A 283,021-nucleotide genomic window follows, 5' to 3' on the forward strand; every position below is an offset into this window, starting at 1 on the left:
AGAGAGAGAGAGAGAGTGTGTGTTTGTGTGAGAGACAGAGAGAAGATACAGGTTAAGGAAAAAGAAATGGCAGATAAAGTTTAATCCAGACAAATATAAGGCGTTCCACTTTCAAATTGAAGTGGAACATATACATTTAATGGTAGAGCTCTCAAAAGTATTGATCTGGGAGTCAAGGTCTATAGCTCCTTGAAAGTGGCCATGCAAGTATATAGATTGGTAAGTAAGGCATGTGTTAAGCTTGGCTTCTTTGGGGAGAGCATCAAGAATAAAAGTAAGGAAGTCATTTTGAGCTATATAAAACAATGGTTAAGTTACTCTTGGAATACTGTATGCAGTTCAGTCACCCCATTGCAGGTAGGACATGGAAGCTCTGGAAAGGATCCAGGAGAGGTTTACTTGGATGATGCCTGGTTAAGAAGGAATGAGTTATTGAGAGAGATTGGACAAATGTGGATTGTTTTCTCTAGAGGATAGGAGTCTGAGGGCAACCTGACAGAAGTGTATAAAATTATGAAAGGCATTGATAGGGTAGACAGTCAGAATTTTTCCCCAGGACAAAAGCATCACACAGTAGAGGAAATGAGTCTAAGATTAGATGGAGGAGTATAGTCAGTGGATGTTGTTTATTTGGATTTACAGATGGCCTTAGGAAGGTGTCACACACAAGGCTGCTAAACAATATAGGAGCACATAGTTTTATAGGAAAGGTAGTAGCGTGGATAGAAGACTGTTTGACTAGCAAAAGGCAACGAGTGGGAATAAGGACGGCCTTTTTTTGGTTGGCTGCTGGTGACTAGTGGTGTTCCGCAGGAGTCAGTGTTGGGTCTCCTTCTTTTCACATTACATCTTAATGATTTAGATGATGCAATTGATGGCTTTGTGTCCACATTTGTGAATGATGGAGGGGCGAGTAGTGTAGAGGCAGCAGGGAATCTGCAGAGGGACTTGGACAGGTTGGGAGAAAGAGCAAAGAAGTGGCAGGTGGAAAACAGCGTTGGGAAGTATATGGTCATGTACTATGGTAGAAACAATAAAGAAGTAGACTATTTTCTATATGGGGAGAGAATTCAGAAAGTGAAGGTCCAAAGCGACTTGGGAGTCCTTGTGCAGGATTCCCTAAAGGTTTACGTACAGGGCGAGTCAGTAGCAAGGAAAGGCAAGAGCAATGTTAACATTCATTTCAAGAGGATTAGAACACAGAATCCAGGTTGATATGCTGAGGTTGGAAGATCCAAACCCCCTTTCCTTCCTATCTGAGTGTATCTTACTAAGATCTCAGTCTCAACTTCCTATCAGCTACATACTTCTTACATTTTGTTTCCATCCCACCTGCATTCACCTATCACCTGCCAACCTCTGCTCCTCCCCTTCACCCCTCCCCACACCATTTTTTATTCACACATCTGTCTATTTCTTGCTGTTCCAGTTGAAGGGTTTTGGACCAAAATGTTACCTATCACCTTCCACGGTTACTGCCTGCCTCGTTGAGTTCCTCCAGCATTCTGTGCACTGTTCCATTTTTCCAGTTTCTGCCGTCTCTCTTGTTTACCTTATTTATTGAAATGGGACGGATTTTTAAAAGTTCTTGGCCGCTGCTGTACCCATGTGCAGACGATGAGCAATAGGGTGGGGCTTTGCCTTGATGTGCTTCAACACACTGCTAAACACTAAGAAATCTAACAAGGGTGGGGTAAACTTCCATTTAGAGTTCAGGAATGATTCTCATCTTTCGGTTGCCTCTCATTTTAATTCATTTCCAATCAGACCTCTTTCTGTAGTCTCCTGCACTGTTCCACTGAGGCTCAACTCAGGATGGAGATGCTGGCCAGTTCTGTTGTAATATTAACTCATTTTTTCCTCTCTCTTTAGATTCTGACTGATCCATTGGGCACTTCCACCATGCCTCTTTTAGTTTCAGGTTTAAACAGCAGCTATGACTAGCATTTCATATTCTTGCAAGTCCCTTGTTAGTCCATCAACTTATCAGGTCTATAAAATTTGTCAACCCTGGCTCTCAGAGATATTCCCTTTTTCCCAACCATACCCCACCCCCCATCCTCTCTTCAACTCTGAAACTTAGTTTCTCACTTAACCAGTTCTGATGAGGGGCCTTTGATCTGAAACATCAACTCTGGTTCCTTTACTACAGATACTGTTGAGTATTTCCAGTAATTATTGTTAAATACTAATTATCTCACCATATGTAAAAGGGACACATGGTTGGCATACTGGAAAGCAAAAGGCACGCTTTTAGTGAATACAGTGAGCAGAAAATTAGAAATCTGCCCCCATTTTAATTCAATACAGTGGGACAAAAGCAAATAATAATGTAAACTTCATGTATAATCACCAACTACTCACAATCGGAAGAAGCCAACGTGATGCATTTTGTCGAGATGTACATGTCAATATGTACATGTACATGTCTCCATCAGCCAGCTCCCCACCATAACTACCAGCCCCCCCACATCTCCATCGGGCACACAAAACTCAAAACGGTCAACCAGTTTACCTATCTCGGCTGCACCATTTCATCAGATGCAAGGATCGACAACGAGATAGACAACAGACTCGCCAAGGCAAATAGCGCCTTTGGAAGACTACACAAAAGAGTCTGGAAAAACAACCAACTGAAAAACCTCACAAAGATAAGCGTATACAGAGCCGTTGTCATACCCACACTCCTGTTCGGCTCCGAATCATGGGTCCTCTACCGGCATCACCTACGGCTCCTAGAACGCTTCCACCAGCATTGTCTCCACTCCATCCTCAACATCCATTGGAGCGCTTTCATCCCTAACGTCGAAGTACTCGAGATGGCAGAGGTCGACAGCATCGAGTCCACGCTGCTGAAGATCCAGCTGCGCTGGGTGGGTCATGTCTCCAGAATGGAGGACCATCACCTTCCCAAGATCGTGTTATATGGCGAGCTCTCCACTGGCCACCGTGACAGAGGTGCACCAAAGAAAAGGTACAAGGACTGCCTAAAGAAATCTCTTGGTGCCTGCCACATTGACCACTGCCAGTGGGCTGATATCGCCTCAAACCGTGCATCTTGGCGCCTCACAGTTTGGCAGGCAGCAACCTCCTTTGAAGAAGAGCGCAGAGCCCACCTCACTGACAAAAGGCAAAGGAGGAAAAACCCAACACCCAACCCCAACCAACCAATTTTCCCCTGCAGCCGCTGCAACCGTGTCTGCCTGTCCCGCATCGGACTTGTCATCCACAAACGAGCCTGCAGCTGACGTGGACTTTTACCCCCTCCATAAACCTTCGTCCGCGAAGCCAAGCCAAAGAAAGAAAAGAAACATGTCAATAATTGCATTTTATTGCTCATCCTCTCTGGAGCAAAGAATTACTCATGTACATCTGTTCTTAGGTAAAACAGATATATATTTATTCCATCACCTTGCACCTGCAGGAGAGAGGTCCCAGTTTGGGCACTTTGTCCATGGCAGTGCAGAATTCAACAATTTTATGGGGAAAAATTGTTACAATTCCACTGATATCCTGTGCTGAGCTGCAACTCACGAAGCAGCATGACATGACACTACTACCTCTGCCTCACCCACGTGCCTATTAGGGCCTTGCCTTGAGATAGTGACTCATCTGAGGGGGAAGGAATTTAGTTCTAGACTGTCGTCGCAATTCCAAATTGTAAAAGAAATCCGAGGGGTGTAGCCCTGTAACTTTGTGGAATCTACATCATCATCTCCTAAACCCTCATCATGGATACTATTATCCTTTACCTCAGATTCGTCCTGGTGATTCACAAATCGCAGTGTCTGCTTCCCACCCGGAAAAAGCTGAATGTGTTGCTGTCGCAGGGCATATAGGTTATATGTTGGGTATATAGAGTAGCACAGTTAGTGTAGTGGTTACCGCCATGGTATTATAGCATGATGAGTTTGAATCGGTGCTGTAAGGAGTTATTCCTGTGGCCACGTGGATTTCTTCTGGGTGCTCTGCTTTCCACCCACTCTCCAAAGGCAATACAGTGCTAGTAGATTAATTGGTTATGTGAGTACATTTGGGAAGCATGGTTACATGGACCAGAAGTATTATTCAATGATTAAATTAAAAATCATTATAGAACCTCTACTTTGCTCGTTTCCTTGGTCTGAAATGGCCTTCTTCAATACTATACCTGCAAATGATCGGCTTGACATTCCAACACCCAGTTCCCAGAACAGCAAACACAAAACTCTTCATAAGGGACAAATTTTTGCCCATTTTTTCCATGCACAAACTTCACTTAGTCATTCTCGTGTGATGCCAAACCAAAATGTTGACTGACAAAGGAACTATTCAAACTGTTCACTGTGGAGCCAAAAATGGAGAGAGAGTGAGAAAGAGAGAGAGAGAGAGAGAGAGAGAGAGAGACTGTGTATGAAAGACAGAGACAGAGAGAGAAAAAGTAAAGAGATGGGAAGGGAGGGGTCTGTTATCCTCAAAACCAAAATGAGAGATGGCAAGTTCTTTTGGAAGGGAAAAGTAATGCAAGAGATAAAAGTAAATGCAAGAGAGAAAAATGGGCAGAGAATATAAGAGGAAAAAGAAAGTGTAGCTACAAAGGGCATGAATGATAAAACCAAGGTTAGACCATGAGGGAGATCCAAAGGCAGATTAGACTCACCCCTCCAAATTGGGTACTATGGAACCTAGAGCATAGGAACAGACCTTTTGGTCCATGATGCCTGCTATGAACATGATGCCAAATTAAACTAAATATCTGCTGCTTGCACATGATGTACAGCCTTGCATATTCCTTGCATATTCATGTGCCTTTCTTGAATCGCTTAAACGCTACCATTGTTACTGCTTCATACTCGGGCAGCCCATTCCAGGCACCGACCACTCTTTGTGCAAAAGTTTATCTCATGTACCTCCTTAAATTACACCTAACCCACAGGTTAGGCCCTTTAATATTGGAAATTTGTACCTTGAGAAAACTATTCAATGTCTACAGTACACTATCTACACCTTCCATCCGATGACTCCAAAGTCTCTGACCCTCCAGAGGAAATAACACAAGTTTGTCCACCCTCTCCCTACAGCTCATATTCTGGTAAAAAAGCACAAAAACCGCTGATGCTGGAATCTTGAGCAATCAGTGAGTTGCTGGAGGAACTCAACAGGTCAGTCAGCATCCATGGGTGGAAATGGTCAGTCAATGTTTTGGGTTGAGACCCTTTATCAAGACTAAGGAGGTGATGTTCTAGCAAGGGATAAAAGGAACTGGGGGGGGGGGGAGGGACCAAGTTGAGAGGATGTAGGACAGAAGGGCGGCACGGATGGCGTAGCAGTTAGAGCAATGACTTTACAGCATCAGCGATTGGGACTAGACCGGGTTTTGAATCCCACGCTGTCTATAAGGAGTTTGTATTGGGCTCCAGTTTCCTCCCACCATTAAAAAACGTACCAGAGATGTAGATTAATGGGGTGTCAGTTGGGCGGCACAGACTCGTTAATGTCTAAATTTAAATTTAAAGAAGATGAGAGAGGTGGAAAGACAGATAGAGGAAGAGATCACTAAAGGTTCTCCTCTACTTCAGGGAGACTAAAAGCAGATTGGGGGACCACTTCACTGAACACCTACTCTGTGTGTGTGGTTCTTAACCTGATCTTCCTGCAGCCCAATTATTTGACCTCCCCCAATTATTCCAATGCAGATATATTTGTCATCAGCCTTCTCCATTGTCAGGGTGAGACCAAATGTAAACTTGAAAAACAGCACATTATATTTTTCCAAGCAGCCTTAAACCTAATGGCACGAACAATGATTTTTAGATAACCTCCACCTCCACTCCATCTGGTTCTCGTTTCTTTTTTTCTTTACCTCCTCCTGTATTTACGTATTTTTTTCTCACTAACTTTTCTTCCCCTTCCTCTTCCTAGTCGTCTCTCCCTCTACCTGAATTCCACCTGTCATTCCTTCTAGCTTATACCCTTTCACCTCTTGGCTCCTCCACTAGTTTCTTCCCCCCTTTAGGCACTATTAGGTAACATAAATTCCTTTTCACTTTAATCTCAATAAAGGGTTCCAGTCCAAAACATAGACAGACCATTTCAACCCATGGATCTGCCTGACCCACTGAGTTGCTCCAAAGGTCCTGGTGAATCTCTTCTGGACCCTTGCTAAAGCCTTCACATCCTTCATGTTAGGGGGCAACCAGAATTAAGTGTAGCCAAACCAATGTTTTATACAGCTGCAACTATTGCCTGATATATTGCAAAAGTATTCAGCCTCTATTTCTATATTTTTTCCCGAGACTAGTTCTGGCATCACATTCAATCCCTTCTGATAGTAAAGATGTCCCTATAATTTGTGACCCTTTGAATTCTTCCAACTCCTTCAGCACAGAAACAGGCCCACAGACCCAACTTGTCCATGTCAAACAATGATCCCTCCCGCTTTAGACCCCTTGCCCACTTACAGGTCTGTAGTGTGAGAAGGGGAACGTTTGGTGGGTTCAATGAGGAACGAGTCCCGACACAGTCTGAGCACAAGAAGGATATTTATTGAATCACTAAGGGGATTGCAACAGGGATAACACACACTAATACTCGCAATCACACAACACAGAATCAGCAGCCATATTGGATTCAACACTAACGACACTAGCAGCTGCTTACACTCCAGCAAGTACAACACGTCCCTCTCACTGTGTATCACAACCAAGGGTTCCAATACTCTACTCACAGTTCCTTTTCTAACATGGACACACTCAAATGCTATCTTTAACACCACAACAATATGCCACAGCACTTACAACAACTCCTCCAGGGTTGCCACATGGAGTGGAGCAGGGTTTGTCTCAAGCCAAGGAGCAAGAGCTTCTCCATGTGGTAGACTTTATATAGTACAGTTAGACGGAGGGTCCGGCCCAGGCAATCACTGATTAAAGAGGCCAATGGTCAGGTGTGCATTAATAGGTAGCCGGAGTCCAACTTTGATTGGCAGGTGATGCAACTTCGGACTAGGTACTCGCCAGAAGGATCATATGACAGACGAGATTCTCCTCACTATAAAGCAGTGGACAATAAAAGAGTTAATTTAAATACTTCCAATCTGGAAAATAACAAATGTTTCCTTTGATATACATGATTTACTAACTCATGAGAATTGAATGACTTGTTGCTGACATCTGATGCTCATTCTGGACTTCATAATGGAAAGACCACAGTCTGTCCAGGTCAGTAGCAGAATGTTGAGTACTGTTACGTTGTGCGCCAGAACACCTCAGGGCTGTGCTCAGCCTGCTCTTGTTCATATTATTGACTCACAACTGCATTCCAACTGGGATCGTTGTCTGAAGAGGGCACACAAAATCATTGAGAACTCCTTCCACTCTGCACATAGCATCTCTCAGCTACTCCTGTCAGGAAAGAGATACAGGAGTATCAGCCCCAACTAAGGAACAGCTTCTTCCTGCGGCCAGTGAGAACGCCGAATGACTAAAGGAACTGCTCACATTAACCATTTGAGACTCTATATTCATGAAACACTATTTATTTGTATACATAAATACTTGTCCTGTATATGTATTATTTGGCTGTATGTGTTATGACTGGTTGTGTGCTGTGTGTTTTGCACCGAGTACAGGAGAACACTGTTTCATCCGGTTGTACTTATCCAATCAATGACAATAAACTTGACTTACATTGTACTTCAAATTTTATCACATTTCTTCCAAAACTGCAATGTACCTTGAGATTGCCACTTGGAGTAACCTTGATGAGAGAAACCATAAGTTGTGTCTGGAATAAAAACTGGACTGATAGATGTCCTGTCCTGGTCCAACCTCATCGATGTTGCAACCAAGAAAGTGCACCTGAAACTAGAGAAACAAAGAACATGACAACAAAGCCTTTTGGTCCATCTAGTTTCTAATTTCTCAGAAGCCTGAGGGAATTCAGAACATTCCTGCCCCGAAGTCTCAAATCATCTCTTGCACCATAGAAAATCACAGCTTGGTATGGGAACTTCTCTGCTCAAGACTGCAAGAAACTGCAGAGTTTTGTGAACTCAGCTCAGGCCATCACGCAGACCAACCTCCCCTTCAGCCACTCCGTCTTAACTTTGTGCTACCTTGGGACAGCCGCAAAAATGTTTAAGGACCAATCCTACCCTGGTCACACACTCTTCCCCCCACTTCCATTAGGCAGAACTTGACAGCACAGTACAGGCCCTTAAGCCTACGATGGTGTGCCAACCTATGGAAACCTAGTCCACAACAACGTAACCACCCCACCTCACACCCTTAACCCTCGACTGTTCTTGAACACACAACCATCCAGATTCAAGGAGTTTCTTTCCTACTATTATTAATCTCTTGAATGGATCTCACATGACCAAAAGATGTCTTTTATAACTTTATTTTTCTCTATCTTCTGCATATTTTTTGCTCTTTTTTCCATACCCTAATTTACTTGACTACTGCTCATTATTCCCTCATTGTTGTCTTATTTATTTTTGTTATTATTTCACTATCTGCCACATGAGTTAGATTGCTTGGACAACAGGCAAAGGTTAATGCTGTATTTCAGTTCACACAACAATAAAACAAAGGGCAAGAGACTGAACTGTCAGTGGGGAAAGATTTGGGGACTTGTCACCCTAATTCTATCAGTTTTAAAATAGTTATGGAAAGATAGGATCTATCCACAAGTTAAACATGTAAATTGGGGCATGGATAAATCTACAGATGCTATGATTGTAGAAAATACCCAAAAGTTCTGGAGAAACTCAGTAGGTCCCATAGCGTCCATAGAAGGCAAAGGTATATAACCAACGTTTCGGGTCTGAGCCCTTCTTCGAGGCAGGAGCAAAAAGGAGGTATGTTCCTGAATAAAAAAGGCAGGGGGAAGAGAGAAGAAGGGTCAGTCGGTGGAGCACAGGCTGACCGACAAGAGAAAAACTAACAATTCATTGAAGAGTTGGGTAGCACTAGGAATAAAAAGCTGGAGGAAAGGGGTCAGAGGGGATAGGAACGAGGAATAAAAAAGGTGAAGGGAAGGGGGAAGAAAGGACAAGGGGAGGAGCACAAGACAGGAGCTTCTAAAGATCGATTGGGAGAGGATGTTCCAGATAAAGGCACAAGTGGCAACTGGGTAGTTTTAAAAATTGAGATAGGGAGAATTCAGGGCTGGCACATTGCTGATCGAGGGAAGGACAAGGCTGGCAGGATTAACTACCATTCAACCTAACCACCACCCATTCTCATCCCCCTCCTCTTTGCTTCCACTGCCATCCCACTCCATCTCACCCATAAATTCTTCCACCCCCCCCACCCCCCCCCCCCCCACTCTTTTTACACCACAATTCTTATCTTCTCTTCTTACCAGATTCCAGCACTGGCAGACCTTTGTCTTCTGATCACCCACTCCACCCTGTACGACTCATCTTCCTCCACCTGACCCATATTTTCTTGCCTCTTTCTCCCTTTGAGTGGCATATGCCAATCTTCTGCCTCTGTCCGTCATGAGTCACCTCCGTCTTGTTGGCCATTCCTGTGTGAGGCCCCTGTCTCACCTCTCCACCGTCACTTTTTACACTGTTCCTGTGTAAACTCCTCTGACCTATGAACAGTTCCAGCCCAAAGCATTGACTATTCTTTTCTCCCATTCCTGCTTCCCCCCCCCCCCCCCCCACCCTCAACCATTTCTTCAGCAGATTATGTTCAGTTTCAGATTCCAGCATCCGCAATCTCCTGTATGCCTCCTGGATTAAGGAAACCTGGTTGACCAGGTCTTTCAAGAGGATGTACTTTTGCACAGTGACATTATCATCCTATTTATATATCAATCAAAAATCTTACTTGAAGAGATTGGTCTTCTTCAAAGATGTGCCTCATACCAAGTAGAATGAGGTATTAGTGTGCTGAATTAAAGTTAATCTGCAGAAAATTTAATGATACAACCAAGACTGTGGAATTTATTTCCTCAACATTTTTCACCAGAACTGAGAGATTAGCCTCTTTTATTGCACATTAAAACAGAAAGAAGATACTGTGTATGGCAAATATTGGAAATAAGGCATGTTGGAAACGTTCAGCAGGCTCATGGCAGATGTGAAGAGAGAAGAGTAAACTCTTCAACACCTCTGATGAAAGTCCCTCAACATCAAATGCTCACTCAGTACATTCCTCCATAGATGTCACCCAAAGTGCTGAATGTTTCCAGGATATTTCAATTTTCTTTGAGTTAAGATGACCAAATATTGAAAGGGCTGAGAGAATAGACATGGAGAAGATATTTCCAGTAGTAGGAGATTCACAGTCCAGAAGGCGGAGTGTCAGAATTAAACCACATCCCCTTGGAACAGATACGCTTTTTGCTCAGCTGCTGCGTTCCAGGAAACTATTTCCAATTTCCCAGATCACGGTCTATGTAAAAGATCAGAACGGGAATAAAGATTCATTCCCATTCTGACATTTTACCTCCTCGACCCCTAGTAAATTTCCCAGAACACCTGCAGTCTAAAGTTAACTGCAGGCATTCCATGAATAACAGGCTAATGAATAGCTTGTATCGATGAAGCGTGATTCACGTCACACTCGATGTCGCTACAGGAGTTCTGTACGTCCCATGCATGTCAGACTTTGAGATCAACGTCACTGCAGTGGCGTTGCAAGTCCCGTCTCCTTAATTACAGTATTCTGTCTAAATGTGCAGTGTTATACGGACATTTGGAGTTTTGGTCGTTTCTGTGTGAACATCCAGTCCTGAAAGGTAGGGACACATTTCAGAACGGAAAAATCATGTGAGATCTATGTTAAAAAAAAAGGATGAATAGAAATTTCTTCAGCCAGAGGTAGTGTATCTGTGTAATTTGTTGCCACAAATGGCTGGGGATGTCAAGCTATTGAGTGTATTTAAATCGAAGGTTAATATGTTCTTGATGAGTGAGGGTGTCAAAGTTGGGGGGAGAAGGCAGGAGAATGGGGATGAGAGGAAAAATACATCAGACATGATTCGAATGGTGGAGTTGGCTTGAGGGACTGACAGTGGTGCCAAAATCAAAATTATAAGGCACAGGTTGTTGTTACCTTTCCCAGCTCCCTCTCTTCCACATGTGATGTTGAAATCCACTTTAAAAAAGTGATACCCCAGATCTTTAACACTTCTTTCCGAACTCACCTGGATATGATGATTGCCCAAGAAACTCCATTGCTCCAAGATTGCTGACACCTTGCATTCTGGACCATACTGTTGCTTCCACCATAGATTGGAACAGTTATCCATTTCATGGCCACCCCAGGGCAATGCTGGGCTTCTCCCAGCCCAACTGACTAACTGCATAGACTCCACAGTTCACTGGCTCTTGATGCTGCCAGTTAAACTGATACAGTGGTTGTCTGTTGACATACAAACATTCAAATACACTTTCAACCTGTTAAAATAAAGAAAAAATAAAATGATGGAAATAAAACTTGCAGACATTATTTAAACAAGTAAAACATTTCAATTCACTTAATTACATAAAATTTCAAATATGTTTGACTTAACTTTCTCTCGGATTTTCTCCATTGCTCTCGATATCCTGTCATTGAGATAGAGTCAGACAGCATTGAACTGGCCTTTCTGCCCAACTCATCCATACTGACCAAGTTAGCAATTGGGATTCTTAACTTAATTTTGTCCACATACTTTCCAACCCTTCCTTTCTATATACCTGTCCAAACGATTATTCAGCGTTGCAATTGTCCCTGCTTCTTCCAGCAGCTTATTCCAAATACAGAGAACCCTCTGAGTATAAAAATTGCCCCTCGGGTTACCTTTGACCTCCAGTTTTAGAATCATCAATCCTGAGGAAAAGATTATGGCATTCAGTTTATCAATGACCCTCATAATTTAAAAAACCTTGAGGTGGTCATACCTCAACCACCTTCACATCATGGAATAAAGACGCAGCCTATTCAACCTCTCCCTATAAATCAGGCCCTCCTAGCCTATTCACCATCTTCTACACCTTTTCCAAGTGCTGCAGTACAGGGGTAGAAGTCCCAACCCAAGAGGCACACCAATTCCTCTACTCTCTGAGCTGGGGGCTGGGGCAGGGGGCTGGGGCTGGGGCTGGGGCTGGGGCTGGGGGGTGGGGCTGGGGGCTGGGGCTGGGGCTGGGGGCTGGGGCTGGGGCTGGGACTGGGGCTGGGGGCTGGGGGCTGGGGCTGGGGGCTGGGGCAGGGGGCTGGGGCAGGGGGCTAGGGCAGGGAGCTGGGGGCTGGGGGCTGGGGCTGGGGCTGGGGCTGGGGCTGGGGGCTGGGGCTGGGGCTGGGGCTGGGGCTGGGGCTGGGTTCTGGAAGCTGGAAAAGTCTCAGGGGAAGTGGGATCCTCCATGTTGCTCAAAAGAGCAGTTGGGTTTGCAGAGTGGCTTGAGTCCCAAATGGAATAGCACAGATCAAAATATGGCCAGTCCTAATGCCCTCTGCCATTCGTGCCATTATGGTCGATCTCCTGATGGTATTTTTTTTGTGCAAGCTCTTCAATTTGCACGTTACCTTTGCTTTATCCTGAGCAAAGCCATGGTTTCTAAGGTGTTGTGCCAGCCTTTCTAATATCAGGCCATCCTTTACCGTCCCAGACATATGCCCGCTTATTTCATCCCCTGCTTGGAGGGCAAGGAGCTCCCATATCTCTTTGTCTCCCCAATTCACAGACATCCTAACCGTTAGCTGATTGCTGCTTTTAATTTTTTTTAATTTCCCACTGATAGGATGCACACATAACGCATCATCAAAATGCCACATTCCTTTCCCAACCTGGTCCCAGGCTGTCGATCTCCCCTTTTACACAGATGTTGATTCGGCGCAGTGACTTAAAGGTAGGACTGCTGCCGGCTTAAAGGTAGGACTGGAATGACCCTGTCCCATTCCATGTTTGCACCTTTTACACAGCAGGTGTAGTGCAATAAAGGCACAATATTCCCACAATGAAGTGGCTGTGCAAAAGGGGCTTACAACCCATGATATTTTAAAGTTTTTACTGACAGGTCAGCATCAAATTGAACTGTCTATTTTTCTCACGTACTGAGATATGAATAAAATTGAATTGCTTGCAACTCTTGGATAGCTTGAATTATATTGAAAGTTCTGATTCTTGTGAATATTGCTGGGTTTTTCCTGATTATTGTTCCGACTGCTCTCTTCTGTTGGTTTGATCGCTGGACATGACTAATCGTCTAGCATTAATCTTAATTTCTGCATCCCAGTCATTCCTGCTGTTACACTTCAGATTTGTTGGACAATAAAATACATATTTTGGGTTGATGACTGTAAGGCTTCATTCAATTTTTTTTGCTGGGAGGCTCTGAAAATCATTGGAAAATCCCTGAATTATTATGTTTAGTGCATATATATGGAGTTTATGACTAATCAATTCCTGTATTATGAGTGTTTGAAATAAGTTGCTGTGGAAACAGAAAAGTGAACATAAACTGTGGTTGTGGGAATTATGAGGTAATAGATTTTAATACATCACGTAAAGGTATTGAAACCAGTGGGAAAGAATGTGTATTTATGATTTTTCCTTCCAGTTTTCACACCTACTTTCCTCAAAGAGTTGATTCATGGTAGGTTTCAATGGTACAACTCTTATCTCAGAGGAAAGAAAAATCTTTCATAAAACATCAGCACATTAACTCGTTAAGTACAAGGACTGCCTAAAGAAATCTCTTGGTGCCTGCCACATTGACCACCGCCAGTGGGCTGATCTCGCCTCCAACCGTGCATCTTGGCGCCTCACAGTTCGGCGGGCAGCAACCTCCTTTGAAGAAGACCGCAGAGCCCACCTCACTGACAAAAGGCAAAGGAGGAAAAACCCAACACCCAACCCCAACCCACCAATTTTCCCCTGCAACCGTGTCTGCCTGTCCCGCATCGGTCTTGTCAGCCACAAACGAGCCTGCAGCTGACGTGGACTTTTACCCCTCCATAAATCTTCGTCCGCGAAGCCAAGCCAAAGAAAGAAACATCTCAACTGTAATTTGACAGACTTAACAAAGTGGTCATTAAAGACTCCAGAGGATTAAGAGTATTGACTGACATTTGACTATATTGTACTGATTAACTGTCTATATTATTGATCAAGCACACACCATAAATCATATGTTATTGTGTTCAGAATCATTTAGGGTGAGGCACTAAAAGACCAGCTTGTCACTTGTGATGGCTATTTATGAAACTCAGTATGAAGATTGTTTCTCTCTTTTAATTAAAATATTGAGGAGAAAACCAGTTTCAAATTTCAGGACGTTAAACATGTTATTCTTTAAAAAAAATTAAATAGATGCTCAGTACTTAAGTTTTAAATATCAGTTACGGAAGAACATTTTCACTTGTAGACGATGATGATTCAGATACTGCAAAATGAAAGCATTTGTAAAAAGAACTATGATTATTTTTCTTAGGATAATTTTTGAAGATAATCTTAGGCAAACAGATAGACAGGAATACATTAATATTTGAAAATAATAGCAAGTCATGAAGTTATCTGTGTCTGTCCTGTAGAGTCAGCCAGTATATTAACAATTTTGAAACTCGCTTCAAATAAAGCAGAGGGATATTAGAGACATTTAATCTCAAACCAGGCAAGCTGAGAAGACAGGAGGTATCTACTGATCAGTAGCAGCGGTTTGGGTTCACAACAGATTTTTATCATTTATAGTAAGGGTGCTGATAATTATATGGATATTGTGGTAAAGTCCAAAAAATAGTGGCGGGATTCCCAGAAAATAAATGTAGACCAGACCTCGAAAGTGAAAAGCTGGATGTGATTCTTTTGAATAAACTGCAACTTCGGCATTTATTTACCAGACCAATGCTTTAAAGGTTACAAAAATAAACAGATGGAGGAACATAGTGGGTCGAGCAGCATCTGTGTGGGGGGAGGGGGCGGAAGATATGGACTGGTGTCATTTCAGGTTAAGACCCTGCATCAGGTCTGAGAGTGGAGGAAAGAGGATGGGGTGGTAGGAGTGAGACTGGGGGCCAGCAGGTGAACAGTGGTTGTTTTTCTTTGCTCCATATTCCTTCATCGCCAGTCTCTTGTGCCTCCAAGCTTCAAAGGTTGCCTTGAATCTGACAACAATTCCTTCAAGGTAAGGTAGAAGACACAGCAAGATAACATAGACTTGGTGCAGAATGAAATGCTGATGGGTAAAAGTGTAGCACTGCTGGAGGAGACCATCCACTTCCTGTGAGGGGAAGTGACAACATCAGCGCATCACAACGTCACTACCTGTCCAGCAGCACGCAACTAGGAAGCGGCGCCATATCCGGGCAACACATGTTACCAACCATGGGCTTTTCCTCGGAATGGAAGGGGAGCCCGTACCATCTTGTGTTGGACTGGAGTGGTGATTCGGCCCATCTAACTGCACGGTGGCTCGGCCTGCTACATCACCCCCCCCCCCCCCCCACAGAATTGATGCCACCCTTTAAGCAAGTTACCATATTGCCTTTGTGCAGGGCTGGTCTGAGTCCAGATGTGCTGCCTTGAGGTAGTCAATGGTAAACCTGTCCTGCCACCTGCCAATGTCCAAGGTGAAAATGACACCGTCGCACTGCAACACCTTGAACGGGCCTTCGTAGGGGCATTGTAGGGGTGTCCCTTGTTGTTCTCTCTGAACAAAAATGAATTTGGTGGACTACAGGTTCACTAGGACATGTGTGGAGAGTCGTGTTGGGAAGGTGGCAGAGGTTTCTGTTTACCCTTTTGTTCCCTCAATCTCTGGAGGATGTCTAGAGCACTGGGTTGTGGGCTGAGTGGGTTGAAGTGAATATCCCCTGGGATGTTAAGCGGGGAGCTGTCACCATCTCAGCTGATGACACTGGAAGGTCTTCTTTTGCTGCTCTGTGAATTCCGAACAGCACCCATGGGAGTTCGTCCATCCAATTAGGGCCTTGTAGTTAAGCTTTCTGGGCTGCTTTCAAGTGGTGGTGGAAATGTTTCATGAGGCTGTTTGCCTGAGGATGGTAGGCCGTGGTGTGGTGTAACTGGCTGCCGCAGAACATGGCTAGGTTTGCCCAGAGTGAGGATGTGAACTGGGACCCTGGGTCTGAGATGATGTGGATTAGGATTCCAAAGCGTGTGACCCAAATGGATAAGAGCATTGTCTCTGTGTTGCATGTGAGCAGGGGTATCGCTTCTGGCCAATGGGTAAAACAGTCAATTATTGTGAATAAATACCACATACCTTGGCTCACGGGGAGCAGGCTGACGTTGTCCACGTGCACGTGGCCAAAATGGCGCTGCACCAGGTTGAAACTCTGGAGCAGGGCCTTGGTGTGTCTGTGGCACTTTGATGTATTGACAGTCCTAACAAGTCTTAGCCCACTGGATTACATCGCGGTGGAGACTGTGCCACACAAACTTGTCAGACAGCAAGCAGGTGGACCGAGGACCTTATGGAAGGATGTGATAGACCGTGTATTTAGATAAACATCTGCCGTTGCCAGGTTGCTGGTAGGATGGGTCTGGGGAAACCTGTGGACATGTCGCACAGTAAAGTCGGGCTCCCCGGTGAAGGACGAAAATCACTAACCTTCAGGTTGGTGATGTCGGTCCGGTAGGCCTGGACGTCTGCATCCTCTGTTTGGTCTTTAGCTAGCTGAGCAACATTGAGCTCACCTGAGGTAGCGGCGATGGCCAGTCTGGACAGTGAATCGGCCACCACGTTGGACTTGCCTGCAATGTGGTGAATGTCCATTGCATACTCAGAAATGTAGGAGAGGTGTCATTGTTGCCTCACTGACCACAGGTCCGAAATCTTGCTGAGTGCATGGGTGAGTGGTTTGTGGTCTGCGTAGGCGATGAAAACCCTTCCTTCTAACATGTACCGGAAATGTTGTATTTCCAGGTACAGGGCCAACAGTTCGCAGTCGAATGTGCTGTATTTGAGTTCTGGCATCTGGAAATGTTTGCTGAAGAAGGCCGGGGGGTGGGGGGGGGATTCCACTGTTCATTAACCCACTGCTCTAGCACTGCACCAACCACTCTATCTGATCTATCTGTTGTAAGGACCGTGGGGAAGGAAGAGTCTGGATGGGCCAAAGTTGTGGCCTCTGCCAGTGCTGTTTTAGTTGCTTGAATGCTTAACGGTTTAACGTGTCCACTAGAGTGCCTTTTCACCAAGTTTGATGAGGTCAAATAGGGGTTGCATGAGGGTAGCTGCTCCCGGAAGGAAACAATGATAGTTCACCATCCCTAGGAATTCTTGTAGGCCTTTGATTGTGCTCGGCCTGGGAAACTATTGAATGGCTTCCACCTTATCTGGCAGTGGTGTGGCCCCATCTTGGGTGATATGGTGTCCCAGGAAATCGATAGTTTCCAGGCCAAAAAGGCACTTAGCCGGGTTCACCGTGAGCTTGAACTCCTGCAACCTGTTGTAAAAGTGAGTCAGGTGCATCCTGTGCTTGCTGGCATCAGGGATGGCAAAGAGAATGTCATCCAAGTAGATGAAGATGAAATTGAGGTCCCTGCCAACCACTCCATGAGACGCTGAAATGTCTGGGCTGCGTTCTTTACTCTGAAGGCCAAAAGGTGTAATAATGGCTGTCTTTGGGATATTGTTAGGATGCACCAGAATCTCATGGTACCACTTGCCAAGGTCCACCTTGGAGAAAATTTGGCAGCCCTAGAGCCAATTGGCGAAATCCTGGACATGTGGGATGGGGTATCTAGGGCAGTGGTGTTGTTGAGTCATGTGTAGTCACCACACGGGCACCAACCGCAAGAGTTCTTCTGGACCATGTGCAGCAGGGACACCCAGGGACTGTTTGAATGGCAGACAATACCCAACACCTTCGTGGCAGTGAACTCAGTCTTGGCTTGATGGAGTTTGTCCTGTGGGTGGCACCATGCCCATGTGTACACTGGGAACCTGGTGGTGTCCATGTGGTGTTCCACCATGTGCTAGTTTAGCGTCGTGGAAGTTGGACGACAACAGTGATGGGTACTTGGCCAGTAGGCAGACATTTTCATCATGGTCCAGAGTGTGGATTCCTAATGGCAGAAAGGAATGTTGCCATAGAGTAAGGGGATATGACTGGAATGTGGTAGCATTGACCAAATGGCATCTGTTCATGTCCACCAGGAGCTCATGTGCCCGGAGGAAATCTGCTCCGAGTAGGGCTTATCCCACAAACACAATTGTACACTTGCAGTGGAAAACTGTGTCCACAGCATGGATTGTGACCAGACGGGTGCCAAACCTCGGAATGGAGGAACCATTGGCTGCCTGTAGGGGAAGGCCCTTAGGATTGTGCTTGAGTTTGAAATACATTGGCTGAATGAGGCTCATTCACCTGTGTCGAGTAGGAAATCCCTTTTTATTTGCTGGTCCTTAAGGTAGAGGTTTATGTGTGCCAACCGCCAAGGCCATTATCGGTGGCCAGCCTGTCCGTTTCCCGCCACTGTGCTTGACTTGGCGTTGGGATACAAGCATGGAGGGACACATCGCCGGGCATTTCGGCCTCATCTGTGGTGGTAGAAACAGTAATCGCTCTGTTTGTCTGAGCGCTTGTTATGTTGCAGTTGGGCTACAGCTACTGCTAGGGGGTCCCTGTGTGGGGTGGCTGAACCAAAGATGTAGATCGGTTACACATGTATGGAGCTCTGTTGCGAGGTGCAGAAAAGTCTGTCTGCTTTCTTGGCTATCAGGTGTGGGGCACTGTAATCCATGTTGGATATTGCCGAGGAGACAAGCACTGGTAGCTTGGAGAAGAACAGGGCCTCGAACAAGAAACAGTTTGTGTGTCCGCCTGCTAAGGCCAACATTTTGTCCATTTCGGAGGATTTCCTTACGCCCAGGCCTTGCACATTCAGGATGCGGATGGCGCGCTTTTGCCAGCTGAGTTCCAGGGAATCAAAGAGGAAACGCCGGAATTGTTTGCATTTATGTTCCTTAGGAGGATTTTCCACGAAGGAGCTTACTTATGCTGCGGTAGCGGCATCCAGGGTGCTGATGACGTCCCAGAACTTGGTGTCCTCTGAGACAATGCCTCTGATCTAGAACTGTGACTTGGCCAGTTGAAACCAATTCCTGGGCTGATTTGCCCAAAAGGGCAGCAAATGTACACCCACAGCGTTGGTTGCTACTGTAACAGTAGTGGCATTCTGCATTTTGTCATGTTTGAGGTGGGCTCCAAAGATGTTGGAACTATCGGGGTCAACACTGCAGCGTCTGCGAATTGCAGCGCTACTGAAATGAGAGACGTCCACACAGCACAAGGTGAACCAGTAACTGAACTTTATTTTGAATTCCTCGCGCTACTCGAGGAGACCGCCCACTTCCTGTGAGGGGCACTCTGGCCTTAGGGAGTGAAGTCAGCACGTTGTGGTGTCACTCCCCATCCAGTGGCATGCAACACAGAAGCGGCGCTGTCCCCCAGAAGGGAAGGGGGGTCCCGTGCCATCTTGTGTCAAATCACTGGGGCAGTGATTCAGCCCATCTAACTGTTCAGTTGCTCGTCCTATTCCGAAAGGAGCATTTAAACTTAATTTTAAATTCAGATGTACAGAATGGTAACAAGCCCATGCCACCCAATTACACCCATGTGACCACTTAATCTACTAATTCAGTTCATCTTTAGAATGTAAGAGGAAAGCTGAGCACCTGGTGGGAACTCATGAGGTCACAATAATGTACAAATAACATGGCAGTTTCAAGCCTGAGTCGTTAGCTCTATGATAAAATAATGCTAACTTTTCGAGCATTGCTACTCTTGGAATAAGTGCCATATTTGCAGTTTATTCATTAGAATTGCATCTAGTTTTTCACTGCGCTAACTGTGTCGCCCAAGGATATCTTCAGAAAGAAAGTAAGTGGAGTCAAAATGTGTTTTCTCAAGGAAACTAATCACCTTTCTGAAGAGAGGGGTGATAAGTATCAGGTTTCCTTTCATGAATGTGGAAATTTAAATGCTTACATAAAGAAAATTGGCACTGCTGGAGCTGGTATAATGGGAACGCTGGCGCGGACCTGGGACCGGAGACACAGCATTGTTCCGCAGGGTCCTACTGCATGATTATGATGCTGATGGCTCCATACAGGCTTTAAAAGGCAGATTAAAGGAGCTGATAGTGTTTTAAAAATCCTGCAACCATGGTGTCTGTGACCAAGATGGCAGCACCTGGGGAGTAGTGGATTGGTTCAGGGCACCATAAATAGGGAGAACATCCCCCATTGAGAAGAACAAGCAAAGGAGACAACCCTACAGACAGTAATCACAGCAGCAGACCTGTAAAGGGCTTAGCGGCTAAAGGACTCACACAAGCAGCAGGCTGTGGCTGACTTGCAGTTGAAGGTCCCACACAGGCTGCAGGCTGGTGGAGACTGGCTTATGGGAACCAGGTAGCAGAAATGGGATTCAAGAGGGTGCTGAGGCCATCCAAAATGCCTCTGTGCTGAAGGCTTCCTGATTGTGACCGAGGTTTGGATTTGGAGCTCATGTTGCCGATGGTTTGGACTGGAGTCTACGTGGCTGCCAAGGCTGCAAGAGTGCTGGTTGCAAATCCAGACACAGTGACTAAAGGGACTCCCTTTTGCTTCTCTTTCTCTTATTGTTAGGGGTGCCGGGCAATGCTCATGGCAATTTTTTGTTTGCCTTGAAGTAGACCAGTGGTTCTTAACCTTTTTCTTTCCACCCACATACCACCTTAAGCAATCCTTTACTAATCACAGAGCACCTATGGCATAGGGAATACTTAAAGTGGTATGTGAGTGGAAAGGAAAAAGGCTGAGAACCACTAAAGTAGACAACAGTTGAAGAATACTGTATCATGTACATTACATTTTAATGTGACGTTAAAAGGAACCTTTGAACCTCTCTCTTTAATTCATTGCATCAAAAGTGATTGGTGTTGCTGTGATCATGTTTTATAAATGCAGACTCTGAGGAGGAACTTTCACTGGTAAGGTAAAACTTGTAACAGATGATTACATGGGTTATTTTGGTTTCCAATAATCCAACACAGATGAGTGAAAACATTCTTCGTAGAGTTGGGAGTGTATAAACTGATAGATTCTGAGAAAGCTGTCCACCCTTGTTTTGCAGAAAATGATGGGAGCACTTGACAGCAGTGAATAGAAAATAACCATAGCCAGTTTTCTTTGATTTCAATAAATTCCACATGGGACCAATGCATTCACAAAACACTCTTTGAGTGGAAAGCATAATGACTCATTATTTTTCTGGAATTTAATGCCTCTGTCCATCAATTTCAGAAAATAGGATCTGAGCTAAACATATGGCAGAGAAAATTACATTGTGATCACTGAAGGAAGAACTCATGCTACAGTTTATCAACTGAGAGTGTTAACCTTCCAAAGTTCCTGCTTATATCAAGAGATTCACATTTTATGGCTGTCTTTCAAAGTCCCACAGTTTTGTCAGGCCACAATGTGACGTGGCCGTTCTCACATAACTAAAAGATGAAACTGTTATACCAAAACCCTGCTTCACAATCCTCTCGCACTGGGAATCTCAGTGACATTCAGTCAGAAGAGCGAGCCCTTGAGGGTTAGTTAGTCCCATGAGGTCTAGCTGGATCCCATGAAGTCAAAATGTTATTGTCATACAACACGACAATGGGCCCCTTGGCTCATCTTGCCACACTGACTAAAATGTTCCACACATACTCATCCCATCTGATTGCATTTAGCCCATATCTCTCTACATCTATCCTAGACATATGTCTGTCCATTTGATTCAAGGTTCGAGGTTCCTTTTATTGTCACGTAATAATACATTAAAAATGATCTTTTGTCTGCTATAAGGCAAACAAAGAGAAATAAAAGGGTCACTGAGTGTCTGAGGATTCGCCACCAGCATGCCCGCAGCCTCGGCAGCTTCACAAACTCTTGTTCAATTCTTTGCAATCCAAGCTCCAGATCCAAATCTCCGTTATGATCAGGAACTCTTCAGCACCTTGGTCCCTTCGAGAGCCCTTCTTGCCCTCAGCACCTTCTTGAATTCTGGCTACAATAACTGGTTCCACTGACCCATGCTCACAGCCCACAGACTGCGTGGGCCCCTCACTGGCCTGTCACCATTCTACAGGGTCATCTCTCATGCTTCTCCTTCACAACCGAGGGTGATCTCTCTATTTCTGGTGCTCCATTCTGCTCCACTGCTTCCCCCAGCATTTGCAAATCCTCATAGCCATTGCCAAACACAGGAGCCACCATCTTGGGCACAGACCTCATGGTGGCAGGATTTAACTTACAAGAACCATTGGCTTCTTTTGACAGGCTGTTTAAAGTCTGAATGCAACCACTGGCCCAAGGACCAGATGGTTCTCTCTCTTGGGTCTGCACCAGCAACAGTGCTGATATTTTCATACCTGCCTCACCCACCTCCTCTGGCAGTCCATTCCATACACCCACCACACCATGTTAGGTTAGCGTTCTAGTTCTTGTTAAATCACTCCTCCATCTTAACCTACATCCTCTGTTTACCTATTCCTCTACTCTAGGCAAAAGACTCTCTGCATACAGCCGATCTATTTCTCTCATGATTTTGTACACCTCTATGTGATCAATCTTCATCCTGCTGCACAAAGGAATAAAGTCCTAACTTGCTCAACCTCTGCCTATAGCTCAGGTCCCCGAGTCATGGCAAAATCCTCGTAAATCTTCTCGGTACTCTCTCCAGTTTGACAATGTCTTTCCTAGAGCATGGTTACTAAATTGAACAAAATACTCCAAATGGGGCCTCACCAATGTCTTAATCAACTGCCTTGGGTAAGGAAAACTTTTGCTGAGTAACACCCATAATTTTCCCTCAGCTAGTGAATCAGTGTTTATGTACAAGGTCTGGGAGTATCAAGGGCACAGAATTTATTGCAATCTATATCATCTAACATTCTTGGAACCAGAGAACAGCAGAACACAGAAACAGGCTGACCGGCCCATCTAGTCAGTGCCAAACTATTTTGTACCTTGTACCACTGACCTGCACCCAGACCATAGCCCTCCAATCCACGTACCTGTCCAAATTTTTCTTAACTGTCAAAATCAGGTCCACATTCACCACTTTAGCTACCAGCTCATTCTACGCTCCATGTGAAGAAGTTCCCATAATGCTGCCCGAAACAGCTTACCTTTTGCCCTTATCCCATGTCCTCTATCTCTTGCCTCACCTAACCTCAGTTGAAAAAAGCCTGCTTGTATTTACTCTATCGATACCCCTCATAATTTGTACACCTCAATCATGTATCCCTTCATTCTTCTTCGCTCCAGGGAATAAAGTTCTAACCTTTTTAAAATTACCCTGTACCTCAGGGAACATCCTTATAAATCTTCTCTGCACTCTTTCTGCTTCAATATTTTTATTAAATTTTACAATAATAATACAAAAGTAGAACCCAAATTTCTCTAAATATAAAAAGGTAATATGAAAAAGGAAATAAACAAAAGAAAGACTTATCTAAGAAAAGCTGTTAGATATAAACTAGATATCATAACAATTAAACAAAAAGGAAATAATCAAGTAAATATTTAATCAGTTATATCATGTGGCTAATTGAAAACTATTTTTAAAAAATGATACTATACTACAAATTCTACCTCATTCCCTTCTGAAGTTATTTGGTAAATATATACAATTTCACTACCATTTAAAAAAAAACAATCTCACAAGACAGGATCTAATGATCTTGTAGATTATAAAAAAAAAATTAATAAAAGGACCCCATAAGCTTGAATAGTTTAAATCCATTACATTTGAGGAACATCTGATTTTTTCCAAAGTTAGACATGCCATCATGTCATATAACCATTGAGTATGAGTAGGAGGGACAGCATCGTTCTATCTCATCAGTATTGATCATCTAGCACAGATGTTCTCAACTTTTTCCTTTCCACTCACATACCACCTTAAGCAATCCCTAACTAATCATAGAGCACCTATGGCATAGGGATTACTTAAAGTGGTATGTGAATGGAAAGAAAAAGGTTGAGAACCACTGGTCTAGCAATAAGGGAAGTGAAAGAAACTACATGGGATTGAGACACAGATAATTTCAAATCAGTTGCCTTAGTTGATCCAAAAAGAGCAATTAAAGGATTTGGTATGAGATTTGCATTAAGAACTAAAGATAAGGTACAAAAGATATCTTCCCAAAATTTGGAAAGAAAGGAACAAGACCAAAGCATATGTATCAAAGTACCTTCTTCAGTCTTAGATTTATTATAATTCGAATAAATATTAAAATAAAATGTGGCCAATTGTACTTGAGAAAAGTAGGCTTATTCCATGTGAGGACAATTTACCTTAAATTGTAAAAGCAAATGACAGGCACATAAAGAGGAAGAATTTATCAATTTTAAGATAGAATCCCATCTAGTATCCAAGAATGAGAGCTGAAAATCTTGCTCCCATCATTTTTTAATCTTATCTAGTAAGTTATCCCTAGACTTTCATAGTAAACATATATCCATTACATCAGCTTTTTTTGACTCAGTTTAAAATTATAGATCACCCCTGAGGAAGTCTCAACAATAGTGAATTCAAAAAACTTTTAATTCTTAAGTATAAATGTAATTTAAATTGTTCAAATGAAGCTAAATTATTATCAATAAATAAATCTCTAAAAGATTGGATACCCAACTTAACCCATTCACAAAAAGCAGAATCTTGCATAGAAGTTGGAAAAAAGAATGAGATAATACAGGGCTAGTAGGTAAAAATTTATAAAATCCAAAAAAATGTCTATATTAAAACCACATTCTCTAAGTATGTTTAACAACAATTTTATTAGTTAATTTGGAAGCAGAAAAAGGTCATGGCGCTCTAAGTATTGAAATAAGAGAATATTTTTAAGTAAAATTAATTTCTAAATTAATCCAATTTGGAGCATCCATTCCATCCTTATACTGAATCCAAAAAATAATACATTTTACAATGATACATAAGCCAAACAACCTTTTTAAGGTCTTAAAAGAAAACATTAAGATGAGGACACTTATTTTTCCAAATATATGAGGAAATAATTGAGTCAAGTGAATAAAAACGTTTTAGGAACAAAAACAGGAACAGCTTGAGAAATGTACAAAATTTAGGTCAAATATTCATCTTAATAACATTAATTTGCCCAATTAAGGGCATTGAAAGAGGAGACCACTGAGATAAAGACTTGTTGATATAATTTAATAAAGTAAGAAAATTCTCTTTTACAAATTATGATTTTTTAAAATAATAATAACCCCTAAATACTTAAACTGATTTTTAGTTATTTTAAAAAGGGCAGTATCTAAAGAACCAGAAGAGTTCAATACAAATAACTCACTTTTCTGAAGATTTATAACCTGAAAATTTACCAAATTGATGAAGCAATGATCAAATAGATGGAATTGTGTGATCAGGATCCAAAATGTACAGCAAAAGATCATCCATCTATAAGGAAACCTTATGAACACTTCCACCTCTTATTCTAAAAATGTCATTAGATTGGTGAAAGGCAACAGCTAATGGTTCTAATGCTAAAATGAATAATAAAGGGTGAAGACCACAACCTTACCTAGTTCCATAGTAAAGATTAAAAGGTTTGGATTTTAATGAGTTTGTAAGGATTGAGGCAACAGGATATGAATTTAATCCAATTGATAAATTTAGGGCCAAAATTAAATATTTCTAACACTTTAAATAAATAGTCCAATTTCCACCCTGCCAAATGCTTTTTTTTGGCATCTAAGGAAATAACACACTAAAAGGAGGAGTATACAGAATATTCAATGAGCAATAGATAATAAATTGTGAATATTGACCCTTAATAAAACTGGTTTGATCTTCAGAAATAATAAGAGGCATTATGTTTTCTTACCTACAGGACAATATTTTAGAAAAAACCTTAGCATCAGCATTCAAAAGAGAAATTGGCCTATGTGAAGAACAATCAGATAAATCCTTATTCTTTTTGGGAATAATTGAAATTAAATCTTCATAAAGAAGTAACATAATTTTCCAACAGTAAAAGATTCAGGGGGGAAAAAAAGAATCTAAATAGGGTGCCAATAATTGTGAAAATCTTTTGTAAAACTCAGCTGGGTGGCCATCAGGACTGGGAACTTTGCCAGATTGTTAAGTTAATTACTACAATTATTTCCTCAGGCTTTTCCAACACTGTCTGATTTTATAGCATGAAGAAACAATAAAATTATCTAGAAATTTCTCCATTACAATTGAATCTTCAGAACATTCTAATTTATAAAGGTTGGGATCAAATGGTCAAAATGCTTCATTTATCTCCAAATGTTCAGTAGTAATAATTCCATTATCTTTATGAATATCTGAAATAAGTCACTTAACAATACAACCTTTCAATTAACTAGCTAGCAGTTTTCCTGCTTTATCACCATGAATATAAAATTTAGATTTACTCTGCAAAAGTTGAGTATGAATAGGATACGTAAGAAGTAAGTCATATTTAGTTTTTAGTTTGATCCCTTTTTAAAAAGCTCAGGCTTCAAGGATACAGCCTATTGTTGATCTATGAACTTCATTTGATTGGCTAAGTCATCCCTCTCCAAATTAGCTTTCTTTTTTCACATCAGCCATAAATGAAATGATTTGACCTCTAATATGAGCTTTAAAAGAGTCCCATATTACCAAATCAGAGACCTCTAACAAGGAATTATTTTCAAACCAGAAAACAATTTGATTTTTTTTATAAACTCCAAAATAATCAGGATTAGACAATAAAATAGGATTCAAACGCCAATGTTTAGTAGCTCTAGGTAAATTAATATTAATTGATGATACCACTGGAGAGTGGTCAGAGATTACAATGCTCTCAATTTGCAAAAGTCAGTGAGTGAGATTAACTGTTTATCTACGAGGAACTAATCAATCCGGTAATATGTGTGATGTACATTAGAGAAGAAAGAATACTCCTTATCATTAGGATGAAAAAAAATTGCCAAATATCTATGATGCTGTCTTGGGTAAACTTATACCTCTCATTTTGTTCGTTTTAGATTGGTCACAGTGTTTGAACTACCGAAAGAAAATAGACACACACACCGAGAGCAGTTCAGATTATACAAAAGCTGATTTCACACTACAATATGCAAGCCCTTCCCAACTATACTGATCAATGCTTGGACTGGTCCCAACTGCCGAAGCGAGGCAACAACTGCACACTTGTAGTAGGTTGTCAGAGCGCCGGTAGCAGCTTCTCCACCTCCCCTGACCGGGACGTTGGCTGGACTCCAGAAGTCTTCTTCTTCTTCTTCTTGAGAGATGTTGCCACCTCTCGGAGAGTCTCCCAACTTCAGCAGCGGGACCATGACTTATATTACCCAAAAACTGCTAACCCAAGCACCTATTCCCAGCACAGCAAGAAAGATAAGCAAGCAAGCTAGGATGCTAGGCTTCTAACGAATAACATAATTTTCAGCTTATCACTTTGAATACAATGGTTTATTTTGCATCAAGGCTAGGCCTCTGACAGTCTGTGACCAAAACAAGCAGGAAAATTAAATGTTCTTGGTACACAGATGTCCTTTCGTCAGATAACTGCAGCTCTGGCCCCTTGGTGGAATTTTGCTTATGTCTGCTGATTCTAAAACACAAGCAGGTTCTCAGCCTTGCAGAACCCAAAGCTGCAAGTTTTTAAAAAAAGGTTCTCAGCTCTACAGAACCAAGAAAAAATAGGTTAAAAAATAGGTGTTAAAAAATAGGTTAGAATCTTCCATTACAGATGCCACATTGTAATATGAATGAATTGATAAGTATGGCAGACTTATTTAATGTGGCAGTTTTAGAAGTTGAACTGTCCACTACAGGATCCAACCAACAGTTCAGGTCACCTCCTACGATCAAAGAATATAAATTTAAATCTGATAAAATAGAAAAAAAAAGATGTTAAAAACTGTCTGGATCTTCTACATTAGGGCTGTAAACATTAACAAAAACAATAAATTTATTATAAAGGTTATCAGAAAAAAAATTAATTTTCTGGCTCGACTTGCTGGACAAGTCTAGGAAATGGCTGAATTCCCCTAAGGTTACTCAGCAGTTTCTGGAACAACTTTCCTCTGCTTCAGTTATTCGGAAAAGCACTGGTATTCTGTGTCTGACTCTATCTCATTCTGATTGTTATTATTCAGTTCTTGTTTGACTGTTTAAATTCGTTTGAATATGATTCTCTTTGGAATTAGGTTATTTCAGGTTTTTATTTTTGACTATCCTTGTATGTTTGGGGAAAATCCATTTTTAAAAATTGTTTCTATTCCTTCTATATGATTGTTAATGTTTCATTTCCCATTTTTGATGTTTTTAGAACTAACAATTCTTTATTAGTTAGGACTTACTTTAAGGTTATTACTTTGAAATACTATAAACTTTGTTTAGAATTTCAACTTTGGCAATATTGCCATGAGTATATATTTTTTGTCCTTCCTGTTTTCTTTCTAGTCAAAATAAGTCTAGTTTTCTATCTAAGTATGGTTTAGTTTTCAATTAATAAGGAGTGCTGCCAACAGAGAGATGTGGGGGATGTTTTTTTTTGTTAGCTTGATGTTCCGAGAAATAGCTTGTGAAATGTGAATGGAGGAGGGAGATTTAGTTTTTAGATTGGGTTTCCTTCATGAAATTATTTTGGTTTGTCAAAGTTGTGGTTGTTTATAGTTTTACCACTGATTAATTAATATTGATCTTAATTTTGCTCTCTTTGTAATATTAGTTTTATATTTTTGTGATGGCTAAAGTAATGAATATAATTAATTGGAATATACATGGATTAAATCATCCTGTAAAGGATGCAAGGTATTTACAGATGTTAAAAAAAAATTAAATCATTTATTTAATGAGTTGTGTGTATGTGAGCTGTTTTGTCTGGTTGTAAATGTACAGTCAGATGGTTATAAATTTGAACTTGAAACACTCAAACTCTCTCTCAGTTTTTGTGATCCATTTCTACTGCAGAGCTAATATGCAGGGAGATTGAAGACAGTTTTAAGAATAATATTTAACTCTACATGACATTGGTTGCCACACTGAAAATAAACAGCGAAGTTCTAGTCATCCAGCCATAGGAAAGATATCATTAAAAGCTATTGAACACAGAAAAGTTTCAGGAAGGCTTGAATTATAAGGAGAGACTGGTACTCTTCTCCCTGGGGAGTAGAAGGATAAGGAGGAACCTCACAGAGGTTTATAAAATCATGGGGTTGCAGATAAGGTAAATTCAAAGTTTTTCTCATGGGTAGGACAATCTAAGACTAGAGAGCATAGATGGTGGAAAGATTTAAATGGGACCTGAAAGCCACTTTCTTCTCACAGAGGGTTCTGGGTTTATGAGACAATTGGCCAGAGGAAGTCGGTAGAAGCGGTTGGAATTGGAACATTTAAAAAGACATTCAGACAGATCCATGGATAGGTTTAGAGAGACATGGGATAAATGCAGGCAAATGGAACTCTTGAATAGTTGGTCAGCAGGGCCTGTTTCCATGCTGTCAAACTTTCTGATTCAACTTTACTCAGTGGGTCAGGCAGCATCTGTGGGAACCAACAGCAAAATAAATCTATTGCTAAGAAAATGGGAATAGGGGCCTTGGAATAAAAAAAAAATGGATTGAGAAGATTTGAAAGGGAAACTACAGAGTCATAGAATTGTATGGCACTGAAATGGACCCTTCAGTCCATTGTGTCCATGCTGACCTTACTCCCATCATTTTTGACAAATGTGGAAAGGCTGTTTCCCCTGGTGGAAGAGTCCAGGACCAGAGGGCACAACTTCACGATGGAAGGATGTCCCCTTAGAACAGAGATGCAAAGGAATTTCTTCAACCAGAGGGTGGCAAATCTGTGGAATTTGTTGCCACAGGTGGCTGTGGAGACCAGGTCATTTGGTGTATTTAAGGCAGGGATTGATAGGTTCTTGATTAGCCAGGCCATCAAAGGTTACAGGGAGAAGTCTGGGCAGTGGGGCTGAGTGGAAAAATGGATCAGCTCATGATTAAATTGCGGGACAGGCTCGATGGGCTGAATAGGCTATTTCTGCTTCTCTGTCTTATCTGTTGGAATATTTTTGTGAATGTGATGAGAATAGATTTGGTCAAATCTGTTTATAGAACAGGCTTGCACCTACAGAAGGCTTTTGATAAGGTGCCACACAAGAGGTTATTAGAATTAGACTGCACTATAAATGATGGGCTTGCTGTAACTTGAATGGGCCATAAGGAGACTGCAGCTATGAAGGTAAAAACCTTTCGTCAGCACAGCCACCCATACCATGCACTCTGGTGGGAGACTGTCATGGTAAAATCTCCCTGAAGTCAAGATGCATCAAGTTTCAATATTCTTTTCATAATAACAGCAAATTATTAAACACAGTTTCAATAGTTATAAATAGTTTGGGTGTGGATAAGCAATTCCATAGAATTACATATTTACAATGGGATCACATCTTAGCTGACAAGAGCAACTCTGAATATTCCAACTCACATGAATCATCTAAAACATTTTGAGAATAAAACTCAAAAACAATTTCATTAATAAAAATGCTCGATTCATTAAATGGCAAAATAACCAGGCTGGAAACTTCCTTATCCCTGTTAGAATGGGGCAACATGGTTTCTGATTCCTAACATGATGTAGATCCAGTAACTTGGCTCCATTGCGTAAACATTGGACCAAAACACAGGAGAATGTTCCATAGTCATGTCAGTTTCCAAACCATAAAAGTGCTATCCTCTGTGAGCCTATTGTCTCCTCTCTTCACAGGCAGGGAATTCATTTTCACAGCTGCCTTTGTGATCCAAAGGGATGAAAATTTATGGGGTACATTGGAAAAGAGTATGAAGGCTGGTTCTCATTTCTTTTAACCTTTACTACCCTATAATTCTTGTACGTATTTCCTTCTGCAAAAGTTATGCAAATTATTGTGGCATGATTTGAAGATTGGTTAGAAAATAGACACTACAGACAAATGGGTTATTGTTCTGGTTGAGAGGCTGTGTCCATTTGGGTGTCACAGGGATTATTGCTGAGGTCTAAGCTGTTGAGGGAATCAAGTATAAAAAATAAAATGAGTTTATTGTCATACACATTGTACAATGTACCTTTGCACCAACATTCTTACTTGTTGCAGCCAAACAGGGATGAAATGAAAAAAAAAGTACTATAGTATACATGAAATGAACAATAGATGTAAAAGATAAAAAGTTCATAAATATTCAAGATTTATGAGGAGTCACGTGATGGAGTAGTGGCCGGATGGTGAACTCCAGCCCTCTGCAGAAAAGTCGGGAAAAACAAGAGAAAACACAAAGGCACAGAAATAAAAGTTACAGAAAAGTGAGTATAAAGGTGGAAAGAAGATGGCGACAAAAAAAGAAAAATCGAAACCAACGGTAAGAAGAGAGGAAGAGAAGACAAAGGAGGAAAAAGGTGAAGGCCTTACCTGTCCGAAGAGGCCCGCTGCGGAGAGAGAAACCCGCTCCCTCAGGTCGGTAAATAATGGACTACAAAAATGGCTCGCAGAGCCGAGTAAAAGTGCGCAACCGCGCATGCGCGATGCGAATGAAAAAAAACACACCGACGGGAGGGGGGACCAGCTGGGGAGTCGATCTCCACAGCCGGCAACGACAGCTGCAGAACACCTGCAGCAAGAAGAGACCACAGAAGACAATAGAAACAAGAAAGAAGAGGAGGAAAGGGCACCAAAGAAACAACAGAGGGTCAACCCAGAGGAAGAAGAAGAGGAAGAGTATGGTGAAATAGAAGAAGAAAAGAAAGGCAAGGTAAAGGATATACTTGCTCTTATTAAAGGATACATGGAGTCATTTAAAGAATGGCAAACACAGGAATTTAAGGATTTAAGAAAAAGAATAAACAACACAGAAGAGAAAATAAATAAAATGGAGATGACCTTAACAGAAATGGGAAAAAAAATGGACAAGATGGAAGAGCGGGCAGTAGCAGCAGAAATGGAGGTAGAAGACTTAAAAAAGAAATTGGAGAAATCTAATAAAAAAAACTAAAGAGACACAAGAACTACTAGCTCAAAAAATAGATACAATGGAAAACCATAACAGAAGAAATAACATAAAGATAGTGGGCCTTAAGGAAGATGAAGAAGGCAAGAATATGAGGGAGTTTATAAAAGAGTGGATCCCTAAGACCCTAGGATGTCCAGAACTACAGCAAGAATTGGAAATAGAAAGGGCACATAGAGTATTGGCCTCTAAACCACAACCACAACAAAAACCAAGATCTATTGTAGTAAAATTCCTAAGATATACTACAAGAGAAAAGGTACTGGAGAAGACAATGGAAAAAGTAAGAGAGGGCAACAAACCACTGGAGTATAAAGGGCAAAAAATCTTCATTTATCCAGATATAAGTTTTGAACTCCTAAAGAAGAGAAAAGAGTTCAATACAGCAAAGGCGATTTTATGGAAGAAAGGGTATAAATTTATACTAAAGCATCCAGCGGTATTGAAAATATTTATTCCAGGACAACAAAACAGACTATTCTCGGATCCAGAAGAAGCACGAAAATTTGCAGAACAATTACAAAAATAGACTGAGGGAGGTAGACGGGTAATGAGAGTTAAAATGATCACGATTGATATGTATGTGGGTAAAGACAAAAATAGACTGAGGGATGAAGACGGGTAATGAGAGTAAAAATGATCACGATTGATATGTATGCGGGTAAAGAGGTATAAGAGTGAATAGAGACAATGAGCATACATGAATGTATCTGTACTTAGAGGAAAATATAGATAGTATAGACAAGAATTAATAAGGGAAGGTAATGGAATAGAGAGAATAAGGAGGGAATTAAAAGAGTGACCTTTGTGACATATGAAAAGTGAAATCTTTTCTGGGGGAGGCGGGGTGGGGGGAAATAGCGGTCACTGCAAAATCAGTTGACGCTTGCGAGTGGATTCGCAAATCCAAATGGAGAGGGGAGATGTGGTTGTCCAACAAGGGATAAAGGACAACTCAGGAGGTGAAGGGGAGATTGGGGATAAATAAGATAGAAATAGGAGAATAAGGAAAATGTTGGATGTTGTAGGAATGTTGTCTTATAAAGAGTTGAAAATAAGAAAACAGAAATGGAAAAGGAGGAAAGGTAATGATGGAAAAACGGAAAGAGAAGATAAACAAAATATAAAAGGGCTACGCTGAACTATATGTCTTTAAATATTAATGGAATACATAACCAAATTAAAAGGAAGAAACTACCAAATTTAAATGAATAAATGTATTCCATTAGAAAAAATAACATATTGGTTAAGAAATAATATTGAAATATTCGAACAAGTATAGGAGCCTTACATTAAATACAATAGCGAAAACCTACCGGGGGCAAACATTACCTAAGTTGATGGAAGGAGAAGGAAAGAAAAGAATGGACTCAGTAGAATTTCTGGTGTAATTTTGTTGAATGACAACATTGTCTGACTGGCTTAATGCAACCTAGATTGTATACCTAAAATGGATGAGAGGGGGGGGTGGGGGGGTGGTTTGGGAGGAAAGGGGGGGGGGAGAAAAAGTCACTGTATATGTGTGAAAAAGAAATAGTGTATATTATGGCTAATGTGATTTATGGTGTGAAAAAAAAAAAAAAAAAAAAATATTCAAGATTTATACAGGTTCATTGATGCATCAAAGCTTGGTGTCAGTCTAGGAAGTCACCATAATATGTATACAGATTGGGCAAAGACATTACCGATGGAGAATATAGAGAATTGTGAAATCATCCACTTTGGCAGAAAAAAACTAAAATGATTATTATTTTTAAGAGTGAGAGATTGAAAGATAGAAGGGTCTTGGTGATCTTATTCACAGATTGCCAGAAGTGGCGAGGAAGGCACAGAGTACTCAAGAGGAGAGACATCTTGCTCAATTATATGAAGTTCTGGTAAACTGACAAGTGGAACATTACGGGCAATGTTGGCCTTTCTACTTTTGGAAGAATTATTCATGATGAAGGGAGTGCAGCATTTGGGGATGGCAGGTTTATCTTATGGAGAGAAATAAGCAGGTGGAGTCCAGAAAACCAAGTCATGACACTAAATTCTTAAGGGCCCTAAAGAAGGTTCAAGACCTGTGAAGGAATGTGATGTGGACCGTGGACTGACCTTTTGGACTGTAGACTGTCATTATAAAGACCTCTGTGCAGCTTGCGGTACAGTTGATTGCTGATTCGCTAATTGTTTGGAACTTCCGAGAACAAAGGAAGAATCCAGCTGTGAAGCAAAGAGTGGCAGTTGGAGCAGTGGAACGGCAGCTGGAGCGGCGGAACGGCAGCTGGAGCGGCGGAACGGCAGCTGGAGCGGCGGAACGGCAGCTGGAGCGGCGGAACGGCAGCTGGAGCGGCGGAACGGCAGCTGGAGCTTCGGAACGGCAGTTGGAGCTTCGGAACGGCAGTTGGAGCAGCAGAATGGCAGTTGAAGTGGTAAAACGGTAGTTGGAACGGCAGAATGGCAGTTGGAGCTGCAGAATGGCGAACGGCAGTGGGAGTGGCAGAATTACAGTTGGAGCATCAGAACGGCAGTCAGAAAGCTGTGTGAAATACACATGCATCATAAGTGAGGATTTGCAAGTTTACTGCAATACACAAGTCATTTCTCTCTCCAACGTCCAAAACAACGTTCTTTGTTATCAGTTAAGGAACTGAACTGAGACATTGAACTTTGAGATTGAATTCTGTGGACTGTGTTTTTTTGAACTAACTTACTTGACTGACTGACCTGGGATTTTTGGAGATTTTTCCCTTTTGAATAATGGGCACAGACTGTAATGGTCTGGGTTTATTTTTACAAACACACTATTCTTCTTTGGCTTGGCTTCGCGGACGAAGATTTATGGAGGGGGTAAAAAGTCCACGTCAGCTGCAGGCTCGTTTGTGGCTGACAAGTCCGATGCGGGACAGGCAGACACGATTGCAGCGGTTGCAAGGGAAAATTGGTTGGTTGGGGTTGGGTGTTGGGTTTTTCCTCCTTTGCCTTTTGTCAGTGAGGTGGGCTCTGCGGTCTTCTTCAAAGGAGGTTGCTGCCCGCCAAACTGTGAGGCGCCAAGATGCACGGTTTGAGGCGTTATCAGCCCACTGGCGGTGGTCAATGTGGCAGGCACCAAGAGATTTCTTTAGGCAGTCCTTGTACATTTTCTTTGGTGCACCTCTGTCACGGTGGCCAGTGGAGAGCTCGCCATATAACACGATCTTGGGAAGGCGATGGTCCTCCATTCTGGAGACGTGACCCACCCAGCGCAGCTGGATCTTCAGCAGCGTGGACTCGATGCTGTCGACCTCTGCCATCTCGAGTACTTCGACGTTAGGGATGAAAGCACTCCAATGGATGTTGAGGATGGAGCGGAGACAACGCTGGTGGAAGCGTTCTAGGAGCCGTAGGTGGTGCCGGTAGAGGACCCATGATTCGGAGCCAAACAGGAGTGTGGGTATGACAACGGCTCTGTATACGCTTATCTTTGTGAGGTTTTTCAGTTGGTTGTTTTTCCAGACTCTTTTGTGTAGTCTTCCAAAGGCGCTATTTGCCTTGGCGAGTCTGTTGTCTATCTCATTGTCGATCCTTGCATCTGATGAAATGGTGCAGCCGAGATAGGTAAACTGGTTGACCGTTTTGAGTTGTGTTCTCGCACCAACCCTCTTTTCAATCTTCTTCAGCATGATGCTGAACCAAGCCATGAAAGACCCCAACAATGAAGACGCTGTTTACATCCGGTACCGCACGGATGGCAGTCTCTTCAATCTGAGGCGCCTGCAAGCTCACACCAAGACACAAGAGAAACTTGTCCGTGAACTACTCTTTGCAGATGATGCCGCTTTAGTTGCCCATTCAGAGCCAGCTCTTCAGCGCTTGACGTCCTGCTTTGCGGAAACTGCCAAAATGTTTGGCCTGGAAGTCAGCCTGAAGAAAACTGAGGTCCTCCATCAGCCAGCTCCCCACCATGACTACCAGCCCCCCCACATCTCCATCGGGCACACAAAACTCAAAAACACTCTATTTATGAAGATATGATATCTGTATATTTGCAATAGATACTTATAGTGGGGTTAATTGTGTTAAGACTATTAACTATTGTTAATATTCATTAATAAATAGAGTTAAATTTAACCCTTTTGAACTGTGTCTTCTGTTGGTGCTGGTTTGGGGCATAAAGTTTGCAGCTCTGAAAGACATTGGTTAGACCCCACTTGGAATATTGTATTCAATTCTGTTCACCTCATAACATGAAAGATGTGGATGCTACAGAGAGAGTGAAGAGAAGATTTACAAGAATGCTTCCTGGATTAGAGAGCATGGGGTTTCATTCGGGTCCTCTGGTTTCCTCCCATGTTCCAAAGATGCATGGGCTTAGTAGATTATTTGGTCACATGGGTGCGTGTGTTAATTGTGTGCAGTTTGGTGGCAGTTTCATGGTCTGGAATCAGCTTCTACCATAGCACATCACAACACAGAAAGCAGGCTCTTCAGCCCAATCTGTGCCAAACTGCAATTCTGCCAAGTCCCACTGACCAGCATGCAGCCCATAGCCCTCCATACCCCTCCCATCCATGTACCTATCCAAATGTTTCTTAAATGTCAAGTTTATTGTCATCTGATTCTACAAGTACAACCCAATGAAACAGTGCTCTTCGGTTCTTGGTGAAAAACATGCAGTGATAACACACATACAGACAAACAATACATATGCAGGCTAAGTATTTCAGGTAGGCAGATAAGTAGGTAGATAGATAGATAGATAGATAGATAGATAGATAGATTGTTTTGTACATATGAGAGTCTCAGATGGTTAGTGTGAGCAGTTCCTTTGGTCGTTCAGCATTCTCACTGCCATGGGAAGAAGCTGTTCCTCAGCCTGGTGGTACTGGCTCTGATACTCCTATACCATTTCCCCAATGGGTGCAGCTGAAAGATGCTGTGTGCAGGATGGAAGGAGTCCTGTTTTGAAATGTGAAAATTGAGCCCGCATTCACAACTTCAACTGGCAGCATGCTCCACATTCCCACTTTTCTCTATGTGAATGTTCCCCCTAATATTTCCTCTGAACTTTTTCGCTTTCACTCTTAACTTATGTCCACTGGTTTGTATCTCACCTGCCATCAGTGGAAAAAGTCTACTTGCATTTACTCCATCTATACCAAAACATAATTTTGTATTTTTCTATCAAAACCTCCCTCATTCTTCTAAACTCCAGGGAATAAAGTTCTAACCTGTTTAACTTTTCCCTTTAACTCAGCTTTTGAAGGCCAGATGACATCCAAGTAAATCTTCTCTACCCTCTTTCATTTTTATTGATATCTTTCCTATAGTTAGGTGACCAAAACTGCGCACAATATTCTACATTTGGTCTCACCAATGCCTTGTACAACTTTACCATAACATCCCAACTCCTATACTCAGTACTTTGATTTAAGAAGGCCAATATGCCAGAAGCTCTCTTTACAACCCTATCTACCTATGATACCACTTTCAGGGAATTATGTATCTGTATTCCCAAATCCCTGTCATAGAACATCCCTGTTCTACCGCACTCCTCAGTGCCTTATCGTTTAACGTGTAAGCTGTTTCTTGGTTTGTCCTTCCAAAATGAAACACCTCACACTCGTCTGCACTAAATTCCATCTGCCATTTTTCAGCCCATTTTCCCAGCTGGTCCAAATCCCTCTGCAAGTTTGAAAGCCTTCCTTGCTGTCCTCAATACCTCCAATCTTTTTGTCATCTTCCAACTTGCTGATCTAATTTACCACATCATTACCCAGATCATTGATATAGATGACAAACAACAATGGTCCCAGCACTGATTACTAAGGCACCCCACTAGTCACAAGCCTCCAGTCTGAGAAGCAATCAACCACCACTACTCTTTGGCTTTTCCCGTTTAGCCAATGTCAAATCCAGTTTACTACCTTCACCATGGATACCGAGCATCTGAACCTTGTCAAAAACCATACTAAAGTCCATGTAGACCACATCCACATAATTTCTTCAGTAATTTTCCTGGTAACCGCCACAAAAAACTTTATTCCTGGTTAAACATGACCTACCATCTCTTTAACATTATATCTAATTTTCTCCAAACTCAAATGTCCCTTAACCATTGCATATGAGTTGGTGCTCTGCCTTTCCATCTTATCAAAAAAGCTCATCTGGCTGTCAATGAAGTAAAAGCTACTATTCTTTTTTGATTTGAATTTACGGAAATCCTCTCTTCTAAAGAACCAAACAATGCAATAAAAGGACACGGTTCTAATTTAATCCTAAAAATCTGTGACAGAATTTTAAAGAATTGTTCCCAATATTCTTGTAGTTCTGAACACTCCCAAATCTTATGAATTAGAGAGGCCTCAAAAATTTTACATTTGTCACATAGAGAATCAACATCAGGATAAAAACGAGATAAAACTATCCAGGATTCTTGATCTCTTCCCCAGAACCTTTTATCTGTTCCCTTAACTAAGGAATCTCCTATCACTACAGCTCACCTCTTTTCCTCCCTTCCCTTCTTAGTCACAAGACCAGACTCCGTGCCAGAGACCTGACCGCAATGCTCTATCGTTAAAATTAAAATTTTCAAAATTGAACAGCATTGCCAAAAAGACACTTCAAATCAAATGATGGCTCTATATGTTCTTGCCCTTTGTGTACAATTTGACTAGCCTGATTCTATTGCGCAATGTCTGTGGGATAGATGGTGAAAGACCGCTGAACATCAGATGGCCTGGCAAACTGATTGGTCCAAGCCCTTCTGCACCTCCTCAACATCAGCAGAAGGATAGCTAGCAAGACCTTCTCTGCAGCAGTGAGGCCAAACGCAGCTTCATTGACCACTGGCTCTCTGTCCTTGGGTGCAAGCTGGATCTACCAGTTCCCAGCCACTTCTCCTCACTGTTCCCACATAGACATGGTGAAGCCAAATGTAAACCTGAGAACCAACACATCATATTTCTCTTGGACAGCCTAAAACCCAACAGCATGAACGTGGTGCAAAGCACAAATGTCTGCAGACATCTGAAGCCCAAAACATTGGTTATGTATCTTTATCTTAGTGTAGTGGTTAGCGCCTTCTTGCCATTTGCACTCTCTTGAATCCAGGTCTCAGTACCTGGTTCCCATAAGCCAGTCTCCAGCAGCCTGCAGCCTGTGTAGGTCCTCCATCCTTCAGTCTCCAGCATGGTATGTGGGCTCCACTGTCTCCAGCAGCCCGCACCTTGTGTGGATCCTTCAGTCCCAGCACCCTGGGTGGATCCTTCAGTTCCCAGCACCCTGGGTGGGCCCCACAGTCTCCAGCACCCTGGGTGAGCCCCACAGTCCCCAGCACCCTGGGTGGGTCCCTCAGTCTCCAGCACCCAGGGTGGGTCCAACAGTCTCCAGCAGCCCGCACCTTGTGTGGATTCTTCAGTCCCCAGCACCCTGTGTGGATCCTTCAGTCCCCAGCACCCTGTGTGGATCCTTCAGTCCCCAGCACCCTGGGTGGATCCTTCAGTCCCCAGCACCCTGGGTGGATCCTTCAGTCCCCAGCACCCTGGGTGGATCCTTCAGACCCCAGCACCCTGGGTGGATCCTTCAGTCCCCAGCACCCTGGGTGGATCCTTCAGTCCCCAGCACCCTGGGTGGATCCTTCAGTCCCCAGCACCCTGGGTGGATCCTTCAGTCCCCAGCACCCTGGGTGGATCCTTCAGTCCCCAGCACCCTGGGTGGGCCCCACAGTCTCCAGCACCCTGAGTGGGCCCCACAGTCTCCAGCACCCTGGGTGGGCCCCACAATCTCCAGCACCCTGGGTGGGCCCCACAGTGTCCAGCATCTTGGGTGGGTCCCACAGTCTCCAGCAGCCCACACCTTGTGTGGATCCTTCAGTCCCAGCACCCTGTGTGGATCCTTCAGTCCCCAGCACCCTGGGTGGATCCTTCAGTCCCCAGCACCCTGGGTGGATCCTTCAGTCCCTAGCACCCTGGGTGGATCCTTCAGTCCCAGCACCCTGGGTGGATCCTTCAGTTCCCAGCACCCTGGGTGGGCCCCACAGTCTCCAGCACCCTGGGTGAGCCCCACAGTCCCCAGCACCCTGGGTGGGTCCCTCAGTCTCCAGCACCCAGGGTGGGTCCAACAGTCTCCAGCAGCCCGCACCTTGTGTGGATTCTTCAGTCCCCAGCACCCTGTGTGGATCCTTCAGTCCCCAGCACCCTGTGTGGATCCTTCAGTCCCCAGCACCCTGGGTGGATCCTTCAGTCCCCAGCACCCTGGGTGGATCCTTCAGTCCCCAGCACCCTGGGTGGATCCTTCAGACCCCAGCACCCTGGGTGGATCCTTCAGTCCCCAGCACCCTGGGTGGATCCTTCAGTCCCCAGCACCCTGGGTGGATCCTTCAGTCCCCAGCACCCTGGGTGGATCCTTCAGTCCCCAGCACCCTGGGTGGATCCTTCAGTCCCCAGCACCCTGGGTGGGCCCCACAGTCTCCAGCACCCTGAGTGGGCCCCACAGTCTCCAGCACCCTGGGTGGGCCCCACAATCTCCAGCACCCTGGGTGGGCCCCACAGTGTCCAGCATCTTGGGTGGGTCCCACAGTCTCCAGCAGCCCACACCTTGTGTGGATCCTTCAGTCCCAGCACCCTGTGTGGATCCTTCAGTCCCCAGCACCCTGGGTGGATCCTTCAGTCCCCAGCACCCTGGGTGGATCCTTCAGTCCCTAGCACCCTGGGTGGATCCTTCAGACCCCAGCACCCTGGGTGGATCCTTCAGTCCCCAGCACCCTGGGTGGATCCTTCAGTCCCCAGCACCCTGGGTGGATCCTTCAGTCCCCAGCACCCTGGGTGGGCCCCACAGTCTCCAGCACCCTGGGTGGGCCCCACAATCTCCAGCACCCTGGGTGGGCCCCACAGTGTCCAGCATCCTGGGTGGGTCCCACAGTCTCCAGCAGCCCACACCTTGTGTGGATCCTTCAGTCCCAGCACCCTGTGTGGATCCTTCAGTCCCTGGCACCCTGTGTGGGTCCTTCAGTCCCGGCACCCTGTGTGGATCCTTCTGTTAGAAACAGAATTACCTTTAAAGAAATTGCTCGAGACAAAAATTGAGAACAAAGAACATTTATTATACAACACTGCAAAGTTGGGTGCTTCCCCTTACCCTGGGAATACACACATACACTGGGGCTCACCCAACTTTTATACAGTTTATCTCAATATAGGAATAACCCCCTGCTTACATTCTTCTGCCTCCTGCTGAAGAGGTTTGGCATTAGGCAATCCTGCCTGCCTACGTGCTGTTTCTGTGCACTTGGAGGACCAGGGGGTATCCTGTTGGTGTCTTCTCATGTCATTATCCCCATTGTCCTTATTCATAACCTTGCCCTTGACCCCATTCACACCTTTCCAACTCTCAGAGCTACAGTCCCTTCATATGCAGAGTTCGCTAATCCTGTCTAGGGTTTACTAATTAAATATGCATAACTTGATAAATCTGTGTATGGCTTACTAATTATATATGTAGAACTGGCTAATACTGTCTAAGGTTTTCTAATTATTTATGCAAACCTTGCTAATTCTATCTGGGGTTTGGAGACCCTTATCTCGTTCAGACTAACTCTACTTCTATCATCAATTGTCTGTCCTTATCTCCTTCAGTTAGTGAACTTTTGCTGATTCTCTAGGAGATTCTTATCTTACTCAGACAGTGTCAGCTTCCTGCCTTCTAATATCCATGTCTCATGTTGTTTGTACTGGCTTCATTCATTTACTTATGTATCCATTTTATTTTCTTCATTTCTTCATGTTCATATTGCAATATCAGTTTTTCGCATCTCTCACAATCCTCACTTTTCTTTTAGATCAGTAATACTGATCTCTCACAATGATCAGTGTTACTGATCTCAATGTTACTGGTCTCAGTGTTACTGATCTCAATGTTACTGGTCTCAGTGTTACTGATCTCTACACTCCTCACTTTTCTTTTAGATCAGTATCACTGATGTGCTTAACTGAAAATGTCTTACTTGACAACTTGGTGTTTTTCCCAGCTGGTCAGTAACCGGATTGCAGTCTCTGTGTTATTAGACAGAATTAGGGAAACATACATCCTTTGGGTTATAGTGTTCTGACGAGGGGTTCGATGAATTAAATACTGCACCCGTCTTTAGGCAGGGGAGCACCATAAAGGTCAGAATAGCGAGTCCAGCTGCTATAAGGGCTGTGAGTATCAGGCTCCAGTTTTCAGTAAAAAGTCTAGTCCATCCCACATCAGTCCAAGGTTGCCAAGTCTGAACATGGGCATGGGCATGTGAGAGATGGGAAAACTGATCTAAAATTATGAACATGAAGGAAACTAAAATTCATACATCAGTTAATGGCTGTAACCAGTACAAACAGGATGAGCTTGGGGATTAGGATGCAGGAAAGCAGAGTCAGCACGATTAACATAAGAATCTTCTAGTCTTTGTGACAAGAGCCACCATAAGACTAAGATAAGGAGTGGTAAGGAAGAATAGAATGTAGCAAGTTGAGGTAGCCTGGATCAGATAAGGGTCTCCTAGCCCTGGACAGAAGTACCAAGTCCTACATATCTAATAGCTAACCTTACACAGATTTATACATATTAAATTAGCCAACCCTAGACAGGATGAGCCAACTCTGCATACCAAGAGACTGTAGCCCCGAGAATCAGGAAGGTGTGAATAAGGACAATAACATGAAGGGACACCGAGGATACCCCCTGGTCCTCCAAGTATACTGAAACTGCACGTAGGCAGGAAGGATTGCCTATGCTAAACCCATCCAGGGGGCAGAAGAATGTAAGGGGGAGGGTATTCTGATACTGAAATTGACTGTATAAAAGTTGGGTGAGCCTCAGTGTATGTGTGTATTCCCAGGGTAAGGGGAAGCACCCAACTTTGCATTGTTGTAAAATAAATGTTCTTTGTTCTCAATTTTTGTCTCGAGCAATTTCTTTAAAGGTACTTCTATTTCTAACAGGCAGATTCTTGTCGAAGTCCTGAAGCAGTGTCTTTAACCGCCTGACTGTTGTAAGTATTGTCCTTAACCAGTCTTTCAGAAACACTGCCTTCAGTAGCCAACGAGTAATCGAGAGCCAGGTGGTTTTGTTGAACTGTGGCTCTGTCGTTTTTCTTCAGCCCCTAAATTCAGGGCCATTTCTCTCTTTTTGATGATAATGTCCAAGGCTGTTTGGAGTCTGATTAAACGATTTGAATGCCAAGCAGCTTTAGCGTTCTGTAGCAGCTTACGTTGTTTACAACTGGAACTCCCCTTAATGAGGTGGTGCTTATCATTTTGAATGTCTGAGGGACCCAAAGGACGTTTGAGAAGAGACCAAGATGGGGAGGGTTGTTTCTTATCGTTTAACCTGTGTGTTGCAGCTTGTCTGCTAACATTAGCACGAGTATCACTGAACCTGTGAGTGCAAGCCTGTCTGTTTATATTAGCATATGTATTAACTCTCTCTCTCTGCGACATGTACAATCCTGACTACCATTCTGTCTGTCTTTGTCCCACCATGTCCTTTGTGCTATCGCTTTAAAACTCCTGTCTTTAATACCTGTATAGGCTAAGATACAAATTAGATGTACTCCACTAAAGCTGGTCAGTTCCCCTGGTCTGTATTGGAATCCCTTGTTAACCCATACCCCACTATGACTATACATTAAATATGCCCTGTCTACATTCTAAATGAAAATAATTTGTCACCTCTGCTGCCCCTATCCCAGGAGGACTTAATACATTGTGAGTAATTAAGTGATGTCCCAGAAATGGAGAAGCAACAATTAAACAATACAATAAATGGTAAAAACAACATTACGGCACTTTTTCACAGCGTAGTGTAACTTTCAGGTCAGAAGGAAGAGGGACTGCATGCCAGGTGGAGGGTAGATTATCATTGTTGTTATTCTGTGGTTCAGTAGCTAGTTTAATTCGTTGGATGTGGCTCCAGCCGTTTTCTTTCGTTCGCACGGCAGTGTCTGTAATCAAAAGTACACAATAGGGGCCATCCCAGACAGGTTTCTGTTGGTGATGTTGGCATGCTTTTACATATAACCAATCACCAGATTTAATAAAATGAATAACAATCTGACTTTTCTTTGTGTTAGTGTAAAAATTGTAAAATGAAACAAACCATATTTCCATGGGTTTTGAATATATTAGACCTTATTAAAATGCAGTTGGAGCTGCTTGTCTGTATGAGGCAACCAACCTGCAATTTGTTAGTGAGTACATAACAGACATTGCAGCACAAGAGCCCCTGCGAGAGAACTTGAAACATATTCAACCTTTAGTTCTGCCTTAAGTACACAATTAGCCATAATGATTCGGCGAGTGATATTAAATAGCCGAGTGGGAATAAGACATGTCTTTGTCACTGCCGACGGCAATGAATTTGACGATTATTTAACATTGCTATTGTAATTGTAAACATTAAATGCCTTGTGCCACAGCTCACAGGAGCTGGCCTTATTTAAAACAGTCTGTAAAACAGGCACCAAAAAAAATTTAAAAGATGTTCTTATGAAGGTTGCACACACAATCATTTAAGTACAGGCTAGTTTCTATTATATTCCACTTAAAGTTCTGCTGCATGAATCCTGGAGCTTGTGGAGTCATTATTGAATCAAGAAATATTGGTGCCATGCCAATCTCATTCTAACATGCCAATTTCTCCAGTCCTTAAATCAAGATGTACTGAATAGCATCTGGTACAAGATCTGTGAGTTATTAATGATATTATTTTTATGCATCCAATTGTTCTGAACTATGCCACCAATTTAAATCATATTCCACCTATTGCAGTACTCACACAGCACCATAGACCAGTTCGCAGGTTTATTTCTCCATTAAGCTAAATCCCATCGCGCAGGGTTTACCTCCGTGATTATTTACAATGTAACTTCGGCACTATCAGATTTAAATATAAACCTGATGAATGGGGGGGGGAGAGTTATCATGAATTAAATTACAGCGGCAATACAGAGAAATTGTGCTGAGGCATTAATTTCACTCCGGAGGAAAATGCACCAGAGAAATGAATGATTAAACTTATGGGAATCCCCAGAGGTATCTTTATTCTCCAGAGGTGGGTGATCTTTAAACTCACAGACCTTGACTGCTGAATGTGTAGAAGAAATGTACTAAATCTATTGATAGGGCTCCATACCTCTAACTGCAAGAAAGGAGCCTGGAGCCTCAGTTTCAAGTGAACAGCATACAATTCATTAGAGCCACAACATGCTTAAAGGGACATGCACACTCCCCCTTCAACTGGCTGATCCAGCCACTTTACACATCAGATCCTTTCTTTATCTCACATACGCTTAAAGTTAAGATGTATAGAACTTCACCCTATTTGCGCAAACATTTCTCCCTGCAAATGTTATAACATCACTCAACTCTCAGGTACTCCCTGTGCAAAATCACATTTGAATACAATTTATTTCATAAATTGGAATTAACTGGTAGTTAAATTCGCTCATTCTACAGTATTGATAAACGATCATTTATGACATTTAAATTTTAGCATGAATTTTAATATTGGTCAGTGACTGAAGTGGGAAGTCGTGATTTATGAAATTATCTCTGGTCTCTACTCTCCCACTCCTGGCACTTCTCCCAACGTCCAGGAGCTGGCACACAGTCCCTGCCTTTTTCATGTTACTCATCTACTATTCCTTTAACTGCTTGCATTAAAATTTTCACCTTTCCTTTCTGCTTATCCTCAGACCTCTGGACAAATGCTTTTTGTACAATCTGTAGAAGCTGGGTAATTCCTTGCTCATGCCAATTTTCTTCTAATGTAATTTTCTTCTAATGTCTGGGGCTGAGTTGGTAACAAAACCTGTTAGTACCAATTGTTCCCCTGCTGGGGATTCTATGTCGAGACCCCCATATTGTTGTATTGCCATGCGCAATCTATTCAGAAATGCAGAGGGGGTCTCCTCGGGACCTTGGGGAACCTCAAAGGCTTTCTTAAAATTCTGTCCCTTTGGGACAGATTCCTTGATTCCTCTTATCAAATTAACCCTGTATTCTTCCATCAATACCCGACCATCATTGGTATTTTTATCCCAGTTAGGTCTAGCCAAGGGGAATTTAGCTTCTCCAGGTACCGCATCTGGTCCCCCTTGGTGATCCTTATCCCAGACTCTAATCCCTGCCTGGCAAATCATTCCACGCTCATCCAAAGTAAACAGAGTCTTAAAGATAGATGTTAACTCATCCCAAGTATATATATTTGGTCCCAAAAATTGGTCTAACTGTTCGGCACATCCCTGGGGATCTTCTATCAGGGAGGTCAGTTCTTTCTTAAAGTTACGCACTTCAGTACTGGTCAGGGGCACATTTACGAAACTGAGACCCTCAACCACGGGAACTTCCCGCAGTGGTCTCATCCAGTTGGTTTCTGGCTTATTAAGTCTGGGTTCCTGCTCCCTGGGAAATGAATCAAAGGGTTCTGCCCTTTCTTCCTGAAGAGTCTCACACTGTTCTGAATTAAAGTTACCCCTCTCTCCTGTCAACAGAGGTGGTAATCAAGTGCTTTGTGAGTGAGTCATCATACCACTCCTATTCTCTTCTCTTTTCTCTAGCTGTGGGGGAGGAGGGGAAGGTGCAGAAGGGTAGGGCATAGGAGGGGGAGGAAAGATAGGAGCCGGCATAGGAGGAACATAAGGTGGAGGGAGGGAATGTAAGCACATCCCACCCTTGTGGTTCAGGGACAAAAGGTTCCTCCTCTCTCTTGTCCTTGCATTCTTTTTCATTCAAAACCAATTGATCAAACGATCCCCTGAGCCAGCAGGCTGCATATTCCCTGCTCTCAAGATTATCTCTCTGGTTTTGATAGAGCCAGATGTTCAATGCTTGACACATCCAGTCATCCTCGGATCTGAGCTTTGGCCAGTACACGGAGCTCCCTTTAACCGGGCTTTTAACCCATTCTATACAACAATACCTGACCATGGTCAGTTTGTCCTTTCCACGGGTCCTTCCCGTGCCCCACTCAGATAACATCAACCCAAGCGGGCTGTACGTAGTTATCTGATTCTCACATCCTTTACCAGGACTCTCTTCCTTGCTACCCACACTTCCCATACTGATAGGCAAGTAAAATTCCTCTAACCGAGTTCCAGTAGCAATGCTCTAGCGCGCTTCCTTCCGTCATTTGTTCTCAATGCCCCTTCTCGGATATCACTCGCTTCTTCCACTGACCAGCCACCCGTCGTACGTGAGTCCAGCTGAATCAGCTGGAGTGCACCTACTCTCGTCGTCGGGCACTCTGTCAGTGGAGGGAGTGTGATCCCAGACGATCCCCCATTTGTTAGAAACAGAATTACCTTTAAATAAATTGCTCGAGACAAAAATTGAGAACAAAGAACATTTATTATACAACACTGCAAAGTTGGGTGCTTCCCCTTACCCTGGGAATACACACATACACTGGGGCTCACCCAACTTTTATACAGTTTATCTCAGTATAGGAATAACCCCCCCCACCTTACATTCTTCTGCCTCCTGCTGGAGAGGTTTGGCATTAGGCAATCCTGCCTGCCTACGTGCTGTTTCTGTGCACTTGGAGGACCAGGGGGTATCCTGTCAGTGTCTTCTCATGTCATTATCCCCATTGTCCTTATTCATAACCGTGCGGCTTTCGCGCAAAGAGAGGAACTACTGACATGGTCTTTGCCCTCAGACAGCTCCAAGAAAAGTGCAGAGAACAAAACAAAGGACTCTACAACTCTCAGAGCTACAGTCCCTTCATATGCAGAGTTCGCTAATCCTATCTAGGGTTTACTAATTAAATATGCATAACTTGATAAATCTGTGTATGGCTTACTAATTATATATGTAGAACTGGCTAATACTGTCTAAGGTTTTCTAATTATTTATGCAAGCCTTGCTAATTCTATCTGGAGTTTGGAGACCCTTATCTCGTTCAGACTAACTCTACTTCTATCATCAATTGTCTGTCCTTATCTCCTTCAGTTAGTGAACTTTTGCTGATTCTCTAGGAGATTCTTATCTTATTCAGACAGTGTCAGCTTCCTGCCTTCTAATATCCATGTCTCATGTTGTTTGTACTGGCTTCATTCATTTACTTATGTATCAATTTTATTTTCTTCATTTCTTCATGTTCATATTGCAATATCAGTTTTTCTCATCTCTCACACTTCAGTCCCCGGCACCCTGTGTGGATCCTTCAGTCCCCGGCACCCTGGGTGGATCCTTCACTCCCCGGCACCCTGGGTGGATCCTTCAGTCCCCGGCACCCTGGGTGGATCCTTCAGTCCCCGGCACCCTGGGTGGATCTTTCAGTCCCCGGCACCCTGGGTGGATCCTTCAGTCCCCAGCACCCTGGGTGGATCCTTCACTCCCCGGCACCCTGGGTGGATCCTTCACTCCCCGGCACCCTGGTTGGATCCTTCAGTCCCCGGCACCCTGGGTGGATCCTTCAGTCCCCGGCACCCTGGGTGGATCCTTCAGTCCCTGGCACCCTGGTGGATCCTTCAGTCCCCGGCACCCTGGGTGGGCCCCACAGTCCCCGGCACCCTGGGTGGGCCCCACAGTCCCCGGCACCCTGGGTGGGCCCCACAGTCCCCGGCACCCTGGGTGGGCCCCACTGTCTCCGGCACCCTGGGTGGCCCCACAGTCTCCGGCACCCTGGGTGGGTCCCACAGTCTCCAGCACCCTGGGTGGGTCCCACAGTCTCCAGCACTCTGGGTGGATCCCACAGTCTCCAGCTCCCTGGGTGGGTCCCACAGTCACCAGCACCCTGGGTGGGCCCCTCAGTCTCCAGCACCCTGGGTGGGCCCCATAGTCTCCAGCTCCCTGGGTGCGCCCCACAGACTCCAGCACCCTCGGTGGGACCTTCAGTTCCAGCACCTGTGTGGATCCTTCAGTTCCAGCACCCTTTGTGGATCCTTCAGTTCCAGCACCCTGTGTGGATCCTTCAGTCCCCAGCACCCTGTGTGGGTCCCACAGTCTCCAGCAGCCTGCACCCTGTGTTGGGTCCCAGTCTCTAGCAGCTCACACCCTGTGTGAGTTCTTTAGCTACCAGTCTAATTTTAACCATTCTCATCTGTCCCACAGTTTAACATAGTTCAGCAAATCTGTGACCTTTCTCATTTAACCCATTTACAAAACCTCTGAACTTTTGCAAGTCTTCTTATTCCAAACCTCGCTCTCAGAATAGCTGACACTAACTTTAAAACCAGACTTTTTCCTCAGTCAGCAGCTGATGCTTCCAACATCATCAACACCTCAGAAACTTCAATCATGGTATTCCACCAACGTTTGAAGTCCTAAATATAATGAAGCTAGGTTGTTCGATCTTAGACATACAGCACAGTAACCACCCCATGAGCTCACACTGTCTAAATACAGTAATTAACCACAAACCCTGTACGATTGGTGACATGGTTGGCATAGCGGTTAGTGCAATGCCTTTACAGTGTCAACGATCGGGACCAGGGTTCAAATCACACGCTTTCTGTAAGGAGCTTGTACATTCCCCCCATGTCTGCGTGGATTTTCCCCTGGGGCTCTGGTTTCCTCCACTATTTGAAATATACTGGGATGCAGGTGAATTGGGTGTAAATTGGGCAGCACAGATTCATGGGCTGAAATGGCCTGTTACTGTGCTGTATGTCTAAATATTTTTTTTAATTTCATTTTTGAATGCTGGAAAGAAACCAGAGCATCCAAATAAATCCCAAACAGGTCACAGAGGTATGTTGAAACTCCTTACATACAACGACGGTTCGAACCTGGGTTTGTGGCGCTCTAATAATGTTGCACTAACTGATACGCTAACCATATGTTTAACTCTTCTTAAATTTATCTTTGGATTCCAAGCTGAGTTCTGGTCATTCTTATTTCACTCTTTCCTGGTGGTTATCTTTGTGTTGGTTCTCAACTATAACCACAAATTTAGTTCAACCAAGATGACAAACAGCCATTGTGCACCTTCTACCCAGTATCCCGGAGGTCTAAAATTTTGGGATATTAAGGGGATCAATGAAATTGGGTTAATGCAAGGAAATTACATTGAAGTAAAATCAGGTGGGAATGAATGACTGATCTTTTTTTTCCTGTTTCATATGTTGAAAAGGCCATCTTCCATTTAGGGGGCATGGGTCAAAGGTGAAAGATAAAATCATTATAGGGAACATGAGAAACTTCATCAGAGAGAAGTGGGAGTGTGAACCAGCTGCCAGCTAAAATGTTGAATGCGTTTCATTTTGACATTTAAGAAAAATGTGGATAGGTACATGGATGAGGGTAGATCTGGTCCGGGTGCAGGTTAATGGGGCTAGGCAGAAAAACAGTTCGGCACAGACTAGATGGGACAAAAGGCCTGCTTCTGTGCTGTGGTGTTCGATGGCTCTCCAGCACTCAGCGTGCACTGGGAACTGTGAAGATATCTTCTAAACAACCAGCAGGTGGTGCTGTAGTCAGGTTTCTTTAGCACCACTTTCAGATAGGATTTTGATAATGGCATTTCCTTTTGTGGCAAAGCAGTTAACGATCGCTCCAATGTTGTGATGTTAGCGTCCTCAAATAGCTTGCAAAACAAATGGCAAGCATTAAGCAGATTGGAAGCCTCTATAAAAAGGAGTGGAGCTGTATTGCTGGAGTGCTTGTGCCATTGCCTTTAAGTGCCAATTTTCTTTTACTGTATCTCCACAAAATGATTCTATGGAGCCTTGTGGACCATGATTAGTATCAGATTGAATCTTGGGACGAGAGCCTGTTCCATGAGGTGAGGTCAACCAAGACTGATCCTAGACTGATCCATCAATATCACTAGAGTTTAAATGAACGAGAAGTGATGTAATGGAGAAAGATTGGGGAAAGAATTGGGTGCCACAGTAATGTAACTTCTCGCTGGAGAGTCGAGAGCTGGGAGCATCGACTCAGGATAAAGAGATCTTGGTCAACTACACAAAGTGGCAAACTTGATCAACTCTACCACAATCCATCCATGTGAGGTGCTGTTTCAAGAAAGCCACCAACATCACAAAGGACCATCACCCTGATCATAGCCTCTTCTCAGTGCTACCTCTGCGCAAAAGGTACAGAACCTTGATGCCTGGAACCTCTAGGTTCAAGAACAGTTTTTATCCAACAGCTAACAGGCTCTTGAATCTTCTCCTGCTACCTTAATCCTAATTATAAACTACTCCTGCACCATTGACAGATCTGTTTGCCTCATTGAAAGCTACCTGTTTTCTCTTGCACTATCTGCCACTGTGAATATTTGTATATCTATCCTTTTTATATTTATTGTCTCTTTTTCTGTCACCATATAGTGATAATTTAATGTAAATATTGCACTTGGTGTATCTTACATACCTGTTTAGCTACAGTAAGCAAGCAGTTTGAATAATCTCTACATTGCACTTATGTACTTGACAATAAACACTCATTACTCATTAGGGTTCACTTTCTAATGTGGAAACTTAATAGAACTACCAACAACAAAAGTAAACAAAGTCAATGACTAATATTAAAAGGAATGTTTGAATAGAATTTGGTAGTGCACTGGGATACATGGTAGCTTGGAATCTCAGATCGGGATTCTCGTGTTTCTGAGGCTCATGTTAGTATCTCAAAGGAAATCACTTGTTACTCGCTTCCAAAGTTCACACTTTAAAATGGACACTGATTGACCAAATCATTCATACGTCTTTGAATGACTGGTGTGCAAAATTGAAGGCTGGGAGCAGGGTAGTAGTCAGACATGTTCTTCTCAGTTCTTCCTCTTAGGTCCTCACAGATTGGATGGAAACTGATAGGTATCTGCTGCTCATTGGATTAAATCCAGGCCTTGCCCTCTTCACACTGCTACTCAGGAAGGAGGTACACGAGTTTGCCAACACCCAAGGATAGAAAAAGTTTCTTCCCCTTTGTACTGTCAGAAAACATTGAATTTCATGACATGTTCTTGACAATAAATTCTGATTCTGACAACTTCGTAAAATGCATTCACCTTGTGCTATCCCGTGATTCAAGATTCAATTTATTGTCAATTGCTATCAGCAAAAATTGCCTGCAGCACCTCTTACAGTCAGAGAAAGAAAAGCAAAGAGAGTCTCCCCAGAGTTACTGAGTGTCCGTAGATTTGCCTCCAGCATTTCTGCAGCGTCCGCAGCCAGAGTCCAGTCCAAACCATTGGCAACCCGAGCTCCAGAGCTGAACCTCCAACACGGTCAGGAACCCCTCAGAGCCTTTGGCACCCCCTCGCATCCCCGTTCCGATACCGAGGATCCCTTCAACCAGTCTCCAGCAGTCCGCAGGGCAGCGCAGGTACCCTGACAGAGGTCTCCATCAGACCACAGCCTTCGTGGGTTCCTCTCCTCAAGTTGTCAGCAGCCTGACACATGTTTCTTCTTTCAGCAGGTAGGCAAACTCAGCTGGAAGAAAGCAAAATTGGAAGCCACCCAATTGGAACCCCTTGTCAAATACAGTTCCAATTGTTGAGTGAACTAACCCTGATAGTAATGTACCTTTGTAACTATAACCTATGATGTTATTCCACATTGGAATAATTACTGATCTCAGTTGTTTCATTGTTTTTATTTTAATTTTTTTAATGTAATTTAATTTAGAGATACAGCAAAGAGGTATAGGTGCCATTAGACTCACACAACCAGGTTCAGGAACAGCTGCTACTCCTCCACTATCAGACTCTTCAACAACAAACTCAATTAGAGACATTTAAGGACTCTTACTTGTGCACTTCATTGATTTTCTTTTTGTTCTCTCTGTATTGTACAACAAGTTTGTTTACATTTGATATTTGTTCACAGTTATTTGTTTGTTTACATGTTTTATGCTGAGTACAGTTTATTCTTTTGCACTCCTAATTAGTGGTAATTCTGCCGTGCCTGCAGGAAAAAGGAATCCAAGGTGGCCACAATACCCAACTGTAAAGCCGCCTATTGTACTCCAATGCGGTTGTCGGGTGGAGAACCCGGCCAGGAGGAGCACTTACCTAACCCTCCTCCTGTAGGTATCTCTGGCTCCGAGAATACCCCATTGCACCTGAAAGCAGCAATGGGACTACAGCCACAGTCCACAGGAGCCGGCATTCACTCGGATGTGGCTCTCCTTCAGCTGGCACATTCAGGTGACAGAAAGGCGTCTTCTCTGCGGCCACCTGAACGTCCCAGCTGCACTCCTCCAGCCGTGTCTGCCAGCACATTATCTGCGTCCAAGTACCTGAAAGCGGCTTCAGGGTTGTATGAGGTAAAACACAGGATTCTGTTGACACCGTAGTTTAGTGACAAAACACACAAATGCTGGAGAAACTCAGAAGGTCAAACAGTGCCTTTATGTAGCAAAGGTAAAGATACATCACCAACGTTTCGGGCTTGAGCATGTGGGTTAATTTGGCCGGTCCCTGTTCACTTCTCTGCTGCGCAACATCTCCCTGGCTTATACTAGCCACAGCCAGCCGTCCTACTTTTCAACCATTTACTGCAACAATTGCAAATTGCAAACTCGGGGAACAATTTTCATAAACTGTTCTGTTCTTCCTAATTTAAACAGCATGAATAATTAAAGTGATCACTCACTCCACTCTAGTGGCAGAGTCCATGGTTAATTGAATCAGTTGTCCCCGACTTTTCCATGAAGCGAGCTCTACTGCAGAAGGCTGACCTCAGATTTGTGCCCCCTTTTACAAATGCGACCATTGATTGACAGGTAGCATTGGGACTGATGGAGCCCGAATTGATAGATGGGATCGAGACCCCAATGCTGATTGGGTGAACATGGTACTTCTGCGACAACAAGGCGCATGCCTTGCTTGACAAATTAGTACGACTACACTACAACATACAATGTTGTACCAGTACTAAATTAATAATAAAATATTCAAAAGGAAAATTATATGAATCAATTACCATATTCTTTCTTCTTTTTTTTCTTCTTTGACTTGGCTTCGCGGACGAAGATTTATGGAAGGGTAATGTCCACGTCAGCTGCAGGCTCGTTTGTGGCTGACAAGTCCAATGCGGGACAGGCAGACACGGTTGCAGCGGTTGCAGGGGAAAATTGGTGGGTTGGGGTTGGGTGTTGGGTTTTTCCTCCTTTGTCTTTTGTCAGTGAGGTGGGCTCTGCGGTCTTCTTCAAAGGAGGTTGCTGCCCGCCGAACTGTGAGGCGCCAAGATGCACGGTTTGAGGCGATATCAGCCCACTGGGGGTGGTCAATGTGGCAGGCACCAAGAGATTTCTTTAGGCAGTCCTTGTACCTCTTCTTTGGTGCACCTCTGTCACGGTGGCCAGTGGAGAATTCGCCATATAACACGATCTTGGGAAGGCGATGGACCTCCATTTTGGAGACGTGACCTGCCCAGCGCAGTTGGATCTTCAGCAGCTTGGATTCGATGCTGTCAGCCTCTGCCATCTCAAGTACTTCGATGTTAGGGATGAAGTCACTCCAATGAATGTTGAGGATGGAGCAGAGACAATGCTGGTGGAAGCGTTCTAGGAACCATAGGTGATGCTGGTAGAGGACCCATGATTCGGAGCCAAACAGGAGTGTGGGTATGACAACGGCTCTGTATATGCTAATCTTTGTGAGGTTTTTCAGTTGGTTGTTTTTCCAGACTCTTTAGTGTAGTCTTCCAAAGGCGCTATTTGCCTTGGCGAGTCTGTTGTCTATCTCGTTGTCGATCCTTGCATCCGATGAAATGGTGCAGCCGAGATAGGTAAACTGGTTGACCGTTTTGAGTTTTGTGTGCCCAATGGAGATGTGGGGGGGCTGGTAGTCATGGTGGGGAGCTGGCTGATGGAGGACCTCAGTTTTCTTCAGGCTGACTTCCAGGCCAAACATTTTGTCAGTTTCCGCAAAACAGGACGTCAAGCGCTGAAGAGCTGGCTCTGAATGGGCAACTAAAGCAGCATCGTCTGCAAAGAGTAGTTCACGGACAAGTTGCTCTTGTGTCTTGGTGTGAGCTTGCAGGCGCCTCAGATTGAAGAGACTGCCATCCGTGCAAAATCTTCTTCACCATGATGCTGAAACAAGCCATTACCATATTCACATAATAGATAACTGCTGCCTGCTGGTTCGCAAATTAGCGCCTGTGCAGATCACGATAGGGGGACACAGTTATTTCGTTAGTGATTTATCCATCATCTGCTGCCCCAAATTATTTAATAGAGGGGGTTCACTTCATATGGAAAGCGAATGACTTGGGGCCCAGTATGCTGGAATAACAAGGAAGAGTTCAGGAGCCCCCCACCATCCCAAGAGTCCCGACGAGCACGACATGACCCGGCAGCAGCGCAGGCACCGAAATACCTATCGCAAGAGTTGGGGGGATAGGTGGTTCAGTGCTGTGGGGGTGGGAGGGGGCTCCTAAACTCTTCCTTGCTATCCAGCAAACTGGAGATTACAGTTAGGATTCAACCCCCACCACCGCCCCCCCCCCCCCAATCCTCCACCTTCCCCCTAAACTATTAGATTTGTAACATCTCTCCAACCGAATTGGACATTAAAAATCTAATAGTTTGATGGTGTGAGGGTGGAGGCTTGAGGAGTGGGGGTTGAATTAAAGTAGCTCGCCCACGGAGGCAGTTAGTGGCACTCTGGTCAGTCTAAGGTGGTCTCTCAGTCAATCACCCAGTGGACCCCACCAGTCCCACCAGAGTGCCACTAACTTAACTTAACTGCCTCTGGGCTCTCTAGGTGAGCTGCTTTAATTCAACCCCCACCCCCCCCCACCCCCCCCACCCACCCCATCATCCTCCACCTTCCCACCGAACAATTAGATTTTTAATGACTCTCTGACCAATTTGGACATCAAAAATCTAAATAGTTTGGTGGGAAGGTGGAGGATCACACATGCTGCAGCAGCAAATCTTCGTGTCATTGCTGCCGCCAGCTCCCAGAAATCACCGCGCTTGTCACCCCACCAACAGCACTACACTAACACTGGCTTCACCCATGCAAACCCACAATAAGTGAAACAATAAACTGAGACCAGGCTACTCTTTATTGAGGAGGCTAAAGCCTAGGGGCTCGGACACCTTTACCCTCTTGGATCCTTGCTTCAGCCTAATAGTTAATCCACCATTGATTGCTTAAGGAGATCTGTGAGTAGGAAAATAAGGTTGAGAATCACTGCTCTAGACCCAATTGTTACTGAAATATTTTGGTTGAGAAAAATTGTCAATGGCCTATTTCCTTTGGAGTTATGCAACTGTGCATATAACGAGTCAAAATTAGGTACAATTAAGACAGTGGTTTTCAAACTTTTTCTTTCCACCCCTTCCACCTTTAGTAATCCCTTAATAATCACAGAGCACCTATGGCATAAGGAATATTTAAAGTGGTAGGTGAGTGGAAAGAAAATTTAAAAACCACTGTGCTACACTAAACTAATGAAATGCAAATTAAAGGATCTCAAGTTATCATAGTGTACCATAGCTCTTGCCATTATCAAAAAAGTTGCATTTTGGTCACACAGCTCTTGGAAGGATAGCAATAAATTGGAAAGGGTGTTGAGGAAATGCTCTAAGATATTGCTGGGACACAGGGAGAACGTACAAACTCCTTACAGTGCTGGATTTGAACCTGAATTGCTCATGTTGCACTAACTACAACACTTACTATGACGGTTCTCAGATCAGTTAAATTTTATATTACTTGAACCAAATTGGAACTGGATAACTAAAAATAATATCAACACTTCTATTTATCCAAAACTGGCAGCCTTTGTCTTCTGGTCACCCTCTCCACCCTCTATGACTCGTCTTCCTCCACCTGACCCCTCTGTTTCTCTTGCCTCTCTGACTAGTATCTGCCAGTCTTCTGCCTCTTGTCTATCCTATGCCACTCCTGTAAGCCATTCCTATGTGGGACCCCTGCCTCAATCCTCCCACCCAGTTCTTTTTATGCTGCTCCTGTGCTAACTTTCCGCAGTCCTAATGAAGATTTCAGCTGGAAACATCGACCATTCTTGTTCTCCCACTGATGCTGCTCGACTCGCTGAGTTCCTGCAGCAAATTGTACTTGGCTTAACATTGAAGATTGATCTCTTTTCTCAATTTCAATGTGTGCAAAAGACGTGGAAAAAATAGAATAAAAGTCTGGCAAATTCCATACATGTGACCAATCTCCAAATGTTATCTTTTTGAACAAACATTGCAAATCTACCCTGGAATGTTTACACATTTCACATCATCACACTATGTGCACAATTCCATTAAAAAATGTTAATTGCAGATTTAAAATTCTGACCCTTCAAGATAAATTTGGATCATTTTGCAAATCAGTTAGATTTGCAAAGATTACTGCTGTACTTGCACAACAACAGCTTCATCACCATCTCACCACAATCTTCGACATTTTCTCCTGCCTTTTCATTAATGTTTCCACACTATTTACTTCATTAACACTTATTGGTTATAACAAATAATTTAGTCTCTCTCCATAAAAAATGTTCAAAGTGTTTTTGGGGACAATCTTACACTGGGAGCTTCAGTATCTGAATGCTATCACGTTCCACCATAGTTTTTAAGACCAGGCCATCTCCTGCTCTTTATTTTTGCCTCAGTGAATTCAATATAGATTGGCTTCCACATTGCTCCAACTTTTGCTGTTACCATTAGGAGCAGTCTATAGATCCCCAAATAGCCACCAGTCCACTGAGGATCACATGTAGGCAAATTTTGGAATGGTGCAAAAATAATAGGGTTGTTACCATGGAAGACTTTCCAAATTTTGACTGGCACCTCTTCAGTGCAAAAGGTTCAGATGGGGCAGAATTTATCAGGCGTGTCCAAGAAGGATTTCTGAGAGTATGTGGACCAGCCGAATAGAGGAGAGGCTTTTTGGGATCTGGGTAATGAACCTGGTCAGGTGAGACCTCTCAGTGGGGGAGCGTTTTAGAGACAGTGAAACACCTCTCTGACCTTTAGAATTGCTGTGGACCAAGGCAGAAGCAGTCAAAATTGTAAAATGTTTAATTGGGGAAGGACGAATTACCATGGGGTAAGGCAGGAACTTGGGAACAAATGTTCTCAGGGAAATGGACAACAGTAATGCAGAGGATGTTTAGGGACCACTTGTACGGAGTCCTGGGTCAGTTTTAGGTTTCTGCCACTGAATCAGGGAAAGGATAATTGAGTAAAAGAGACATTCTTGACAAGAGAGGTGAGACAGCTAGTCACAGGAGGAAGAAGGAAGCATACGTAGGGATTAGGAAACAAAAGTCCAGAAGGACTCATGAGAATTATGTGGTAGCCAGGAAAGAGCTTAAAAAAAGGACTTAGGTGAGCTAGAAGGGGCCTGCGAACACTTTGGGAAGTAGAATTAAACATTAATGTGTTCTACAAAAATATGAAAAACAGAAGAATGACTAGATAGAGTGTAGGATTGATTAGAGATGAAGGGAGGAGCCTGTCTGGAGGCAGAGGAGGTAGGGAACTTTGCTTCAGTGTTCACTAGGGAGAGGGACCTTGGTGAATGTGAGGTCAGTGTAGAACAGGCAGTGCTCTGGACCACACTGAGGTTAAGCAAAAGTACTGGATCTTCTTAAATATATTCAGATAGGTATGTCCCCATGACCAGACAGGATATACTCCAGATTATTACAGGAAGCGAGGGAAGAGTTTGCTGGAGCACTGGCAATGATCTTTGTATCCTCCCTGGCCATAGGAGGGGTACCAAAGGATTGGAGAATGGTAAATATCACCCTCTTGTTTAAGAAAGGTAATTGGGACAATCTTGGGAATTATAGACCAGTGAGTATTATTAAATTTTGTCCCGCTGTTTGTTATTAAACATAAAAACGACGGCTCTCTGGACAGTCAGCAGGGTGAATGGCCTACTGGCCAAGTAATGCCTCCAGTTGCACACTTCTTCCATTATAGCCTGTGCCTTCTCCTCCACGGTGGAATGCCTGCATTCAGGGCCCGGCAGCATGCACGAGAAACAATGCCATTGGTTTGCCTGCCTGGTTCAGTGTGGCGGCCAGGGCGAAGTCGGAGGCATCACTTTCCACTTGGAACGGTTCTGACCTGTCGATGACGTGCATTCCTGCCTGGTGATCTCATCCCTGATGCTCTCAAAGGCCTTATGGGCCTCTGCTGAGGGGGAAAAGGTTGAGGTTTTCACCAGGGGTTGGGCCTTGTTGGCACAGTTGGGGACCCATTGCGTGTAATACAAAAAGAGTCCCAGGCACCTTTTTAAAGCCTTGGGGTTCAATGGGTGCATGCACACCATGCTCCACTACATGCCCCAGGATCGCAAACTACTCTGTGCTCAACACGTACTTCTTTTGGTTATATGTTAGGTTGAAGGCTTTCACCGTAGTCAGGAACCTCTACAGGTTGTCGTTGTGTTCTTTCTGATCAAGGCCGCAAACGGTAACATTATCCAAGTATGGATAAGTGGGTTTTAACACATTGTCGTCCACCATGTAGTCCATTTCCCTTTGGAACACCAAAACTCCTTTTGTGAGGCCAAAAGGGACCCATAAGAATTGGTACAGTCGACCATTAGCCTCAAATGCTGTGTAGGGCCCGACCTTTGGATGGATAGGAATTTGATGTTTCGTTGACATGAGATCTGTGGTCGAAAAGACCCTGTATTTTGTGATCTCATTCACCACATCATCAATTCGGGGCAGGAGGTAGGCATCTAATAGGGTGAACTGGTTGATGGTTTGACCATTGGGGCCCCCACTGCCCCAATGGCCCCAGCTGCCCTGAAGGTCTCCGCTGACAGCTCCCACTGGCCCGTCAGTCCCCACTGATGGCTCCCACTGCCCGCTGGCTCTCGCTGCCCTGCCAGATCCTACTGCCCCAAGGACCCCCGCTGCCCCGATGGTCCCCGCTGCCCTGCCAGCCCCCATTGACAGCTCCTGCTGCCAAGACGGTCCCCCTGTCCCGACAGTTCCCCGGTGCCTGAGGGCTCCCGCTGCCCCACCGCCCCTGCCTTGAGGGCATCATGAAAGGAGAGGAGTGAATGGGGAGATGGGTCACAGGCTGACGGAATCATCAGCCCGCCATAACCAGCTGTTTTGAGCTGCTGTACATTCAGGTCAGGCGGCCGAGCTCAGCGCTCTGCCGATGATCCTTCCCCAAGAATGGTTGGAATCGGTGCTTGCTCTGTGCTGTCTGACTGTGACACGATAACATACTATGCACTCACTGTTAGCAAGTGCTGAGAGAAAATGGATGGTTCCCAGAATGCCTCTTTCAATTACAGTTGAAGTCCAAAGATCCAGATGTCAGAAATCCAGAACAACAGAGAATCCAGACTTTTCAAAAACTCTCAAAGTTATTAAAATTAGCATTTTTTTGTGTGCATGCATGCATGCGTAAGCACCACAGATGCCCAGCGGCAACCGTATGTAGCATTCATATTTACAAACCCATAATAATGGATCCTAAAGTAGATAAACTGTGGTGTGAAGAGAAAGAACCCGTTAAAACTGAGTGACGGATTTGAAATAGATGAGAAATTAGAACGTGTAAGCAATACTGTTTTAATGGAAACATACGGGATCGGAAAGTCTACAATTTACAATATTAAAAAGGCTACTGCAAAAAAGTCCATTGAAACGGTTATTACATTTGTGGAACAGAAATATAGCTTCAGTCTTCAAGACATCATGCATGCCCACATGGTGCAGAATGATCTTATCACAAAGAAATTACAAATTTGTAAACAAAGCATTCAAAGAAAGCTAAAGATATTCCAAGCAGTGTAGCAGATGCAGGAGAAGCTGCCAGTGGCCGCCCACAAGCAGTACTGTGCTATTCCTCCTTAAATTTGAATTTTAAAAGTACTGCCTGAGAATCCTGAAAATCTGAAAATTCGGACCGACCCAATCCCCAAGAAGTCCAGATTTTCAGACTTCTACTGCAGAAAATAAATGTTGCATCCATGACCGACAATGTAAGATTTCATTGTTGACCCTGGAGATTCCTGGTCTCACCTGACCTCCCAGACTCATGTGGATATTGGCATTGGGTGTACGTCCTGGTCATTGGCTGAATCAGTGGATTTGAGTCACTGGTGATAATTGCAGTGTTGCCTCTTGAATGTGCCCAGGATCACTATTAGAGAAGAGTAGAAGAATTACCCATTGTGTCCTGGCCAGAATGTGTTCCTTCCTCACCATAAACAGTCAATTATCAGCTCATAATCAAATTGTCCTTAATGTGAACTTGAGAATGGGAGCCACATTGCAATAATAACCAGAGCTCTGAAGTCTTTAGTGGCTATAAAACATTTTAGAATTTTGGAAAGACAGGATATACATGTTTATGGAAGAGCAGAGGCTGATCAGGGATAGTCAACATGGTTTTGTGCATGGGAAATGGGTTCTAGTGTTCTAGTGCTTGAGAAACTGCAGGTCACACAGCATCCATTGGAAGTAAAAAGCGTGGACATTTCAACACTTCTTCAGGAGTGCATTAAGTTAGGCAGATGCCTGGAACAAAAAGGTGGGAAAGGAAGGAAATGGTGGGGGGAGGGTGGGAGGTGAAGGGGGAATACAAGGTGCTGTTCCTCTCATTTGGAGTTGGCAGCAACTTAGCAATTCATGAGGCCATGTCGGCATGACATTGGTGTGTGGAATTAAAATGGCTGGCAACTGGGTGGTCCTTGTTGTTGCAGTGGACAGAGCGAAGGAGCTCAACGAAACAATCTCCCAGTCTGCCTCTAGTCTCCCCAATTTAGAGGAGATCATATTGGGAGCAATGGATTCAGTAAATGACACCCACAGTTTCTCAGGCGAAGTGTTCACTTGGAAAGACTAGGTCCCGAATGCTGATGAGGGAAGTGGTGTAATTGCAAATGTAGCACTTCATGGTCATAGGGGTAGGTACGAAGAGGGCAATTTGTGGGAAGGGGATGAGGGAGAGAAAATTTCAGAGGGAACAATCCATGTGGAAAATTGAGAGCAGAGGAGCGAGGAAAATGTGTCTAGTGGTATGATCATGATGTAGGTGGGAGAGATTGCAGAGAATGATGTGCTGGATGAAGAGGATGGTGAGTGAGAACAAGGGGAATCCTGTCCTTGTTGTATCTATGGGGCAGATGGGGCCAGGGTGGAAGTGTGGAAATAGAGGAGATAGGCTGAGTTAATGATGTTAGAGTGGAAGCCATGTTTCTGAAGAAGGAGGGCATCTCAGATTTCTTGGAATGGAAGCCCTCATCCTGTCGAAGGGCTCAACCCCGAAACATCTGCTGCTTTTTACTTTCTGTGGATGCTCTATGACCTGCTGAGTTTCTCCAGAATTTTTGCGCACTATTAATATGTTTATGTTGTTCTTCATCTTATCAGCAAAACGTGTGCAATGATATTTGCAATTCTAAAGAAGCAAACATTTGAAGACTCTGCCTTCTCCCTTTCCAATAAATTTATAAAATTACTGATATTCACCAAAAGCTTTGCAAGCTTTATGGAGAAGATAAAGTATAGGCCATTTCATGACAGGCCTCCGCCTGGAGGCTGGCTACAAGCGGATCTAAAACTTAAAACGTACCTTTCAGACAGCAGTCCTAAAAGGTTGCTTCAGCTTCCCATTCATATCGAGAGGTAGCTCATAGCACCCTCCAGTGTCAATGGAGGTGGGGCAACTGGTGCCATCGTGCCACCCATCATAAATACACGGCAGAGCAATGGCCAGCTGGTACCAGAACAGAACTAAACAATTCCAGCCGCGTGGGGGATTATGGGTAGGGAAGAGGCCACTTCTCTGCTGCGTTTTGAGCCGCAGAGAGCAACCCCAAAGACTGAAGCGGCCCGGTGAAGCTGTAACAGCCCGCATGGGCCATCTTCTGATGGCACCTGCTGGCTTCCACTGGCCCCTGCTGCCCCAACGGCTCCTGCCCACCGCCCCTGCCTTGAAGGGGTCATGGAGGGAGCGGGGTGAGTGGGGAGATGGCATCATCAGCCGGCCCCTAACCAGGTGCTTGCAGAGGCTATACATTCTGGTCAGGCAGCAGAGTGCAGCACTCTGCCGATCATTGTTCCCCAAGAAGGGTTGGAACCAACCACAGCGCATTCAGAAGGGTACAACTCGAGGGGTAAGGGCAAAGAACTTCCACCTTTACAAACCGGTGTTTTCCCTGCTTGAAAGTGCCTAGTGTCCAATTTTTAGGCCATAAGATATAGGAACAGAATTAGGTCATTTGGCCCATCAAGTCCACCCATCATTCCATTCCTTTTCAACCCCATTCTCCTTCCTTCTTCCCATCACCCCTGCTTTCCTTTCTGAAAAAGAACCTATCTATTTCTATCTTAAATATCCCCAGTACTTGGCCTCTACTGCTGACTGCAACAATGAATCCCACAGATTCATCACCCTCTGGGGAAAGAAATTCCTCCTTATCTCTTTTCTAAAGGGTATCCTGAGGCTGCACCCTCTGGTCCCAGACTCCCCCACCATAGGAAATATCCTCTCTCCATCCACTCTATCCAGGCCTTTCAGTGTTCGATAGGTTCCAATGTGATTTCCCCCTTCTACCCCCATCCTTCTAAACTCCAGTGAGTAGAATCCCAGAGCCATCACCTGGTGTAGGAAATATTCAGTTCCACGAAAAAGGTGCAATGCATTGTAATATGAAAAAAATGACAGAGTTACAGTATATCAGTTTTTTTTTCATTTGTTTGATTTATTTGTCTTCAGAAAGTAGACATTTATTGTCTTTATGCCATCCCCAATTGTGTGTGAGGTGGTGATAGCGAGCTGCCTATTGCACTACTGCAGTGCCTCTGGTGAAAATGCATCCCACTCTGGTTGTGGTCAGACCTTTCACATCTAGATCTGGCCACAACATGGTTTAGTTATTTACATGTCAGGATATGTATTCAGCTTGGAAGTGGTGTTCCTATCCATACACCTGCTCCCTTGACCTTCTCAAATCCCAGAAGGGGCATGAGTTTGGAAATTACTGAGAGAAAAAGTGCACAGGGGCTCCGAGTTGAGCTTAAATATAGTTGCAGGACTGAATTTAAGATGCTGCTTTCAAATTCTGCCACACCAAATTATTGCTGCAGAGGGCACCAGTAGCTTTGCTTTGAGATCAGAGGTGACACAAGAGAAGTTCATTCTGTTCTGGATTTGGCATACACTGCAGGTAGGCAAAGGAGACAAATTTATTTAGCTCCTTCAGAAGAGTACTGGATAAATAATTATAATTGGAGGTCTTTGCACGGGAAAGAGCGGCAGACGAGGCCTGGATTGCTGTTTTGAAGAGTCACATCAACTGTTGTGCTATAATCGAGTAAAAGGTGACCCTGTGGGCCTCTCCACTGCAGCACAAACCTTCCTGACTCCTCAAACGTCTACTTCTGTCCCTGCTACAGCTCCCATTATCATTTTGGAAGTAATTTCTAGCTGAACTGTATGCCACCAAGACCCACATCACCTCCTCATTAGTTGGGAACATTTTACAGAAGAACAAATCAGGCTGTATCATTGTGTGGTATGGTAGCTTCAAAGCATCAGACCAGAATACAGAGGATCGTCAAAGCGGCTGAGCAGATCGCTAGGATCTCCCTTTCCTCTATTGATGACCTTCACTGGGAATGCTGCTTGTATAGGGCTCAAAGAATTATTGAGGATCCCTACCATCCACCACACAGTATCTTTGACCCACCACCATCAGGAAGGAAGAATAGCAGCATAAAATTAGGGCTGCCAGCTAGGAAATAGCTTCTCCCTGCAGGCTGTGAAATTGATAAACAGTATCCTGTAACCTTGAGCCTCTTATAAATGAAATGAGTAAATTATTCTGAAATATTCATACATATTTATTTTATATAATAATTTTATGTAGATACTATATATAATTATTATACACTATTATGTGTGTGAACTGTGGTCCAAAAAAATGTCATTTCATCCGGTTATATATGTACAGTCAGATGATAATAAACTTAAATTTGAACTTGAAATCCAGTCTGGAGTAGGATTTGATCCAGATTTATTTCTCTACCCACCCTCTACAAGGCTTGCATGCAATTGAAGCAATGCATGAACAATAACTGTGCATCTTATTCACTGGCTTAAACTGTTCCAGGTGTTAAGTTTAGCCTTGGAAAAGTGCTACACAAGCTGAGCTCATATCTTGCCTTTTTCCCCCTTTTTGGGGGAGGGTATTTTGTTATGAGAGCAGCCAAAGGCAGGCCAAATCTTTTGATGAATCGCCATTTTTATTTTTCCATGACAGGTGAAAGTGGCTTCGAATGAAACACCACTATTTTTGGTTTATACTGGGCAAGAATAGAGACACAAAAGACTGGAATCCAGAGCAAAATAACAAACTGCTGGAGGAATTTAGTGGTCAGGAAGGGAAGGGGAGAATCAGTGTTTAGGATGGAATCACTGCAGCAGGACATTGAACTGGCTTACACGTGAGCAGTGCTCAGACAAGAGCTTCTGGAAGATCATTTCAGAAAGTCAACTGTAGGGTGGCACAGTGGTTCAGTGTGTGGCGTAGATAAAAGCTCACATGACTGGAGGGAGAACGAGCGCTTTTATTACCTTACAACACAGGTAGGGTTCACGAATAGGCTTCAGAGGGGTTCTGGGTTTAGGTGGGAAACCAGGTTATGTATGGGTCCCAAGGGGAGGAGCGGGAGGCGGGACCAGTCATCAGTACAGGACACTTCAGTGAATCTCAGTTCATTACATTCACCCCTTCCATCAGAATTAAGGGTCTGTGGATGATGAGAACAAGGATCAGAAGCTGGTAACAGACACAGAAGAGGAATATTTATACTATTTACAGGTTCTGGGGGTCTGGAGACCCTGGTGAAGTGGGAGGGGAGGGGGGCTTGGGCTCCTTGAGCCTCCTGATCCACCTGTGATGGAAGGGTAGTAGGCTGGGGCTCCAACTTGATGATAGATGGGGGTTCACTCCTCCTGAACCAGGTCCCCTGAGGCCCTGAGTGGGGGTGGAGAGAGAGAGCTTGGGTAGTTTGTAGGGCACCTGTTCTGGTTGGTGCCAGGTCCCTGTCATCCGGGTACTCCACGTAGAGGTACGTGGGGTTGGCATGGAGCAATTTCACCCTTTCCAAAAGGGGGTGGGTCTTGCTTCTCTTCACGTGTTTCTTGAGAAGGACCGGACCAGGACTAGTGAACAGGCTGGGAATGTAGTCCCTGATTGTAAATACGATCTCATGAAAAGTAGTATTGGTCGCAGTGCAGGAGTAGCGACCTAATTGAGTGGAGCACGATAGGGTGGACATCCTGTCAGCGTGAGTCTGGAAGGCCTTTTTGCTTCATGGCAAGTTTGACAGCCTTCCAGATCATGGCGTTCTCTTTTTCAACCTGTCGTTTTCCCCCGAGGGTTGTAACTGGTAGTCCTGCTGGACTCAATGCCCCTGATCAGTAGGTACTGATGCAGCTCGTTGCTCATGAATGCTGAGCCCCAGTCACTAAGAATATAGCCGGGATACCCAAACAGGGTGAAAACAGAGTCTATGGCCTTCATAACAGACAAGGCGGATGTGTCTGGGCACAAGTTGGCGAACAGGAAGCAGGAGTACTCATCGATGACCGAGAGAAAGTAGATGTTCCTGTTTGTGGAGGGGAGAGGTCCCTTAAAATTGTCGCTGAGCCATTCGAAGGGGCTGGATGACTTAATCAGGTGCGTTTTCGCGGGCCAAAAAAAGTGCGGCTGCACTCAGCGCAGACCTGGCATGACCTGGTCATTTCCCTTACGTCTTCTACTGAGTAGGGTAAATTGCGGGACTTGACAAAATGAGCCAAGTGAGTGACCCCTGGATGGCAGAGCTCATTGTTTATGGTCTGCAGTTGCGGAGGCAGAGCATCCCCTGGACAAGGCATCTGGAGGGTTGTTAAGGACCCCTGGCCAGTAAGCGATGTCAAAATTGTAGGTGGAGAATTCGATCCTACACCTATCAATTTTGTCATTCTTGAATTTGCCCCTCTTGGCGTTGCTGAACATGAATGCGACAGAGCGCTGGTCCGTTAGGAGTGTAAATCTTCTACCAGCCAGGTAGTGCCTCCAGTGCCTTACGGCTTCTAAGATGGCCCGAGCCTCCTTTTCCACAGATGGGTTCCGGAGCTCATGGCCTTGAAGCGTCCATGAAACAAAAGCAACCGGCCTGCCTGCCTGATTGAGAGTAGTGGCCAATGCTACATTCAAAGTGTCACTTTCCACTTGGAAAGATACATTCTCATCTACCGCATGTATGGCAGTTTTTGCAATGTAACTTCAGAGGTAATTAAAAGCCATTTGGGCTTCAGCCGAAAGGGAGAAAATGGTGGTCTTTAAGAAGGGACGAACCTTGTTGGCATATTGAGGGACCCACTGGGCATAATATGAGAAAAACCACAGGCATCTCTTCAAAGCCTTTGTGGTTCCGGGGAGGGGAAGCTCTAACAGGGGGTGCATCCTATCAGGGTCAGGGCCAATGACGCCATTCTCCAACACATAGCCAAGGATAGCCAGTCGTGTAGTCCTGAATACACACTTGTCGGAAATGTAAGTGAGATTCAGTGCACTCTTCATGTGGAGAAACTTCTGGAGATTGGCATCGTGGTCTCCCATGGTGTGGCCGCAGATGGTGACATTGTTGAGGTAGGGGAAGGTAGCCTTCAACCCGTACTCATCCATCATCCTGTCCATCTGCCACTGGAAAATAGACACCCCAATGGTAATACTAAAAGAGACCCTCCAGAACTGATAGCATCGACCTTTAGCCTCAAATGCCGTATACGGGTGGTCCTCGGAATGGATTGGCAGCTGGTGATAGGCATCTTTCAGGTTGATGGTCAAATAGACCCAATACTGCGCGATATCGTTCACCATATCTGAAAATGTGAGGGAGGGAGTATACATCCAGGAATGTGTATCTGTTAGTTGTTTGGCTTTAGTCAATCACTAACCTGGACTTGTTTTCCCCTTTTACTCCCACCACTTGCGCTTTCCACGGGCTGGTGCTGGGTTTGATGATCCCCTCCTTCAGCAGGTGCTGGGTCTCTGTCTTTCTAAACTCCCCGTCTGCTGCGCTGTACCTCCTGCTCTTGGTGGCGATGGGCTTACAGTTGGCAGACAAGTTTTGGAACAGAGGTGAAGTGGTGGGGGGGGGGGTCGATGTTCAGTGTGGAGAGGCTGCAAGTGGGTTCTGGTTTTGAAGGCCCTCGGTTCCAAACCGTTACCGGCGGAAGAGGATCAGGAAACTCCAAGGTCACACTTGTAAGATGACACAGGGAGTCCAGACCCAACAATCTGGAGCATACAATTCATCTAAAATCTACATGCGAAATTTATAAAATTCCCTACTCTCAAATGACAGATGAACTATAAAATGTTTTTGTGCATGCGCCGAATGAGACTGGGATGCTAGGTAATTAGATGGGTACAATTTTAAGTTATATATTTGCATAGTCCATGAGTCTATAAAACTTTCTGTAGAGCCTGTGTCAATCAGGCACTTGGTTGAATGTCTGTTTACCTTCACCATCACCATTGAGTTGCTGAGCTGGTGAGGTCTGTTCTGGTCAAGGACCAGTGATGTCAGGTTGCCGGAGACGCTGTGTTCTTCCCTCAAGTGGCCCCTCTGTCCTGAGTCGACCTGCGCAGGTAAGATGGTGCCGACCTTGTGACGTGGCAAGATGGCCGCCCTCCTTCCTCTTCTGATGATGATGGCGCCAAATTTGAAATCAGGCCACTGCAAGATGGCTGCTGAGCCTTTTCACACTGTTTCTGTAGGCCATGGGTTGCACAGCAGGCGATCTCAGGCGAGTCCGGGGCAGAGGGTTTGGGGCTGGGATCGGATCCAGGAGTGGTACAGGCCGTGGACTTCCCCAGACCTCCCTTCGAGTGGCAGACCTTCCCCCAATGTCCCTTCTTCCCGCAGCTGGAGCACGCCGAGCCTTTGGCCGGGCAGGGTGCTGTTCCTTGCCATAGAAAAAGCACTCCTGGGCTCAGGAAGAGGCAGCTCTTAGAGCGGGAGCTGCTGTAGTGGGAGCAGCCGGTCCTTGGAAGTGCTCACCAGAGAGTGCAAGTTCACTGGTCTCGAGGTCGTTGTTCTCGAGACTGACCTGTTCCAGTGATTTGGCCAGCTCAATGTGGCTAACAAGGTCCTTCCTTCCTGACTCGAGCAGTCACTACCTCATGTACCTCAAGCGGACCCCTGCAACCAGAGTGTCCCAGATCTGTTCATCTTCCCAGACACGGCCCGAAGCGGCCTCATACCTGCACTTCTTAGCCAGCATCCGCAGATCCAACAGGTAATCGTCAATCGACTCTCTGGGCCATTGGCATCTTTGGGTGAGCTAGTGCCTTGCTAGGACCTTATTCGGGGCAGTCATGTAGTGGGCCTCCAGCGCCTCGACCCGGGCAGTCTCAGATGACTGCATACCCCTTTGTCCCTATTCTTGAGATGAGTGCCGTCCTCCGGAGCTTGTCTGTATGGAAGACATCCCTGGTTGTGTTCAGGTAGGCCAGGAAGCTGCCTACCCAATATGTGAACTCCTCAGCCGCGTCGGGGGACTGTTAGCAGCATACTGGGCTTGAGTAGCGCTTCAATCCTCATTTGCTAAGCTAATTGTGGCGCAGATAAAAGCTCACACTCGGCTGGAGGGAGAACTAACGTTTTTCTTAGCTTACAACACAGGTAGGGTTCACAAACAGGCTTCAGAGGAGTTCTGGGTTTAGGCGAGAAACCAAGGTTATATACGGGCCCCAGGGGGATGAGCCGGGAGGTGGGATTAGTCATCAGTACAGCATAGTTCTAATGAATCCCAGTTCACTACACAGTGGAGCTGCTATTTCATAGCTCTGGGCTGAAACCTAATGAACAGTGTTGTCCAAGAGGAGTTTAGTCATATAAAATGGAAAGAGGCCGTTTGGCCCAACTCATCCATGTCAAATGGGTTTTCCATCCGAATTAGTCCTGTTTGTGTTTGGCCCATATCCCTCTAAACCTCAAAGGGTCCTTAGCTTATAACATGCATAAATCCTCAACAGTGGCCTGAGGTGTGGAAAGAAGCCTGGAATCCTGAAATTAATAAGTACTAGGATTGAGTCCAAAAGCAGGAAAGTTATTTTCAACTGTTTAAAACATGGATTAAACCACATGGATTAGGCCTGAACCTAGCCCTAACCCGAAGACTAACCCGAGCCAGAGCATTGTATCCACAGTCACCATACATTAGAAAGGATGTTCAGGTCCTTGAGGAAATGCAGAAAGATTATTTGGAACAGTTCCAAAGATGAATAACTTTAGTGATGTTAGACCAACGAAGGTGAGGGTATTCTTCAAGCAAAGGAGGTTAAGATGAGATTGGTGAATGCTTTAGAAGCAGTTACAATTGCAACATTCATATGACATCTGGACAGATAAATGGATAGAAAGGGCTTAAAAGGATATAGTCTTGGGCTATTGAGGTGTATGGACTGGTCCAGATGCAGATCAATAGGACTAGGCGGAATAATAATTCAGCACAGACCACATGAGCTGAAGGACACATTTCTGTGCTGTAGTGGTCTATGATTCTATGGTTCCAAATGCAGGCAAATGCGACTAGAACAGAATGCCATCTTGCTTGGCATGGACGAGTTGGGCTGAAGGGCCTTTTCCCTGCTGTATGACTGCAACTCTCCATGAAAGGGATGACTAACTTGCCAAACAACACCAACATAGCTTCACTCGACCAAGTGCTGTCGTAGGTATCTGATTTCATCACAGACTCAAGGATATTGTACAAGCACCCTCTTTCAATGTGAATTGGTCTCCTATTGCCAGCTCTATTCATGTTTTCGCACTCCTCCAGTGTCACCTGAAAAGAAATAGTGGGCAAACTTGCCAACTGTTGTTTGCCAAATGAACTGACTTCCAAACCCCTTAATCAATTTTCAGACATGACAACTTTTAATCTGTTGAGTAGAGCCAAGTCATTGCTCCCCACCACTTCCCAATACCATGCTCCTATTTTAATTTCCCCTGGATCACCTCTAATGAACTCAGCAATATTGAACAGGAAAGCTGTGGTTTACCCTGGTTAGAGTATTTTTTTGGAGATCATTTTGGGATCAGCGATCACAACTCTGTGAATGTTAAGATAATTACAGATAAAAAGAAGCCTGGACTTCAGGGGAGGGGAGGGTTAATTACAGCAGCGTTAGGCCGGAGCACTGTTCCCTCTAAGCTGTCTAAAACCCACGTTTTGCAACCAGCGCACAAAGGAAATTAATGTGTGCACAAAAGGTCAGTTACCTAAAATAAAGTAGTAATTAATAATTATACTTATTGAAAATAAGCTGTTTCTGTTAACTAGTCAGTTAAACAAGTAGTTTATCATACTTGATTTCTATTCAAACATGCCAATACAGTTTTATTAGCCATGAGAGATAGGCGGTGCCAAAATTATCTTGAAACTATTTAAAATTTACATTTGCACAAGCATTCAGTGCACACATACTTTTGTCAAAGGAAAAAAAAATTGCCCAACATAAGTTTTTTTTGCACACAGTAACTATTAAAAATTAGAGTGAACATTGGGCAGGAGCTGCGGGAAGTAGACTGGGAGCAGCTGTTATTGGGTGTTTCCACATCCGACATGTGGGACTTGTTTAAAGGTTAGCTGGTGAGAATCCAGGGCCAGCCTGCTTCTGAGAGGATGAATCATAAAGATGGCAGTGATTGGGAGCCTTGATGATAAGCAAAGCCATCAGCTTGGTCAAAAGACAAAAATAAGGCACATATTCAGAAGCTGTATTCAAACAAGGGTTTGAGGAATTTAAAGGAAGCAATAAAGAAAAGCAAGGAACCAGGAGGGATAAAATGGGTGACGAAATATCCTCAATAAGCAGGATTATGGAGGATCCCGACGCATTTTATCCACATGTTAAAGACAAGAATGTAACTCAGGGTGAAATTTAGACCTGGAGCCTGAAAATGTAGGTGAGTACTTTGGGCTGCCCCAGTAACAAAATAATTCTCCGCCCGCACCCCTGACTGAGAAACAAAATAGGGACAAAAGGCAAGAGAGCTTGTGTGGCCCTTTTCCAAGGCTAAACAGGACACCTGCAACTGTTTAGGATGGAAAATTAAGATGTAGAGACAATTTTGGCGCATTGCTTCTATTGCAATAAAATTTGGGGGAGTGATTAAGAACTAAATCTGGGTCAAATCCTATCCTGGAGGGGATTTTATGTTCAAATTTGTTATCAACTAATGGTGCATACACAACCAGCATTTCTCTGCACACACATAAACACAGCACATAATCATCATATCTGTACATAATACAAATAAATATGTGTAAACATTTTGGAATAATTTACCTATTCCATTTGTAAGGGATTCAAGGTTACAGGATTCCATTCATCAGTCTCACAGCCTGAGGGAAGAAGCTGTTTCCCAGCCCGGCAGCCCTGAATTTGATGCTCCTTCAGCTCCTTCCTGATGCTGTGCATCAGTGTTCACCAAGGAGAAGAATGGATGACGGTGAGAAATATTGATATTCCAGGGTATGATACTAAGAAGGAGCGGTTGTTGGGTCTCTTGAAGAACAATAAGACAGATCCCTTGGGATTGATGGGATCTAGAACTTAGAACAGTACAACACAGGAATAGGCCCTTTGGCCCATGATGTCTGCACAAAAGATCCACCAAGATACTGAGAAAGGCAAGGCAGAGATTCCCTGGGCTTTGGCCAAAATTGTGGCATTTTCTTTAGCCCCAGATGTGGTCCTAGAAGACTAGAGAGGAGCCAAAGTTGTTCCTGCATTGAAGAAGAGCTGACCTGATACTCCAGCAATTTATAGACCAGTGAGCCTCGTATCAGGGAATATTCTTCTTTGGAAGAGGATTTACTTGTGCTTCTGTGAGCATGGACTTGAGATTCTTGGATGACAAGCAACATTGTCAGCTTGATCAAAAAGCAAAAGCTAGCACAGAAGCTGCATTCATACAAGGAATATAAAGGAAACAGTGAAAAGCAAGGAATCAGGAGGGATAAAAAATGGGTGATGAAATGTCCTCTTTAAGCAGGATTAATGAGGATCCCAAAGCATTTTACTCGAGCTAAGAGGCTAAGAGAGGGTAATGCCATTCAACAAATGGAGCCTGAAAAAGTAGGTGGGCACTTTGGGCTGCTCGAGTACAAAATACCTCCTATCCACCATTCACTGAGAAAAAAGTGGGAACAAAAGGCAAGAGAGTAGTTCAACTTGTGTGGCATTTTTCCAAGGCTAAACAGGACACCTGCAACTGTTTAGGCCAGAGAATAAGATGCAGAGACAACTTTGGTGCATTGCTTCAATTGTGATTAGACTTGTGGAAGTGATATATAACTGAATCTAGGTCAAATCCTGTCCTGGCCCGTCTGGTTTTGTGTGGCAAAGCTCCTGTCTCACAAATTTGATTGAGTATTTTTGAGGCATTAACAAACATGTTGCAGTTATAAACTTTACTGATGTATGTGTTAAGGATCCGCGTGGTAAGATAATCCAGAAGACTGAGCCTGATTGTACAGCTATAATGTATCTTTTTATGGTAGCTATGAGTTCTCACAATTGAATGATTTAAATGACAAACACATCTCTTGGTAAATCAAATATCAATAAGTATGATAGCACATTAATATTTTAATTAATCCAAAGGATTAACTAAAGATAATGAAAATTGATGTGAGTTAGTGATACAGTTGCTTCCAAGGACAAAGTGCATCAAAGTGATTGGCTTTGTGGAAGAACAAAAAATCTAAAATAAAATTAAATCAGAATGGAAGGCGTATGATAAATTAAAGTCAACAATATTGCCAGTCATTTTTGGGGAAGTGGTAATTTAAGGTAATGAATAGTAAAGAGAGTGAATTAAATGGTTATTATATAATAGGGATTAATATACAGTTTTGTAAGGTTAAAAATGTAAATAACTCTAAAGCACTATAAAGAGATTATAGAGCAAGTCCTATTGTAGAAGCAGAATGATAATGAGGTTGAATGTTTTTCATGTGTTTATAAATTACGATGGAAGACTTTAGAGCACTGGTGAAATATACATCCCCATAAGAGTAAAAGTGACATGTGGCCTATTATGCAGTCTCTAAAGCAGTCGTTCTCAACCTTTTTCTTTCCACTCACATACCACTTTAAATATTCCCTGTGCCATAGATGGTCTGTGATTAGTAAGGGATTGTTTAAGGTGGCATGTGGGTGGAAAGAAAAAGTTTGAAAACCACTGTTTTAATCGTACCTAATTGACTCGTTATGTGCACGGTTTCATAACTCCAAATGAAATGGGCCAATGACAATTTTTCTCTAGCAAAATATTTCAGTAGCAATTGGGTCTAGAGCAGTGGTTTTCAACCTTCACTTTCCACTCACATCCCACCTTAAGCAATCCCTTACTTATCGCAGAGAACTGATGGCATAGGGAATAATTAAGGAGATATGTGAGTGGAAAGAAAAAGGTTGAGAACTCTAAAGGGTGATAGCCGTTCTCATCTGTCAGCACCTGCCAAGTGGTACCCACCGCAATTTCCCCCTTTCCCCCCAAATGCTGAAACTTCCTCATGGATCACTGGCGGGTCATTGTAAATTGGCCCTCATGCACAGATGAATGGCAGGATCTGTGGAAAAAGTGATTCATGTTGGCCAAAGATTCTCGTCCTTTTTTTTCCACTCACACATCACCTTAAGTAATCCCTTACTAACCACAGAGCTCCTATGAACTTATAGGGGTTCTGTGCTTTGTGAGGGATTATTTAAGATGGTATATAAGTGGAAAAAAAGGATGAGAACCACTGACATAGAATGATATAAATGAATGGTTGATGTTACTGTGGACCTATGGGGCAAAGATCTGTTTCTCAGATAGTATATCTATGAGCTAACTCTCTCCATAAAGTGAACCTGCCCATTCCCATCCATCTCCAGTGCACATTGAGTCATATTCATAGAGTTTAATATAGTTTAGAGGTACTTCTTTCTTTGGCTTGGCTTCGCGAACGAAGATTTATGGAGGGTTATGTCCACGTCTGCTACAGGCTCGTTGGTGACTGACAAGTCCAATGCGGGACAGGCAGACACGGTTGCAGCAGTTGCAAGAGAAAATTGGTTGGTTGGGGTTGGGTGTTGAGTTTTTCCTCCTTTGTCTTTTGTCAGTGAGGTGGGCTCTGCAGTCTTCTTCAAAGGAGGTTGCTGCCCGCCAAACTGTGAGGCGCCAAGATGCACGGTTTGAGGCGATATCAGCCCACTGGCGGTGGTCAATGTGGCAGGCACCAAGAGATTTCTTTAAGCAGTCCTTGTACCTCTTCTTTGGTGCACCTCTGTCTCGGTGGCCAGTGGAGAGCTCGCCATAGAACACGATCTTGGGAAGGCGATGGTCCTCCATTCTGGAGACATGACCCACCCAGCGCAGTTGGGTCTTCAGCAACATGGATTCGATGCTTGCGGACTCTGCCAGCTCGAGTACTTCGATGTTGGTGATGAAGTCATTCCAATGAATGTTGAGGATGGAGCGGAGACAGCGCTGATGGAAGCATTCTAGGAGCCGTAGGTGATGCCGGTAGAGGACCCATGATTCGGAGCCGAACAGGAGCATGGGTATGACAACAGCTCTGTACACGCTGATCTTTGTGTGTTTCTTCAGGTGGTTATTTTTCCAGACTCTTTTGTGTAGTCTTCCAAAGGCGCCATTTGCCTTGGCGAGTCTGTTGTCTATCTCTTTGCCAATCCTTGCATCAGATGAAATGGTGCAGCCGAGGTAGGGAGGTAGGTACTGTACAGCACAGAAACAGGCCCTTCCAGCCCACAAACACACGCCGCTGAATACACCCATGTGACCAACTAACCTTCCAACCCTGTGTGTCTTTGGAACATGGAAGGAAACCAGAGCACCCAAAGGAAAGCCATGGAAGTCACGTGGAGAATGTAAAAACTCCTTACAAACAACCGTGGATTCAAACCCGGGTCACTGGCGCTATAACAGTACCTATATTGTGATAATCACTAGTAGTGACACCTCAATTAATTTTGCAACATGAAAATAGATCATTTGGCCCATCATATTCATGCAAGCCTTCCTGGGATCAACCCATTCGCTTGTGTGTGGCCCAAATCCCTCACATCCTTCTGAACCTTTCCTAGCCATGAACCTGTTAAATCCCTTTTAAATATTCTAATTGTCAGACATTGAATAAGTAACTACAACAAAGTGAACTGAGAGCAAGTCAAAGCCACCTGGAAGCTACATTTCAGTTTTCAACATTTTAAGGGCAACAATTTTTTTAAATGATACAGCACTAAAGAAGCCAATTCCAAATCCATGCTGCAAAATTACACACAATTAACCTACCAACACCATATGTCTTGGAGGGAGGAAGGAAACTGGAGCTCCCAGAGAAACCCCATGCAGGTCATGGGGAGACTGTCCAAACTCCTTTCAGACAGTGGCAGATTCGAGGTCACTGGTGCTTTAATAGCATAGCAATTCTGCAGGATTCTGCCAACTGACTAGACCAGACTCACTGCCTGCCTACATATACTGGTGTGGACTTGGGAAGATGGAATTGATTCACCAACCTTGAGATACAAACAGATGGAAGCAGTGAATCCTCAGCTGGCCTACTACAAGTACATTGTACTTGGAACACCCTAACAATCTTCAACAGGAGGCAAGGCAAGGAACAAGACCTCATCTGTCAAAGTTTCCAAAGCCAAGCAAACAGTTTTAAAATCTCCAATAGGGCATTGAAGTGTAAAGCACAAGAATAGGCCCTTCAACCCACAATGTTTGCACTGAATATGATGCCAAATTAATCTAAAACTCTTCTGTCTCTACACCAATAGTTCTCAACCTTTTTATTTCCACTCACAAACCACTTTAACTAATCCCTATGCCATCGGTGCTCTGTGATTAGTCATGGATTGCTTTAACGTGGTATATGGGTGGAAAGAAAAAGTTTGAGAACCACTGTTTTAATCATACCTAACTGACTCGTTATGTGCATGTTTTCATAACTCCAAAGGAAATGGGCCAATTACAACTTTTCTTAAGCAAAATATCTCAGTAACAATTGGGTCAAGAACCACAGAGCACCGATGGAATAGGGATTACTTAAAGTGAATATGTGAGTGAAAAGAAAAAGGCTGAGAACCATTGCTCTATACCTCTCCATTCCCTGCATAGACCTGCATCTATTCAGAAGCTTCTTGAACATTACTGCTATGCCTGATTCCACCATGACCTTGGGCATCCCATTCCAGGCACCCATCACACTTTGTACAAAAAAAAACTTGCCCTGGAATATCTACTTTAAATGTTCCCCCTTTTGCCTTAAATACATCTCCTCTGGTATTTGACATTTATATCCTAGGAAAAAAAATGATTTCCACCCTATCTATTCCTTATAAAATTTGGTCAGGTCTCTCCTCAGTTGCTCTAGAAATGATAATTGAAGTTTGTCCAAATCTCATTGTGGCTCAAACCCTCTGATCCAGGTAGCACCTGGAAGAATCTCTTCTGTGCCTTTTCCAAAGCCTCCACATCCTTCCTGTAATGAGATGATTGGAATTGCACATAATAGTCCAAAGGCAGCCAGTGCAGGGGGCAACCCCATGCAGTTCATGTACCCATGTACCTGCAAAAGAGCACTGGAGGACAAGGCAACATCTGGCTAGCTGTCAATCACCCTCCAGAATATAAACTAGATCTGGCCCCTCAAGGTCAGTCTCAGAGCTTTGCACAGCACTCTCACAGCCAGCTCTGTGGAAGTTTATGTAGAATAAAGCCTGTTGAACAGACTTTATGTTTTGTGTCTGCTTTCTGCTCGATAGCGCACCACACAGCCTGACCAAAGTTTTATACCAGCAATATGTCTTCTTTCCTCGAGTATTCAAAACCTCACCCAATGAACATATGATTTCTTTACCAGCTTATCTACTGGTGTGGCCACTTTCAGGGAGCCATGCACTTGGACACTTAGATCCCTCTGCGCACATCAATAGTTAAAACATTTAAAAACAATTGAAGTTATTTTAAAGAATTAAAATGAATTTTTTTCAGAAAAATAAAGCATTAAAACACATCAGAGTGCCAGGAACACAAAAATGGGAGCAAGAGGAGATCTGCTCTGCCATTCAATGTGATCATGGATAATCTACCATTTTCTCTACTACATCTTCATATCCCTTTGTGCCTCCAATATCAGTGCTTTAAATTAAATCAATGTGGCCTTGTCGCATGGAGAATTCCAAAGATACGTCATCTCTTCATTTCAGCCCTTAAGCTGCTGACCCCAGGAGAGTATGACCTCAAAAGGAATCATCCTTCCCATAATTACTCTATTGAGCCCTCTTAGAATTTTCACTTTTCATTCTTTTAAAGTCTCAAAAACAGAGGCCTGGCTTCTGAATGGGCAGCAAGGTTAGCACAATGCTATTACAGAGCTAGTGATCCAGGTTCAAATCTGACGCTGTCTGTAAGGAGTTTCTACATTCTCCATGTAGGTTTCCTCTGGGTGCACTGGTTTCCTCCCACATTCCAAAAACATACAGGGATTTTAGGTTAATTGGTCACATGGGTGTATTTGGGCAGCGCCAGCTTGTGGGCCAAATGAGCCTGTCATTATGTTGAATCTCTAAATTAAAAAAAATAGCCTACTCTATTCCTCGTGTGAGAGACAAAGCAATAAAGCAACTAGTCCGGTGGATCTTTGCTGCACTCTATTTCCAGGAATGACTCCACATCTCTTTTCTTCAGGAAAGAGTATGGCATTGTATCCAGTGCTCAATGTGTGGTCTCACCCAAGTCCTATCAAACTGTACCAAACTTCTGTCAACACATTTCCCTGCAATAAAGAGCAGCAAACAATTTAATTGCCAATTTGTCTATACACTTGCGTGTAGGCTTTCAGTGGTTTGTATTTATAAACACACAGGAACCATTGCAACACTACTACAGCGCTAGTGGCCCAGATTCAAATCCAGCACTGACTATAAAAAGTTTGTATGTACTTCCCATGATGTGAGTGGGTTTTCTCTGGGTGCTCCAGTTTCCATCAACTCTCCTAAACGTACAGTAGGTTAATTGAGTGTAATTGGGTGGCACGGGTTTCATGGGCCAGAAGGGCCTTCTAATGTGCTGTATTGATAAAATATATAAACTAAACACTGTTAAACAGGAACATCTGTAGATGCTGGGATTGTAGTGGAATACGTACAAGTGCTGGATAAACTCAACTGGTCATGTAGCAACTATAGGAAGTGAAGGGAAACCAATGTTTTGGGGCTCAGTTACTTACCTTGATGAAAGGCTCAGGCCTGAAATGTTGGTTACCCTTTACCTCCTATAGATGCTGTGTGACCCCTGCTGAGTTTCTCCAGCATGCTTGTGCATTGCACTAGGGAAACACTAGTCAGGCCCAACTTAGAATATTGTGCAGTTCAGGTCACTGGACAACAGGAGTGAAGAAGCTTGTGATTGTGCTGGAGAGATGGGTAGAGAGGAGTCACCAAGATATTGCCTGGATTGGTGCTTTCCATGTGGGAAGACATTTGATAAGCTGGGCTTTTCTTTTTTTTTTTAACTCCTGGAGGGTAAAAGAGGTGATTTAATAAAATATGACTAAAATGGACAGATAAGATAGGCATTTGAAATCTTATTCCTCTGGTGGGGGGTGGGAGGTTTAAAAAATAAGAAGGCATAGATTTAAGGTGATAATAATGGGCTACCAGGCCCCATGTTGACATCATTTTACATGAACATAATCGAGAGTGTCCTGCCTGGTTGCATCCTTGTGTGGTCTGGTAGCTGTTAAATATCAGACTGGATGTTAGCGCAGAGGATCATCAAAATGTGTGTCATTAACAGGAATTTATCTACCTTTATGCACCTTTGTGCACTTTTTATTGTTAGGGTGGCACAATTATTGTTTTGGTTAGCAAATACAATTACAGCCCCAGCAATTGGCACTTGGGTTCGAATCCCGCACTGTCTGCAAGGAGTTTGTATGTCCTCCCCATGTTTGCATGGGTTTGTCGTGGGGACTCTGATTTTCTCACACCCTTCAAAACATACTGGGGGTTGTAGGTCAATTCGGTGTAATTGGACAGCACGGGGTCATGGGCCAAAAGGGCCTGTTACTGTGCTATATGTCTAATTTTTTTAAAAATAAGACCTCCAGTACCTCCTGGTTTTTAATATGGATATAATGTAGAACATCAATGCTCATTTCCCTGAACACCTTAGCTTCTATGACTTTCTCTATGGTCAATAACAATGGGAAGTCTTCATTCAAGACCTCATCCATCTTCTGTGGCTCCACACATGGATGACCCCAGTTGGCTCTCAAGAGGAAATATTCTCCCCGGGTGAGTCTTTAGGTTTTAACATACTTGTGAAATCTCTTATTATTTTCCTTTACCTTATCCACCAAGACTTTTCATGTCTTTCTGGGCCTCCTGATATCCCTCTTATATGAACTCATACATATTCTCCTCAAGGAATTCATTTAATTCCAGTTGCCTTTACCTGGCAAACACTTCCTTCAATTTTAAAACCCCAAACCTTTTTATCTCTTGTCAACCAGGGTTCACAAATCCTGGGAGCCGTGCCCTTCACTCTGATGTGATAATGTCCTCCATGATCTCTTTAAATTTTTATATCTAGACATACAGCATGGTTACAGAGTCTTCCAGCCCATGAGCCCCGTGCTCCCCAAATATAACTGATTAACCTACAATTCTGAAGGGTGGGAGGAAACAGGAGCAGACATGGGGAGAATGTACGAACTCCATGCAGACAGCATTGGATTTGAATCCAGGTTGCTGGGTGTTGTAACAGCGTTGTTGTTGTAACCACGCCGCCTATCTTACTTCTAAAGCCTCCCTCTGGTCAGGCATCTATTCACCTGTAAACAGCTGCTCTCAATCAGCATTCAGGAGTTCATGCCTAATGCCATTGAAATTAGTCTTCACCTAGTTTTGACTTTAACTTGAATAGTAGTATCTTTTAGAAATAAGAATAGTGATATGTTTTTCCATAACTGTTTCAAAGCTGTTGGCATTATGGTCCTCGGCTCCAAAATGTCATTTCCACACCCCCCCCCCCCCCCCCCCCAACCCACCACTCCATTGACAGTTCAATTACTTGCTCTGCCTCATTTCCCAAAGTAGGGCCCAACGTTGCCTCCTCGATAGTTGGACCATCTAAATATTATAGAAAATGTTAATGAATTCAAGAATTTCTTAAGAATTTCTGCCATTGAAGACTGAGAATTGTGGAATTTCCAGTCAATATGAAAGAAGTTGAAATTTCCCACTTTTACAACCCGACTTGTCTTAAAGCTATTTGTGATTTCCCCACATATTTCAATAGCAAGGTTTGAGGTTCGTATTGGCATGGTCGTAAATACACAGATTCCATTGTTTGCTCTATAAAGAGATGCCACCAGTCAAATGCCGCTTCGAAGAAGACAAAGAGAAGCAAAGAGAGCCCCTTCAGAGACATTGAACGTCCATGGACCCTGGTACCCTCCTGTGCCACCGTAACCTCACTGTTCACACCCATGCCCCATCCCGGCTCCGAACATCCAACACAAATGTGATTTCAATATCAACCTCTTCCACCTTTTTGATGGGCAAAGTTGCCATATTCACTCACAAAGGGGCAGTGTGCGATCCAGAGGTTTCTGACCTGTTCTTTAAAGATGAACCAGAAGAATTATTTGTTAACTTCCATGAAATTGGACATGGAAGCTTTGTCGCTCTTGATTAGGGAGCCCAGCTCATCATCAGTATTCTCACTAATCTCAGACCCATTACCTGGTTCCCACAAGCCTGTCTCCAGCAGGCCATGCCTGGTGTGAGTCCTTCAGCTGCCAAGCCTCTCACTGGTTTGCTGCTGTCATTCACTTTCCTGGAGGATCTTCTCGTTGTCTTCACTTCCCCTTCTGGTGCCCTGCATCTGCCCACTTTTCCCCTTGAGCCTGCAAATCTGGTGGCCTGGGCTGCCAAACATGGGTGCCTGCCATCTTGGGCACAGACCTCATGGTGTTACCAAACAACACCACCAGCCCTGTTCTACAGGCTGTTTAAACATGGGCGAAACATCCGGGCAGTACTGGAAGGCGCATCTCTGCTACTCCCTGCCTCACCAGGGGCAGTGCTGCTATTATTGTTAAATTTTCTCTTCTTATTCCTGCTGACCATTGGAGTATGGGGGGGAGGGGGGGGGGGTCCAATCTACAATCCTACCAAAGTGATCATCTTATTTCTGAGTTCCACCATGTAGCTTCCTAAGATGAATCCCCAAGAATATCACATGCTGCTGTGATGCTCCAATTTAAAACGCAACTCCCCCTCCTCTCTTTCCCCACCTCCAACACACGTACAGGATCTGTACCCCAGAATACTGAGCTTCCCCTTGTTCAGCCATGTTTTTGTTGTGGTTGTAACATCCCATCCCCATGTCCCATTGCATGCCCCAAGTTCATCCACCTTGCCTGTTAAGTTCCTAACATTAAAATAAACTCAGTTAAGCATTATCTGACCTCTCTCACTCCCTGTCTGCTGAACATGCTCATTGTGACTTTTATTTTAGCCTCAACTTCCCCTCCTGCATCACTGTTGTTTGGGGTCCCACTCCTCTGACTAGTCTTCAGCGGCCTTTGTCCACACTCTGATCATTCACTTTAAACACTTGACCATCACACCCTTTCAATACCACCCCCTCCCTCCACCCAATGAGCAAGTACATTTTTATAGACTTTATTCACTGGGGTACAGGAGGATGAAGGGTGAGTTCATAAAGGTGTATAACATCATGAGAGGAATGGATCGGGTGTATGCAGGGAGTCTTTTGCCCAGATTAGAGGGAATCAGTAACCAAAGACGAGGGGAGAGAGATTTAACAGCAACCTGTGGGAATGGTCTCCCGGAGGAGGTGGTTGAGACAACATTTAAGAAAAAAATGACAGATACATGGCCCAGATGTGCTTTTAGGGAGATGGACCAAACTCAGGCAAGTGAAGCTTGTGTGGTTGAAACATTTTGGTTAACATAGACAAGATGGGCTGAAGGGCCTGTTCTCATGCTTTGTGACCCTTTGACTTTTTAATATCCCATTTGGCACATTGACAATTTTACATCACTATATCACATGATGAACCAGAAGTCATGAATCTACTGATGGTAGAGACGTCTCTTCATACCCTCCTTTGATACCATTTAGCTAATACTAAAGCATTCTAGAGAATTTAGAGTCAGGTTGATCCATGTGATTCCATCGTGTTGCCTCAGTACAGATCAGCTTTTAGTGACCGTAATACAGTATATTTTTAAATGATGACACATTTAGTACAACACCTTTACAGCTGCAGTGATTGGGACAGGGGTTCAAATCTCGTGCTGTTGTTAAGGAGTTTGTACATTCTTCCTGTGTCTGTGTGGGTTTTCCATGGGGGCTCTGGTTTCCTCCATTAAAAGCGTACTGGGGTGTAGGTTAATTGGGTGTATATTGGGAGACACAGACTCATGGGTCAAAATGGCCTGTTACTGTGCTGTATGTCTAAATTTTAAGTTTAGTTTAGGATATACAAATTTAAGATGGTTGTGGTAAAAGGCAAGGATGGGCCAGTAACAAAAGTCTGCATCTGGGAAAGGTAGCTTGAAACCATCAACTCACAGGAAAATCTACATCCTTGCAGCGGAAAGCATTAACAGTGGAAATAATAGGAGTTCTAGGTCAATATGTTCCTGTCAAGGTGAAAGCCAGGGGTATTGAGGGTTGGAAACCTTGGATGTCAAGGGATATTGAGGGTTAGATGACGAGAGAAAAAAAAGATCACAAGCTAAATATGTGAAACTAAAAATGGGAGAGGATTGTCAAGTGTAAAATATGGTGCTTGAAATGGAAATAAGAAAGTCTAAAGGGCTCAAGAAGAATCACTGGCAGACAGGATTGAGGTCAAATGGGAGGCATTCTAGGAGTATATTAAGTGCAAAAGTATGACTCGTGGAAAAGCAGAAGCCTTTTGGGATAAGAAATGCAATTGGAGCCAGAAGGTAGAGGTGTGCTCCTAACCAAGTGGTTGCCATTGCTATTGACAAAGGAAAAATGCTTAGTAGTCAGAGGATCCAGCAAATGGCACTGTGAAAGACTAGTGAAGGTCTCCATAAATAAGAGGAGAAACTCAATGCCCTGATGGGATTTGAGATGGAAAACTCTCCATATCAGATGGGGCTTATCCCAGGCTGCTCTAGGGGACAAAGGAAGGGATACAGATGAGATATGTAATTCTTTGCCAGACACAACTGCAATAACATATGGTTGGAGGACAGTAAGTGAGGTTCCCATTTACAAGGAAAGCAGGAGGGCATAGCCTGATAATTAATCCAGAGAATCTGCAAACCCAAGTGCAATTCGCAAAAGAGCAGGAGAAACTGAATAGATCACATAGTGTTCCATTGGAAGTAAAAGGTGATTGACGTTTCAGGGCTGTGCCCAATGTTAGAAATTTAGAAATGCAGGAGGAGAGGAGGGAAGAAGGGGAACAAGCTCAGGCTAACGGGTAAGAGGCAATAGGTGGATACAGTTGGGAGGTTAGAAGAGAAAGAAACTGAGGTTATGGGGGAAAGGGCAGAGGGCTCTGAAGACTCGGATAGCAGGAAGGGAAGTGGGTGGGAGCTGGTGGATAGGAGGCAGAGGGATGAGGGAAAGAGAGAGAGACAGGGAGGGGTTAACAGACATTGGGGGCAAATATTGATGCCATCTGGTTGGAGACTGCTGAGACACAATTTCAGGTGTTGTTCACTTTAGTCTCATCCCAGCACTTCTCTAATATCTGTTATCCCTCCCCAGTCTCTCTCTTTCCCTCATTCCTCTGTCTCCTTTCCTTTAGTTCCTGTCCCCTTCCCTTCCATCAGAGATCTACTGTTCATAGCTCTTTGCCTTTTTCCCACCACTTCTCAGCTTCTTTCTCTTTTACCCTCCCAACTCTATCCACCTATTAATCATACCTCAGCCTATGCTCCTCCCCTTTCCCTTCTTTTCCCCCTCCTCCTTCCCTCTCCCCCCACCTTTTTATTTAGATGTCTATCTGCCCAACTCTATCCACCTATTAATCATACCTCTTAGCCTATGCTCCTCCCCTTTCCCTTCCTTCCCCCCCCCCCCTCCTTCCCTCTCCCCCCACCTTTTTATTCAGATGTCTATCTGTTTTTCCACATTCAAATGAAGGCCTCAGGCCCAAAGCCTTGACAGCCTTTTACTATAGATGCTGAGTTTCTCCAGCACTTTTGTGTACAACCTGCTAATTGTAGACATTGAGGCATGAAAGACACTTGAGAATGCTCTGAAGGGGAGGAGCTAATCGGAGACAGCCATATACCTTGTTCAAGAGAAGATTCTTTCTGACCAATTTGATTAAATTATTTGATGAGGGCATGGCTATAGATATGATTTACATAGACTCCATTAAAGCCATTGACAAGGGTTTCACAGCATCTTGACAAACAGGACCCAAAATTGGCTTGGCATAAGAGACAGAGAGGAGTCATAGATGGTTGTTTTGAAAATTGGATGCCTGTCACCCGAACTTGCGCTGGGATTCTTGTCCCTGGCAATACCTGTGGATGGCTAAGATATGGATTAGAAAGTTTTCAATTGACACAAAGGTTAGGAGATTCGTTTGTGGTGCAGAAAGCAGCATTAGGTTGCAGAGAGATATTGATGTGTTGATAAAATGGACTGAAATATGGCAGATGGAGTTTCATCCTGACAAATATGACCTAGTGTATTTTGAGAGTCTACAATGAATTGTAGGGACTGAGGTAGTATTGAGGAACAGAGGGAGCTGAGAGTACTGTTCCTGTACACAATGCTCTTACTAATGAAGAGAAGCGCACTAAATGCCTTATTTACTTCCTTGTCTACCTGCGTGGCCACTTTCAGGAGACAATGTATTTGTAACCCTGAGTCCTTTTGTTCAACAACAATCCCCAGGGCCCTTACATTCATTGTGTTTGTCCTGCCTTGGTTCTGCTTCTGAGAATGCACCACATAACATTGGTCAGAGTTAAATTTTGTATTATCCCTTCACTGTATTTCCATCAGTCTGGGTAGTTATTTAGCCTTTTGTCTTTTATCAAACACTTGCCTATTGTTGAAAACAAAAGTTTTGCACTTGCACACTCACATTCTCCCTTTGCTATCACAAGTCCACAGGTATGACAGCCTTTTGTTTAGAATAAAGAAAAAAAAATGCAGAGGTGCATGGATAGGATGGGTTGAGAGGGATATGGGCCAAATGCAAGCAGCTGTGACTAGTGTGGGCGAGACCCTCTGTCAGGATTATATCTGGACGCGTAATTAGAGTGGGAGTACATAGTATTCAAGGGGATGGTGGGCCCACCAGAGATTGAGTGCATTATAAATAGTAACTACTTGATTTTAATTTGAAAATGTAAATAGTGTGTAGCTCATTGTATCTGTAATAACATGCAACAAAGGGGAAGTATTGATTACTGCACAGCATTATTTTCTGATAATGAAAGAGTATGTTTCGATGTAGTTCTGTGTATAATTTTTGTAGTTTTATAGTATCATTTAGTTTGAATTAACTCTTAATAAAACAAGTGTGGGTGGGATATTTTGGTTGGCATGGGCAAGTTGGGCTGAAGGGCCTGTTTCCATGCTGTATGGCTCTATGATTAAATGACAATAGAGTAAAATGCCTGGTATCTGGCACCTATGGGGATTGGTAGATGCTATCTAAGTGAATTTTTCAGTTGCATGAGATTGGGTGTTGCGTGATTGGTGAACTAACAGCAAGGCACACTAATGTTAAATTTCCGTATTTTTTACCTATTTATTTTCCATGATATTTTTGCTGGCTGCTGGTTGCTTGAATTCTGGATAACAGGATTTTACTGTGTGAAGATAGACACCACAGCTAACAAGTCATTGAACCATTGTGTTTTAAAATAAAAATTTATTTTATACTTTAAAGTCTATGACAGTGTATTGAGGATATAAACCCGGATAAGTCTGAGTGTTGTTTTCCATCGTGATGCAGTTAGAGCTGGCAAGATGCCCAGAAGAGGTGAGGAACAGGAGAAGCGATTCTGATCGTTTATTGAGCAGGTAGGAGCAAAGAAAAATTGGATTTGAAAATACCAAACATAATGAGAAGTAGCCTTGGTAAATATATCACCATCCAAATAACATAATGAGCTGAACAGAAGATTCTTCACAACTGACGTTGCTTAGTGACAAATCATGTCCTGGACCTCTCTGACCATAATCCTTTCAATCTAAAAAAAGTTCTATTGTAGGTAAATCATGTAAATGAAACTTGAAACATTGGTAGGTGCTGGAAAGCTGAATTAAAAAACAAAAAGTAAAAGATAGAAATACTCAGAAGGTCGGGCCTCATCTGTGGAAGGAGTCAACATTTCAATCCAAGACCTCTCCTCAAACTTGCTGAGTGTATCTCCTACAGATGCTGCTTGATTTGCTGAATGTTTACAGAACTGTCCTATTTAATTTCAATGCAATTGAGCTTGTGAATAACAGCACTTCGTTCCTTACACTGTACCCATCTTCTTTTTTGCAGATAAATCTGTTGACTATAAATTGCAAGTATTTTATAAAATAAGCCAAACGTTTAGATACAGTTTAAGACTGATAATTGACATCACTATGATAAGCAGGAAATTCTTGTCAAAATTGTGGCTTCCAAAGATAGCTGGTTTCCATATTGTTCTCATTGTGAAGTGATCCATTCAAGCAATTCTTTTTTTTCAATGTTTAGCAGTTTAATGAAGGAAATGGAGCTTGAATTATGAAATATAATCATTTAGAGATGGAACACTCTTGTCAGATTTTCCAATGAGGTGATCTGTGGGCAACAAAAGAATGAACACTTAATTCACTTTGTGTCCTTCATTAAAAAAAAAACAAGGTTCACATTAGAGCAAAATGGTATGCACTGCATGAATTTAACACATCTTCCTATCACCTTTGATACCCTCAGTAATCAAATACTGATTAACCTCTTCATTAAATATACCAATTAACTTGGCTTCCACAGCCATCCGTAGCAACGAATTTTGCAGATTCACCACCCATTGGGTGAAGAAATTTCTCCTCATCTTTGTTCTAAAAGGATGTCTTTTATTCTGCACCATCTGGTCCCAGACTTTCCCACTACTGTAAGCATCTTCTCCATGCCCACTCTATCTAGCCCTTTCAATATTCAAAACATTATCAATATTGCATATCAATGTTGAAAATTTGGCCAATATTAATGATTCTGAGAAAATTTTATATCTATGCACAATATGAAAATATTACATGCCTTTATTACATGTACCTAATTGCCCCAGACTGGTGATGAAGTTAGATAGAGGTAGAGAGACTGGAGGTCTATGACCAATGGGTTTCCACAGGTTTCAATGCTGGGACCTCTGTTTCTTTAAATATAGATATAACATTTAAATTTATTTGCAACACAGTATAAATCAATTGCGGCCATGGAAACCTGTGCCGCTTAATGATGCCCAATTAACCATCCAACCCCATACAAATTGTGGAAGGTGGGAGGAAACCAGATCACTGGAATAAAACTCACACAGGTGACTGAGAGAATGTACAAAGATAGCCCAACATTTACAGTGCCAGTGTTGTCTAACTGCAATGCCAATCCTATTTTTAAAAAATATAAATTTTAATATAGAAATATATACATACACACACACACTGTTGATATTAATACATTGATAGTTCAGCATTTAACACTATTATCCCCTTAAAACTGATCAGCAAACTCCAAGATCTGGGACTCAATGTGTAATTGGATCCTGGATTTCCTCACCTCCAGACCACAATCAGTGAGGATTGGAAAGAATATCCTTTCCACAATCTGCATCAGTACTGGTGTACTACAGAGCTGAGTTCTTAGCCCCCTACTCTACTCACTTACATGCACATCTGTGTAGCTTGGTACGACAATAACACCATCTATAAATTTGCCAACGATATCACTGTAGTGGGTGGTATAAAGAAAGGGGATGAGTCAACATACAGGAGGGAGATTGAAAACTTGGCTGAATGGTGCATCAACAACAAGCAATGTCACCAAAACTAAAGAGCTGATTGTTGAGTTCAAGAAGGGAAAGCCAGAGGTATGCAAGTGATCATTGGGGGATCAGAGGTGGAGAGGGGGAGTATATTTAAGTTCTTGGGAGTCACTAACTCAGAGGATCTTTCTTGGACTGATCACTCTAAAGGCATCATGAAGAAAGCATGTCAGCACCTCTACTTCCTCAGGAGTTTGCGATGACACCAGAAACACTGTCAAATTTCTACAGAAGTGTGGTGGAAAGTGTGCTGACCGGCTACATCACGGTCTGATGGTTTGGTATGGGGACACCAATACCCCTGAGCATAAAGCCCTACAAAAGGTAGTGGACACAGCCCAGGACATCAAAGGCAATACCCTTCCCACCATTGAGAACAACTATGGGGAAAGCTGTCATCAGAGAGCAGCAGCAATCACCAAGGATCCACACCACTCGGCATACACTCTATTCTCGCTGCTGCAACAAGACTTGTACCACCAGGTTCAGGAACAGCTGCTACCCTTCCACCATCAGACTCCTCAACAATAAACTCAATCAGGGGCTCGTTTACGGACTCTTACTTGTGCACTTTATTGAATTTTTTAAAATTCCCTCTGCATTGCAGTTTGTTTACATTCATTACCTGTTTACAGTTCTTTATTTGTTATAAGTGGTAACTCTACCTTGCCTGCAGAAAAAAGAACTGATACAAAAACCTGCCAGAGTTATGAATATAAAGAAGATAGTTAAAGGATGCAGTGGGACTTAAAATTAGTTGTAAATATGGGCAGTGTAATGACAGATTGAGTTAAATCCAGACAAGTGTGAGGTGTTGCACTGTGGGAAGTCATATGTAAGGGGAATAGAAATAGTAAATGGCAGGGCCTTGAGCAGCATTGATCTGCAGGGGGATCTTGGGGTGCAGGTCCATAGTTCCCCGAAAGTAGCAATACAAATAGATGGGATGGTAAAGAAGATGTACAGTACATCCGTCAGGGCACTGAGTATAAACGTCTGTAAGTTACATTGCAGCTATATAGAACTTCATTTCTGTCACATTATTTGGAGTACCGTGAGCAGATTTGGTCACATATTATGAGAAATGTGGTGATATAACCTCTACTATAGCCACACTCCTATTGGTCTAATGCAGGGGGAAACCACCTTACTTGTAGGAAGGCAACCTGGGAGGCTGGCCCCATCTGCCCGCTATCAATCGACGGCCCATATAAAGACCTAAGCCGGCCCCTTTCTAAATCAGTCGGGCACATGGAACCAGAGACTACATAGACCTGGTGTTCAACTCTAAGCTGATTAAAGCCTGTAGTACAGTCTTCTCGAGTTTTGTGTTTGTTTGCTGCACCACAGCGCACCACAATTTAATCAGCTTAAAATTTTGAGGACCATGGAGAGTTTCCTCACCCTCAGGAGGCTGGACACAGACCCTCAGCACCTGGATGCTCCAGCATACTTTGAGATCTGGAAGCATGCGATCAAGGCAATCATCGACACTCAAGCAGAGGTTATCAATACGAACCAGAAGAAGCTCATGGTCCTACGCACCAAGCTGGGCCCCCATGCTTTCCAGGCCATCAGAGACTGCACAAACTTTGGGACCTGCAATGGCCACCCTGGAAGGTATGTATTGGCCCCCGACAAATATACTCTACGCCCAGTACCTACTCAGCATCAGAGTAGAGCAGCCAGGTGAGACAGCCAACACTTACCTGGAGGCTCTGTGAGAGCTAGCATGCCCGTGTACCGTTAAAGCTGGGGTGACTGCTGGGAAAGTGGAGCGATTTGTCTGAGATGCACACATGTGAAGGCTGCGGTCGAGAGCAACTCGACAGAGACTGTTGAAGGAGAACAATGCCTCCATCGTCGGGATCGTGGAAGTGGTCTGCTCCCTCAAAGCTGCAGCTCACCATGTGGCGGTCTTCAATGCTCACCTCACCCATTCAATGGCATGACCGACACCAATGACAGCAGCAGCCGCTGAAGGGCCCCAGAAGGAAGAGACAATCACTGCCGCCATCGCCAGCCACCGCTGTAAGTACTGTGGGTCCTGATGTGGGTCAGACAGGCACTCCCGTAAAGACTGCCCTGTGAGAAACTTGCTCTACTCCCGATGCGGGAAGAAAGGCCACTTCGCTAAAGTGTGCCTCTCCAAACCCACCAGGAGCGCTCCAGCTCTCCGAACCAGCCAGGAATGGCACCCAACCCTCTGGCCCCCTCCACATGTGACAAAATTGCACAAAAGCTTTTATGTTCAGCATAACATATTTCTGAAGATTTATTGCCGAGAAGTGCTTTTCTTTTCTAGTTTTCCATACTTAGAAAAAATTAGGGATTTCATTGTGCAGTCTGGTAGCTGCAGAGCACCAGACCAGAAGTCAACACAGGATCATCAAAGCAGCCAAACTCACTGGGGTCTCCCTTTCCTCTATTGATGACATTCATTGGGAACATTGCTTAAATAGGATAAAAAGAATTATAGAAGGCCCTTTCCATCAAGCACACAGATATACAAACCATCTCCTGGGTGAAGTGGAGATTCTGGTTGAGAATGGAAACAGCTGTGGTAGGGCCTAAATGACTTAACCTGCTATAAATCCAAATTGGGTTCAATAGGAGACAGAAAAGCTTCACTCCCAAATGAATTCAAAGCCTTCTACTCCTGATTTGACCACCAGAACAAGGAAGAGCCACTGCGCACCCCTGTGTCCCCTGATGATCTTATGCTGTTAGTCTCCAAAGATGAAGTGTGGACTACCTTCAGGAGAGTGAATCCAACGAAAGCATCCGGTCTGGATTGAGTACCCGACCAAGTACCGAAAACCTGTGCACTTTTAGAAGAGAAAATCAGAGGTATATGATCCAGTGATCATTGGGAAATCAGAGGTGGAGAGAGAGAGAGCAAATTTAAATTCCTGGGAGTTACAGTCTTGTAGTTCCTTTCGTGGATCCAACCCATGAATGGCATCCTGATGAAAGCATGTCAGCTAAAGTGCTTTGTCAGGAGTTTGTGGAGGTTGGTACAACATTGAAAACCTTCTACAGATGTATTGTGAAAAGGGTAGTGACTGGCTGCGCTACAGCCTGGAAAGCCCTGTAAAAGGTAGTGGACACAGCCAAGGACATCACAGGCAAAACCCTCCCCACTATCTACATGAAATGCGGCCATCGGAGAGCAGCAGCGATCATCAAAGACCCACACTACCCAGCACACATTCTGTTCTCACTGCTGCCATCAGGAAAGAGCTATAGGTACCACAAGACTCACAGCACCAGGTTCAGGAACATTTGCTACCCCTCTACCGTCAGACTCCTCAACAACAAACTCAATCAAAGGCTCATTTAAGGAGTCTCACTTTTCTCATTATTTATTTCTGGATTGCAGTTGGTTTGCATTTCTTTTATTGTTGACATTTCTCTCTTTTGTATAAGTATCTTTTCTTGAATACAGTTTTTTGCACTACAGATAAGTAGAAATTCTGTCTGGCCTGCAAGGAAAGGTTATTTCAGGGTAGTATGTAATGTTATGTATGTACTCTGACAATAAATCCAGACTTTGAACTTTGCTGCACAGCCACCGAAAGGAGGGACAGGAGCGTTGAAATCAGGACCACCAGGGTAGGAAATAGCTTCTTCTTGCAGGCTGTGAGATTGATGAGCAGTATTCTGTTACTGAGTAAATCGATCCAATATATTTATGTCTTTTTATTTTAAATTATGTTTTCATGTATATATGTGATTATAATGTGCTGTGTATGTGTGTGCACTATGGTCTGGAGAAACACTGTCTCGTCAGATTGGATGTACAGTCAAATTATAATAATTTTGTATTTGAACTTGAAACAATATGGCCCTTGACAGTATGCAAGGAACTGTGATAATCAGGCCACATGTTCCCTTGTGCTTACCAAATCCACTAAAGATTAATCACATTTTTTTCCTTGAAGATAAAGACCTGGTGACTACAGCTAGAGCAAGTAGGGTTAGCACCAAACTATTACAGCGCCAGCCACCAAGGTTCGAATTGAGCGCAGTATGTAAGGAGCATGGTTGTTCTCCAGGTGACCTGTGTAGGGTTCCGCTGGGTGCTCAAGTTTCTTCCCATCCACCAAAACATACAGAATTAGTGGGTTAATTGGTCATAAAGCTGTATTTGGGTGGCGCAGTCTCATGCGCTGAAGCGCCCTTTACCACTGATGTTGCTGGAGGGATGCGGACTCATCAGAGGGGATGACATCAAAATGACTGTCTATAAAATTTTTTTGCAGTGTATCAGCAGAAATGTATCATTTTTAAAATAAAAATATCCCTGTAGTTAGTTATAACAACAAAAACATTTTTTGTAAGCCCAGCTACATGTATCAATATACCTACAAGGCTAAAACTCTATGCTAATTAATTTTTTGAACCTTCTAATGGACTCCGGTCAGAGCTGTCATTATTACCGAAATACAATGACGCTTCGAATCACGTGGTTTCGTCTGCACCCATTACAAGCACACACTGTTGTTTGTGTCGCTGCTGGTGTTTTTATAGTCACTGCTTTTGCCAAATTTTCTGATATTTTAGCTACAATATTGTGGTAATTAGTATTGACAAGTCTTTTCTTTGGCTTGGCTTCGCGGACGAAGATTTATGGAGGGGGTAAAAAGTCCACGTCAGCTGCAGGCTCGTTTGTGGCTGACCAGTCCAATGCGGGACAGGCAGACACGATTGCAGCGGTTGCAAGGGAAAATTGGTTGGTTGGGGTTGGGTGTTGGGTTTTTCCTCCTTTGCCTTTTGTCAGTGAGGTGGGCTCTGCGGTCTTCTTCAAAGGAGGCTGCTGCCCGCCAAACTGTGAGGCGCCAAGATGCACGGTTTGAGGCGTTATCAGCCCACTGGCGGTGGTCAATGTGGCAGGCACCAAGAGATTTCTTTAGGCAGTCCTTGTACCTTTTCTTTGGTGCACCTCTGTCACGGTGGCCAGTGGAGAGCTCGCCATATAATACGATCTTGGGAAGGCGATGGTCCTCCATTCTGGAGACGTGACCCATCCAGCGCAGCTGGATCTTCAGCAGCGTGGACTCGATGCTGTCGACCTCTGCCATCTCGAGTACCTCGACGTTAGGGGTGTGAGCGCTCCAATGGATGTTGAGGATGGAGCGGAGACAACGCTGGTGGAAGCGTTCTAGGAGCCGTAGGTGGTGCCGGTAGAGGACCCATGATTCGGAGCCGAACAGGAGTGTGGGTATGACAACGGCTCTGTATACGCTTATCTTTGTGAGGTTTTTCAGTTGGTTGTTTTTCCAGACTCTTTTGTGTAGTCTTCCAAAGGCGCTATTTGCCTTGGCGAGTCTGTTGTCTATCTCATTGTCGATCCTTGCATCTGATGAAATGGTGCAGCCGAGATAGGTAAACTGGTTGACCGTTTTGAGTTTTGTGTGCCCGATGGAGATGTGGGGGGGCTGGTAGTCATGGTGGGGAGCTGGCTGATGGAGGACCTCAGTTTTCTTCAGGCTGACTTCCAGGCCAAACATTTTGGCAGTTTCCGCAAAGCAGGACGTCAGGCGCTGAAGAGCTGGCTCTGAATGGGCAACTAAAGCGGCATCATCTGCAAAGAGTAGTTCACGGACAAGTTTCTCTTGTGTCTTGGTGTGAACACAGCTCAGCGCGGACATTGGCGACTTCAGGGGTTTCTACGAGGCTCTAAAGGCTGTGTACGGCCCCTCACCCCAAGTCCAAAGCCCGCTGCGCAGCTCAGACGGCAAAGTCCTCCTCAGCGACAAGATCTCCATCCTCAACCGATGGTCAGAACACTTCCAATCTCTTTTCAGTACCAACCGCTCAGTCCAAGATTCCGCCCTGCTCCAGCTCCCTCAACAGCCCCTAAGGCTAGAGCTGGATGAGGTTCCCACCCTGGATGAGACATATAAGGCAATCGAACAACTGAAAAGTGGCAAAGCAGCAGGTATGGATGGAATCCCCCCAGAAGTCTGGAAGGCTGGCGGCAAAACTCTGCATGCCAAACTGCATGAGTTTTTCAAGCTTTGTTGGGACCAAGGTAAACTGCCTCAGGATCTTCGTGATGCCACCATCATCACCCTGTACAAAAACAAAGGCGAGAAATCAGACTGCTCAAACTACAGGGGAATCACGTTGCTCTCCATTGCAGGCAAAATCTTCGCAAGGATTCTACTAAATAGAATAATACCTAGTGTCGCTGAGAATATTCTCCCAGAATCACAGTGCGGCTTTCGCGCAAACAGAGGAACCACTGACATGGTCTTTGCCCTCAGACAGCTCCAAGAAAAGTGCAGAGAACGAAACAAAGGACTCTACATCACCTTTGTTGACCTCACCAAAGCCTTCGACACCGTGAGCAGGAAAGGGCTTTGGCAAATACTAGAGCGCATCGGATGTCCCCCAAAGTTCCTCAACATGATTATCCAACTGCACGAAAACCAACAAGGTCGGGTCAGATACAGCAATGAGCTCTCTGAACCCTTCTCCATTAACAATGGCGTGAAGCAAGGCTGTGTTCTCGCACCAACCCTCTTTTCAATCTTCTTCAGCATGATGCTGAACCAAGCCATGAAAGACCCCAACAATGAAGACGCTGTTTACATCCGGTACCGCACGGATGGCAGTCTCTTCAATCTGAGGCGCCTATTGACAAGTAACATTAGGACAAAAAACATTACAAAGGATTCTGTACGGTCTGGTATGCGGGGAGGGGCACAAGACACCATGAGTTACTGCACTGGGTGGCACCAACTCTAGTGACGCCACTGGCTGTTACCATGCTCGATCTCTAAATTAAATTAAACAAGCCACACCATTGAACAGAATCAGAAATCACTGAAAGATGCCAATAGTAGCTTTCTGCCAGAAAGGAAGAAGGATGAATTGTAATTTGTGTCAGTGTATGGGGTTGAAATCAACAGGTTTGAAAAGTGCTGCCAAGAGTCAGCATTTCAGGTTCCATCTGAACGTTCCGCAGATACTTCCTCAAGAGATGTGTTGGCGATCTCAATCTGCTAATCACTATAACAGATGAGAAACAACAACTGTTTGATTGTAGGCATGTCAAGTTCCAAGGCAAGAGCCCAGCTGCAATGAAGACTGAAGGAGAAACAAGAAAATCAGTCAGTGAGACAGTGATCTCACTTCAGCTTTGACCCTGTAATCTTTTTTCTTTGGCTTGGCTTCGCGGACGAAGATTTATGGAGGGGGTAAAAAGTCCACGTCAGCTGCAGGCTCGTTTGTGGCTGACAAGTCCGATGCGGGACAGGCAGACACGATTGCAGCGGTTGCAAGGGAAAATTGGTTGGTTGGGGTTGGGTGTTGGGTTTTTCCTCCTTTGCCTTTTGTCAGTGAGGAGTGACAGGATAAGTAGTGGGTGCTGGCTTTGCAAAGTTCAGAACTAAGGTTGGAAACATAATCTGCACTTTGGTGTCCCAGTCACATAAACACATGTGCCGCTTTCGCTGACTGGGTTTGGAACACGACCACAATGAACAGTTGCAGGAGCTTCAAGAGAGAACACAAGGGGAAGCCATGCTCACCACTGGGAATAAAACAGATGGACAGTAAGCTGATAACCAGTACAATATATACAACTTGAAATTCAAGTATTCTTCTGCACCATTATAAGCTTTATTGAGTGAATAAATTAATTTATTGGATTACTCAGAGGTGAAATGCTTCTGCATTTTGCATTGGAGGCCTTGGTCCATTTCTTGTGACTTATTCAGTCAATTTAATTGCAGTTGCTTTACTTTTTAACTCTCATCTTGGGTGCCTGTCTGTGCAGTGTGAATGGGATTTCAAATTTGTATGAGCACCTGCATCTGTAGATGTGTGTTTGTGTATGTACCTACCTACTGTATGTTTGTGCCCTTAAGTAAAACTGTTAACTTTTATGTATCTTTAACACCACATGTATCGTGTGTGTGAGAGCGAGAGAGAGAGAGTGAGTGAGTGAGAGAAAAGGTATGTGTGGATGTGCTGATTAGTACATTTATCCCGTTTGTTTTACCATGACACATTCAAATGTTCCTTGCCTTCAACAGCCCTCTCAATCAATCAATCATCAATCCAGGTCATTTTTGGCTTCAGATCAAAATAAGATTAACATTTCAAAGGTTTGTGTTTTGTGCAGTCAAATCAATAAATGATCTTAATCCTTCATTAAGATGCACCCAAAGCATCTCATCTGCATTTCAGCACCCTGTCGAGGCTTTGATAGTCCTTCACAATCCTACATCCTATTACTGTACAGAAGGGCAAGAATTGTAGATACATGGAACCATTGTGTTATGGGAGATGAAAGATACCTTCCAGCACTCCTCCTTAGGGTCCTACTGTCCAGTCATCACATCTAACAACTCCCTGTTTAAACTACATGTAGACTGGGGGCAGTGGCATTGTTCTTTACATTGGAGAATCCACAGAGATCCATGCTCACGAGCAACGGACGAGCACCAGAGCACGAACAGCTGTGAGAGAATCTGACGAGGTAGGAGACCACAGCAGCAGACTAGTGAGAGGCTTGGCAGTTGAAGGACTCGGATCAGGCTCCTGGCCTCTGGGAACCGATATCGGGGTCAGGATTAATGAGGAGGCTGATGGTAGGCAGGGCTTCCGAAGGGCTTTAGGTGCTGACAGTTTCTTGATTATTTTGGAGGTTGGGAACTAGGAGCCAAGGAGGAAGACTCGGATGCCTGGAGCTCGAGTTCACCACTGGAATAAGAACAAGAAGTTGTTCAGCTGCAACAGACATTGGAGTGCAGGAAGTTCCATCGACACACAAGGTTTCTGAAGGGACTCTCATTTGTTACTCTTTCCCTTCTCAGCAGAGTAGAGGCTCATCTTTACGTGCCTTTATGGGCAAACTAAAGTAAACCAATTTTGTTTATTTATACACATAACAAAAAAGGAACCTCAGTAAATTATCTTTCCCAAATCACACATCTTCCTGACTTTGAAAATAATCCCTGATCAATCAAATTGGTCAAAATACTGAAGCTCCTTGCTGCACAACATTGAGAAAGCCTCTTTAATACATGAACTGGAATGCTTTCAGAAGGAAGGCAGTGACAGTTACCTTCAGGGGCACTAGAAAACACAGACGATGCTTTCAGCGAAAGCATACTTCCACCAGGGCTGGCGCTACCTTCAGGCCAACTAGGCAGCCACCTAGAGCGCAGATATCAGCAGGGGGCTGTTGAAGAGAGATTCCAAGAGCTCCAGCACCTCTGTGTCATGAATGGCATGGTTCTGACTAACATGCTACAAGCACACACGTTAGTCTGGTAAGGCAGAGGCAGGAAGTGGTACTGGGCCCGTCGAATATCACATCAGGTATTGCACCTACTGCTCAGCCTGGTCAGCAACCCCTCCCCCCAACTCAGCCTGGTCAAAACCCCCCTGTGCTCAGCCTGGCCTAAGGCTCAAAATAGTCTGGCACCAGTGCTGCTTTACACCTCATAAACAATAGAAAAAAACCTCATTTACAGTTCACTTCCCACGTCACAGGAAACCTGCAGAGTGCTGATTCCTGACGCTTCAAGCATCAATCACAAATTTCTTTAACAGCCATGTGCAAACTTTGTTTGGATTGTCTTCTTTCTTTCTTTTCTTTCTTTGGCTTGGCTTCGCGGACGAAGATTTATGGAGGGGGTAAAAGTCCACGTCAGCTGCAGGCTCGTTTGTGGCTGACAAGTCCGATGTGGGACAGGCAGACACGGTTGCAGCGGCTGCAGGGGAAAATTGGTTGGTTGGGGTTGGGTGTTGGGTTTTTCCTCCTTTGCCTTTTGTCAGTGAGGTGGGCTCTGCGGTCTTCTTCAAAGGAGGTTGCTGCCCGCCAAACTGTGAGGCGCCAAGATGCACGGTTTGAGGCGATATCAGCCCACTGGCGGTGGTCAATGTGGCAGGCACCAAGAGATTTCTTTAGGCAGTCTTTGTACCTTTTCTTTGGTGCACCTCTGTCACGGTGGCCAGTGGAGAGCTCACCATATAACACGATCTTGGGAAGGCGATGGTCCTCCATTCTGGAGACGTGACCCACCCAGCGCAGCTGGATCTTCAGCAGCATGGACTCGATGCTGTCGACCTCTGCCATCTCGAGTACTTCGACGTTAGGGATGAAAGCGCTCCAATGGATGTTGAGGATGGAGTTCACCCAATTACCTCAAATCTTAAATTGAAAGTCAATTGCATGACTTTTATAATTCAATTAATGTAAAAAAATGGAAACCATTCACAGTGGCAGTATATAGTATATGCGTCATTTGCATAATATGTTGTTGAATAACAATGTCTAAAATATTGTAGTAGTGAAAGAAAAGGCTTGACAATATTTTCCTTTTGGAGCAACAAAAGGAGATTTAATGGAGATTATGAGGTGCATAGACAGGGTGGACTGATAATAACTTCTACCCAGGACATCTGTTTAATGTGAGTGGAAGGAAGTTTCAGGGAGATATCAGGGTTTTTTTTAATAAAAACACAGAGAGTGGTAGGTGCTGCAATGCATTGCCAGGGGTGGTGGTGGAGCCTGGTACAATAGGGACTTTTAAAAGACTCTTAGACAGGCACATGGATGTAAGAAAAATAGAGGATTATGGGTGTGATGTAGGGAAGGTTTAGATAGTTGTGGAGTAGGTTTACATGGGTCAGCACAACATCATGGGCTGAAAGGCCTGCACAGTTCCAATATTTAGAATAAGGTGCTCATTTCGATATTACATTTCTCAAACTAGATCTCTTCCCCTGCTTTTTCAGAAGAGTGAAATTGAGACCCATCACTATTGAAACCTTAGATTAATCGAGGCAGAGAATTATGAAACAATTTACTTTCAGTTCCCTCCACTTCAGATGGATTCCCCTCCTTCCCCAATTAATCAGTAAATATTTTTCACTTTGTTTTGCTTCTCACTCCAATTTTATGAATGTGAACGAAGCCTATGGACCTTGATGTGGGTTTGTTAAAAGGTTATTGTTAAAGTGTCATATTATTTGCCTGCATTATACATTAGCTTTTCATCAGAAATTCACCATTTTTTGCTGTATCACATTTTTGAATTTGCAACCAACATTCTATTTATTTGATGATTCGATAATTTTGTTCTTTGTTTAAAATCCTTACCTTCAACTTAAACAGAAACAGATTTCAGCATTGATATCAACTGATGATGGAAAGATGGTAACGTGTGAAAGGTTTTTAATATAATGAGAAAATCAGAGGAGTATGCAATCTGTTGCAGCTCTGATGGATCAATATTCTTCGCTCCAACTGCAATTGGCACAATATGAGCTTGTTTTACTTTCTCTACTATTGAGCCAACATCGTCTTTGGACTTCCCAGAAGTAATAAGCACCAGAATTTGCTTAGCTCCAGCATCTTGTCTGCTGCCAGCAGACGGGATAAAGATATTTCTTGAGACGTACTCCAGCGCAGCGCCAGTGTTGAGGTGTCTTCCTGTTTTGCGTCTGATCTGTTTTGTTGCAGCCAAAACTTCGTCCTTACTTGCATACGTGTTGAGTGCAAATTCAGTCTTTGCATCAGAGCTGTATTGTACCACAGCCACTTGATCTTTTTCAGGTCCGATGTCAAGCTCCAGAATTATTTTAATGAGAAATTTACGAATGAGTGGAAATGCTTTCCCCATTCCAAGTGTGCCATCAATTAGGAAGGCAATATCATGCCTCATGGCTGCAAGGTGTAAACACAAATATATCAGATAAATATGCATAAATTTAACTAAAATGCAAACCATGTCACAACATTACAAAGAAAACATGTAAAAGCATCAGTTTCAGCATTACCCATTGCTATCCAGACTGGTTTATTAATCAATTCTCCTCCAAAATCTGGCTGTAATTTATTCTGTTCACAGCCACCTCTTGCCCCTTATATTGTTATGCAAATTCATGAATGTCTCAGTGAGCATTTTCATCCCTGGATGCATCTCAAGAGCATTTCATTAGCCACTTTCAGGTGCATTCTCCACCAAGAATGTGCATGCAGAAGCAGATTCAGACCTGTGGAATGGTCGTTCAGGTGGCAGCGCTGAAAGGGATAGCTGCATGGGAGGCATCTCGGAGCGCACTCTGGCTCCTGTCCCTTCGAGATGCCAGGGTTGGGGTGGCCAGTGCGGGCTGTCAGGGTTGGAGTGGCCCACGCCGGCCACCTCGACTCTGACAGCCCATGCTGGCCGCCCCAACCCTCACAGCCCACGCCGGCTGCCCCGACCCTGATAGCCCACACCGGCCGCCCCGACTCTGACAGTGGCGAGGGGGGCTGTCAGGCACTTGCTAGCTGACTGTCATCCCCTTAGCAGCCGCTTTCAAGTGCCTAGGGGGATTTCAGGGCTCCGGCAATTATCCCTCCCGGAGGAGGGTTACAAAGTGCACATCGCAGGCGCCTCCTGCACTTTCAGGTGGTCTCCCGACAGCCACATAGGGGTATAATATGTGGCTTTACGTCGGGGTCTTTTGGCCACCTGAAAGTGCTTTATAGTGGGCTGCATGTTATGGGAGTGAATGGGAAAATTGACTTATCATGTGACTTTTCTTCATTCAGTCAACAGGTACTTTCATCTGAATACTCAGGCTGGGGCTTAGACTGAAGTGGCAAAGTTTGGAAATTGGATTCATAAAATTACTTGGTTGGAGTTGGCCAAAGTTAGAGATATCATCAAATAAACTTTTAAAATATGGAAAGAATTTGAGGTATCCCTTCCTATGCTCAAATTAATGTGGCCAGCAAGAGGCTGAAAGAAATTAACCCTGAAATTAATAAATCAGGTGGAAATTTGGCTTTGCCTTTCAAACTCGGCAGAAGTGACACTATCAAGTGCCGGTAGTATCTGTCTCCAAATGTGAAAGTCAATTGAACAGTAGGTATGGGGGTGACTACCACCATCATCCGATAATGTTGTGCACATTTCACACTGGCAACGAAAGGGCATCTTCTAAAACCAGTAATTTCCAAGCCTCAAAATGAAAGATAATCTTGTCCAGCTGTTCACTATTTAGCAACTATATTCAATCACTCTTCTATTCAATATTCTATTTGAAAGACAGTTGGATAGGCACATGGATGTAAGAAAAATTGAGGGTAATGGGTGTGAGGAAGGGAAGAGCTAGATTGTTGTGGAGTAGGTTTACATGGGGTGGAACAACATCATGGGCTAAAGGGCCTGTACTTTGTTCTAATATTCAATGTTCTGTGTTCAATCACTTGAAGAATCCATTCCTAAAGCATGGTATATATATGTAATGCAATAATTTGGTGAATTCATATTTGAAATTATTATCTGAGCTAGTTTGTAAATGACAGAAGATGTTAACAAACTAATATTGCACATTAATAGGATGTGAACCTTGATGCTGTCATAGGATTTATTGTCCATCCTCAGCTGCTCTTCAATAGAGTCAAACACCTTGAATCAGATATAAGCCAGACAGGGTGAAGATGACCGATCTCTTTCTCTGAAGGGCATTCGTGAATCCAAGGGTTTTGGCTACAACACAGCAATTCCATTGTCATTATTAATGAAATTGTTTTGGTGTACTCCAGGTTTATTTTAAAATTACTTCAAATTTCCCAGCTTCCTTCGTGGGACTTGAACCCATGTCACTGGATTACTGATTGAGATGCAAATCTAAGCATTAACAACAATTCAGATTTCAGATTTATTGTCAAAGTTCATACATGACATCACATACAACGCTGAGATTCTTTTCCTGTGGGTGACACAGAATTACCACTTATTGATAGTGCAAAAAAACATTGCATACAGTTTTTCCATAGTGTTCTTGTAATACAGCAATAATTAACATGCAAAGCCGAATTGTATACCTGCTGCACTGACAACTGCGGTTGTTCCAGGAACTGGTGTTTCTGCCCCAATTACTGTTGACTCCCTGATGGTCATAGTTGGAGCAGTCAGTGTTGATAATGGCGTTATCACCCGCTCATGGACACTGGGTAAATTACGGAATTCCTTCACACTGAAGACCAAATTAGAATCAGTTGCAATTTCCTTCAGCTGCTCAAGGTCAGCATTCTGGACTCCAACTGCAAAGGTAGCTATGGCAGCTCGCTTGAGAGTGTCTGCATAAGGTTTAATAGCATCCACTGATTTCCCACCGGTGAACACGACAAGAAACTGGGAAACACCATGCTCTTTTCTGCTTCCTGCCTGTTCAGTAAAGAGGTTCCTGAAAACAAAGTCCAATGCTGAGCCAGTATGAAGTGTGGTACCCCCTTTCAGTTTGAGTCCTTTGACGTGACTCAGAATTTCAGCTTTTGTAGAGTAGGAGTCAAGGTAGAACTCGGTTTTGGTATCATGACTGAACTGTGCAAGACCCACCCTTACTCTATCACTTCCGATATCGAGATTCTCGATTATATTGCTGATAAAATTGTGCATGAGATGTACATTTGAGTTCCCGATATTTTCTGAGCCATCGACAAGGAATACGATATCCCTCTTGTTCACTTCCTCAGGCAAAACTGCAAAGAAACACAAAGTGTAAGCTGTAGCAGCTCACTTGAAATGGAAAGCAAGTGTAATGCATTCTGCAAAATCTCTGCTTTTACCAGTGATAAAGCATCTACCACAATGGTGTCATTGACACATACAGAGTCAACAGCATGGAAGTGCATTTGAAAAAAATGGAGCGACTCGCAGCATCCTAGACCGTCAGAAAGTCTGCAATCTTGTTGAATCTACATACTTTTATGTTCAAGAAATGTTCCTGAAGTACAAAGCATCTGCAATCTCTCTTTTAATTTTTAAAAAACTTTTAAATTTAGAGACAGAGCACAGTTACAGGCCTTTCCATCCCACGAGGCCGTGCTGCCAAAATACAGCAATTAACCTACAAGCCCTTTGCATTTTTGAAGGGTGGGAGGAAACTGGAGCACCCAGAGGAAACCAACACAGACAGGGGGAGACGTACAGAAACCAGTATCACTGGGGTTGTGATAGTGTTGCGCGAACCATGACGCTAACTGTGCCTTTCTGTCAAAAATGCAAGTAGACAGGGCAGTGAAGAAGGCATTTGGCATATTTGCTTTCATCGGCCAGTGCATTGAGTCGAGAAGCGGAGACATCATGTTGCAACTGTACAAAATATTGTGAGATTAAAGCGTTGCGCGCAGTTCTGGTCACCTGACAATAGGAAAGATATCATTAAGATGGTAAATTGCTGGATTCACAAGAATGTTACCAGGACTGGTGGGCTTGAATTATAATGAGAGGCTGGATGGCCTGGGATTTTTCGCTGGAGCGTAGGAGGCTGAGGGGAAGAGGGGCAGACTCAATAAAGTAAATAGAAAAAGTCTTTTTCCATGGGAAGGGAAATCAAAAACTAAAGGGCATAGATTTCAGGTGAGAGGAGAAATATTTAACAGGTACTTGATGGTATCTTTTTCCACACAAAACGTGCTCTGCCAGAGGAAACGGAGAGGGTACAATCGTTATGTTTAAAGAACATTTGCACAAGTACATGATTGGGAAGGTTTAGAGCAGTGGATCTCAACCTTTTTTTTCCACTCACATACCACTTTAAGTAATCCCTATGCCATCAGTGCTCTGTGATTAGTAAGGGATTGCCTAAGGTGGTATGTGGGTGGAAAGAAAAAAATTGAAAACTAGTTTTAATTGTGCCTAATTGACTCTTTAAGGGCACAGTTTCATAACTCCAAAGGAAATAGGCCAGTGACAATTTATCTCAACCAAAATATTTCTTTAACAATTGGGTCTACAGCAGTGGTTCTCAACCTTCCCTTCCCACTCACATACCACCTTACTAATTACAGAGCACTTATGGCATAGGGATTACTTAAAGTGGTTTGTGAATGGAAAGAAAAGGGTTGGGAACCACTGGTTTAGAGGGATATCGGCCAAATGCAGGCAAATGCGAATAGTTTGGGTAGACAACTTGAGAGATAAACTAGTTGGACCGATGTTCTGTTTACATGCTGTTAAAACTCCATGACTCTGTCTGGTAATAAAGAAAATCATACTGACACGTCCCTCACAGAAATAAAAACAATCTAGCTTATTACTGCTTTTTCTGTCCATGTTCAATCTGCAACAAACTAATGGAACATGTTGTTGAAAGTATGAAAAGGCACTCGACAATTTGCTGACTAACGTACAAACTGGGTTTCACTGGGATTGTCCCATTGAACCCATCATTTCCATGTATTCCTGCCTCACTGAACAGATATCGGCTTACCTCAACTCTGCTTTGTCCCCTCTGGTCCAGTCCCTCCCCATCTACATCTGCGATACTTTACATGCCTTCCATGTTATAAACCTACACAGGCAAGGCTCCTTAACTTTCCTCTACTTTGGTAGTGCCTTATGCCCCTATGATGAGATCATTGACTTTATCCATTTTGCTGCCAACTTCCACCCCAACCTCAAATTCACTTCGTCCACCTCTCATAACATTCTCCCCTTTCCCAATCTCTCTGTCTCCATTTCAGGAAAAAACTCTACATTTTCTACAAATCTACCAACTCCCACAGCTACTTCAATGACACCTCTTTACACCGTGTCCCTGTAAGGATTCCATTCCTTTCTCACAATTCCTCCATCTTCATCACATCTGCTCCCAAGTCAAGGTCTTCTATACCAGATCATCAGAGATGTCCTCCTCCAAAAAAAAATGGCTTCACTTGCACAGCCATCAACTTGGCCCTCACCTGCATATCCTCCATTGTTATATGGAAGGTACCTGATTTCTCCAGTGTGAATCCGGTTAAAAGTCACCTCACCTGTCTAGAAAGCATTGCCAGAGGTGGTGGAGGAGGCTGGCACAATAGGGACATTCAAAAGACTCTTAGATATGCACATGGATGTAAGAACAATAGAGGGTTCTGTGTGTAAGATAGGGAATGATTAGATTGTTGTGTAGTAGGTTTCCATACTTTGGCACAACAACAGCACCAAGGACTGAAAGTTCTGTACTATAATGTTCTATATACAAAAATTAATAAAGATGGATGATGGAGTCATTTGTCCAGATGCAATGCCTCCTAGGTTGCTGAAATAAACAAGGGAAGAAAGAATAGAGGCATTTGTCACATTTTGAAGACATTACCAAATAGAAAAGGTAGTGCTGGAGGAATAGATTTGCTAATCCCATACACTACTTGAGAGAGGGGAGAGGAACATGTTTCGGCCACGTAACCTAACATTGGCAGAAGGAAAGATATCGATGCCATTAACATGGTATTTAAGAACACTTAAATTTGTGTTGGTTATTCAAAGAGAGTAGCATTAAATTATTTAAGAATTGAATTATTTGATAATGAATTGATGAGATACCAGGGGATTGACAGTGTAAAACAGCAGATGTGATATTTACAAATTTTCTAGAAGCATTTGAAACAATACATACAAATTTTGTAAAGAAGCAGGAAGCTTCAAAAGTTGAAAGAAGGTTGTTTGCATGGATATAAAATTGGATCCATCTTTGGAGGTGAATGATCTATGTTCTTCAGAGAGAGTTGGTCAGAGGTGGGACAATTACCCTGATGTACTTTATTGGGAAAAGTAGTTTCTAAGAAAGATGAGAAACTGCATATGCTGTAAAACAAGGGCAATGGACAAAATGCTGGAGGACCTCAGGTGGTGGGGTTGGGGTCAGGCAGAATCCATGGAAAGCAATAGAATGCCATCTCTCTGGGTCAAAAACCCTTAATCATTGCTGGTAAGTAGGAGGGCAGAAGGCAGAATAGAAGGGTGGGGAAATAAGGTGGAGCACAAACTGCCCATCACCCACACTTCCTTCCCTCTTTCCATGATCTCCTCTCTTCTCCTATAAGAGTGCACTTCCCTCAGCCCTCTGCCTCTTTCTATCACCTCCTAGTTTTTTTTTACATTATTCCCATTTCTTACTTCCTCCCACCTGTATACACACCTCTCATTTACCAGCTTGTCTAACCTCCCTCCCCTGACCATTTTATTCTAGCTTCTCTCCTCATTTTCACTATTCCTCATGAACAGGTTTCAGGCCAAAATACCATCTTTTTCTTTCCTTCCACAGATGCTGCCTGATCTACCAAGTTCCTCCAATATTTCCTCTGGCAATAGAGCAGAGTTACAGATTTCCAGGTGTTAAAATGGGCAAAACTATCACAGATGGGCTCAATGTTGTGTGAAAGGATGTACTTTGAGAGAACACCGCAGTTGACATGCTTTTCTAAATTGAACAGTAAAATACAGGGGGACATTTACACAAATCCTTATTATTAGCTGGGAATGAGGATGATTTTTTTTCTTGGGTTAATAAACAGAATCCGATGTAAAAGGAAAACAAAATATAATCCTAGAATTTTTGAGATGCTGCCAAAAACTCTTCAAGAATATATAGTTTCAACAGATTGTGAGAAAAAAATAATTATTTTTCACGAAACAGAGAAAATTAAAAACAGCCAAACAGAACATAGAACATGACAGATCAGTACCAACTCTTTGGTGTACCATGATGTGGAGACCTATGGAAACCTACTCCACAACATTTGAATCCTTCCCTCCCACTTCTAATTTTGTTACTAAAAATTAATATTACAAAATATCAATATGGAGAGAAATTTTGATAGAGTAGAGGGAAAAAAATTATTTGTCCTGGTACTAGTCCCAATAGCTGAGATAAAATTATGGACAAAAGTATAAGAATATTTTTCTTTGAGAGGTTCAGGATCAGGAGCATTATTAAATGTTGATTACAAGAACGTAGCTAAAATTTTAGCAAATAGATTGGCTAAATATTTACAAAATTTAATTCATTTAGATCAATCTGGATTTGTTAAAAAAAAACAATATTCTGCAGATAATATTGCTAAGTTGATTAGTTTAATTCATGCTTCTCAGATAAAATATGATTTAGCTATGGTTTTATCATTAGATGCTGAAAAGGCATTTGATAGATTAGAAAGGAAATTTTTATTTAAAGTGTTAGAAAAATTTGGATTGGTATTTATTAATTGGATTAAAACTTTATATAAAAATCCTTCTGTGAAAGTGGTGACAATGGACAAATATCTTCTGCTTTTTTGTAAATTAGATCAACTAGAAAAGGATCCCCTTTGTTTCCGGCTTTATTTGTTTTAGCTAGTGAGCATTTGGCACAATTAATAAGACATAATGTTACTATTTGTTGGGCACTATTGGTAGCCCAATGATGATGCAAACAGAAGACTGAGGGGAATGATAGGCTTTATTGAGCAAGAGACTGCTGGCCTGGGTCAAGGCTAGGAAAATGAGCAGGAAGGAGAGGGGACTTGACCTTTATGGCCAGGGGTCACATGGGAAGGATCAAGGAAGGAGCTAAGGCAGAGAGACACCTGGAAGGTGGGCCAGCCAGTGCATACAGCCATATCACCACACTATTGAAGGGATTAAGGTTAATTTTGATGAATTTAAGATTAACTTATTTGCTGATGTTTTGATTTATTTGACAGATCCTGTAAATTTTTTGCATTTGTTGCATATGAGATTAAAGGAATACAGTGAAATATAGGGTTAAAAATTGTTCAATTTAAATGGTCAGATAATGGAAAAATCATGATTGATCAAAGGTATTATACCTTCAGTATTTACAGTAGTTGCATCCTCAATAATGACTATAGTTTTAACTTTAGTTATCAGCTCCTTTTCTATCGTCGGCAATTCTTGGAAGTCACTCAATTTCAAAACAAGGCTGGGTTCCTGGACGATGTGCTGCAACTCCGAGGTGTTGGCAAATTTGGTTCCGATGGCAATGGTCACAATGCCAGCCTGTCTCACTGCCTCCACTGCCAGCTCAACGTTGTCCCTGGATTTCCCAGCAGTGATGAGCACCAAGATCTGTGCGGCTCCCACATCTCTCCTACTGCCTGCGGCCGGGGTGAAGACATTCCTCGTGACAAATTCCAATGCTGCACCAGTGTTGAGGGGTCTTCCTCTCTTCAGTTTCAATTTTTCGACTACGTCCAAGATCTCGTCTTTTGTCGGATGAACGTTGAAGCCAAATTCAAGTCTTGGGGTGGAACTGTACTGAACCACCGCAACCTGATCTTTGTCAGGTCCAATATCAAATTCCTGAATGACCTTCTTCAGAAACCTACGGACATGTTGAAATGCTTTCCCCATTCCAGGGGTGCCATCAATCAGGAACGCAATGTCTCTCTTCTGGGCTGCAAAAATTGACACAAATTTAAATGCAATTATGCAAGTAATTTAAATTAAGAGATGAATCATTGGAATACCAAACATGCAGAATTTGAAGGCATAATAGAGAGAAACTGCATGACTGGCAATGTTTCTTTTTGAACGTAGAACACTATAGCACAATACAGGCCCTTTAGCCCACAATACCAACCTGTGCCAACCTATGGAAACCTACTCCACAACAATCTCACACCCATAACCAGCTATTTTCCTTACTTCCATGTGCTTATCGAATAGTCTTTTTAATGTTCCTATAGTACAGCTTCCACCACCACTCACAGCAATGTAGGCAACTATTACTCTCTGAGTAAAACACATATTCCGACATCTCCCCTAAATTTTCCGTTACTCTTCCTTAAACAGATGTCCTCTGGTATTTTCCATTGTGTCCTCAGGAAAAAGGTCCCACCCTATCTCTGCCCTTCCTTAGCTTGCATACCTCTATTAAGTTACCTCTCATCCTTCATTGTCACAAGGGAAACCATTTTTAAAATAAATTTAGACCTACAGCACAGTAGTGGACCATTTCAAACCATGAGTCTGCATTGCCCAGTTTATGCCCAATTAACTTACATCCCCGGAATGATTTGAATGGTGGGAGGAAACCAGAGCCACCAGGGAAAACCCATGCAGACACGGGGAGAATGTACAAACTCCTTACAGACAGTGTGGGATTCAAACCCCAGTCCCGATCACTAGGACCATTTCAAACCATGAGTCTGGGTTGCCCAATTTATGCCCAATTAACTTACATCCCCGGAATGATTTGAATGGTGGGAGGAAACCAGAGCCACCAGGGAAAACCCATGCAGACACGGGGAGAATGTACAAACTCGTTACAGACAGTGTGGGATTCAAACCCCAGTCCCGATCGCTAGTGGTGTAAAGGCGTTGTGCTAACTGCTACACCAACCGTGCCACCTGACCGCTATGCCAAGCTCTGACCACCTTTTGTACATAGTACACATGGTGTACAATCTCTCTTGTGAGACATGTTTACTCTTGAATTCTGTGAAATGACAGCTCTGAAACAGGTCATTTCAGCCAAGCTTCCCCCAAACAACTTATCGATGATTTCAGTCAGCAGTTGGCCACATGCTCCTGTTTCACAGTTCTAAGCAATGTTCCAGGAATTTCTACAGCAGTAGCAACTTTAATGACATACTAGGCATATAAAACTTAATCTGTGATAAATGTACCTGCGTTACCACTAAACGGAGAAGTACCTAGAGAAGGTGATAAATGCATTTCATGTACCTTCTGCAGTTGTGACCATTTTCTCTTCTACAATTGTTGTTTCTTCAATTACAGTTGGAACGCTCAGCATCGTCAATGGCATTATCAATTGATTCAGGACACTTGGCAAAGAGCGGATTTCCTCCACTCTGAAGACCAAACTGGGGTCAATGGCCATCTTCTCCAACTGAGCTGCATCTGCACTACTTACACCGATGGCAAAGGTCATAACAGCGGCTCGCTTCAGCATGTCCGCTGCCTCCTCCACATCATCGCTGGACCTTCCCCCAGTGATAAGCAGCAAGAACTGGGGCACATTCTCCTTTATTCGACTTCCAGCAGAACTGGTGAAAAAGTATTTGATGGCAAAGTCCAGGGCTGAGCCAGTGTTGGCTGTCATCCCACCTCTCAGGCTGAGGCTTCTGACGTGATTCAGAAGCTCAGCTTCTGACCAGTAAGTGTTCAGGTAGAACTCAGCTTCTGTATCATCGCTGTACTGTGCTAGACCCACTCGCACTTTGTCACGTCCGATGGCCAGATGCTGAATTACTCTTGTGATAAAGTCACGGACATAAGGTAAGTTATCGTTTCCAATATTGTCTGATCCATCAATAAGGAACACAACATCTCTCTCGCTCATTTCACTTGGTATAACTGGAAAATAAATGTATATTAGATTATATGTGAAAGATTATATGTGAAATTTAATTTCATTCTGTGACACAGCATGGTAACAGGCCATTTCCAGCCCACAAGCCCATGAGGAATTAACCTACCAATCCTGTAGTTCTTTGGAAAGTGGGAGGAAATGGGAGCACCAGGATGAAACCCAGGTAGTCACAGGAAGAATATACAAACTTCTTGCGGACAAGCAGATGCCAAGCCAGGTCGCTAGTACTGCATTAACTTCAATGCTAACCCAATGAAATACAAAGTAAGGGGCTCAAGTTAGGCTAGAACTAAAATATAAACTGAAATATTTAGAATAGTGTGCCATAGCTCTTGCCATAACATAAAAGATGCATTTTGATCTCCCAGTTCTTGGAAGGTCAGCAGTAAATTGAGGTTGAAGAGCAGCTTCTTTAAGTTGTTGCCGGGAACATTGGGGAGGAGTTATTGGGACAGGTTGTATAGGCTGAGTCTATATTCCCTCAAGCAAAGGAGGCATGACCTTATTGAGGTTTGAATCATGCACACATAAATATATAGTATGGAAGCATAGAGCATTACACCACAGAAAACAGGCCCTTTGGCCCTTCTAGTCTGTGCCGAATTATTATTCTGCCGAGTCCCACCAACCTGCACCAATTCCATGTCCCTCCATACCCCTCTCATCCATGTACTTCTCAACTTCCCAATATTTTCTTAAATGTTAAAATTGAACCTACATTAATGACTTGAGCTGGCAGCTTGTTCCATACTTCCATCACTCTATGTGTGAAGAACTTCCTCCAAATGTTTTCCCCTCCACGTCTTCCCTTTCACCCTTAACCGTATCCTCTTGTTGGTATCTCACCTAACCTCTGGAGAATGCCATTTACTCTATCTATACCCATCATAATTTTGTATACCTCTATCAAATCTCCCTTCATTCTTCTATGTACCAGGGAATAAAATCCTAGCCTGTTTAACCTTTCTCTGTAACTCAGTTCCTTAAGTCCCAGCTACAACCTAGTAAATCTTCTCTGTACTCTTTCAATTATATGTATATATTTCCTGTAGTTAGGTGAAAAAACTGCATACAATACTCAAAATTTGATCTCACCAATGTCTTCTACAATTTTGTCATAACATCACAACTCCTATTCTCAATACTTTCATTTATGAAGGCCAATATACCAAATCTCTACCTGTGACACCACTTTCAGGGAATTATGTATCTGTATTCTCAGATCCTTCTGTTCTACCGCACTCCTCAGTGCCCTACCATTTCCAGTGCATGTACTACCTTGGTTTGTCATTCCAAAATGCAACACCTCACATTTCTCTGCATTAAATATCATTTGTTAAACATGACCATCCATGCACATACCCATGTTGATTATCACTAATCAATCCCTGACTATCCAAATACTTGTATATCCTAACCCTTAGAGTACTTATGTCAGGCTCACCAGCTTATACTTTTCTGGGTCACTTTGGAACTTTTTTTAAACAATGGAGCAATATGAGCTACCTACCTATCCTCACCTGTGGCTAAGGACATTTTAAATATATCTGCCAGGACCCCTGCAATTTCTATTCTAGCCTTACTCAAGGTCCGAGGGAATACCCTGTCAGCCCTCATGATTGATCAATCTTTATTTGCTTCAGGACAGCAAGAACATCCTCCTCTTTTGTGGTGGTACACCACTGGCCTACTGCAGGAGGCAACTTCTGTACCTGCAGAAGAGCATGGAGACAAGACAACATCTGGCCGGCTGTCAATCAGCCAACCTGAATAGACCAAGCCCCACCCGGTTGGATGTCAATCACCCTCCAGGGTATAAGCCTGAGCTGACCCTTTGAAGACGCTCTCAGAGTTTACAGCAGCTCTCCTCACAGCTGGCTCTGTGGAAGTTTATGTCGAACAAAGCCTGTTGTACAGTCTTTAGATTTTGTGTATTTGCTTCTGACTGACAGCACACCGCATCTTTAATCTGTATAGGCTCCATGAACTTACTACTTGATTGCCTCAGTTCCCTAGACTCTGCACAAATACAAATGCAAAAAAACCATTTCAGATCTCACCCATCTCTTCTGGCTCCATATGTAGCCAACCACTCTGATCTTCAAGAGGACCAATTTTGTCTCTTACTAGCATTTTGTTCTTAATATATCTGCAGAACCCCTTCGAATTTTCCTTCATCTTGTCTGCCAAAGCAACCTCATGTCTTTTTTTTGCCCTGCTGATTTTCCCCCTTAAGTTTTCAGCTGCATTTTTATACTCCTCAAGTACCTCATTTGCTCCTTGTTACCTAATCTGCTATGCACCTCTCTAGTCTTCTTAACCAGATCCCCAATATCCCTAGAAAACCAAGATCTCTATACCTGTTAACTTTGCCTTTAATCCTAACAGGAACAGAAAAACTCTGTACTCTGAAAATTTCACCTTTGAAGGTCATCAACTTATCAAATACAACCTTGCAAGATAACAACTTATTCCAATCCACGCTTTTTAGATCCTTTCTCATTTCTTCAAAATTGGCCTTTCTCCAATTTAGAATTTCAATCCGAGGACCAGGCTTATCCTTATCCATAACTACCCTGAAACTAATGGCATTATGATCACTGGAACCAAGGTGTTCCCCTACATCATATTTCTGACAGATATAGGAGCAGACGCCTCAATAAAAATTTGGTTAGGGAGGGAAAGTGGGAGGCTATCAAGAAAGAGGTAATAGATGGACACAGGTGGAAGGGTAAAAGAGAAAGAAGCTGAGAAGTGATTGGGGAAAGAAGGAAGAGGACAAAGAAATCTAGTCCTAACAGGAGAATGGAAGGAAGAGAGGGATATAGATATGGAAAGAGAGAGTCTGGGGGAAGTGGTAAATGGAAATTGGTTCACAATGATCCTGTCTGGTTGGAAACTGCCAAGATGGAATACAAGTTATTATTCCTCCAATTTTCAGGTGGCCTCCATATGGCAATACATAAGGCCTTGGACAGACGTATCAGGTGACAATGGTGTGTAAAACTAAAAAGGATGGTCATTGGGAGTACCATGTTATTGCAGTGGACAGAGTGAAGGAGGTCAATGAAACAATCTGTCAGTCTGTGCCCAGTCTTCCCGATATACAGGAAACCATATCGGGAGCTCTGGTTGCAGTAGATGACCTCACAAATTCACAAATGAAGTATTGCTTCACTTGGAAGGAGTGTTTGGAACCCCAAATGATAGTGGGGGAAAATCTAGCAATTTGTAGTTTAAAGTGATAGGTACTGAGGTGGTGATTAGTGGAAAGAATGAGTGGACAGAGAGTCCAAGAGGGGTTGTCATGCATTGGCATGGAAGTTGCCCCTGCTGGTTTTTGCACCTGAAGTCCACCGTGAACTTATTTAGTCATTTCTTACCAATAATATTAACAAAACACAAAAATGCTGAAGGAACTCAGCAGAGTTAAAGATATAGAAACAACATTTCAGGCCTGAGCCCTTCTTCAAGGTATGAGCAAAAAGCAGATTGGCACCTGAATAAAAAAGGGGGAGGGGGAAGGAAGAAAGGGCAAAGAGAGGATCACAGGCCAATAGACAAATGGTGATAATTGGAGCAATATGTGCACAGAGTCTATAATGTCCCTTCTAAGTAGCACACCATTGTGGCAGGGAAATGCATCACTGTTCCTGCATCAGTGCTGGGTCCAAGTTTACTCTCCAATAGCACTTTGCCAAGCGCTTCCATTCGAAGCATTGCAGTGTTTCAAAGTAGTGATTCATGATAATTCTCTTAAGTACCTGTATTAAAATGATGGACAATAAGTATTCTCCTGGCCATTGAAGCGTTTATCAATAAATATAAATTGTTAGACAGTTGATGCACCATCAATAATCACATAAAACTGAAGTTGTGAAACTGACAGGATTTTATTAACTATAGACTGGAACAGACATCAACCTCATTGACTGATCAAGGCAGAGTGGAATGGGGAACATGCAAAGAGCTATGGATGGAATCATTTTCGGGGGGGTGTGTCCAATCATAGCCAATCATAGCATAAGAGTGGTTTACCACAACAGTTATCTGTTAAAGCTGTGGATAAAAGTTGACAAGTTATATCATATGTCTTTGCTTTAGTAATTTAGTTTCAGCTGGGGCTTTCATCATGAGCTTCAAAGTGGATAGAAAATGATGCACTGACAATAAGAGTTACCTCTCCTTCTGCATTTGCCTTCAGTTTGTATTCTTTTATATGCAAACAACAATCTAAAAATAATGCTATTTTGCAAAATTTTTACCTTCAGTGATAATTATTGGCTCCTCCACAGGTTGACCTTTAGACAACAGCTGTTGTTGAATCAATGGCAAGTCGTTCAAATTTAAAGCGGCATCTGGGTCGGAAGTGATCTGTCGCAGCTCAGAGGTGTCGGCATTCTTAGTTCCAACAGCAATAGGCATGATGCCGGCCTGTCTCATTGCCTCTGCTGCCGACCCAACATCATCCCTGGATTTGCCGGCAGTGATGAGCACCAGGATCTGTGCAGCTCCCGCATCTCTCCTGCTGCCTGCGGCCGGGGTAAAGACGTTCCTCGTGACAAAGTCCAGTGCTGTGCCAGTGTTGAGGGGTTTTCCCTTTTTTAGTTGCAGCCTTTTTATTGCTTGCAATAGCTCAACTTTTGTCGAATAAGCGTTGAAGGCAAATTCAAGTCTTGGGTCGAAACTGTACTGAACTATAGCAACCTGATCTTTGTCAGGTCCAACATCAAACTCCTGGATTATTTTCTTCAGAAAATTAAGGACATGAGAAAATGATCTCCCCATTCCAGGGGTACCATCGATTAGGAACACAATATCTCTCTTCCGAGCTATTGAAACTGAAAAATAATATTCATAAATAAAAATTGATAATAATTTATCCAAAGTAACATGTATTTCAATCAAACTTAATCACATCCATCGTTACCACCTAACAAGTAAATTTAAAGATGCTATTTCTTATTTCAAATTCTCTCTCGGTTTGATCTCTCAAAGCACCTTTATGTCTTCATTAGCGTCGTCATCAGTACCACACTATTGCAGCAACCCGGGTTCAAATCTACCACTGTCTACAACCATTTTGCATGTTCTCCCCCCAGATACTCCAGTTTCCCCGCACCCTCCAAAACATTTGGGTTTGTAGATTAATTGGCCAGTACGGTTTTCATGGGCTGGAAGGGCCTTCTACTCTGCTCTATTGTTAAATTAAAAAATAAAATGATTCAAGTTCATAGAATGAGGTCAAAATGTCACATTACAAAGGGCATTCGCTTAAACAATAAATGAATAAATTTGTTCTTTCCAAGAGGATTTTGTATTGATGGAGTTATGAGACTGAGAGCACAGGTCATATTTAGAATGGTACAGCACTGAGAAATTATGTCAGTGCAGAACATGACACATTAAACAAAATCTCTTCTGCCTGTACAGACTCCATTACCTTGCCATTCCCTGCATGTTCATGTGTCTATCTAGACCAGTGGCTTTCAAACTGTCCCACAAACTCACATTCTACCTTAAGCAATCCCTGTTCCATAAATGCTCTGTGACTGGTAAGGGATTGCTTAAAGTGGTATGTGAGTGGGAAAGGAAGATTGAAAACCACTGCTCTAGACCCAATTGTTGCTGAAATATTTTGCTTGAGAAAAATTGTCATTGGCCCATTTCCTTTGGAGTTATGAAACAGTGCACATAACGAGTCAATTAGGTACGATTAAAACAGTCATTTTCAAACATTTTCTTTCCACTCACATACCACCTTAAGAAATCTCTTACTAATCATAGAGCATTTATGGCATAGGGATTATTTAAGGTGGAATATGAATGTAGGGGCCATTTTGAAAACCACTGATCTAAATATTATTAAATATTACTTTTGTATCTGCTTCTACAGCTACCCTGGCACCCATTCCAGGCACCATCACTTCCTGTGTAAAAAAAAAACCCCTATGTCCCTCTATGCATATCCTCTATAATTTGACATTATTACCCTGTTCAACCTCTCCCTGTAGCTGATACCCTCTAATCCAGGTAGCCTTCTGCTGCATCTCTTCTGTTCCACTTCCAAAGCCTCCATGTCCTTCCTGAAATGGGATGATCAAAATCCCACACTATACGACAAGGGCAGTTTGATCTAGCTGCAGCACGACTTTCTTACTTATATACTCCATACCCCAGCAAACAGCAATGTTTCTTCACTCGCAAAGCAACAGAAGCTCAGGCAGTATCTGTGGACACTCCAGTCCCGAGACCCTTCTTCAAACTGTGTTGATTTCCTTTGGGCGTAGGAAGGTTTTCACTCATGCCATACCACCAAAGCTTTGCATCATTTTCCCAGAGGGAGTTTGATTTTAAATTCTATTTGAGTTTATGACTGTAACCCTCAATGATGATGAGGTGGAGTTTACTGTGAATTATAGTAGTTTTCAATATTTGCAGAAACAAGAAGCAGAAAGTGCTGAATTAAAGAGAGGGAAGAAATAGGCTTGCCCTCGGGGAAGTAGAATTGTAAATATTTGTAGCAATGAAGAGACCCCAGAGTTTAGGCAAAGCTCTCATTTTTAATTTAATTTAATTTTACATGGTAACAGGCCCTTCCAGCCTGTGAACCCCTACCTCCCAAATACATCTATATGACCAATCAACCTACTAACCCCACATGTTTTTGGAATGTGGGAGGTAACCGGAGCACCCAGAGGAAACCCATGCAGACTCAGGGAGAATGTACCAAATTCCTTTTGAACCCAGGTCACTGGTGCTGTAATCGCATTGCATTAACCGTGCCATTATCTCTTATTGGAGACAAGAGATAATGAGAAAATATCTTAAAGTTAGAGAGCCATACACCACAGAAACAGGTACTTTGGCCCATCATGTCCTTGCCAATCATTAAATATATATCGATACTCATCCCATTTTACTGCATTTGATCCACAGCCTACCCTGGCTTGGTTCAAATACATGTCTAGATGCTTCTAAAATGTACTGAGATACTTGCCGCCACCTCCTTCTTGGGCACTACGTTCCAGATTGCAAGAGAGAAAACAAATCTTCTTCTCCCCTAAACTTCTTTGGTCTTTGATATCTCTGCCTTGGGGAATAGTTTCACAATTCACCCCACTTATACCTCCGTGGGTCTATCAGTTCCGCTTCTGCTTCTGCTGCTTGGAGGAGAAAAAAGACCAGCCTACCCAGTCCTCTCCTCTTATCGGAATCATTTCATCCCAGGTGACATCCTGGTGAATCTGCTCTGCACCCTCCGCAGTGCGTTCACATCCTTCCGAAAGTTTTGTGACGAGAACTGCAACCAATACTTCAACAATGTTTTATAAAGGTACACCAACACTTCCCTATTCTTATACTCCATGCTCAGGCTACTGAAGGCAAGCATCCAATCGTCTTCTTTACCAGAAACAAAACCTGAAAATACTGGAATCTTTAATAAGCAACGAGCTGCATCCATGGGTAAAATGTCAGTCAACATTTCAAGTTGAGACCCTTTATCATCCTACGTATCATCTTCAGGGATCTTTTGGAACTGCACACCAAGAGTCCCTTTATTCCTAAATATTCCCTGGGGTCATACCATTCCTACACTAATTTGTCAGCCAACATTTTCGAATATATTGAGTTTTGTGTGTGTGTGTGTGTGTGTGTGTGTGTGTGTGTGTGTGTGTGTGTGTGTGTGTGTGTGTGTGTGTGTGTGTGTGTGTGTGTGTGTGTGTGTGTGTGTCCAACAAAGCAAAACATTAATTTACAAATAGCTGTAAACAACCAATGAAAGAAGATCCAAAATGTATAAAAAGCAAAAACTACTCTCCCTTCGCTGAACAGAGGCCACTCCAACAACCCTCAAACCATTCTCTGCTACATAAAACAAAGCAGCCCACTTGATTAACACCCACTTTCCTCCCCTTGACATGCTACTAGTAATGCATAGTTGCTGCAAAGAACTGACAAGATAAAGTGTAGTAGGTTTTGAAGGCTAGTTAAATGTTAAATTTTGAGTTACAGCATGGTGACAGACCCATCTGGCCCACGAGGCCGTACAATGTAAATACACCAATAAACCTACAAATCCTATACATTTTTAGAAGGTGGGAGGAAACCGGAGCACCTAGAAATGCACGTGGTCACAGAGAGAACATATAAACTCCTATAGACAGCGCCAGATTTGAACCCAGGTCGTTGGTGCTATTAAAATGTAGTGGTAACCATTATGCTAATGGAGCTGCCCCAATTAACAACACTTTATCAGCATCTTAAGATCCAATGGCAGAAGACCCAAGAAACCACAAGTCGCACACTCTCCGACTTGGAAATATATTGCTGTTCTTTATTCTCCGTTGTCTTAGACCCTGAAACTTGCCATCTAAAGAGACCATGAGTGTATCTTCACAAGGTGGACATCTTCTCAAGGCCGATTAGGGATGGTTAACTGGTGACAGAGATGGAAAATGAATATGAAGAGTCGGGGATGTGTCTGAGGTTTCTGACTGTCTCTGTTCCATGCAGTTACTAGGGAGTACACAGTAATTCTTGAATTTCAGAAGCAATATCAATACCTCACTTCTGATTCTCCAGCCAGTCAATCAAACAGGAGATCAATGAAACCTATTTACCACCTGCTTTTATCCTGTTTTATGGTATATTCCAAACTACCCCGCTAAAAGCCTAAGCATTCAAAATCCAAAAGTCACCTAATATTATTCTCTTAACCACATTGGTTCAAACTCAACATTCTTTAAAGGTTCATTTGATTGACAGCAGAGGATACCTTTTTTGGGGGGGGATTAAAGAATTCTGTTTTAGATGCTAGCTGTGGAAATCAGAAGTGAGGAATTGTGGATGGTCAGCAAGGCGAATGAAATATTGGCATTCATTTCTAAAGGACAAGATTGTAAGTAAGGATGTAGTGCTGAAGTTTTATAAGGCCATAGTTAGACCACATTTAGAGTATTGTGAGTAGTTTTGGGCCACATATCTCAGGAAGGATATGCTGGTTTTGAAGAGGGTCCAGAGAAGGTTTACAAGAATGATCCTGTAAATTAGAGGGCAAACTTACAAGGAGTGTTTGATAACTCAGGGCATGCACTCACTGGAGATTAGAAGAATGAGGGGGGAATCCCATTGAAGCAGAGGTTGATGATCAGTAAGGGTATTAAAGGTTACAAGGAGAAATGGGGTTGAGATCAATAGTACATCAGCCATGATTTGAATGGTGGATCAGACTCAATTCTGCTCATACGTCTTATAATATGAAGATTTAAAAATGTACAAGTCTTCTTATGAAAGTATTTCAACCTCATAAATAATAATTTTTGAGAAAAAATATCCTCTACCTTTTTCACTGTTGACCACAGGTTCTCCAACGTGAACTGTTACCTCCTCTGTGATTATCTCTGGAGCATCTGGCCTTTGTAATGATATTTTCATCTGTTCCTGAATGCCTGGCAGAGAATTGAAATCTCTTACATTGAAGCTTAGGTTGGGTTCAAAGGCGATCTCCTTCAGCTGAGCAGGGTCTGCAGTCCCAGATCCGACAGTAAGAGTGATTATACCGTTCTGCTTCAAGTCATGTGCAGCTCGTTTGATATCATCTCTAGACCTCCCACCCGTAATGAGCACCAGAAACTGGGGAACACCTTCTTCTCTTCTGCTGCCGGCAGACCTAATGAAGTGGTACCTGAGGACAAATTCCAATGCCTTCCCAGTGTTGAGGGTCGTACCACCTTTAAATCTGAGTGTTCTCAGGACATTCAAGACTTCATCCTTTCTCAAATAGGTGTTCAGGTAAAACTCTGTCTCTGCAGTGTTGCTGTATAGTACCAGGCCAACTCGAACTCTGTCACTTCCAATATCAAGGCTCTCAATCATTGTTGAGATAAAATTGCGAACAAGAGGTAGATTTGAATTCCCAATATAATCTGATTCATCAACCAGAAAAACAATATCTTTCTTGATGTCCATTGTGGATGGAACTAAAATAAAAGACATAAAAATTGTACAAGGTTATATAAAAGCAATTGAGATCAGTTAAATTTGAGGAATCTAATGTTTTGAAGACCAGCATCAGGATGAGATCTAGAAAAGGAAGTAGAATTAAAAGAGAAAGTTCCTGCGACTATATTTTAACTGGAGCACAACTGAGAGTGTCCTATCTGCCTGCAGCCTTGCATAGTATGGTAGCTGCAAAGCACTGGACCAGGTCAATATAGAGAATCATCAAAATGGCCAAGAGGAGCATTGGGATCTCCCTTTCCTCTACTGACAACATTCACCAGCAGCGTTTCTTAAATAGGGGACAAAGAACTATAGAAGACCCTTTCCATCCAGCACTTGGATCCACAATAATCAAGAAGTAAGTACAGGAGTTTCAAAACCAGGACTTCCAGGCTAGGAAATAACAGACTGTGAAATTGTTGGACAGTGTCCTGTAACTGAGTAAATCATTCCAAAATATTTATATATATTTATTTAAAATTCTATCTTTATGTATGCATGTATTTATTACGTACTGTGTATATCTGTGTTCACTGTGGTCTGGAGAAACATTTTGACAGGTTGTATATGTACAGTAAGATAAACGAACTTGAGAAGGGATTTGATGATGAAATGATAGTGAAATAATATGTGAGTGTCTGGTGCTTATATATTTCTGGAACAGGCTAGTAAAGTGTTTATTGTTTGAGGTTGTGGCCCCTAAACTCTGGAACAGTATTCCCCTGACCATTAAACTTGCCCCTCCCTCAACTGCTTTAAATCCAGGTTAAAAACGTATATTCTGTCATTACCGACGTCCTAACATCTGATAGTGTTTCACTATTCACTGCAATTGTAGTCTATTTATAATAGACTTAATCCGTTGTTCTGTAAATAGTTGTATTAGTCTCGATCGATTGCCTTGGTTTGTGCAGCACTTTGGTCAATGCAAGTGAAAAAAAAGGTGCTATATAAATAAAGAACTTGAACTTGATGACTGTGAGGAGATACATCAGAGTGCAGCACTTACTGTAATAGTAATATTCTGTGCGTAAAATTTAGGGGGTCGACCATTACATGCGTACTACTTTTGAACGCGGTAAGTGTCGGAGTAGTTTGAGGCATTGGAGCTCAAATGGGCAGGCGGACGGCCAGGGGCTGGCTGGCAAGTCTGCATTTGGAAAGCTGGGAGCTCGGAGGGTGAGCAGATGGCCAAAGCCAGGTGGTGTCCACATTTGGGGCATCAGGAGCTCAGATGGGAGGGCAGCAAGACACCAGGCGAGAGTCCGCAGTCAAGGCATTGGGACCTCTGGTGGGTGGGAGGACAGGGCCTAATATTGGGGGGTTGGGGGGGTCAATGTTTACATGCGATATATGGAAAATACCAGATTTGGGGGCCAAAAATTAGGGAGTCAATTTTTACATGGTATCAACTATTACATGCGTATATACAGTAAATGCTCCTTTGTAATCTTGCAACACCAGTCAAAGTTGCAGTAAAACTTTGCAAATCTGCCATCCAATTGTTTGTAAATCCCTATGGTTCACCACTGTGTTACAGGCTCTGTTTTCTCTGTTCCCTTTAAACTCACTTGGGCCCACATTCCCGTGCTTCTTGTAAACCTATCAGATTCTGCTCTACTTTTCCTATAAACACACTGAAGTTTTGGAAAGAAATTCTATATTTTGGGCTGCCAATTACAGTGTGATTGACTTCCAAGACACTTGAAAGACTAGATTTGGAGAAGCAGTATTATCTTGTAGGTTTATGGATGGAAGGAGATTGTAGGGGCAGCTAATGGAAAGCTTGGATGTGAAGCTACTTTCTGAAGTGTTAGAGGAGATTCAGCATGTTGTCAAGCACTCCAAACTTCTACAGGGGTACTGTTGGAAGTATAGTGACTGCTTATATCACAGACTGGTCTGGAAGCTCAAATACCCAGTATTGCAAAACGTGGAAGACACAGTCAAGTCCATCATGGCACCAGTCTGCCAGCCTCAAGCAGGCAGAAAATATAATTAAAGACCCCCATCATCCAGGCCATGCTCTCTTCCATTTGCTGCCCTCATGCAGAAAGTGCAGAAGCTTAGTCCAGCACTTTTAGGTTCAAGAATATTTTTTTTCCCTCAACATTTATTAGGCTCTTAAATTTGCCCACAACACCCAAACTATAACACTATTGCAAGACCATCTAAGATCTGTCGGTATTTCTAACAGAATGCATTTTACGCTACCAGCCAACCAACTGTGAATATTTGTTATTTATTATTTATTTTCTTTTCCTTTCCTTTTATATGTATTGGTTTCTTTTTGTGGCATTTCAACTATACTTTATTTGTATTAGTGCTTTTAACCTGACAAGGAAGTTGCAGGAAGCGCATCTGTTAATGTGACAATAAACTCTCATTCATTCAGATTTGAGATGAGGCCCCAGCTTAACAAGAAGCATGGGATGAGCCCGATCGTCACCTGCACGGTGGATACAAGTAACTATTCTAGTGACTGGCTTGATGAGAAGGAATCTGGATTGAAGTACAAAGAATAAAGTTCATGTACCTGTGGTAGTTGTTTCGGTGGGTCCTTCAGGAATTACTGTTGGCTTTTTGTGAATTACTGTGGGAGCAGCCAGCGTTGATACTGACATCATCAGTTGTTCCTGTACATCGGGCAGTGAGTGGAATTCCTGCACTTTAAAAATAAGACCTGGGTCGACTGACATTTCTTGTATCTGTAAGGGATCGGCATTCTTGACCGCAATAACAAACATCATTACGGCTGCTCTTTTCAATGGATCAGCCCATTGTGAGACATCATCTCCAGACCTCCCACCAGTGATCAGCACCAATAGCTGAGGAACACCTTCGCCTCTCCTACTTCCTGCAGGTTGAGAGAAGTGATAGCGAAGTACAGAGTCCAGCGCTACTCCAGTGTTGAGGGAGGTCCCACCTCTCAGTCTCAGACCTTTCACATGAGACAGAAGCTCATTGTTTGAAGAATATGTATTCAAGTAGAACTCAGTCTCTGGATAATTGCTGTACTGCACCAAACCGACTTGAACTCTGTTTCTTCCAATGTTAAGATTTTCGATGATGCTTGTAAGAAAATTACGGACATACTGGACATTTGTGGTCCCAACGTTATTTGATCCATCGATGAGGAATACAATATCTCTCTTGATTACATCTGGTACAACTGGAAAAAATGGACAGCATCATTCCTTATGGAGCAGAAAAATCACCAGAATTTGGACAAAATCTAGGAAATGCAGTCTCCTGCAACAGAGTTAGGGAGTCAGTAACCAGAGGACTTAAGGTGAGGGGGAAGACCATTAACAGGAACATTTTTTTCCCCCACAGAGGGTGGTGTATATATGGAATGGGCTACTGGAGTAGATAATTGATAGAGGTATAACTGCAATGTTTCAGAAACATTTGGACAGATACATGGATAGGGTAGGTTTAAAGGGATATGGGCCAAATGCTGACATGTGTGATTAGTGTGGGTGGGACAGTTTTGTCGGCATGGGCAATTTGGAGTGAAGGGCCTGTTTTACACATTGAATGACCCTATGATTCCATGAAAGTTCTCTGCTCTCATGTAGGTCTGTCATAATTTTATGAACTTCTATTTGACTCTCTCAGAGAAAACCATCCAAATTTGTTCAATTCTCTCAAGTTTGTTGCCATACTACAAAAAGGATCTGGAGGGGGTGCAGAGGAAGTTTGACAGGATGTTGCCTGGATTAACCATTAAACAAAAAAAGCTCTTGCTTAGGGCATAAGGAAATGGGACACAACAGAGATTTTTCCACTTCTAGTACAGCTGAACTAGGCCCCCACAAAAAGACCCGGGGGGGTGGGGTGGGGGGGCACAATAAAAAAAAAACATGTTATATATAAACTAGTTGTGGAATCGGCCCTGGAAGAAAACTATTTTTAATCTATTATTTCACATTCAGCACTTATTATTGAGTCTTAATGTCTTGTCAATTAGGTAAGGATTGAAGGGAACCATTGGGTTTAACTTGGCCCTGCCTGGATTGGAATGTATTAGTTTCAAATGAGGATGGACAAACTTGGATTGTTTTCAGAGGCTGAGAGGGGAGATCTGATAGTTTATAATTTATGAAAGGTGAGTCAGAGTCTTTTTTCACAGGGTGGATATGTCAAATATTAGATAGCACACAAGGTGAGAGGGAAACATTTAAAAGAAATATGCCAGGCAAATTGTTTGCACAGAGTGGTAGGCACCTGGAAAGGGCTGTCAAGGAGATGGCTGAAGTAGATGAATAGCAACATGCAAAAGGCATTAAGACAGACACATGAACAAGCAGAGATAGAATGTGGACCATGTGCTGGCAGATAGAATTAGTTTTAATTGGCATTCATGATGGGCTGAACATCATTTTCCTACTCTGCACTGCTTTTTATAATATGCATTCTAAATACCAGACTGCTCTGGAAATTAATTTTATTTCATCATGGCATTAAATCCAAGAGCCATTCAGCCCACAACATTCATATATCCATCCTTATTAATCTCATTGCCCTGCAGCCCTCCATGCAGAGGGAACTAGTGTTCATCTAGACACCTCTTTACTGCTGAAACACTACTTCCCAAGAGTCATTCCAGCTGCTCACTACTCCTGAAGCTGATTCCTCCTGAATCTCTTACCCTAAATTTATGCCTGAATATAGTTTTATCTACCTCTGATCAGAAAGAAGGCTTCCTGCAATCTACACCAGATATACCTCTCATGATTTTAATCACGTCACTTCCTAAACTTCCTAAACTTCTCTATTCAAGGAGAAACAGACAAAGCCGCCCCAGTATCACCTCAAAGCTAAAATATGCCATACCAAGCAATGTCCTGGTGCATCTCCTCTGCTGCCTCGTCACCATTGACTTCTCTACTTGGTCAAAAACGAGTGGGGCATTGGCCTGGGAGGAGGGCAGGCTTAACACTCCAGTGCTGCCCTTTCAGAGCCCTACAATATTAAACATTTGCTCGATCTAACCATATACAGCACAGAACAGGCCAGTTTGGCCCTACTAGTCCATGCCGTCTCTTGAATAAACCTTCCGTAACACCCTGGCCAATGTGTATCCCTCAACCACCACTGAAACAGAAAATCTGGTCATTATTACAGGTCATTTGGAGAACAGTACTAGAAACAAATGAGGTACTTTAGAATTTAAATCAATATCAATGAGGCCTTATTGAGTGTAAAATTAGATGCTTATTAGATTGTTAAAGTGCTCTATCAATGCAAAGCAGGCCCTTTCTCATCAAATTGCTCAAATTCACAAAAATGGCCTTTTATTTTTTTTATGAATCTATCCTCACCAACTCTTAATTTTTAAAAAAATTTAGACATATAGCACAATAACAGGTCTTTCTGTCCTGCATGCCTGTGCGACCCAATTAACCTACAACCCCCGTAAATTTTAAAGGGTGGGAGGAAACCCACACAGACGTGGGGAGAATGTACAAACTCCTTAAAGACAGCACTGGATTCTATCCTGGCTCGCTGTTGCTGTCATAGCATTGAGCTAAACCACTATATACTCCTTATGTGCCTGCTCCTAAATAGCAAGTTCACATTATAGAATGATGAATTGCAAAGGAAGCTATTGAGGACTGACCATGGTGTGGAGAGAGATCTTTTCCTTTGTGTTAGCAGCCTGATCCAAAGAGTTGATAGCTTTGTTTTGATTGAATATTTTTGGACAAACCTGAAGATTCAGTGGTTTGAGAAGGATTTGAAGAATAATAATAAATGGAAACACCAGAGAGTGTCGTAGAAAGCAAAAGAACCAGGGAAAGAGGGCGGTGAAAGTAGCTTTTGGCATATTGGGTGGAGTGTTCAGCACCATAGTTGGGATATCATGTACAGTTCTTGTCATCCTGCTATCAGAAGGCTAGCGATAAGTTGGAAGGGGAAATAAGGAGATTCACCAGGATGTTGCCAGGACTGGAAGGGTTGAATTATAGGGAGAGCATTATAGGGAGAGCTTGGATGGTCTTTATTTCCCTGGAGCTTTGGAGGGTGAGGGGTGACCTGATTGAGGATTTTTAAATCATGAGAGGCATGGATAAAGTGAATACTCACAGTATTATTTTTCTCCAGGATAGAAAATTCTCGAGCTAGAGAGCATTGGTGTAGGGCACTACCAGTAACCACAGAGACAAGCTGAGGAAACGATAGGCTTTAATACACAGAAGAACCTTGTTGGCCCAGATCCCAGGATAGGAATGGCAGCAAGGGAAAGGTGGCTTGACCTTTATGGCCCAGGATCACGGGGGAGGAGTTATAGGGTATGAGTTGTCCGTGGGCGGGCCACCTCCATATAAACAACCGACAATGATGACTGTATACAATGGAGGAAACATCACCACAATAGATGAGGGGGAAAAGCTGGAGGTGATAGGGTATTGGTGGGAAAATGGAGAAACAGGTAGAGGGAGAGTCCACTATGGGGGAGGGGGTGGAGGTTAGAACAGGAAATGCCCCTACATCTCCCCTCTCACCTCCATCCAGGGCCACAAATTTTAGACCAACAACACGGTAACAAGCCCTTTAGGCCCTTGAGCTTGTGCCACCCAATTTACATCCAATTGACTTACAACCCCCAATATGTTTTAAATGATGAGAGGAAACAGGATCCCCCAGGGACATGGGAGAAAGTGCAAATTCCTTACAGACAGAATGGGATTTGAACTCTGATCCCAATCACTTGCGTTGTAAACAGCGTTGGATAACTATACACTAACCTTGCTGGCCCAGATCTTCCAGCTGAGGCACAGCTTTATATATAGGCATATCTAGGATATGCCAGCCAGGCTATGTACTCTTGGCACCATTTGAAGGGGGGGGGCACCACTGCCAGCAGAGCCTGGAAATTATTCACCCCCCCCCCACCCCACCCAACTCTCCCAACACCCCTTGTCTGATTTATTTCAAATAGAATATTTTCAGACCAGTGAGAGAATAATTGGCATTAGTACTTTAACTATAATTGCCGAGGGGAGAGTTTGGAATTGGCGTCAGGAGCTCAGGTGTGCACCTACATCTCCCCTTGGCCTACACTGGAATTCCTGACACCTGACTCCGAACCCTCCTCTGTCCCCTGTTGGAGCCAGGACTGAGAAGGATGTGTGCTGAAGGATGAGTATGAGTGTGGGCTTCAGCATCTTCTTGCTCCTCTCCCATTGGGTATTTGGCACCAAGAGTCACCTTTCCACCTGATGCACCATCAATTACCACATAAGACTGAGGTTGTGAAACTGATTGACTTATAATTGACTATAGACTGAAGCAACATCCAACCTTATCGACTGATTATAGCAGGAAGAGTAGGGAGCATGCAAGAGGTATGGGTAGGATCGGTCTCAGGAGGCGTGTCCAGCCAGTAGTAGCCAATCACAGTATAACAGTGGTTTATCACACCACCGAAGACAAGAGAGGATGCCTGTGGGGACGGTGACAGCCACTCAACACTTTTAACTTTGGCCACTCCGCTCTGGCCTGGGAAACACCCGTCAATGCTTTCATTTAGTTAATGCTGGCCTTGAAGTAGGCAGAGGGTTGTTTTTAATTGAAACGACTTGTGTTTTTTAAAATGTAGATTATTTTCCAATATCTCAATATATACAACACAACATTGGATATGACTATTCTAGGGTTCAACAGCAGCAAGGACAGATAGGGAAGGAGAAGTGGAATGCATTGCAGCAGTGAGGGATGGTTGCAGGATAAGGGTTGAAGTAAGTTTTAACGGGGGGGGTGCAATTTCAGTGCTTGCCATAGGCACTGTTTTCCTTAGATATGTCTCTGGCTTTACAAGCCCTTCAGCCAACCTGATTATTGCATTTGGTGTACTCAGTATATTCTCCTCTATATTGGGAGACCACATCCAGATTGGGTGACTGCTTCACTGAACCCTTACTGTGGGTCTATGCTTGAACTCCCAGTAGCCAACCATTCCCCTTATCATTCCCACACAGTGCTGAAAGGGTTGTATCCTATGACTTTCTCGATTGAGTGTGGAAGACTAAAGGTTGATCTAATTAAGGCGTTTAAGATAGGTTTAAAATAAACTGATAAGATAAATGCAAGAGAACTCCGCTAGTGGGATAGATTCCAGAGCAAGAAGGCATAGGTCTAAAAATGGTGCTGAGCTATGCAGCAAACATTTCTTCATACAAAAGGGTCATGGAAATCTGTAGCTGTCCTTGCTAAATAGATAATTGAAGCTGGGTTGGGGTTAGATGCGAGGGCAAATGGACTTGTTTGGAAAGGGGTATGGTGAATGTGAGATCCAAGAAGAATGGATAACTATTTGGAAATATTATGATCCTTCTGAATGGTGGAAAGATAATTTCTTGGTCCTGCCGTTGAAGCTTTTATTACTTACCTGATGTACCAAGAAACATGGTGAACCAAGACATTGGAACATTTTTACATCCCAGCAGTTTCTACTCATTTGCTTCTCAAAGTAACTTATGGAAACTCAGAGGAAATGGATGTTTTTAACATGCAGCCAAACTGTTTAATTATAATGCACATTTTGTTGGTTTGAACATGCAAGCATTTTGACTGGCCATAGCGGGAGTGATAAAAGATATGAAGTGAGTGTATTTTTGTTGTTAATTAAAGTACTCTATGTAGAAATTCAAAAGTAAATTCCAGAATATTTTTATGCAGGAGTGTGATTTCTATGTGTTGTGTTAGAAAAGTATTATGTGTGTATGTGTGTGCACTATTTTGTCTGGTTAGTATGAACTATCAGGTTATAATGAACTTGAATGTTTGAGACTAATCAACATAGATACAATAGATATCCAGCAATGCTGTGAAGTATAAGTTTTCCCCATAGCTCTGTGCACATATCCTAAAATGAACAGAGTTAATTTTATAACAGTTTTCAAGCTGCAGATTCCCTGTCACATTTTGCTTTATCTTGTTCCTTATCCATGACTGTCTTTCTCCTGGCTGACTGAGCACCATAATAGAGATTTCTGATGATATTAAAGAGTTCTGTCAACAATAAAATCCTATGTAGCACCAAGATGAACACAATGTACCTTGTTTAGTGGGAGCAGTTGGCTCTTCAGGGGCTGCACGGGGTGCAGGCAGGGTCATCATTAGTGCAGTCACCTCATCTTCAATACTTGACAAAGAATCGAGTGTATTTAAATGGAAGACTAAGTTGGGATCAATTGCAATGTCTTTCAGCTGCACTAAGTCAGCATTCTTGACACCTATAGCAAAGTTCATGATAGCAGCTCGTTTCATTGTGTCTGAAGGTGGTTTGACATTGTCACTCGCTCTTCCAGCAGTAAGGAGAACCAAAAATTGAGGAATGCCTCTTTGCTTCCTACTTCCAGCAGCACTGATAAAATTGTATCGATAAACATAGTCCAAAGCTGCACCTGTATTAAGTCGTGTCCCACCCATCGGTCTCAGTCCTCTGATGTGAGATAAGATTTCAGCTTTTGATAAGTAGGTGTTCAGATAGAATTCTGTTTCTGCATAGGTGCCGTATTGGACCAAGCCTATTTGGATCCTCTCTCTTCCAATATTGAGATTTTCAATTATATTTGTAAGAAACTCACGGACAAGATGAAAATTTGCTGTTCCCATATTGTTGGATCCATCGATAAGGAACACAATGTCTCGTTTGTTCTCTTCAGGAAAAACTGGAACAATATGCATCATATTTCACAGCACAGCATACAATATGAATACACAATTGTAGAAACAGAAACTTCCATTTAAATAGCCCAACTTATTGCATAACAAAATACCAAAAAACAACTTTAACATAAGGGAAAGCAGTGGAATTAGAAAGTTTTAGCCATCTTATTGGATCCCAATGAATGAGGCCAGTTCTGAAGGAATGATTGAATGTTATAAAGCATTCAGAAGGAGAGATTGTAAGGCACAGACTTTGTAACATGTGAAAAAAAAGCTCAAAGGACAAGAGGAGCTTTGAATGGTACATCAAATAGAAGTGCAATGGAAATATCAACACATTGATTAAGGATATTCCTGACTAGTCCAGCATTTATTTTCAACCCCTAATTGCCTCTGAGCTGAGTTCTTGGCCATTCAGAGGGGAGCTAAGAGAAAGAAATGCTTAAATTCAAGACCTGTTAAGGAATCCAAATTCCTTAACAGGTAGATATATTTTAATGACATTAAAAAAACACTGCAGATGCTGGAATTTTGAAATAAAAAAAGGCTGGAACATCTGGACATGTTTAACTTTTAACCTGATCTGCAAACCACCATCAGTGAGGAAGGGTGACAACATTTTCTTCATGCTAATCCTTCTTACTAATGCCCTGCAAGGCTGCACACTCTACTCCCTGCACAATTAAGACTGTATGGCCAAACACCGCTCTAACTCCAGGTTTGCAGATGACACCACCATCATAGACTTGATCTCTAACAACAACAGAGTATAGTATAGGATAGAGATAGGGAATCTGGTGTTATGGTCCCAAGGCAACAATATCTCCTTCAATGTCAGTAAAATGAAGGAATTGATCACATCTGAAAGTAATCAAGGAGAGTGTTCACACACCCCTGTCTGCATCCACATGGATGAGGTGGAGATGGTGGATAGCTTCAGGTTCCTAATACTGAATAGTGCATTAGGCCTAGCCCCCTCCAATCCCCTCCCATCCATGGAATTATCCAGGTATTTTTTCTAGGTAGCTAACATACCTGCCTCCACCACTTTGTCTGGTGGCTCGTTCCATACGCCCACCATCCTCTGAGTGAAGAACTGTCCGCTCACATCCCTTAAAAATTAAAAGATGGTAGTGCTGCCAGAGCCACTCTAGTGTCAGCGCTGCCGCTGGTGTGGACCAACAGGGAGTGAGGGAGTGGCGATGCAGTACTCCTGGGGGGTCCAGCCACCCAGTCGACTGCTGTCAGCTCTGCATAGCCCATTGAGGGACAGTGGTTTTATTTGAAATCCCGTGAACGCAGGTCTGTGCCCAAGATGGCGGCATCTATTAATCACCAGCAGCCACAATGCCGTTGCAGACTCCGGGGAAGCAGAGAACTGGAGCAGGGTACCAAGGATGGGAAGAACACCTCCCATCCCCGTCTGAGAAGGAGAAGTGGAGGAGACGACCCATGGGGATGGTGACTACAGCAGCGGACCATTGAAAGGGCTCTGTGGTTGAGGGACCACTACCCGTGGCAGGCTGCTGATAACTTGAGGCGAGAAACCCGCAGAAGCTGCAGGAGACTGCTGTTGGGAGACTCACAACAGGCTGTGGACTGCTGAAGACCTGCATGAACTAGCTGAACGGGTACCAAGTATCGGAACCAGCATGCGAGGAGGAGCCGAGGGTGTTGAAGGGTTTCCTGACTGTGTCAGAGGTTCGGGTCTGGAGGTCAGGTTGCCAATGGTTTGGACTGGACTCTGTCTGGCTGTGGGGGCTGAATAAGTGCTGAGGGAAAACTCAATGACTCTGGGGGGACTCTCTTTTGCTTCTCACTCCCTGACTGTAAGTCTGTCTATAAGACTGCAATTCCTTCCAGGGGCAAATCTGTCTTCCTTGGAGCAGGCAAGAAGAAATTTCATGTAATATGACACTGTTTTATTACTATGGTAATAAATTGAATCTTGAATCTTCTAAATCTCTTCCCCATACCTTATAGTTATGCCCTCTCATCATAAACTTCCCTACTGTAGGAAACAGACTATCATTGTTTATTTTTATCTCTGCTCCTCTTGATTTTTTAGACCTCAATAAGACCCTCTCATCCTCCTATACCCAAAGGTAAACAGACAGTTTTTCCAGTCTTTATTGATAGCTCATCTTCCCCAATCCTACCAAAAGCTTATAAACCTATTTTATGTTCTTTTCAACTATATATACAGCTGTAGCTGGGTGACCAAAATTGCACACAATATTCCAAATGTCACCTCTCCAACATCTTGTATAACTTCAACATGACACCCCAACATTTGTATTCAATGTCCTGACTGATGAAGGCAAATGTCCCAAATACTCTCTTCATTACTTTGTCTGCCTTCTTCAAAGAGTGAGGTACCTGCATCCCTTTGTCACTCTGTTCCACAACACTCTTTAGGGCACTAAAGATTTTGATTTACCGAAATGCAACACCTCACACTTCTTTGAGTTGAACTGCATCTGCTGTTCCTTAGCCCGGTTTCCCATCTGGACTAAATCCTTTTGCAAACCCAGGTAACCTTCTTCACTATCCACCATATCTTATATTTTGGTGTCATTAGAAAACTTACTCCCCTTCCCACATATATTAAAGTCCAAATATTTACATTAGTGAAGATTTAAATAATTAGGAAAGTTACCATTTATTGTGAGTAACAGCAGATGTGAAAAGTAGGATCTGCTATATGCATACATATGTTTGTAAGGCTCAAACATTGTAGCAGCTCCGGCATCAAGTTGAAGCCTCTTGCCTCCAGCTGCCATTTTTTAAAATCAACTTCAGATTTACTTAGGTCTTGGGAAAGGGAGAGGACAAATGTTTGGAGATGGAAAGAAGATTGGAATGCAGAAGTGAGAATATCAGGGTGGAGAAAGCAAGAGCTCAGGAAAGACTAGCCCTTGGAAGGTGAGAAGGGGAATGTTGGAAATGTAGAAAGGGCCAAGACCTTGAATGTCTATTTTGTGTCAATCTTTATAGTGTAAAGCAGATTGAACATGCTAAAGAACTATGCTGAGGATGAAGTGGGAGGTGAGGGTCTCAATGCAATCATTATCACTGATGAAGTAATTCTGGGGAAACGCGGGTCTAAAGGTAGAAAGATCCCCTAGTCCTGATGGAATGCATCCCAGGGTGCTGAAGAAATGACAGAGGTTATAATAGATATATTCGTGATCATTTACCAATATTCTCTGGACTTTTGGCAGATTAGAAAATATCAAATATGATGCCACTGTTTAAAAAAGGATGCCAGCAAAGGCAAGTGGTCACTGTAGGTCCATGAACTAAATATTTATATTTGGGAAAATCTTTGAATCTGTCATTGAAGAACAAATAGTGAGATAACTGGATAGAAGCTGTTCCATCAGGCAGACTCAGGTTCAGGAAGGGAAAGACATGCTTGACAAATGTACTGGAGTTCTTTGAGGATACTGTATATCTAGCACAGTAGATAGAGGGGAACAGATGAATGTTGTGTACTTAGATTTGCAGCAGGAATTTGATAAGGTGCCAGATAAAATACATATCCCTAAGGTAAAGATGCATGAAGTTGGAGTAATGTATTGGCATGGACAGAGGATTGGTTAACTAATAGAAGGCAGTATTGGGATAAATGGAGATTTGTCTGCTCAGCAATCAGATAAGTTCAATGACTCGACAAGGTCTGGCATATGGAGTGCAATATTGGTAAACATGAGGTCATTCACTTTGAAAGGAAAAGAAGAATTTATTTTTTACGTAGTTAAAGATTGCAGCATGCTGTAATGCAGAGGGACAGGAGTGCTCGTGCATGAATAGCAAAAGGTTGGTTTGCAGGTGCAACATGTAATCAAGAAGGCAAAAAGAGTGATGATGGGATTAAATTTGAGAGTAGTGAGGACCTGCTGCAACTACACAGGGCACTTGTGAGGCCACACTAGAGCACTGTGTGTAACTCTGGTCCTACTTGAGAAAGGAAAGACTGGATTTTGCCAGATATGAAGGGGTCTGTCTATGAGTCGCCTGGGACTGTAATCAGTGGGATGCTGAAAAATGAGAGGAGAGCTTATGGAAACATAAAATTATGAAAGGGATAGATAAGATAGAGGCAGGAAAGCTGTTTCCACTGGTAGGTGAAACTAGAACATGAAACTAAGATTTTGGGGAGTAAATTTAAGACAGTAAAGAGGAGGAACTATTTTTCCAGAGAGTAATGAATCTGTGGAATTCTCTGTAAAAGGAAGCAGTGAAGGATCCCTCATTAAATACATTTAAGACAGATAGATTTTTACAGAGTAAAGATGTTACAGGTTCTGGGGAAAAGGTGGATAGATAGAGTTGATTGCATAGCCAGATCAACCATGATCTTGTTAAATGGCAGAGCAGGCTTAATGGGCCAGATGGAATTGGAGTGAAAAGGAGTGGGAGATAAAAATTTCCTAGAAGTGAGAGAAAATAGATATTCTCCTCTCTGTCTTAAATCGAATGTTTAAATGAGTAGATGCTCATTGGCAAAAAGGAATGAGAAAAGTGTTATGTCAGAGTGAAAGAGAAAGGATTGAGGAAATGAGATGTTTCAATCTCTCCACCTTGTATTATTAAACATTGTTGTGCATGACCATTTTGACAGTGGTGCCTGTAAGTTTGTAATGCTAGGGATTATTTATAGGTCTATGAATGCACTTACATTAGGAGACTTGCATCTGCTGGTCATGTGTAGATTTATTTTGTATTTATTGTGTATATAAATAAAAAATGAAAAAATGTTCAAAAAAGTCTCACCCAATACACTTGGTAATCTACAAACATTTTGCTGGCTATTGTACTGTGCTCTCACCCAATGGAAGCCCATTTAATTGAGCTGTTATTTGTTTTCTGCTTCTCTATGAAGTCAATTTGTTAAACTTTTGCCCATTTAAATAAATTTCTAACTCCCGACCATCTTCTTTCCAAGATCACTTATTGATGAAACATTCAGCTCCACTTGAATTAATACTGAACATAAAGATAAATTTAATGGAAAAGGTTTGCACATCGAATACACTCCCCTTGTTTGACCATTCACTTTAATTTTATATGCAGTTAGTTTTATACAATCAGCCATGTAAACAGCAAACCACATGATTATCTTTGCTGATGGTATTGATTAAAAGTAAATACTTTTGTTGCAGAATATAATCTTGAATTTTACAAGTGTGATAACAGATACAATAACACAGAGTACAACAGAAAGTTTGAAGTACCTTGTTTACTCGGAACAGTTGGGCTTTCAGGAGGTACTTGAGAGATAGTCAACGTTGTTAGAGGAGTCATCATTTCTTCCTGCACTTGTGGCAAAGAGTGGAATTCCCTCACTCTGAAGACAAGACTGGGGTCAAATGCTATCTCCTTTAGCTGGGTCAGGTCTGCACTCTCAGTTCCAATGGAAAAGATTGTAACAGCAGCTTGCTTCAGTGCATCTGCAAATGGTCTGACATCATCTCTGGATCTTCCAGCCATGATAAGCACCAAGAACTGTGGAACACCATCATCCTTCCGGCTTCCGGAAGATCTGGTAAAGTGATTTCTGAGGACATACTGCAATGCTCCCCCTGTGTTCAGTGCTGCTCCGCCTCTCAATCTAAGTCCTTCTATGTGAGACATAATCTCATCTTCTGAAGAATAGGTGTTCAGATAGAACTCAGTCTCTGCATAATTGCTGTACTGCACCAGACCAATCTGAACCTGGTCACTCCCAATGTCAAGGTTCTCTATGACACTTGTGAGAAAATCACGGACAAAAGGAGCATTTGTGTTCCCAACGTTATCTGACCCATCAATAAGGAATACAATGTCTCTCTTGCTTGCACCATCCAGTAAGGCTGGAATAAACACAAAATATAATTTATTAAAAGACAAGATAAAATCAAGAGAGATGATAAAAATTATGGGTAAATACCAGCCCAAAATATAATACTTTCCACTTTGGACACAATCAAAAAGCTGGCATATTTTAAGAATATGGAAAAATACAGAACAGGAATAGAGCCTTTGGCCCATCATGCCTGGGCCAAGCATAATTCAAAATTACTTGCAAATGACCTATATCTACCCCCCCCCCCACCCATTCACTTCAAATCCATGTGTCTATTTGTGGTGAATGACTGCCAAGCTGCCTGTCTCCCCTCTGGCGGGCCTTGCTGTACTAACATTGGCTGTGCATTATCTCTACTGTTAAGGACACTCCCCTTGGGTACAACTGTATATGCACCTATTGTCTTTCATTATTGTACCATGAGTTTCTGCCAATAAAAGCCATGATTATTGTTTGACCACATCATCTTTGTCTACTTCATCAACTGGCACTTCACTATTAGAGTTTCCACTTCCAATTCCACACTCGTTAGCCTGTTCTAGACACCTCTCAATCTCTGTGCAAAACAACTTGCCCATACATCTCCTTTAAACTCCCCCACCCCACATTTTAAAGGCGAGGCCTCCAGCATTTGAGATTTCCTGGCAAAGATTCTTACAGTCTTACCCTATCAATGATGATTATGATTTTATAAACTTCTCTCAGATCTCTCCTCAGCCCCGATGCTCCAGAGAAAACAATTTGTCTAATCCCTCCCCATAGGACATAGCCGAATCCTAGATTTCCTCACCTCCAGACCACAATCAGTGAAGATTGTTAAGATCATCTCCACAATCTCCATCAGTACCAGAGCACCACAGGGCTATGTTCTTTGTCCCCTGATCTACTCACTTTACACTAATGACTGTATGGCTTCATATATAACAATGACACCATCTACAAATTTGCCAACAATACCACAGTAGTGGGCTGTATAAAAAGGGGTGATGAGCCAGCATACAGGAGGGAAATTGAAAACTTGGCTAAATGGTGTAACAACAACATCACACTCAATGTCTCCAAAACCAAGCAGTTGATTGTGGACTAAAGGAAAAGAAGACCAGGGGTGCACGATCACTGGGGCATCAAAAGTAGAGAGGGTGAGAATATTTAAATTCCTGGTAGTCCCTATTTTGGAGAACCTTTCCTGGATCCAACACATGAATCTCATCGTGAAAGAAGCACATCAGTGTCTCTACTTTCTCAGGACTTTACAGATGTTTGGTATGGCATTGAAAACCTTGGCAAATTTCTCAGATGATTAGTGGGAAGTGTGTTGATGGGGTGCATCAAGTCAAGTCAAGTTTATTCTCATCTGATTATACAAGTACAACCCAATGAAACAGTGTTCTCCAATTCTCAGTGCAAAAAAATGCAGACACACAGCCAGACAAATACACACATACAAGAACAAATAATACATCTGCAGGACAAGTATTATAGCTAAATAAATAAATAAATAAATAGATTGATTTTGTTTTATACAAATGAGAGTCTTGGATGGTTAGTGTGAGCCGATCCTTTGGTTGTCCAGCATCTTCACTGCCCATAGGAAGAAGCTGTTCCTTAGGCTGGTGGTGCTGGCTCTGATACTTCTGTATCTCTTCCTCGACAGGAGCAGCTGAAAGATGCTGTATGTAGAGCAGTAGGGGTCCTTAATGATTTTGTGGACTCTCTTCAGACAACGATCCCGGTAGATCATGTCGATGGGGAGGAGGGAGTCTCCAGTAATCCTCTCTACCACGTTTATGGCTGAGAGGTACTGTGGATTGACCTCCAATCCATTTCTCTGCAGCAACTGTACCACTCTGTGACACAGCTGGCCAGAACACACTTGATTGAGCTCCTATAGAAGGTTCACATAATGGAGGCCAGTATGGGGGCACCAATACCTCTGAGTGGAAAGCACTCCAAAAGGTAGTGGACATAGCCCAGTACATAACAGGCAAAACTCTCCTCACTATCGAGAAAATCAACCGTCAGAAAGCAGCAGCAATCATCAGGGATCCTCATCACCCAAGACCTGCTCCATTCTCACTGCTGTCATTAGGAAAGAGTTATAGGTGCCACAAAACTTGTACCAAATTGCTACACCTCCAACAAACTCAATCAGGGACTTATTTAAGGACTCTTACTTTTGCATGTTATTTATTATCGAATATTTATTTTCTGCATTGCGCAGTTGGTTTACATTTATTTCTTTGTTTACATATCTCTCTTTTGTATATGCATTTTTTCTTGTGTAGTTTATTGCACTACTGTTAAGTCAAAATTCTGCCTAGTCCAGAGGAGAAAACAAATCTCAGAGTTCACTGTGATGTCAAGTATGTACTCTGACAATAAATCTGAACTTTCAATCGTCCCTTCTGTCAGTGCCATCCTTATAGCCATTCACACAGACTTGCTGGTAAAACTCAGTGAGATCCACCCAGAGTTAAACAAGGAAGACTATAGATGTTGAGGTTGTGTGCAATGCACAATTATGCTGAAGAAACTCAGCAGGTCATGCAGTATCCAGAGGAAGCATAACTAATATTTTGGACCTGGGAACCTTCGTCAAGTATATCATATGCATGACCTGCTGAGTTTGTCCAGCACATTTGTGCATTGTGCATGATTCACCCAAATAGTTTTTTTTTAAATCAAAGACTTAAATCTACACCTCAGATGATGGGACTTCTTGAAACAGTAGATTTGGCACAATCTCGCACTGATGATGTGCATTTTTTTTTTAAATTTGTGTTCATCCAGCAATCTATTTCCATGACAAGACACAGGTTGTTTCTCTGACTGGGCCAGTGGTATGCCACAGGGATCAGTGCTGGGCCTACTATTGCTTGCCATTCCCATATGAATGATCTTGATGAAAATGTGGTTGGCATGGTTCATAAGTTTGCAGATGACCTAAAATTGGTGGTATCATGGACAGTGTGGTCAAGAATAGTTTGGGATCTTGATCAATTCAGTGAAAGGGCTGAAGATTGGTAGATTGGTAGATTGTGGGCTGAAGATTGGAGCTTAATTTGCAATGGCACCCTGGGGAGTGTTGCAGAACAGAGAGATTTCCGGGCACCGGACAATAGTTCTCTGAGAGTGGTGACACAGGTATAGCAGGGTAGTTAAGAAGACATTGGCCATGCTTGTGTTCATCAGTCAGGGCATCAACTCCTCTCTCCATTCCCACAATGATCTGTCTGTTCTCAGCCTCCTCCATCTTTAAGCCAAACCACATAGTCCTCTTGGATACACTACAACCCAATGATTTGGATCATGAATTTTCCAAGTTCATGTAACCCACTTTCCCTCTTTTCCTTTCCCACTCCTACTAATCCACCCAAATGCCTCTCCCTTTCTTCACCATTTCTATTCCCTTCTCAAATGGCTCGAGCTGCCTTATCATTGCCCATCATCTGGTTCCACCATTTCCTACCCACTCCTGTCACATCTCTCCTCTCCTCCTCTCTAAATCCTGGCCATCATTCCTCCCCCTACCCCCCCACCAAGTTCCGTTGCGTGGTCTTGATCCGATCTGTTGAAGCTCCCTTTTGCCTCCACAGATGTTGTTTGACCAACAAATTCTTCCATCGGCTGGTTTTTAACTTACACTGCACATCCTAATTGCCCTTACAATATGGCCATTAAGAACCACCACAGTTTCTCCCTGTATTTCAGAAGTTTTCTGTTTCTTCACAATTGCAGCTCCCATTTCTCCTCCTTAAACTGAAATGCTTCACTTCCAAAATCATTGTCAAGGACAAAATGTTGGCACTAGGGTGAATGTTTGTGCAAACATTTGGCACCTGTAGCAGCACATCACTTCATATTACTGTTTCTATAAGAAAAGACTAGTTGATTAGTTATTTGCCCTGCAACAGCATCAGGGATGCAATGCTCTGTGCTTAGTACAGAACCCAAGGGTAAATTGTAATAACCTTGCAAGTACATTTGTCTGCTCTGAGACCATCTATTTCCATGATTTGATTAACTTATTTGTTTATTCTAGTCTATCCTCCCATAAACATTGTGATAGAGAGCTGGCACCAGTTCATTTGAATGCATGTTCTCAGATTCAGAAATATTTTTTACGTAATATTTTACTACATTTTTGTTTACAGACCTCAGAACAATAAAAATTGAAGCAGGACCCAATGGAGGTTGGGAAAACCCAACAACAAAAATCTCACATGAAGATGAGACGATCTTTTTAAAGTGAACATTTTAAGAACATATTAAACCATAAAAAACCAACAGCAACTCCATTTTGAAGTTGCATCCCTTTATCATAACAGATAAAGAATTTCAGGCTGCAATGGTGAGAAAGCACAGAAATCTACAGCACAGAAAGGCCCATCAGCGCATGGTGCAGTGCCAACCTCATAATCTACTTGAATAGCTGCCCAATAGCCTGAGTATGCCTGAGATTGCCTGATCTAGGAAGCTAAGCAGGCTCAGGCCTGGTCAGTATTTGGAAGGGAGACCACCTAAAAACACCAGATGCTGTAGGTTTCTGAGAGGTGCTGGACAAAGTGGCAATTCTCTGTCTGCCTTACAGTAGACAAAAGTTAAAGAATTTCATGTATGTTACATTCTAAATGTAGTATTATGTGACAATAATGGAGCCTTTACCTTTTCCTTTAGAATTTCCCCACTGCATAAGCCTCCATTTTTCTGAGTTCCACGTATCTTTCAAATTGCCTCTTAAAAGATCCTATTATACCTGCTGCCACCACTATTCCCAGCAGCACATTTCATGCACTAACCATTTTCTGCATGAAGAACTTATATCTTACACCCCCCCCCCCCCCCCCCCGGGTACTTACTCCCAAGCACCTAAAAACTATACCCCCTCATATTAGCCATTTCAGCCCTGGGGAAAAGCCATCCACATGATCAATGTCTCTCATCATCTTCTATACCACCATTAGGGTCCATCACTCCAAAGAGAAAAATTTACTTAACCTAACCACATAAAGTAAGCTCTCCAAATGAGGCAACATCCTTGTAAATAACTTCTGCACCCTCTCTATAGCATCCATATATTTCCTGTAAGGAGGTGACCAGAACCGAACACAATATTCCAAGTGAGGTCTAACCAAGGTCTTATATAGTTGTTACATTACTTCACAGCTCTTGAACTTGATTCCATAGTTAATGAAGACCAACTACACCATATACCTTCTTAACAACATGATCAACATATGCAGCAGTTTAAATGTCCTGTGGACATGGACCCAGGATCTTTCAGTTCTTCACACTGCTCACACTGCTCCCTTTAATATTGTATTCTCCCTTCAAATTTGACCTACTGAAATGAACCTCTTCACACTATTCTGGTTTAAATTCCTCTGCCACATCTTAGCCCAGCTCTGTATCCTCTGAATGTCCCTTTGCAATCTCTGGCAACCTATTCACACAAAACCATTCATTTGTACAATTAAGATCAACTTACTGGCTAAAACTTGAGACTGAAACTTGTGCCATTTTCTTTTACAATTAGCCACAAAAACAAATAAATTGTGTTTATGTAATGAATTGAAAATCCAGGACAATTCTGTATAATTGTGGCTTATACAAAGAGGATATTCAGAAACTCGATTCTCCTTTTCGCTCTCATGAGTGCAAACGGTGAATGCAAAGGGTGGAGACATTACTGTCTGTGGAAGAATGTATCACATGGCTTCATAACACAGAGGGGGTGTCATCACTTCATGACTACAACCACCATACAATAATTCCCACCTCATTGACATTTCACCGAAGAGGCATGCACATTTCACCTTGCCAAAAAAGTAACAAATACACGATTGAAAGTTATTACTCCTTCTCCAGACCTTTTATGCCATGCATTTCAGAATTTCCACCAACTGCACCCTGATTCCTTCACCAGTTATTTTAACTTTGTACCCCTAGATATCAATCCTGTTACCAGAAGAACTGCTTATTTATGTACACTGGAAAAGCCTGAATAATTTGAACTCCGTTATTAAATTTCTTCTGCTCAAAAGTGATCTATCTCCTCTGGTCACTTCAAAAGTATAAGTACTCCTGGCATTATAGAGTATGGGAAACAGGCCCTTTGGTCCAACGTCCATGTCAATCAAGTTGACTATCCAAGCTTTTTGCCTGCATTCAGCACATATCCTTCAAACCTTTGCTAACATGTATCTGTCTAAATGTCTTTTCAATGTTACCTTTGTCTCTATTTCTACCACTTCCTCCAGCAGTTTGTTCCATATACCCACCTGCATCTATGTGAAGAGGATACCCTTTGGCCTCTTTTAAATTTTTGCCCTCTCACCTTAATTCTATTCCCTTTTGTTTTTGATTTCCCTCTCCTGGGGAAAAAAACCAAGGATAGTTTATCTTAACTGTTCCCCTCATGATTTTATAAACTTCCAAGCTCATTAGTCCCAGTAACATTTTTTGTGAATTTTTCCTGCACCTCTCGAGCTTAATGATACCTTTCCTCTGGCTTGTAATTCAAACTAGCTAGAGCCTTTGCACATTTTTGGGGCTCCAATTAGCAAAACATTCTCTAAACTTGCAACAGTTTTGCCATCACCATTGTTGATCCTTGGTTTCAATACTCATGTGAAGCAACCATTAGGAACAGAAGATAAACATTCTGAAGAACAAATTTAAAGATCTGGAACTTTGTTGGGCACTGGTCAGTTGCAGAGATTGGGAAGTTTCAAATGTGTGTCTGAAACCAGACATCTAGGACAAACTGATCTATTGGTGATTTTCCTGTAATAACAGCAGGGGTGCAATGTGCCTTAATTAAGACCAAGAGCAGATTATAATTGAATAGTAATTGAATTGCAAAGGGTTAGTTTTATACTGAGACCATCTATTTCCACATCACCACATACTTGCTCCTTGAAGGATTCAATCAAAAATGCAATTTTTTTTCACAAATAGGGATAATGTGAATTTTTCATAAATGCTCAGAGCTCCCAAGACCTGCTCTTTGATTCAGATATCCATGATAACCTCTTGAATATTATAGTCAACTCTGCCCTATCATTTCTAAGAGAGTTTGAATTTCCCTTCCCTTCTTTTGCTTCACATCCCAGACACTACGCTATATCTAATCAGATTTGTCCACAGATTTGTACTCATTTTAAGGAAATTGGCTACCTGAATCACAAGATCTTTATCTTTCAAAGCCCCTGATGCAAGAGAAAGGGAATGTAAGAGATTAATTTAAATATTAACACCCACACTTAGTAAATATGGGCTCCATATTTTCCAAAATGTATGATACCTTTTTCTTAAATTATAAGTAATTTTTTCAAGTGAAATACAACTGCTAACTTCTGCATGCCAACGATCCAATCCCAAATCAATATTAGACTTCCAAGTTATTACGATACATTTTCTAGCTATCACTAAAGCAATTTGAACAAACTTCACTTGATAATATTCTATTTTAATTTAGGTTTAACCCCTCTAATATCTCCCAATAGAAACAGCATTGGATCTGGTGGCCAAAATCCCCCGATGTAAAGTCACATATTATATCTATACATGGCTGTCAGGAGGCCACTTGAAAGTACAGGAGGCGCATACGAGGCAAACTTTGTAACCCCCCTGGCACCTGAATGCAGCCGCTTTCAGGCGGCTGCTAAGGGGATGACAATCAGCTGGTGAGCGTCTGACAGCCCCCCTCCCCGCTGCCCCTGCCCCCCGGCATGAGATGTCAGGGCATGGGCAGCTGGCGTGGGCTGTCAGCACTGGGCGGCCAATGTGGGCTGTAGGGGTGGGGTGGCTGGCGCAGGATGTAGAGGTTGGGGCGGCCAGCGTGGGCTGTAGGGGTTGGCTGGCTGGTGCGGGATGTCCCCATACTGATTCCATATCCCTGCTCTCTCCCCACAATCCCATGTCAATCCCCACACTGATCTCACTGCCCTACTCTCTCCCCATAGCCCCATGTCAGTCCCCACACTGATCCCACTGCCCCATGTTCTCCCCACAGCCCTGTATCAGTCCCCACACTGTGGGGCAGCTGACGCGGGCTGTCATCGCTGGGTGGCCAGCGTGGGCTGTAGGGGTTAGGGTGGCCGGCACGGGCTGTAGAGGTTGGGGTGGCCAGCGTGGGCTGTAGGGGTTGGGGCGGTAGACGCGGGCTGTCCCCGTACTGATTCCGCATCCCTGTTCTCTCCCCACAACCCCATGTCAATCCCCACACTGATTCCACTGCCATACTCTCTCCCCATAGCCCCATGTCGGTCCCCACACTGATTCCATTGCCCCATGCTCTCCCCACAGCCCTGTATCAGTCCCCACACTGTGGGGCGGCCGATGCAGGCTGTCAGTGATGGGGCGGCAGATGCGGGCTGTCAGTGATGGGGCGGCAGGTGCGGGATGTTGGGGCAGCCTGCACAAGCAGAGCAGTGGGATCAGTGTGGAGACCAACACAGGGCTATGGGGAGAGAGAAGAGCAGAGGGATCAGTGTGGGGACCAACACAGGGCTGTGGGGACAGCTCGCACTGGCCGCCCCAGCTCTGACAGCCCACGCCAGCCGCCCCAGTGCTAACAGCCCGTAGACATCTAAAACATAAATCCGAATAAATATGATTCATCTTATGTAACTTTAATGGTATCAAATATAATTGATGCATAAAATTATGCTGAACCAACCTATATCTCACATTTATTGTACATTTCATACTTTCTCTACATATCTCAATCTATTTTTTCATCTATTTTCTTATTTAAATCAATTTCCCATCTATGTCTCAGTTTATAAACCCCTTCCTTCTGACCTTTCTTTTATAATAATTTATACATATTTGAAATAAATTTATTTGTATCTCCAGTACATAACATTGATTCTACCTTCGCTTCTACTGGATAATAATAAAACTTGACCAAAATTTTCACAAAAGAATCTCATAATTTGATAATAACAAAATGAAGTATTTTCCAGTACTTTAAACTTTTCCTTCATTCTACTAAAAGTAATAAATTTCCCAGTCTCAAAACAATCCTTAATTTTCCTAATACCATGATTTTGCCAAATTTTTTAAAATTGATTTCCTATAGAAAATGGATTAAGTCTATTTTGAAATAAAAGTGTTCTTCTTGACATTAAACCTAGATTGATATATTTGATAGATTGGAAGTTTTGATCAAATGGAACATTTTGTAAAAGACATTCATAGGTACAATGTCACTAGTTAAAATTGCAAATGAGCTGAGGTACCTGGTCTGATGGGAACAGTTGGCTGGGGAGCTGGTTCTCGTGTCGAAGGCAACATTGACAAGGATACCATCATCTGCTCCTGTATGTCAGGCAGAGAGCGGAATTCATCCACGCTGAGGCTCAAGGCGGGCTCACTTGCGATTTCTTTCACCTGTGCTGGGTCTGTGTTCCTGGTTCCCACAGCAAAAACTGTAATGCCAGCTCGCTTCAGTGCATCTGCAGATTGCTTTACATAGTCTCTGGACCTTCCAGCCAGCACGAGCACTAACACCTGAGGGACTCCTTTATCTTTCCTGCTCCCTGAGGATCTGGTGAAGTGGTTTGTCCGGACATAGTCCAGAGCTGCCCCTGTATTAAGTGGCAGCCCACCTCTCTGTCTGAGCCCCTCCATGTGAGACATAATTTCATCTTCTGTAGAATAGGTGTTCAGATAGAACTCAGTCTCTGCATAATTGCTGTACTGCACCAGACCCATCTGAACCCCATCACTTCCAATGTCAAGGTTCCCGATTATCCGTGTGAGGAACTCATGGACAAAGGCAAAATCTGTGTTCCTGACATAATCTGATGCATCAATAAGAAATACAATGTCCTTCTTGATTATTCTTTCTGCTGGAAGTAAAAAAAAAGCATCATGAGATTTAACTGCCTATGTTAGATAACCATATCAGTTGCAGAAAATTTGGCTAATAACTAATTTTATACACTCATAAAATATTTCACACAAAGGCTCGTTTTTCAGTGGAACAGGCCCTTCAGCCAAATTCACCTATGCTGATCAAGTTGGTATTCTGGGTTATTCCCCTTTACCTGCTTGGTCCTCATCCACTCATGTACTGATGCATAGGTTTCTAGCATCGCTCATTAAGGCTAAAACTTAAGCCTTAAGCCTTCAATAACTCCCCACCATTGCTATGAATCCACATTTTCCTCCATTAGTCTCCTGTTTTCCATAATGTCTCGACTCACTGCCAGCTCCATCCACCCTGGTCACATTGAAGTCCCAATCTCTTTGGTTTGTGAGCATCATCTGACATAATGAGAGAAGCTGGCTAATGAGTCATTAGGCACTTTCAGGTGGCCAATTGCACCGCTTGTAAAGCCGCATATTTTGGCAATATGCGGCAGTTGGAAGGCCGCGTGAATGTGCAGGAGGCACTTGCGAGGCGAACTTTGTAACCCTCCTCTGAGAGGGATAATCGCCGCAGCACAGTAGCCTCCCCAGCAGTCTGAATGCAGCCGCCTAAAAGTGGCTGCACTTGGGATGACAGTCAGCTGGCAAGCGCATGACAGCTCCTCTCCCAGCTGCCCCTTCCCCCGGCGTAGGACGTCAGGGCAGGGGAAACTGGCTGGGCTGTCAGTGTGGGAACTGCGGGGCTAGAGCGGCAGGTGGGGGAGAACGGGGGCTGGAGCGGCCGGCGGGGAGAAAGGGGTTGGCTGAAACAATGCCGGTATCCTACTTGAGCGCCGTACTCACCCGCTGGTCGCTCCAGCCTCCTTCTTTCCCACCGGCCACTCCAGCCCCGTGAGTGGGGAGAGAGTGGCGCAGCGGGATCAGTGTGGGTACATCCCCGCTCTGACAGCCCATGCCGTCTGCCCCACATTGTGGGGACTGAATTCATGAGTGGGGAGAGAGTGGGGTAGCGGGATCAGTGTGGGGACGTCCCGCACGGGATGTCCCCGTGCTGGCTGTTCCAGCTGACAGCCAGCCATCCTGAATTGATAGCCCAAGGGACAGGAGCCAGAATGCGCTCAGATGCGCATTCTGGCGCAGGTGTCCTTTCAGGTGGCCAGCGCTGCGCTTTCAACGCTGCCACCTGAACTGCAATTTAAAGGGCCACTTCTGCTTCTTCAGGCACATTCTTAACAGAGAATACACGTGAAAAAGCCTATTAACAGGTCTGTTGTTCTCTTGTCTGGAATGAATAAAGGTGCAGACTATCTGCTAAATGTGCAACAAGTTAAGAAATCAGTGGGGCAGAGGGACTTGGAGTCCTTGTGGTACCCCGTAAAGGTTAACTTGCATTTTAAGTGAGTGGTAAGGAAGGCAAATTCAATACTAACATTCCATTGAAGTGTTGAGGCTTTATAAAGCACTAGTCAGACTGCACGGAGTATAGTGAGCAATAGTTCAAGAATGGATGTATTGGCATTGGAGAGGGTCCACAGAAGGTTTTATAAAATGATCTCTGGAATGAAAGGGTTATCATATGAAGAGTGTTTAATGGCTCTGGGTCTGTTCTCACTGGAGTTTAGAGAAATGAAGGGGAAATCTCAATGAAACATTGAATAAAGTGGGGATGGAGAGGATGATTCCTGTGGAGGGGGAATTTGGGACCAGAGGGCACAGATTCAGAAAGCAAAAACGTTCCTTTGGACAGACATTTAATTCCCAAGGGTTGTGAATCTGTGGAATTTGTTGCAATGGATGGCAGTAGAGCCAAGTCATTAGGTATATTTAAGATAGAGTTAGATAAGTTCAAGTATGAAGGGAGTTAGGTTACGGTGAGATGGAAGGACAATGGGGTTCAAAAGGATAGTATATTAGCCATGATGGAATTGCATGGCAGACTTGATGGGCCAAAAGGCCTATTCCCACTCCTATGTCTTTTCATCTTACTCAGGCTACACCATAAGCTATGCAGATGCTCAGTGGAGATGAATGGAAACCAATCAACACTTGATGATTTGGGCCTGAGCCTGAATATGGAATTGGAATGGGGAGGGGAAGGGCAGGAGCACAAATTGGCAGGTGACAGGTAAATGCAGCTGGAGGTGGGGGGAAAGAAGAGAAAGGAGCTGAGAGGTGATGGGGTTGGGAGCAGAGCAGAGGCCTGAGAGAGATGCCTGTGATAGAAGGGAAGGGAATGGGGTATGGAAACTGGTCAGAAAAAGCAAGAAATCCAGGGGTGCAGTGTTAATGAAAATGGAGAAGTCGATATTGATGCCATCTGGTTGGATACTGCCAAGACGAACTACCAGGTCTTGTCCTCAATATTACATGCGCCCTCAACCCCTCCACCCGCTACCTTCTTATTCAAGTGACTGCCTGATTTTCAGCCCGCTCCCTCAGGCCTGCCCCTCCCACATCCTGATTTAGGTTTCTGCCTTTTCTTCTGCACACCTGAAGAAAGGCTTAAGTCTGAAAAGGCGACTGCCTATTGCTTTCCAAGAATGCTATGCAACCTGCTGGGTTCTTCCAGCAGTTTTTGATGACCGGTTTCTTAGGATCTGCAGACTTCTTGCTTACCTACACACAAAAGAACGTGGGATTTGGAATGAACAGAGCAGCAGGACAAGGCTGGCAGACCAGACTGGGCACATGATCCACTCCCAGTGAGAAAATAAGGAAAATAACAGCTGAGCTAACTTTATAGACGGATAATACAGAACGAAAAGTCAAGTTACCTCAAGTTGCCGAGTTTATTATTGAGTCCAGAAGGCAGCAAGGTGCCAGACAGAAGATGTTGTTCCTCAAGCTATCTTTGGTCCTCACAGGAGGCCACAGACTAATAGATCAGAGTGGGAGTGGCATGATGGCAGGCCATGGGAAGCTCAGGGTACCCCTGGGGTCTGCCCATGCCCTGCAGCGATCCCTCAATGTGCATTCAGTTGGTCTAGTGGAGGGGAATTCAGATTGTGAGCACAAAAGTTCTCTGGATTAGAAGACATGCAAGTGATTCATTGCATCATTAGTAAAGATGGTTTGGGTCTGTGGATGGTGTGGAGGAAGAGATCAAGTGAAATAGGTACTTTGAACCCATCATCTTTGCCACCTTGAATGTCTATCTTAGGACTAAACTTCCAAAAATGTACAGGGTTGGTTGGTTAATTGGTCACATGGGTGTGTTCAGCCTGTGCAGACTCCTGGGCTAGAAGAGCCAATTAATGAGCTGAATTAATTTCAGACTTAAAATTAAATCTATGCTAAACCCATTTTCCTGTGTTTGGCCCATATCCCTCTCTGCTCTCTCCTTCTATTCTATTTCCTTTCCAAATGTTTTATCCTTCATTAACTTTTTTGGATCACTGCCACTTCCCTTCCAAAGGGATTTCCATCTGTTGCTCTTGTTGCTCACCCTCTTTCCCTTCTTGCTGAGGTGTTGACTAAACCCTATTCCTCAGCCACATTCTTTTTCCTCAGCAGATAATCTTCAACTCCTGCTTTTCCCATTTGGATTCTGCCTGAGGTTCTAGACATAAACATATACAGACAGCATGGTAACAGGCCACTTCGGCCCACAAGTCTGTGCCACCCAATTTACACCCAATTAACCTACAACCCTGGAATGCTTCAAACAGTGGGAAGAAACCGGAGCCCCAGGCGAAAACCCATGCAGACATTAGGAGAACGTACAAATAGACAGCTCGGGATTCAAACCCCAGTCCAGACTGGTAATGCTGTAAAGACATTGCGCTATGCCAACCATTCTGCCTTCACATTTCAGACACAGCCAAGGTCATGGGTCGGTTCAACCTATCCAATGTCTCTCGACACCCTGTTCACTTCACAGCCTTGGATACAAACTCAGAGCTATGTATTGGCATGTGTACACTTTTAATCTCTATCTCAAGGTGGCCATAGATCGCGGTTCCACTTCATTCCCAGTACATCTGATTTTATGGATGACTTTTCTTCTTGGAGTCAAAGATAGTAAACTCCAGTACCTTTAACATTGCAAATAACTCCTCTGGATTGTACCCCTCTTCACGTTCTTCATGCCATATCTCTTCCCCCAAGCCCCAAACCCAGCCACTTTCTCCATCCCTCCTGACTTTCCTTCCTCTCATATTGAATGACCAGTCCTCGGCAGGTGCCTCAACTTCAACCTCCATGAAGCTCTTCTTCCATCACTTTCACACCTATTCCATTGGCCAGGACCCTTCAGCACAAAAGGTGGACGATTTCTGTCTGCTCAATCCTCCTGGATACTTCCCTTTGCCAAAATTCCCTCTCAAGATCTACACATTACTAACAGCTGATGTGACATTGATGCCTTCCCTTTTCCACTCACCTTTCATGTTCTGATCTGTATCTTTCTCAATTTTCATAATCCATTCACGAAGACCAACCCTGATATTGTCATCAAGCCCACTGACAAGGGTGCTGCCACTGTAGTCTGGCTAACTGGCCTCCACTTCCCAAATGCCTGACATCAGAACTCAGACATCATCTCTTGACTCCCTTTAGATCATGATCATTGAGCATCACGTCATGCTCATCCAGACAGTCATTGTCTCATTTCTTCAGTGAACCTTCCCTTCAAGATGTCCAGGGCTACATCTCCCCAACCCAGCACAGACTGCTTCTGTCTCCTACCCAAAATTCTCTGCTATGCAAACTCATTGTTCCAATTAGTCCTCGGCCCATCTCTGTTGACTCCATCCTTTCTTCCCTGGCTCAGTCCCTTCCCACTTATATCCCTGACAACTCCAATATCCTTCACTGCTTTGACCCTTCTCTGGTCCCAAGAAGTTTATGGATGTAAAATCATCCCACATCAGGATGCTCAGAGGGGCATCTGCTTCCTTCTTGAGCAGAGACCAAGCAAGTTCCCATCCATCAACACACTAATTCACCAGGACCACACGAGAGACTTAGGTGCTAGAATCTGAAGGAACTTAGCAGTCGAACAGCATCAGTGGGGGAAAAGGTTCTGGCCTGAAGCACTGACCATTCTTCTCCTACAGATGCTGCTCGATCTGCTGAGTTTTCTCCAGCAGATTGTACTTTGTCTCTTATTCCCTGCTGAACTTGTCCTCACATTGAACCACAGATCAAAGGCATAGTTATTGGCACTCATTGGGGCCCGGATTTTGCCTGACATTTTGTGAATATGTTGAACAGGCTTTGTTTCAGTCTGACCTTATCCACTCCCCCATCTGTGTCTCTGACACATCAATAACTTGTCAAGACAAGTTGCATGACTTTTGCTGCCAATTTTGACCCTTCCCTTATATTCACATGGTCAGTCTTTAACTCTTCCCTTCCCTTTCATAATCTCTCTGTTTCTATCTTAGGAGATAGACTAGTTCCTAATATCCCTTAAAGCCACCTGAATCCCACTGCTATCTTGATGACCTCATCCCACTCTGCTTCCTGCAAGGACATTCTCCCAGTTCCTCCATCTCTGTCATATCTACTCCAATGATGAGACATTCTGTAAGGGCTTCTCAAATGTCTTTGTTCTTCCTGAACTGCACTTTCTCCTCTCCCTTTGTTCATAAAGCCCTTGACCACATCTTAATTATTTCCCTTGTCCCTTCAAAGAGATTCCCTAAAAAGTGCATCTTCCTCTTTCATTCCCTTTCACCAGTTCACAGGGATCAATCCCTTCATGGCCCAATGGTCCACTCCTCCCTTCCCAACCACCTCCCCCCCTTCTCCCAGCACTTTCCGTTGCAACCTCAGCCAATGCAACACCCATCCTTACACCTCTTCTCATTATTCAGGGACCTAAACAATCTTTCTGGGTGAAACAGTGATTCACTTGCATGTCTCCAACTCAATTGCGTTCTGTGCCCACATTGAAGTCTCTGCTACAATGGAGAAATCAAACAGAGACTGGGTGAATGGCTTGCAGAATACGAGAATTATTGACTCTGAGCTCCCAGTTTCCTGTAGCTTTAGTTCCTTACCCAACTTCCACTTTGATTTATTCAACTATGCCCTCCTGTACTTTCACACTGAGGACCAACAGGAGATTGAGGAACAGCACCTCACCTTGCTCTGGGCATGATGGAGTCCTCTGGACTTAACATCAAACACTGCATCCTCATGTAACTTGATTTCTCAGTTTGAATCAGTCATCCATCCAAGAGATCAGCATGGGTTTTTTTTACCCTTCATTTCTCTCTGGGATTAGACGATGTGTCCTAGCCTACTCTTCACTTCACAACTTCCACATTCTTTTCTCTCTATAGTTTTAAATATGAATTATACACCATGGGTGGAAGCCCATTCTGGTCACTGAAACCTACACCACCCAATTACAACCCATTAACTGACCAACCCCATACGTTTTGGAGGTGAGGAAAAACCCAGAGGAAACTGACATGCAGGTCACAGGGAGAACATACAAATTCCTTACAGAGAGTGCCAGATTTGAACCCAGGCCACTGGTGCTGTAATAACATTGTGCAAACTGTACCACCTAGGTACTCACACTCTTATTTTTCCCATTCATTCATTGACGAGAGAACTTTACAGAAATATAAGGATGGCCAATGTTGGAATCCTGAGTACAGCTGTGGGAATTTAGTGGGTAGAAAACTGGTCAGTTTTAGATCTGGACCCTTAATTGAGACTAAAGTGGGAAGGGGAGACATCAGAATATCTTGGAGTGGATGACGCTGGAGAATGACCACACGTGATTGAATATTGGATAGGAGTGGTGGAAAGGCAGAAAAGGGAGAGACCAATGGGTCTTGTTGGCTAGTGGTGTCCAAGAGGTGCAGGACTCTTGGAGTCAGGTTAAAGGATGAGTAGTGGAGGGGTTGGGATTGCTCATAACAGAAATTGTCAAGGAGCAGGAGCCAGTGGAAGAAGCATTCGGTGTCATGGCAGGCACAAAATTCGCTGAGCTCTGAGTGTACAGGTGCAAAGGTGAATCCTTTGCTGAAGACTTTTGCTCTGGCCATGCACCAGCCAACAATCCTGACCCCAGCATGGCTGCATTCCAGATTCCCAGCTGTGTCTATACACACCGCTCACAGTCCACACCTACAGCTCTCACTCTGGGGCAGTGAGTGGTCCAGATGCTGAAATGTGAGGACTTCCAAATAATTGGACAACAGTTTGTCAGAGTATTACTGAAATAGATTAAAGTGGCCTATTCTACCTCACTTTTTTTTAAAAAAACATTTTGCTTCCGATCTGCTGTAGCTTCATTTATGACATACATTATTTAAACCCCCTGCCTAAGACTTGCAGTCAGTCAACGACCTACAATGAATCTTCACTGCAATAACACAAATCTTCATCAATGCAGACTCCAACTTGATTGACGCAGCCCCATAGCTTCGGAACTGCAAGGAATCCTTGAGAAGTAAACTGGACACCATCATTTTGAATTTCAGATGATTGATGCTCAAATGGTGCAAATTATAATTTTCTGTATGATTTCTCTGTTTATATAAGAGAAATACCAGAAGACATTGGTTAAAGGTGAGTGGAGGAAAGTTTAGGGGGAGATGTCAGAGGTGTTTTATACAGAGAGTGATGGGTATCTGGAATGCATTGTTGCCAAGGGTGTGGTGGAGACTGGAACAACAAGGATATGCAAGACTCTTATATAGGCACATGGATGTAAAATAAATGGAGGATTATTGGTGATTTGGTGGGGAAAAATGAGATTGTCGAGGAGTAGATTTATATAGGTCAGCACAGCTTCGTGAGCTGAAAGGACTGTATTGAGCTGGAATGTTCTATGTTTTATTATGGACCTTCCTGATTAATTAACTTGTACATATACATTTCCTCTATCTGTCAAGAAATCCTCAACTAAGCAATTATTTATTGAAAAATTACATATCTTCATGTCAGAGTACTAGAACTGCTGATCTTATGTCAGAATTTTCACCATTGTTTGAGGTCGATGAGCTGAGGTACCTGGTCTGATGGAAACAGTTGGCTGGGGAGCTGGTTCTCGTGTCGAAGGCAACGTTGACAACGATACCATCATCTGCTCCTCTATGTCAGGCAGAGAGCGGAATTCATCCACGCTGAGGCCCAAGGCGGGCTCACTTGCGATTTCTTTCACCTGCGCTGGGTCTGTGTTCCTGGTTCCCACAGCAAAGACTGTAATGCCAGCTCGCTTCAGTGCATCTACAGATTGCTTTACATAGTCTCTGGACCTTCCAGCCAGCACGAGCACTAACACCTGAGGGACTCCTTTATCTTTCCTGCTCCCTGAGGATCTGGTGAAGTGGTTTGTCCTGACATATTCCAGAGCTGCCCCTGTATTAAGTGGCAGCCCACCTCTCTGTCTGAGCCCCTCCATGTGAGACATAATTTCATCTTCTGTAGAATAGGTGTTCAGATAGAACTCAGTCTCTGCATAATTGCTGTACTGCACTAGACCCATCTGAACCCCATCACTTCCAATGTCAAGGTTCCCGATTATCCGTGTGAGGAAATCACGGAGGCGAAGAAAATCTATGTTGCTGACATAATCCGAGGCATCAATGAGGAACACGATGTCCTTCTTGCCCAAAACTTTTGGTAAAACTGGAAAATAAAACCCAATGTTATCCACAATAAATGCAATAGGTAATAATAATAACACAAGGTGTTGTCCAGCAGAGCAGAGAAGCACCTCTGTATTATATAGTTGTCAGGATATATTTTATGAACCCTGTTGGTCCAAAATTTAAATATTTACTCCCTAATTAATTATTCTCTCTAGTTTTACAACGTTGGATTGGATATACTGTGATCCACTCACACTGGTGTTTGTAAACAGATTCAGTGCACTGGAGAGAAAGAGTTACATTTTCAAAGTGGTCCAGGAGAAATGGATGAAGATGGAGGATTTTACTTCCATTGAGTGGTTGCCACAACAGGAATACCTTATTTAAAACAGAGCAAAACAGATGTAATAGTGATGTATGTAATTATCCGAGGCATGTGACAGGGTGAAAGGCGAGCGCTAATTGGGAACAGATAATCTCAGGGAAAGGCACAGCTGAAATGTGGAGTTTGTTCAGGACTATTTGTATGGAATTCTGAATATTTTATCCCAATGAGCCAGAGAAAGGATGGGAGGTAAAGAAACCATGATTGACAAGAGCAGTAAAGCGATTAAACAAAAGAAAGAAGGAGGCAAAAATCAGGCTTTTACAAATTAGAAGGTAGCCAGCAAGGAATTTCAAAAGGGACAAGAGAGCTAAAATGGGACATGAGAATGCCTTTTCAAGAAGGATTAAGGAAAACCCCAAGGCATTCTACCTGTACATGAAGAATGAAGAACAGGAGGATGATTAAAATGAAGAAAGGACTGCAGGGATAAAAGGAGGCGGTAGGGGAGGTCCTTTTTTGCTTCAGTATTCACCAGGGAGAGGTATCTTGATGAATATGATGTCAGTCTAGAACAGGCTAATGCACTGGAGTGTACAAGGATAAGAAGGAGGTGGTGTTGCTGATTCTGAGAATCATTAGGATGGTATGTTGCCTCCCTGGTGCTGGCGTCTGAAATATCTCCGATGGCGTTCACGGCATTCTCAGGAGGGAGGGTGAGCAGCCAGATGTCATGGTCCATGGGTAGGAAGGGTAAGAAGGCCCTGAAAGGATTCCCTGAGCAATACTATCAAACCTTCCTGTGATGATATTAGATCCCCATCCAGTTCAGATGCAAACCATCCCATCGGAACAGGTCCCTCCTTCCCTGGAAGAAACCCCAATGATCCATGTGTTTAGTCACATGTAAAGCTGCATTATCCTCCTATTTCTAACCTCATTAGCATGTGGCACAGGTAGCAATCCTAAGATCACAACCCTGGAGATCCTGTTCTTCAACCTAGTGCCTAACTCTCTGGCCTTCTTCAAGCAATTATAATTCTTTCAATAGATTTCAAGATTTAGAAGCAAATTGGAATTGTCATAATTTGGAACAGTTTCTTTAGTTTTAATTTAGAGATAGAGCACAGTAAAAGACTTCTAGCTCATAAGCCTGTGCCCCCCAAATACACCCATGTGACCAATTAACCTACCAGGTGTTCTAGTTTCTTTCCATGTCTTTGGAACACGTGGTCATGGAGAGAACATACAAATCCCTTACCGATATGGTGGATTTGAACCTGGGTCACTGGCGCTGTAATAATACTGCACCACATCAATTATTGTTTCGATCACAATGAAATCCTCAGCTATTATGACTTTATATGTAACTCTATAATAATAAAAGCTTAGGAAACATAACTGCTCAAAGGATGAACCCATTATGGTCTCCAGCTCCTCCCTGTATGTGCGCCAGCTTGTATGGTAAATTTGAACAGTGCACAAAAGTGCTTGAGGAACTCAGCAAGTTACACAGGATTCATGGAAAGCAATAGGTAGTCGATGGTTTGGTCCTGATCCCAAAACGTTCACTGCCTATTGCTTTCCACGGATGTTGCATGACCTGCTGAGCCTCTCCAGCACTTGTATGCACTGCTCCACTTCTTCAACTTCTGCAGACTCTTTGATCAACCCCTGGATTGTGAAAAACATGCCAAATGATGGAGCAAGATATAAGGAGTAATTTTATGAAATGGCAAAAGCTGTTAATTTAAAACAAGCACAAAAACATGAGAGTGCCAGTCCAAGAGATTCCAAATAGGTTATATCCTGTCATTCAGCAATATTTTTTTCTGCATGCATCTAGTTCTGTTAAATTATTGTACATAAATTAATCTAATCTGAATGAACTTTATATGTATTAATAATTACTTCCAAAGCAATTATAAGCTGAAGCAGGAAACTTCAATAAATACCTTGCTTTATGTGAATGATTGGCTGCTCGGTAGGTAGTTGTAGTGGAGGCAGGGTTGATAATGGCATCAACGCCTTCGTCTGTATCCTTGGCAGAAGGGGGAATTCCTTTACCCAGAATACCAAGCTGGGGTCACTTGCAATCACCCTGAGCTGTACTGGGTCTGCTTTCTTGGCACCCACAGCAAAGGTCCTGACTGCTGCTCTCTTCAAGGCAGCTGCTGGCAATCTGATGTCATCTGTGGCCTTCGTGCCAGTGATGAGCACCAATATCTGGGGAACACCTTCTTCCCTCCTACTGCCTACAGCTTTGGTGAAATGATTTCCGAGGACATAGTCCAGCGCTGCCCCAGTCTGGACCACCCTGCCCCCTTTTACCTTGAGTCCTTTCAAATGATTCAGAAGTTCGGCTTTAGTTGAGTAACTGTTCAAGAACCATTCCGTTCTCACATTGTCACTGTACTGCGCCACACCTACTTGAACTCTGTCCCTTCCGATGTCCAACATATTAACCAGCTTTGTTACGAATTCGCGGATGTGGACAAAGTTAACATTCCCGATAGTAGCAGATCCGTCAATAAGGAACACAATATCTCTTCTGTTCACTTCCTGGGGTGCAGCTGGGGAAAAAAAAATGAAAGGATTGTGATTCACTCAAGACCATTCTAGCGTCACAGTTAGCACAACGCTAAACAGCATCAGCGCACCGGGTTTGAATCTGGCATTGTCCGTAAAGAGTTTGTACATTCTGCTTGTGACCTGTGTGGGGTTTCTCCAGGTGCTCCAGTTTCCTCTCACTCTCCTAAACATGTGGGGTTGATAGGTTAATTAAGTGAGAAACATTTCATGGGCTGGAATGCCTTCTTCCATGCTGTAGAGTTTTTAAAAATTAAAATATAATCTTATCGGATATTCTATTCAGAGCAATATGTCCATCTGGTGGATATCACCATGGAAACCGCCAATGACAGATTTTTAAAATCCTGCTATACTATATTAAATATGATGACGACACAGAAAGGTGGTTTCAGCTCTATCACATATCATTCCTCCACCCCTTTCCCGCATGCTGCATCTAAACATCGATGGGTGACTTCTTCACCAAGCACCTACACTCAGTGTATGGGACTAAACTTGAGCTTCCTGTAGCCAACCATTTGAACTCCCCCAACCATTCTTTGTCTGTCCTTGGCCTCATCCATAGTGGGGGTTGGAGAATCCTGGTGGAAGAAGTCAGCATGGAGACGGAGCCGACAGAAGATTTCAACATCATGGCGTGCACGGAACTCATTGAGGTGTGAGTGAAGTGAGTTAGTGAGACCTCCACTGAGCACAGAATGTTTTCCTTTTCAGCCCTGAAATGTTGGTTATATATTTTCCCTCCTCTGGATTCAGCGAGACCTGCTGAATTCCTCCAGCATTTTCAACACATCAGATTACTCCTGATGACCTTAAACCCAATGGCATGAACTCTGAATGTTCTAACCCCAACTCCCATCTGATTCCTCTTTTTCTATCTTTTCATTACCTGCTCCTGGACATATTTTATTTATCTCTCCCTAATGTTTCTTTTCCCTTTCCTAATGGTTTCCCCCTTTCTCCCTACTGTCCCTCCACCTCCCACACCTTTTGTACTATACACTATCACCTGCGGGTTCTTCCCCAGCTTTTTTCCCCCTTGATATATGCAATTTCCATGCTTCTATTTTAGTCTTGATCAAAGGTTCAGAGCTGAAATGCTGACAGATCATTTCCACCCAAGAATGCCACCTGACCCGCCAAGTTCCTCCAGCAATTATTTGGCTATCAAAGATTTCAGCATCCACAGCTGTTGCGTTTCTCAACTGCTCCCTGCTACAGTTCATCTTCCACTTATTCCTCTTCATCTAATCTGGCCAGCATTATTTGTCACTCTGTCCTTCTTTGGTTCTCAGCTTGCCTAAAATACATCTGCACAACATATCAAGTTCTAATTAATCATTGGGTAACCATACATTTCCACTGGCATTTTTCCAGGAGTCAGATGATGCTATTTGCAAAACTATGTGTGAGTTAATGATTCAATAATATTGTAAATATTTCAAATACCTTCAGTAATGGCAACTGTTGGAGTGATCATGGTTGCTGAAGGCTTCATCACAATTGTTGATAATGGTGTCAAGACCAAACTCTGTACTTTAGGCAGCAAGTGGAATTCATTGACTTTGAAAACCAAACTTGGGTCACTTGCAATCTCCTTGAGCTCTGTTAGATCAGCATACTTGGCTCCTACAGCAAAGGCCCTGACAGCTGCTCTCTTCAAGGCAGCTGCTGACAATCTGATGTCATCCGTGGACCTTGCGCCAGTGATGAGCACCAATATCTGGGGAACACCTTCTTCCCTCCTACTGCCTGCAGCTTTGGTGAAGTGATTTCCGAGGACATAGTCCAGCGCTGCCCCAGTCTGGACCATCCTTCCCCCTTTTACCTTGAGTCCTTTCAAATGATTCAGAAGTTCGGCTTTAGTTGAGTAACTGTTCAAGAACCATTCCGTTCTCACATTGTCGCTGTACTGCGCCACACCTACTTGCACTCTGTCCCTTCCAATGTCCAATGTATCAACCAGCTTTGTGACGAATTCACGGATGCGCATGAAGTTAACATTCCCAATAGTAGCAGATCCATCAATAAGGAACACAATGTCTCTCCTGTCCACTTCCTGGGGTGTAGCTGGGGAAAAAAATAAAGGACCATGATTTACACAAGATCACGTCATGGTATCAGATGTGAAACTCAGAAACGTAGAACATATGAGGAAGAGACCCTTTGGCATTTCGAGTCTGCTCCACTATTCAGTGATCATGGCTGATCACTTTGGTTGCCAATGGATTGAACAGGAGACTGGGCGGCTGCAGAGGCTGCGGGAGTGCTAGAGGTGAATCCATGGACACTCAGTGTTTCTGAAGGAACTCTCTTTTACTTTTTATTTTATTATTGGAAGCATCGGGTAAAGCTAATGACACCACTTTGTTACCCTTTGCGGCAGGCAAAAGTTGTATCTCATGTATATTACTTTTTTTGCATTATTACATGACAATAAAGGAGTCTTGAATCTTGAATCTGCACCTTTTGCATTTAGACATCCCAAGCAGGGGAATATACATATCTAGTCAGAGTTGTCCTGTTTAAGTTAGATTATCCGTCAACCTTTTAACCTGTATCCTTCTTGATTTAATTTCTCCTCATAGAACAGATTCACCACCCCAGGAGTTGTAATTGTCAGGCTTTGCAGAACCAAGTTGGTGGCTCATTGGCTCACAACGTCACCGTCACTCAGATGGAGCTTATCCACAGTCACAGTGAAGGTCATTACCCTGACAGGCGAACTCTGCCTCTGTCACTCCAGATGCTGCCTCGCCTGATGTGCATTCCAGCATCTTAAAGCCACGAGCCGCCATGGTCAGAGCGACAAGTCATTAAGCTGGAAAAGGTGCAGAAAAAATTCACAAGCATGTTTCGGAGACTGGCAGGCTTGAGGTACAAGGACAGGCTGGATAAGCTGGGACCTTTCTTTATCCCCTGGAATGTAGGAGTCTGAGTGGTGACATCAGAGAGGAATATAAAATTATAAGGCATGTAGAAAAGGAGAACAGTCGCAGTCTTTTTTCCAGGCTTAATGGGGTCCAAAAGTAGGGAGGTTGATTTAAAGCGAGAGGAGAAAAATTTTAAAGGGACCCGAGGAGGGAACATTTTCACACAGAGAGGTGGGTATGTGGAACGAGCTGTTGGACGAAGCTGCAGAGGCCGTTGCAATTGTGATGTTCATAAAGTATTCAGACAGGTCCTAGGATAGGAGAGGTTTGGAGGGACATGGATCAAACACAGATAAATGGACCTGTGTCCATGGACATTAAACCCATTTTTCCACCTGCTTAGACTGTCTGGTGAATCTCTGCTGCACTTCCCCCACAGCAAGTGGGCCCTTTCCTAAGAAGAAAGGATCAGGCCTGAAACGTTGACTGCTTATTGCTTTCCAAGGATGCTGTGGGACCTGCTGAGCTCCTCCAGCAACTGGAGTATATTGCTCCAGTTCTCCAGCATCTGCAGACTTGTCTTAACCTGACTTTTAATTGCTGGTGGATGCTAAAGTGACTAAAGAAATCATGGAAATATATACAAAAGCAAAGGGGTGAATTAACAATGAACACTAGGAGAGCAAAGTGGATGCTGGCAGGCAATATCAAAAATATCCAAATATGTTAGAAGTATGGCAAAAATGACCAGAGGATGACAGGAAATAACAGGGTCTATTTGGGACCACAATGGAGGTGGAAGATGCAGGTAGCATTCTTCAAAAAAAATTTGCAGCTCTTTTCACAAAAGAACAACAAAAGGACTTTTAAATCTTTCACCACAGAACCTGAAAGGTAGTGGAACAGCTCACTAGCACTATTAGGCACTGAATATAAGGGCAAGGAGGTTGTGATATAACTATTCACAACATTGTTGGACTCTGAGCACTGTGTGCAGTTCCAATCGCTATTTTACAAGAGAAAAATGATTGGAGTGGAGAGAGTCCTGAGATGGTTTTCAAGGATGTTGTCAGAACCGGATGGTTTTAGTTAATGGGTAGGTCTGGATAAGCTTGGGTTGTTTTGTTTAGAGCAGAAAATGCCAACCAATGACATTTTGGATGTTTAAAATTATGAAAACTTATTTCCCTTAACAGAAGGACCAAACACCAGAGACACGACTTCAAAGGGATTACTGTAAAGGTTGGAAGGAACATGTGAAAATATGTTTTCATCAAGATGGCAAGGAACCAAGAAGTCATTGGCTGACAATGGTAATGGGAATAGAAATAAATATGAAAATCTGCAGATGGTGGCGTCTACTGGTGTGCTGGAGAAACTCAGCCAGCCAAAGGCAGTCAATGTTTCAGGCCTGAGCCCTTTGTCAGGAGTGCTGAGGATAAGACAGAGAAAAAGGTAGGAGAATGGGAAGGGAAGGAAGAGGAGCACAGGCTCACAGGCAAATTAATAGGTGAATACAGCGAGAGGGTAAAAGATAAGGAAGATGAGAAGTGATAGGAGGAGCAAGTAGCACTTTGATAGGAGAAAAGAAAGGGCAAGGGAGATACTGATGTGACCACACTTGGAGTATTGTGTGCAGTTCTGGTTGCTCAGCTACAGGAAGGATGTGATTAAGATAGAGAGGGTCAAGAGAAGACTCACAAGGATGTTGCTGGAACTAGAGACCTTAAATTGGAAAGAGAGGTTAGGCTGAAACTATTTTCCCTGGAATAAAGGAGATGGAAAGGTAACAATAAGATTATAAAATCATGAGAAGCATGGATAAGGTGGCTGATCACAGACATTTTCCCAGGGTAAGAAAGTCCAAAACTAGAGGACATACATTTCAGATAAGAAGGGAAATATTTAAAGGGGACCTTTGGGGTAGGTTTTTCCACACAGACGTTGGTGGCTATATATGAAATGAGTTTTCAGAAGAATTGGTTGAGGTGGGCACAATTACAACATTAAAAAAAAACATTTGGATATGTCCAAGGATAGGAAAGGTTTAGAGGATGTAGACAAGCAAAGGGCAATGGTAATACCTCAGGAAGGCTCTGTGGTGGATGGAAAGGGTTTTCAATAATTCTTTGAACTCTACTTAACCAACACTCCTAGTGAAAGTTGGCAATAGAAAAAGAGATGCAACCAGACAGGACACTCATTTGTGCTCCCTGTAAAATGTTGTCAAGTTAGGGAGCCATGAAAGTTAACATTGGAGCATCATTCGTACAATCCATAGAAATTTACAACTTTAAATCGAAGGAACATAGCCTTTGACCCACCTCCTCCATGTCAACCAAGGTGCCTTCCTGAGGTATTACCATTGCCCTTTGTTTGTCTACATCCTCTAAACCTTTCCTATCCTTGGACATATCCAAATGTTTTTTTTAAATGTTGTAATTGTGCCCACCTCAACCAATTCTTCTGAAAACTCATTTCATATATAGCCACCAACCTCTGTGTGGAAAAACCTACCCCAAAGGACCCCTTTAAATATTTCCCTTATCTTATTTTTGACCCACTACCATCAGGAAGGAGGTTCATGAGCATCAAAATCAGTACGACCAGGCTGGGAAATAGCTTCTTCCCACAGGCTGTGTGATTGATGAACAGTATCCAGTAACTGAGTAAATCATTCCAAAATGTTTATTTTAAATTATATCTTTATGTATATATGTTGTTATGATATGCTGTGTATTGTGTATATATGTGCATGCACTATGGACTGGAGCAAGTAAAAACACAATGCTGGAGAAACTCAGCAGGTCAAACAGCAAAGATAAAGACACATAACCAATGTTTTGGGTTTGAGCCCTTCATCAAGGTATATAAAATATGCTGTTTCTTTCTAAAGTACACTTTTAACCACTCTGATTTACTACAGCTTACAAACAAAGAATGCACTTACTGGTTTCTTTCAGTACACCATGAAGTCGACTTTCTTTTATCATTCATGAGACACAACATTGTATTCTTCAACTCTCAAACCACTACCCAGCTAAACTCCTCTGACCTCCTCATTGGCTCACCACCTCACAGATGATCCTGACACTCTCACTCTCCTCCTGCATCTGAGATTTATCCTGCGTATACTGATGCGACTGCGACAGCACCTCCTCCCACCTCGGCCTCTGAGGTAACTGATTGATTGGAACTGCCCCGCTATGTAATGTTCCGGAGGGCTGATAGTTCAGCCTGAAATGGTACGATAGTGCAGGACAGGCGATGTTTAGTCCGACTGTCAAAGGTGCCACTGGTTCTCTGATTCGTCACACTGAGGGCAGAGAAACATGCTTTGAAGGATCATGAACCATGTTAGTGCATTGCTAATAAAATGGGGGGAAATTTTTAGTTTGACCTCCCCACCTGCTCCTGTAAGGGGTTTATCCTAATCACTATCCATTTTAAATTAGGTACTGTGAACTCACAGGGTCACCACTTGTAATGGCATTGATTTACCACAGCTTACAAACAAATGAAGAATGCACTCACTCATTTCTTTCACCACACCAAGAAGTCGACTTTCTTTTTATTATTCACCAGATACAACATTGCATTCTTCAACTCCCCTTGACCCTCTCGCTCCCCTCCTCCTGTATCTGAGATTCGTCTCCCGAATACTGATGTGACTGCAACACACTGTTTGATAATGCTGAGTTTCTCCAGCATTATTGTTTTACTTCAACCACAGTTTCTGCAGACTTTTGTGTTTTACTTATGGTCTGGAGAAACACTGTTTTGCCTGGTTGTATATATAGGGTCAGATGATAATGAACTTCAACTTGAAGATTCCACAACAGACTACCTCATATCCTTAAACCAACAACCTGATCTTATCATTGACAGATACTTTATATATTTTTTAAATGGTCAAAATTCAATATTATGATGGCAGAAGTTGAGGGAGAGATTTTCTTTTCCAAAGTTTCATTTCCAAGTGGTTACTTTAGCCTGTGTCTCCTGGTTTTATGTTCACTTTCAGAATAAATTTGTCAAATATTTTTACCTTGAGTGGGAGGAATTGTTTCTTCAATCTCAAACACTGCTCCTACTTTAGATAGAAGCTGTGGTTGAACAGTTAGCAGTTCTCGAATGTCTCTCAGGATCATGATGGAATCTGGGTTGGAAGTGATCTGTTGCAGCTCCGAGGCATCGGCACTCTTGGCTCCGATGGCGATAGGCACGATGCCGGCCTGTCTCAAAGCCTCCGCTGCTGGCCCTACGTCATCCTTGGATTTCCCAGCAGTGATGAGCACCAGGATCTGTGCAGCTCCCACATCTCTCCTGCTGCCTGCGGCCGGGGTAAAGACATTCCTCAAGACAAAATCCAACGCCACGCCAGTGTTGAGGGGTCTTCCTGTCTTCAGTTTCAATTTTCCAACTATTCTCAGGATCTTTTCTTTTGTTGGATGAACATTGAGGCCAAATTCAAGTTTTGGGTTGGAACTATACTGAACCACAGCGACTTGATCAGTGTCGGGTCCAATATCTAACTCCTGGATTACTTTAAACAGAAGGCCACGGACGTATTGAAATGACCTCCCCATTCCAGGGGAACCATCAATGAGGAACACAATATCTTTCTTCCTGCCTGAAGGAATTCAAAATGAAATTAATAGGGTTAAATAAAATGTAAATATTTGGATAACAATAATAATGATGTTGTCACATCTGTTAGATGTTCAAATTCAATACATTTGCCAATTAACACATGTTCAAAATTTCCCTATAAACGATTGACCATAAATTTTAAATAATGGAAAAATGCAAAACTGGATTTCCAGAATGCAAAACAAAAACAAAAGATACTCAGCTATGCTGGTGATACCTGTGGGGAGGCAAAGTTAACCTGTGAAGCCAATGACTTGACCTGTTCATTCGGTTTCTGCCCTCATTGATATTGTCCAAAGCTGATGAGTTTTCCAGAATTTTTTTCTTCATAAGCTGTCCATTTCTGCACCTTACCCATTATATAACAGTGCCTCTGTTTCAAAGCCCCACTGCTAATATTAGTGAATCAACATTGTTATTTTAACATTGAGTGGTTAATGTCACTATCAGAACATTGTATAGAGAAATATCTTAATTATATCTGTTCATAACCCAGGCCTAATTTTAAAAGTACTATGATAAGTTAGTTACATTACTGTATCAGAAAATCAGAAATAATTATCCAGACACAAGGTAAAATTTTAATTCAGTTAATCAAATATGTTTGGAATCAAAAGCTAGTATCAGTTAGGGAAGGAAAGAAGTCTGGTACCTTTGCAAGTTTCAGTTCTGAGTGGGACTCTGAACCCAAACAAATGAGATCCTTGTATTTTCTATGGTGCTGAGGAGAAGTTGGTGGAGAGCTTCAAGTCCTGAGGAGTGAATACCACCAACAACCTATCCTGATCCAATCTTATCAACGCAATGACCCAGACAACAATAACCCTACTTCCTCAAAGGCCTGAGGAAATTTGGCATATCCCTGAGATCTCTTAACAATTTGTACAGATGCACCATAGAAAATATCCTCTCCAGATACTTCAAAGCTTGGAATGGGATCTGCTCTGCCCAAGACCGTAAGAGACCATCGAGAGTTGGAATCACATTTCAGGCCATCACACAGACCCACCTTCCCTTCATTGACTCTGTCTGCACCTCGTTCATCATTTCCACCAGTTGCAATGAGACCCACCACTGCCAACATATACCCTCTCCTACCCCTTTCTGCCTTCCACAGGGATTGTTTCCTCCATGACTCCTTTGTCCACTCATCTCTGACTCCTGGTACTTTACCCTGCATCTGCGGGAACTCCAACACTTGCTCTTACACATCCTCCTTCACCAGGGTCAGCACCAAGATGGGGGGGGGGGGTGGTATCCATGGGCATTTCCCCCCTAACAAGGTGCTGTTTTCCCCCATACTGTTGCAGCCATCCCTGGCTGTCAGACCTGCCCCACTCTCTCCCTCATCAGTAGCATCCAGGTTGACTCTCCACCCACCCCTAGCTGAGTTACTAGCGTGCATCAAGCTTAACGCAATAAAAAGAACGCTCTCTTGTCCCATGTTCGATGGATAGCCTCAATGACAGGTAGGCACTTGCTATCACCCATCGACAGGTCGGACCTTGCCCCCTCTAACTCGCTAATTTCCCCCTCTAACATACTCTGTCCTTCACCAACATTAGGGGATCTAAACAGCCCTTCCACATGAGGAAAAGATTTGACTGCATTTCCTCCAACCTAATGCAAACAGTGCTTCAAATGTGGCCCTCTCTGTATTGTGAGACTAAGTGTATGATACTTGGGGACAAATCACAGAGAATCTACACTCTGTCCTCAATGGCCATCCTGAGCTTCTGGTTGTGATCTGACACCAACCTGGGGCTTCTCCATTGTCAGCGTGTAATAATGGAAAGAATTCAGATACCTTCTGTCGTGATAACAGGTTTCTCCTCCTCAGGTTTTGCTGTTGGTTCTTCAATGATTACAGTTGGAACACTCAGCATCGTCAATGGCATTATCAATTGATTCAGGACACTTGGCAAAGAGCGGATTTCCTCCACTCTGAAGACCAAACTGGGGTCAATGGCCATCTCCTCCAACTGAGCTGCATCTGCACTACTTACACCGATGGCAAAGGTCATAACAGCGGCTCGCTTCAGCATGTCCGCTGCCTCCTCCACATCATCGCCGGACCTTCCCCCAGTGATGAGCAGCAAGAACTGGGGCACATTCTCCTTTATTCGACTTCCAGCAGAACTGGTGAAAAAGTATTTGATGGCAAAGTCCAGGGCTGAGCCAGTGTTGGCTGTCATCCCACCTCTCAGGCTAAGGCTTCTGACGTGATTCAGAAGCTCAGCTTCTGACCAGTAAGTGTTCAGGTAGAACTCAGCTTCTGTATCATCGCTGTACTGTGCCAGACCCACTCGCACCTTGTCACGTCCGATGTCCAGATGCTGAATTACTCTTGTGATAAAGTCACGGACATAAGGTAAGTTATTGTTTCCAATATTGTCTGATCCATCAATAAGGAACACAACATCTCTCTCGCTCATTTCACTTGATATAACTGGAATAACTGGAATAAAAAAAGTACATATATAGTCTTAATCTTGAGATTTAAAATGTAAAATCTCTTAAATTCTACAACAAATGGAGATCATTCCAGATGTTGCTCTAGTTCTCGAGTTTCTGCAGACTTCTGTTTTAACTCCAGATATTCTGTATTTACTTTTTGGATCCCGAGGTGAAACCTACATGAAATCAAAACTGTTAATGTTGTCACCTGTATCAATATGAACCCAAATGAACTGTGAGCTGAATGAAAGACATGTTTTTCTGAGTGCTTAAAAGACAACTTCCTCAGATCTCTTTTCTCCTGATCCCTGAATGTGAACATTAAGTCAATATTTATCACATACAAATTGGGATACTTTGTCCAATTTTACAGCATCAGTATTAAAAATAGTTACAGTCAGAATAATGCTTCCAAAGCATCAGTATGGCATTCTCTATGCCTCAGATTCCTAAAATCCTAAAAGTGCTTTCACTTTTTCCAAAGAAAAAGGGAATCAGGTAAGAAAGGGTACCATGAGCAAAGATTAAAAAGTTGTCATACCCAGTGATAAAACAGGGTCAGAGTCAAATGGATAAATTATTCATAATACTTCAAATCCTAAACTGCATAAACATCTTTTAATGCATTCATTGACTTTAAAATCAGCGCAGCAGTAACAGTGTTCCAAGTCAGAAGTAGCCCTAAAAGGGACTGCAATTATTTTGAACTCTATTCCCTGACATGCTGACATCTCCATAGATGGCATTCTATGTTTGATAAGGCTACCTCCAATGTGAATAACATTCATTGTATATAGAACATTACAGCACTCTACAGGCCCTTCAGCCCATGATGTTGTGGTAACCGATAGAAACCTACTCATCAAAGTAAACCTTTCCTACCATAACCATCAATTTTTCTTGTATCCATGTGCAAGAGTATTTTAAAATTTCCTATTGTACCAGCCTCCACCACCACTTCTGACAATGCCATCCAAGTGTGCACTGCACTCTGTTAATAAACTTACCCTTAACATCTCCCCTAAACATTTCTCCCCTCACCTTGAACAGATATACTCTGGTTTTTGCTTCTCACAACCCAGGAAAAAGATGTCTGTCAACCCCATCTTTGCTTCTTATATCTTATGGACCTCTATTAAGTTACCTCTCATACATCTTTGTTCCAAAGAGAAAAGCCTTAGCTCTGTTAACCTTGCCTCATAAGACACATTCTCTAATCCAGGCATTATCCTGGTAAATCTCCTCTGCGCCATTTCCATAGCTTCCAAAGCTTTAAGGTGACCAGAACTGAACACAATATTCTAAGTATGATCTAACGAAATTTTATAGAGCTGCATTACCTCACGACTCTTCCCTGACGCAATCCATGACTAATGAAGGCCAGCATACCATAAACCTTTCTTACTACCCTATTAACATACAGCAATCTTGAGAGAACTATGGTTTTGGACCCCAAGGTCCCTCTGTTCTTCCATACTGTTAGGAGTCCTTTCATTAACCACATACTGTCCCTTCAAGTTTGACCTTCCAAATTACATTATTTCACACCTATCTAGATTGAACACATTTTGCCACTATTCCACCCAACTGCGCATCCTGTCTATATCCTGTTATAATCTTCAATAACCTTCTACTCTATCCACAATACCTCCAACCTTCATGTCATTTGAAAACATACTGACCAATCCTTCCACTTCTTCATCCAGGTTATTTATAAAAATCATAAAGAGCAGGAATCCCAGAACAAGTCCTTGTTAAATGCCTTACTAAAATCCATATAACCCACATCTACCTTCATCAATTTCTTTTTTTACTTCCACAAAAATCTCAATTAGGCCCATCAGCCATGGCCTGCCCCTCACAAAACCATGCTGACTATCCCTGAGAAAACTCTATTTCTCTACATGCTTGTAAATCCTGTCCTGAAGAATTCTCTCCACCCCCTGGTCTATAATTACCAGGATTCCCCATTAACTTTTTTTAAACAAGGGGACCACATTAGTCCAATACTACCTGTGGCTAGGGACGGTGAAAAAATCATTGCCAACACCCCAGCAGTCTCCTCCCTTGCTCTCTGTTGTAACTGAGGGTATATCTCGCCCGGTCCCTGAGACTTATCAATCCTAATGTTTTTAAGAAGATCCAGTACTTCCTCCTTCTTAACTTCAACATGCTCCATCACATAAGCTTGTTCTAAACGGACCTCAAATTGACCAAGATCCGTTTCTCTGGTAAACACTTGTGGTGAATGTCTGCCAAGTTGCCTGTCTCCCCTCTGGCGAGCCTTGCTGTACTAACATTGGCTGTGCATTATCTCTACTGTTAAGGGCATTCCCCTTGGGTATAACTGTGTATGCACCTATTGTCTTTCATTATTGTACCATGAGTTTCTGCTAATAAATGCCATGATTATTGTTTGATCACATCATCTTTGTCTACTTCATCAACCGGCACTTCAACACTGAAGCTAAGAATTAATTTAGGACCTCCCCTATTCCTCTGCCTCCAGGCACATTGGCTCCTTTACCCATAAGTGGCCCCACCTTCATTCTCGTCATCCTTCTGCTTTTCACAAATGCATAGAATGCCAGGGTTTTCCTTAAACCTATTTAGCAAAGCCTTCATGTTCCCCCTTCTTTGTTATCTAAGTCCTTTCTTAAGTTCCTTCCTGGCTACCATATACTTTTCATGAGCCCTTCTTGTTTTTTGCTTCATAAAACTTCAGCATGCTTCCTTTTAACGATCTGTCTCTCCCTTTTATCAACCATGGTTCCCAAGTCCCGCCATATAGGACAAACCTATTCAGAACCTTACGAGGGGGTTCCTAATCATCCTCCACATTATTTCTGTGCTTTTCACCAACAACATCTATACCCAAATTACTATCCCCAGTTCATGCCTAACCCCCATCGTAATTTGCCCTTCCCCAATTAAATGCTTTACCATTTTGTCTGCTCTTATCCTTGGTCATATCTATGCTAAAGCTCGGAGAGTGTGGTCACTATTACTGAAATACTCCCCCACCCAGAAGTCTGCACCTGACCAGGTTCATTACCCAGTACCCGATCCAGTATGACTTCTCCTCTGGTTAGTTTGTCCACATATTGTGTCAGGAATCTTTCTCGGACAACCTGACAAATTCTGACCCATTATCTCTCGTGCAGTAAGGAGGTGCCAGTCAATATTTTGGAAGTTGAAATATCCCATAATAACAACCCTGTAATTTCCGGACCATTCCAAACTCTACTGATTTATCTGTTCTTCAGTGTCCCAATTTACTACTTGCTCCTTTTATATTTTTTCAGACTTCCATCCATGCTGACTCAGTAAACAATCCTTCCACAATGTCCTACAGCAATAACAGAATCCTTGATTAGTAACGCTACTCTCCCCCCACCACTCCTTTACGCCTCCCCTCCACTGTATCCCTTTTAAAACATGTAAACTCCTGTACATGCATCAGCCATTCCTGCCCTTGTGTCAACCAAGTCTTGGCCACAGCATTGTAACTGTGCACACTGATCCATGCTCTAATTTTATATTTCTATTATTTCTTTCATTAAAATAAATACATTTAAAACCCTCCAAATGACTACATTTATGCTCCATCCACTACCTCTCCTTCATCACAAACTCATTACACATTGCATCAACCTTTCCACCATCTGCTCCATTCATTGCCTTCTCCTTCTGGTTCCCATCCCCCTGCCAGACTAGTTTAAATCCACCAGAGGAGCACTTGCAAGTAATCCCACATGGATATTAGTCCGCCTCTAGTTCAGATGCAAACTGTCCCACCGATAAATGTCCCACCTTCCCTGGAAGAGAGCCCAATGATCCAGAAACCTGAGGCCCTCCCTCCTGCACCATCTCTTCAGCCATGTGTTAAGCTGCACCCTCCTCCTATTTCTTGCCTCACTAGCACATGGAATGGGTAGCAATCCTAAGATCACAACCCTGGAGGTTCTGTCTTTCAAGTTCACTCCTAACTTCCTGAACTGTCTTTGCAGGACCTCATCTCCATTCTTTATAAAGTCATTGGTCCCTACATGGACCATGACACCTGGCTGCTCACCAACCCACCCCCCCCAATCCCTGAGAATATTTTGACATTTAATTCACATTCTCTGTCACAAATTTGAATAAACCTAATTAATCATCAATGTGAAAAGAATGTTACCTTCAGTCGGAGGTATTGGCTCCTCTATCACAGCCACAGGTTGAGCTTTAGATAGCAGCTGTTGTTGAATCAATGGTAAATCCTGAAATATGTTCAACATGAAAGCGGCGTCTGGGTCAGAAGTGATTTGTTGCAGCTCCGAGTTGTCGGCACTCTTGGCTCCGATGGCGATGGGCATGATGCCAGCCTGTCTCAAAGCCTCTGCTGCCGGCCCTACATCATCCTTGGATTTCCCAGCAGTGATGAGTATCAGGATCTGTGCAGCTCCCGCATCTCTCCTGCTGCCTGCAGCCGGGGTGAAGACATTCCTCGTGACAAAGTCCAGTGCTGCGCCAGTGTTGAGGGGTTTTCCCGTTTTAAATGACAGCTTCTTTATAGCATGCAAAAGCTCATTCTTTGTTGAATAAATGTTGAATCCAAATTCAAGTCTTGGGTCAATACTGTACTGCACCACAGCAACCTGATCTTCATCAGGTCCAAGATCAAACTCCTGGACTATTTTCTTCAGAAATTCACGGACATATTGAAATGATCTCCCCATTCCAGGAGAGCCATCGATTAAGAATGCAATATCTCTCTTCTTGGATATTTTCTGCTTCCTGGGAACTGAACAGAAAAATTAATAAACCATGTGGTATTGTAGAACCCTACACAACACGAGTTCATCGATAGTTTGACTACAATGTGCAGTTCTGGTGACCAAACTGCAGAAGAAATGATTGCACTGGAGAGGGTACAGAAAAGATTTACAAGCATGTAGCCAGAACTAGGCATGTTTAGTTAATTTTAGCTCCAAGGATAGATTGCTTACACTGAGGCTATTTCCTTTGGAAGCAGGAGCTAAGGGGAGTCTTCAATGAAGTGTACATCAAGGACCTGGATGGAAAAAAAATTGGAAAGTCATGCTTTTCTTGGCAGAGGCACAAAAACCAGGGGTCAGTTCCCTATGTTCTTGTATTTCTCCAAGACCCTCCCATCCATGCCATTATCCAAGCTGCCAGTAGTTTAGCCAAGTACTACTGCAACATTCAAGAAAGATATGGACAGAGAAGATAGGTTTAGATGGATATAGGTCTAATGCAGGCAGGTGGGACTAGTATGGATGGGATACATTGGACAGTTGAGCCGGAGAGCCATAACTACTATTTCTAAAACAAACCTAATGTACATACCTCTACCATTTTGTCCAGCAGCTAATTCCTACCCACCTCCCCCGAGTGCCCTAGATTCTACTACCCTAGGAAACAGATGAGCACTAGTATCTTTGACCCTCATGACAAAGTTCCACTCCACTGACTGATGAAGGCATGTATCCTAAACACTCTCTTTGTCTACCTATACTGTCATATTAAAGATCTATAAACTCCTAGGTATCTCTGTTCTATCATACTTTTTTAGAAGAGTAAGTCTTGCCCTGATTCAATTTACATCACCCTTCTCCGCAATGAACTACGCCTACTACTCCTTAGACCAGTTTCCTATCTGAGCTAGATCCCATTGGACAGTTAGGTAACCTTTCTCAGTGCCCATTAAAGCATATATTTTTGAGTCAATAGCAAAGTTATCCACTTTGCCACAAGCATCCTTTTCCAAATCATGTATGTGTACAAGTAGACTCCAACTTACTATGGGGTTTTGTTCCAGGTCTCGCATCGTAATTCGAAATTATCATAAGTCAAAAAAATACCTCACTCTGCCTTTCCTAGAGTAAGGGTCTCCAAAGTGGTCAAGGTCCATGCTCCTGCAGGGAGCCCAAGGTACCCAGTCTGAGGTCTGATGTGGCCCATGGGCTTGAGAGCTTGAATGTAGCCCAGGGTGTCAGGAGTGAGTATGTGCGGGCGGCCGTGGCATCAGGATTTTGTATGCGCGTGCAACTGGGATATTGCAAGTGTGGGTAAACAATGGAACTTGAAATGGAAAGTATGGATTCTGACAATCATATCTTTGAAATATCGTAAGTCGGACCATGGTAAGTCAGGGTCTATTTGTATTACAAAAAGCAAGCGTTGCAGAATTGCCCAGTTTTAATGATGATAGCCCCATATAGGTTTAAACTGCCTATACCCCTCCATAAATCTTCATCCACGAAGCCAAGCCAAAGAAAGGAAAATGATTTTTTTTAATACATCAGCCAAACTATGAAGATCCGTGCCCAAGATGGCGGTGCCCATACTCAACAGCCCATAATATTAAGATTGCAAGATCCGTGGGAATTAGTGGACTGGCACAGGGCACAAGATTGGCAAAGAATCAATCCACTGAGAAGGAGAAGCCTGGGAGAGGATCTGACAGGGTAGGAGGCCACAGCAGCAGATCAGCGAAGGCCTCAATGGCCAAAGGACTCACACCAGTTTTAGGGCTGGTGGGGACCAGGTATTAGGAGCAGGATCCGTGAGGATGATGATGGCAAGCAGGGTCCCAAAGGGCCTCGGGCGTTAACAACTTCTAATTGTATCGGGAATTCAGAACTGGGGTGAAGGTGACGATTTGGATGCCTGGAGCTTGGGTTCACCACAGGAAATGACAGGAGGTCATTCGGTTGTGGAGGTTGCAGTAGGCGGCAGCATTGGGAGGTGATGGGATCTATGGACTCTTGATGTCTCTGAAAGGACTCTCTTTCGCTTCTCTTTCTCTTTTTGATGGGGGCACTGGACTGGTGGCATCTCTTTGCATACCTTTACAGGCCAAAAAATTAATAAATTTTGTGTATTTTTTTATATACAACACTAAAGGAACCTTAAAAATATCTGTCAAAGCCCCAGCAATTTCCTTCCTCCCTTCCCACAATGTTCCAGGATGTATCTGAACTGTACCTGAAGATTCATCCATCCTCATTGGACTCAAGGCTGCTAGTATCTTGACATTATTGATGCAAGGCTATCTTTAGTTACTTCCTTTCCATTCTTGCTTCTCCTGTTCCACAGTAAACACATTCACAAAATATTCATTTGCAATCTTCCCATTTCTTCTGGCTTTGCACTAAATGCCCCTCCTGTTCCTTAAGGGGACTTATTCTTATCCTCATGACCCTTTTGTTCTTAACATGAAATCTTCTTGGATTCTCCCTTACACTGTTTGCTAAATTGATCTCAAAACCTCCTTTCGTCCTCATTATTTCCCTCCTCACTCTGCTTCCACATTTCTTATATTCCTAAAGGCTTCCCTGTCTACCAGTATTTGTTATATTCCTCCTTTTCTTCCCTGAAATGTGTCTGGCTGTATCTTGCTGAGCAGGGTTCCTTTATCTTGTCATTCCTGTCCTTTACTCTGCTGGGAATATATCCATCCTAGACCTTCCTTCTTACTCTTAAACACTTCCCATTTGGCAGTTGTGGTTTGACTCTAACATTTGCGTCCAGTTGATTATTGCTAACTCCTCCCTGATCATGTTGAAATTGGCCTTTCCCCAATTTGAGATTCTAACTTGAGGACCAGAGTTATCCTTGTTCACAACTATCTGAAAAGTAATAGAATTTGTGGTCACAAAGTGTTCCCCTACCAATCCCTTAATTACATTACTATCTTCATTCCTCAGTACAATGTCCAATATTGCCCCTTCTCTAGTTAGCCTATTCACATATTGCTCTTAAAAGTTCTTCTTGACCCACTAAACAACGTTCACCCTATCTAATCCTCTAACACTTTGACGTTTCCAGTCAATGTAGGGGAAGTTGAAATCATACACAATAACAGCCCTGCTATTTTAATGGGCCTCAAATATTTGATCCTCGAACTCTCGGTGACTGTTTGGTGACCAATAGTACACACCCATGAAGGAGACTACTTCTTTTTGGTTCCTGATACCCAGCCTCACTGCCTCACATGATCGTTCTCCAGCAATACCCTTTCTAAAGACTATTGGAATATCTTCTTTGACTAATATTGCATAGAACTCTTCCCTTCCTCTCTACCCCCCTCCTCTCTTTCTACTGTAACTATCAGACTCTGGAACATTGATCTGCCAATATATTAAATTATGATTATGTATTTTGAATTTAATTGAAGGATTTATATACATCACATTCATTTTTATGTGCAATTACATGCCATTGGAATGAAGCATTGCAGAATCAAAAAGGTGGCAGATTAAATTTTATACTTCTCCAAACTAATGAAAGAAGGAAAGTTTACTGAGAGTAACAATGAGAGTCACCCAAGAAATAGAATGTACAGCACTAAAGAAATAGCATACATAATGTTGAATTTCATCTGACAGTGATGTTTAATGTATGTGTTATGCATAACATTGATACACATGAAGGTATGTGGATCCACTTATTATCTTACTGTGATTGGAGATCGAGGCTAAGGATTTGAACTATGAACCCCATGACCAGGATCACTGCATCCCTCTGTTCCAAATTTCATTGACAAAGAAGAGCAATAATTTAGTGGGCAAGGTCTTTGAGTCAAGGGGATTGTCTTGTGAATCCAGAAGTTGAGGGTGACTGTAGGGAGCAAAGAAGTAGCATCCAAAAGTAAGGGAGAAAATAAACCTGGAAAATGGATCCTGGCACATCTCCTCTGTGGCATGGTATCTATCTTGACAGTTACTGGAATACTTCAGAAATCAGAAATTGCATGTAAATGAGGCTAATAGTGTAGAAGGGAATAATAGAAAGGAGCACGCAACATAATTCAGATACCTTCTGTCGTGATAACAGGTTCCTCCTCCTCAGGTTTTGCTGTTGGTTCTTCAATGATAATAGTTGGAACACTCAGGGATGTCAGCGGGATGATTAATTGATTCAGAACATCTGGCAAAGAGCGGATTTTCTTCACTTTGAAGACCAAACTGGGGTCAATGGCCATCTCCTCCAACTGAGCTGGATCTGCACTATTCACACCAATGGTAAAGGTCATAACACCAGCTCGCTTCAGCATGTCTGCTGCCTCCTCCACGTTATCGCTGGACCTTCCCCCAGTGATGAGCAGCAAGAACTGGGGCACATTCTCTTCTATTCGACTTCCAGAATAACTGGTGAAATAGTACTTCATGACAAAGTCCAGGGCTGAGCCAGTGTTGGCTGTCTTTCCACCTCTCAGGCTGAGGCTTTTGACGTGATTCAGAAGCTCAGCTTCTGACCAGTAAGTGTTCAGGTAGAACTCAGCTTCTGTATCATCGCTGTACTGTGCCAGACCCACTTGCACTTTGTCACGTCCGATGGCCAGATGCTGAATTACTCTTGTGATAAAGTCACGGACATAAGGTAAGTTATCGTTTCCAATATTGTCTGATCCATCAATAAGGAACACAACATCTCTCTTGCTCATTTCCTTTGCTATCACTGGAAAAGTAAAAATGAACGTCAGATGGTGTAAAGTTTTAGATGTTAAACGTTAAATTACCCTGTAGATAGGATAATAATTCCAATTGTTTTTGTCCAATGGAGACTTTGATTTCCTGTTCTCTCTCAAGCTTCTATGAGGGATTGTACATTGAATAATCGATTATTTTTAAAAGAAAAATAATGCATTTAGTTCAATCTGAAGACAATTGTTTAAAATTTGGACCTTTCATATGGCACATGCTAAAACTAGAAATGTAAAAGAAAATCACAACATTGAGGTAGCATTCCATGAAGAGATCACAATAACAGTTTTCTTTCCTTTAAAAGTGTTAGAACAGTGGTGAAAATAGCATATGGTGTGCTGGCCTTCAGAAATTGGGGGATTGCGATTAAGAGCCATGAGGTAATGTTGCAGCTCTATAAAACTCTGATTTGACCACATGGAGTACTGCATTCAGTTCTTGTTGCCTTATTACAGGAAGGGTGGATGCAGAGGAGATTTACCAAGATGATGTCTAGATTAGAGAATGTACCTTATGAGGCAAGGTTAACAGAGCCAGGGCTTCTCTCTTTGGAGCGAAGGTGGAGAGGTGACTTAATAGAGGTCCACAAGATTATGAGAGGTAGGAGAGGGGGAAGGGTGTCAGGTGATGCGGTAGAGTCAAGGTGGAAATCTGAATCTTCTGGGAATTAGTTTAAAAAGTGCCAAATCAGTAAAGTTCTCTAAAGCAAAACAATAGAAAACTGCTCACGAACTATTTTATAATGACCTGAGAATGCCACCTAAGAAATGAAAGAATGTCGCTGGCCAATCAGGAACACAACAAGAACATCGGCAAGCACTAGAAAGAAGGCTTACCTCTTTGATTGGTCTGGGAGTTGGGATGAGAGAGCTCCTCCCCAGGCATCTTGGGCCCCTACAGGTTCCTTTAGAACATCTACAGCACCATCACAGCCGCTCTTGCGGGTGATGCCATCAAAAATGAAGATGTTGAAATGTGCATGCGCAGATCAGAAGAATTTGAAGATGTTTCTGGAGAAAGTGGTTTTTGCTGGCTCAACTTTTACAACAAAAAACCTTATTTATCTGAATCCCAGGCCAGCGATGAAGATGAAGAGGAGGAAGAAATAATGTGTAAAAGTTTCCAAAGACAAAGGTAAGAAACTTAAATTGCCAGAAGAAGAGGATTGTCGTGTCATTTTTTTGAAGGGGGGGTCCCACTTCTTGAGCACAAATTGGGATACATTCAAAAAAGAAAAGATAGTAGGAGAATTTATATACAAATGGAACATCAAATTTATTTTTTTTAAAACAGATAACCCCATAATAAAATTTGTGCCAGGCAAGGAAAGAAATAAATTGATGTATTTGATTGAGGGTGGGGATATCTCCTAAAATGCCCTTGACTCAACAATTTAATACCCATGACTCTTGGTGCCAGAAAGGGATCAGGAGTATCGAGGATTGTTACTATCATGGGCAGCTCTTGTCATTCAAGCAGTTGAGGACCAAATATGAGTTAACAAACAGAACATTCTCCTGCTTTCTGCAATTAAGGTCTTTCCTAAGGGACAAACTTGGACCAACAATGACCCTGCCTGATTCTAATTTGAAAGGGAATGTGTGTAAATTTATCTCTAAGATGTATTCCATATTCCAAAGTGAGGGCCCAAAGCCAGGCTTACATCAATTGAGGGAAAGATGAGAGTTGGGTTTGGGCATAACAATTGATGAACAATTGTGTCTGAATAGCATGACAGGGATTGCCAATGCCAGACACATGTTTGTGCAATATAATTTTTTGCATCACACATCAAAAATTACACAAGTCTTAGATGCAAAAAAAGGCATTTGACAGATTAGAATGGGACTTTTTGTTTAAAGTGTTGGAAAGATTAGGATTGGGACAAGTATTTCCAAATTGGATTAGAGTTTTGTATAATGGACATAAAGCTAAAGTTATAACAAATAGGCAAGCTTCTGCACCATTTCAATTAACTATATCTAGTAGACAAGAACGTCCATTATCACCAACTTTATTTATCCTAGCTATAGAACTGCTCACAGGATTGATTTGATCTGATCCTGATATTAAGGAATTTGAAGTTAACCAAGAGGAATATAAGATTAATTTATTTGATAACGATGTCTTATTTGACAGAGCCAGTAGGTTCAATATGTAAATAATATTTAAGATTAGAAGAATATGGAAAAGTGTCAGGTTATAAAATAAATTGGGACAAAAGTGAAATTATGCCACTCACTACAGGGGATTATACTTAGTGCCAAAGAGATACCCAATTTAAATGGCCGGTGAATGGTATAAAATATTTAGGGATATGGGTACATAATAACTTAAATAATTTATACAAATTGAAATACTTACCTTTACTTAATAAAATTGGAGAAGATTTAAATAAGTGGATGGCATTGCCAATAACATTACTTGGCAAAGTTAATTGTGTTAAAATGAACATATTTCCTAGAGCATAGTATCTCTTTCAAACATTGCCTCTATTGTTATCTCAGATGTTTTGTCAAGAATTAAATAAATATGTAAGAAAGTTTCTTTGGAAAGATAAGGGTTTCTTAAGATAAATTAACAGAAATTTGAGTTAGGAGGCTTGAAGCTCAAATGAGGTTTCTTGATTCATTTTTTGAAGAGGGAGAGAAGTCGGCATGGATTAAAATAGAAATTGATAAAATAGGAGAGAGAATACCAGAAAATGTTATGTACAAATGGGAACTGAAATTAATATCTGGTGAGAGGGAAACATCTTTGTTGAAACATTTGATTAATACCTGGAATAAGATAAACACAGAAACTGAAATGAGGTGGGGTGGGGTTGTGTTATCTAAAATGCCTCTGACTTAAAATCAACATTCCATTTACAATGGATAATCTTTTTTTAAATATTTGGTCTTGTAAAGGAATTAGATAAATAGAAGATTGTTATGAAGGAGAGAATGTAATGTCATTTGAACAATTATAAAATAAGTATGGAATACAAAATAATACACTTTTATGAAATAAATTTAGTCCAATAATGTCATTACCAAAATGTAGTGATGTGGAGATGTTGATTCATAATAGAAATATAAAGAAATTTACTTCAGCCATGTACATTTTATTGAAAGGGGAACTCCTAAGCAGGGAATCTATAGTCCAGACAGAGATGGGAGTCAGATTAAATATTAATATTGATGAACAAAACTAGTCGGAGTTATGTCGAGATAGTATGACAAATACAAAAAAATGTTAGGTATAGATTAGTTCAATATAATTTTCTACTACATTAATTATTTTTAATGCTACAGAACTTAAATAGATTGAAGTCAGATTTATCAGATCAATGTTTTAGATGTGGCCAGGAGATAGACATTTTTTTTACTTTCTACTTAGTCCTGCCCTAAAGTAAGACCTTTTTGGATAAATTTGGGAACTTTAGTTTAGAACAGGTTACAGGAACTAAATTTCCACAAAATCCAATGTTGTTTTTATTAGGTAATACTGTATGGATAAGACCGAAATTGAAATTAAATAGACAGTACAACTCTGATCATTTGAAATGGTCGGTTCCGGGCCTATATCAGATAAACTTTTTTTTTGGAGAACTGACCATTTTTTAAAAACAGCCCAGCAGGAACAGCAGATCCCTTGTAACAGTGTTTAAATAAGGTTTTTTAAGCATTAAAATAATGTTCAATTTTCACCAAAAAAATGCTGGCCACTGCCAATCATCTACACACACCAAGGCTCCGCTCATGCCGGGAGCCCAAGAGTCTCACTCTTGCACAGATCTTGAGCTCCTCGCTGCTGCTGGGAGCTCGAGGTCCTCGCTGCTGCCAGCGACAGGAACCCAAAGACCCCGCTACTGCCAGTGCTGCTAGCTCCGACAAAATTTGGGAAAATGAGGATTTTGGAGAATCTGATTTTGGATAATTGGAGGTGTACTGTATATCAAAAAGAATTTGTAAAGACTGCGTTAGCAGTAGCAAGAAAATACATAGTGGTTACATGGAAATCGGGCCCTCATCTGGGTATGGAGTGATGAAATGCAGAAATACATAATTGTGTTCCACTTGAGAAGACTACTTACAATTTAAGAAATACATATCATGTATTTTTGAAAGTTTTTCGCTCATATTTACAAACTGTGAGTATAAATTTATAAATATTTTTTATTAAACTTCAAGAACCTTGTTAATCTCATTGGAAGAATTAAACTGTTTGGTGGGTGGTGTCTTTTTGGCAATCAGATCTTTTCTCCTTTTCTTTCTCTATCTCCTTTCTTTCCTTGTTCTTTCTTCTTTTCATCTATTTCTTTCTTCCATTTGTGGATTTATTGTTGGGGGAGGGGATTGGGGTGTTTGGGGGATTAAACCATCATGTATAATTGAACTGATATTAATATTTGATTATTGTATTTTGTAGTTTTTATGATAAAGTTTATCCATGTATGGATAAAATTTTAAATAAAATATTTTTTAAAAGATTATGAGGTGTAGATAGGGTGGATAGCCAGCATCTTTTTACAGAGCAGGTGTAGCAACCAAAAGACATCTGAAAAAGGTGAGGGGAGTAAAGTTTTGGGAAGCCATCAGAGGTAATATTTTTACTTAGAGAGGAGAGGGTGGTACCTGGAATTCATTGCCAGGGTTAATGGTACAATAGAGAGACATTCAAAAGATTCTTCCTGAGATCTCACCATCAAATCCTCAGACTGTAGATGAGCAGAGTTTGACTGAGGTTGCAGAAGGTAAGGAGGAGAGGAAATTTAGGTGGGGGAAGAAGTGTAAAGGTTAAAATCTTGTGTTTTTGTTCGTAGTTAATTTTCTGCCCATCCCTTTAAGAAAAAGTATTGTTTATAGTATTACAACATTGACTATCACTTCATATGTCGTAATATCCGAATGGACCAAGAGCTTGCACCTCATTCTTCAAAGAATTATGAAAGGGACATAAGCTCAAGATAATTTGAATTCATCTTAATTTATTGTATTTTGTCTTAATTTTGTTTATTTCTTCTTATATCTGTTTAAAGTTGAATATCGTTATATCATTATACAGTATGCTTTGTTTATTCAGCATTATGAAAAGCTCAATGTGAAGTTAGGCATAATGTTTATCCATTTTATCAATGAATTAAAGCTGTATCTACAAAATTTGGTTTATTTGAATTAATAAGAGTAATTCAGAATATCATCCATTCACATTTCTTTGAAGATGCCACATTTTGAAAATGGGAAATACTAGAACTTGGAAAGTGTGGTCTATATTTTGATTTTAAAAAAATTATAATTGTGAACTTTGTTTGGAAGAAAGGCTCATAAAATTTATCTGAAAGAATTAGAACTTGATGTAAAAGCAAGAAGCATTTAAGCTTTAACAAGAAGACTAATTTTCTGTTAGAATATTCCAGAAGCCTCTGTGAGAACATGTATGTCTGACTGCAGATACCTGTAACCTTGAAGAGGTAAGATAGAGCTCTGGTTTGCAGAATATGGCAGGAAGCCCAGAAGAATGTTTTAAAAAATTATAAACACCTGATAAGAAAGCTTATGTGCATATTCACAGATCCAAGATAAGAAGAGAAATCCTCTTGAATCTACAGTTACAGCTAAAGCAGCAGCGGCATCTGCTGCCATGGCGGCAGTTAACGCAGTGGGACTTCACTTGCTTCCTTTCTGGACCCATCAACCTCGAGTATGGCTTAATCAGGCTGAAACACAGTTTCGTCTTCGTGACATAACAGCAGAGGACACAAAATTCTGGCACATTGTAGGTGCATTGGACACTGCTACCGTATCACGAGTAAGTGAATTTATTGCCAATCCCCCGGTGGACAACTAGAACACCAGGTTCCACCAATTTCTCCTGGATACGCTGGAATTGACAAGACATGAGCGTGGCATGCAGCTTTTGAATATGGAAGACCTGCATGACAGGAATCCATCTGACCTAATGAATGAGATGCTCGCATTAGTGGATAGTCATTCTCATTGCCTGCTCTTTGAAACTCTATTCCTGTCCAAACTCCCAGCTTGTGTCACCATACCCATCGCTAACATGGATTTCCACTGACCCCATGACATAGTGCGGGAGGCTGACAGGCTCTATCGTACTCCAACATAAGAGTCTGCTCAACTACAGCCCGTTTTAGCAGCAGATACATCTCCCATGTCCTACGAGCTTCCATATCTGCAGTTCAATCAAAGAAGGAGTAACGCGCTGACGGGCATCGAGAATTGGGGAAAAATACCCATAAATGTATCCAGCCATGTACCTATTACAGAAAAAAACTAGGAAACAAAAAATGTCAGCTCCCAATAGTGGGCTCGGCAGCTGGAGCAAGTACCAGCCTGTTGTATCTTCAAGACGACGCTGGTAAGCACAATTTTCTTGTAGACACAGGTGCTTAGGTCAGTTTTCTCCCACCGACCTATTTTGAAAAAACGCATAAACAACAACATCTGGCTCTTCAAGCAGAAAATGGGGCTACCATTCCCAGCTTTGGCACACGACGGATCACAATTGGGATAGGAAGGACCACATTCCACTGGAATTGCATCTTAGCTTCTGATGCTCAGCCCATTTTGGGTGTAGATTTTTTAAGATCCCATGACTTGCTGGTAGATGTGAAATGGAGGAAATTGGTTCATGCCACCATTTTTCAAACACACCCACTGGTATGCAGCAAAGGGAGAGTTTCCCAGCTGGGGTGCATACCCTGCAAAAAGATGCCTATGCTGCCCTCCTCAACAAATTTTCCCATATTCTCTCTCCTAATTTCAATGCCCATGGTGTTTCCTATTCTTCTTTTCCTTCTTTGGCTTGGCTTTGCGGACGAAGATTTATGGAGGGGATAAATGTCCACGTCAGCTGCAGGCTCCTTTGTGGCTGACAAGTCTGATGTGGGACAGGCAGACACGGTTGCAGCGGTTGCAGGGGAAAATTGGTTGGTTGGGGTTGGGTTTTGGGCTTTTCCTCCTTTGCCTTTTGTCAGTGAGGTGGGCTCTGCGCTCTTCTTCAAAGGAGGTTGCTGCCCGCCAAACTGTGAGGCGCCAAGATGCACGGTTTGAGGCGATATCAGCCCACTGGCGGTGGTCAATGTGGCAGGCACCAAGAGATTTCTTTAGGCAGTCCTTGTACCTTTTCTTTGGTGCACCTCTGTCACGGTGGCCAGTGGAGAGCTCGCCATATAACACGATCTTGGGAAGGCGATGGTCCTCCATTCTGGAGACGTGACCTACCCAGCGCAGCTGGATCTTCATCAGCGTAGACTCGATGCTGTCAACCTCTGCCATCTCGAGTACTTCGACGTTAGAGATGAAAGCGCTCCAATGAATGTTGAGGATGGAGCGGAGACAACGCTGGTGGAAGCGTTCTAGGAGCCGTAGGTGATGCCGGTAGAAGACCCATGATTCAGAGCCGAACAGGAGTGTGGGTATGACAACGGCTCTGTATAACGCTTATCTTTGTGAGGTTTTTCAGTTGGTTGTTTTTCCAGACTCTTTTGTGTAGTCTTCCAAAGGCGCTATTTGCCTTGGCGAGTCTGTTGTCTATCTCGTTGTCGATCCTTGCATCTGATGAAATGGTGCAGCCAAGATAGGTAAACTGGTTGACTGTTTTGAGTTTTGTGTGCCCGATGGAGATTTGGGGGGGCTGGTAGTCATGGTGGGGAGCTGGCTGATGGAGGACCTCCGTTTTCTTCAGGCTGACTTCCAGGCCAAACATTTTGGCAGTTTCCGCAAAACAGGACGTCAAGCGCTGAAGAGCTGGCTCTGAATGGGCAACTAAAGCGGCATCGTCTGCAAAGAGTAGTTCACGGACAAGTTTCTCTTGTGTCTTGGTGTGAGCTTGCAGGCGCCTCAGATTGAAGAGACTGCATGATTATCCAACTGCACGAAAACCAACAAGGTCGGGTCAGATACAGCAATGAGCTCTCTGAACCCTTCTCCATTAACAATGGCGTGAAGCAAGGCTGTGTTCTTGCACCAACCCTCCTTTCAATCTTCTTCAGCATGATGCTGAACCAAGCCATGAAAGACCTCAACAATGAAGACGCTGTTTCCTATTACATAAACACTTAAGGCCCACCAATTCATGCCAGGGCTCACCGTCTTCCACCTGATAAACTGCTGCAAGCAAAGGCAGAGTTTACTGCATTGGAGGAATTGGGTATCATTCGACATTCCAACAGTCCTTGGGCATCACCGTTACACATGATACCCAAGAAAACAGGTGGATGGAGACCCTGAGGCGATTATCGTAGGCTCAATGATATAACTACACCCAAATGATACCCTCTCCCTCATATACAAGATTTTGCTGCCCATCTACACAATTGCTGCATTTTCTCCAAAGTTGATCTTATCAGGGATACCATCAGATACCAATCTATAAGGATGACATTCCTAATTTATTACCCCTTTCGCGCTTTTTGAATTTATTAGAATGCCATTTGGTTTGAAAAACGTCACTCAAACCTTCCAGCGGCTTATGGACACTTTAGGCAGGGATTTGGAGTTTGCATATATTTACTTGGATGGCATCCTCATAGTCATTCAGACTAAACAGGATCACCACCTGCATTTACGCCATCTTTTCCAACGGCTAGAGGAATTTGGTCTTACCATCAAATCTGGCAAATGTTAATTTGGCAGATCCACTATCGACTTCCTAGGACACAAGATCACGGCCGATGGTATATTTCCGTTATCCAGCAAGGTAGACGCAGTCCGTGTTTTTTCCAAATCTACCACGGTTAAGGGACTACAGAAATATTTGGGCTTGATAAACTTCTATCACCAGTTCATTCCCGCAGCTGCTGACATTCTTCGACCACTGTTTCAAATCCTCTCCACCAAGCACAGGGACGTTACCTGGACATCAGAGGCAGAGATTGCGTTTACGACTGCCAAAGAAGCTTTGGCCAAAGCAGCAATGCTCGCCCATCCTAATCCTGAGGCAACCTTGACACTTAGCACTGATGCCTTGAGTACGGCCGTGGGTGCGGTTCTCGAGAAGTACATCAATGGCCTTTACCAACCCCTCACTTTCTTTAGCCGACATCTAAGGCCAGCGGAAATGAAATATAGTATGTATGATCAGGAGCTGTTGGCATTGTATCTAGCCACACGGCACTTCCGATATGTTTTGGAAGGTCGACATTTCACTGTGTTTATAGATCATAAACCACTCTTTTTTGCCTTCAGCAAAATAACGGATCCATGGTCGGCAAGGCAGCAGCGTCACTTATCATACATTTCGGAATTCACGATGGACGTGCGCCATGTTTCAGATAAAGACAATCTCATCACAGATATGCTGTCCAGACCGACTGTAAATCATGTTCAGGGTGGAATTGTTATTTCTGAATTGGCCAGTGCACAGGCTATAGACCCCGATGTTCAGGCATACAGTACGGTCATTATTTACCTGGACATACAACGGGTGGTGCCACAACTGGGCGGCCCAACCCTACTTTGTGACGTGTCTTTTGGCTACCCTAGACCATTGATTCAGATATCTTGGAGGCGACGCCTTTTTGACCAGATACATGGCTTGCCTCATCCGTCCATCAGAACATTAGTCAAGTTCATGTCAAATAAATACATATGGCATGGACTGAAAAAAGACGTTGTGCAATGGGCACATGTATATACCTCCTGCCAGACGGCCAAAATTCAGCAGCTCACCAAAGCACCTCTTCAGCCTTTTCCAGCGGTATGCAGGAGGTTGGAACATGTGCATGTGGACCTGGTCGAACCACTGCCAGTTCCTCATGGGATACATTCTAACAGTGGTAGACCATTTCAAGCGCTGGCCAGAGGCTATCCCATTGCCATCCAGTGACACTAAAACATGTGCTAGGGCATTCATCGTCAATTGGATCACTAGATTTGGTGTCCCGACGCACATAACTTCAGACCGTAGAGCACAATTCACCTCCTCAATATGGACTGCCTTTGTGTGCTTTTGTGGCACACTCCTACACCACACCACGGCATACCGTCCACAGTCCAACGGCCTTATGGAATGTTTTCACCAGCAACTGAAGTCCGCAGTTAAGGCCCAACTCACCAGTCCCAATTGGGTCGATGAGTTGTCATGGATTCTACTGAGAGTGTGCACGACCCCAAAGGAGGATTTGTCTGCATCGTCTGCAGAGATGGTTTATGGTATGGTCCCTACAGTTCCAGGGGACACTCAGTTTGCAACCAACTCTGACCTGGACATCCTTCAGCAGCTTCAACATGGTATCACTAGCAGCAAACCTGTCCCTACCAACTGGTATGGATCCCCTAAACAACATGTTCCCCCACCACTCCTGGACACTGATTTTGTTTTTGTATGCAGACAGGTCCCAGGAGCGCCGTTACAATGACCATATGAGGGCCCTTTCCATGTGATTAAGAGAGACAGGGTTGTGTTTACTTTGGACATTGGGGGGCATTCACAGCTGTTTAGTGTCGACAGACTCAAGCCTGCCCATGTGGATCCCACTTCACCCATTCAATGTCCCAGCCCAGACAGCGTGGGCATTCACCTAAGGCACACGCAACTGGTGTTTTAGTTTCAGGCAATGGTTCTGGGGGGGGGGGGGGGGGTGACGTAGTGGCCGTGTAGCGGGCCGAGTGAGCGCATACCGCCGTGTCATGAACCATCACCGGCACAGTTCTGTAGGCTGCGGAACAACAATACTCACCTAACGGAGCGGTACTGCGTGCTGAAGAATGGCATGTTGTCCTGCTGGGTATCCTGCCGGAAGGCACGGGACACTCACAAGGATTAATTTAAACCTGCTGGTCCTGTGGATTGGAAGCACTCTAGTAGGAATGTCCCGCCTTGTCCCGTGGAACCCGGGACATGCAGTGTATAAAAGAAAATTGTAAAATCTGAATAAAGTCGGTCCTGAGTTGACTAATCTGACGTGTGCGTGCATTATTTTAGTAGCTCTACCGTAGTAGCCGCTACAGCATCAGCGTTATGGCAATGAACATAAAATCACAAGGGCTCACAAAGACAAGATTATTTGTTGGTCAATAATAAAATCAGAAGACAAAAAGGCTTTACAAGAATATGCACTCTTTCTGACAGGATGTTGTAACGCAGAGGGAAGAAGTGTACATTTGCAAGAGCTGAATTTGCTTGCTAATTTGTCGATTATGTAAATAAATTACCTTATAAGCTGAGGGAATTATGGAGAACCAAAGCTTTCCAGAAGGGATACCACTTTTGAGGATATTGTACAATTCTTGAAATGGAATGTATATGTTAACACTGTTCCACTATTTGGAAATATTAAGGACACTTCAATAGTTCATAAAGATGTAAAAAAGTCTAAATCATCGTCTCAACAGAAACCAAAGGGAAGTTCCTTTGTTGCTGCTGTGTCAGATACAAGCACAAGAAAGAACAAGGAAACAACAGTAAAAGAAGCTCAGACTGTTCAGGAAAGCTGTTTGTATTGCAAAGATAAGAATGCTTTAGAAAAATGTTCACAATTGGTGAAAAAGTCTATGATGAGAAATTAACCTTTTTAAAAAAGAATTGAATATGTTTTGGTTGCTTGTGTAAAGGACACATCAGCAAAATTTGTAATAAGTGACCCAGTTGTGATATATGCAGTTTAAAGCATCCCAAGTTACCGCATACTCAACAAAGTAAAGTTGAGAAGGAACTTAAACAATCTGAATCTAAGACTAAAGACACAGTCAAAGAGAATGCCTCAGCTTTGGTTCAGACAAACAGTCTTAACTGGGCCAGTGACAAAGCTCTCTCAATAGTTCTGTTCAGGCTAAAGCTAAAAAAGGAAGGTTCATGCTGAAGACCTATGCATTTCTTGATCTAGGAAGTACCGCATCATTTTGTACTGTTGAATTAATGAAGAAACTTAATCTTCATTGTAAAAGATCACAAATCTTAATGAAGACTATGAATGATGAAAGGAACATTGAAACTAATATAGTTTCAGGTTTACAGATTGCTGGATTGAATAGCAATGAATTTTGTGATCTTCCAAGTGTATATACTCAGAAGACTAAGTATATACATAAGGAGAATATTCCCTATCAGGATGATATCAAAGTGGGATCATCTAAAAGACATTTACTTACCCAAAACTGATGCTAAAATTGAGATGTTAATTGGATTAGGTGTACCAAAAACTCTCAAACCTCTAGAAGTAATAAGGAGTAAAAATGATGGACCTTATGCCGTGAGAATGTTGCTTGAATGGACAATTAACGGACCATTAGGAGGAAAAAATAAATAATGATCAGGAGTCATTGAATGCAAATATCAACAGAATTTCAGTTGTCAAACTTTATGATCTGTGGGAACAACAGTTTAAATTTGATTTCCCTGAATGTCTTACAGATATTCAAGAACCATCAAAGAAAGATAAGCAGTTTCTGGATTTGGTTTCAAATTCTGCCAAACATGTTGATGGTCATTACTGCATAGTATTACCTTTGAAGAAAAATTTGTATGCCAGATAATAAAATAATTGCAGAGCAGCAATATGTTGAACTTGAAGAGAAAAGAGAAAATTCAAAATAAATTCTTCCTTTCATTTGGAATATACCAATGTTATGTTGGACATGATAATCAAGGGTTGTGTAGAAAAGGTATCAGAAGATATCTTGGAATGTAAAGATGGTAGAAAATGGTATTTACCTCATCATGGAGTTATACATCCACAAAAGGAGAAACTACGTGTAATATTTGATTGTGGAGCATCATTTCAAGGGGTTTCATTGAATTCCCAACTTTTACAAAGGTCCAAACTTAACAAGTACTTTAATAGGTATTCTGATAAGATTTTGTGAAGAGCCTATTGTAATTGCTACAGATATTGAAGCAATGTTTCATAAAGTGAAAGTACCATCAGAAGATCGTGATTTTCTACAATTGTTATGGTGGCCTAATGGTGATTACAGTAAAGATACGATTGAATACAGAATGACATTTCATTTAATTGGAGCAACTTCATCATCAAGTTGTGCAAATTTTGTTTTCAGGAAATGTGCTGAAGATAATGAAAAGCAATTTAGTTCTCAAACTACAAACATCATCAGAAATAATTTCTATGTTGATGATTGTCTTACTTCAGTGGTTTCAGAAAAAGCAGCAATAGATCTTTATCATGAGTTAAAGGAGATCTGTAATAAAGGGGGTTTCTTCCTTACAAAATGGATTAGCAATAGTTGAGATGTGTTGGCTGTTATTCCCGAGGCAGAAAGAGCAAAGGAGATAAAACATCTTGACTTGGATTGTGATGTTCTACCTGTTGAAAGAATTCTATTCCTTATGTTGAATTTAAAATTCATTCACTTCAGTAAAAGTATTGATCCATCTTACCTTATTAAGTTTAACAAAGCCATACCTTTAGTGTAAACAATTGGTTCCTTGATCACAACCACAGGTTGAGCTTTAGACAGCAGCTGTTGTTGAATCGATGGCAAATCTTGGAATTCATTCAACTTGAAAGCAGTGTCTGGATCGGAAGTGATCTGTTGCAGCTCGGTCATGTCAGCATTCTTGGCTCCAATGGCGATGGACACAATGCCGGCCTGTCTCAACGCCTCTGCTGCTGACCCAACATCATCCCTGGATTTTCCAGCAGTAATAAGCACCAGGATCTGTGCGGCTCCTGCATCTCTCCTGCTGCCTGCAGCTGGGGTGAAGACATTTCTTGTGACAAAGTCCAGTGCTGCACCAGTCTTGAGGAATCTTCCCATTTTCAGTCGCATTTTTTTTATGGCATTCATAACCTCAGCTTTTGTTGAAAAAGAATTGAGGTAAAATGCAACGCTCGAGTCAAAACTATACTGCACCAAAGCAAGATGATCTTCATCGGGTCCAATATTGAGCTCTGGAATTATCTTCATAAGAAATTCACGGACGTGAAATAAAGATCTTCCCATGCCAGAAGTGCCATCAATTAGGAAGACGATATCCCTCTTCCTGGCTGTGGATGTCGAAGCATTAATGTATATCATTAAGGCATTTTATACAGCATAATGTTAGCAGATATCTAATACAGTCTGCTTAAACTTGCCTTGCATTATTACTGTATTTGGTGCTTTATTCTGCTTCTTTATTAACATTTCACCATTGACATTTTATTAAAACACTATTTTTCACACTATCAGTTATTATCCTGAATATTTACAGACTTTGTATTTGGTTGCACAATGGGTCGATGTTTATTAGAGGTGAGTTTTCAACCGAATTTCACAGAGGATCCAACCAACCAAAAGACACAGATTTGGTTTCAACCAATCCCAATCTGGTTGCAAACCATCTTCTTCCAACCTGTCCTCATCATACCAGCTGTCTTCCCCTCATTATAACAGGCTTTCCTCTCATTATACTGACTTGCTCCCTTCATAAAACTGGCTATTTACCCTCAGTGCCGATGAAAGATTCTGACTTGAATCGATGACCATTCTTTTTCTCCCTCTGGTGTTTCTCGACCCATTGAGTTCCTCCATCTGATTGTGTTTTAGTGCAATTTTATCCTTAGCTGATGCGGGTGGTAATGTTTCAAAAAGAATAAAAATATTGACATTAATCTAGAATCATTCACATTCTGTTTCAGGATAACCCATGGTGCTTTAAAGCACTCAGTATTAGAGAATATAAAAATCTACAGCACAATCCAGGCTCTTCGGCCAATGTAGTTCCAACAAAATAACCTACTCTAACAACTGCCAGGCATATCCCTACTGCACACCTCTCCATTCTTCTCAGTTCCCTGTACCTTTCTAATCGTCTCTGAAGAGATCCTATTATACCTACCTCCACCATTATCACCAACAATTATATTGAGAGAAATGTGGCAGGTAATTTGCACGGACTCCGACAATACATATTTTAAATCTGCCTTGCTTTTAATTTAAAAAAAAATTAATTTAGAGACACAGAACATTAACAGGCCCTTTCAGCCCATGTGTTCAATTAACCTAGCAAACCTGTCTTTCTTTGAAATAGCATCATGGATTCTTTTAAATCTTTTCAGAGCTTCCAAGATCATGAAGGAGGGTTCATAGGATAAACTTTGAGATACTACTCACTTCAGGGAGAGTCAAAAACAGGGAGACATAACGAGAGAATAAATGGGCCTGGCATTTAAAATTGAGCTGTGTAGAATTGTTTTCTCTCAGAAGGTAGTGAATCTGAAATTCTCTGTCCCAAAGGGTTTGGGAGGACACATCAAGGTAGGACCTACACGGTAAACAGCAGGGAACTGCGGAGAGTGACAGAACTGCTCACACATAACATAAGATACATAAGTGGCATCACAGGTAGATAGAATTGTAAAGAGAGCTTTTGGCACATTGGCCTTCGTAAATCAAGATATAAGTACAGAATTTTGAATGTTATATACCAGTTGTAAAAGTTATTGATGAGACCAAATTTGGAGTATTTTATGCAATTTTAGTCTCCAATCTACAGGAAAGATATCAGTAAAACTGAAAGAGTGCAGAGAAGAATTACCTCCAATTCTTGTTGCCAGGTCTTGATTGAGTTATAGGGAAAGGTAAAATACATTAGAAGCATCACAGCATGAGGGGAACATTTAGGGGGCACTTCTTTACTCAGAAGGTGGCTAGAGTGTGGAATGAGCTGCCAGAGGTGGTGGATGTGGGTTTGATTTCAACATTTAAGAAGATTAGATAGGTACATGTATAGGAGGGATATGATCCAGCATAGACACTGAGGACAAGGTGGAAAAATAGGTAATTACAGACTATATGGGGTAAAAGGGCCTGCCTCTGTGCTGTTGTCAATAGTTTTATGGTAGTGAAGACCCAATCATCAAGTGGATGAATATTTGAAAACAGAGAATTGAGGGTTCTGGAGAACAAGAGAAGAGTTGAGACCAGCATGGGGGAGGAGTACAGGCTAACAGATAAGAAGTGGATACTGGTGGGAATGTAGAAAAGAAAGAAGCTGAGAAGTGATGAGGAAGAGGGTTGATGATAGGAGAAAGAAGGGAAAGGGGTGAGAAACTGGAGAGAAAGAAACAGGGATAGGGAAAGAGAGACTTGGGAAGAGATTAACAGAAATTGGAGGTTGTTGTTAATGCCATCTGGTTGGAGAGCACCAAGACCCAACCACCTATAACCTCTTACCAATTAGTCAATAGTCCTCCCCCTTCCTCTGCTCTCTTCTTCCCCTTCCTCCACCTTTTAAATCAGAAGCCTGCCTGTTTCTGCTTATACCTGACAAAGGGCTAAGGCCAAATCAATGGTTACCATTTACTTCCATTCGATGCTGCACAGTCTGCTGAGTTTCTGCACCATGCTGTGCATTGCAAGTCACTTTAGAAAGGAAAATTTGTTCCCTTCCCTGGGCAAGTGGTCTGATGACCTGAGAGAACCCTGGAGTTACCTTCATTCTCCTTTCCTACAGCTAGTCGTATTCATGAACCAGCTTATCATATAACTTTGTGATTAAATGTACTTCTTAATTTGTTACACTCAAAGCAATCAAAAGTAAAAAGGTATCAGTGCAGAAAGGGCCCACATCGAACCTGAATTTGAAAGGCAATGTATTCATCATATTATGGGATCCTTAGAATTCATCAATCAAGGCACAAGTGAGGAGAAGTTGTGTCGAAGCTGGACAAAGCACAAGTTAAGTTACAAATAGAACACTGCTTTTAATTTTGGTTCCTCAAAGACTGGGTATGAAGAATCCAGATAAGGGCAGGAAGGAATTGTTTCAGGGATGACAGAATTCGGCCATGAGGTAATTCTGCAAAAGCATGGCCCAAGGAAGGGCGAGATTAGATGAGATACAGGTGTACAAGTTTTGTGACTGTGGATACTGTGGATAGTGTAAGAAGAGAGAAGCTGTTTAATTGTTTATATTATTGTTTTGTTGGAAGATGGCTCAAGGGCAAGGAGCCAGACATTTAACAATTGAATCCAAATGTACAAGGTGAGAGGAAAAAAATGTGTGCACAGGCACTGATTTGCACCTGGCAGGGAATAATTTGCAGTGGTAAAGGAAAAGGGGAAAAGAGCATGATCAGGAAAAACTGAAGGGCCTTCTGTTTAGCAACAAGTCTATGGTTTAATTGCTATGGGGTTCACATTGTTTAATGGACAGCCCCTGTTGCTTGCTCACTCGGTCTGCCATAACTCATCAGTCTTTCTCCTGCCATTATCAACATTCACTGTCTGTCGTATATTAATGGTTGGCCTCCTATCTCTGACCAAAAATATAACCATAATTTCGAATGAGATTTTAAATTGCAAGGTATTTGGAGAAAAAGAATGGTGTTCTTGGAAGCAGGGGAGTTTCCTGACATTCTGACCATCGTGAAGCAATGAAGCTTGTGTTTCTCTTCCTCACAGTACAGCAGAAAAATACTTCAGAGTGCTTCATTATGTGTGGCTTGATTTGGGACAATTTGACTTGAAAGAAGTAAAAATAATTTTAACAGTATTTCAAAAGTACGAGGACTGAATTGAATACAGGTGGAATACCTTTGGTAGTTGTAACCAGTGACACTTCAGTAGGTACTGTTGCTTCTTCAATAGGTACTGTTTGAACACGCAGCCTTTGTAACGATGTTATTACCTGTTCCTGAATGCCTGGCAGAGAATAGAAATTCCTTACATTGAAGCTCAGGTTGGGTTCAAAGGCGATCTCCTTCAGCTGAGCGGGGTCTGCAGTCCCCGATCCGACAGTAAGAGTGATTATACCATTCTGCTTCAAGTCATGTGCAGCTCGTTTAATATCGTCCCCAGACCTCCCACCCGTAATGAGCACCAGAAACTGGGGAACACCTTCTTCTCTTCTGCTGCCGGCAGACCTAATGAAGTGATACCTGAGGACAAAGTCTAATGCCTTCCCAGTGTTGAGGGTCTTACCACCTTTTAATCTGAGTGGTCTCAGTAGAGACAAAAGTTCATCTTTTCTTGAGTAGGTGCTTAGATAAAACTCTGTCTCTGCAGTGTTGCTGTATAGCACTAAGCCAACTTGTACTCTGTCACTTCCAATATCAAGCCTTTCAATTATTGTTGAAATAAAGTCACGGACTGCTGGTAAATTTGAATTCCCAATATAATCAGATTCGTCAAGCAGAAACACGATGTCTCTCTGGATCTCGGCTGGAGTGGTAACTATAAAATAAAATGAACAGAAATCATATAAAGATTGAGAAATAATAAGACAAGGAATATCTTTGAGTTTCCTGGTGACTTAGGATAATAAAATACAAATATGCCAGTCATCCATAATTCATTATTTTATGATGAAATTTGGGGTAACAAGGTTTGCTCTGCACCTTCACCTGGTTCTTCTTGAGTTATTATCATAGCACAATTAATGTTGGACTGGATGAATCACATGCTGTGCACAAGCCAAGCAGACATGTTACAACCTGGGCCAGTACATAGCAAACAAAGTTTCTGGCAGATAATCCTGTGATCTCAACAATTCCTGATGGAAAGAGCAGAAGACAATAAAATTTTCCTCTATCAAGTACCACTGGTGCATTGTGCCTATTAAGCCAAAGGAAATGTGTGAAAATACTTTGGGAATTACAATGGATTTTGGTGATGAAACAGATATTAGAATATATCAAATGTCGTTCCAACCATTCACTAAAATGGAATTAAATTTAGCTCTGAAAACAATAGATTACTTAAATTTGTATTGTGTATAAATCCTGAAAATATCATTCAAAAATGGCATGAGGAAATAGTTGCCATAAATCTGGGAAATGCTGCTTATTTCTTGGAGATTTTTGGGAAAGTAACATATTCGGTAACAGTTGCTCTTTCAGAATCTCAGATTTGAAAACTGAGATGTGAAACACAAAAGTCTGCAGACACTGTGTTTGAAGTAAAAACACAATGCTGGAGAAACACAGCAGGTCAAACGGTGTCCTAAACATAGCAAAAATACAAATTCATACCAAATGTTTCAGGCCCGAGGGTGAGATTAAGGCAGTGGATATATTTTATATGGACTGAAGTATAGCATTTAATGAGCCTTTATCCAAAAGACTACATGGGATCCATGATGACTTGGTAGATTGCATTCAAAACTGGTTCGGCTCTCAGAGTCAGAGGATTTGGAATGAGTGGTAGTTCTCTGACTGGAGTCTGTGACAAGTGGTGTTCAAGAAGGGTTACTGCTGGGACTGTGTGTGTGTGTGTGTGTGTGTGTGTGTGTGTGTGTGTGTGTGTGTGTGTGTGTGTGTGTGTGTGTGTGTGTGTGTGTGTGTGTGTGTGTGTGTGTGTGTGTGTGTGTGTGTGTGTGTGTGTGTGTGTGTGTGAAAAGTTTACTTTACGCCACTTCACTTTTATGAATGACCTACTTTTCCAAGTAAATTAATGGTAATTTCTTCTTGCTTTATGCCATTGTGGCTGATGAAAGATTTCATAGGAACGCTCTACTTTCGGATAGCAGGGAAACCTGTATATATTTGCACATACATATAAATGATTTGGACCCAAAAAAAATCAGATGGTTTAATAAGTAAGTTTGCAGATGATTCAAAAATTCATGGAACCGTGGGACAGTGAAAAAGGAATGCCAAGCAATACTCCAGGATAGAGATCAGATGGAGGCAGATAGAGAAAAGGCAGGTGGAGCTTAATCCAGATAAAAGAGATGTTCTTTAGGAGATCAAATGTAAGGGGAGTGCATATAGGATATGGCAGGACTCTCAGGGGCACTGAGGGATATTGGGGTGTATCCATTGTTTGTGACAGTGGCAACATAAATAAATGAGGTGGACAAATAGATGGGGTGGTAGATGAGGACAGGGGAATTCTGTCCTTGTTGCATCTCAGGGCGGAAAGAGCCAGAGCAAATGTGCAGGAAATGGAGGAGATGCAGGCAAGGGCTAAGTTAAAGGCAGAAGAGGGAAAGCCAGTTTGCCTTCATTGGATGAGACTTTGAATATAAACATTTGGAAGTCATGTTGCAGGTGCATAAGACTTTGCTTTGGCCACGATTGGAGAAATGTGTGTAATTCTGGTTATCATTTTACAGAAAGGATGTGGAGGTTTTGGAGACGGTGCACCAGGAAGTTATCTGGAATGGAGATTATTTGCTATGAAGAGAAGTTGGAAAATTTTGAACTGTTTTCTCTGAAGCATTGAAGACTGAAGGGAGACCTGATAACAGTTTAGATTATGAGAGGCATTGATAGGTTAGGTAGTCAGGCTTCTGCACAAAATTGAAAAGTCAAATACATGAGCACATCAGATCAAGTTGAGAGGTGGTAAATTTAAAGGAGATGTACGTGGCAAGTTCTTTTACACAACGAGTGTCTGGATGCACTGCTGGGGGGATGAGGAATGAAACAGATATAACAGTAATATTTAGGAGACACTTAAACAGCAGATAAAAAGGAAAGGAATGGAGGTACACAGACATTGTGCAGCGAGATAGGATTAATTCATTTAGCATCATGTTCAGCAGAGAAATTGTGGCCCAAAGGCCCTGTTCCTGTTCTGTACTTTTCTGTGTTATCTCACAGAGCCTGATTCCATCAAGGTGTCAGCTGCAGAAGATTTTCTTTCTATCTTTACTCATTGAATCTCTGAATTCACCGATAATTTACAATTCTTTTACAATGATTCCGCTGTTTGTTCCTCAGCATTATCAGCAATTTGGTGAGGAGATGGGCCAGGGACAGGACTTGGAGCATGAGGAGAGAGAGTACAAAGGATGCAGGTGTGATGTCTGTCGGTGGTGTTCACTAACTAGGAACTCATAACACAGAATATAGAAAATCATAGTACAGGCCCTACAACCAATGATGTGCTGACCTATATATATCTAAAATGAAGAAGTGGCACATCTGCAAATAGTTCATTAATGATTGAATGGATAATAAAATGAAGTAAAATTTAAGGTATTGTTGGAGTGGATCAGTGTTAAAGTGGGGAAGTGGGGGACTGAGGAGTCTGAGTGTGGTCCAGACTTTGGGAATGGGGACAGCAGCTCTATTTGTAGGATGTGGGAAATCAGGTAGACCTGTGTCCCCTTTGACTTCACCTGTGAGAAGTGCATCTGGCTGCATCTCCTTACAGACTGCGTTAAGGAATTGGATGAAGTCCGGGTTATTTGGGAGGCTGGGGCCAAGAAGAGGAGTTATGGGGAGGTAATCACACCAAGGATGTAGGAAGCAGGGTGACTGGGGTCACTGTTTGTTCAGTGAGTGAAAAGGAATAGGCAGTCAGTGTTGGGTACCTCTGCTGCAGTCCCTCTCAATAAAAGATAGGCTGCTTTAAATATTGCAGTGGGTGATGGTCTACAAGCGTAAAGTTGAAACCGCCAGGTCTTCATCACTGAAGGAGGAGATGATGAGAATGATAATTATAGATTTCATGGAGGAAATTGAAACTCATGGGTGGCATTTCTCCCTAGTGCCAGGTTCAAAGACATTTCGGTCAAGTCTATGGTATTTTTCAGATGTGGGATAAGGAACCAGAAGTTGTGGTACATGGTGGAACGAAGAACATATGAAGAGTTAATGTTCTGAAGAATGAAGACTTGGGACGGAAGCTAAAAAGCAGGACCTCAATGATAGTAATCTCTATATTTCTGCCTGTGCCATATGCCAATGAAGATAAGTTTTGTAAAAATACACCAGATTTATGTGTAGCTGAAGAATTGGGACAGATTGAGATATGTAGATCATTGATATATCTTCTGGGGAAGGTAAGACCTGTACATAAGGAATTGGTTGCACCTGAACTTAACAGACCAATGGCCTGGTGAGGAGCTTTGCTAGAGCTGTTGAGGAGGGTTTAAACAAGGTTGGAAGGCGGGGGGGGGGGGGTGGACAGGAACTGGAGCGTTGGATCAGAAGATGGAGCAGTTGGTGAAGTGTATGATACAATGTGTGATGAGACTGTGATGAAGGGTAGACAGTGGAATAGGCAAAAATGCATTTAGTTGAATGGGTTGAAATGTATTAACTTTAATGTGAGAAGTGCAGACCCCTGTCCTTTGTTAATTTTAAAAATGAAGAAATGGAGGTGTGGGTCAGTAAATTTGCTGATGACACAAAGGTTAGAGGTATTATAAAAAATGCAGAAGGTTGTTGTAGGTAATAACAGTTTATAGACAGGATGCAGAGTTGGGTGGAAAAGTGTATGTTCCAGATAATTGTGAAGTGATGCTCTTTGGAAGGCTGAACTTGAAGGCAGAATATGTAGTTCATGGTAGGATTTTTAACATTTGTACATTTATTTTATATTAGCACAGTGCTATTACAGAGATTCGGATCCAGCGCTGACTATAAGAAGTTTATACATTCTCTCCATGACTGCATGGGTTTCCTCCTGATACTATAGTTTGCTCTCACCTTTCAAATATGTACAGTGGTTGTAGGTTAATCGGTGTATTTGGGTGGCATGGGCAAATAGCCTAGCTGTGTATGTGTGTGAGTGTGCGTGGATGCGTGTGCACATGGTCTGAAGAAATGTTTTGTCTGGTTGTATATCTACAGTCAGATAATACTGAGCATGAACAGGGGGATCATGGGATCCAAGTTTATTGATCCTTCGTAGTTTGTGCGCTAGTTGATAAGATTGTTAACGGGTGTATAGAAAGGTATTATGTTCAGTTCTGGTCATGTGTAAAGGCTTCAGAGAGGGCACAGAGAAGATTTACCAGGATGTTCCCTGGATTGGAGAACACGTCTTATGAAGCAAGGTTAACTAAGCTAAGGCTTTTCTTGTTAGAGTGACAAAGAATGAGAGGTGACTAAATAGAGGTGTACAAAATTTTAAGAGACAAACACCTTTTTCCCCAGGTGACAATAGAAAGTACCAGAGGACATCTGTTTAAGGTGAAAGGAGGAAAGTTTAGGGAAGATGTCAGAGTTAAGTTTGTCATATAGAAAGTGGGAGGTTCCTGGAATGCATTGCCAGGAGCGGTGGTAGAGGCTAGTACAATAGGGACATGCAAAAAACTCTTAGATATGGACATGGATACAAGAAAAATGGAGAGCTATGGGTGTGAGATAGAGTAGGGTTAGATGAATATGGAATAGGTTTATATAGATCAATGAAACATCATGGGCTGAAGGGCCCACACTGTGCTGTAATGCCTTATGTAATGTAGATACCAAGACTAATAAACGGAACACAAGGAATTAAATCAAGTAAAGGTGGCCCAAGCAATTGAAATACATTAAGTTAGGGGAAGAAAGTTCCTGCTACTTTCGCCCAGTTTAGAGCTTGAACCTGTGTCGTGCTTCTTTATGCTAATTGTGTAGGTAAATCTATCAAATGTTTTTTACCTTCAGCTGGAGGAACTGGCTCCTCTATCACAGCCACAGCTTGAATTTTAGACGTCAGCTGTTGTTGAATCGATGGAAATTCCTGAAATTTGTTCAACATGAAAGTGGAGTCTGAGTCGGAAGTGATCTGTTGCAGCTCTGACTTGTCAGCACTCTTGGCTCCAATGGCGATGGGCACGATTCCGGCCTGTCTCAAAGCCGCTGCTGCCGGCCCAACATCATCCCTAGATTTCCCAGCTGTGATGAGCACCAGGATCTGTGCAGCTCCCGCATCTTTCCTGCTGCCTGCGGCCGGGGTGAAGACGTTTCTCGTGACGAAGTTTAGCGCCGCACCAGTGTTGAGGGGACTTACCGTTTTATATCGCAGCTGTTTTAGTGCATTAAAAAGCTCATTTCTTGTTGAATAAACTTTGAGGCCAAATTCAAGTCTTGGGTTCATACTGTACTGAACCACAGCGACTTGATCTTTGTCAGGTCCAATATTTAAATTGTAAATTATTCTTGAAATAAATTTGCGTACGATATAAAATGATCTCCCCATTCCTTGTGAGCCATCGACGAGGAAGACAATGTCCCTTTTTGTGGCTGTGGAAAAAATAGGAATCTGAATAAACATTTTAATTGAAAAATATTAGATGTCTTTAATGTGTTGGAAAACTCAGACAGTCTAGACATTTGTATTTTGATTGCGAATCTTTTGAAAACAGGTTGAATTAAGTTAAATGAGTGACAAGTGGAAGAAGGCCCAAACAAATCGATCAGTTCTTCTCGAGATAAAATATGCTGTTCTTCCACAAGATGAATCAGCCACCTTAAAACTTTCATGGGTTTAATAGATCGTAGTAATGTAGGAGGCCAAGGACAGTCAGGTCTGTGGAGGAATGAGGAGAGGAATTAAAACTGGTGGGATCTAACAGTTAAATTTGATATGTGGACAGGCACAGATACTCGACAAAGCTATCACCCAGTTTCTCCTACTCTCTGTTATTTAATCTGATTTTCTAAATTAATGATGATTATTCTGTTTTACAGTTTTGAAGATTTTAGGTGATTACAATAGATGTCCAATCCAATTTGTGGAAAAAAGAGTGGACGGGCACAGATACTCGACAAAGCTATCACCCAATTTCTCCTACTCTTTGTTATTTAATCTGACTTTCTAAATTAATGATAATTATTCTGTTTTACAGTTTTGAAGATTTTAGGTGCATACAATAGATGTCCAGTCCAATTTGTGGAAAAATGCAGCAGTATATTAATAACCCGAAAGATTCCTATTTGAAAAGTGCAATCTGCCATGAATGCGGAAAGTTGCTGATTTGGAATTAAAAATCTTTGGATTCCTTCCAATATTTCAGCTACTCTCCTGCTATTTGGATCTTTATTTGTCTGAAGGAACTATTCATCAAATTCTACACCTACAGTATCCTCTGAGTAAATGATATTTGCCTCCTGAAATAACTTCTCAATTTGCCGTTCTCATCTTAAGTCCAATAATTCTTTGTAAGTTTGTGTATAGCAACTGTATCCAATGTTTTCCCTAATGTTTTTTCAGTTGCTTTTGTTGGACACAAGTCAAGCCCATCACCTTGTATTTCAGATTACAACAACTCACTATTTGGCTTGAGACTTAACCAAACGGCATCAGGAGTTGGAGAGCTGCCACAGGTTTCACCATTGCCTTTATTGCAGTAAAATTGAGAAAAGGTTTTGCAATTCCAAAATACAAATGTTTTAACATTTATCTGAAAGCTCCATATGAAAAAAAATCTCGTCACTTTAACATTTGCCAAATCAAAGAAGGAACTGAAATACTTTCCCAACACACCTGACAATTATTCACACCATTCTGAGATGTGTTTTTTTTAAAATGCCGAATGTACCAAAATCAGACCCAATAAATTTAATCTGATTGACTGGAACTATTCTCATTCGCTGAACATTTGTTTGAAGAGTAACAAAGGTTGTTCACAAACAGATGGACAGTGGCAATGAATATTCCATTCCAATTATCTTGTCTCACGAGATTATTCTCCAGTAGCTCTTTTCCAGTTTTGATTCAATCGCAATTCAGAGTGAGGTTAATGAAGATCCTTCAATTGACACCAGAAAGCAGTAATTGTTCACAATTTTCTCTCATAATCTTTAGAAGAGAAGCCTTGAGTGGCAACCTGCAAATAGTGAGTTGGATTTGGTGGTCCTGCCATTGTTCAATCACACTTTCAACAATAATTTCCATTCGTACAGCAATTTTGACATTGTAAACTCCATCCTCTTAACAGACTCATGATTAATCAAATATGGCATGACATTGCATCAGAGTTTTGAGGAAGGTGGGATTGGAAGAGTTCAGGGCCAGTATGTCCCTGCTAGAGTGAAGTTCAAGACTGACCAGATTAGGGAACCATGGTTGTAGGGCAGCATGGTGAGCTTAGTGGTTAATGCATTGCTATTTCAGCGCCAGTGACCAGAATTCAAATCCAGCACTGTCTGTAAGGAGTATGTACATTCACCCCGTGATCTACATGGGTTTCCCCCGGCTGCTCTGGTTTCCTCCCACCTTTCAAAACAAATGGGATTGATAGATTAACTGAGTGTAATTGGAAGACAGGGATTTCAATGGCCCACCACACTGAATCATTATTTTTTTAAATTATATAGGGAGTCTGGTCAGGAAAAGGAAGTCACTTATCAGCACCTGAGATTAAGGTCCTAAGTTTAAGGTTCCTTTATTGCCATGCTGGCAAATGCATAGTTGTTTTTCATTTCTGTTTGCCCTGTAAGGCACACAGAGATACCATAAGTCCAGCATCCCTGCTAGGAAGAGAAAGAACCAAAAGAGACTCCATTGGGAGACATTGAACGTCTGTGAATCCCACCACCTCCTCCAATGCCACTGCTTCCTGTGCCCTTTAGTCACACAGCCTTTCCTTCAGTCCAGTGGTGAACCCGAGCTCCAGGCGTTCATGACCTCTGGTTCCCAACCACCAATACGATCAATAAACCTCAAGTGCCCAAGCTCCTTTTGGAGTCCTGCTCACCCTGCTCACCGTCAGCAACCTTGGGGATCCTGGTCCAGTTACCTAGTTCCCATAAACAAGCCTCCAGTAGCCCTCAGTAGTAAATAACGAAAATCTGTAGACACCGTGGTTGAAGTAAAAACACAAAATGTAGGAGAAACTCAGCAGGTCAAACAGTGTTGTTTATGTAGCAAAGGTAAAAATACATTATCAACATTTCGAGCTTGAGCCCTTCATCAAGATTTGAAATTATGTTGGAAGGTGTCCAAACAAAAGGATGGTGGGGAGAAAAAGGGGGTCGTGGCAAAGACAGGAGATGATGGGTGGAGAAGGGAAAGGGGGGACAGCCGATGTTAATTCCATCTGGCTAGAGAGTGCTCGGACAGTAAATAAGGTGAGATCCTGTGTCCCCTCCACCACCACCAACTCAGCCCTCACCCACATCTGCTCCACTTCCTTAACTGCCCTGGCCCCCTCTGCCCCAGATGCTACAAACATAGAATCCCCCTCATCCTTGCCTACCACCCACCAGCCTCTGCATCCATCACATTATCTGCCAAAATTTTCAACACTTAATACAGGATACCACCCACCAGACACATTTTTTCCTTCTTCTCCCCTCTCTACCTTCCATAGAACTGCTCCCTCTGTGCACTCATCCCTCCCCACTTATTGTCCCACCCATACCTTACCCTGTGGCCATAGGAGATGCAACACCTGCACCCATACCTCCTCCCTTACCATGGTCCGGGGCCCCAAATAGGCCTTTCAAGTGAAGCAACACTTCACGTGTCTCCACAGGATCTGTTTACTGCATCTGGTGCTCCCTTTGTAGCATCCTCTACATCGGAGAGACCAGTCGCAGATTGGGAGATTGTTTTGCTCAGCACCTTTGTTTCCTCTGGCACAACAAAGACGTCCCAGTAACCAACCATTTCAATTCTGAGTCACATTCCCATGCTCACAGTCTCTCCGTGGTCTTGTATACTGTCCCACCCTGTCCACCTGCAAAGTGGAGGAACAAAACTTTATTTTCTGTCTAGGCATCGTCTAGCCAGATGGCCTTAACAATGACTTCTCTTCTTTCTGCTAACCTGCTCCTCTTTTCTTTCCCCTCCCCCTTTCCAGTTTTTCCAGTTTTCCCCCTATTCCTCCTCCACCTGCCCAGCTATCCCTCCTCCCCCTGATCGCTGCTGTCCTTTCCCTCCCTTCTCCACCTATCATCTCCTGCCTTTGCCAATCCCCCTCCCCATCATCTTTTTCTTCGGACCCCCACCAACACTCTTTCAAACCTCGATGAAGTGCTCAAGCCAAAACATTAGTTCTGTATCTTTGCCTTTGCTACATAAAGGACACCGTTTGACCTGCTGAGCTTCTCTAGTATTTTGTGTTTTTACTCCAGTAACCCTCAGCCTTTGGCTGCTGAGCCCTTCACTGGTCCACTCCTGTAGTCTCCTACCATGTAGGGTAGTCTACCGGGCTTCTCAGTGAGGGGTAGGAGGGGTGCCCTGTCCCGGCCCACTTCAGAGCCCATGACCTTGAACAAGGACCTCTGAAGATTCTCCGATGTTTAAACCACTATATACAAACAATTCAAATCTTGGCGGGGCTATTGCCATAACAACCAGGCAGTAGAACTCTGTGGAGGAGCACTGGAAGACTTGTCTCTGCTCCTCCTCGGTCCTCATCAGGGACAATACTGCCATTTATCTTTTGAATTCCTCAGGTATAAGGCAAACCAGAGTATGTTGAATAAGGAAATTAGGATGACAAAAATGGTACATGAAATATACCTTCAGATCACATAAAGGAAAATCCTAAAAGATTCCTTGAGTACATTAAGAGCAAGAGGGCAGCTCGTGAGAGATTAGGACCCCTGAGGTTGTGTGTAGTTATCTATGAGTGGAGCTACAAGAAATGGACAAGGTCTTCAATGTTTACCTCTCAATTGCATTTACCATGGAAAAAGACATGGAAAGAAATTAGGTTTTTTTAGACATATAGCTCTATAACAGGCCATTTCGCCCACGAGTATGTGCCGCCCAATTTACATCCATTAACCTACACCCCTGGCATGTTTTGAAAAGTGGGAGAAAGCTGGAACTCTGAGATAAAAACCCACGCAGATATGGGAAGAATGTACAAACTCCTTACAGACAGCGCAGGATTCCAACCCATATCTGGTTCCGATCACTGGCCCTGTAAAAGCGCTGCGCTAACCACTACGCCAACCATAAGTGGGGGAAGAGTGATATCCTTCAATATTCAACCTTATGAAAGAGACATAGTTCAAAAAGTTGCATAAATCCCAGCGATTTGTGGTGGGAAATTACGGGAGTCAAGGGAAAAGTTGATGGAATCCTGGCAGAGGCCGTCATCTCTTTGGTAACCACAGGTGAAGTGTTGGCAAGACTGGCAAATGTTTTACCTTTATTTATGAAGGGCTACCTGGACAAGTCAGCGTACTAAAAGCCTGTGAGCTGAACATTTGTGGTGGGAAAGTGACTGGAAGGGAATCTGAGAGACATGACCTATCTGTATATAGAAAGCATGGACTGACTCAGGGTAGTCAGCATTGCTCTTTACATGCTAATTCATGTTCCACAAATCAGATTGTATTCATTGAACCAGTGACTAAAAATATTGATGAGGGCAAGAGTGGTGGATAACTATATGAACTTTACAAGGTCTTTGATGCAGTCCCACAAGGTAGGTGATCCGGAAAGTTACATCACACGTGATCCAAAGCAAGGTGGTCAATTAAATATAATATTGGCTTGTTGGAAGGAATCAGAGTGTGGGAGTGGAGTAGTTATAAAGATTTGTAGCCCATGATTAGTGGTTGATGCTAGGTCCTCTGTTGTTTGTAACAATTTGTATGGCAATGTTAGTGCCATGATTTATAACTTGCAGATGACACCAATATTGTTGGCATAGTGTACAATGAAGAAGATTGTCAAAGGTTACAACAGGATATAGATCAACTGGGAAAGTAGTCAAAGGACTAACAGATGCAACTTAACTTGAATAAGACAATTGTGAAATGTGCAGAAGACAATCTGCTGTAGGAACTCAGCAGGTCAAGTAGTCTTGAACCGACAAGGTGACCAGAATGAGAATGACGTCTACTTCCGGTTCGCGTGGAGCTGACCTTCCATTGGCTCACTGCCTTGTCGATTGTCAGGCAGTTGGTGACACGCATCTGCTGTCAGAAAATGGCCACCCAGCTTTAAGTGCAATTGTTCCAACTGCGGTGGGGGGTGGGGGGGGGGGGGGGGCGAAGAGAGAGCCAGCGAAGAAGCTGGGTGCGATATTCAGAATTCAAAATTGAAAATACCTGTACTATAATCATCACTCCATCATATTCTCCTGAAAGTGTTAATTTTTAATCATGATCTTATAATCATATGTAATTATGTTTATTATTGCATACAGTACTGTATTATTACCTGTATTATTATTATTATTATGAACTGCATTATTATGTTTAAGATGTTTTAGTGTATTGGGAAGTGTTTTATATGCATATAAAGGTAAAATATATGCTAAGCTGACACTAAGTAAGGACCATATGTACCTGTTCCAACTTGCACACTAATTCGAATTAAAGACAGAACTAGGTAATGGAACTTGTATTTAACCTGGGGACTGCCTCGTCAAAATGATCCATCTTGAAGTCAGGTTCTGGTCTCAAACTTTGTTTTTTTTCCCCACTGATGCCATTCAACCCATTGAGTTCCTCCAGCAGATTGTCTTTTTGCTCCAGATTCAAGCATCTGCAGTCTCCTGTGTTTCTTAAATGTGAAGTGATGCATTTTGGGATATTAAACCACAACAAGGCAAAGAAAGTGATTGACAGGGCTCTGGGATGTTGTTAAACAGAGAGACTTGGGGTAGAGTACATCGTTTCCTGAAAATGGAACACAGGTAGACAAGAGTGGCAAGGAAGGTGGATAGCATGCTTGCCTTCCTCATCATTGGGATATCATGTTATATCTGTAGAATATTTAAGCTGCACACATGTGCAGTTCTAGTCACCACACTGTAAGCTTGAAAGGTGTAATAATACAGATCTGCAAGTATATTCCCTGGATTAGATGATTTAGATATCAGGAGGGATTGATAGGCTAGATCTGTTTTCCCTGACGTAAAGGAAGCTGAGATAGAGTTGTATGAAATTAAGAGAAGCAGTTAGCGTCAATAACCAGTGGCTGTTTTCCATGATAGGGTGTCTAAAACTAGATTTAATTTTTTTTAAATTTAATTTAGAAATGCAGCACGGTAGCAGGTCCTTCCAGCCCATGAGCCTATGTTGCCCAAATTCACCCAACTAGCCAATTAACCTCCCAATAAACATCTTTAGAATGTGGGAGGAAACCCACGCAGACACGAGGAGAACATACAAACTCCTTACAGAGAGCAGCAGATTCAAACTCTGGGGCTGCTCATGCAGTAAGTGACGCACCAACAGTATACTAACCTTGCCACCATAGCCTAATTTGCAAGGAAGAGGGCATAAAAAGAAGTTGAGAGGTAAATCATTCACACAAATTAAGAATCTGGAATGAAGTTCTAGAGGAGGTGGTGGAGGCAGAACAGGAACATTTAAGATACAGGACTCAGAACTACCTTGAAGAGGGAGTGAGAGCTGAATTCTAGCACTTAAAGCTGTGGAAACTGAAGATGCAGGTCATTGAGGTCCCAATTCAAGTCAGCAGTGATCAGAGAAAACATGAACAAATTGCTGGAGAATACTTCATCCCTTTAGAGATACATTCCAGCTGAGACCAAGAAGAGCCACAAACGATAAAGCTCAGATGCTCGAGAGCCGCAGGACATGAACAAAATTCACACATGCATTTTTATTGTTACATGCACATTTTGTTACAAAAAAATTACATAAATTTTAAGAAATGCATATTAAATGCAATATTTATTCATGCATGCAGTTTTAAAACTTAACTTGCATTAATTTCAATAATTACAAAGACACAGATACGTAAAAAAAGGTAAACCAAAAAATTAGAGATATTTTAATCAGATTTCCAGCTTACGAAATTAGTCGGGGCGGTGGGGGGGGGGGGGGTGGGAGAGACTGGCAGCGCGAGTTGGACGGGCGAAGGGGGGGAGACCGGCAGCGCAAGTCGAGTGGGTGAGGGGGAGAGACTGGCAGCACAAGCCGCATATTAAAGGTTAAAGAGCCGCATGTGGCTCGCGAGCAATGGTTTGGCCACCCCTGCATTAGCATATAAGTAACATTTGTTGACTCTTCGACTCTACACGATGGAGTACAGCTGGATGGGGAGGGGAACTTCATTAGAGGCATTTCAAATGTTGAAAGGCCTGGACAGAGTAGATGTCGCAAGGTTGTTTCCCATGCTAGGGGAATCTAGGACAAGAGGGCACAACTTCAGGATAAAAGGGCATCAATTTAAAAAGAGATGCGGAAAACTTTCTTTAACCAGAAGCTTGTGAGGCTGTGGAACTTGTTGCCACAGGCAGTGATGAAGCAAGATCTTTGGGTGTATTTGAGGCAGAGATTGACAAGTATTTGATGAGTCAAGGCATCAAGATTTATGGGGAGAAGGTCAGAGAGCGTAGCTGAGTGGGAGGATGATAAAATGGTGGAGCAGATCCAGAGGGCTGATTGGCCTACTTCTGCTCCTATATCTTGTGATCTTGTAAAGAAGGTTGAATTTGTGGACACCCAACTAAGGAATATAGTGGTTATGGAGATCCCTAGATTCAGATTCAACAATGATTGGAAGATCAAGGGATGGCATCAACCTGCCAAATTCCACAAGGACCTACTTTTCAATCCATGCCATTAACATCAGGATGAGCTGGTAGTTATCATCTTGCTATTTGTGAATAATGGCTGCTGAATTTCCACTGTTATGCCAGTGTCTACATCAAATAAATGCTTCATTGGTTGAAAGTAACATAAAGGCATGTTGAGGATCTGAATACACTGGACAAAAGTAATGTGAGTTTCCCATTTCAGCAACAATTGGTCTACATCTTCTCCAAAAACGGGAGCTGGTTTCACTCTCATCGACCAATCTCAGTTTAATCTAATTCTTATTTATGTCAATACACACTTCTAAAATTTATCCGTCAAACTAACACAGGCAGCCGCTAATGTAGGACTCTGCACGCCAGAATAGTAAACATTGCTCATGTGTCTGTCTTTTTACACTCTAATTCAAGGTTGTTTACTAAGGTCCTGCATAAGTGAGAGTGTGTGGACTTCTGATAGAATTTGATACACTCTCAAACTTTTGTTTTAATCTGACTAAAATGTAATCCATCTGCAGACCTCAGCGTAACCTTGGAGAGATTTATAAAATCAGGATGGGTAAGGGAAAATCATCATAGTCCAGTTCCTCGGGTAGGGGAGTCTAAAACTAGAGGGCACAGCTTTAAGATGAGAAGGCCAAGGTTGAAAGGCGGAAGTGGAGGGGATACTTGCTACACAGTGAGTATATATGCAACAAGCTGCCAGAGGAAGTCGCATATTACAATGTTTAAAGACAGGTTCGTGGATAGGAAAGGGCATGGGGAAATGGGACTCACTGAGGTAAACAACTATCTGTCATGTTCGAGTTGGGCAGAAGGGCCTGCTTCTGCATTATAAACCTTGATGACACTGTTGATTAAGGATTGACAGGTGACATTAAGTCTGATAATGAGGAGAGAAACAGATTGTGTAGAATTAGGGAAATATGCCTGTGAATATGATCAGCACACAACAGAAGTACATCCTTCAACATTCACATTTCCACTTTCTACTTGAATCTGTCATAATAATTCACGTGGGACTGCACAACTCTTGGAACATATCACACAGTATTTTTGGAAAATGTTTCAGAATGCCAAGTCACCTTACGAAATTGGAATCTATTCTTAGTCCAAATATTTAGAATTGTTCTTCTGAGCCATGAACTGCAAAGTTAAGAGCAAGTTCCGGCTCAGTAGCTGCAATGGTCTTACCTTGCTGAAGGGAATCGGTGACGAAAAGCGAGAGAGCCAGACTATAGGTAGCCAGCAAGGTGATTGAGGGGTACATTTTCATTGTTGGTTCAAACCATTGGCTGTGCCACCTGAAATTTAAAAAAAAATTACCTGTAAAGTGAAATCAGTGAAATAATTACAGTAAAACCCGCAGTATCCGGCACCTATGGAGGCTGGTGGATGTCAGATAAGTGAATTTTCCGGTTGCATGAGACTCCATGTTGTATGGATTGGCAAACTGACTGCTGGGGTATTAATTTTAAACTTTTGTTTTTTACCTATTTATTTTTCTGTGATGTTTTTGTCGGTTGCTTGATAATGGGGATATTACTGTATTGTAAAGAAAAGGAAAATCAAAAGCAAAACAGGAAGTGCTAGAAATGGAATTTTTAAAAAAACAAAACAATTCAGCAGGTCAGGTATCATCTGTGAGAAGGGGAAGAGAGTTAATATTTCGGATCGAAACCCCTCTGCCAGAACTTAGAGATAAGAAAAGGTTTAAGTTACAGAGACGTCTTCTGAGGATATTTGATCATTAAATAACCTTTCCAAAGTCGCTTGCTTCCACATTGTCAAAAGCTTGTCTCAAGGAGGACAGTTATTCTTTAATATCTGGACAATATTTATCCAACACCAACATCATCAAGACAATATCACTTTGCTGTTCATGGGAGCATGGGGAGCACAACTTGGTTCCCTGTATTAAAAAGTTACTAATCTTTCACACTTCCCGCGGCGGCTGCCCCTGCCCTGACATCCCGCGCTGGCCGTCCCTGCCCCGAAGTCCCGCACCAGCCGCCCCTGCATCTGTTCCACGACTCAGCTGTAACCCGATATGAAATCTTGGACCCCAACTACGGCATTCTAATGAGGTTTTACTGTAACTCCCTTGTTCAAGAAGATAAAGGGCAGGAAATTATAAATGAGTTAGTTTAACATTAATTATTGGCAAGAAGCTAGAGTCAATACTAAAAGAAATAGCTGATGATTAAGGAAAGCCTTATCTAATGCAATATAATCAACATGATTTACAAAAGGCAAATTATAGTTGATCAATTTGTTTGAGTTTTATGATGATGTAACAAGCAAAGTGTTTCGAGGGGAACTTGCAAATGTGGTGTATTCAGAGTTCCGAAAGGAATTTGACGAGGTGTCACGTAAAAACCTAATGTTCCATATAAGATGTTGAGATATTGGAGGAAGGGTGTTAGCATGGATTGACAATGGCCATCGTGATTTGGATGCTGTGAGACCTGCTGACTTCCTTCTGTGTGTGTTTTACTGCAATCACAGCATCTGCAAACATTCATGTTTCATTCTACAACTGTTCAAGTAATACAATAGGGAAGAGTGCTGCATCTCTAGGTTAGTTAATGACACAAAATCACGTGGAAATGCAAATTGTGCAAAGGATAAAGGATGCGGAGAGACCACAGAGAGATATAGAGAGGTTAAGTGAGAGGGCAAAGATCTGGCCGATGGAGTGCAATGTTGGCAAATGTGAAGTCATTCACTTTGGAAGGAAAAAGAGTTGAATCGATTATTATTTAAATGGTTGAAGAGTCCAACATGGTCTTGTGCAGAGGAACTTGAGAGTGCTTGTGCATAAATCATAAAGGTTAGTTGGCAGGTGCAAGAGGAAGACAAGTGCTTGCCAGAGGGATTGAAATTAAGAGCAGGGAGGTTCTGCTGCAATTGCAGATGGCACTGATGAGGCCACACCTGGAGCACACCTGTCTGCAGTTCTGGCCTCCTTCCATGAGAAGAGGTATACTGATTTAGAAACAGTACAGAGGAGTTCCACCCATTTGATTCTGGAGATGAGGAGGTCAGTCTATGGGGAGAGATTTGGTCATCTGGAAATATACTCAATGGAATTCAGAAGAATGATCGGGGATCTTACAAAACCATCTAACTTACTTCCACTGGTAGGTGAGAGCCTCAAGATTTGTAGAAGTAACTTTAGGATGGAGATGAGGAGTGAATCTGTGGAATTCTCTGCTCAAAAAAGTATTAGAGGCTACCTCTTTAAATATATTTGAGACACAATTAGAAGCATTGCAGGATTGTAAGGGAATTAAGGTTTTTAAGGAAAAGACAGGTAGTTGGAGATAAGTCCATGGCCAGATCAACCATGATCTTATTGCATGGCAGGCAGAATAGGCTTGATGGGCCAGATGGCCTACTCCTGCTCCTATTTCTTACATATTTGCCTACACCCTTCTAAATCTTTCCAATCCATTTTTTGTTTGTAAATTGGCCAGAAGTTATTTGCATCTGTAATTTAATTTTGCAAATAAATGCCAACAAGGCAGAAATGCAGTTTATGAAAATGTGCATAAAATATGGCTTCCACATCCCTCGAGCTCTATCTTTTTGCCACATTAGCTTGTCACATGGTTTGAATGGCACCATTCCATAAATACAGTGATGCCTTTTATCACAAACTTGAATGTATTAAAAACACATGCGAAAAGATTGTTCATTCCACACAACAAAGCCTGACCAGATTTAGCTCTAAACCCTTTCCGCTTGCTCAGCAACACTTACAAGTTATTTGAACTAAACATTTTTAATGGAGAGAAAGTTGTGCCAAGTGTTCACCAAAAATGTAATGTTAATCTTTGGGAAAGATCTGTTCTATATTACACAGAGGCCACATGTGGCTGACATTTCCCCATTTTGCAAAGGAAAAAGCATTGAATCCATGTTTTTCCAAGGTACCACAAATGTATGAGCAGAAATAATGACATTCACTCTCTCATTTGCAATTCTTAGAAACTAAAATCAAATGAAACTCTATGACTGCTAGTGTGTAGGTTATTCATGAGGTGCAGGTTATTAAGAGTTCAGATGGTGTTTTCCCATAAAATTTATTTTTCTCCAGTAGTGCCAACATAGATACGAAATAATTGCCTCCTTTACAATCTTAGCTGTGAGCCATATTTGTTTTTGAAATTACATGACAAGAACTTAGATTGTATCGTGCCAATATTTTTAGCATTATGAGATCTAAAATCAATTTTACTAAAGTGAATCTTGTCAGCAGAAATTTCCACATGAGATCACAGCCATTTCAAAATCAGACCAAGCTCATGGTCACAATTCATGTGAATGCAGCGGATGTTTCCCACTGGCAGAACTAGTGATATCAATCATTGCATAATGCTTCAGTCCCTTGCTACATAAACTGTTACTCCCAGCTCCAGCAATAGGGCTGCTGTTGAAGAGACACAGATATCAAGGAGCACAAAACTGTCACAGAATTCATTTGGTGCCACTTAAATTAAAACCTTACTTACATTTGGGATTTCAAATAGCAGCTTCAATGGTCACTTGAGACATCTCATGACCCAATTAAAATTGGAGAATAGAATTAAATAGGGCTTGAAAGTCAGAATGGCCTACCTCCTGCCTGTGTGCAGTGAGAACTGAGAAGGTTGGAGCACAGTACAGGCACTTCAGCCTTCAACATTGTGCCAACCTATGTAAACTTACTCCACTACAATCTCACACTTCCCTACCTCACACCCCTAGTCCTATATTTTTCTTACATCCATGTCCCTTTTGAAGAGGCTTTTGAATGTCACCACTATTCTCGACAATGCATTCCAGACACCCACCACTTTCTGAATAATTTCCTCTGACATCTCCCCTAAATTTTCCTCCCTTCACCTTAAACTGACATCCTCTGGTGTTTGCTAATGTCGCTTCAGGAAAAAAGTTACTATCTCTCCACCCTATCTAAGCTCCTCATGATATTATATGCTGAAATATAATGCTCTGTTTGATTCTGTGACTATCCTGCTGGTCATATGGGACTGGGTGGGGCAGGATGGTTGCTGAAGGAATATGCAAAGAAATGCACAACTACAAAGGCCAGCTCCCCTGCTACTTTCCCCTCAGAGCAGACTAATGACACCTGGGTGGTGTTGGGGATGGTGCTGCTCACATTGGCAATCTTTTCAGGGTGCTGTGGAACTAAGTGCTAAGACCTGGTACTGCTGCATCTGGACTCACCCAGTTGGCAACTCAAAGCCCTCTTTGGGGTATGTAGGTAAACAAGAAGTCTGCAGATGCTGGAGAACTAGAGCAATACACAAAAATTGCTCATGGAAGTTCAGCAGGTCACATTGCATCCATGGAAAGGGAATAGGCAGTTGATATTTCTGGCCTATAACCATACCTAAACAAGGGCTTAAGCCCAAAACACAGGCAAGTGTGTTCCAGTACATCGATGACTAATTATGGTTCTGCCTCATGTATCCATGATGAGTTCGTTGATTTCATTTACTTGGTGGCCAACTTCAACCCCGACCTCAAATTCACTTGGTCCACCTCTAGCAACAATCTCCCTTTCCTTGATCTCTGTCTCCATCTCCTACAAACCAACGTTCCCACACCCACCCTGTCCTGTGTAAGGATTCCATTCCATTCCCTCAATTCCTCTGTCTCTATCGCATCTGCACCCAGTATGAGGACTTCCATGCCAGATCATTAGAGATTACCTCATTCTTCAAACAACGTGGTTTTTCCTTAACCACCAACTTGGCACTCACCATATCCTCCATTACCTGCACATCTATCCTGGCCTCCTCTGCCCCCATGCGCAACAAGGTCAGGGTCTTCATCATCACCCTCTACCCCATCAGCCTCCGCATCCAGCACTTTTCATCCACCATTTCCATCACCTGCCTCGTGATCCCACTATTAGACAGACAGTCCCCTCTCCACCCCTCTTCTCCTTCCGCAGGAACCATCCCTCCGTGACTCCTTTCTCCGTTCCTCCCTCCCCATCAATTGTCCTATTCAAACCTTCTCCTGTGACCACAGGAGATGCTCCATTTGTGCCCACATCTCCTTCCTCATCACCATTCGGAGTCCTAAATAGACCTTCAAAGTGAAGCAAAATTTCACTTGTGAATCTGCAGGGGTCATCTACTGCATCCAGTCCTCCCATTGAGGTCTCCTCTACATCAGAGAGACTGGACACAGATTGGAAGATTGCTTTGTTGAGCACCTTGGCTCTGTTTGCTGCAATAGAGTGGATTTTCCAGTGGCCACCCATTTCAATTTTCTGTCCCATTCCTTTGCTGACATGGTCTCATGTACTGCCAGACTGAGACCACCCACAAATTGGAGGAACAACACCTCTTCTTTTGACTGAGCATCTCCAACTGGATAGAATTAATATTGACTTCTCTGGCTTTCATTAACATCCCCTCTCCCCACTTCTTCCCCTATTGCCTTCCCCCACTCTGTCTCTCTCCCTTTTCCCTGTCTCCTTTCACACAAACACAATAAAATCTTACCTAGTCTCTTATCATATCCAATTAACATCTTTTGTGGGCCTGGATTCCTCTCTCCAGCATTGACTTTCTGAGACTTCCTGCTTCTGACTCATTCTCCTTCTTCCTCGAAGGGCTCAGGCCTGAAACATTGGCAATATGGCTTTGCTCTTCATGTACGCTGAAAAGACTCGCTGTGTTCCTCCAGCATTTCTGTGTTTTTACCAACATATGGATTGCCTACTTATTTCTTTGGCCACTGTATGACCTCCTGAGTTCCACCAGCACATTTGGGAATTGCTTTTTAGGTAGGAAGTAAGCTAACATTCTTGCAAACTCATTTTTAACCAATTCCACAAATTTTTTGAACAATATGAATTAATTCTAGTTTTATATGCAATGTGGGTCAATAAATAGGATTATAGTTTAAACTAAGACTGGTGGAGCTGTAAACAGTGCAGATTTCTATCAAAATGGAGAACAGGATAGCAGATAAGTTACAGACATTGGGAGAGAAATGTAAACCAGTCAAGTATAAAGTGCTGATCTTTGGGAAATCTAAAGTATATGGAAAATACATAGTTAATGGCAAACCTTTAACAGCAATGATCTGGAAATCCAAATCAAGAGGTTCTTGTAAGTGGCCATGCAAGTGTAGATAGGGGAGTAAAGAAGGTGTATGGTTTGCTTGTCTTTATTGGGCAGGATTTTGAATATATATTATGAAGTCATGTTGCAGCTATATATGACTTTGGTGTGTCGATTTCTTGTCACTCTATCTGAGGAAGGATTGACTGGTTTTGAAAAGGGTGCAGAAAAGATTTACCAGGATACTTGCTGGATTAAAACTATAAAGAGAGGTTGGACAAACTTGGGTCATTTTTTCTGGAGCATCAGAGACCGAGGGAAGACCTGATCAAAGTATGAGAGCCCTAAGTAGAGTGATAGTCCAAATCTTTACTTCACTTGCGAGAGGCCGTACATTTAAGGTGGGGGGGGGGGGTGGATAAAGAAGATACGTGGTGCAAATATTTTATGCAGAGACTGGTAGACACCTTGAATGGGCTTCCCAAGTAGTGGTTGAAGCTGATACAATAGTAGTATTTAAAAGGCTTTGAGATAGACACATGAATATGAAGGGGATGGTGAGATATTCTGCCTGGCCCACAGGAATGTCAGGGTTGTATGTGTTGTTATGCATGCACTCTGACAATAATTCTGAATTTTCAACTTTGATATGGATTGTGTGCAAGTAGATGGTCAGTTGAATTTGGCATCATACCTGATGAAGACATCATGGACTTAAGGGCCTGTTCTGTGTTCCATGTTCTAATGATAGGATTCATGGAAAGAATACATCCAATTTATAGGCAAATATTTCCATGTTGGTAGTGCAGATCCCAATTTGTTCTCCAACTTGTCCAGCCCCAACAAGAGTAATGGACAATCAACTCAAACAATAATCAGATTGTAAACACAAAATTTGATATGTAATAGTAAATCAACATTGGTTATGGTGTTTATGCATGAAACTTTGAGAAATTACATTTTGAAAATAGCAACAAAAACAAGAGAAAATGTCAAATGTTTTAAATTAAATATAAATTTTATTTTCAACATGGTGGAAGCTGATTCTGGCCATTTAAATGCATGCCACCCAATTAAACCCATTTAACCTACAAACTCAAACTTTTGAAGGGTGGGAGGAAACTGGAGCACCCAAGGAAAACCCACGCAGGTCATGGGCAGAACAGACAAACTCTTTACAGACAGAGGCAGATTCGAACCCAAGTTTCTGGTGATGTAATAGCGATGAGCTAACAGTCGTGTTGCCTGGTCTAATGTTCCACTTGGTTGGCACAGAGTTGTGGGCAGAATAGCCTGTTTCCATGCCCTTTGACATTATTGTTTCTCTATTTTTGTCCAATGCAAAAATGGGGCAATTATCACAATGGACACAAGAGGTTAATCATTGTGTTCTGAGGATTCTAAATTAATCGAGCTTCAACACTCTCTTTATGAACTGAACCAAATAGGGCAAGCTGTGGCTAGCAATTGTGAAGGAAACTGCCAGCATTCAGTCACACACATGGAAATAATCACCAAATTCACGTGGACCCTTTGCATATCCAGGACCTGCTGAGCAACAGATGCTGTTGCACCTGTCACTCTGCTCTTTCACTGGATTCTGGCCAAACCCTGACAGGAGAGCTCAGTATTAAAGTGAGGGATCCTCCTCTCCAACACCATGCCAGTCAGACCTGGCAGGAGATCAGAAGCACTATCATTTCATAGATTCTTAGCCTGAAGAATAATGGGAGAAAGGTATGTTTTTACAACTTATTTTACGTTGAGGACTTTTTTGTGTTTTAATAATTTTACAAATTGTTTATCACAGTTTTAACCATTTCAAGTGCAAGTTTATGATCATCTGACTGTAGAAAGAGTTTCTCTGAACCATGGTGCACACACATAATACACAGCACATAATAATCACATATATACGTATATACATATGGATATCGATCTCTCTCTATTTCTCTCTCTTTCTTTCACTCTATCTCCATCTATCTCTATATCTATATATAGATATGGATTTTTATATATAGAGATAGATATATAGATGGATATGGATAGTCATATATATTATATAAAATATATATGTACATACACACATTATTTATTTATATATTTTTATAAATATATTATATTTAAATATTTTATATAGTGTTTGTCGCAGTCGCAGGGGGAGGTACCAAAGGTATAACAAATGGGAAGGAATGAATGGACGAGGGAGTCCCAGAGAGAGTGGTCTCCTCGGAAAGTGGAGAGGGGAGTAGAGAATAAGATGTGTCTAGTGCTAAGATCACATTGTAGATGGTGGAAATTTCAGAGAATGATATATTAGAAACAAAGGCCAGTAGGTGGTAGATGAGGACAAGGGGATTTTTTTACCCTGCTGCTCCATATGTACAGTCTAGGCGACCGCGTGCCTTCGGCCTTGTTGCATCTGTGGGGGAAAGGTGCCAGGGCAGATGTCTGGGAAATAGAAGAGATGTGGTTGAGGTCTGAGTTTATAGATGTAGAGAGGAAACCACTATCTTTGAAGAGAGAGGAATCTCAGGAGTCTTGGACTGGAAGGCCTAACAATGGGAGCAGATGCAGTAGAGATGTGGAATTGAAAGAAATGAATAGAGTCCTTATAATAGATAGGGTGTGAAAAGGTGTAATCAGGGAAATAATGAAAGTTAGTGGATTTACAAAAGATGTCTATCAGTAGTTTGTCTGAAAAAATATAGACTGAGGAATCTGGAATAGGGAGAGTATTGCTGGACATGGACCAAGTAAATTTAAGGTCAGGGTAGATGTTGGCAGCAAAATTCAGCAAAGCTGTACAGCAAATCCTACCTCCACACAGGAGGTAGGATCAATGTAATCATCAGTGTAATGGAGGAAGAGTTGAAGAGCCTTGCTTATGCATGTTTGCAGCATGAATTGCTCCACATAGCTCACAAATAGACAAGCATAACCGGGGCACATGCAGGTACCTACAGCTGCACCTGTGACTTGGAGAAAGTGGATAGCCAAAGAACAAGCAATTAAGGGTGAGGACAAGTTCTGCCAGGCAGAGGAGGGTGGTGGTGGAGGGGGAATGGTCAGGTCTGTGGTCCAGGAAGAAATTGAGATCTCTGAGGCCTTTATGATGGATGGAAGTGTAAGGGGACTAGATATCCATGTTGAAAATCAGCTGGTCTAATTCAGGGAACTGAAAGTTGTTAAAATGATGGAGAGCATGTGAGGTGTCCCAGAAATAGATGGGAAGGGACTTGACAAAGAGTCAAGGTACGATGATACCACGCACACATACACACAGTGTTTTTGCAATACGTTTTATTTAAACACACTATATATTGTAGCTGTTCGCCCATCCAACAGACGAACTAGCTCATGGAGTTGCAGGTAAGTCCGAGGCAGATCTGACTGTGAGCGAGCATCATTGGGTTCCAAGGGATTTAAGCACATATGAGAGTCCTATTAAAGTCAGTTAGTTCAATTCACTTTTGACTCTGTGTGGTTCTTTCATTCACTGCGTGTCTAGTGCGACTACATTGGTGGCCCCAACAGTCCAAATGGCATTTGTATCCAATGATGTCGGAACAAAGCACATAGAATGAAGTTTCACTGAAATTGCTGACTTTCTGGACCTCACAGATGCAGGTCTGGTTTGAACAAACCGAAGCCCAATTCCAGATCAGGCAAATCTTGGACATCACAAGTACTACTATGTAGTTGGTTCACTCATCTAGGAAAGAGCAGGCTGCATTATCGACTTCCTATACCAGCCACCAGCTGTGGACAGGTATGAAACAATCAAGGCGCTCATGATCCATACTTTTGGCCTCTCTTGCCGTGATCATGCAGCGCAGTTGCTCCACATGGAGGGCCTAGACAACTGCACACCATCAATCTTAATGAATGAGATACTGGCACTACCAGACAGCCATAAACAAGTTTGAACAAGTCTTTCTTGAGCAGATGCCAGAAGATATCCGCCTTCTCATCACTGATGACAATTTCAATGACCCAGCAGTCCACACAGAAACTTGTGGCACCCAAAGCAGCATGGCGCGGCCTCCATTGACCAAGTTGCTGCATCATGCCTTAAGGACCGGGCCTTCCCCATGCCACCAATGAAGCCAGTGACACCCACAGCAGGGAGCAACCCCACTTCGGACAGTTGGTCTATTTACCACCAAAAGTGGGGTTCAAGATGCACCCTGTTCTTTTCTGGGAAATGCCAGGGCTGGCCGTCGCTAATGGCTATGGCGGCTGGCCACTGTGAAAGTTCTTTGTAGACCCAGGGGTGGAGGTTAGTATTTTGCCCCCATCAAGCCACAACATCTGCACCAGGAAGTCAGGACCGATGCTCACCACTGCTAACAACATCAGTATTCATATATATGGTTTGCGAAACATCCCACTATAGTTCAGTTCCAGCCGTATCACCTGGTCCTTTATGCTGGTAGCAGTCTTGCAGCCTTTATTGGGTGCAGATTTCCTACAGGCACATGGCCTCCTAGTGGACCTCAAGGGATGGTGCCAAGTGAATGCCAAGACCTTCCAGACCTTCTCGCCCGGCTAAGCCAAGTTACCGGCCCCACACCTTGATTTTGTGACTTTGTCAGGCAACAAATTTGCCAGAGAACTAGCGGAGTTCCTGACCATTATTATGCTGCAGTTCTCCATAGACATCCCTAAGCCTGGTGTACAGCACTACATCCCACTCAAGAACCACCACTACACACCCGGACATGCAGGCTCCCGCCCAACAAACTCCACCCTGCCAAGGAGGAATTCAGGAAAATGGAGGAGATAGGGATCATCTGGTGCTCAGACAGCCCATGGGCCTCTCTACTGCACATGGTGCCAGGTCAACTGGAGGACAGAGGCTATACATCATTTTGCCATGCCCAGACAGTCAAGGGCCTACAGAAGTTCGTGAGCACGATCAACTTTCACCAATTCCTACCATCAGCGGCCTGAGTCATGTGACATCTATTTGGCCTGAGGTCGGGCAAAGCCAAAGAAATCACCTGGAACACAGAGTCAGCAGAAACCTTTGAGCAGGCCAAGGGTGCCCTTGAAAATGCCACCCTCCTGGTACACCCACTGGTGGATGTGCCCACAGCCTTCATAGTTTATGCTTCCAACTCAGCAGGATCAGTGGAAACCACTTGCATTCTTCAGCCAGCACCTGCAACCCTCCCAGAGCTGAAATACAGGACCTTCAACAGGGATCTGTTAGCTCTCTACCTCACCATCCAGCACTTTCATTATTCTTGGAGGGATAGGAGTTCACAGACTTCATGGACCACAAACCCCTCACTTTCGCATTCACCAATGTGTCGGATCCATGGACAGCACAGCAGCAATGCCACCTGTCATACATCTTGGAGTATACCACCTCCGTCAAACTCATCTCCAGGAAAAATGTCATGGCTGACACACTGTCTCGCACCTCCATCCACTCAGTGTATTCCCTGTCCGCAGGGTTGGACTACACGGCACTCAGCGAGGCACAGCAGCTGGACAAATAAATGGGGCCTACCGCACCGCAGTCTCGGGCCTGCCTGAGGACATCCCAATCAGCCTAATAAGCAGCAAGCTCCTCTGTGACGTGTCCCCCGGCCAGTCCTGGCCCACTGTTCCAGCTACTTGGTGGTGTTGCGTTTTGGACACACTACATGGTTTGGTCCACCCGTCCATTTTGGCAATCATTCAACTAGTGGTGGATAGATTTGTTTGGCATGGTTTATGCAAGCAGGTCAGGCATACACTGCCAGATCTCCAAGTCACTTGGTCCAACTCACTTTCGACTCTGTGTGGTTCTTTCGCTTACTACATGCCTAGCACAACTATGTTACTATGTGGTCATAGTAATATATGATATCCTATGACTATGTCCTCCTTACTGGGGCAGGAGCTTGCACCCAGGGCAGTTGGGTTTGTGGATCTTGGGTAGGAGGTAGAGCTTAACAATGTGGGGACTAGAAAACAAAGACTAGAAGCTGTGGGAGGGAGATGACTATAAGTGATGAATTAGTTATGGTGTAGGAGATGGTGACCTGATGTTTCCTGATGGGATCCTGTTCAAGGAGAAGGAATCTGAGTGCTGTTGTCTGGATACTGTATTCTTCTGAAATCTGATTATTATTTACAAATACTTTTATTTGAGAGATAAAGGACCAGTAAGGATGATGATGCAACAGAATAAACGGTCACGTTCACAGTTCAAGTAACCATATAGAGAATTGCAGTCGTAATAAAGTATGTATATTACATTCATTTACAAAAAGAAAGAATTAATGCATTTACATAAAAAAATATTTTTTATTCTTTGTAATTATTGTAATTGTGAAGGACTTGGAAAAATACCACTGGCCTTGGATTTAAGGTACTAGGGGAAAGATTTAAAAGGGACCTGAGGGGTCATTTTTTTCCCCAAGGAGGATGAGAGGGTATATGAAATGAGGTGCCACAGGAAGCTGAAGAGGTGGGTACAAGAATAGGATTGAAAAATCATTTGGACATCTACATGGATAAGTAATGTTCAGAGGGATATAGTCCAACACACAAATGCTGGACTTGAGGTGCTATGTCAAAAAGGCAGCTCACATCATAATGGGCCCCCATCATTGCTTCTTTCAAGCAGGGACAGACACCTGAAGTCCAGCTCCTCCAGGTGCAAGAACAGCTTATTTTCCAACTAGCATGCTCTTGAACTACTATAACCATCAAACTACTACAAAAGCAGCAAAAATCTGTCTGTGTATATTTCTGGAGACAAACTACTGACACAGCACCTTTTTGTCTAGCTGCCCAAATGTGAATGCCTGTCTGTCTATCTTTCTATCTATCTACCTATCTTTTAATTTAATTTTTTTTTAAAATTCAGACATACAGCACTGTTACAGGCCATTGGGCCCACTTGTCGGTGCTGCCCAATTTACACCCAATTAACCTACTCCCCTGGTGCATTTTGAATAGTGAGAGGAAACCGGATCCCCTGGAGAAAAATACTACACAGACACAGGGAGAACATAAAACTCCTTATAGACAGCACGGGATTCAAACACTGATCTGGTTCCAATCTCTGGTGCTGTAAAGGCATTGCAGTAACCACTTCACCAACCTTGCCACCCCTCTATCTATATTTATTTATCAACCTATATTTTTATTTCCACTCTTTATTTTAACTTTTTTTGTCTTCTTGGCATTTTTCACATTAATTATACTGAAAGTGTTCTCAACATAGCACGTTTATGAGATGCTGCAACATCTAAGACTTTCATTGTATATATGCATTATGCTTATATTTCAATAAATCATTCACTCAGTCATTCAGATTGAAACAGAGTAAATGCAAAGTGTTACAGATATATAATTTGCAATAATTTGTGGTATAATCTGAACATGAAACATTGAATATCCCAAATTCAACAATCTTCTAACCCAAGAGAGCAACACAGACTATCTATAGGTGAATTCCAGCATTAGTTTAGTTGGAGTGTGGGGAACAAGGGCAATTAGCCAGCAGAACTATCTGGAAAGGCAATCATAGTTTATTTCAATTACTCAATCAGAGAAGATGTTGACGTTGTCACAGATCTTTTTTGAAAAGAGGACTGAATTGTCTCCAATATCCCATCCTGCAAGAAGGTTGAAATATATTTACAAATTTTCTGAAACTTCACCATACCCAAGTCAAGATCCTCTCAATGGTTTCACTTCCAGTTGGCAGTAACCATATGAACTATTCTCACTCAGTACACTCGTCTGCTAGTACTCCAGCAGAGGGAGACGGGAGCATTTCTGATACAGGAGATACTTTTGGCAGTGTTCCTCTGTCGTTACTGCCATTTGGGATTGGAAAATGACCACACAAGATGTCTGCTTGGGCCAAGTATAACTGGTCATGTACTAATATTAAACATTTTTACCAACCTCTCCCTGCATCTATTGTAAAAATGCATCAAATGTTTTCTGTTCAGACTTCTGGTGTCCATAAGCAATTTAATTTTAATTTGGAGATACAGCACAGTAACAGACCTTTCCAGTCCACATAGCCCAAATACACCCATGTGACCAATTAACCTACTGACCCCACATACATACAGCATAGTAACAGGCCATTTCGGCCCGTGAGCCCGTGCCGCCTAATTTGCACCCAATTAACCTACACCTGCTGTAAGTTTTGAACAGTGGAAGGAAACCAGGGCCCCTGGGAAAAACCCATGTAGATATGGGAAGAACGTACAAACTCCTTACAGAGAGCATGGGATTTGAACCTTAGTCCAGTCCCGCTACACCAACCATGCCGCCACGTACGTCTTTGAAATGTGGGAGGAAACCAAAGCACCAAGAGAAAACCCATGCACACACAAAAAAAATGTAAAACCTCCTTCCAGATAGCGCTGGATTCAAACCCAGGTTGCTGTAATAGCATTGTGCCAACCACTACACTAATTTTTGCCATGGAATATATTTGCCTCACATGAAGAAGAGATAATAAAGAGTTCTCCAACAATGCAGCACTCCATCAGCATTGTGTCGGAATAAATGGGATGGGAGCCAATGAGATACATTGGGTCTGACAGCAAAGTGTCAGCTATGTTGCAATACCCTTTGACAAACGATTGGCCCTTCAATTTAACTGCACTGCTTCTGATACCTCTGTGCCCTTCCCTAACTTCTCTGTCTCCATCTCAGAGGGACAATATTGACAGACATCGATAACAAACCCATTGACTCCCTCAGCACCTAGATTATACCTTAACCCATCCTGTACCTTGTAAAGTCACCATCCCTTTCTTCTAATTCCTCTGCCTCCGCTGCATCTGTTCCCAGATGAGGCCTTCCACTCCAAGGAATGTAAAATATCCTCTTTCTTTAATAAACATGGATTCCCCCTTCCCTCAGGCTCCAATAGCTAAGTGGTTAGACCACTGGTCTTGTCAACCAAAAATTGAGAGTTTGTTCCTTGCTGGGGCTTCATTTCTGTGAGGACAAAGTGGTGACTCTCTGTTTCCCTTACAGTAGACAAAAGTTAAAGAATTTCATATATATTACATTCTAAATGTAGTATTATGTGACAATAATGGAACCTTTACTGCCACTATATCCCACACCCATATTTTCTCTATTTCTTGTATTTCCACTGTCACCCCTCCTTCCCACAGACAGAACAGGGACTGACACCCTCTGGTCTTCCCACCTTACCAGTCCCCGCATGCTACACATTATCTCCCATCACTTATGAAAACTCAGCATGATCCCACTGCCAGCCACAACTTGCCCTTTCTACCCATATCACTTTTTGCAGATATGTCTCTCCAAGACTCGTTGATCCGCTCTTCTCTCTCCCATCATTCCACCCCCTTAGGGAATTCTTTCTGTAACTGCACGAAAAACACACCTTGTCATAACATTTCCCCTCTCATCTCCATCCAGGGCCACAAAAAGACCTTCTAGGTGAGGCAGAGCTTTATATACACATCATCCAAGCTGATCTATTGCATTCAGTTCATTCAGTATGGTCTCCTCTACATCGGTGAGACCAAACACAGATTGGGTGACTGCATTGCTGAACCCTGCACTTTGTCTATGGGTCTAAGTTATAACTCCTAGTAGCTAGGAGTCAGCAAAACAAAGAAGCTGAACAATGTCTTCAGGAAACAGGAAAGGGGGCGATATCAGTGGTGTTGAACTGGAAATGATGGAGAGATTCAAGTTCCCAGGGAGTTTCACCAGCAAGCTGACTGCTCCAACCATATTGATGCAATGGCCAAGAAAACGAACCTGTGAGTCTGCTGAAGCAGAAGGAAATACAGCATTTTCCCAATATCCCTTCCCAATTATTATAGCTGCGTCACCTTTGAGAAACACAAAAGCTTGAGAATTGCTGGAGGAACTTTGCAGCTCAGGCAGCATCTGTGGGTAGAAAAGGTCAGTCAACATTTCAGGTGTGAACCCTTTTATCAAGACCAAGATACAACATATATAAAGGGAATAAGAATCTGAGGGAGAGGCCCAGAGGTGATAGGGTGGAGGACAGAAAGTGTGAGTGGCAGAGAGACAGGTAGAGCGAGAAACCATGAGGAAGGGGAGTGAAGACAGGAAAGCTAGAGGGAGAGAAAAAAAGACAGGACTAGGTAAAGAAGAGATGGAAATAGTGGAATGATATGGGGGGTGGGGTTTTGTAAAATTAGAGAAATTTATGTTCATGCTGTTAGGTTTAAGGGTGCCCTGGAGGAATATGATGTGTTGTCCGCATGCTTATGTTGCGCTTCGCCTTGACAAGTGATGAAGCCAAGAAGACATGTTACTGAAGGAATGCTTCTGGGAGTTCAAATGATTGGCTGCAGAAAGCTGAATTTTAGCTCCACTTGCACAGCATAGGTGCTTGGTGAAGTGGTCACCCAATATGCTTTTGATCCCATCGATGTGGAGAAGGCCACACCAAGTACCCACTCCAGTCGATCAGGTTGGATGATGTATCACAGCTTGGTTCACGAGCTGTTTTGTCCAAGACCCGGAGGAAACTTCAGATATTAGTGAACACAGCTCACATCTTCATACAGACCAAACTCATCTCCATCAACTTCATCTGTGCTTCTCACTGTTTTGGGAAAGCTGCCAACATATTAAAGGACCATCCCATTACAGTCATACTCCCTTCTCTCTCCTTCTGTTGGACAGAAGATACAAGAGCTTGAAAATACACACTTTCAGATTCATGGGCAGTTTCTTTCCTGATGTTATCAAGCACTTGAATCGACCTCTTTTTGGTAAAAGATGATGCAACTTCACTGTTTAACTGTATTTCTCCTTATACCTTGCTCTTTGTCCTCAAAACACTCTTTCACATACTATTTATGTGACAATAAACAACTCAATTTTTTTTAAATTGAACTATTTAAAGAAATATAGTTTTTCAGTTTGACTACCAGAAATATTTTTAAAATATTTTGATTGAAGATGAGTCTGTGCTGACTCTCCTGCCACAAACAATCAGCAATCTCTGGAATCCAGCCTGACCCCTCCAACACTAGCATGAGGCAGATAAAAGGGAAGTGGACTTGGTGCAAGTTAAACTAAGAATTTGATTGCTCCAGAATGAGGTGGAGAACAAGGAGCAGCAGAAACAATCTTTTCAGGCACCAGAGAGTTGGCTTGACATGATGGAGAATTTCAGCTGCTAAATTTCCCATTGTTGGTTCCATGGCAGTCAAATAGAACTGAGGATAATTGACAGATGACACACCTGTTCAATCCTACTCATCTGATCAAAATCATCATGGAGAATTCAGCTCGTTCTTCTAATTTCCTTATTGGATTTTGCTCTGTGAGTTCTGCTGCTGCTCACGTCCAATGGTTCCACTTCAAACATAAATTACTTTAACCATATAACCGTTTACAGCACAGAAACAGGCCATGTCGGCCCTTCAAGTCCGTACCGGTTCACCTGAACAACTCCACTAGCTCCTCCGCAAACTTCTGAGGAAGTAGAGGCTTTCTTCATGATGCCATTGGTGTGTTGGTTCCAGGAAAGATCTTCCGAGATAGTGACGCTGGAGGAACTCAGCCAGTCTTGCAGTGTCCATAGTAGATAACAATATATTTTTTTGGTGAGAATGAAACATTATTTTAATGCTTAAAAAGCCTTACCTTTTTGTTTAAATACTGTTACAAGTTTTTTTTGTGTTTCACATCATATAACTAAGATTGCATTCTTCAGATCCCCTGAAGTATCATGAATGTGAATGTGAGCAGTTCCACAGGAACCTGCAGTCCTCATGCATCTGATCCAAATGGTACTAATCGAAACAAAGGCTGAAACACAGTAGGATTAGGAGAGGAGATATTTTTCTCTTTGGTCTATGGTGTTTAACAGGTGTAAGTATTTGCTGCCAATTGTACTCACTTCCGTTTGACAGGCTTGGAATCAGTGATGGGAAGTGAGTACACAAAGCAACCGAAATTCTCCCACACATTTAACACAAGGGATCAAAGTTGCATTGTTTCTTCTGTGAACTTTTAGAATAGCCAGCAATGGAATTCATTGCGGCTTGGCACATTTAACTTCAGGCCAGCAATAACATTCATGTTTTCCAGGATTGGCAGAAGTTATGTATCAGAAACATGCCTGGCATCATTTATTTCTCATTGTCCAGCCCTATGATGCTGTTGCCAGCTGTAATGTGGTTACAGCTGAAATTCTGCAACTCAACACAGATCACCTCCATATGGTTCACAAGCACACAAGTGGGAACGCAGTTCTCATTTTGCTGGCTGCAATAAAACACATTTACACATTTGCTGCAAATAGCACACAGAGGTATCCTTGGCCGCTGGGTGGTTTGGTTCCCCAGGATTCCGTCAGGACAACTTTGTGAAGCATTGTTTTTAGGTTTCTTCATGCAGTTCAAACTTTATTTTTTTTGTTTTACTTAAAATGCAAAGAGCCTGCTACTATTTCATAACTATCTAATCTGGTAAAATAATGGTTCCTCACATGAAAGCAGAAGATGACGCATTTGTTCTTAAATGAAGGCTGATCTCAATGAAAATCACAGCTAAGTCACAGCTTTTCTCAACATTTCTTCCTAATGCTACGAACAGCAGCTGGGTGCAATAAAGTACTCACAACTTGTGGAAAGAATACAGCAAAAATTTCCAAAGAAATTCTAATTCATTGCATCATTTAAAGCTAAAAATAAATTTCACATTGCAGTGCAGTGTTCTCGAGAACAACATTTTTTTTAACTGGCTATCCAAAGATATGAAATGATCACTTACAGGTGAGTAATCACTTGTAGAATGGAAGTGTCCGTATCATTTACAGTATGTGTTCCCACTCGATGTTTCTTCTGTACAGTGTACTATTCATTTGTGTTCATTCTTACAGTGGAGACAAATAATGAGCTGAAGGATCAGCCTACTCGTTGGAAGTTTTTGCTACAAGCAAATGTAACTCTTCTATTAAATGACAGATGAAATTCCATTTCATTGAGCTCGCCCATGTCCCTCCCCTTGCATCACTCTTTCCAAGGACTGCGTGAATGTTAGTCTCACTGTTGCCAGCACCTGATCAGAAGGTCTGTGGCCTGAAATAATTAATTGAATCACTATTATTGGAAGTTTTATATCCAAATCCATACATACCAACTGACAACACTAAGCACCATATTGCCATTCTAAACTAGGACAGTTTAGAAGAAAAACAAAAGGTTTGGAAAGTTTAGATTGTTAGGTAGGCTTATATAGGTTGGCACAACATTCTTGGCTGAATGGCCTGTACTGTGCTGTAATGTTCTATAATATCTATAATAGACTGAACAACAATTAATCAGCGAAGATTGATATTTGCAATTAATATTATTAATTATATTAATTATCTCAGTTCCAAAATATGCAGATTGATGTGATTGTAGAACAGAAAACCCCTCCTGCTCCATCTCCTTCTTGCACCTCAAACTCTCCTTTTCTTTGCAAATATCACAAGATGACAAGTCACACTAAATTCAATGTTCCTTTAATTAATGAAGTAAATGCAGGGTAGCATGCATTCCCTCATTTTGTGCTATGCTGTTCATGCCAAGGTTCATTTGTTCACTTCACACTTTCTTGCACAAAGGCTCATCAACTGTGATCGGGAACACTGGCCAAGATGGATAGTCTGACAGACAGCATGGAACAGGCCTTTTGGCCCAACTGGCCCAAGCTGACCAAGTTAGCATTCTGGGCTGGTCCCTTGTGTCTGGATTTGGTTCACATCCTTCTAAACTCTTTCTATCCATATATCTGTCCAAATATCTTTCAGATATTGATTAGACCAACTCGTTCCAGGCATAGAAAACCATCCTGAGTGTAAAGGTTGCCCACATGTCCCTCTTAAAGCTCTCTCCTCTCACCTCAAGCCTTCAAATTCTGGGAATGCGACTGTGAGCATTAATTTATTTGTGTCCTCATTATTTTATAAACTCCCATAAGGTCACCTCTCAGCCCTCGACAGTCCAGCAAATAAAGACCCAGGCTATCCAATCTTTCCCTCTCACTCAAGTCCTCCTGTCCTGGAAACATCCTGGGGAATCTCTGCATTTCTTCCAACTAACTGATATATTTGCTCTAACTGCACACAGTAATTCAAGTTTAGACTCACCCACACCTTGTACAGCTCTATATTAGTATGGTAGAAGACAGCAAAAGTAGGCTAGGTGGTGATATGGTTCATGAGTATCAACCCAAAATTTGTGAGTTCAAAGTAAAACTGAGAGATAACTATTAAAGCAACCAAGAAAATGGAGGTAAACAAGAAGTCTGCAGAAGCTGGTGCACTGGAAAAACACACAAAAGAGCCACAGGAGCTCAGCAGGTCATGCAGCATCCATGGAAAGCAATGGGCAGTTGACGTTTTGGGCCTTAACCCTTCTTCTGGAGTGCCAAGGTCAACAAATGCCCGAATAAGAAGGTGGGAGCGCACAGAGTTACTGGTGACGGGTGAATGCCGGAGCGCAGGAAAGGAGCTTAGAGGTGATGGGGGAAGGGACAAAACAAAGCACCTCACTAATTTCCATATCAAAACATGCACATCATGAAAGGGTCCTGGTGAGAGATCATTCAAGCACAGGAAACAGCAGTGATGCTCTATTACTTAATAATTATATACTACACCACAAAATGAGAGAGGGCTTCATTCCAGCATAAGCTCTCCTTAAAGTTCAATTTAATTCATTATCATCTGACTGTACATACACAACTAGATGAAACAGTTTCTCCAAACCTTGGTGCGCAGTTCGCACATAATACATTTCTTAAAAAGTACATATTAAATACAGAGAGAGAGAGAGAGAGAGAGAGATATGAAAATGTATAAATATTCTGGAATGATTTACTCCTTTCATTCATAAGTGACCCAACATTATGGGATAGAACATGGAATATAGAACATCACAGCATGTTGTGTGCCGACCCATGTATACCTACCAAAATAAAACTGCTCTCCCTACCTAACATTCTTCTGTCTGAGCCTCCACCACCACCCTGGCAATACATTCCAGACACCCATTCTATGTAAAAGTTTCTGTGTAAAAAACACGCCTGATGTCTCCCCTCAACTTTCTTTCCTTCAGTTTGTACAGATGTCCTTTGGTGTTTGTTACTTGTGAAAATGTGCTGGCAGTCTACCTCATCTATGCCTCTCATAATCTTGACTATCCATAGCTTCCACATCCTTCCTCTAAAAGAGTGACTGGAACTGAACATAATATTCCAAATGTGGTCTCACGGGAGATTTATAGAGCTGCAACATTACCTTACAACTTCTGAACTCAATCCCCCAACTAATGAAGCCTTCTTAACTGACCTATCAACCAGTGCAGCAACCCTGAGAGATCTGTGGATTTGGACCCCAAGGTCCTTCTATTCTTCCATACTGTTAAATATCCTACCATTTACCATGTACACTAGGTTTGACCCTTCTCCATTAACAATAGCGAGAAGCAAGGCTGTGTTCTCGCACCAACCCTCTTTTCAATCTTCTTCAGCATGATGCTGAACCAAGCCACGAAAGACCCCAACAATGAAGACACTGTTTACATCCGGTACCGCATGGATGGCAGTCTCTTCAATCTGAGGCGCCTGCAAGCAGTTCTCTCTCAATTGTGCTCTTGTAAAATGTTGTTTATAGGGGCCAGTAGTCTTGCCCTCCTCAACCTCCTTAGGAAGTGTAGTGCTGGGATTATTAAGGAAGTGTTGTGGGTCCAGGATGTGCTTGTCGATTAATTCTAATTGGTCTCTTAATTCCTCAGCAGCAAACAACTAGCTAGTACTGGAGTTGACATCAGGTAGGTTTGAGAGGGTAAGTCAGGACTCCGAGTGCAAGTGAGGAATGCAGACAAGGATAACTTTGTACATCATGGATGGTGGTGGAGGGAATCAGAATATACTGCAAGGGATTGGACATTAATGATATGACCCTGCTGGATAAAGCCCACTGCCACACCTCACTACCCCTGAAGATTGAGAGCTAAACAAGCTGACACTCTCCCCCCAAGTGGCATTCTGTGTGTGGGTGCAGGTCCAGGATCCAAGTGGTTAGTCAGCTTCAGGTCTGGGGCCAGCAGAACACCCTGACAGCTGGCTGGCAAATGCCTCGAACTGGTTCTAAATGTCAAAGACATTGACAAAATACTCATCACAATTTTTACAGTTAAAACAATTAAGAAATTTAAAAATATAATTCAGAATCAGTAAAGTACCAATAAATAATTACAAACACTATAAACACAAGTATAATAACTTAAATAAGTACATGGAGCATCGAACAGTAAGCACAGGAACAGGCCTTTTGACCCAGGTTGTCTGCACCAATAAATTCAAATTAATTTTCTTCTGCCAATACAGGATCCATATCCTTTTATTTCCTGCATGTTCATATGTCCATTTAGAAGCCTCCTAAATGTTACTATTTTGTCTGCTTCCAGCACAAAACCTGCTTTGCACATCTCCTTTAAAGTTTACTCGCTTCACCTAAGAGCATGCCCTCTTGTATTTTGACTGTGGTTACCTTTCTCCAAAGGGTCAGGTGCATGACATAGCCATTCCTACACCAGACCTTCTGGTGTAAAGCTGGAGGGCTGGTTCTCTTTGGCTCCAGTCGATGCCTTACAATTTTGCAAAGCTTTTCAAAGCTTGACTTGGAAGTAAAGCAGAACAAGTGATGGAAGTGTTTGTGCAGAACATTGTGATAGTGGCCATAATTCTGTTAGTTTTAAAATAGTTATGGAAAGAGTCAGGACTGGTCTATTAGCCAGTCCTAAATTAGGCCAAAGCTAATTTTTATGGCATTAGTCAAGAACTTGCAAAGAATAATTGAGAGAGGCTGTTAGTGGGTCTGTCAAGTCTGCATCTTATAAAAGTCAGATAGGGAAAGTTCCAGGTCTACATTTTCATATCAGAAGAGAAGGTATAGCTTGAAGGATTAGGATCCTGAGCGGATGAGGGATATTAAGGCACTAGTGAGAAAAAAGAAGGCAGCATGTGTCAAGTTTAGGCAGCTGGGATCAAGGGAATCCCCTGGAAGAGTGTATGGAGATGTAAATTAAATAAATTAGGAGGGCAAAAAGTGGATATAAGAGATTCGACAAGTACAAGAGCAAAAGATCAATTAGGAAAAGAATATGTTCCCTTGAGAGGATCAGTGAGGTCATCCACATGTGGGATCACAGATCAGCTACAGGAAAAATGTCATTGGATGAAAAGGCTGTAGAAAAGTTTGACGAGACTTTTAGGTCTTTTCAAATCATGAGAGGCAGATATAGTATATTATCACAATATTTTTCCCAGGGTAGGGGAGTCTAAAACTAAAGGGCATAGATCAAAGATGAGAGGGGAAAATATAAAAGGGTCCCGAGGAGCAGCTTTTACACACACAAGGTGGTGAGTATGTGGAACAAACTGCCAGAGGAAGTGGTAGAGGCAGGTAGAACTTTAAATGTTTGAAAGACATTTAGACACATAGATGGATAGGAAAAGTTCAGTGAGATATCGGCCAAACATTGGTAAATTGGAGCAACACACAAAATGCTGGAGGAACACAGTGGGTCAGGTAGCCATGAAAAGCAATAGACAGTCGATATTTCAGGCCAAAACCTTCATCAGGGATATTCACAACTGGCGGACATTTAAATATAAGGTGGGGGTGGGGGACAAGAAGGGAAGGGGAGGAGCATCAGCTGGCAGGTGATTGGACTAACTTTGGTAGACAATAGCTTCAAGGGAAAGGATTTACTTTAATACTGCTTTTCTGCATTTAAAGTGGAGAAAGTAATGAAAACAAGGAAATTCAGGGAAGAGAACAGAGGGCCTAGCCAACAGCGATGCACTTTGGAAGGTCTAATTTGAAGGCATGGTACATGGTTAATAGCTTCTTAGCAGTGAGGGGGAACAGGAGGATTTTGGAGTCCAAATCCATTCATCCCTCATGGTTTCCACACAACTGGATAAGGTGGTGAAGAAGGCTTAGAGGGAGAATTGAGTTCAAGAGCCATGAAGTAATGTTGTAGCTCTATAAAACTCTGGTTAGAGCACATTTGGAGTATTGTGTACAATCTGGTCACCTCATTAGAGGAAGGATGTAGAAGCTTTAGAAAGGATGCAGAGGAGACTTACTGGGTTGCTGCCTAGATTGGAGAACATGTCTTATGAAGAAAGCTTGACAGAGTTTGGGTTTTTCTCTTTGGAGCAACAAATGAGGAAAGGTAAGAGGCATAGATAGGGAGGATCCCTAGCACATTTTACTCAGGGAAACAATACCAAGTACCAGTGGACACCTGTTTAAGGTGAGCGAAGGAAAGTTTAAGTGAGATGTCAGAGGTAGGTTTTATACCCAGAGTGGTGGATGTCTGGAAGGCATTACCAGGGGAGGTGGTGGAGGCTGATACAAAAGGAACATTTAAAAGACTCTTAGATCAGCACATAGATTTAGGAAAAAAAATAAGGGTTGTAGGCTGTGAAGGAGAGAAGAGTAAGAGTGATGTTGAGTAGGTTTATATAAGTCAGCACATTTTGGGCTGAAGGGCCTGCACTGTTTTATATTCTATGTTCTAAGGGTGTCATCAGTCATTGTAGGAAGTAGGAGAATTGGAGGATGGTAGTGGAGGGCTGATTTTTTTTAGACCAGTGGTGTGTTGCCAAGGATCAGTGCTGGGTTTCCTACTGTTTGTCATATTTATCACATTCATGAGAATGCAGATAGAATGAATAGTAAGTTTGTGGAGGACACCAACAGTGGTGTGGTGGACCAGAAGGTTGCCTGTGGTTACAACAGAGGTCTCACTCAACTTGGAAAGTGGGCCAAGGAATAACAAATGAAACAACTAAAACAATTGCAAAACGATGTTTCAGGGGAAGCGAAACCAGGCTATAACATGTGCAGAGTAGGCCCCTGATCATGGAGAGTGTTATAGAACAGAGCTGCCTTGGGGTACAAGCACATAGTTCCCTGAAAGTGGTGACACAGGTGGACAAAGTGAAGAAGGTTTGAGGCTTTCTTGCCTTTATTGATCAGGATATTAAGTACAAGATTTCAGATATCTGATTCCAGTTGTAAAAATGTGCATACTGTCATGGTCTCGTACTTACCTTCGTCGGGAGTGGTGTCAGCTGCCATCGATGACAAAAGCAATAAGATGGGTGGGGGTAATAGCACCAAGTGTATTAAGCGTCAGTTTAGGGGTGATGGATCTCAGACACCGGAGGAGGAGAGTGAGAGTGTCAGGATCACCTGTGTGCCTGTTAGCTATTGAGAAGGTCAGAGGAATTTTGCTGGATGGTATTTGGGAGTTGAAGAATGCAATGTTGTGCTTAGTGAATAATAAAAAGAAAGTCGACTTCATTGTGTGCTGAAAAAAATGAGTGAGTGCATTCTTTATTTGTTTGTAAACTGTGGCAAATCAGTGCCGTTATAAGCAGTGACCCCGTGAGTCTACAGTACCGTCTAATTTAAAATGGATAGTGATGAGGATAAACCCCTTACAGGAGCAGACGGGGAGATCAACCTAATGATTCCCCCAACCTCCTTTCCATTAATAATGCCCCAGCATGTTTCACAATCCTCGAAGCACATTTCTTTGCCCTCAGTGCGACCGGTCAGAAGACGAACCAGTTTACTTGTGGAGCGTCTTCCAGACCAGATTGCCTGTGAAGTGGAGGATGTCTTAGTGGATCTCGATGGTAATCTCCAATAGGACATGCTTAAGGCGGCTATTCTGTGGTGTACTCAGCCATCTTGATAGCTTAGGCAATAGGCCATCTGGAACAGAACCTGTTGAAGGTGATTTTTGGAAGCAGAGATTCATTCCCTATTTAATTAATCATTCAAGAACATTTGGTCAGTGTCTTTCGAATGTCCACCCTCGATCAGTTGGTGGATCATGCCAATATTGCTATATCCATGACCTCTGCATTGAAGATAGAAGATTGGCTTCTTACCCTAGTCAAAAGGAGCAAATAGAACTGGAACAACTGTTCAGTAAACCTTGGAAGTACCAGCACCTTATCAATCAAAGATAGCACTAGCACCATATCGAAGATAACTGAGTTGGAACAGCAAGTGGCAACACTGACTATGCAGGTCCAGGCTTTGGGCCCGCAATGGAATTCCTTCCTTCGACCAGGTTGGAATCGTGGTAGTTGAGGATGTGGTAGAGATGACGGGCAGCATATTTGTTGGAAGCCTCAGAAATTTGGTGCTGCTACCTAGTCCTGTCAGCCACATTGCGACTTCTACAAATGGCAGCTGGGAAATGACTAGCCCACCAGTAGAGGCAACTGCAGCCCATGGGCATGTCAGTTGCCATTTTTTTCCATCAAATACAGTCTCTTGGGTGTTCAATTTCTTGTCGATTCCATTGCAGAGATTTCAGTGGTCCCTCCAACCACAGAGGTATGCAGACACCCTAATATGTCATGTGTTCTTTCAACCACGAATGATTCTCATATTTAAACATATGGCCAGAGGTCACTCACATTGGATTTTGGTCTCAAGAAACAATTTTGGTGGGTTTTCACGGTTGCAAACGTGGCAAATTCCATTTTGTAAGCAGATTTCTATTCACATTTTTCTTTGTTGGTGGATTTGAAAAAAATCGCTGTCATGGACTGCAGCTCTTGTATGCAAGTGAGCTGCATCTGTTGTCCCTCCAATGTCATCAGTCACCTGACGAGCCTTAATCCTGGCTCCTGCCCTTTTGAGACTTGCTCAAGAGTTTCCCTTGCCTAGAGACCCTATCATAGCGTCAAACAGATGTTAAACATACAGTAACCCATCATCTAGAGATTCGGGGTCCTCCAGTGGTAGTGTGGGCTCATAGATTACCCCTAGACAGTTATAAATCATGAAACTGAAATTTGACCACAAGCAAGGGTTGGGTATAGTCCACAGATATGACATCTGCTGGGCTTCACAGCTGCAATATGGTTCCAAAGAAATCTCCTTGGGATTGGTGGCCTTGTGGTAATTATCATGCCCTGAACAATTCTACCATGTTTGACCAATACAACATCCCCAATTTACAAGACTTTTCAGCAAACCTCCACAGCGAAAATGTATTCATGAAAATAGATCTAAAACGTGCTTACTCTCAGGTTCCAGTTAAGCCTTCTGATATCACGAAAATGGCAGTAATTACCCCATTTGGCATGTTTGAATTTCTGTAAATGCCATTCACTCTATGGAGTATAGCTCAATTTATGGACCATGTATTTGCTGGCCTTGATTTTTGTTTGTTTACATCAATGATATCTGGTTGCAAGCTACTTTATCTCATTATTTCAGAGGCTTGATGGTTTTGGCATCATGATTAATCCCAGTAAATGCATGTTTGGTGTTTTGGTATTTTTCCCGATGAATCAAAAGTGCAAGAGATTCAAAGATTTCCTATACACGTTACTTTTGGCCAGTTGTGATGTTTTTTAGGCTTGATGAATTTTTATTGCCGATTCCTGCCAAATGCTGCAGCATCTCTATTACCCCTTACTGAACTACTAAAAGGATCTGATATGATGCTATGCATGCTTTCAATGATGCGGAGGCTGCACTTGCAAATGCCGTGATGCTTGTAGATCAAAAGCCCAATGCCTTACTCTCTCTTACCACAGATATGTCTGTCAGTGCTGTGGGAGCAGTGTCATACAATGAGTCCATGAGCAATTGGAACTTCTGGCGTTTTTTTCAGCCAAGCTGTTACCGGCTCAGGCAAAGTGTAGTATGTTTGGTTGAGAACTTTTGGCCATCTATCTCGCAGTGAAACATTTCAGCTTTTTATTGGAAGGTCGTCCTTTCACTATTTATACAAACCACCCGTTTCTTACGCATTCTGCAAGTACAAGCACACATCTCTACTCACCCAGAGAGATTCAACACTTGGACTTCATCCTACAATTTGCATCAGACATATGGAAAAGTGAATGCCATGGCCGATGCCATGTCTGGGTGTGACATTGATGCCTTTACTGTCATTGATTTCACTGCCATGACTCATGCACAGCACATCAATTCCGATCTCATCTGGTATTGCCGGTTCAACTCTGGTCCTCTTCTTCAAGATGTGACCTTGGATAAATCAGGTGAAAAGTTAGTCTGCAATTTTTCCACAGGAAGGCCAAGGCCTTTTGTGCCAGTGGCATTGAGGCAGGAGGTTTATGAGTCTCTTCACAATCTATCGCATCCTGGTAGAGCATCAATCAAACTAGTTACAGAACAATTTAACTGGCCTCAACAGAATTTTTGGATTATGGACAAGGACCTGCTTTCCATGTCAACAGTCTAAAGTATCAAGATACACAAAATCCAAGCTGGGGAATTTTGTTGTTCCAGATTCCCTTATCTAGCATGTGCACCTAGACTTGGTAGGCCCGCTTCCACTATCTCGGGGATATACTTATCTGCTCACATGTGAAGACCAGACTACCATGTAGCAAGAGGCCATTCCTATCACTGAGAACTCTGCAGAGATGGTCACTAGGGCTTTTGTGGATCATTGGATTCAATCTATCAGTATTACAACAGATCAAGGGACTCAGTTTGAGTTGGCGTTGTTTTGAGCTCTCACTGATCTTCCAGGCACTACCTATATTCACACTATGGTTTACCATCTGCAGGCCAATGGCTACGTTGAGCATTTCAATCGACAATTGAAGGCAGCATTAATAACAGGTGGTGATAATTCGATGTGGAGCGAACATTTGCCCATGGTTCTCCTTGGAGTGTGTACTACTGTTTGGATTTGTTAGGAAACTCACATGGGGAGGATGCACATATTCCTTACAGACAATACCAGATCGAATCTGAGTCACTGATTCTGTAAACTTGTTTGGATGTTCAGCAGGAGAGCTAGTATATGTCAATACATTAACCTTTCCAGACAAGTTTGTGAAAACGAGACCAAGCACAATGCTCTATGATCTGGCTAGTTATGTTGATCATTTTCAGGAAAGCATGAGATGAATCCAACCTACTCCTACGTGGCAGGCATCAGCTGTAGTGTATGTGCCAAATGATTTACAACACTGTACTCGTGTTCCTCTGGCATGGTGCTTTTCGCAAACTACTTCAGCCTGTTTATGATGGTCCTTTTCAGGTCTTACAATGCCACCTGAAGACGTTTGTGATCGACAGGAATGGAAAAGCTGACATGGTTTCCATTGACAGGTTGAAGCCGGCGGTCAATGTTCTGTATCGGAGCCAGAGTCAGAGGACCCGTCCAACCCTTGCCAGTCAGACCATGCATCACCTGTCTTGCACTATCATATGAGATCGGGCCGAACTGTCAGCCTTTCGGTCTGTTACATAGTAGGACAATTCCAATCAGTCACCTCCTTGCATGGCTCAAAGGCTGAGGTGGGGGGCTGTCGCAGTCAAGTACTTATCTTTGTTGGGAGCGGTACTGGCCACTGCTAATGTTGTAAGCTATGCAACATTATTGAGGGGGACGCAAAAGCACATGGATTTATCGTGCATTAGTATATGGGTGAAGAATCTCAGATACAGGAGGAGAGTGAGAGTGTCAGGATCACTCGTGTAACATTGAGCCAATAAGAAGGTCAGAGGAGTTTAGGTGAGTAGTGTTTATGAAGTTGAAGAATTCAATGTTGTGTCTAGTGAATAATAAAGTCGCCTTCATGGCGTGCTGAAAGAAACTAGTGAGTGTATTCTTTATTTATTTGTCAGCTGTTAAAGTACACACAAGTGCTGGAGAAACTTAGCAGGTCACACCGTGTCTATTCATCTATCCACCAGATTTTTAAAAAAATATTTTATTAAAAAATTTTCCAGACGTAATTAATAAACAATTATATAAAACAACAGGAATATAAATTTAAGAGTTTCAATCATTACATGATGGTTTTAACCCCCTCCACTTCCTTCCTGTACCCTCCCTTCCTAAACCCCCAACCCCCAAATAAATTTATATATGAAAAGGATATATAGTAATATAGAGTAAAGAAAAGGAAAAAGATAGCATCTTTAATTGCTCAGACAATTGCTTTCCAGCACACACGACTCCAGCAAAGTTATAAGATCAGTTTAGGGAAGAAGATTAACACAGGTTTCAAGAGGCTGGAAGAACACCACTACATATTTATACATAAAACTTGATCCAAATTTGCAAAAATTTACCATATTAATTTCTCAAATTGTATCTTATTTTCTCCAAAGCTATACAACTTTGAATTTCTCCATTCCATCTTCCCATACCCAAGTGTGAATCTGATTTCCAGGTTACTACAATATACTTCCTTGCCACCGCTAATGCTATTTTAACAAATTTAATTTGGTATATTGATGGTTTCAAATTAGGTCTTGCTCCTTCTTTATTCCCCAATAGAAATAAATCAGGGTTTTGTGGAAATACAATGCCTGTAACTTATTCTAAAAAAATTCCCTAAGTCCACCCAAAAAGGCTTTACCTTGGGACGTGACCAAGTTGAATGCAAAAATGTTCCTGTGTCTTCACCACATCTAAAACATTGATCTGATAAATTTGATTTCATTCTATTCAACTATAGCTGATATAAAAAATTATATTGAACTAATCTATACCTTACATTATCTGCAGCTTTTATTGTTTAAATCTATTCATCTGTACAATACATTTGTCAGGCCACACTTGGAGTTTTTGATGCCTTTCTGGTCAGTACTGTATAGAGTGAATGTAATGAAGTGGGTGCAGGTTCATAGGATGTTTCCAGGACAGTGGGCTTGAGTGAAATTATGAGGGACCTTGATATGGTGAAGATGTTTTTTCTTGGGCAGAGGTGTCTAAAACTCAAGGGTATAGTTTGAAGGTAAGGGGGGGAGGTAATTTAAAAAGGGTCCTGGGAGAGTGTACGGAATGAGACATCAAAGGCAGTCTTAGAGATGGACACAATTATTTTATTTATATTTATTGTGCAGGTTCATGGATGTGAATGAATTGCAGGTAAATGGGACCAGCTCAGGAAGACACATTGATCAGCAAAAGTGTGTTGGGATGAATGGTGATTCCATGCTGCATTAATTCACAACTCTATTTCCCTTCAGGATATATCAGGCACATGCCAAAATCCAAAATACCCAGAGAATTAACTGGCAGATAGTCTGGGAAAGGAGTGAAATAGGGTCAGAGAGAGATGAAGCCTGTGATGATCATCAGACACCCATTTACAACAATTCTACAATCACCCCATTTTTATTAATTTTTAATTTCAAGATGCAAGCCACAAGCCCGCCCTGCTCAAAATCCCCCATCTGACCAATTAACCTGCTAACCCCACATATCTTTGGAACATGGGAGGAAATCAGAGTCCCTGGAGGAAATTCATATGGGGAGGATGCACATATTCCTTACAGACAATGCCAGATCGAATCTGAGTCACTGATTCTGTAATGGCATTGCCCTAACCATTTCCACTTAAGTGCCATTCTCCACACTAACCATGCCACCCTCCACACTAACTGTACCATTCCACATACTCAGCAAGCTCCCCAGACTCAACCACTCACCTGCACACATGAGACACTGCACAGTGTCCATCTACCTACCAACCCGCACATCTTTTGGATTTTGGATGAGTCCAGAGCACCATGAGGCTACAGGAAGAAGATGCAAATTACTGAACATGGGTTTCCAGTGGGACAAACGTTAGTTGAATCACAAAGAGGACACAGAGTGCAGAGGGCGGGAAATGGATCAGAAGGGTTATCATAGAGGCTTCAGACATCATGAGAAAGTCAGATAGGGGGAGGAGTCTGAGTGAGGTGCTCTGTGATTGTAGAAAGAAAGAGAAGGAGGAGGAAGGAAGGTGAGGGTGACGGGCAGGAGGAGAATGTTGGGGAGAAGAAAGAGAAAGAGTGGAGTCAGAGGGATGAGGGAAATATAAGAAGTTAGCTTTACCAGAAATTTAATGTTGTATGGTTGGGGACTGCCAACACGGAACACAAGGTGCTGCTCCTCCAATTTATGAGTGGCCACAACTGACAGGCATGATGCCATGGACAGACATGTTGGTGTGGTGATGAGGTTGAAATTTAAGTGGTTAGCTCCATTCAGTTGCAGTGGAAAGAGCTAAGGTGCTCAGTGAAGCAAGCTCCTAGTCACCTCCCAGATCCATTCTTTTGTTCCCCCTCCCACTGGCATTCACCTGTCACCTGTAAGCATGCAGTCCTCCCTTTCCCATCTCTACCTCCCATTTGTTTGGGTGTTTGCCCGATCTTTGGCATACCTAATGAAGGCTCAGGCCTGAAACATTCACTATCTGTTGTTTTCACTATCTGCTGAGTTTCTCCAGCACTTTTCTCTACAGCTCTGTATCCCCAGTACCCTACAGGCTCCTTGTTTACTAACCATTAGGTATCCACTTTATATTCAATGCATCTTTTTTCTCCCACATTCCTATCAAAACCCCACTTGCAGATGCTATTAACAGTGTCCACCAATGGGCACAAGTTTGGAATATGGGAAGGAACTGGAAACCCATTGAGTCACAGGGAAAACGTGCAAATTCAATGATGTTGTTGAGACTCAAGGAACTGAGTTACAGGAAAAGATTATCAACAGGTTAGGTCTTTACTCCCTGGAGCATTGGAGAATGAGGGGAGATTTGATGGAGGCATACTATATACCCCTTGTAATTTAGTATGTCTAAGAATAAATGCAAGCAGGTTTTTCCCTTTGAGGTTGGGTGAGACAAGAACTAGTGGACATAGGTTAAGGGTGAAAGATGAAATGATTAAAGGGAGAATAAGGGTGTAATGGAGGATTAAAACCATGTACCCAGATGCTTTTTGCTTATGTGGAACTGACGAGACTGGGTCCACACGCAGGTCACCTTACTTTCAGAACTAGCAGATGTAATTAAACTCAGCCATGGGGACTTATCTGAAGATACACTTTGAAATGGAATTCCACTGTGAGGCCCAGGGAAAGCAGTTGTCAAATGCAACACTCTGAAATTGACGAATTGGTCACAACCTGTCTTGCTCGAGAAGTTTTAATAAGTCTTTGTATCTACGAGATAAACCAGGAAATCATAACATCCTGGTTCCATAATAATTAATCTTCTAAATTGTAGAATGTAATGTTCAGTTTTGATTTTGACTGACAAATATTAGAAGGAGTAGGCGCATGATTAATTGTTTTTGGGGTTTATAAGCCTGTGGTCCTGCTGCTGAAGTTTAGATTCTCCGAGGGGTGGGAACACCCCTTGTCAAGAAGGAAGAACAGCCAGAGTCCGAGCAACGTCCCGGTCGGGGGAGGTGGAGAAGCTGCTACCAGCGCCCTGACAACCTACTACAAGTGTGCAGTCGTTGCCTCGCTTCGGCAGTTGGGACCAGTCCAAGCGTTGATAAGTATAGTTGGGAAGGGCTTGCATATTGTAGTGTGAAATCAGCTTTTGAATTAGTAATAAACATTTGTATAAACTGAACTGCTCTCGGTGTGTGTGTCTATTTTCTTTCGGTAGCTCAAACACTGTGACCAATCTAAAATGAACAAAATGAGAGGTATAAGTTTACCCAAGACAAAGGGGAAACTTCTTCACACAGTGAGTGGTGAGAGTGTGGAATGAGCTGCCAGCTTAAATGGTAAATGCAGGCTCGATTTTGCATTTTAAGAAAAATTTGGATAGCTACATTGATGGAGGGGCATATGGAAAGCTATGATCTGCGTGCAAGGCAATGGGACAAGGAAAGATAATAGTTCATCAGACTAGATAGGCCAAAGGCCCTGTTTCTTTGTTGTCATGTTCCTGGTTCTATGGTTCCATGAGGAATTCCTGATGAAAGATTTCAACTTTCAAGGATTCTGCCTGGCCTGCTGAGTTCCTCCAGCATTTTGTGTTGCTCCATGAAACATTTTCCTGCATGTTATGAGAGGATTAATTTCAAGCTTTATATTCACAGCTGGTCAAACTTGCAGATGAAGTCAAGCAGAAAAAGCAGATGAGTGGAAAGAAGGAATTCATACATTTACAGAATGAATTCATCAATATGAGTAGGCCAGGAATGCTGGGGAAATTTCCATGCAACATAGAAAGAGGCCATTTCGTCCAGCGATGTTGATGCCAGCTTATAAGTCACCCCACTCCCCAATTAATTTTCTCTGTAACTTATTCTCTCCATATTCTCTTCAACTCAAAATTACGCCATTCACCAACACATGAACAGCAGTTTCAAATAGCCAATTGTTTTCCAACTTGCCCTTTGAGCAATTCAGCACAGGAACAGACATTTCTGCCCACAATATCTATACCAAACATGTTCCCAAATTAAACTAAATCTCTCATTCAGGGGAGCCTGAAGGAGACCTGCAGAGCAGTTAAGCAAAGAGGGTTTACCGGAAGGTGGTTCTCAGCACCAGCCTTCTGGGCCTTAGATTGATTTTCCAGAGAGGTTCTATTACATTGAGGAATGCAGCACAGAAACAGGCCCTTTGCCCAAACTTGTGGCCAATTAAACTAAATCTCTTCTGCCTGGACATGATTCATACTCTAATATTCCCTGCATATTCATATGTTTATCTAAAAGCCACTTAAATGCTACTATCATATCTGGTGCCACCTCTTGCTCTGGCAGCCAGTTCCAGGCACCTACCAACCTCTGTGTAAAATAAATTGCCCTTCACATCTCCGTTAAACTCCTCTCCTCTTACTATGAATGCTTTTTTCTCTGATGTACATTTTTACCCAAGGAGAAAGATTTTGATTGACTATGCTATCTATGCCTGTCATGAATTTATAAACCTCTTTCAGGTCTCACCTCAGCTCATGACACACCAGAGAGATGATTTAAGTTTGCCCAACTTCTCCTTATAGCTCAATTAGCCATAGATAGAAACAAGAGCACTTGGAGTAAACCCTTACAGTTGGAAGGAGAACATGCAAACTCCATACTGACAGAAGTAGATGTCATAATGCAATCCAGTTTCTGGTGCTACAAGACAGCAGGTCAATTAACAGTGCCAGTGTGCAAGCATTTGCACAACTGACTTACCAATAATATGAATGAATATAAAACGTTGAAACAATCAGCAAAGCCAAGGAAAAGATAGAGCAGCAGAATATATGCCTGTGAAGGTTGTGAGCAAATTATGCAGTACTCTTTTGTGAGAGCACCATACATTCATCATTCAGGTCAACATAAATTAAAAGAGACATTTCATCAATTGAAACAACCTAGGGAAGAACTAAGCACTTGATCCTAGTGTTAGGGGTCCAGATCATGAGGGAAGAGAAAGTCAGTTTTAATAGTTCTGAAAAAAGGAATCAGAAAGGTTAATGCAGTAACCCACCACCACTCACCCACAAGTACCCTGAACCTATGGGGATTGGTAGATGCCGAAGAAGTGAATTTTCCGGTTGTTCAAGATTACATGTTGTGTGATTGGCAAATTGACTACTGGGGGCTTCAATTTTAAACTTGAGTATATTTTACCTATTTATTTTACGTGATAGTTTTTGCCAGTTATTTGAGGCTAATAGTTGTTTGAGTTCGGATAACAGGGATTTTTCTACAGTAGGGCAAATATAATTTGGAATCCAACATCAAATTAAACCTCAGGAGTAAAATAAAGGGACAAGTGGTGAGGAAGTCAGGGGCCTGAGTTATAGGGAGAGGTTAGTAGGCTAGGGCTTTATTCCTTGGTGTGCAGGAGGATGATGGATGATTTCATAGAGGTATACAAGATCGTAAAAGCACAATGCAGGGGAAACTGGTCAAACAGTGCACCTTATGTACCAATAATAAAGATACATAACCAACGCTTTCAAGCTTGAGCCCTTCATCAAGGTATGACAAAATGTCGTCTGGCACCTAAACAAAACTGGGAGAGCCAGGAGTGGAGCATGGTTCCAAAGGAAGGAGGTAATAGGGGCACACAGGGGGAGAGGGATGGAAAGGGAAGGGGGTGGAGAGCTATTTCTTTGACAACAAAGAAATAAAACAAGGCAAAAGGGAAGGAAGGGAGAATGGAGTGTAGGCTAGCAGGAACTCGAGAAATCGATACTAATGCCATCCAGTTGCGGAAAATCAAGTGTTGTTCCTCCAACAGGTGGTCTTGGTGGGAAAGTATATAAGGCCATGGACAGACATGTGAGGATGGGAGGGGGCCACAGAATGCAGACAGAGTGAAGGTTCCCAGCGAAGTGATCTCTCAGTCTGTGTCAAGTCTCTCCAATGAAGAGAAGGCCACAAAGGGAGCACCGGATGAAGTAGATAACTCCCACAGATGCACAGGTAAAATGTTGCTTAACTTGAAAGGACTGTTTGGGGTCCTGGATATTGGTGAGGGAGGAGGTGTGGGCCTTCCTGCAGCTACAGCGTACACCATCAAGCAGGGTGTAGCACTTCCTGCAGCCACTCTGGAGAGAGCGGGAAGAGAATGGATATTGGAATAATTTAAGTAACAATCTGATGTAAAATTGGCAACTCCATCAACCCTGTAAGGATTCTACTTTGTCTTGTTTGAAATACTGTAGTGACAAACAGAATAGATCTCAACATACTTTTTCCACTTAATCACTTCAGCATCTGGAATGCTCACTGATACACGCATCTTTTATTTGATTCCAAAAGAGCAGTCTAAAGACATCTGCTAAATTTCAATTAAATATTAACTGAAAACAGTTTACAAGTTGTAGCAACTTGGGTGGCATGGCGACAGTGCCACTGACCCAGGTTCAAATCCGGTGCTGTCTGTAAGGACATTCTCCCTGTGACCAGGTGAGTTTTTCCTGTGTGCTCCAGTTTCTTCCCACCCTGCAAAACGTACAGTGTTGGTTAATTAGATGTAATTGGGAGGCACAGGTTTCAATGGCTGGAATTGGCATTTACTGTGTTGTAAATAAATAAAATAAAAAACCAAAAGAAAATTAATAAATTTCTTTACCATTGATTCAGAGGAAGATCAAACTAAAGTCCTCATTCTGTTAGCTCCATGAGACCAATCAATTACATGTATGTCATTCCTTAGCCACCTTCCATTGACTCGAACACCAACAGCTTGCAGTCATATAATTCATTTAACACAGTGAAAACATTACAAGACTTGATAAGACACCAAAATAGAACCATTCTATTCAATCTCTCAATGCCGGAATCAATTTCATGAACCTTCTGTTCTCGCCATAAACTTGGCAGATTTTCTTAGAGAAGGAAAATATCAGTGTGCATAGTACTCTGGGTGTGATCTTACCAGAGCCCTTCATCTTGGAAGCAAGACTTCCTTATTCTTAACCTCCACATTTCTTTGTTACATTGTGAGCAAATGAGGCCCATGTATTCATCCCTGGGGAGAGAAGAGGAATGAGAATTTAATTTTGTTGGCCTTTCATCACAACTTGAAAAACCGCATATTCCCAAGATCCAAAGGCAGGATAGTTAAGATGGCCATCCATCTCAGGCTGTCCTCCTTGTTAACTTGCTCTGTCCTGTTCAGGGAGACTCTTCACACACTGGAAGATTGTTATGTTGAGCACTTTTACTCTGACCACCTCAATAACAGGGACGTCTTGATGGCCAACCATTTTAATTCCACACACCATTCCTGCACCGACACATCTATTCATGGTCTCATGCACTGCCAAACAGAAGCTACCTGCAGATTGAAGGAACACCAAGTATTTCATCTGGGCACTCTCCAACCAGAGGGCATTAAGATAATCCTCTAATTCCTGTTAAACCCCTCCCCTGAGTCACTCTCTCTTTCCCTATCCTTCCGTCTCCTTTCTTCCACTTCCCCAATCCTTACCCTGTTCAGAGAGCTGCCTTTTCCCCATCACTTCCCTGCTTTTTTTTACCTTCTATCCTCCCATCTGTATCCAGCTATGACCTCTTGATTGATGGACTGTGCTCCACCCCTTGCCCCTCCCTCTTTCCTTTTCTCTCCTCCTTCCACCTTTTTATTCGGGCACCTGCCTACATTTTACTTATACCTGATGAAGGGCCCAGGCCCAAAATGTTGTTTACCCTTTACTTCATGTAGATGACCTGTTTAGTTTGTCTAGCACTTTTGTGTATTGCATTCGACCGCAGCACCTGCAGACTTTCCTGTTTAATTCCATCCTTTTTACTCTCACTTTCTCCAATCTTATCCCACCCCATCTGTGACATTTCGGATGCAATACATAAAATACAGCACTGATAAACTGAGTTTCTCCCAGAACTTTTGTGCATTTGCACTCAACTCCAGCATCAGCAGATATTCTTGTTGAATTCTATGTGACATTTTTGATGTCCAACTGGCTTACTCTCTCCATGGATGTCTAAACTCACCCTTCATTCCACACCAATGTAGCTTGTCATCCTTAATTTCTTCCTTGAGCAGAGGGCACAAACTCTTCCCTTTCTCCAATCTCCCTCTCCCTCCTTTTCTTTCACATATTAAGCAATTTCTCCTTCAAATTCACTCACTTCCTAACATTGGTAATGATGTTACAGCTGTATTAACTTGCATAGCTCCAAGCAGTCTCTTTGTGCAAAACATGATTTCTACTTCATTTCATCACCGGGTATCACCTCTCTCCCACCCCATGCTTTTCTGTTTTTAGAGTCACAGATGACCAAAATATCCCACCCAGATTCATCCCATATGCTTGCATTTGGTTCATATCCCTCTAAGCCTATTTGCATCTGTCCAAATATTCTTAAATATTCCAATGGTTCCTGCCTCATCCACCTCCATACACCCACCAACCTCTGTGTAAAAAATGTCATCCCTCAGGTTCCCATTAAATTTCTCCCCCCTCATCTTAAACTTCTTGCTACTGATTCCTCAGCTCTCGGTGAAATGCTGTGCGTGAACCCAATCTATTTCACTCCTGATTTTGTACACCTCTATGAGAAAACCTCTCATCTTCAAGCACTTCAAGGAATAAAGCTCTAGCCTGCTCAAGCTCTCCCTATAGCTCAGGCCCACGAGTCCTGGCATCGTCCTTGAAACCTTCTCTGAACCATCTCCAGCTTGACAACATCTTTCCGACACTAAAACTGTATTTATAACTGAATTAGTCCAGCTTCCAGCTCCCATAAAGAATATGTCAGTTTCTGTTGGGAGTTCTGGCTTGATTGTCAACATTCATTTTGCTCCCACTGCTTGACCTGCTGAATTCCTCCAGCAGATTGCGTCAGCTTCAGATTCCAGCGTCTGCTTCAGATTCCAGCATCTGCAGTCTCCCGTGTGTTGCCAGCAATAGCTTCATTTTCTTGGTTGCCAGTTTCCATTCTGTTCTCTATTTCAGAGACCATCCCAAACATTATACTTTTCTGTCTCCATCTCATAGGTTAACTTCAACAATGATCTTGATTACTCCTTTGCCTCGAATGCAGCCTGTGGGGTAACTATTCAGTCTCCCTGTAGGACTCAGTCCTATCTCTTCAACCCGTGCTTCTGAGATGTAGCCTCTGTCAGCATTGTTGACACGGTTCCCATTACCAATAATTCTGTTCTCTCTCCCTCTCCTGCTCCTGAGAGCATGGATGGAGTTCCCCTTGTCCTCATCATCGGCTCTTTATTCAATGGATTATCTGCTCATTTCTGATTTTTTCAATGCAGTAACACCATCAATTATGCATAACTTGTCATTCTCTTTTGCCATTGTTAAAGGAATGTTGAGTCCACAGGGTCTTCTTCTGTCTCCATTTACATTCACTGCATGAATATCTCCAATAGAACACCTGCTCTTTTATCTTTTGGCTTCCCATCATCCAGAAACAGAACTATTCTTTCACATTCACTTGTACTCCTCCAGTTGACTGTGTTTTCTTTATTGCCTTCAATATGGTCAACTGTATATTGTAAAAATTATGCTCAGACTGAATGAGTGTTGCGCAGAACATTACCATTCTGTTTGTTAGGGTGGCCCTGAGCTTTAATTCTTCATCTCACTCTGCTCTGACATTACCTGATATTGGAAAATTCTGTGTTTTCATCCACTGGGCTGTTGACTGCCCAGGCAGTTGTTGTTCCTCCAGTTTTTGTTGGGCCTCACTCAGGTAGTGGAGAACGCCTAGGTCGGGCAGGTTTGTGTGAGGATGCGAAGGGGATGGCATGCAATTGCGAGCTCAAGCTGACCATTGCAGACAGAGCATGGATTTTCTGTGAAATGGTCTCTATCTACGTTTGGTCTCCCCTGATGTAAAGGAAGCCATGTCAGGAGCACCGGAAGCACTGGATGAGGTTTGAGGAGGTGCAGATGAATCTTTGCCTCACATGGAATGTGACAGTGGGACTCTGGGTGGCAGAGGTATCTCCACCAGCTACAACTAGATGCCATCACCAGATACATCTACCCTCCCAAATGATTCTCTTATCTGCTAATGTCCCCTCTCTCTCCTTTTGTCCTCATTCTGCTCTTCCCTTCCCTCCTTTAATGTCCTCTTTCAACCCACTCACATCCCAACCAGACTCCCACCCATTATTATCCTACCTCTTTCTTTTCCTTTCCATCTCAATCTTCCCATTGGATTCCTCCACTCTCCCCTCATCCCTCAACTCATTTCCTCCACCTGACCCCTGTTTTTCTTGCCTCTCTCTCTCCCCCTTTGTCTGGAATCTGCCAATCTACTGCCTATTTCCGTTATTTCACCTCTCCCCACTTCACCAATCCCTTATGAGGTCCAAGCCCCACCCTCCTCTTTACACTGGCTTCTCTTCTACTTCTGACCAGCCTCAAAAAAGCATTTCAGCCTGAAATGTCAGCCATTCATTTTCTCCCAATGATGCTGCTTGAACGGCTGAGTTCCTCCAGCAGATCATGTTTGGTTTCCGATCCCAGCATCTGTAGTCTCCTGTGTGTCTTCAGAATCATGAACAACAGCCTTATTGAACTGCAGGTTAGGGTCATAGAGTTAAACAGCATGGAAACAGGCCCTTTAGCCCACCATGTCCTTGCAGACCAAGGGCTGGTCCTAGTTCATTTAGCCAATATCCCTTGAAACATTTCCTATCCAGGAACCAGTACAAATGTCTTTGTACTCGCCTCTACCACTTCCTCTGACAGCTCATTCCATTTACACAGGTTCCAGGACATCAGGTGCCTTTTAAATCTTATCCCTCTCACCTTCAATCCATGCCTTCTTATTGTAGACTCTCCTACCATAGGAGAAAGGGCACAATGCTATTACCACACTAGTGACCATGGTTCAAATCCAGCGCTGTCAGTAAGGAGTATGTACGTTCTCCCTGTCACCTGTGTGGGTTTCCTCTGTGTGCTCCAGTTTTGTCCCACCCTCCAAAAACAAACAGGGTTTGTAAGTTAATTGGTGTATTTGTGTGGCATGGGCCAGAAGGGCCTGTTACCAGGCTGTAACTACAAATTTAACATTTTTAAAGACTGTGACCATCCACTTTATCTAGGCTCCTCACAGCTTTATGAACCTCTCTATCATCACCAATCAGCTTCCTTTGATCCAATAAAACAGTCCCATTCTATCCAGTCTTCCCTTATAACTCAAGCTCTCCAGTCCCAGCAACATCATTGTGAATCTCTTCTGCGTCCTCTCTCGCTTTTTGATGTGCTGTCTCACAACACCCCATACAGCTGTAACATGACTTCTACTCAGAGTCCCATCTAATGAATGCAAGCGTGCCATATTCTTTCTTCACCACTTCACATCTACATGTGCCTCTACTCTCAGGGAACTATGTACTTATCCCTCTCAGTCTCCCTGTTCTGCAGACTTCCCAGGGCCATATCATACAAATCCTGCCCTGGATTAATTTCCCAGAATGCACATTTGCCTGAGTTAAATTCCATCTCCTATTCCTTTGCCCTCTTTTTCGGTTGATCTAGGTCTTGTAAACAGCCACCTTCACTTCCACTGAATATACAGCTGGTTCCTGGCACACCAGTGCTGATCCTGTTGGCTACAGCAACCAAGAAACCTTCATCATTTACACGAAACCATTTAAACTCGCACACAAAGTAAAAACTGGGCTCTGATGAACCTATCAAACCCATGACAAAGGAAATAAAACATGAAAGTCTGCAGACTCCGTAATTGAAGTAAAAGTACAATTACAGAGAAACTCAGCAGGTCAAACAATATACTTTATATAGTAAAGATATCTAGCCAATGTTTGGGGCTTGCGCATTTAATCAGGGTATGAGCAAGATGTAGTCTTACAGGCAGGAGGTAACAGGTGAATAAGGGAGAGGGGGTACACCAGCAAACAGGGGGAGGAGGTGATTGTATGAATGGAGATGGAAGGGCAAGCGCTGGAGGAAAGAGGGATGGGGAAGTGAGGGAGAAGGAACCTTGATTTAATATCTTGAGGAATCTCTGATTCATTTTTAATCAGGTAGACCTAATAGTGTTAGATATTTTTAATCCAGGGATACACATACCAGAGGTTTTCTGGGTCTTTTCCCCCTCCTTTGTTGAGAACTACTGATTTTAGTCCTCATACTGTAAATTAAATTACATATATTTTAAAAATATGTCCAACTTGCATCTTAACCACTCAATTTTAACCCAAAGTTCAGAAAAGAGCAAATAATAGTTCCTGGGTATGTAAATGCCCTTTGGCTAAACTTGTTATGAGGCGCTCAAGCGGACTGAAACGTGTCTGTTGTTTGTCTTTCCTTCAAGCAGCTTTTGGGAATGGTTTCAAACCTCAGTGAATGATATCATTTCCAGAACTCCATCTTCCAACAGAGCACTGCCGTATTATTCTCCTCAGTTATGTGTGATTGAGAGGACCTTTGGCTCCTTGTTAATGGATTTCAGATGCCTTGACGATTTGAGGGAGTAGAGAATCATCAGATGTCTGAAGCAAATTTTATTCCACGTTGATAACATTATCACCTTGGGCAGTTATAGTAGGACAACATTAATCAATTGGGAAATGACAGTGAAGGCAAAAAACAAATGAAGAAATTGTGACAGCAGTCTCCAAGGACTGAAAGGTTTTACTTTAATATTAAGAATAATTAATTAGTTTTTTGACTGAGAAGGTTATGAAAAACAGAAATCCAATGACTCATTCAGAAATCTTCGCTGAAGTAGAGCCAGGGCTATTGCAATTTCCCTCCAGCTGCTGTGGAGAGTTGGCCTAATTAGTTTCCAACAAGGTCAGCTCTTAAAGACTTTCAGGACACGACCACCTTCTTTAACATCAACCAGAAGCACCCACATGTCAACACAGCAACAAGGAAACGATTAAACAAAATATACATTGTCTTTCTTCAGAATAGATCCCACAACTTCTTGAGTTGACAAGAAAGTGAGAAGGAATTCCATGAAACTGTTTCTCATCTTTTTGGTCCAGTCATGGAATCACACAAATGTGGATTAATATATCATTGCTATTTTGAGGAAGGAACATGAATTATTATATCCTTTTAAAAAAAATGTTTACTTGAAAATTTTACATACACAATTGGGACAATTGAGTTATATCATTATATTCTAAATAACTTTGTGAAGTAATGAGAGCTGCAAAACATTATCTGTGAAGATTACTTTTCAAGTGTGAGTTAAAGGAACTGGGCAGTGTGATCTAGTCCAATAAAACAAAATTATCACCTCACCTCAATTCTCTCTTCAAACTATCCCTTTTGGCTATTGATTTTCCAGCAGTGGGGAAAATTGTGCACCATTTATACTCATGAAACAGTTTAATTTCCTTTTAACCTTCTCCATAACAAAAGCAATTTATGCCAGGTGTTCTAATGCACTGGAGAAACACAGCAGGTCACACAGCCTCCATATGAAGCAAAGGTAAGCTGCACCACCAATGTTTCCACCCCAAGCCTTTTGTCAAGGTAGGAGCAAAAAGTGGGCAGGAGTAAGAATGTAAAGGTGGGGGAGGAAGGGTCAGAGGGAATAGCACAGACAAACAGGCAGGAAGTCTTAGGTGGACATGGGTGGGAGAGCAGATTTAAAAAAAAGAGGTATATGATGGGGGAGGGGTAGCTCTCTGAATGGAGAGGGAAGGGGTGGAGAGCTGGAGGAAAGGGAAGAGGGGGGGAGAGGGAGAGAGGGAGAGAGAGAGAGAGAGAGAGAGAGAGAGAGGATCTAACAGAAACTGGTGAAGTAAATGTTAATGCAATCTGATTGGAAAGTTCCCAGAGAGAATAATAGGTGTTGTTCCTTCAGTTTGCCAGTGGCTTCAATTTGGCAGTGCATCTCCAACCAGATTGCATTAACAACGACTTTTCCACTTTCCACTGAGCCCCTCTTCTGTCAGTCTCTCTCTCTTTTTCCCTATTCCTCTGGTGCGGAGAATGCTCTACTTGTGACAAGAGCAATATACTCACAAATCAGAAATAAAAATAGAAAATGCTGGATAAAGTCTGCATTCAGGGATATTTATACAAAGATAAATATAAGAAGCCCTCTCGCCCCATGACCTTCCATCACATTGCTTGTTTTATTTTTACACTCCTTTGAGTCATGATAAATAATTTATTAACATTCTACACAACTACTTGCTTTTGTGTTTCATATCTACATTATAAATCTCCAGAAGAATTTCTTTTAACAACTTTTTCAACTTGCCCTGACACCTACAAAGCTTTGCTCATGTAATTTCCCAGTTCTCACTCCCTGTTGCCCATTAAAAACATTAAAAATTTTGTTTATTTCCCTTTGTTCTTTCCAAAATACATCACTTTGCAGCTTTCTTAATTAATCAGTCATATGATCTACAAATTTGCTTCTGTCTCTGTAGTTAAATAAGAAAATCTGCAGATGTGGGGTTTCAAGTGCAATACACAAATGTGCTGGAGAAACTCAGCAGGTCATGCAATGTCAAGAGGAAGGAAAAGGTAACCAAAAGGGTCGGGCCTGAGACGAGACCTTTGTCAGGAATCTGGAAAAACAGGTTGATGTATGAATAAAATATAGGGGAAGAGGGGATGGGGATGAGGAGAGGAAGGAGGAAGGGAAAGGGGGAGGAGCACAGTCTAACAGTTAAAAGGAAATAAGTGGATACAAGTGGGAGAGTAGAAGAAAAAGAAGCTGAGAAGTGATGGGTGAGGTCAGATGGCTATGAAGCATAGCTGTCTGATCGGAAGAAGAAATGGAAGGGATTGGATGGAGAGCTAGAGGAAAGGAGACAGAGAGAGGGTTAATGGAAATTGGATGTTGATATTGATGCTGTCTGGATGGAAAGTGCCCAGACAAAATAAAAGGTGCTGTTCCTCCAATTTGCCAAGTCCCTGCCCTTTTTTGCTGATTACTCGATTTCTGTGTTATAGGTCAATTGAAAAATTGTGTAAGCTTCCTAAAGGATACCTACCCACTCACGGGAAGAAAACGTGAACTCCACAAGGCAGCATCAAAGGTCAGGATTCGATGCGGGTGGGTGAGTGGATGGTTTGAACCAGTCATGTGTTATCCTCTTATGGCTCGATTAATGCTATTGTCATTTTGATTTGTCTTGGCTGACCAGTCATAGTCCATTATAAATCATTTTACCACTTCTTCTATTGTTAATATTGCAGCAAATCCTTCCAACTCATAACTTGCTGGTACATCTGCTTTCAGAAACTATCTTAGGTGCAGTGTGTCGGAACAACTGTATCATTACATACTGCAGCAAACTATGTGGCTAGGGTCTTTTGGGACAAGTATTAAAAGCTGTTCTAGTTTTTAAGCAAAGATTAGTTATTTCCTTCAGCTGGAGAAGATGCGAGACATTTGTTCTGACAAGCAATGAAAAGGAATTTAATGGAACTATGATATCAAATTCTCTGTGACAGGTTAGGTTGTGAATGCCATTTAATACTTAGTTTATCCAATTCATAGAAAATGTATGATTCCTGTTTTTCACAAACCACATGAGCAATGTGAAGAACTGCAGAGATTCTTAAGCATGGTGCCACAGGGATCAAAAGTAACAGCTAATAATATGATCAGATCATGTTGTACTTTCAATACTTACATTGGAGTTTGCTGAATCCCTATCATCCAAAGTTACAAAATGAGGGATAACGTTAGTTGATGCACCAATCATATGCCTTTCAAAATTAATGCCATTGCACAATATCCTTTGAGCAGTAGAGGGGATGTGGGAGTTCACCTGACAGGGAAATAAGGATGGCAAGGAGTAGGTATGAGACAGCTCTGGCAGATAAGATTAAGGAAAATCCCAAGAGATTCTAGTGATATAGTGAAGGCAGGAGTAACTGGGAAAGAATAGGGTTCCTTAAAGAATGACAAGGTAGTCCATGAGTGGAATTCCATGAGATGAATAAATTAATATATTTCATCTGTACTTATTGCAGAGAAAGAGAAGGAGCTCAGGATCCCAGGGAAGTAAATTGGAGTGTCTCGCAAAATGTCCAGTTTAGGGTAGGAGTTGCTGGAGTAAGGTTGATAAATCCTTGGGCCTGATCAAGTGTATACTAGGATGCTGTGGTAAATTGGAATAAATTGCTGGAGCACTGGCAGAGATATTTGCATTATTGTTGAGCATAGTTGCAGAAGATTGGACAATGGCTATTTGGGTAGGATGAGTCTGCCAACTACAGGCTGGTAAGCTTCACATTAATTATGGGGAAGATAATGGAATGGATTTTGAGGGACAGGATTTTCGTGTATTTGGAAAGGGAAGGACTGATTAGGGGATAGTCAGCATGGCACTGTGCATGTGATATTGTGTCTCACAAACTTGATATTTTTAAAAATGTGACCAAGAATTTTGATCAGCACAATGTGGTAGATATTGTCTATATTGACTTTGACAAGGCCCCACATGGTAGGCTGGTGAAAGATCGCTTGGGATCCAGTCTGAACTGGTCCTTTAGATACAGAATTGGCCTGACAGTAGGAAACAGTTTACTATTCAGTGTGCCACCATGATCAGTGCTGGGTCCACTGTTGTCATCTATATTCACTATTTAGATGGCAATGCAGTTAGACCAGAATGAGAATAGGTCATGCACAGCACACCCTGAAGGAAAAGAGGAGCTTTCCTCTCTTTTCTTTTCCAGGGAGGGTCTGTGGTGACAAAGAAATGGTTGATATTTTGACTCGAGCTCCGACATCAGGAGTGAGGGTGGAGGGAATCCACTGAAGAGTTGAGAGGGGAGGTAAGAGGCAGGGGCTGGACGGTGAGAGGTGGGGCCAGCAGAGATGGGTGATGATGGGCAGATGGAGTCAGGGTGGGGGAAGAGGTTGGGGAAAGGATGAAGAAACCCAGGGAAATGCAGGAACTGGAATCTTCAGAAAACGTAGAGGGACTGGAGACACTCATCAGGTCAGACAGCATCCAGGAAGGGAAATGAAGAGTCTGTCCATTTCTCTCCGATGGATGCTGCTTGGCCCGCTGAGTCACTTCATCTCCTCTGTCTGGAGAAGAAACCCAAGTGAAAGGGTGTGAGGGAGATGGGCAGGTGGGTGAGAGTGAAGGGTCCCGAAAATGACCGGGGGGGGGGGGTGGGGGGGAGCCAAGAGATCAACTGGGTGGAGAGAAAACCAGGGGATATGGGTTACCTGAGCTCGGACAATTCAACCTTCATACCCTTGGGATGTTGACTGGCCACGTGGAATATGAACTACTGCTCTTCCAGTTACCTCACGGCGACAGAGGAGAATGCCGACGGGGTGCAATGAGGATGGGCGTCGAAATGGCAGCGACTGTTGCCGGCAGAGCGCAGGCGCACCACAAAACCTGTCACTGAGCATGCGCTCGGTCTCGCCGAGGTGGAGGCGGAGGAGGCAGTGGGTGAGGGCCGTGTGAGCTTCGGACTCTCTTGGAAGGGCTGCTTCACTCCCTGGTGGGTGGGGGGTGGGGGTAGGAGAACAGGGTTCAGACCCTTTGGCCGACCTAATAACCCAATATTTGCATAAAATTTCTCCACTGCACAACCTTTTTTCCCTCTATATTATTTACCTATCTAATAGTATCTTAAAAGACTCTATTGTATCTGCCTCCACCATTGTTGCAGGCAGCGCATTCCATGCATCCAACACTGAAGAATTTATCTCTTATGTACCTATTCCCAAGCATCTTAAAACTCTACCCCTGCCCCCATATTAGCCATTTCAGCCCTGGGGGAAAAAAAAGCCCCTGGCCATCTACAAGATTAATGCCTCATCATCTTATACACCTCCTCCTCATCCACCATCACTCTCAGTAGAAAGGACCAACTTCACTCAACCAAGTTCATTCAACAGACTTCCCAGTGGCAGGGAGAGATGATGTACAGGAAGCACCAAGAACTGGTGGGGAAAGGAAAGGAGAGGTCTGTTGTCTGATGAGATTGATATAGGTGAACACTGCCATTATAGAAAATGATGTGTCCCTTGCATTTGCAATATATCTTTCAGCATGGTACGTATTGCGTTGTTTTTTTCCTATGTGGGTGGATAAGTGAGTGAGGGTACAAATGCTTTTGTATGTGAAGACTTAGACGTGTCTGGGGATATCTGCACCTTTTGTTTATAACATGATCCTGTTGAACAGCAGAATCGTGTGACGTCTCTGCTTTTCAAACGATGCCACAATGTGCGCAAATTGTGACACTCAGAATTGTAGAAAGTTGTAAATATTGATCGTACACTTTGTATTCTGTCTTGCAAATTATCTCTCTGTATGTATCTTTGTTGCATCTCAGTATGGAAAAAATTTTAAAGACTTGTTCCTTAATTAATTACAAACAGTAACTTTATTTTGTTTCACAAAATTGCTCTGTTTTTCTTTACATACTTTCACAAACAGTTTGCTCAATGGTCCATAACACTCAAAAATTATTAACTCCCCTTCCTATTTTTTAACTTAATCCATGTTTTTCTCCTAACATTGCCTCTTAAAACATTCCCACATTTTAGAGCTGTAATATAATTTTATAAACACTTGAACCCATCATATTTGTGATGCTTGAATTCTCCTCAAAAATAGGAATATCATATTTCCAATCTTCCCAAAACTAAAGCCAAATCTACATTATTGTCATTCTGAACAGTTTGCAAATTCACTTATTACATCTACCTCAACTCATACTCTCTTTATTTTATAAAGAATGTTGTTCTTTTGTCTCCAGTGAATTTAGGAAAAATTCCACAGCTATTTTACAGTATTTTTCTTTTTCTTTCATGACCCTATCCTGGTTATCTCACATTCTTACAAATATTGTCTTACGATTGATTTCAGATCAGGCCTTGGGCCAAGAAGTTGGATAGCTTCTTTTCACACTGTAAACTTGAACTGAGCACAGTACTAATTCCTGGTCACATCTCATGCATAAGTACACAAAATTGGTCACAAATTATTTAAAAGCAGAATTTGTGGCAGTTGGCACATGAAATCAAGACCTGGTTTATTCCAGTGAGGAATTGCACAAATGTCCTCCAGCTGCCAAATGATTCCTGTACTTTTCGTTCATAGGAACACTTCACAGAAGAAGATGCTCAGAACCTGCCAGATATATTCAATGAACTAACACAGTGGTTCTCAATCTTTTTCTTTCCACTCACATGCCATTTTAAGTATTCCCTATGCCATAGGTGCTCTATGATTAGTAAGGGATTGCTTAAGGTTGTATGTAAGTGGAAAGAAAAAGGTTGAGAACTGCTGAATCTAATGAAACGGCAGCATGGTTTGTGTGGCGGTTAGCGCCATGCTATTACAATGCCAATGACCTGGGTTTGAATTCCAGTGCTGTATGTAAGGAGTTTTATGTTTTCTTCATGACCCTATGGGTTTCCTCTGAGTGCACTGGTTTCATTCCACTCTCCAAAAACATTTGAGGTTTGTATGTTAATGAAGTGTATTTAGGTAGTAAGGACTCTAGGGCTAGAAGGTCCTATTACAGTATCTCTAAATTACAATTAAATGGAAGAGCTGGAGTAACTAAGTATTGATTTTTTTTTTAAAAGTAGAACGTTTCAGAAGCTAGGAGGGTGTAGGCTATGAGAAGACACTGGATGGGCTGGGATTGTTTACCCTGGAGTGCAAGAAACTCAGATGATCTGAGAGAGGTTTATAAAATCATGAGGGGCATGGACAGGGAGATAGTCAGGTCTTTTTTCCAAGAATAGGACACTTTAAAATTAGAGGTGAGAAGGGAAAAAGGATTTGAGACACTGTTGGGTATATGGAATGAATTCCCAGAGGAGGTCATAAAGGCAGGTACAATTCTAACTTTTAAAAGACATTTGGACAGGTTCATGGAAAGGATGGATTTAGAATGATATGGGTCAAATAAAAATAAAAGGTATTGGTGGAGATGGGTATCTTTGTTGATGTGAATGAGCTGGCCAACTTCCATACAGTGTAACTCTGCAAATCCATGAATCCCTAAGGACTTGATTTATTATTTTAAATTTAGCAATACAGCACAATAACAGACACTCCCAGACCACAAGCCCATGTTGCCCAATTACACCCAAGTGATCGTCATCCTCCAGCCCTATACATCTTTGGAACAACCAGAGCACCCAGTGGAAACCCATCTGGACATGGCAATAACGTACAAACTCCATTTGGCTGCTGCTGTAGTAGCATTGGGCTACCCACTACACTGTGCCGCCCCATATAATTTAGGTGACTGAGAGACAAGGTGTCGTGGAGTCATACAACACAGAACAGGTCCTTCAGTGAACTACCATAGACCAATCTAATTTTTAAAAATTTAAATGTAGACATATAGCATGGCAACAGGCCCTTTCAGCCCACGAGGCCATGACACCTAATTACATCCAATTGACCTACAAACCATGATACATTTTGAACATGGGAGGAAATCAAAGCCCTGGCGAAAACCCCATGCAGACACAGGGAGAACATGCAAACTCCTTATAGAAAGTGCGGGATTCACATCTGAGTCTTGATCACTGGCGCTGCAACAGGATTGTGTTAACTGCTACACGATCCATGCTGCCCACTAAATGTATCTATTTACCAGACTATGCTGGTAACCTATGCTTTGCCAATTCCAGTCCTGATCCAGAAAGTTCTTAAATGTGGTGAGAGTCCCTGCCTCTGCCACCCTCTCAGGCTTCCAGACACTAGCTGTCCACAGGATAATACAAAATCTTTGTCTATCCCAGTGGTTTTCAAACTGCCCCCCCCCCCCCCCAAACTCACATTCCACCTTAAGCAATCCCGATGCCATAAGTGCTCTGTGATGAGTAAGGGATTGCTTAAGGTGGTATGTGAGTTGGAAGGGAAGGATGAGAACCACTAATCTGGACCCAATTGTTACTGAAATATTTTCTTGAGAAAAATTGTCATTGGCCTATTTCCTTTGGAGTGTGACAGAATATATAGATTTTTTTTGGAGATAAATTGGCAAAAGGTTTGTCAGAGTAGGTCACATACAAACACTTTAAAACAGATCTTATTTGAAATATTGGAGCTCTGCTAATGCTAGACATATCGGGGCCTCAGATCTTTTGCAGGAGCTTTGAAGAGTGCTCAAGAGACTTCTCTAATGGATTGTTTATAAAAAGCAACAGATGAAAGATCTTGCTGGAACCGCAGATTGTCTGGAAGAGAACGTTGTTCTAAGAGGGTCATGTGGTTTTGTAAGCAGAGACAGTCATACAGGCTTTCTCTCCAAGAGAGAGACACAAACAGATCACTTGTCCAGTGTAACAGCCAGCAGAAGTAGCTGGGACTGGAACAGGACAAGCTGGCTAGATTATGGAAAGACCATTTAAAATATGGCCTGGTCAAAGCCCTTGTGGTTCATGCAAGAGAAGAGGACTAGCTGTCTAATGTTTCACTTGGAATAAGATAAACAAAAAGGAATTCTGCAGTGACCTAAAAGAAAGAGGTTATCATCTGGAGAACCCTGAAGGGGAAAGTTTTGTCAGCAAGACACTGGAGTGGCTAATGGAAGTACATCAGTTTTGTATGTCCTGGAATAACAAATCTCTCTCTGAAAACCGACAAGTATGTTCCTGACCAGTAACCATTTACCTTTCAAACACCAAAGCCTGGTGAACATTATAAATGTTAAATTCTGTGCACAGTATAAGAATTGTCTGCAACCAGTGAACTTGGAGGAATGAGAAGTGAGATTGGACTGTGAACCAAAGAACTTTTCTGAACTTGCACACACATTATATACACGTGCGCGTAGAATTAGAAGGGGGTTAAGTTAGGTGAGTTAGGCCAATAGTGTGATTCTGTTTTCATGTTTAAAGATAATTAGAAGCAACTTTTGTTTAATTAACCATTTGTCTTGGTGAAATATCTATTGCTGCTGGGTTTTGGGGTCCTCTGGACTCGTAACAGGAGTTATGAAACCTTTTACACCTTGCCTTAAATCCATGTTCTCTTCTAATGGATCCTCTGCTATGGGTGAAAGTTTGCTTCTGTCTGCCCTATCTATGCCCCTTGCTATTTTTATTTATCAATCAATCCTTCCTCCCTCAGACTTCACTGAAGAAAACAGCAGCAATCTGTCTTCATTCTGCAAGAGGTGGCTTCAGAGCTGGTGGATGCTCCAGTTATCACCTTGCACAATTCTATAGATTCTGGCATTATTCCTATATATTAGAGGGTGCAAAGGTAATTTGACAGTTTAGAAATGGAAGGAGAGGAAAGGGCAGAATGGCCAGCTTGCTCGTGGTGGGGAAATTGTTGACATCTACATTGAAAGATGCTATGACAGTATAGCTTGCAAACAATAATCGGTTTGAGAACATGGATTTATAAACAGAAACCATATTCATTCATCTCTTGAGGTTTTTTGAGAATATAATGTTGAATAGATTGGTGTAAATTCAGTCAATGTGGTATATTTGGATTTTCAAGGAATATGTAACAAGGCATATAGCAGGTTGATCAACAAGATTAGATGACATGGAATTTGGGGGTAATGTATTGAAAAGAATTTGGAATTGATGATTGGACAGAACACAAAATACAGGAGTAAAAGGCTCCTTCTGAAGTTGACCGGCTGTGATAGTGAGATAGTTTGAGCTTCAGTGCTTGGGCCCAAGCTTGTCACAATCTGTATCAATGATTTGGTTGAGGGGATGTGAGTATAAATGCTTTTCAGGATTATGGTGAGAACAAGTAGATGGATGTCATTGGAGAGGCATGAGATCATCTATTTAAATGAATGAATGAACTGATTATTGTCATATACATGAGTAAAATGTATAGATGTAGTGTAAGTCTTACTTGCTGCAATTTCCCTGGTGCATAAAACACAACATGTAATTACATACAAAAGGAAAGAATAAAAATTAATAATATGAAAGAAGAGGAAAAAAATATTCACAGTTAGTCGTTCTGACAAAAATCTGATGAGTCAAAAGAGCGGTCATACCTTTAGTGTTCCTGGAGTAGCGTCACACTGAGGGTAGTGTGGGAAAGTTCAGGAGCTTGACACAATTTGCTAGAGGAACTCCACAGCCAAGCAGCATCAATGGAAAAAAAAAGTACTGTTTACATTTCAGACTGGAACCCTTCATCAGGGCCTCTTCATAGTCCTGATAAAGAGTTTCAGCTGATTGTCTTTGGCTTCATATTCTGCTATCTGTGTCTCCAGGGTCAAGAGCATGATGCCTGTTAGAATAAAATCTTCTCATGAACCTAGACTTAGAGAGCCAAAGTCATACAATGTGGAAACAGGCCCTTCGGCCCAACTTGCCCCCACCAGCCAAAATGTCCACCCGCACTAGTACAACCTACCTGCATTTGGCCCAAATCCCTTAAAACACATCCTATCCATTTACCTGTTCAATTTTTTCCTTAAACATGGTAGTAGTGCCACCTCCTCCAGCAGCCCATTCCATACACCCACCACCCTTTGCATAAAAATGTTACCCCTCAGGTTTCTGTTAAATCTCTCCCCTCTCACCTTACTCCTATGTCTTCTGGTTACTTATTCCACTACTCTGCGCAACTGACTGTGCATTCACCTGATCTATTCCTCTCATGAATTTGTATAGATCACCTCTCATCCTCCTGTACTCAAACCCCTTGCCTACTGTTAGGTCTGCTTTGTTCATGAATGAGTGAGACAAACACCAGGCTGAGTCGAAATCAGGGTTCTTTGTTCTTTATTACCGGATTGTAACACTTGCGACTAACAAGTTAGTCGGAGAATGCATTCTGCCGTTATCAGCAAAATGGTGATTTTTTATACCCTTGGATACATGTTTAGAACATCATCATATCATTACTTGTCCAATGACTAAAACTGTTGCTATCCTTTCCCTGCTAGCTTCCTGCCTCTCAATCCATCAATGTCTCTCTTATCTTGTAAGTACAAGGATGCATTCTGTTACTCCTTAGTACTGGGTGACTCCTTCTCCGGTCCCATCTCATGATGTTTTACCTAACAGGAGTACAAGGACACCTCCCCTTCTTGTTACTGCCCTGTACAGGGTAACTCCCTACACATTCCCATCTCATGATGTTTTACCTTACACTACTCAATCTCTCTTTACAGCTCAGGGCCCTAAGAACTGGCAACATCCTTGTAAATCTTTTCTGCACCCTCTAGCTTGATTACATCTTTCCTGTAGTATGGTGACCAAAACTGAACTCAGTGCTCTTAATGTGGCCTCACCAATGTCTTTTACAATGGCAACATGACGTCTCAACTTCGATACTCAACACTCTGACCAATGAAGGCCAATGTGCTGAAAGCCTTTTTGACCACCCTATCTACTTGTGATGCCACATTCAAGGTATACGTGCCTGTACACCTGGATCTCTCTGCTCTAACCAATCCCCAGATCCTTACCATTCACTGCATAGGTCCGACCCACATTCAACCTCCCAAAATGCAATGCCTCACTTTTTTCTGTATTAAATTTGATCGTACATTCATCTGACCACATTCCCAACTGATCAGAATCCCACAGCTATCCAACATTTGTCTTCAATATCTACATTACTAGTCACTTTAGTAATTAGAGGTAGCTTCTTGAACTGTTCTTGAATTTAACATGAACATGATTTATTTTTTAAATGTTGAGAGACAGAGTAATATTGATCTCCAAAAGGATTAGGTTGTGCTTGTACAAGTTTCTGAAAGCCAAGATGCAGGTAGAACAAATTCCAAACAGACTGCACCCTGGTCAGGATTCAAACCACATCACTAGAGCTGTGAGGCATCAGCTCGACTAGCTATTACATTATGTCACCACTTAAAGGACCTCCATTACCCTGAGCACAACCTCATCTTACTACTACCTTCAGGCAGAAGGTGCAAAAGCCCAAAGGCCAGCACCTCTATGTTCAAGAACAGTTTCTTTCCAACAGCTGCAATCCATAAAAGTTCTGGAGATCAGAAGATCACACAACATCTATGGATGTATAGTAAGCCCTTTGTTGACCAAAAAGCAGATAGGCACCTGAATAAAAAGGTAGTAGAGGAGAGAGGAAGGGGCAGGGGGAGGAGCACAGGGTAACAAACAGGTCAGAGGTCATAGTTAGATATATGTGGGAAGGTAGAGGAGAAAAAAAAAGCTGTGAAATGATAGGGGAGAGAAAATATATCTCTGGAAGCAGAGGGAAGAAGAAAAAGGTGGAAGAAATGAGACAGCAGGATAGGGAAAGAGAGACTCGGGGAGGGGTTTAATGGAAATTGGAGGTCTATGTTCATGCCGTCTGGTCTGAGAGTATCCAGTAAAAATATTAGGTGTTGAATCTCCAATTTGGTAGATGCCAGATAAGTGAATTTTCCAGTTGCTTGAGATTGCATGTTGCATGATTGGCAAACTATGGTGAGGTGCACAAATTATAAATTTTTTTGCCTATTTTCACTTTTTTTTTGCTGATTGCTTGAGGCTACCAGTTGCTTGAATTCCAGATATTAGTGGTTTTATTGTATTTAACATTTGGGAAATGCTTAGGACTCCTCTCTCTGCATAAGCTAAGACCAGAGGAGCTCCCAATTCCTTCACCAAGCAGCTGCAGTCAGGTCTCCCAATTGTTTCTAACAACCACTAGGCACAGGAAGAGGACATTTGGTGACCATTTGCATGTAATGTGGAGGTGAGCTTCATCCATGGCAGCTAGGACTCTGGTATCCTTAGCTTGGTGCAACTGCATCAGCATGTTCAGTCCCAGGGTCCTGCAGAATGGGAAAAGCTACACAAGCCAAAGCAATGCACCCTACTGCATCAGTTCCACTGGCTCGCATTAGGTCCAAACTCCTCCTATGTCTCGTCTCCCATACATGGTTATCCAGATGCTTCACGAAAGATGCTATGTACCTACCTCTACAACTTTGTCTGTTGGCTCATTCCATGTGCCCATCACCCTCAGAGTGATGAACTGTTCCCTTGCATCTCTTCTAAATCCCACCCTTGTCACTTTGTAGTTACGCCCTCTCATCGAAGATTCTCCTACTCTTAGGAAGCAGACTGTCACCGTTCACCTTATCATTGTCCCTCGTGATTTTATAGACCTTATTCAGATCTCCTCTCAACCTCCTATGCTCTTGGGCCTAGATTTTCCATTTTCTCACAATAACTCAGCTTCTCTATTTACTGGTGAAGGCAGTAAATATAAACTTTTCTCTACCATTTCCAACTTTATAATCATCTTCCTATAGCCCAAACATCCAAAACTGCAGGCAATGTTCGAAGTGTGGCCACACCAACGTTTTGCACAACTTCAACATGACACCCCAATACTTGTATTTAATGACCTGACCAATGAAGGTGAGTGTCCTAAATGCTCTCTTCACTATTCTATCTACCTGTGCTGCCGTCTTTAAAAAACTAGGTACCCATTCCATGCGGTCTCTCTGCTCCACAACCCTCTTGAGTTCCACCACAGATACCTCAGTTTAATTTAAAGAGATTGCACAGTAATGAGTCCTGCTCATGAGCCCATATCATCCAAATGCACCCATTCCCAGTCTCTGTCCAGCTCGCTTTGTTGAGCACCTTTGCTATGTGTGCTGTAATAGTGACAACCTATTTCAACACCCCACCCTATTCCCATGCTAACATGTCTCTGTGCTAAACTGAGTCCACCCTCAAATGGGAGGAACAATGCCTCATATTCTGGCTGGGCACCTTCCAACCAGATGGTATTAACATTAACCTCTTTGTTTCTGTTAGGTCCTTTGTCTCTATCCCTATATCTCCTTTCCTCCATCTTCCTATCCCTATCTCTTTCTCTTCTGTCTCCTGTTTCCTTTCCTCCATCTCTGTATTCACAAAGCTACTCCGCCCACCCACCCCCTCCCCCGCCAATTCTTAGCTTTTCTCTTCTGCCTTCCCACCCACAGCTTTCTGGCTGTTGATCTGTCCTCCTCCCCTTGCCCCTTCTTCCCTCTTCTCCTTTCCTTCACTCGCCATTTTATTCAGGCATCTGTGCTGCATTTCGCTCATGCCTTGACGAAGGCTCAGATCCAAAATGTTGGTTATATATCTTTGCTTCTGAAGGATACTATGGGACCTGCTGAAATTCTCCAGAACTTGTATGCATTATCTATAATCACGACGTCTTCAGATTTTCGTGTTTAATACCTTTTCGGTTCCTTATTTCCACTACCACTGCTTCACGCAATAGTTCCTTGGCTCTCTGAAAACCTCTGTGATATAGTCTTTCTCTAATATTGCAACCTCCACCCCACCCCCACCCCTGCTCCGACCACCTCACTTCCCACTGTTCCTGTCACACCTGAGACCATGATACCCAAACATTGAGTGTCTAGTGTCACTGCTACAACATCCTATTGTTCTATACCTGTCTGCACCTTAAGTTAATCTGGTTTTCCCTGTCAGGCTTCTTGCATTAAGTTTATCCACCTCGCCTCAATGCTTGTCTTCCACCATCCTTATTATGCTTCAACACACTGATTTTTAGTTTAGAGATTGAGCATGGTTCCATGGCTTTCCGGCTCAAGAACCTGCACCACCCAAATACACACGTGACTAATTAGCCTAAGAACCCGTAAGTCTTTGCAACATGAAAAGACCCAAAGTAAAACCCACGTGGTCTCAGCAGATTAGAACCTAGGTTGCTGGCACTCTAATAGCCATACTAACCCTTTGCCTTCATCTCTACCCTTCTCAGTCCCTCTCACTTCCTCACCCATCCATCTGCCAGTTTTAAGCCTCCTGGGAGAATCTAGCAAATCTCCCTCCCAGAATAAATCTTCTCCCTTGTACATGTCACCTCTGCCCTGAAGAGGCAATTATTTATAAATCTTAACCCCTCACCCCTGCACAAACTGCTCCTGCTCATTATTCTCTTGTTCCTCCTCTCACTGGCAGGTGGCACTGGCAGTAATCCAGAGATTATTACCTGGGAGGCCCTATTAGTATTTGTTCTCCCCATCCATTCCATCCCTACGTCATTGGTACCAATACGTATCTCAATTTCTGGCTGCTTGCCCTCCCCTTTAAGAATGCTGTGGACTCAATCTATGACATCCCTGACCCGGACACCCGGGAAATAACATACCATCTGGGAGATAACCTACCAGCCGGAAGTCTCGATCATGGTCACAAAATTTCCTGTCAGTCCCTCTGACTATTGAGCCCATAATCACTATCACTCTCCTTTATTTCCCCTTCCCTTCTGAGCCTCAGATCCAGACCCAGTGTTAGAGTTGTGGCTGCTGTGACTTCCTCCTTGGAGGTCATCCCCCAACAGTATCCAGAACATTGTCACTGAGAGGGATGGTCACAGGGGGTTTCTGTTCTCTCAGGCCACAGCTTCTACCCTTCCTAATGGTCACCCATTGACTTCCTCTCTGCCGCTTCAATGAGACGCCTCACTAAGCTCTCATCTCTAGTGACCTCTGCATCCCACATAATCTGCTGTACATCTAATTGTAACTTCAACTCTCTGATCCATTCAGTCAGGTGTTGCAACTGCATGCACTTCACACAGGAGGAGCCGTCAGGTACACTGGACAATTCCCTGAATTCCCACCTCCTGTAGTAAGAGGACTGGACTGCCCATGATGCCACTTGATCTTCACCAACTCTGCAGAGAAAGCAATGGTAAACCTTATTTTGTTTTCTTGTTGCATCCCTGCAGCTTCTGCTTACCAAAGCTTTCAACTAAAGCCTCAATGCCCCACACCGCCACTGTTCACATTCACAATACACCACTCTTACTCTGTTTGCACCCATAATGCACCATTCTTACCCTAGTCATTGCCACATAATGCACCACTGTGGACACCTATATTGAGCAACTCTTCCACTGGTGACACCCACAATAACAGAGGTCACACCCAAAATCCATCTCTCTTGCAGTGATCACGTTCTCAATGTCCCACTCTCACACTAGTCATTCTCTACAGTGCCCCACTCCTCCACCAGTCACTTCCAAGATGCCCACACAGTACATATTGCCCTCTCCAGAAACTAACCAGCATGCACCTCAACTTCTGCCTTTTTATTCTCTGGCTCAGCTCCGACTCCTCCTCTCTCCCAACAAGACAACAACCTGTAGGCTACTAGCATCAAACCACACGAGGCAGAGTGCAGGTAAAACACTAGTTTTAATAGACTGGTATACAGCTAGGCTTTGAGGCCTTTGTCTTGCCTCTGTACAAGCCTAGGCCAGAATGAGGGGAAGGGATCCCCCCTGGGCTTATATACAAGGTCATCAGATGAGCCACCTGGTGACCTAGTAATGTAATGACATCATGCTTGACATACCACCACTCAACCTACCTCAAATTGCCCTGGTGATTTGTAAAACCTTGAGTATTTTGAGGTAAAAGATCGAAACCATCTGCAAAACAGCAAGAAAAGTCCATGCTGGGAATGGTCAACTGCGTCCAGAGTGGAAGGACCCCTGCACCCTTCAGACCCAGCTCTCTTCCACACCAGGTCCTAATCAATTACCTGCACCTCCCAAAACTTTCTCACAATAAGGCAAATGTGGGAGACTCTCAGCTGCCAGTGTCTCACTCTCCAATGGAATGAAAAACCTACTTTGGATATTGCTTCTGGGTGTAAAATCCTTTTTGAGAAGTATGTTTTAAAATAAAGAACTAGTTAAATGTTGGTATTACACACACAGTCATGTTTCAGTGCATTAAAAAAGGTGCAGTCAGATTTATTGTTAGAGAACATACATGCAAACCTGAGAATTTTTTCTGTGGGTGAGGCAAAATTATCGCTTATCGGTGATGCATACAGCATATGCATTTAAACAAATAAAGAACTATAAACAGATAATGAATGTAAACAAACTGCAATACAGAAAAATTACAAAATCAATAAAGCACACAAGTAAGAGTCCTTAAATGAGTCCCTAATTGAGTTGGTTGTGGAGGAGTCTAATGGTGGAGGGGTAGCAGCTGTTTCTGAACCTGGTGGTGGAAGTCACATGGCACCTATACCTCTTCTCTGATGGCAGCAGCGAGAACAGAGTGAGTGCTGGGTGATGTGGATCCTTGATGTAGCGTTCCCTGTAGATGATCTTGATGGGGGGGTGGGGGGGGGGGGAAGAGAGTTTTGCCTGTGATGTCCTGGGGCTGTGTCCACTACCTTTTATAGGGATTTATGCTCAGGGGTATTGCTCTCCCCATACCAGACTATGATACAGCTGGTCAGTACACTTTCCACAACACATCTGTAGAAATTTGCCAGGGTTTCTGGTGTTATACCATACTTCCATAAACTCCAGAGGAAGTAAAGGCACTGGTGGGCTTTCTTCCTGATGCCATTAATGTCTTTGGTCCACGAAAGAGTCTCCAAGATAGTGGCACCCAAGAAAGTAAATTTGCCCACTTTCTCTACCTCTGATCCCCAAATGATCACTGGATTTTATACCTCTGACTTTCCCTTTCTGAAGTCCACAATCAACACCTTAGTTTTGGTGATATTAAGTGCACGATTGTTGTTGGTGCACCATTCTGCCAAGTTTTAATCTCCCTCCTGTACACTGACTCATCCCTTTCTTTATACAACCCACTACTGTGGTATTGACAGCAAATTTGTAGTTGGTGTTATTGTGATACCGAGCCAGTTTCTTGGCCTGATTCTAAGTTTATCTGCCTACTAATGCTACGAGTGCCTCTTTAATACTGTAATGTTATTGATGCACCATCAATGATTCCAAAAAAGTGAAGATGTGCAAACTGATAGGCTTTTATTAGCTATAGAACAAAAGCACATCTATGCTACTTGACTGTCCTGCACTGGGGAGGGGTTAGTAGAACAGTCATCTTTATTCAGGTGCCTGTGAGAGGGGCCACAGGTACAGTCAGCCAATAGGTGTATCCAAACAGATAAATATGTACATACAGTGGTTTACCACATTTATTCAGAAGCCTCAATCTCTGGCTTTACTCTCCTCAAATCAGTAATCATTTTGGAAATGATCAGACAGCCAAGTGACTTGCTGAACTAGTGATTTGTGGGGTCCTTATACCATTACAACCATGCTACATTTCCCTTCTTTCCCACACTGTCTCACATGAGGTTGCTTCACTGTATTTTGCAGAGTATAATTGTTATTTCTGGAATAAGTTTGGTCTCCATTTTTTAGGAAGAATACATTTACCAATGGCATGAAAGAGAAGGTTCATTAAATTTATTTCAGTGATTTCTTATGAGGAAATGTTAAACTGACAGGGATTATACTCTCTGAGGTCTAGAAGAATAAGAATTAATTTTACTGAAACATGTTTGACCACAATTGAATTTATTAAGATGGGTGCCTTGTCAAGTCATTTTCCACTGGTGTCTTATTTCTATTGTTGGAGACACAGCCCAGCCCTCATTTAACTCAGATTTAAGACAAGGAAATTCTTCTCTCAAAAGAGTCACGCATCTTTCCCCTGGGACTTGTGGTGGCTGAGTCATGAAGTATATTCAAGAATGAAATCGTTTTTTAAACCTTAGAGGAAACTTTGGAGCAGCCAGGAAAAGGATTGAAGGTCCAAATAAAATGTCTTTTTTAAGAAAGTTAAGAAAGCACCTTGAGAAAGTCTGCAGCATAAAAATCCCTGCAGAAATATATTCCCTTTATTCCATTCAAGTTCTCTTTTTTCCTCATCCTTCCGTTTACTTTCATTGCTGCTCTCTCCTTATGTTTTGCTTTTTCTCCATTTTCCTTTTATTCTCATTCCTTTACTTTTCCTTGCTCCCTTCCAACCATCCAGGTTAAAAAAAATGTGGCAATATTAGCCTGAGCAGTAACGATCACCAGACTCTCTCAAGCACGTTCACTCTTCACAAGTATTAATCTGAGAAAAGTAAATACCTTGCGTAATTCTATCCATGACTGGGTTTCCATTGAATCAAAATTCTCACATTCGTCTGGCAATGGATATTCATGATGTCTGTTTTACAGTAATAAAAAAAATTCTTGAGTCAACAACTAGAAACCACACTGCATTGCTCCTGACATGAAGGATATAGTTTGAAAAACAAAATTCTGCAGATGCTGTGATTATAGTAAAAACACACAGAAATGCTGCGGGATTTTAGCCATTCTCGCAGTCCCCATAGGAGGTAAAGATATATTACCAACATTTCAGGCTGAAGCCTTCTTTAATATATGCTTTAGAGAGAGTGCAGTGGAGATTTTCCAGGATGTTGCCCAGATTGGAGAATGTGTCTTATGAAGCAAGGTTGGCAGAACTGGGTGACTTCTGTTTGGAGCTACGAAAGATGAGAGGTGACAATAGAGATATATAAGATTATGAGGGGCTGAGGTAGGGTGAAGAGCCAGCATTTTTTTTTTCTTAGGGAGCCATTAGCAAGTACAAGAGGATATCTGTTTAAGGTGAGTGGAAGAAAGTTTTGGAGAAATGTCAGAGATTTGTTTTTTGACACAGAGTGTTGGCTGTCTGGAATATATTGCTGGGGATGGTGGTGGAGACTGACACAATTGGGGCAGTTAAAGGACTCTAATAAGTACATTGATGAAAGTAAAATAGAAGGTTATGGGTTTGAGGCAGGGAGGATTCGATTGTTGTGGAGTAGGTTCAAAGTCAAAGTTCAAATTTATTATTAACAGAATATAAATGGCATCACTTATAACCTCGAGATTGATTTTCATGTGGGCCAGGCAGAATTTCTTCTTATCATTAGTAAAAGCTGCACTCAAGAAAAAGATATGTATACAAAAGAGAGAAATGTAAACAAAGAAAGAAATGCAAGTCAAGTTTATTGTCACCTGATTGCACAAGTACAACCTGACAAAACAGCAAAATCTTCAAGCACATAGTCAGACATAACACACATACAGCAAACCATATTTATGGAGGTTAAGTATTCATATATACAAATAAATGAATAAATGTTTGCGGAACAGACTTGATAGGCCTACGTCTGCTCCTATCCCTTCTAAATGTTAGAATCTCGGATGGTTACTGTGAACAGTTCCTTTGATCATTCAGTAATTCTCACTACCCATGGGAAGAGGCTGTGATGGTGGCTCTGATGTTCCTGTATATCTTTCCCAATGGGGGCAGTAAACAAACTGACTGCAAATATAGAAAAAAAATAAATCTTCTGTAATAAATACTGAGCAAATTAAGAGTCCTTAAATGAGTCTGTTGTTCATTGTAGAAATACCACATGCAGCCAGGGGCAGATTAATGTAGTAGCAAAAGTAGCATATTCCATGGGTCCCAGATTTTCAAGGGCCCCCGTGTTTATGTTCGATGAATTATGAACATTTTTGTTTTCATCTTTGTGCAGCAGCGATGAGATAGGACACTGATAGTCTGTGTTAATAACCCCGATTAAAGGTTTTTAAGATTAGTGATTTTAGCCAATTATCACCTTTAATCAAGGTTATTACCACAATCTATGGGTGTGTTGTATCTCATAGCCACTGCACAATAGTCTGATTAAAGGTGATAATTGGCTAAAATCCTAACTTTAAAGGGGTGCCACTGTCCTTGCCTGACTGCCTTGCTCCTAGCCCCGGCCATCTGCCCGAATTTCTCCCCCCTCCCCCTACATCCCACCTGCCAGTCTGCCTCTCCCCCCCCCCCCCCCAATTGGCCATTCGGCCACCTACTCCTCCCCCCCATCTAACTTCTGACATGATAGCAGAAGTTCAGTCCTGGCGGAGTTCACAGGAGCACTACTCCGGCATCTGATCGGGCCACTTTGGGGCTGCCCAGCAGCTTGCGGCAACGGCGACTCGATGCGGGAGCAATGGCCGTCTTCATTACCCATAATCCCCCTCGTAGCTGGAACCATTCTGCGTTTTCCTGGCGCTGGCAGAATGGTCCCAGCTGCGAGGGGGATTATGGGTAATGAAGACGGCCATTGCTCCCGCATTGAGCTAGCTACCAGCTGCTGCCATAAGTAAATTTTGTTTTAACAATAACGTGTAAGTATGTTTTAACAGGGAGGGGAGGGGGTGCAATTTCAGTGTAAATTTAATTTCAATATAACTGCAAAATGTAAGAACGCTATATTCCCTAGATATGCCACTGGTAATCATTGAATAAATAGTGATCTGAGAAAATAGCATCATTTTGTTAAGAATAATTAAGATTATTTCAAACTTATAAAAACAGACATGTAGTGTCAGTGTCAGAAACACTCTCAGTGGTGGGGGAGGCACCACTGTCACCCCCCCCCCCGCCCCCCCGCCATCATTGTGCATGAGCCAGCCGGCACTTCGTACGCTGCCAACACACTTTCCTCTCACTGCGCATGCGTCAGATACCACTATTTAGGACCATGCATGTGGCAGCCAACACAATTTAGGGCCCCTTTAAAATAAATGCTACAGGCCCCACACTACCTTAATCTGGCACTGCACGGAGCTGGTATCTGTAACTGTGGGTGATTTATTAAAACTGATGCGCATCAGGAGACTAATCTTGATTTTATTACAGGTTTCATAATCGCAACAAACACAATTACATAAACCTGATCAACTTCATTTTACTGTTTTATTTGCAGAATGGGAATTATAAAGATCTAATAACTGGCAAGATAAAGGGATGGGATGTTTAATTACCCACATTTAACTTTGTTAACAATGGGTCTAAGTTTCTGTTTACATCAAGGTGTGCATGTTACGATTGTAACTTACTTAATAATAAATCAATTTCCTATTACAGCAAAGGGTGCACACTATAACATAATTAATTGTGTTCCTAAAATTTGGGTATCATCACTGCTTTATTCCACGATTCTACTCTTGGGTCTGTCATCTGTTCCCTGTTGCCACATTAGCATAATCCACATCCCTCTTTACTAGTTATAGTCCTCATTAGTATTTCCCTTACAACAGATAGCAACTGTTCCTGACCTGGTGGTACAAGTCTTGTGGCACCAACACCTCTTTCCTGACAGCAGAGGCAAGAACAGAACTGGGTGGTGTGGATTCCTCCTGCTCTCCAATTTTCATGATGGTGGGGAGAGTTTTACCTGTGATGTACTGGGCTATATCCTCTACCTTGGGGTATTGGTGCCCCTAGACCAGGACATGATGCAGCCGGTCAGAACACATTCCATAGCATACCTGTGGAAGTTTGCCAAAGTTTCCAATGCCATAACAAATTTCTGCAACGTCCTAAGAAAGTCAGGATACTGATGTGCTTTCTTCCTGATGACATTAGTTTGTTGGGTCCAGGAAAGGTTCTCTGAGATGATGATCTTCAGGAATTTAAATTTGCTGGCCCTCTCCACCTTTGATCTCCTAATGATCACTGGATTGTACACTACCACTTTTCCTTTCCTCAAGTCTACAATCAGCTCCTTCATTTTGGTGACATTGAGCGAATAGCTGTTGTTAGTACATCATTCAGCCAATTTTTCAATTTTCCTCCTGTTTGCTTACTGATCACAATTTTTTATACAATTAACTACTGTGGTATCGTCAGCAAACATGTAAGTTTGTTGTACCAAGCCACAGAATCATACATGCAAAGTGAGCTAAGAATGCAGCCCTTTGGTGCTCTGGTACTGATGCAGAATGTGAAAGAGATGCCCTTACCAATCCTCAGTGATTGTGGTTTAGAGGTGAGGAAATCCATGACGCAATTAAACAGTGGGGTGATGAGTCCCAGGTCTTGGAGTTTGTGATTGGTTTTAAGATAAAGTGCATCCTGATGTATGTGACTTTGCTATCTTAAATGTTCCAGTTCTTTGTGTAGAGCCAGTGAGATGGACCTTTTGCTACAGTAAGAAATTTGGAATGGATTCGTGTTACCACTCATACAGGAGTTGATTTGCTTCAACACTAGCCTCTCAAAACACTTCATCACTTTGGATGTGAGTTCCATAAGTCAACACATAGTGGGCCAAAGGGCAAATCCTCTGCTGTAATATTGCATGTTCATTGCCTAACTATAATTGCATCACAGAATTCAATTTAGAGATATTGAACAAACTTGGGATGTTTTCTCTGGAGTTTTAGAGGCTGAGGGGAGACCAGATAGAATTTTATAAAATAATGAGAAGCATAGAAAGGCTCAACAGTAAGAATAATTATTTCCAGTGAAGAGTGTGACACTCGAGAGAACTTGTATTCGAGGTGGAGGAGGGAGTTTGAAGAAAATGTGAGGACCAATTTTTTAACGTGCAGGGTGGTAGCGGTGGAAGCAGGTGCAACACCAGCTTTTTAAGAGGCTTCTTGGTGGACACAAATATGCAGGGAATGGTTGGATTTGTCTCATATGTAAGCAGCATGGTGTTAGTTTTATTTGACATCATGTTTGGGCTAAACACACCTTCACTGAACACATGAAGCCTGCTGCCTTGTTCATCAAAGGAGATGTGCTTAAGCAGACTCAAAAGTTATGAAGTTTGATAACCAAAATCCACCTCACGGACATACCCTTTATTTAAAATCCTTACTCATTAGTGGCAGAAGATTTTGACAGATTAATAGAAATGGGAACAGCAGTCAGTTTGGATATTAAATGAGGAAAGGTCACTGACAGAGGGGCAATGTATATGACAATAAACTCTCACCTCATAAGTACAAAGTTCAGAAGCAGTAATATTCTTGTTTGCCACAGCTACACAGGAATGTTAAATACACTAACACACAAGCATGCATTAAATTACCGCATGAGAAGATAAAAGAAAACATAAAAGGCAGGACCTGGGCACAATGCAGGATGGCAAATGTATTATGTCTGCTCTTGCTTAGCGTCATCATAGACCCAACAGACCAAAGAATATCCTCCCATCCTGCAAGTTTCCATAATCGTATTAGTTATTTAAATTTGTGCCATGCAAATTATAACTAATGTACTTAATGAATGATCTCAACATAGAGAACAGTTTAAAAGTAAGGTGAAAGAAAAACGAGTGATATATGAATGTCACTTTGATTTAGATATGTTCCACACCAGGAACTGGAGATGTGCACTAGGCCTATGGATATCTTGTGTGTCCGCTGTAAAAATGCGTCATGTGCAGGCCCACCTAACAGAATACAATCAAGTTAGGGCGATGGGATCATGATCACATTGGAGTATATTGGCAGGAGATCTGCGGAACAGTTGAACAGAGGGGGCTTACCGGGGGGTGGTTCTCATGGGAGTTTGATTTTCTGATGAGGTGCTTTTACATCGAGCAGAGCAGCAGAGGAACAAGCCCTTTGCTCATGTCTGCTCTGATCATGTTAAATTAAACTAAATCTGCCTACATAGGATCCATAGTGAAACATTAGACAGCCAGTCCTCTCTTCTTGCATGAACCACAAGGGCTTTGACCAGGCTGAACTAAGCACTCACAACCTTCTCTCTCTCTCACCATTTGACTCTCGCTGCTTGCAAAACCACATGACCCTCTTAGAACAGCAAGTTCACCTCCAGACAAGCTTTCATCTGTTGTCTTTTTGTAAACAATAATCCCATTGAATCTGCTTCCACCACCAATCTTGGCAGCCCATTCCAGAAATCAAACACTTTTGGTGTGTGTATAAAAAAAACTTGCCCCATACATGTCCTTTGAACGATCCCCCTTCTCACCATAAACTCATAGCCTCGAGCACTGACTAGGCAGAAGACTCTGTTACGAGCCCAGAGGACCCCAAAACCCAGCAGCAATAGATATTCACCAAGACAAATAGTTACTTAAACAAAAATTGCTTTAATTATCTTGAAACATGAAAACAGAATCACTATTGATTTAACCAACCTAACTTAACCCCCTTCTAATTCTAACTTATGTGTAAATTCAGAAAAGTTCTTTGGTTCACAGTCTAATCTCACTTCTCATTCCTCCAAGTTCACTGGTTGCAGGCAATTCTTATACTGTGCACAGAATTTAACATTTATAAAGTTCACCAAACTTTGGTGCTTGAAAGGTTAATGGTTACCACTCAGGAACCTTTCTTGTCAGTTTTCAGAGAGAGAGATTTGTTGTTCCAGGACACCCACAACTGATTTACTTCCATCAGCCACTTCAATGTCTTGCCCCCTCAGTGTTCTCCAGATGATAAGCTCTTTCTTTCAGGTCACCACAGAGTGCCTTTTTCAAGTGAAACATTAGACAGCCAGTCCTCTCTTCTTGCATGAACCACAAGGGCTTTGACCAGGCTGAACTAAGCACTCACAACCTTCTCTCTTTCTCTCTCTCTCTCTCACCATTTGACTCTCGCTGCTTGCAAAACCACAAGACCCTCTTAGAACAGCAAGTTCACCTCCAGACAAGCTTTCATCTGTTGTCTTTTTGTAAATAATAATCCATTAGTGAAATCTCTTGGGCACTCTCCAAAACTTTTGCAAAGGCTCTGAGGCCCCGACATGTCTAGCATTAACAGAGCTCCAGTATTTTAAATAAGATTTGTTTTAAAGTGTTTGTATGTGACCTACACTAACAAACCTTTCCCAATTTATCTCCCAAAAACATATCTATATACTCTGTCACAACTCTGATTGGTTACACTATATCTGTCTCTCATAACTTTATAAACGTATGTCAGGTTTTCCCTCTGACACTTCAGAGGAAACAACCAAAGTTTATCCAATCTATCTCTCTCTCCCTCTCTCTCTCTCTCTCTCTCTCTCTCTCTCTCTCTCTCTCTCTCTCTCTCTCTCTCTCTCTCGCTTTTTAAACTAGGCAGCATCCTGATAAATCTCTTCTGCAGCTCTAACGTGTTGCCTACCTGTTAGTCATTCTGCTGTACAATAATTTCACAGACTACACATTTTGTATTTCATTTATCAAACAAATTACTGGGGTGTATGGTTCACTATTCATTCCTATTGTATAATTAAACAGTACAGAGTACACTGGGCCTGTGCCAACAAGAGTTCCCTGTGCTCCTCCTCTTCCCCTAACTTTGCAACACTCATCTTTTCAAATACAGGATTAATTCCATGTTAGAAGTTACAATTAAATCTGCTTCTCCATCCTTGCAGGGTGTATATTCGCAATAGCAATAACTTGCTGATCCAATGTAGTTCTTCCTCAGTACCCTAATCCTCAGGGCTGTTTTAAAATAAAAACTCAGAAATGCTGGATGAACTCAGCAGGTTTTGCAGCGTCCATTATTTATCATTACTAAATAAGTAGTACTGGTGTTTTGAGTCTAAGTCCTTCCTCAAGGTATGAGTCATATAGGTAGGTGTCTATATTAAAAAGGCTGGGGAGAAGGGAAGAATGAGAAGTGGAGGGGTATAGACCAAAAGTCAAAAGGTGTTAATTGGATATGATGAGGACATTGATAATTGATTAAGGGAGAGAGGGTTGTTTTTGACTCTGGGATAGGAGAGGAAAGGGGAAGGGAACAGAGAGAGAGAGAGACCATGCTAGAGGAAAGGAAACCTAGGGAAAGATGGGGGGGGAGGGGTGGATGGCTAATGGAAAACAGACATCTGATAATAGCCCAATACATTGGTTAAATATCCTTTCCTCCTATAGATGGTCTGAGACCTGCTAAGTTCCTCCACCATTTCTGTGTTTTTACTACAACAGCAGCATCTGCAGACTTTCATGTTTCACTCCTCAGAGCTATGTGCTCAGCCTGCTCCTGTTCACAATTCTGATCCATGACTGCAACACCAGATTCAGCTCCAAAAATATCACCAAGTTTGCAAATGACACACAGTTGGCCTCATCAGCAACAATGATGACATGAACTAAGAGAAGAGATAGAAAATTGTGTGAGAATAGCAACCTGAATCTCAACATGGACAAGGTGAAGGAAATAATTGTGGACTTCAGGAGGACCTGAGATGACCATCCTCCTTTACACATTAATTTCTTAGTAGTACAGAGAGTAGAGAGCACCAATTTCCTCAGATTCCACTTAAGAAGTGGCCTAACCTGGACTCATAACATCTCTTCACTTGTCAAGAAAGCACAACATGACTGCAATTGCTTAGAAGGCTGAAATGGACAAGGCTAACAGCCAACATTCTGTCAACTTTCTGCAGAAGCTCTATTGAGAGCTACTGGTCTGCTGCAGCGCGGTGTGATATAGTTGATGTAAAACATTGAATTGGAGATCACTTTCCAGTGATCACTGGGGTCTCCCTCTCACCAAATGATATGATTTATTTGAATCATTGTTTAAATAGAGCACACAAAATCAGTGATGAGTCAAGCCCTACCACCCTACACACAGCTACTCCTATCGAGAAGGAGATATAGAAGTATTAGAGCCAGAACCACCAGGCTGATGAACAGTTCCTTCCCCTGGGCAGTAAGATTGCTGAATGACTGTTGAACTGCTAAACCAATTATCCATGACTCTACCATCCATTATTTATCATTACTATTTATTTTAATATGTATATAGGTTTTAATATGTATATAGGTTTTGTGTGAATATCTATCATTTGTCTCCATGTGTGTTATATCTGTATGTGTGTTTGCTTTGTTTTGCACCATGGACCAGAGAACGCTGTTTTGTCAGGTTTTACTGGTACAATCAGCTGATAAATGAACTTGAACAGTGGAGTTAAATGAAAAAAATCTGCAGATGTTTGGGTTGAGTGCAATGTACAAATGTGCTAGAGAAACTCAGCAGGTCACGCAGCATCCACAGGAAGTTAAATGTAGCCATCGTTTTGGGCCAAGGCTCTTCATCAAGAACTGTATGACCTCCTGAATTTCTGCAGCACATTTGTAACTTTAAATTCTTCATTCTTGCTCCCTCCTCGTCCTTCCACCAACAACCTTATGGCCTGTTTATCTGATTGCAGGAAAGAGGGTTCTGTTGACTGACAAAATGCGTATTGTTGCTCGATATAAATCTCTATTTTTCTCCTGATTCTTAATCCCCAGGCACATTCTTGTAAAACTCCTCACTGCTCTTGGAGTGCAGTGTTCAAAGATGGACACAATATTCCATTGCAGATTGGAAGGAATATTCTAAATGGCAAATGGAATCAAAACATGAGTTCATCTCATTGATGGAAGGAATGAGTCAACCAGCTTAGACAGCACTGGAAAAGATAAAAATGTGCTCCTCCAGTTTCCTGTCTCTGGCATAAGGAACATTGAAACAGCATGCTAATCAAATTAAATTAAAAACATGAGCACATACAGAAAGTAACACTTGGCTAGAACACTGGTATGTGGCTTTACCAGTTTAAGAATATCATAACTATTGGAAGTCTGAGGCATAAGATGGACCTGATTAACATCTTTTGCTGCAGCTATAAGTTTTATTTATTGCACAAAGCACACATTTGCAGCTTTAAAATGAGCTAAAATGTAAACAGCTACTATCTTTTTGAGACAAACATCCAGGTCAAATATCTGAGACTAATAAAGCCGCCTTCAGTTAAATACTTCACTCTCAGATTATGGATAAGAATACAGTATGGATATTTTTAAGTTAAACTTTCTGGATGTCATCAGAGGCATTTCCATACATTATAAATAACCTGGAGCACTGGGTGCAAGAGGGAGGCTGGGTGTTAAACTGTCTCAGTGGCCTCCCCTTTTACTATTGGAAAGTACTACAGAATCATGGGTAATATTACTGAGCTGAAGCTTCCTATAACAGATGCTTTTAAAGCCTTTGTGTAAATTAAATACAAGATATGTTTAGACACAATTCCAACTGAGCATGAATACTCAAACTAGTGCAAGAATTTTCAAGTCTCATGAAAAGGTCTAGACCAAAAACATTGACTGCCCATTTATCTCTCAGCATTCCACCAGTCTTGGCATGATCCCTGATGGAGTGCAATAAATAATATGCAACATTTTTGGACCAAAGCAATGAGAAGTTGGAGGGACTCCTTCTTTTAGCTCTGATGCAGGAACGTGGTACGTTATTGCACACTCCATCAGATACCATGCCAAGATTGGTAAGAAAAATGGACATCATCATCATACAGGAGCAGAAGCAGAGTTAAAGCTGACCTGAACCAGATGTTTTACAGGGCAAACTTAGATGATTTTTGTTCCCTATCTATTTCATTCTGTACCCGACTCGATGCAAACAGAGCAATCTCAAGAGAAAGCC

General features: G+C 42.5%; 1 protein-coding gene across 1 annotated transcript; it reads right to left on the reverse strand.

Annotated features, from left to right (window-relative positions):
- Nucleotides 1-86,902: 86,902 nt before the first annotated feature.
- On the reverse strand, nucleotides 86,903-229,637 carry LOC138761741 (collagen alpha-1(XII) chain-like). Its single transcript, XM_069934406.1, has 23 exons — nucleotides 229,521-229,637; nucleotides 210,853-210,962; nucleotides 200,840-201,424; nucleotides 195,054-195,692; nucleotides 190,937-191,521; nucleotides 176,897-177,538; nucleotides 172,251-172,856; nucleotides 167,421-168,071; nucleotides 165,009-165,593; nucleotides 159,537-160,157; nucleotides 157,451-158,068; nucleotides 154,590-155,207; nucleotides 145,979-146,590; nucleotides 136,120-136,737; nucleotides 130,267-130,881; nucleotides 123,735-124,370; nucleotides 120,538-121,176; nucleotides 115,459-116,034; nucleotides 110,545-111,177; nucleotides 108,666-109,253; nucleotides 102,915-103,571; nucleotides 100,197-100,763; nucleotides 86,903-87,831 (listed from the first exon to the last, which is right to left on the reverse strand). The coding sequence occupies exons 2-22, from the start codon at nucleotides 210,932-210,934 to the stop codon at nucleotides 100,204-100,206; spliced, it is 12,366 nt and encodes a 4,121-aa protein (XP_069790507.1). The 5' UTR covers nucleotides 210,935-210,962; nucleotides 229,521-229,637; the 3' UTR covers nucleotides 86,903-87,831; nucleotides 100,197-100,203.
- Nucleotides 229,638-283,021: the final 53,384 nt, after the last annotated feature.

Source organism: Narcine bancroftii, chromosome 4, assembly GCF_036971445.1.
Source record: "Narcine bancroftii isolate sNarBan1 chromosome 4, sNarBan1.hap1, whole genome shotgun sequence".
NCBI lineage: Eukaryota > Metazoa > Chordata > Chondrichthyes > Torpediniformes > Narcinidae > Narcine > Narcine bancroftii.

Excerpts from the sequence above, each read along its gene's own strand:
- LOC138761741 (XM_069934406.1), bottom strand. The coding sequence starts at position 210,934 with ATGAAAATGTACCCCTCAATCACCTTGCTGGCTACCTATAGTCTGGCT. Across the intron at positions 136,738-145,978 it reads AACTGTTCCCATCAGACCAG|CCTTACTGGATGGTGCAAGC; the intron begins GTACCTCAGCTC and ends TGTTTATTCCAG. Across the intron at positions 130,882-136,119 it reads AACTGTTCCGAGTAAACAAG|TTTTTCCTGAAGAGAACAAA; the intron begins GTACTTCAAACT and ends ATATTGTTCCAG.